Source organism: Megascapheus bottae, chromosome 8 (assembly GCF_031878675.1).
Source record: "Megascapheus bottae isolate mThoBot1 chromosome 8, mThoBot2.hap1, whole genome shotgun sequence".
Taxonomy (NCBI): domain Eukaryota; kingdom Metazoa; phylum Chordata; class Mammalia; order Rodentia; family Geomyidae; genus Megascapheus; species Megascapheus bottae.
Window position 1 is genome coordinate 66,745,672 of NC_143516.1, and position 244,336 is coordinate 66,990,007.

Below are 244,336 nucleotides of genomic sequence, written 5' to 3' on the forward strand. Positions count from 1 at the left end.
ATCCCACTTCCTGATCAAGAATCCACATCTGGGTCTCAGAGTGTAATATCCTCTTTCACTTGAAATACAATGTCTATCAAAAGGAGAATCCCTTGGGATACCTGAATACTGAGAGGGAGCAATTTGCAGAGAGATGTGCCCAAAATGTTTCCAAAAGGGAAGATGATTTGAGAAACTGGTTCTTCTAAAATATATGTACTTGGAAATGGAGGTGTTGTTCAAGTTGCTAAAGCACTAGCTTCGAGCAAACATGCCAGGCAAGAGCACAAGTCCCTGAGTACAAACCGCAGTACTGGCAGATTAGCATATATAATTTTTAATCTTCTACATTTTTAAATTTGATATTTGAATCCAATCTATATCATATCTAATATACATGTGTCAGATATAGATATTTATACACGTATATTATAGATACATACATATATCTATGTACATATATACATGTTAGATATAGACATCACCTATGTATAGATAAGGTTAAATATATATGAGACTTATTTTATGTACTTATATTTACATATACCATATATATTTATGAGTTTATTTTACTGTCGGGGTTTTTAGCGCTTCTTGCCTCCTGACCCACAGGAGGGACAAGGAGAACACGCCCCAACTAAGAGGAGACTGGCCGCCTTCAACCAGCCTTCCCTCTCCAGAGGGAAGACACAGACGCGCCAGGGAGACTGTCACAGCAAGACTCGTTTATTGGGAAAGTACAAGGGGCTAAACTAAGATGCAGGAGTCTATCAGCATACAGGTGGGCAGGGCAAGGGGAGGTAGGTGCAGTCAGAGAGGGCGGCGGGGCCAATCCGTGGGTTTGAGGTAGCCTTATTTTACATCACAGACCACAGCCAAACCTCCCAAAGAGGCGACAGGCAGGTTGGATTTCCAAAACCAGGAAGTGAGCACTGGACCACGAGGTAGGCCTTTTACCCTTGATGTGATGTGCCCCACATTATATCAGTGTCTTCTTTCTGAAAATATCATTGCAATATTATGGTTGGCATTTAGGCCAAAGAAAAAGAAATGTTATAAATCAGATAACTACAATTTGTATTGATTTAATTTATCAATAAAGGTCACCCATATCACATAAATTCATATAGCCACTGGAATTCCATCTTTTTTTGCAGATACTTCCAATGAAACATACCAAATGAAAGACCTAGCCAATGTCCCAAGAATAGAAGCCCCTGAGAGCACTGCAAACCTGTACCTCCTGTCAGCCATGAGACAAATATTTGATTTGGCAAAACTTCGAACCAAAAGATCAACGCTTTCCCCACCGGGGGTTAATGTCTGCCCGCAGGAATCCGTGAGGCAGATCTTAGCCAGTCTTCAAGCTTATTATCGGTTGAGAGGTAAGGAGAGCAATGCAAGCTATCAGTGTTTTGTTCCTTTCACCTCTTCTGTCTCAGTCACGCAAGCATGGAGACATGGGTTTTCCTCACCGTGAAATGCCAAGTCTCTCTTTCATCCATATGTAGATGAGCCTTCTAATCTGCTAGAATCAGTCACAACCATTTCAAAGCCATGGTCGTACTCAGCTCTTGAGGTTGATAATGATGCCAGGTGACAGAAGGCTCTTGAGGGCATTTAAGACCTCAACAAGAAACTGTGATACTCGGGTTGGAGCTTTTCTTTTTAGCATTGAAAACTAATGTCTGTTTTTGAATCTTGGTGTTCTTACAAAAAACAACAAAAACTGGAGACAATTACAACATAGAGAATCTGATCAAGTATCTATATATGTATATATATACACAAGTATATGTATATGAACAAGTATATGTATATATTCTATATAATAAACATGTGTACATAATGGGTTTTAGCTGCTCTGGAATGCTCCAGATAATTTCAAATAATTCAAAGTATTCCGACTGCCTGAAGCTGAAGTTCAATTTATCTTCCATGTGGGAGTTGAGTACTTCAGCAATTTCTACATTGGTCATACAAGGCTGTAAGCCCATCCCATGCTGCAAGCTGGCTCCATTCTAGCCTGTGATGTGCTACACATTTTGATAATTGAGACTGCATTTCATCATGCTAATAGCCAGCCACATTCTGGCAGATCTACTTCTGTAAGATATGTGCAGGACCAAGTTAATCTGATGAGTTCTTCTGGAGCTGTGGAAGCATAGTTAAGAAACAATTACCAGAAGAAAAGATGTCATGGAGTCTTCCATTCCGATTTCCTATGTGGGACACAGAAGGTGTTTCTCTTCTCAACTTCTCCTTATCTTTACCTTGTGATTCAAAAGTGAATTCATGCTAAAAACTTTCCCCCAAAATCAAGTCATATTCTTTGTATTCAGAATGAAAATCAGTTTGCTTTCTGATAAAAGCCAGACTCACAGAAAAATAGAAAAAGACTCATAGTCAAAGAGAGTATTACTATTCTGAATTCCCAGTGTCATCTCTCCAGGAGATAGCTTCTTGGTAAATATTTACTGATAGATACAGACACAAAGAACTCATTCATTGGCATTACAAAGAAAAGACAGTAAATTATTCATCTTGAATATAACTACACATGGATCAGTTGGCACTGCCAACTTCCACAGTGCCTTATAGACGGATAAACACACACATATGAGTTACTGGCATCCTAGGAAATATGAGCACTCTTGTTAACTAGTTTCCTATAAAATCTAATTCTTTACAATATTCACAAAATAGGAGTGGCCACCGATATTTGGAAAACAGACAGTTTACTACTGCAATCAAATTTGCAGCCTTGAATTTGTGTTTGTAGCTCTTATGCTTAATTAGCTCTGCCTCTTTCATTCTTGTTTCTCTGGATAAAAGAAACCACTGGTTTTCTCCCCCATGGCCATGAGAGTCCATTTTCTTTACGACTGTCCCCAGGCAAGCTGAAATTTTTACTATTTATCCATGTGGGTTTTTCAAGTCTAACAAATTAGTTCACAAAGAAACAAGAACTAAGACTTAGCTATAAACCAAATATTGTTTGGTATAGTCTTCCACTTGCTATTCTCACTGCTGCCTTTACAGCATTATCTTCCAACAAACTCAGGGGACAACACTGCCGTATGCCTAAATCAAATGGCATATTGAGCTATTTCTTTTCCCAGTGCTTAAAGCCACACAAGTGAAAATGTTCAGATTTTGTGGCTGAATCCTAAACTCACTCACCCCAGAGCACACGTGCAAACAAGTTGATTTTCTGGCTGTCTGCAGGCTGAACTCTGTGACCGGAGGCAGCCCAGCAACCTCCCCTCAGAGCACAACACTTCATCCATCACTCTTTTCTTTCCTCACTTTTCTCCCCATAGGCACATCAATAGCTAGGTGCTGTCTGAAGAAGCAGGCTACAGAGGGATGCAGCCTTGGTTCAAGCACAGGTGGGAACTTGCTAGACTTATAGATCCCCGGATACCACCCCGGTCTGTTGGCCATCCTCTGAATTTTAACAAGATCCACAGGCCATTTGTTTGTGCCTGAAAGTTCTAGAAGCACTGAAGAAGCGAGTTTCTAGCCCTTATATAAAGGTAGGAAAACTGAGATCAAAAGTGCCCCAGACACAGCTGCCCAGGGAGAAGGGAAGGAACAGCGCTCCTGACACCACCCTCAGTGTATCTCTCGTGCCCCACGTGTCCAGCCTGGCTCTGAGCTTTCTCACAGCATTGGGCTTATGTAGTACTTCCCACTTGTGGAAACAAGTCCTTTGCCTTGTCTCTGCACCCTGGGAGCCCAGGGCCAGAGGTCGTCAGGGCAGGAAAGCCAGGCGCCAGTTTGCCCAGCCAACTCCCCATACTGAAGAGGAAGATTGTGCAGACCAAGGGACTGGAGCAAGCCATCACACTCTCTGAGGTCTGTAAATCCCTCCCACAGTCAAGGATGCTGCGAGCTCCGAAACAATGGGAGAGTCCATCGTTCCATGGTGGGTCACAGGCTGGGTCTCCCAGTCACAAAGTGGTTTTGGGCCTCTTGGGTTGTGGACATTTTCAGGCCAGAAAAAACTTAGTGGTTCTAACACACACACACACACACACACACACACACACACACACACACACACACACACTCCTCTCAAAGAGCCTAAAGGAAAGTCAGAGCCACTGAATACTCTTAGAAGCCATCAAATTATCTTAACAAATAATAAAGTCTCCGTAAGAGTAGCAGATGTCACCAGGTGCTGGGGACCTTTCTGGTGACTCAGACTTTAAGGATCTGAGTTCAATTCCCAGTACCATCACCAACAACAAAAAGACAAAACAGGAAATGTCATGTGACTCCTTTTTACTCTATATCCACAGTCCATTCTAATTCCCCTCACACGCTAGTTTCAGCATAATTTCTATTACGCTTTATAGCCATTCCAAATTCTCTCCATAATAAAAACATGTGTATGCATTGTATTTCCCATGACTTTAAACTTTCTGTGTAAAAAGAAAATGCTTGTAAATTCAGTTGCGTTTATAACATTATATATTACTCTTTAGAACAATATACGGTGAGTTTGATGAATTTCTTTATGTTTATATTGACAGGTGTGATATCCAGGTTTTCATAGGTATTAGAGCTTATAACTACAAAATTGGAATGCAAAATTAGAAACAATAATTTGGATGGGATCCAAATAAATGGAGGGCCTGTAGCTTAAATTTTCATAGATTAAGCATTTGGCTCAATAAAATTACATTGGATCCACTATGCATATTTTTCAGTCACTGTGTATATTGCATATTGTTAAAATAATTTTAATGGGATTCATTTTATCCCCATTCTTTGACTTGCTTTCACTTTAATGCTGAGAAAATTGGTTTCCACAAATACGTGAATAGAAACAAAGTTTTGTTATAACAATGTCTGTAAATTTGTTGTTTTGGTTTGGTTTGGTTTGGTTTTGATGCTGGTCCTTGGGTTTGAACTCACAGCTGGGCTCTGTCCCTGGGCTTTCTCTGAGGACAATCACTCTACCACTTGAGCCGCTGCTTCACTTCCAGATAGCTGTGATTAATTGGAAATAAGAACATATTTTCTGCCCTGGCTGGCTTCAAACCATGAGCCTTATGTCTCAGCCTCCTTCAGACATGAGCCACTGGTATCTGGTTCTTTCCTTTTTTTACTTAATAATTCTACATGTGCAAATACTTGGCTAGAACTCAAAGCCTTGTACTCTAGCTTGGGTTTTTCCACTCAAAGCTGGTGCTCTGCCACTTGAGCCGCAGCTCCTCTCCCAGGTAATTGGTAGTTAAGTAGAGTCTCATGAACTTTTCTACCTGGAAAGTCTTCATACTGGGATCCTCAGATCTCAGGCCCCTGAGTACCTAAAGTTACAGGGTGTGAGCCACTAGCACCTTGCTTTTCTTCTTTCTCTGTAGCACATAGTAGGTGCTCAATCCAAATTCCCCTCAATAAATTCATTTCCATAGACTGTAAATTAATGCATCACCATGCACTGTGGAAAAACTGTACCTGTGAGGAGCCCATGGCCAGGAGGAGCATTTTTGTTGTGTTTCTTTTTACACCTGGCCTTCTCGCACCCTGATAACTGTGTTGCAGTGTGCCAGGAAGCTGTATGGGAAGCATATCGGATCTTTCTGGACCGCATTCCTGACACAGGCGAATACCAACACTGGGTCAGCCTGTGCCAGCAGGAGACCTTCTGTCTCTTTGACATAGGGAGAAACTTCAGCAGTTCCAAGGAACATATGGATCTTCTTCAGCAGGTAAGCCTCAGCTGCGGGCAGGACCTAAAAACACTCAGCTCCTGGGTCACCAGCCCCTTCTGAATTGATTTCTCCAATGGAAGGGTTATTACAAAATGCCAGGAGATACCTGGTAAGACTCGCAGGAGTCTGATTCCTGTGAAATAATATCATTCAGGCAGGTTGAAGTGTAGTTGAAGGGAGAAAGGAATGGAAATAGACTTGAGCTCTTCCATTACCATTATCTCCTGGTAAAAATTGCTTTTTTATCTTTTTCTTTGCAGAGAATAAAACAGAGAAGCTTCCTCAAGAGGTAAGTACCAAAAATAGAGTGCTATGTGCTCTTAACTTTAAAAAAAATTCATCTAATGGAGTGAGTACAAGTTTTAGGATTTTGACAGCCATGAAGACTGGTGGAAGTCATTCTGATAGATAACTTATGCAGATATTCTACCAAAGATAAATAAGTATATGAGAAGAAAATGAGCAGACCTTACAGGTTCAGATAAATGTTGCATTGATTTCAGGGGGAAATAAAAGTAATTCATCACTATATTGTAGGTATCTAAAGTGTGTTTTCACATGCAAGCTACACAACAATTAAAAAGTTGATTTTTAGAATTAATGGAAAACCATTAGTTTTCCCAGGGAAATACTGAACACAATCACAGCGCAATCTGAATTTGGAACGCTCATTCAGAATTCTATAAAGTGTTAGTATTTCTCAAACAAAATTACTGAAGCGCTGAGCTATGTCTTCAACAAGAACTGAATATCAAATAAGGAAAAACCAAAGTGCAAAATCAGAAAGAAAAAAAGAACGAAAACAGGACAGGAAACGTGCACTCACAGAAATGCTTAAAGAAGGGAGAAGTGGTTGCTCAAAGATAAACTTCATTTTCTAACTTTTCAAAGTCTGAATCCCAAGATATTACTATGAAAAAGACACAAACTTGGCCATAGGAATTCCTAGGAATTCTTCATGATCCTCAAGTTGGTTTCTTAGTTTTAGTTGTCTTTGTCACCACCCTTGCCAACACCATTATTAATGTAGTCTATGAAAAACAGGTCAACTCTGATTTCCCTAAATAAATGTCCTTGCCATTAACTTCTTCTCTTTAACTTGCATAATAGCTGCTAAATTAATATACCTGGCATATTCCTTCTTTTATATGGTGCTCAATATGCTGCTCAAAGATTCCAGACTTGTGAGATTCTGGTGGAGGCTGACATTTGAGGATCTTGATTCAAAACCAGCCTGGCAGGAAAACTCTGTGAGACTCATTTCCAACTAACCACTCAAAAAGTGGAAAATGGAGCTGTGGCTCATGTGGTAGAGTGCTAAGCCAGCCTTGAGTACATGGAGCTCAGGAGCAAGCCCCAGGCACTTGTGTTTTTATGGAACACTTCCTGCCTCAAGGGCAGACGCTGTCTCAGAACTCTCTGAGTCAACTTCATGCGTAGTTCCACTGGTCCATGTCAACAGCCTCATGAATCTCAGTGTTGCCAGGAAAAATCAGGCCGCTTGGCAAGGTCACAGGAGTAGATCACAAACTTTGTTTCGAATACACAGCGATATTGACTCCTCTGCTGGAAACATAGGCTGATAACTAAATAAATAACTAAAATAGAAATGAAAAGCAATGACCATCCACTAGTAAAAATACCCACAGAATATCCCAGATCTAGAGAGAGAAGCATCCAGTACTTTAACACTCACCTGCTGCATGCTTCTCTCATAAATTAAATATGTGTATAAACACACATGTGGTCACATGCATATATTCAAAAACACATTAATTAAAGTGTGGCATATGCAGAAGACTGCAGTGGTGTCTCTCCTTTGAGGAGCTTACAGTTTAACAGGATGAGTGTGTTGTCAGGGAAGGGTGCTCACCAATGAAGGGAGGGAGAGTGCACGGATGCACTCATCACACTCAAAGTGCATACATGCACATGGAACTGGATACATTGAGGGGAAGGCTAGGATTGGGAGAGAATAATGGAAGGCGTCCTGACTGAGTGAATTGACACCCCATTGTACAACTGAAGATGAAAGAGAAAGGTGGGGGAAAGAGGGAGAGAGAGAGGGGGGGGGACAAAGGGAGGGAAGGAAAGAAGGGAAGGAGGGAGGGAGGGAGGGAGAGAGAGGGGGGAAGGAAATTGATACTCCCCTAAGCCAAAAAAGAGAAATGGAGTTTCTCAAGAGGAATCCTACATTAGCCACAGTTACCAAGATAAGAAAGAAAGAAAGAAAGAAAGAAAGAAAGAAAGAAAGAAAGAAAGAAGGGAAGAAAGAAATTCTCTTACACTGCAAACCTTTCCAAGGAGATAAAGAGAAAATGTTCTCACCTCAGTAGCCTGTAAGTCTGCCAGTTTCACAGGACTTTGAAATAAAGGCCAGTGGGAGACCAGGACGGCCAAGCATTGGCAAGCAATTGGCAGCTCTTGCTCTGGGCTGAGGCTGCAGATTGCCAGCTTAGCGGCTGAATTACACCTGATCATAAAGGCTGAGGACCGTGCACCTGGCACTTCATTCCTGCACAAAGCAGGCTGCGGATTTATGCCTACTGCCATGGGCAGCGTTTTTAGAACTGTCTTCTCCACTCGTTTCCTTTTCATAGCAGAAAAAAATACCAAGGAAACTAGAGTCATAATAGGAGGAAGGAAATCTGACTATTCACAAATATCCATAAAATAAGACAGAAAACCCTGAGCTATTGAAATGGTTGATGGGGGGGAGGGCTTATTTAACTATGATCTCCTTTTCTGGGTGGGTTCAGGGTTTGCATTCAGGGCCTGGCTCCTGCTCTGCTTGCTTGTTCAGCTGGTGCTCTGCCACTTGAACCACATCTCCAGTCCTGCTATTCCAGGTTTATTTTGGAGATGCAATCTAGTGAACTTTTTTTGCCCAATCTGTGGCCTCACATCATGCTCGTCCACATGTCAGCCTCCTCAGTGGTCGGCATGGTGGGCATATATTACCAACATCTAGACAAAATGTATTTATTAAGCTCATAGTATATAAAGCCGGGGGTGCGGCAGGGAAGACATAAAGCTGTGGTCTCAAATTCCACAAGAGTCTAACTTTATCTTTGGCCTGTGCCCACCAATGCACTGACATTATCACAAGTGACATAATTTTGATTGGTCAGGCCTCCCTCAGGTAGGGATGACTGATACCATTTTGAATACTGTACCCTTTGGAAATGTATAACGGGTGCCCTTCTTGATTCTGTCCAGTCTAGATGAATCTGTAGGTATGTTTAGATCTTCATAGCATCATGAGCCATGAAAGTTAGATTCAATATGTGACCCTAACATCGATACAATTCTTTGGGAACCTTATAATTAATTGAAACAAAACATTCCTGTGTGATTCATGGGATAGCCCTACCATCACTACTTTCTAAACACGGCTTGTGTGCTTCAAGCGGTAGAGCACCAGCTGTCAGCAAGCCAGCTGAGTGAAATCATGAGACCCTGCATTCTAACTCCAATACTACCTAAAATAAAAATCAAAAGAAGGGCAAGTGAAACTTGCTAGCATGGACCAACGTTCTCTAGGCAGCAGCTATACTGTGAAGCACCTTTCACACATCTGTGCCCAGCACAGCATCAGGACACTGGCCTTTTACACAGCAGACAGGGACTGTGTCCAAACTGCATATTTAACACACCTGGATCCCCCAGAAATCTAACATTTTTCCATGGCTTTAACCACAAGAGTTGCTTTATTATAGAAACATAACTCTTCAGCATTGGCAGAGCTGAAGATTTTAGAAAAAGTATTACAGTCACAAATCTTGTCCATGACCTTGGATGTCAAGGGCACTGGGGGAGAGGGGGCGTTGTTAGATGTTTCTTCAATAAATGTATTTTCAAATATAACTTTGGTAGAAGGGAAAAATAGCCAAATCTCATTTTATGCTTTCTGGTAACTCTGAAGTCTGTTCAGTATGAACACTTCTTGATGGAGTTCTCTATTCTCATCTAATTCCCTCTCACCGACCCTGCCTTCTTTCTGTTGCCCGCCTAGCAAAGATGAGATGTCTACCAAGCAGACGTGGACAGCGCCAAGGAAGACCCCTGCACGCTTGCCAGGTACGCCTAGAACATCTCCTCTGTAGTGGACAGGTATGCCTAGATCATCTCCTCTGCAGTAGATAGGTACGCCTAGATCTCATCTGTTTCTGACAAAGCTGGTCACAAAGGCAAGTTAATTTTACAAAGCAGTCCTTAATTAAGGCCTTCTCAATTCTAACTGGAAGGTTCTCCAGCCTTGTAACATAATTTGAATTCATTGTGTAAAACTAGGAAAGTGGAGGCATGGAAGAAAAGGAAAACCAAACCACCCATCACCCTACAATTTTGAGGGCAAATTATAGCATTGTGTCAGAAGGCCTTCATCGGTGTATCACACAGCCTAACCCCTGGCTGCTGCTGCTTTTTGCTTATTTTGTTTGCCAATCTTGGGACTTGAACTGAGAGCATCAAACACTAGCTTGGCTTTTTTTTTGCTCAAGGCTGGTTCTCTACCACTTGAACCACAAATTCTGCTTCCAGCTTTGGGCTGGCTAACTGGAAATGAGTCCAAGTTATATTGTATTCATAAACTGCTTTGTTCAATGGAAACTCCTTTGAACAACTACCTAAAGACAATAATAAAAAGGAAAGATGACGAAATAAAGAAAACAAATAAAGGCTAAACATACAAAAAAAACGTCTCACAGATTTATCTGCCTGGGCTTCAAACCACAATCCTCAGACCTCAGCCTCTTGAGTAGCTAGGATAGCAAATGTGAACTACCAGCCAAGATTTTTCTTCTTCATTTAACATAAATATATATTAATTATTCTACTATTTTCTTTCAAAATTCATTGTTAATGACCTCTAACAATTTTGATTGGTTTCATTATGCTATTTTCAAACATATATGATGAATATGTATGCACTTTTAAGCATTCAAGACAGAACTATTAATCCTCTAGGCAATGTTTTTCCTCTGTTTATTGGATTTTGTAATGTTGAGAACTCAAATTTTGATTACTTAAAATCTATAAATTGAGGGCCCAGGAGTTTTGCCTAGTGGTAGAATGCTTGCCTAGCATGCATGAAGACCCAGGTTCGATTCCTCGGTATCACATACATAGAAAAAAACTGGAAGTGGTGCTGTGGCTCAAGTGGTAGGGTTCTAGCCTTGAGAAAGCCCAAGGACAGTGCTTAGTCCCTGAGTTCAAGGCCCAGGACTGGCAAAAAATCTAAACATTGACAATCTAGGGGCTTTTAGGCAATATTGATATCTTTTCCCCATTTTTTTATTTACTGATATTCTATGAGACCCATATTAATCATAGTTAGATGATTTATGTCCATGTAAGTGATGTTTAATTATTTAAACTTATAAATCTTTGTGAAATCACTAATTCCTCAATGTCCAGTCCCAATTATCATATATTAAAACAAGGATTTCTAGGATTAGAGATATAGTTTCAATATCAGAATGTTTGCATAAAAGGATGAATGGCGAGGGTTCAATTCCCAGCACTGGAGGAAACAACAAAGATAATAATTGAAAAACAGTAGATTATGTTGGAAAAGAGAGTTACAGCTTGGGAGGGGGTAGGAAGGGAATGGGAGAGAAAAACATGCAAAGGGTAACAATGTTCAAGAAGTAATGTACCCACTACCTCGGGAATGTAACTGTAACCCCTCTGTACATCATCCTGACAAGAAAAGAAAAGAATAGAACTTCTAAGAATTTTAATAATTTTTACCAAATTAGTTTACAGAAATTGTACCTAACTCATTGGTTTAAAAGGTTGCATACTTGGCAATATTGTTTTCTATTTTATAGTTGAATTACATTTATATTTACTGTTAGACTTGACTATATTTCTAACAGGCTAATCTAATTCACAAGACATTCAAAGGCAGAAATTTAAAAGTCAAGTCACAAATAGTCATTTGCCAAAGTGAAAATAGAATATATTTTCAGCATCCTCTGTTGATAATTTGAAGTCTCAAACTTTATTAAATTGAAGGCTTAAATCATTGTCTAAAAGAAAAACATTCCCCCAATGTTTATTAGATGATTGAAATTTCTCTCTCACAGATTTTGTTATGGCAGTCTTACCATTTTCCAACATAATTTAAGAACAGTTTTAGCAAGGTACATTGATGCATCCCTATAATGCCAGAATTTGGAGGATTAAAGCAGGTAGATCTCAAGTTCAAGATCAGACAGGGCTTCAAAATAAGACCCTTTCGCAAAAATACAATATTACATGAATATGGATATGTTTATGTTTGTGTGTATATGTGTATATACATATATGTACATATTCATATATGCTTTTTAATTTTTCATCAACAGAAGTTATAAGCACAAAGCAGCTTCATTGTGGTATATACAGCATCTGTACCATAATTTGATCAATATCACCCCACCTAAATTACTCTTTTTCACCCTTTATCTCTCCTCCCATCTCTTTCCTACTAGCTTCTGATGGGTTGCTTTGTGTTATTTTTATACATATATAATGTATACATGCACTTTTAAATATTTAAAACAAAATTATTAATCCTTTAGGTGATGTTTTTCTCAGTTTCTTTCATTTTATTTATGGCAATAATTTTTAAGAAATCAAATTCTGATTACTTAAAATCTGTAAATTGACAAAAATAAAGGTTTTATATAATACAATGATGATGTCATTTCCCTATTTTTTATTTCTCTGACACTGTAGGAAGTTCTTATGATTATATTTTCATATCATTCCTAAATTCTGCTAATTTACTACCACTAGATGAACTTGTAAAGTGAGTACATAAAAAACTTACTAGCAAAATAAACATGTACAAACAAGAAAAGCTGCAATATTGTTCCCTACCCTAACAAGCCAATAAAATTGGACTTCTGAGGCCTAATCTTATGTCTGACTCCCAAATGAATTAGTTACAGAAGGAAAGTATATGTTTTTTCATGCTTTACCTTGATTTCATTTCTTTTTTTTTTCCAGTCCTGGGCTTGAGCTCAGGGCCTGAGCACTGTCCTTGGACTTTTTCAAGGCCAGAACTCTACCACTTGAGCCTCAGCACCACTTCCAGCTTTTTTTCTATGTATGTGGTACCAAAGAATTGAACCCGAGTCTTCATGCATGCTAGGCAAGCACTCTACCACTAAGCCAAACTCCTGGCCCTTGATTTCATTTCTACATTAGAAAACAATCCATATCACAAGCTTGAGCTCATGTCTTCATGCACTTGCCTGACTCTTTCACACAAATCTGGCCTTAGTTCTCTTTCAATTTCTCAATAGTTAATTGAAGGTAAGAATCTCATGGCCTTCAGGAGGGATCACTACTACACTGTTGGTGGGAGTGCAAACTCGTTCAACCACTATGGAAAGTAGTATGGCAGTTCCTCAAAAGACTAAACATAGAATTCCCCTATGACCCAGCAATTCCACTACTTGGCATTTACCCAATTGTCCAGAAACAAGGGCATACTAAATCCACAATGATGTTCATTGCAGCACTATTTACCATAGCAAAGATATGGAACCAACCCACATGCCCCTCAGTCGATGAGTGGATCAACAAGATGTGGTATTTATACACAATGGAATTCTATGCTGCTGTCAGAAAGAACGACATTGCCCCATTTGTAAAGAAATGGAAAGACTTAGAAAAAATGGTATTAAGTGAAGTAAGCCAGACTCACAGGAACATAGGCTCAATGGTTTCCCTCATTTGTCATAATCAGTAGAAACCTTGGGCTCTCATAGCACAGATTTACAATAGAACAAAATCTAGAGACATAAGGCCAAATAGTATGACACTAAATATAAGACCTCCAGGATAAGGAAATAAAAGCCATATAATGAGTGATTGTTGTCCTTAATGTACTATGTTATCTCTCATCTCTTTTGCCATCCCTTGGTTATCTCATATTGTTACAATATTTCACCTTGTTATCTGATATATTTTATATGTGCTTAATTGGTTATTTGAAATTGGATAGGGAAGGGGGGAAATCAAGATAAGCGGGGGGAGGGTGGGAGGGAAATGGGGACCATGTCCTGAAAAAGGGTATCAATGTTTGTGAAGTTATGCACCTTTTCTCTGGTGAATATATAACAATAAAAAAATATTTTAAAAAAAGGGAATCTCATGGCCTTTTCTGCCCAGGCTAGCTTTAAACCTTGATTCTCTAGATCTTACCCTGCTAAGGAGCTAGGGTTAAAGGCATGAGCCACCAGTAACTGCCTTAAAATTCACTGTACAAAATTGAAATTAACAGTAGCAAACACTACGTTGAAAATGAACTATACAGCTAGTGGGGTGGGGAAAATGTGGGAGGGATCAAGGGATGGGGTGACATTGTCTAAAAAGAAATGTACCCATTACCTGACTTATGGAACTTATGTAACTGTAGCCCCTCTGTACATCACCTTTATAATAACAATAAAAAATAAAAAATAGAATAAATAGAAGTTAGAGTGCTTTGTCTGACAGAAACTTCGGTGATAAAAATTAAATTTAGTAAGATAAATTAAAGAATAAGTTTAAACTAGCTTTTTCAGATAAAGTACATACTTTTCCTTATAAAATTTGAGATATTACTAAACACATGATACATCTCTAGCACATAGAAGTGAGTCCCGTAAGAAATGTTTGAGAATTATTTTCCCAGCACATCTGGCCAACACAAGGCAGAGACTATACATGAGTACTCTGGCCTTGAGATAATTTCCAAAACACAGCTTTTTTTTTTTTAACTGCCTTGTTCTAAGTCATTCTCTTCACACTTACCAGAGATCTGGCATCAGTGACAATCCTGTGAACAAAAACAATTGAAAACCTTTATATTACAAATTCAGACTTACTTCCAGTGTTTTACTCAAAGGAAAGCTTTCCTCTCCCAGCCCTCACTTCCCCCTCAGAAATAGTGACTCACCACTATAATCCTTGTAACTGCTGTTCCAGAGGCTGAGATCTAGAGAATCAAGATTCAGCTTGGGCAGAAAAGTCCATGAGACTCAGGTTCCAAAATAACCAGCAAAAAAAAAAACAGAGCTAGAGACATGGTTCAAATGACAGAGCACCTGCCCAGCAAGTAAACTGAGCAAATACCAGGTCCTGAGTTCAAACCCCAGTATAACCAATAATAGTGATAATAATAACTATAATAACCTTTCTTTGGCTCCAGCCTTAAAGTCTTAAAATATAAATGCAGCATTCAGAGATAGGAGAAGATTAAGTAAGATCAGATATTCATTGCAATTACTACTCAGTAACTAAATTTTCCAGTTATATTTTCCTGAGATTACATTTTGACTGAAAACATTTCTAAGTACCTTAGGTATGAAGGACATATGAGAGATTTTCGAAGGAGGTTAAAAGTGCTAGAAGATAAATCCAGTCTCCCTAGCAATTGTTCTTTGTTTTCACAGGCTAGATATATAATTTCTCTTTCCAATCTAACAATGTACACAAATAACAACAAAGAAAATGTTCTCCCAGTATGCTAGCTTCTTTGTTGTAAACTAGAGAGAGATTTGCTTTACAATATCATATATTATCATATATAATACTTATATTATTTAGAGAGAAACTAAATGTTTAGCCATAGGATTTGAAAGCCACTTGGAATTAAATCCAGGGTGATACCTGCTTTTCCATTCTGTGCTACAGAGTTACTAAGCTAGACATAATGGAAGAGCTCAGGTACTCTTCCCTGAGGTGCTGCTCTGCCAAAGAAGATGTACTTTTGCCCTAAAAATCACCAGCTCCTGTGTTCTATGTCTCACTAAATGATTACAAATAATGCTAATTTACTATATTTTTTAAAGGGAAATGTAAACCACGTACTGGTGGCTCACGCCTATAATCCAAGTTACTCATGAGGCTGGGATGTTAAAATCCCAATTCAAATCCAGCCTGACAGAAAAGTCTGTAGACTCTTATTTCCAATTAACCACCAAAAAGCCAAAGTGGAGCTGTGGTTCAAGTAGGAGAACACTAGCCTTGAACAAAAATGCTAAGAGACAGTGCTCAGGCCTAAAGATCAAGCCCCAGTACCAACACACACAGAAAGTAAAATAATAATGAGTGTATCTTACAAGTATGCTTTTTTCCTCTTGGATAAAACCCATTCCAAGAGAACTTAAAATATATTAAACATTTTCCAGATATCTGAAATCATTTATGATGGCCTGTTTACAAAGAGGTAGAATTGATATGTTAATGTTCTTTCCTCTCTTAGAGTTTATGATTAGATTTTTAGTGCCTCAGATTGCTAAAGCAATCTAAGCTTTAAAACTTTGGCAGGCTTTCTTTAAAAAAAAAAATTCATAAGAACAAACTCAAGGTAAATGTCTGTCTTTTGATCCTTTAGTTAGAAAAACAATCAGACCTCACTAGGCCAAAACAGTTGGCAATGTCATTTGTAGGGAAGTAGAACCAAGTTGGGTCCTACAAGGAAGAATTTAATTAGGATTTAATTAAGACTGGGGGTATCAACTGTGTGTGTGTATGTATGTCTCTGTGTCTGTGTCTCTGTGACTGTGGAGGTGTGTCTGTGTGGGATATTTATTGATATTATCTCTCTTTCTGTGTGTATGCACGCTGTGGATAGTGTCCCTAAGATTTTTTTTTGCTCAAAGCTGACCTAGCTATCTGTAATCTTTAAAAAGTAACAATAGTAATAGTTATAATAAGAATAATAAGCCTGGATATACAAGAGGCTGAGATCTGAAGATCACAGTTCAAAGGTAGCACAAGCAGAGAGGTCTGTGAGACCCTTAGGTACAATAAACTAGCAAAGAGCCAGAAGTGGAGGTGTGGCTCCAGTGGAAAAGCACCAGCCTTGATTTAAAAAAAAAAAAAAAGACAAGCCCAAATGGGAGGCCCAGAGTTCAAGCCCTAGTACTAGCAGAAAAAAATAATAATGGGGCGGGATCATGGCCTAGTGGTAGAGTGGTTGCCTAGTATGCATGAAGCCCTGGGTTTGATTGCTCGGTACAACACACATAGAAAAACTAGAAGTGCTGTGGTTCAAGTGGTAGCACTCTCACCTTGAGAAAGCCCAAGGGCAGTGCCCAGGCAAACTAAAATAAAAACAATTGTAAGTTCAGAGTGCACTTTTCCATAAACTCCAGAGTGACAGAAAAAGCATATGGAATTTTGACCTTGTCCTGCTGCTAACTCTAGCTTTGTTTCAGTGCCTGTAATTTTCTTCCATTTCCAGATGCTGTAGATGTCTCACTCAGCCCCTTTCCTCTGGTTCCTGATGACACATACAGCAACGAAATCCTCAATGACACGCTGAAAGACAAGAAGAAGCCTGCAACGGTAAGGAATTCTGAGTCCTCTAGCTCTCAGGCTCCGTCCCCACTGTTAACAGCAAGTCAAAGTTTTGCCTTAGTCATGCCCAACATGAATAGATCAAAAGTTTTGAAAACTTTTCATGTCAAGCCAGGTGGCAGTGGCTCACACCTGCCATCCCTAACTACTCAGGAGGTTGAGATCACAGGACTGAAGTTCAAAGCCAGCCCCAGCAGAAAAAAAAAATCCCTAAGACTCTTCAAGTTTCCACCAGAAAACCAAAAGTGTAGTGTGACATAAGTGATAGAGCATCAGCCTTGAGCAAAAAGTTCAGGGACCAGCGATTAAGACTTGAGTTCAAGCTCAAGTACTGGCCCAAGAAGAGAAAGAGAAAAAGAAAAGGAGGCAGAGAATCAAGAGGTTAATAGAAGTAAGGGTCGGTACCAAGTGAGAAGTTCAAATGTTAAATGAATTCCACTAAAGTTAAAAAGAGGCGAAGAATTCTAGACCCTAGATAGTCAAAGGAATGATTTGGGAATAATACTGCCTTCAGATATTTGGGGTATTTTTTAACATGTGTGAATTGGGTCGGGGGATGCTGTGTTTGTGGGGAGGGGAAGAGACAGAGATTCTGAAGGTGGGGAGTAATGAAAAAGGTCCCCGGTGAAATGAATACAGTGACATAGATTGAGGGCACTGTGGCTGTGAGGACAGAGAGGCGAGCCTGATGTGGTTCAAACAGATTGAAAGCAGATGCTAGATTGCCTTAAATGTCTGGGAAACATGTTTGGGCTTTAGCCAAACACGTCATAAGCAGTCTGAAGATACTAGAGGAGAGGCCTGAAAAAATAATCCACTTTTTATATAGATGGAGCATCACTCATAAAATTTCCCAGCTAGAGAGGTCTAGGGCAGAAGGGAAAGAATAACTTAGGGTCAAAAGTTTCTAAGAACCCACACAGTGGTACAGAATGCTTATTCTAAACAAGTATCATTAGATACTTCAGAGTTACTAAGAAGGAAAATTTACTGTCCCTGCCACAAAAGAATATGAGGAGTATTTGAGGTAATGAGTGCTAATAAGTTTAATAACATTGTTCCAGATTACAAAGATAAATCAAAGCATCACATTGGGCCCTATAAATACACACAACTAGCAGTTGCTGATTTATTTCTCTAATAAAATCATTCATCCAAGCTAGGTGCCAGTGATTCATGCTTATAATTCTAGCTTCTAGCTACTCACTCAGAAGGCTGAGATCTGAGGATCATGATTCAAACCTAGCAGGGCAAACAAATTTGAGAGACTCTTATCTCCACTTAACCAACAAAAAAAGCTAGCTGTGTAGATGTAGCTGAAGTGGTACAGAGCCAGCTAGGAAAAAAAAACAAACAGAGTGTAAGGCCATGAATTCAAACCCCAGTCTGGCACACACACACACACACACACACACACACACACACACACACGATATCTAATGTTTAACAATATCTTCTTAGTACTACATTTTACAAAATGTGCCAGTGATTTATGCCTGTAATCTTAGCTACTCAGGAGGCTGAGATCTGAAGGTCGCAACTTGAAGCTAAACCAGACAGGAAAGTCTGTGAGACTTTTATCTCCAATAAACTACTCAAAAAAAAAAAAAATCCAGAAGTAGATCTATGGCTTAAGTGGTAGAATACTAGCCTTGAGCAAAAACAAGCTCAGAGACAACACCCAGAACCTGAGTTTAAGGCCCAGGACCTGCACAAATGTGTGTGTGTGTGTGTGTGTGTGTGTGTGTGTGTGTGTGTGTGTATCTGCTTCATGTAAATTTCAAACAAAATAGTGAGCTTATTAACGCAATCCTTTCTGTCATGTGGTTCATTCCCCATGGATCCTGGCACTATATAATGTCTACGTGGATGTTCAGTGGTTGCATTTTGACTGAATAAATATAAGAAAAACTTAAGCATCAGTCTGCTAGGTGTGAATTTATATTATGCAAGTTTCCATACAAATGGAGGAACTTTTTATGACCTGAAATGAGAAGGAAAATATCCACTCACCTGAACTGTAATTCTGTATTTCTGTCTCTGTCTGGCTGCCTCTGCCTCTCCCTTTCTCTCTCTCCCTCACCCTCTCCCTCTTCCTCCCCTTCCCCCCTCCCTCCTTTTTTTTCCGGTTCTGGAGCTTGAACTCAGGGCCTAGGCTATGTCTTTGAGCAATTCTGCTCAAGGTTAGCGCTCTACCACTCGAGCCACAGCACCACTTCCAGCTTTCTTTGTATATGTGGTACCAAGGAATCAAACCCAGGGTGTCATGCACGCTAGGCAAGCACTCTACCACTAGGCCACACTCCCAGCCCCTCTTTTTTTTTATGTTAGTCATCTGGCTTGAACTGTCTAGGGCACTGACCGAGAGCTTTTTCTGCTCAAGGATGGCACTCTACCACTTGAGCCACAATTCCACTTCTGACTTTTTGATGGTTAATTAGAGATTAGAGCCTTGTGCGTTCTTTCTGCCCAGACTGGCTTTGAGTCATGATCCTGGGATCTCAGCTCCTGAGTAGCTTGGACTGCAGGTATGAGCCATTAGCACCAGCCAGATATTAATTCTTGACATACCTATGTCCATCTTATTCTTTGTGGCAATTTCTATTGGTTGCCATTCATTTTCTTTAGTTTAACTTCTCCAGATATATTTCTAACATATTTCTTCTTTTTTACATTATCCTTTTTTTTCATTTTATTTTTTATTATCAAGGTGTATAGAGAGGTTACACTTACATTCACCAGGTAGTGGGTGCATTACTTCTCACACATTGATACCCCTTCTTATGTTTTTGTCCTCATTTCCCTCCTCCCAACCCCTCCCAATCATCTTGTTTGCCTTCCCCTCCCTTTTCTAACATATTTCTTGAAGCTATCAATACCCCACAGACCCAGGTATCTGAGGCTGAAAATCTGTCAAACTCCACATTTGAAAACTGACTCCAGCCATAGCTCCTGTGTCCTGGAGCACATGGGAAACAGGAATGATGGAAAGACCCCACTCCTGCCCAGACCAGCAAACAAGGATGCCCGGGGCCTGGCCCTCTGTGGAAAAAAGCCAAATCCAGATCCTAGGAGTAGTGGTTCTGTGCTCAGCCATATGCTTGCTTCTAAAGGTGACCTGAATCTGCCATTCCTGCTGAGAGACGTCGCAAATGCTGCTGTTTGCCCAGGGGTTTTTTTCATATATTTTTATTGTAATTAATATAAATTAATTAATTTATATTCACCAGATAGAAGGTACATTACTTCACAAATATTGATACCCTTTCTCATGCCATGGTCCCCATTTCCCTCCCACCCTCCCCCCACTCATCTTGATTTCCCCTCTTCCCTATCCTATTTCAAAGACCCAATTAAGCATATATAAAATATATCAGATAACAAAGTGAAATATTGTAACAACATGAGATAACCAAGGGACAGCAAAAGAGATGAGAGATAACATAGTACATTAAGGACAACAATCACTCATTATATGGCTTTTGTTTCCTTATCCTGGAGGTCGTTACATTTAGTGTCATACTATTTGGCCTAATGTCTCTAGATTTTGTTCTATTGTGAATCTCTGCTAGTAGAGCCCAAGGTTTCTACTGATTATGACAAATGAGGGAAACCATTGAGCCTATGTTCCTGTGAGTCTGGCTTACTTCACTTTTGCCCGGGTTTTTGTTGTTGTTGTTGTTGTTGTTGTTGTTATTGTTTGCCAGTCCTGGGCTTGAGCTCAGGGCCTGAGCACTGTCCTTGGACTTTTTCAAGGCTAGAGCTCTACCACTTGAGCCTCAGCACCACTCCGCCTTTTTTGTATGTATGTGGTACTGAGGAATTGAACCCGGGACTTTGTGCATGCTCGGCAAGCACTTTAATCACTAGGCCAAACTCCCGGCCCTGCCAGGGTTTTTAAACTACTTTCAGTGTGAAGTTTAGGTGCAAATGCTCCATCATTAAAATCAGTCTAGACTCTTCTCTTTTTAAAAAATAAGGATTATATTAATCTGTCAGCATCCATAGGTTGCTTTCTCTAATCCAATTCTCAACAGAGTATTTACAAACTCACCCAATAACATAGACAATCCCCACAGTGATGCACCAACAACGAGTGTGTGTGTGTGTGTGTGTGTGTGTACTGTCCCTTAGCTTTTCCCACTCAAAGTTGGTGCTCTATCACTTGAGCAACAGCTTTGCTTCTGGGTTTTTCCTGATTAATTAGAGATAAGAATCTCACAGATTTTCCTGTCCAAGATGGCTTCAAATCTTGGTCCTCACATCTCAGCCCCCTCAGTGGCTGGGATTATAGGTGTGAGCCATTGGTACTTGACAACATTGATATATGAAAATAACCCTGGATTTGAGAATGCAGGAGTGTACATGTTTGTATGTAGGTGAAGTCATAAGGAATCAAGACCACAAAATAATTAACTCATTTTTACTTTGTCAATGGAATTCAGAGGCTACTTCTAATTCATAGAACTTTTATTCCAAAAGCATGTGATTCTTCACAATCAACCTCTGGATATAATCATTAATATTAGTAATTAATAATTGATAATAATTAATATAATATATTCTAGTAAAGTAGCTATGAGTTTGTGATTCACATGAATAGAAGTCTTTTGGTTTGGGGGTTTTTAGTTTGTTGTTGGCGTTTTTTGTTTTAACTCAGGAAAGAGAAGCAGGATTCACTAATGTGCCAGAGGACCCACTGGATCAAAAGGTGGAGTTCAGCATCTTTCTACCAAACCAGAAGTTCAAGGCAGAGCTCTCTGATCCCAGGTCTCCATACCATCAAGAACTGGCAGAAAAGTCCCAGCTGCAGGTGGGTGACCCAGCCCACACCACGTCCCCATGTCACGTCATGACAGAAGGCTAGCAGCCAACACAGCCCACGTCACGTCATGATGGGAGTCCCCAAGATGAATATTGCCCATTGGAACTTTTCCATTCTTATTTACATGTGAGCTTTCTCTGAGGTGCCTCCTATTCCTAAATGCGTATTTCTGAAGAAAGGCCACACCCCTTCTAGTTTGAAAAACTGGACAAAGACTGTGACTTGCTCAGCCTTGTGTAAAGTCTCATCTCCTCAATGTTACTATTTGCTTTTCAGAGTCTCATTCATCCAAGAGGAAGTCCCTCTGTCATAGCCTTTTGTCCCCTCCCAGCTCTTTAACAGGGACCACCCCTACCCAGGGGGTCAGCCATTAGAAATACACACACACACACACACACACACACACACAACCAGCCCACCACCTGCATTAGCATATCTATGAAGGCCTTAATTAGTAATTAAAGGGCAGTGTTTTGCATTAATCTGATTTTCACAATAAACCTAATGAGCAATTTAATACATATGTCAAACCGGATGGCTTCCCTGTTGTCTGAATTCTTTCTCCTCTGTAAACATTCAGAGAAATTCAACACAGCTGCTTTATTTTTTTCTTTTTCTTTTTTTTAAGCCTCGTTAACATCCATTTCAGCAGAATCAGGCAAACCTCTTGTGCATTGGTATTATTAACAAGGTTAACTGGGCACTTAATTATCAATTTGGTGGTTAGAGTTCCACAATCAGAAGGTTCACCCTGAAGATAACCTAAGCAGAATAACCCAAGTCTATTTATTTATTACTTTTTTATTTAGGTCCTCTTTTCCTTAAATGCATTTACACCCTCCTAAGCAAAGCTTACTCTTAACCACTGGCACAGATGTTCACAAAGGAGGCCTGGGCCCACCAAACAAGACACCCCTCCTGCCCTGCCCTGCCTCCTCCGGCAGAGCCCAGAGTAAGCCACAGCCTTCCTTCCCACAGCTCGGTGATGTGCTGCTGAGTGAATAGAGGACGAGATCCATTCAACTCCCCCTCACTCCCTCTATCTGAACAACAATCTGCTACATGCTAGGAGAAAGAAAGGTAACAATGTAAAAGCGAAAGGTAGAGCCAGGTGCTAGAGACGCATGCCTGTAATCTGAGCTATTCAGAAGGCTGAGATCTCAGGATCACAGTTCAAAACCAGCCTTGGGAAGAAAAGTCCATAAGACTCTTTATTTCCAATTCACCAGCAAAACTCTAGAAATGGAGGTGTGGCTAAAGTGGTAGAGTGTGAGCCATCAGTGAAAAAAACCACACGAGAGTGGGAGGCCCTGAGTTCAAGCCACAGTACCAGCACACACACACACACACACACACACACACACACACACACACACACACACACACACACAGAGTGAAAGATCGTGGGATTTAGTAAAGGAAATGGACAAGATGCACACCTTCTATGATATATAATGCAAAACAAACCAGAGAAGACTCAAGCTCTACAATTCAGTGAGATGATCTAGCTGGCCCTGGAAATGAATGGGCAGAGACCACCTCCAACAGCAGAAGCTAGGGGACATTGCACCTTGCAAGGGCTCAGGGGAAATGACCCAGAGGCACCTGGAGTCAGAGATATGTATCTTGTCTATCAGGAGGACGTGGAATCTAGAAGGGGATGAGGATGACAGGAAATATAATTGGCAGGCTGCTGGCATGGAATGAGAGGCACTAATTCAAGACAGACATAGACGCCTTTCTAAAAAAAAAAAATGAGACCTACTGGGCACCACTAGCTCACACTTGTAATCCTAGCTACTCAGAAGGCTGAGATCTGAGGATCGAATTCGAAATTGGCCCTGGCAGGAAAGTCTGCAAAACTCTCATCTCCAATAAATTTTTAAAAATTCCAGAAAAAGTTGGAAGTAGAGCTGCAGTTCAAGTGGTTGATTGTTAGCTTCTTTGAGCAAAAGAAGCTCAGGGACAGCTTCTCAGGTCCTGAGTTCAAGCTCCAGGATGAGAGAAAAGAAGAAGACAAATTAGACTTATTCAAGAGTAGTGCAGCCCATACTTGGAGATTTATCCAAAAGTCACTGATTATAGAACAATTAATTTAGAGAGGGGAAGCATTTTTTCCTCCACCTTCTCTCCTTCCTCCTTTTCCTTCTTCTCCTGTTCAACTTCCTCCTCCTCCTTTTTCTCCTCCACACATGAATGCTGGAGCCACGGGGTAAGAGGGAGAGGGAAGTCAACTTCTCTTCTCTTTCGCTGCACTCATCTCCTGCTCCCTCTCCAGAAAAGGTGGCTGGGTGGTCCATATAGGACCTCATAAAGTGCTGGCCCATTGAGCTTGTGAGGTTCAATGCAGGCTGAGGGGTGAGAGCTTGCAGATTCACTAGATTGAGTCACAACATGAATAGAATGGGGCAAAGAAGACTGAGGGACTGGTGAGAGGGCTGGAAGAAGAGCCAGGAAAGAACAGACCATTGTGAAGACAGAACAGACATACAGAACTGAGATATTAGCTTGGAAAGAGCTTCCAGAAAAGGTCCAAGCGTAAGGAGGAGACACAGGGCGAAGCTAGGGAGTAGCTGGGCACAACAATTCTAAATTACTAATAAGAATAAATTGTTTCAAAGGAACTTAGGCTCAATGGTTTCCCTCCTTTGTCATAATCAGTAGAAACCTTGGGCTCTACTAGCAGAGATCTGCAATAGAGCAAAACCTTGATACATAAGGCCATATAGTATGAAGCTAATTGAAAGGACCTCCAGGATATAGAAACAAAAGCCATATAATGAATGATTGTTGTCCTTACTGTACTATGTTATCGCTCATCTCTTTTGCTGTCCCTTGGTTATATCACATTGTTACAGTATCTCACTTTGTTATCTGATATATTGGATATATTTGTATTTGGTTATTTGAAATTAGATAGGGAAGGGGGGAAAACAAGATGAGGGGTGCGGGTGGGGGGGGAGGGTAATGGGGACCAAGACATGTGAAAGGGTATCAATGTATGTGAATTAATGCACCCTTCTATCTGGCAAATATCATGTAACCCTTTTCTTAATTACAATAAAAATATTAAAAAAATAAGAATAAATTGTTAAAACTTATTGGACATCTACAAAAGTCCAAGAGAAAATCTAATCCATTAGATTAGAATATACCTACCTGCTCATTTAGGTACAGCAGACATTAAGAACATCTTTATTATAATATTATTATCTATAATATGTATAATATTATAGAACTTTAATGTCATATCTTACTGTCTTTAATATTATAGATGTTTTCTAGATCTTCTAGTCTGATTCAGAACACATGATAATGAAAATACTATAGTTGACTATAATTAGAATTTGCAAATATATTATTGTGTCAGTAAAATAAAACTCAAGTAGCCAAAAAAAGTTTTCTCTAAATACCACCTTAGAGTTATTTTCTGTTTTATGTAGAGTAACTATAAAAGCAGGTCAGAATTACCAGGCTATGGCTTCTAAGTAAATAGCAAACTTTTTCCCCCTGGTTTCAGAAACAATTGAGAACAAAGAGTTTGACCTCTTTGGTTGTTTCAATTTTCCATTTTCATTTTTTCCCCTAGCTCATCAAAAGTATTTGGGCGGAAAAAGCCTTTGGTAATCTGCCCCCATGAAACCAAAGAATGTGTCACAAATTATCTTTCTCTCTGCAGTTGCAAAAGGAATTTAAGAAACTTCCAGGATTCAAAGAAATCCATGTGTTGGGATTTAGGTAAGTAAGAGAATGGGACTCGTCTCAATTTTAAAATTACCTTTCTTCGTATCTTATTTTAAAAGAGATGTCATGAGAATTATAAGGTCTCTTTCCTCCATTGTTTAGCTCTGCCAAGTCCTGAGGACTGAATACATTTCACATAACAGCAGTGTCTAATTAGAATATGACTCCCAGGGATTGTTAAGAGTTAGCACAGATGTGTATCCCTTCTTCCTTCTACGGTCAGAAATGATGCCTCCTACAGAGATGACCTTGGTAATGACATTAGTAAACCTCTTGGGGAAAGATCTCACCAGCAGCAAATAGCTTGGGTTTCAGATTGCCTGGTTCCCTATCCAACACTCTCATCACCATTTTAACAAATTGTGTCATCCAAGAACGTTAGGAAAGAGTAAATGAAGAAAGCATGGCCCCTGTGGTGTGGAGGGGGTTGAAGAACGAGTTGTTTGGGAGAAGCATAGGGATTAAAAAAATACCAAGTCTCCCCAGCACAGATCATTTACATTATTTAAAAAATGAACTTCAGTAACGTATCACCACTTGGATATTATTAATTTAAATCTTTAAATAAACTGCAGCATTCCACCATGTTCCCATAGATTCAGCACAAATAAGTGTGCACCCATTACCACCCCAAGAATAATGCAGGTTCAAGGGATTTGTGGCAAGAACTTTTATGTCTCTCCTTAGATCCTCATTATTTCAAACATCTAAAGGAAGGGTCATAAGATGGTTTGTTGGTGGGATGGGGAGATGGTGTGTTGGTTTATTTGTTTGTTTGAGCAATGTCACCAAGAAAATATGAGCCTTGGCGTGAACAGATTCCATGCACTAAGGGGTTTGGTGAATGAAAAGGGCCTCACCAGAAAATCTCCTGGCTCACGTCTGTAATCCTAGCTACTCAGGAGGCTATTATCTGAGGATCAAGGTTCAAAGCCAGCCCAGGCACAAAAGAACCTGAGACTCTTATCTCCAGTTATTCTCTAGAAAACAGGAATTAGGGCTTGGTTCAAGGGTAGAGTGGTAGCCTTGAGCTGAACAGCTCAGGGACAGTACCCAGGCCCAGAGGCAGGGTGGTAGTCTTGAGCTGAACAGCTCAGGGAGAGTGCCCAGGAGAGTTCAAGCCCCATGACCCACAAAAAAGAAAGAAAAGAAAATCTCCTGCTTTGTGTCTTTTAAAGAGGCATCAAGGCTTCACAAAAGAAAAACAGGGTGACACTGATCAAGATGATTTGTAGTCATAAACTTGGTTGAAGGTCAACTACTTTGTGAAACCACTGAAAGATGGTAAAAAATATTTAACAACAACAGCAATAAAGCTTCCGGGGCAGCAAGGCTTGTAGGGAATTTCCAGGCGCATGCTCCTAGCTACTTCTTCCACATCTTAACACTCTATGGAAAATACTGAAAAGTAAACGTTATCAAAGACGAAACTCTTGATGTCTACTGAAACAAACTCTTTTTCATTTCAAAACACTGCTCTGCAGTACTCCATGTGAAATCAGATGGATTAGAGAAAAATAAAAAGTGGTAGAAAAGTATTTTGCATAAATAGCAAAGGTGTTCAGAATAAGTCACTGCAGTTAAAGTAGAAAATTTTAATCTAAAGCTGAAGGAATCCATGAGAGTATTTCTCCTGGTGAATGATTAAATGTTCATAGCCCCTCCCTTTAATAAATGAAAAAGCAATTTACAAAATCTATTTCAGAAGAAAACCAAAATGTTAGAAGATGAAATTTTCCATGGTAAAGCTTTTGAAGATTTATCACTGGAAACTGAATTTTCCCCCGGTATTTATCTCTGTAAGGATTTATTTTCATTTCTGCCAAAGATGTTTATGAAGTTAGTTTGATCACCTTCTACTACTGATTTTAATTGTATTAGGAGAACATGAGGCCACCAGAAAATAATTTGCCCCTGGGTAGAGTTCCAGTAGCTTATATCTGCAATCCTGGTTACCCAAGAGGCTGAGCTCTCAGGGTAAAGGTTTGAAGCCAGCTGGGGTAGAAATGTGACATTCCTATCCACAGTTAGCCACCGAAAAACCAGAAGTGGAGCTGTGGCTCTGGGTGGTGGACCATCAACTGTAAGGGAAAAGTCTAAGGAACAGCACCCAGGTCTTGAGTTCAGTCCCCAATACTGGCATTATTTCTGCCTCTGAATGTAATAATCAATAGGCTTGCGAGTAGGACAAACTTGTGATCATTCACAGGCATGCTCAGGGCATTGTAAACTCATTACGAGGGAAATTGCTTGCCTCCTGAAGCCAGATTCCTGCAGTATACTGAAAACCCAGTGAGTATCATGGTATTATCTTCCCTTCTACTTATATAAAACCTGACTTCAAAGTTCACAAGTACTTTCTCATCAATGAGACCATCTGAATCCCTCCACACAATTGGAGAGTCGTTAGGGCATCTGCTATTAGCACAACTGTTTTTACAGTTCTTCTCTCAGCACATGCAACTATAAAGGGCATAATTCCACAGGTCTGTGCAGTGTCCTTTCATCAAGTGCACCCCTTCTCATCCTCCCTGACCACCTCTGTAAGACTACTGAGCAAACTCTCTGCTTTAGATGTTGCTTTACCTTTACAACCAATAAGGGAGTGTCGCTAATCCTTCAGTCTAGTCCAGGAATAAGAGTGCTCCTCGGGCTGGTACACAAATATCCTAAGCAGCTTCATGCATAATATCCAAGAATCAGAAACAAGCAAAAACGTCCCATCATCAAGCAAGAGAAAAACAATAGGAGCACATTTGCCATGTGGGCTTGTCCTTACCAAGAGAATGGAATACAGAACAGCATGGCAGCCTTTCAAAAATGAGTAACAACCTATGATGAATGAAAGAAGCCAAATAGAAGTATGATTCCAATTATAGTAAACCGTACAAAATGCCAGAGAATGACATTAATAATCCGGAATGCCAGAGAAGAGACAAACAATTGCTTGGAGAGAGAAAGGGAGAGAAAGTGGGTGAAGAAAACTGAGATCTGGTGATTGCCATTCAAAGTCAACCTAGGTACAAAAGACTATTTTTTGCCGGTCCTGATCCTTGAACTCAGGGCGTGAGCACTGTCAATGGGCTTTGGCAAGGCTAGAGCTCTACCACTCGAGCCACAGCACCACTTTCAGCTTTTTTTCTATATATGTGGTATCGAGGAATCGAACCTGGGTCTTTGTGCATGGTAGGTAAGCACTCTACCACTAGACCAAATTCCTGGCCCACAAAAGACTTTTATCTCTAACCAGCAAAAAAGTCAGAAGTGTGAGCTGAGAGTTTGGCCTAGTGGTAAGAGTGCTTGCCTAGCATGCACGAAACCCGGATTTGATTCCTTGGTACCACATACATAGAAGAAGCCAGAAATGGTGCTGTGACTCAAGGAGTAGAGCACTAGGCCTTGAGAAAGCCCTGAGTTCAAGCCCAAGGACTGGCAAAAAAAGCCAGAAGTGGAGGTATGGCTCAAGTGGCAGAGCACCATCCCGAATTGAAAACCCTAATGGATAGTGCCTAGGCCTTGAGTTCAAGCTTCAGTACACACACACACACACACACACACACACACACACACACACACACAGTAACAGAAGTAGTAGTAATAATCCATTGGCCAAAAATACTAGGTCTAAGGGTCAATATCAAATAATTACTTTTGAAAATAAACTACTAATAATTTAATGTCATTCTGGAAAAAAGACAGCTATTTCTAAAACACTTTTCCTATGTACATGAGGTCAAATAGGATGAGACTAAATGAAATGAACTCTAGAGTGTGGAAACAAGAGATTGTTGTCCTTAATTACTATGTTACTTCTCTTCTCTGTTTTTGTCCTTATGATTAATCTCATGTTGTTTCTGTATCCGACTTTGTTACCTAGTATACAGCATATAAGTTTGTTTATTTGAAATAGGGAAGGGAAGGGGGGAAACAAATGATTAGGAGGAGGTGTGGGAGGGGAAACAGGGACATCATGAGAAGGGATATCAATATGCGAGAAGTAATGTGCCTACTATCTGACAAATGTAACTGTAATCCCTCTATATGTTATCCCGACAATAAAAAAAAATTCCCTAGCAATAATACCCCCCAATATATAATATGTGAGGTCGATTTGCAACCTCTTTATCCAGGGATACAGTGATCAGAAACATGATATTCAGATAGTTTTCAAAATTTCCACTCAAGTTCTGGCATTTTATGTGTTCTTGATAGCTCCAGACAGACATAAAAGAAAATGCAAGGGAGAAAGTTGTGTATGTGAAATAACTCATTGATTACTTCAGTAAGTCATAAAAATTCTCTATTCCTTTGCATGTTTCTGTGGCGTATGAAATGAAGACCAAAGAAAGAAAGAGATGGGTAATTTGAACTTTTTAATGTTTTGAAATATTGTGTATTTTTCCTTCACAAATCTATGTTAATTTTTGTACAAATAATATTTACATGTAATGATTGGGTTGAGCCAATGTGTTTTTGTAGTTTCTTCTTTAAATGGAAGCACTTGATTAGTTAATAATTACAAAGACTCACTATCTATCTGAAACTATATCTATCACATATCTATCTGAAACTAGGATTCAGTGGCTCATGCCTGTAATTTTAGCATCTCAGGAGGCTGAGATCTGGTTCAATGGCAGGCAGGGCAGAAAAGTCCATGAGACTTCATCTCTAAAATAACCAGCCGGAAGTTGGACTGAGGGTGTGGCTCGAGTGATAGATTCCCAACTAGATGAGCAAAATGAGCTAATGCAGGACCTTGAGTTTAAAACTTGATATCATTGGGGGAAAAAAACTATGTGAGAAAGTCAGGGAAACATTGCTTTGATTAGGTTCCTACTAAACCTAAGATCTAACCAGATAAATGTAAAAAATATACAGGTGCAATGTGAATATGACTTCACATTTTCTTACCTATTGTTTATAAGGGGATTTTGTGTGAGTCTACACACAGAAATGCACCCATCAGGGTGAGTACAGAGAAACTAATTTGTTCCTTGGTTTCAAGGTCATTTTGAATTTGAGGACGGATCCTCCATACCTTGCAGCGATCAGTAACTGAGCTCCTTACAATTAATTGTCCAGTGAAATAATGAACTGGGAACTCTGACCAATTGAGTGGTCTGAAGAAATGCCAAAAACACACGTTATCTGTCCCAATGGCCTTTAAAATATTTCTGCAGCTCTCTGTGTAGATTTATGGCATGACGCAAAAGGTCAACTCTGATTCTGCAGCCAGAGCTATATCTCAAGGACAAGATATAATCGAGTTTCTGTTTTTACATACAAAAAGGCATCCTGTTTATAAGCATGACAGTTAATACAGTTAATCAAATGATACGTTGCTTTTTCTCCAGTTTTTTCTTATGTGATTTAGAGATTGTTTCTTTCTGTTGTTTATCTTAGAGGGTCTTACTCTACAGTCCGTCCTAGCCTCAGACTGTCCCTCCTCCTGCTTCATCCTCCTGAGGATTACAGGCATCTACCACCATGCCCAACCAAAGTGTTGTTTGGGTTTTGTTCTTACTAAAAAAATACTTTGTGCTGGGCATGGTGGCTCATGCCAAGATCTGAGGATCTCAGTTCAAAGCCAGCCTGGGCACGAAAAGTCCATGAGACTCTTATCTCCAATTAACCACTAGAAAACAAGAAGTGGGACTGTGGGTCAAGTAGTGTGGTAGCCTTGAGCTGAAAAGCTCAGGGAAAGCTCCCAGGCCCAGAGTTCAAGCCCCATGACCGACAAAAAGAAAATACTTTGTGTAAACAAGCAAGTAGAAATGGCCTACAGAACTGCAGCTTGGACGTGGTTACAATATGAATAGCCTTCTGTTCTACTACTGTATATTATATTGGCATTTCATAGACCTTCATAAAGATGGCTATTTTTCAAAGAACAATTTATCTCTCTTCCTGATTTCATGACTTTTAACCCACGCACCCTCCCCACCAACCCCCCCCACACACACTTTGGTCCACTAACATTGGGCCATTGACATTCTTTTGCAAATGATGTTTAAAAAAAGATATAAAGAAAATGATACACAAAAGAATATTCAGTTGATAATCCTTCCTGAAGCTGAACTGTCTTCCCACGTGCTGGCACTCAATTTCCAAACTAAATTTTAGAATTAGAATATATACACCTGTCATTTTTTCCCTACTTCAAATTTCTGCTAAACATGCAGTGTTTTAAGTGAGACATTTCTTGAGAAGCTGCTCAGAGCTTGATTCTGCCCTGTGGATTGGGGCCTGGGCAGGCCCTCCAGCGGCTACACTGATCCGGTGATCGGCTTTCAGTGGGGTGTGTTCTCTGTCTTCACAGTTCAAACTCCATGGAAGTACAGCTGTCAGCCATCTTTAAGCGAGACCGAACAAAACGCCCTGCAAGTGATCTCCTGTCTTTAGACTCCAACAAAATTGAACCTGAAGGAGCCCACCCACAAACAGTGGAGGAAGACCAACGACCCAAAATCAACCTGCCAGCTGTAGATCTCACAAAACTCCTCAGCAGAATAGTGGAAGACCTGCCCTCAGACCCGGGGACAATGCAGATCTCTGACGGTCAGTGGGCCATGTCACGACTCTGAGCTCCTCCTAGACTCCCACACAGCAGCTAGGATATGAATGTCTCATAAAAACTGTCATGTTTAGCATAGAGCCTATAAAGCCAATCGTACCAGGACAGGTAGGCCACACTGGCAGTCATTCTGTCTCTCTTCACTCCTCTTTACCAGGTTTAACAAGCCTTTAGTGACTTATTACCAAGGACAGCACCTAGAGAATTCACATTTTTCAGCCCTGTCCAGATCATCAGGGTCATCCCCTGGAGCCCTGCAGAAAGAACCCTGCAGAGAGAGAGAACCCCTGGATAATGCCATTCCCGTGACACAAAGTAAACTGATTTTGTCATCTGTTAAGTTGGTCAGATCCCAGCAAGACACAGCTGTTCCACTGAGATCTGGATCATCTGAAGAGCATTTGACAAAGGAATTGTTCCTCAGAGCTTGCCTATACTCAAAGGAAGGCAGCAGCTTCCTAGAGCTAAAAGCAGTGAGGTCTCTTCATTCTCTCCAGGCCTGAACGGTTTCTTAATAATCCTGAGCCAGGCTAAACAGGAGGGCAGAACCAATGACACAGTTATGTAAGTCAGCCTCCTGGGGAGAGAGTAACAGCAAAGACAGAATGCCCTCAGGAACCTCGGAGGGTGCCTAAAGAGAGAGGAGGCTGAATTCACCAGCCCCAGAGATGGGGTGTAGGTGGATAGGGAAATAGGTATGGGAAGGCTGGTCCCACAGCATACAGCGTGAAACTATGGTTGTTTGCCGATTCTGCTTCTCTGGTTTAGCTGGGCAACTCTTCACACTGGGAAGCATCACAAAGGTCTCTGGGGCAAGGAGAAGGTCAGCTCTGAGATCATGTCATTGACTGGGATTTTTATTTGTTGAGTCTCCAAGGAGATGATGGGTCCTGAGAATCAGAATTTCGAATAGAAAAGACTCCAGACTCCACACTGGTCCCTCATTCCAGGATGTGTGCTAGCCATTTCTTATTTTAAAAGCTTAGTCATATTTTGGGTCGGGGAAAGCGGAAAGGAGGGGGGAGAAGTGCTGGTTCTAGGTACTGTCCCTGAGGGTTTGTGCTCATGGCTGGTGCTCTACTACTTGAACCACAGCTCCACTTCTGATTTTGGGGGGTAGTTAATTGGAGATAAGAGTCTCATGGACTTTCCTGTTCAGGTTGGCTTTCAACTACAATCCGAAATTCTCAGATTCTTGAGTAGCTAGGGTTACAGGCATGAACCACCCGCAACGAACAACTTAGTTATATTTTTATCCCTACTCGCCTTGCCAATCAGCCTAATGGCTTGGCACAAATACATAGAATAAAAGTGAACACTTACAGATCTGTCTTCACAGCTATTCTTTCTTGCAATTTGTGTGCGTGCGTGTGTGTGTGTGTGTGTGTGTGTGTGTTAATGGGTTTAAACTACAGACTTCACACTCTCACTTGGCTTTCGTGCTAATGGTTAATGCTCTACTTGAACTACACCTTTAGTCCAGCTTTTTCTTTTTTTAAGTTTCAGTAGGATTTTTTTGCCAGTACTGGGGCTTGAACTCAGGGCCTGAGTGTTGTCCTTGGGCTTTCTCAAAGCTAAATCTCTTCCACTTGAGCCACAGCACTATTTCCGGCTTTTTCTATGTATATGGTTCAGAGGAATTGGACCCGGGTTTCATGCGTACTAGGCAAGCACTCCACCACTAGGCCACACTCCTGGCCCCAGTCCAGCATTTTTTTTTATTCCAGTTCTGGGCTTGAGCTCAGGGCCTGAGCACTGTCCTTGGACTTTCTCAAGGCCAGAGCTCTACCACTGAGCCTCAGCACCACTTCTGGCTTTTTTCTATGTATGTGGTACCGAGGAATCGAACCTGGGTCGTTGTGCATGCTAGGCAAGCACTCTACCACTAGACTAAACTCCTGGTCCCCCCAGTCCAGCTTTTTGATGGTTAATTAGTGATGAAACCTTGTGGATTTTCTTTCCTGAGCTGCCTTCACCCCACAGTCCTAAGATACCAACCTCCTGGCTAGCAACATGATACATTGTGTGCACATTCACCAGTACATGTTGATGTGATACGTGAATACATTATGTAGTCAAATCAGTCATTTGCATATGCAGACATCTATCTTTTCTTGAGATAAGAACACTCAGGAATCTCTCTTCTAATGATCTTGCCTTGTCTCTCATCCCCTCACTGAGCAATTGAGGACTAGCTCATTCTCCTCTCTGTTCACACATGCCCTTGCACCCATCAACTAACTTCTCTTCCCTCTCCCCTCTCCTTCATGACAATTCTTATCACCTCTCCTGACAAAGACAACCTTCCTATCTGTCCTTCATTACCTCGCCTATGGCCCCCCATTTCTTAATGGTTTCTTGTAGAATTCTTTAAAAATTGGCTAGTGGCACATTTTCAACCTTGAGTATTTTATTGTCCCAATCATTAAAGAAATAAAATGTGAACACCCTAACCTTGTGTACTTTTGTACCCACAGAAGTTGTGGGGTTGTCTCCAGTCTCTGAACCTAAGACCCAGCCAGGACCACCTACACCTCCTGCCAGTGTCACTCAGGTAGGAGAATTTGTTCTCCTTCTTTTGCTCAAATAGGAGCAATGCCTCAAAAATCTCCAACAACAAAAATCAGCTTAATGACTACATAGAGAAAAAAAAATCTCTTTTGCAAAGGCAATTATATAATTCTTCTCTGTTTTTGCAACATAAACTTTGCCAACCCACTTTTAGTCACAGAACTAATAAACTGAAATTCAGATGCATTTCAGCTATCCTGAAGTTCAAAGATTCCCCAAATTCAGTTCAATCCTTGTTTCAATTAGAATGAGGTTGTGCTCCATTTTTGATTAAACAAACACATTTTGTGCACTCAAAAGAATAAAGCAGGACATATTAACTTGATTCATATTAATTTTGACTTTGATTTTGACTTTTGTATGAATGTATACATAGACCTTCAGTATTATGCAGAATATATTTGAAAACTTACCTTGTAAATTTACTTTTAATTCTTAAGGTCTTGACTACATATTTATTTATGGGATGTGGCAAATGCAAATTAATGTCTTAGTAAATTCAGTAGTCATTTTTACATTTTACATTACAATTTTTTAATGATAAAGGCAGAGTTGTTACAGTTACGTAAGTCAGGCAAAGAGGACATTTCTTCTTGTACAATGTCTTCCCTTCCCTTGCTCTCTCCCAGTTTTTCACTTGCATTTTTTTACATTTAATTGAAAGCTATGTGCATCTTCTAAAAGTTTTCACTTTAGTGTTCAGGAATGGAAGTATAGACTAAGCTGTAACACCTCTTGAAATGAAAAAAAAAAGAACTCAAAAACTGAAATATAATTTACGCATTTTCAAGTATTTCAAGTGTCTATTTGGATGAATCATTTAACCTGGAAGAATGGATCATGTATCACTACATATTGTCCTGTAAGACAGATTTTTTACATCAGGACCTCCCTTGACAGCAAAAATTCATAACAACTACAAAAGCATATCCTGAACTGTAAATGATAATATTAAAGGACAGGAAAGATAAGCCTTCTCAAGTGCAAAGAATGTCTCCACATCTGTCTTTCTTTTATCTTCAGAATGGGGCTTTGAGCACAGCATTTCCTCTCAGTGAACCCCTGCACGAGACAGTGATCACTGAAGAAACTGGCCTGACTGGTGAGTTTGTTCTGCCTTTATGTGACATTTCTGACCTGGGGCTGTTGTTAACCACTCCTTTCTTGAAGCTCCTTCTTTATTTGGCTTCCAAAAAATAACTCCCAGATTCATCTTATACTTGGTGATAGATTACTCTTCCTTGATTTCTTATATTTGAGCTTTGTTTTAGATTATTTTAATATATTCAGTGACTATATTATGGCATTTTGTATACATGGATATAGCATAATAAGATTTCATTTCAAAGAATCAAAACAAAACTGAGCACTGGCGACTTACACCTATAAATCCCTTCTTCTCAGAAGGCTGAGATCCAAGGATCATGGTTCAAAGCCAGTTAAAGCAGGAAAGCCTGTGAGACTCTGATCTGCCGTTAATTCTCCCCCCCCAAAAAAGCCAGATATAGAGATGAGGTTTTAATGGTAGAGAGCTAGCCTTGAGAAAAAAATTTAATGCCCGGGCCCTGAATTCAAGTTTTAGTATCAACACAAATAAAAAGTAATTGTTTTTTTTAAAGAATCAAAACAGAAAACAAAACTAAAATTACTCTTGGTGAAATGGAAAGATCTAGATATTAATATTGGTTGCACAACTTCATGTACTAAACCCCATTAAATTATTGCCTTTAAATGTTGATTTTATGTTGCATAAGTTTCATCTTAATAGTTTTTGCAGGAAATCAGAGGACTGCGGAGAAAAATCCCATTCACAATTGAGAGACTTATTTAGCTCTAAGCTTCTAGACTGGCTTTATAGCAAAGAAAATACAATCATCAATGATGAAATGTACATCTGCCTGCTTGTAGTGTAGAAATTACTCTGGAGAAAACTTTCTCCTCCAGTACTCATCAGCTGATAGTCTGCATGATGATGGATTTGGTCCCATCTGCTTCCACCTCCACAATAGACCAAACCAGTGTCTGGTTCCCTCGTGGTTCTCTCTAGAGACAGGGCATGGATACTGATGCACATGCAGTTCTCAGGGGCATTGTTCTGATCATCTGCCCCATTCAAACATTGCTCTTAGGATAATTAGAATAATTAGAGGAGAGGCTTCATTAGATAACCTTAGATTCATGCTATACATGAAAAAATTATCTCAATTGAGCTTTTGGTTCATATTCCAGCAAGAAGAGATATATTTGGTAGAACACAGACTAAGGCTGCAAATCGAAAGTGTTGGTAATTCAGGGCAGATCCAGATGCTTTCTTGATCAATGCAGATGAGGATGGAAATGGCATATCTTAATGAAAATAAATGGAAATTCTAAGTAGGAAACATTCCTAAAAGAAAGATATGCCATTTATACATGGGAAAAACCAAAGAGAAGAATGTTCTGGATGAGTCTGTGACTTCCTTCCTGCAAATCAATTCTGGCTGCCTTGCCCCCAACCTGCAGTCAAATGAAACACTGGGCTCCAAAACCCTGCACCACGATATTACTAAGATAATTTTAGTCTAGAAAAATCTCTTAAGGTTAGTGTCACCCAACGCCTACTAAGCCATTAAAGTTTCAGGAAAGCGCTAATAGAAAATTTTTGAGTTTAAGCAGTTTAATTTAGTAGTTAATTCTCTGACATAAAAGACTTGCAAAATATGCCTCTAGAAAACCAAGTGCACTGGCATGTTGAATAGATTTATAAAGCCCTCTATTAGGAATATTTTTAGAGCAATTGATCCTAAGTCATTCTTTCTTGCACAGCCCCTTATATTAAGATCACTTATATTTCATGAAAAATGAGAGCTAAGAATCCATAGAAAGGAACTCTTCAGATTCTGTCCTCCACACAATAGCCTCAACTTCAATCAACAATAGTACCGAATCACTGGGGCAAGAATGTCATGCGGCTTTGGGAGAGTGTGTAGGAACAGGTACATCTCTGGTTTCCTTCACTGAAAATGATTTTCTGACCTATCAGACGCATCTCTTCAGTGTCTGCCTCCCAAAGCACACATGTTACATTTATGAAATGAACAATTTAGAACATTATCCAGGTCTCTTAATAATTTGACGTATTAGCCACCTGTCAGTTTGCCATGCCTTTATAGCTATAGAGGCATATGAGATCTGAGGATCCCAGTTCAAAGCCAGCTTGGAGCAGGAAAGTTCTTCAGACTCTCCTCTCCCATTAACCATAAAAATGCCAGAAGTGGAAGTGAAGCTCAAGTGGCAGAGTTCCAGTCTTGAGTGAAAAATCCAAAAAACAGTGCCCAAACACAGGAGTTCAAGCGGAAGAAAGGAAGGAAGGGAGGAAGGGAGGGAGGGAGGGAGACATAAACCATAGACAGACCTGCTCTACTAATACCCTTTTTTCCTTTTTTCTTCCCTGAGTAATATGTTGAAATTACCACATTTCCAATTTTTCTCCATCCTTTCTCAGTCTTTGATTTCATCAGAAGAAATCAGTGAAATGAGCTAGGTTAAATGAACTCAAAATAGAACTCAGCTATTAAGGTTATGTGAGGTCAAGGGCTGTAGTCTGGCCCTGTTCATTTCATTATCACCAGTGTCTCTACCTTGACAAACTCTAAGTAGGAAATGAATGCTTGTGGATAAGAGGAGAGAAGGACCAGAGGTGAACCATTTTGCCTCTATAAACATCAACACTGAGCAGAAGAATCTATTTCTCTCTGTAATCTTCTATAAGAAACTCACAGAACCACCTCATGGTGGAGCACTGTCATTCGGCTATAAGTTCTGCTCACGCCATGCACCATTGCCAAAAATGTGTCACCACCATCATCCTGTTTCCCTTTTGCAAATCATTTTCCCTTCCTGCCTGTAATGCCAGCCTAAGGCCCCCAGACCCATGCTTTCGGGTCCAGTTAACCTGCCACCCAATCTGTGCAGACATCCCAGCGGCTGCTCCGTGGAACAGACCCATGAATCACAAATCCCATCTGTTCTCTCATCCCACGGCAAAAAAAAATCATATATCCTGCCATCCAGCATTTACCACACAGTATGAAATTATCTCTGAGTGTGTCTGGGATCTCTCCCAGACTGAATACTTCAAGTGAAATCATGTTTTGATTCCTTTTTCCCCCCACTGGTGTGCTAAGCAGTGTCTGGCACATGATTATGATTTCATAACTCCTTGTCAGTGGCTGTCCTCACAGGTCTGATCTGGGTCTTTGGCATGTGGCAAGCCTGGAGACTGAGCTCTGCTCTGAGGACTGAGGTTTGAAGCCAGCCTGGGTAGGAAAACCTGTAAGACTCTTATCTCCACTTCACCAGCAAAAGTCTACAAGTAAAGTTGTGGCTCTTTTGGTAGTGCACCCCGCCTTGAAGGGGGAAAAAAAGGCTAAGGACAACACTCGGTACTGATTTCAAGCCCCAGTAACTGGCCAACAAAAATAAATAAACTAATGAATTAATTGAAATTCTCCCAACTCTCAGATTTGGTGCTCTTAGATGAAACCTAGGTGAGGGGGTACACACCCCACAGAGTGCTTCCTGCTTTCGATTTGGGACATTTCCTAAAAATGCTCATGTTCTGACTCTACTGAGCCCACAGTTGCCATCTTCCTGCCCAACCCTGGGCTCTTTGCTTCCTCTTCCCCACCATGGGTGCCAGGAATCTGGACTTCCACCATTACCGGAAACGAGTGCATATGGGAGATAGGATCAACGGGAAGCCAGTGAGGGATGAGGACAGGCAGCAGAAAAGAGAAGGAAGCCACAGCAGCCAGAGGTGCCGTGAGCTCTCTTGGGGGAGTGGAGGCAGGAAGAGAGTGAGCACTAGGCCTGTCTGGACTATGTAGTGACACTTTGTCAGGAAAGGAGGGAGGGAGGGCAGTCTGAGCCATACCACTAGCTGTGCTTGTGTGTGTGTGTGTGTGTGTGTGTGTGTGTGTGTGTGTGTGTGTGTGTGTGTGGTGGGGTTGAACTCTGGGCCTGGACGCTCTGGATGCTGTCCCTGAACTATCTTGCTCAAGGCTAGCACTCTACCACTTTGAGCCACAGCTCCACTTCCAGTTTCCTGGTGGGTTAATTGGAGATAAGAGTCTCATGGACTTTCATGTCCAGGCTGGCTTTGAACTGCGATCCTCAGATCTCAGCCTCCTGAGTAGCTAGGATGACAGGCATGAGCCATGAGCACCTGGCAATTTGACCATATTTGTCCTGTTGGGGATTTGTTTGTTCATTCAGTTTAGGGTGTCTGGGGTACTTTTCACTTGGGATGTAGCCACTGCAGCCTATCCCCAGGAATTGTGTCTTCCTGGTGCTCTCTCAATGCCAAAGAGACTCCCTGGCAATGAAAAAACAGCAGACAGCAGCAACCAACCCAGCCAGACGAGAGGCAGGTGCTACACATCCATGTCCAGCTCCACACACCCGTCCCCAGCTCTGCAGCCTCCTGGAGACCCCTTCCTCCTCTTCCCTGTCCCTTTCCCCTCAGCAGCTCTGCCACTGTGAGGGCAGACTGCAGAGCTGCCTTGTCTGGATCATGCATGGTGCCCAGGTAAACAGCTCTAATGCCAAGGAGAATGGCTCTGCATGAATAAACCCTTAAATGCGTTTCGAGATGGAGCCATTATGGCAATTTTAACCGAAACCTTAAAAACATATCATTGAGCTGTGACATGTAGAACATTTTCAGAGGAAAAGGAAAGGTGACTGTGAAACTAAAGGAGAGATTAGGACCACATGAGGGAGCGGTGGAAATGCTGGAGACAATACACCACTGTTGTTAAAGACTGAGTGTCTGCACCCTGCCAGTGTTTTCCTTGGAATCCTAGGGTGATGGGCACATTGGAAGGTGGGGCCTGTGGGGGAAAGAAGGTCATGGCAGCACACAGGAAAGGCCCGTGAGGTGGCTGATACCTGTCATCCTAGCTACTCCGGAGGCTGAGACCTGAGGATCGCAATTCAAAGGTAGCCCCAGCAAGAAAGGTTGTGAGACTCTCCCACCTCCAACTAACCAGCAAAAAGCTGGAAGTGGACTGTGGCTCAAATGGCAGAGTACCACCATTGAGTAAAAAAGCTAAGGGTCAGCAGCCAGGCCCTGAGTTCAAGCCCCGGGCCACACACTCACACACACACACACACACACACACACACACACACACACACACACACACACACAGAATTTCTGCCTTACATGCCTGTTGGTTATCAGGAGGAAACATCAGAATCAAGGGAAAGGCCCACCATGCCTGCCCTCTGTGCACATTCCTGCCCAGGCCAGTTGCTAATGGTGTCTGTAGCTGGAGAGTAGAGAAGAAGCAGGAGTTGACATTGCCTTGCAAGGCCCTGGGGAAGGCCTGTCACATGGGGCCTGTGCACAGGGCCACAGCAGTGCAGGTGCACTGAAATCTGGTTTAACTGGAGGCACAGCTCTGGGCACAGTAACCAGAGCCTGCCAGGGAGAGACGGAGACTGGAGGATCATGGTTTGAGGCCAGCCTGATTTCTCAAATCCACAAGACTCTATCTGGAAAATGACTAAAGCAAAAAAAAAAACGAAAAGGATGGTGTGTGGCTCAAGTAGTAGAGCACCTATCCAGCAAACACAAAAGCTTTGAGTTGAAATTCCAGTACCACTAAGGGAGAAGGATGAGAGGAAGAAAAGGAAGAGGAGGAAGAGGACAAGGAGAAACTGCATTTCTACCAGCACCAGATTATTACAGGATGCATGGTGCAGTGTTTCTGTAGAGGAGGAATCTCCCTGGGCAGAACTGTCCAGAACCTTCCAGAACTGTCATGCACTTCCACTCCAAGTGACAAGCCATGTCATCACCCGACCTTAAAGAACACGAATACCAGGAACATAGAATCTTTGTGTTTAAATAGTGTTTAGTCATCTCAGGCAGAATTCAACATGTTTTGCCCACTGAGAAAACCAGGAGATAAGGGGATTTGGGTTCATTCTGCCTTTCTTTATCTTCCTTTGCAATGAATGAGGAAGAAAAGTAACCGCTCTCCATGTCTGACCATCAGTTCTCTGTGCAGAAGGCTAAGCAGTAGTATCCTCGCCAGCGTACACACACTGGCTTTGTGCTCTTAGAAATGCTAGTGCTAATCCACAGGATTTTCATAAAATGCTTACTAACTATCATCTGCAGGCAGCAGAACGCTTGCCAATCTTCATTTATAGGGCGCAAACTGCAAGGATTTAGAGAGGAGAATATATATATATGTATATGTATATATACACACATACATATATATGTATAAGCTTATTTTGAATAAGTACATGTTGGCTGTTGAGTTTTTTCTAAAACAATTGCACATATATTTAATGTAAATAAAATTTTGGTAATTTCTTTGATGGGCCTCATACTTGCTAGGCAGATACCCTACTATTAAGCCACATTTCTGGCTACAAGATGGTGTCTGTGTGTGTGTGTGTGTGTGTGTGTGTGTGTGTGTGTGTGTGTGTGTGCCAGTCCTGGGACTTGAACTCAGAGATTCATGTTTACACTTGACTTTTTTCACCTCCAATGCCTGATTTTTGCTGCTTACTTGGAGATAAAAAAAAACCTCATAATGTTCCCTGCCTGGGCTGGCTTTGAACCACAGAGCTCAGCCTCACTGAGGAGCTGGGATTACCGGTATGAGCACCTGGTTCCCTGCTGAGAAATACTTGTCAAGATACAGAAGGCAGAAAAAGAGGTCAAATGAGAGACCCTAGCAGCCGAGAGTTATGCACAAGACAGCCATGCTGGGTGGATATGCTGGTCCTGAGACCCAAGGGCTTCTGGGAAGGAAGCTCAGGCTGCCCCTACGCATTCTCCTGGGGAATCAACGTGTAGGAATATCCATCCACCCCAAACCTATACCAGGAGAAGCATCCACAAGGTCATGAAAAGGAAAAAGGAAATGAAGCTATCTCATCATCTGGGCAAAGTACTTGGAATGGCTTTCCAGAGAAATATGAGAGCATCTTAGCGACAAGAATTCAGTGTTGGAGTGAAGTCTCGAGCTTTTTCTGTCTCCCTGGGACCCCCAAGGGAGAGTCTTGGGGAAGCCCTCACTGCCAGTATATTTCAGGAGAATCTGCTGATTCTGAGTTCTTTCCAGTGTGACACTTCCTCACTATGCCAAGAGCTTAGGGACTCACCAAGGAGCAGGAAGGGAGAGACTCACTTCACCTTGAGAAATAAAGCTTGTAACAACCCAAGTTCCTTTCATTCCTGATGACACAGAAAAGAAAATGACTGTGAGCTGAATGCTGGTGTCTCATGCTTGCAATCTAGTGACTGAAATCTGAAGTCTGGTGGATCACAAGTCTAAGTCAACCAGGGCAGAAAAGAGATCACAAGCCTCCATTTCCAAAATGATCAGCAAAAAGCCAGACTAGAGGCATGGTTCAAGTGGTAAAGTACCAGGTAAATATGTGACTGAGTTCAAATTCTGGTACTGGTGCATGTGTGTGTGCATGTACACACACACACACACACACACACACACACACACACACACACACACACACACACACACGCTTTTTTCTGAGATTCATTATTTTAGCCATCTCATGGATGGAATAATTTAATGCCATTGTTTCCTTATAGGTGAAGCCTCTGTTTTGTTAGTTATCTCTCTTCTGCTAGTTAGTCCTCTGGCTTTGATTTGTTTTGTTTGGAAGTTTGCAGCCCACACCCATAAACTCATGTCTTTCTCCATTCCTTTCTTTCCTGAAGACTCTCAGCTTCTCTCCTCATCATTAAACTTTTTCTGTATTCTTTTTTTCTTTTTGTGAGTTACATTCTGGGCAAGATATTCAGGTTGACATTTTAGGCTTTCTTTTCCTAGCAATATTCCTGTACTGGTGTCTTTCAGCCTTCATTCTGGAGAGAAGTCCTTTTCTTGATAAGAACAAGTGGTATCTTGTTCTGTATCTTTCTCCTGTATTCTAAGGCCATTTTCCTAATTTCCAACTTTCTTTGCAAACTCATGATCTGCAATGAGAGCTCTTTATACAGACTTCTATCTGTATCTGAGCCTTCAATAATCTGACCACCAAGTCAAGAGCAATTTGTACAGGATTTGACAGGCTTCTTCTTCCCTCAAACTACATTATAATACTCATGAAGGTCCTCAGTGTACAATGGGATATTATTTTTTGCCACTCCATAGAATCTTCCCAGCCTGAATTGCTGTACAGACACTGGCTCTTTCTCTTCCTCTAATCTCAGCACTCTGTGTGTGGGTGCCCTGAAACCCAGACAGATCCAGAACCAGGGTGCTGTGAGTAAACCTTACACTTTGGGACAAAAATTCAAGGGCAGCCTAAAATTCAGTACTTCACAGATAACTTAAGTGTAGTGTTTCAAAACATCAGAACATCAACATCAGTGTTAACAAACTCACAATGGAAAAAGATCAATCCTCTTGCTGGTGGCTCGGGCCTGTAATCTTAACTACTCAAGATGGAAGTTCAAATTCAGCTAGGACAGACAAATCTGAGAGACTTATCCCCAATAGATCACTAAAAAGCCTAAGCCCTGAGTTCAAGCCCCAATACCAGCACCAAAACTAAAACCAAAAAAAAGTCATGAAAGCACTAAATGTATTCATTTTTCAAGTATTCACTGAAGTTTAAATACTTTGCAGCAAGGTTCTGGAATTAGCTTTCTATTTTCTCTTCTCCTAATGACTCAAACGTTCTATTTAAGCCTGAATTCTGATGTCACCCCACCTGAAACATGCTGGCACATCTCCGGAATAACAGGTGACCTGCCTCTTTCTGCCTCCTTGCCCATTCCAGCTCTGCGACTTGGGCTTCTAGTCTCCTAACACACGCCTCTCCTATGCCTGTCTCTGGTGGTCATTTCCATCCTTAGCCAGCCCAGAATCCCTTAAAACACTCAGTTGCCTTTTTCCTAAGTAAAAACAATCCAACAATCCAACTTCAGTAGCTCAGTTATTCATAACAAAGAAGTCAGCGTACAGATGTGGTACCCCAGTGGCGAAGGAGTAGAGAAGCCACAAAGAGGAAAAAGTTACTCGCAGATTTAAAAGCTCAGTTGGGCACTCTGAGATGGAAAAGATCAGTTTGGTGGCTCCATCTGTAATCCTAGCTACTCGGGAGGCTCACAGTTCAAAGCCAGCCTGGGCTGGAAAATCCATGAAAGTGTTATCTCCACCAAAGGCCACCAAAAGGCCAGAAGTGGAACTCATAGAGGTAAATCACTACACTTTGAATGAAAAAGCTAAGACTTGGGCCCTGAGTTCAAGTCCCAGTACCAGCACCAAAAAAAAAAAAAAAAATAGGATATTTCTCTACCCATCTGCAGAAGAGCCGAAGGTAGGAGAGAGTACTACCTGAGTTCAGGCCAGCTCACCTAAGGACACTACTCCCCTGTGACATCTGTCCAGTGGGAGGAGTCACAGGGGAGGCCAGGTCATGGCCACACACAGAGTGAAGGACAGAGAAATTGTCTACTCTTCTGTTGAGTGCCTACATGTGGGCCAGACTCAACCAGAAAGCTTCTAACATAATCTAAAGAGCCCACTCCACCATGGCTCCCAAAGCAGGCCAGAGCTGAGGAAGGGATGACTCTGAAGACCCACTGCCAGCTGAGAGCCCAAACAGCCCCCAAGCCCCCCACCACCAGACAATGTGGCCTAGGGTGACATCAGCTAGTCCACATCAGCTGCCAGCTCTCCCGGCCCAGTCACCTCATCTCCAGTATTGTGGGGACAGTAACCCCACAAGGTCATTACCCTCCAAAACTGTCCCCTTAGTAAATGAGCTTCACTGAAAGAGAAGGCTCTCTCCCTCCTTGCTGAGTAAATCGAAAGTAACAAAGAAATGTGCTATTTTCTGCAGAAAAATTTTCTCCTGTATATCCTATTCTATCACGTTCAATAAAGTAAGAATTGGCATAATCACTGGGGATAGTTCCCATGAAGCCCAGGTACCTTCGTGCATCTAGGCATTCGTGCTGCCTCGGAGTGAGAGCCACTTATTTCACCCTTTCCTCTGCCCCAGGGACATCCCGTATAGAGAGGAAGGAAGAGGAAAGGAAGGGAGGGAGGGAGGGAAGGAGGGATTAAATGTAGAGATGGATGGTAGACATGTGTATGGACAATTACAATGATGTCATAGGATTTTCAATTTGTGAATATTCCCATCTTTGGGGGAGGCAGGATAGTGGGTGCTATTAAAGTACTTGGTTTATGCAATCCTAGTGCAAACTGCAAACCTCCTTAACATAGTATTTGATCTTTGTGGGGGGGGGTGTCTTGAACTCTGGGCCTGGGCGCTGTCTCTGAGTTCTTCAGCTCAAGACGATTGCCCTACCCCTGGGCAACAGCCCACTTCCCTTTTTCAAGTGATTAATTGCCCAGGCTGGCTTTGAACTGTGATCCTTACATCTCAGCCTCCTGTGTAGCTAGGATTGCAGGTGTGAGCCTGTAATATTAGCTGGGACTGGCTCAGCTAATATTTTATCTTTAAACCACAGTTAAAACACTAAAAAGGCTATTTGCCAGAAAGCTAGGAATTATTAAGGCATTCTTAATTGCAGGAGATTATTGTTTCCATCTGTCTTTATTCAGGTAACAAATAATGAACTGGCTTAAAGTATTTAGTTTCCATTTTGTGTGTATGTATGTGCTTACACGGGGGCTTAACCTCAGGGCCTCATACTCTTGATTCTTCCACTCAAGACTGGAGCTCTACCATTTGAGCCACACCTCCACTTCTGGCTTCTTGCTGGTGAATTGGACAGGAGTCTCACTGTCTTTCTGACCATGCCAGTGGCTTTGCACAGTAATGGTCATATCTCAGGCTCCTGAGTAGCTAGGATTACTTACCCACAGAGTGCACCAGCACCCAGCCAGAATCCCCTGTGCTTCCCTTGCTCATGTGTCCAGGCTTTGCGGATACAATAAGTCACCACCTACACGCCACCATAGCCCAACACGTTCTGTGGAATTGAATTTTTTACTTAGTGTAGATACAGGCTTAAACTTTGATTTATTTTTTCAAATATACTGCATTCCACTTAGTGAATCCTGCACTTCTCAAAATCTTATGCAAAAAAAGCAAATGAAATAACCCCCCCCTTTTTTTACTCAGTCTCAAGTTCTGTCAAACTGATTGCTAAGTCTGTGATCCTATTACTTGAGCCATGCCTCCAGCTAGGCTTTTTCCTGGTTATTTTAGAGATGGAACCTTGCTGACTTTTCTGCCCAGGCTGGTTTCTGGACTGATTTGAGATTCTCTGCATCCCAGGCTCCTGAATAAATAAGACAACAGATGCTAGCCACCTGCACCCAGCCCCAAGCACCAGTTTACATAGATTTGTCAGAAACAAGAACATAAAATGAAACAGGCAGCTGATGCTCCAAAGGAAGTTCAAGTGTGTTTTGGAGAGCACGTGGGGCTGAGTGATCCTCAGAAGCTTGAGTGAGAAATAGCTACCCTTGGAACTTCTAAAGTATTCTGAAAAAGTTCACGCTTCCAAAATCTTTTAGAAGCAGAAATTTGGAATCAGTCTCTTACCTTTTTTCTCAATTCTTTACATAAAATGATTCTCCCTAGCTCAACTCTCGCCTACTAGAGTAAGATGTTCAAAACATGTGTTTACAGGGCCATGGTATAACTTAACAGACATATTCAGAGACAGATGGATAGATAGGTAGACCGATAGACATATAGATTAATAGATATATATAGGCATATGCACGGTTGGAACTCTACTACTTGAATTACAGCACCACTCCTGGATTTTTTGGTGGTCAAATGGACTTGCTTTTCGGCTGGCTTCAAACTTCGATCTTCAGATCTCAACCTCCTGAGTAGCTAGGATTACACACATGAGCTACCAGTGTCCAGCTAAGAAGGTTTTCAACATGCTTTTCAACGTGCATTTTCTTTTTAACAAGTTCTTTAGATGCACAGTACGAAAATGTCATTTAATTTTCCAAAATGACATTCATTGATATAAAAAGCGTTTTAAATGTCAAATGGAAGAATGTTCCTAAAGGAACTTCTGTGTGGTTGTATGATGTCTTTCAAGGTATAAAGGAAATGGCTAAAGTTGAAAATAAAATTTGCCTTCCATTGAATCCAATGTGAATCAGAATTATCCACTTTGGACTTCACTAAATTTAGGTATTAAATGTAAATATTTGTATAACTCTTATTGACCTGAGTTTTTACTAGCAAAATATAATAAAGGGATGCTACTGGGGAAAAATAGAAACCAAACGGCTTCGAAGACTTCCAGTGTTGTCTTGTGTTTTAGGGGAGGGCAAGGGTCCAACACAGAGCTTAGTCACTAAATCACACCAGAACGAACTGCAGAGCTTTTCTTTTCCCACAGCTCCCTGTGAAGTCCTCCATAAGGCCTCTGGCTGCTAAGCCTTATCTTCAGAGTGTCTCTTTGTAGGATAAGAATTATGGGAGGTGATGGGATTTGAACTCAGGACCTCACACTTGTTAGATAGATCATCTGTAGCCTTATTTTTCCCAAAGACGAACACACAACTGCCAGGAAGGCTGTTGTGTTCCAAGCCACTTATTGCAGAGAAAGGAAATGCGTATTAGTATAGAACATTGCATGAGGATATTCACAGCAACTGTTTTCACAACAGCCCCAAACTATTAAAAATGACTCAGATGCCCTTCATGGGCAGATGAGTAGAGCTGCTGTGGCTTGGCCATGTCATGTAAATGCTACTCAGCAATAAAAAGGAGCAAACTAGCCAGGCATCGATGCCTTGCACCTGTCATCATAGCTACTCGGAGCTAAGATCTGAGAATCACAGTTCAAAGCTAGTTGGGCGGGAAAGTCTGTGAGATGTTCGTCTCCAATCACCTAGAAGTGGTGCTGTGGCTCAAGTGGTAGAGTGATAGCCTTGAACAAAAATCTAAGAAACAGTTGCCGAGGGCCCTGAGTTCAAATCCCAGGACTGGCACATATATATATATATATACATATATACATATATATAGTTACATACATATATATATACTTGCACAATGCAATATCTGTTATATAATCTATTATATATTGTGTATATCATATCTACATATCTATATATATTATATAGAACTATATAGTAATGCTGATGACTCAGGAACTTCAATTACAAAATTGTTACATGCTATACTATTCCACATTTGTGACATTTGAAATGACAAATGTTTATAAAAGGAAAACAGATTAGTTGTCGCCAGCTCTTCGTTGGGCGGTGACAGAACAGAGAGGAAAGGGCAACGTGACTCAGTTCTTCTGGCTCTAGACTATCAAAGTCAACACAATGGCGCACACTAGGATGGAGCTTCGTATAGAATGTCATAGAGTATATTTCTCTTCGTGGAGATAAAACTTACCATGTTAGTAATTTTCCTTTTGTTTTTTTGGCTTTGTGCCAGCATAGGAGCTTGAAGTCGGGGTAGGCTCAACCACTTGAGCCACACTTCTACTCAGGCTTTGTGCTGGCTAACTGGAGATGAGTCTCATGGACTTTGTCTCCCTGGACTGGAGCTAGCTCAGAGCCACGATCGTCAAATCTCAGTGTTCTGGGTAGCTAGATTACAGGTGTGAGCCACCAGCACCTGACCATTTAAATCATTTTTAAAGTAGTTATTTTTAATATAGTCACAGTGTTGTACATCCCTCCTCACTAATTCCAGACACCTTGCATCACCCCCAAAGAAACCCTGTCATCATAAAACAGACCCCTCCCAATTCCAGGCTTCAATCCCTGCTTTGGCAGAAGCCTCGGGGGTTTTGCTCTTGTTTTCGTTAGCATCAATTAGTACAAGGAGGGTGTTTACGTGTCCATGTCCATTTATGACATAGGCAGTGTATCTTGTTCAGTCAGCCCCTCCACCCTCCCTCCCCACCCTCCTCCTCCTCACTCCTAGACTCATCCTCTTCCCTTGCTCCACATTGACACATACCCATAGATTATCCTAATTCACCTGGACTTCTTCCCCCTCTCAGTTCACCTGCCCTCTCCTAGCACCACCACACCCACTCCAGACATAGTTCCACTTCCTGGTAAGCTTCTCCCTCACACTGCCGTCCCCTGCTTCGCAGCCTCCTGTTGTGGCAAGTAGTTCTGTGTGTTCCCAACAAACTCCCCCCACAGCCACCTCAGCGTCCTCTGTAGGGTTCCTACTTAGGAGAGAGAGATAGAGGCCTGCCATGCCATCCAGAAACAGGTCAAAACCAACAAGATCGATTTCTTCTAAGGAGGCCTCGACTGCCCCGAGAGGCTGACACTAAGGAAGGCTTTTCTTGGCTACTCTACCACTGAGCTAGAAAATGGGGAATAAATACAAGGAAAGGCAAAATTGCCCCAAATTCAGGATGTCTACCAAGATTCAGCCAATTTTTCTCTATTAATCAACCCTGATTGGTGCCCATTTGTTTTGTTTTTTTTTATTGTATTTTATCACCAGGGCACTGTATAGAGGGATTATAGTTACATTTATCAGGTAGTGGGTACCTTACTTCTCAACATTGATACTCCTTCTCATATTTTTCTCCCACTTTCCCTCCCTCCACCCTGCTGCCCTCAGTCAGGTCATTATGTTAAAAGATTTGGTGCACAATTTTTGCTTTTCAGTTATAGCTTAACAAAATTTAAAAAATATTTTGAAGATGTGGGTACAATGTCAGAGGACCTGATAAGTGCATGCATTTTATATCCTGTCTCTTTATTTTTAATTCATTTATTGTTATTGTAAAGGTGATGTACAGAGGGATATGGTTACATTTCTTTTTTTTTTTTTTTTTTTTTTGCCAGTCCTGGGCTTGAGCTCAGGGCCTGAGCACTGTCCTTAGACTTTCTCGAGGCTAGAGCTCTACCACTTGAGTGCATGCTAGGCAAGCACTCTACCACGAGGCCAAATTCCCAGCCCCTGATACAGTTACATTTCTTTTTGAACAATGTCACCCTTTCCCTCACTCTCCCAGTTCTTCTGTCCCACTCCCGTGAGTTGTGAAGTTCATTTTCAGCACGGTGTCTAGTGGATACCCTCTGCATTTACCTCACCCTTTGTCCCACCCTATCTGTGCTTCCCCTTACACTCCTAAAGACAGATCACAAACAAAAGAGACAAAAGAAAACAGAAACGAAAACAGCAACAAGGAAAAATAACTTCTTGTTTCCATTTCTCAGAGTTTGGTGTGATAAATATTATCTAATATGGTCAGATGCACACAGGGTTGAGCCTTTGTATTCCTCTCCTAAGAATACCCTTCTTTGATCTTGCTGTATGAATGTCTTATCATGTCCCATTGTATTTTTTTCTCTTACCATCCTCCCAATGTGTTTACTTGTAAATTTATAGGCACATTCTAGTTATCACATATAAGGGAAACTGTGCAACCTATGTTTCTCTACGTCTGGCTTACTTCACTTTATTGTAATTTTTCCAAGTCTGTCCACTTGCTGGTGAACAATACAACAGCATTCTTTCTGATGGATGAATGGCATTCAATTGTGTGTATACACATTTTCTTGATCCATTCATCCACTAAGGAGCATCAGGGCACCTGGTAAACAATGATGCAGTTAACATGATTGTGCTGGTAGCTTTAGTGTAGCCTTACTTGTGCTTTGCTGGGTTTTTTTTTTTTTTGCCTCTTCTGGGGCTTGAACTCAGGGCCTAGCCACTATCCTTAGGCTTCCTCAAGGCTAGTGCTCTACCCTTGAGCCATAACACCACTTCCAGCTTTTTTGTGTATGTGGTACTGAGGAATCAAACCTTGGGCTTTGTGCATGCCAGGCAAGCACTCTACCACTAGGCCATGCTCCCAGGCCCATTTTGCTTGTGTTCTATTATATAAATTATGTATCTGCTCTTGAGATAAACTTAGCCTTCATTAGTTAACTTTTACACCTGAGTTATTTGTCTCCATAAGAAATCACTAACCACCTTCCTAGAGTTTTGTTAACTCTTCTGATTTCTTAGATTACATCCTTCATTTGGGTAAATGCTCACTAAGAGTACCTTGGAGAAATACTTTGAGAATCTGTGCACACACTACTTTGTGTGAATGCTGTTAGCTCACACCTGCAATCCCAGCTACTCAGGAGGCAGAGATCTGAGGATCTGGAGGTGTGACTCAAGTGCTAGAGCTCGAGCCTTGAGCAGAAAAAAAGCTAGGCAAGAATATAAGGCCCTGAGTTCAAGCCCCTTAACAGCACAAATTAAAGTGGTTTTCCCGCAGCCCAAAGAATTGACTATTTTGCCTTAGTAAATTTTGATATTGAACAGAAGATCAAAAAGGAAGAGGAAGAGGAGAAGGAGGAGGAAGAGGAAGAGGAGGAGGAGGAGGAAGAGGAGGAGGAGGAGGAAAAATACTATGAAATCCTATTTAAATAGAACTGCTATGTTCTGCAACAAATTAAATTAATTTTTAAAAACACAGTTTTCCATTAAATTTGAATTTCATTTAAAATGTAATTTTTAAAAATGGTGTATGTTAATACATTCTGTATTTTATCCAACAGCCCTACATTTAAATCGTCTGTTGCTCTATCAGTGAAATCACTTGGTGAGGTTTGTTGTGGCTCTGAAAGCTTAACATTAAGATATCACAGGAAAAGTCTAGATACTGACAGCAGACACAGTAGAGAAGATGATTCTAATTCCTGAGTAATGAGCCCGTGGCCTGGAAGCAGAATGAAGACATCTATAGCTGGGCTTCTTGCTTCAGATTTCCTCCTTCTTTGTCCTGGTGAGAGCACCCAGATCCCAGCAGAAGAACCCAGATTCAAATGCATTTCCCATGCTGCAAAGAAGCCAAGGTCAAATCACAGACAGCCCTAGAGGTTTTCCACTCTCCTTATCCCAGAGCCCTCTGTGGGTATCTCTATGTGCTCAGTGCATCCTAACAAACTACTAGTCCTGATACATGGTTGAATACAACTATTTTTCCTACTGGTCTGGTGCTCAGGAAGTCCAAGGTCAAGGTGCTGGCAGTCCTAGTTCCTGAAGAGGGCTGAGGCAGACGGTTGGCTGCAGCGGGAGACCTTCCTGCTAATTCCCACAGAGCAACAAGACAGGTGATTCCTCCCATGATTCTCCTGGTAGAAGAACAGATTCAAGGCCAGTGTCAGTAGGCTTCTGCCTCAGAACCTCATTACCTCACACACCTCCGTCTCCCAATGCCATCATCTGTGGCTCACAAATGGTCCAGAGCAGGGACAACTGAAGTGCACAGATTGTAGTCATTAGGAAATAGTAGAAAATATGAAGAACTGTTAGGAAATATTCGCAAATATTCTCCTTTCTTTGTTGCTTCTTTGCTTGCTTGCTTGTTTGTACCAGTTCTGGGCCTTCAACTCAGGGCCTGGTTATTGTCCCTATTTTTCCACTCAAGGCTGGTGCCCTACCACTTGAACCACAACCTTTTTTGCTAGCTAACTGGAAGTAAGAGTCTCAGGGACTTTCCTGTTTAAGATGGCTTTCATCTCAGCCTGCTAAATAGCTAGGATTACAGGCATCAGCCATGGCCGCCTGGCAGGACATCTTACCGTGACAGTTGAGTTTTGGACACATACACTTTAGCACTCTCTGCAGGTACGTGAAAATAAGGTGAAATCTAAGATCTGGATAGAACTCCTCAATAGCCTGGTTTCACTTTAACAAAGTAACAAAACTAAAATTATTCTACCCTTCAGAGTTATACATAAAGTTTCCACCTTGATGATTTGTGCCATAATGAACTAGCTGACTGAGTCACTAGCACCACTGAGTCACTGAGTGACTAGCACCACTTCTGGCTTTTTTTCTATGTATATGGTACTGAGGAATCAAACCTGGTCTTTGTGCATGCTAGGCAAGCATTCTACCACTAGGCCAAACTCCTGGCCCCTGGAAAAGGTTTTAATAGAATCAAATATTTAGCAAGTTGATGATACAAAGTTCAAATTATATATATGTACATATATTTTAATATATTACATATAATAATCATATATTTTCTATATACATTAATAATCTATTAGCATATGTACACTACATATATTATACATAGAGTATATTACTGTGTAGTTTTATATATGTAGTAATGCTTATTAGTGTGTAATTACTTATATAAAAACATATATAATTACAAATAAATGTAACTCACATGTTTACCCTGCCAATGCCATTTGCAAATTTGCAAATTGCAGGTTAATTTGATCAATAATCCAGCTTTGAAAAAGCACGATTCAATTTAAAGTAGAAAGACTATGAAGATGTGATTATTAATTCCAAAAGAATTCAGGTGTCACCATGAACCAGTGGCTCATGCCTGTAATTCCAACTGCTCTGAAGACGGCAGTTTGAAGCCAGGCTGGCAGGGAAGTCCACAAGACTCATTTCCAATCAGCCATCAGAGTGGAGCAGTGGCTCAAGTGATAGAGCAAATGCACTCAAGCCCTGAGTGCAAGCCCAAGACAGGTCACACACACACTAAAATCAGATGCATAAAACGCAAGTTTGAATTCTTGGAAAGTGGATGAAAACTCAGGACCAAACTTCTACTGCAGCTCCTTTTCTGGGCATTGTGACAGGGGGATGGGCTCTAAGTGGACCCCAGTGGCAGAGCTTCTGCTCCATGCTCTGTCCGTGGTTAGTTTCTATTACCTGACTGGCAGGTTTCGGGGGCGAGGTCAAAGGTGGGCCTGAATTTAGGGGCTGGGACCCCTACTCTGGCCTCCCTGCATTGGGACACAGCGCTTCCTCCCTCTCAGGCATCAGCTTCCCATTTGTACATGTTAACCATAACTCTGGCCTCTCTTCCTCTCTTTTGGGGAAACTATTGGACCTAACGTGCTGGCTCTCAGGCACTTCCTCCGCGGACAGGTCCTGGCCTCCACCCTCGACGGCCTCTCCTTCCGAATCTTCACTCTCCCTGGCCTCGCCCGTCTTCTCTCGGAGCCATGCAAGCGCCCCAGACAGAAGAGCCCTGAACGGCGCAGCCCTACGCCCCGGGCACATGTCACACGCACCTGCTCCCGCCGATGCCGGCGCGTCAAGTGCCCGAAGCCAAGACACGAGTGGAGACCTTGATGACTTAGACGCGTCCCCCACTCCTGCCCTGTCGGGGGAGCCCCGGCTGGGTGAGGTGCTGGGGCCGCCCACCCGCGCCCCGGACCCGTGGTACATCACCACCAGCTCCATGACCATCGCCGGCACCGGCGGGGAGCTGGTCGTGTTCTTCAGTCTGCGCGTGGCCAACTTGCCCTTCTCCGAGGACCTGTTCAACAGGAGCTCAGCTGGGTATCGCGCGCTGGAGCAGCGGTTCACACGGCTGGTGAGTGGACGCCCCATGGAGTCAGACTTCCTTTCCTGTGGCTGTCTGGGTCATTTAGTTGGACACCCATTGTCTTGAGCTATGCAGGTGTGGGGATCCGCCTTGCAGAGGAAGGAAGAGAAAGAGTTCGGGGACTAGCAGCTTGTCTCTGTGCTTGGGGGATCCTAGAGTTTCCAGGTTCATGCTTGGGCCAGATGTGTTACTGGAAAGTTAGCAGACCTAATCAACTTCCAGCCTTGTGCCCAGCCTAAGAATTGAGGCAAGACACAACCGCCATGAAAGAGTTAGGAAAGAAATACAGCAGGGAGAGAAGGAACACATGGCATGACACCCCAGGAAAATGGCACTTCCATTCCTCTCCAGCCATCTCTGGAGTACAGATAAGAGCATCAGGTTTGAGGAGAAGGGCAGGAAGGAGGCAAAGATATGCAAGTCCAAGCTGCCATCTCCAGGCTTGGCTTCCCCTGGGCTCCAGAGAAGCTAGGGCATTTGAAGGTCACTTTCTGGTTCCCACGAGATGACTCCTCTCCCTCCAGGGTACCGCCTGCTCATCATCTGTAAGTGTCCACCTTGGGGGTGACCTGGCCTGCAAAGCTCTGTTCCTTTGGGGTGGCCTTGGGTCATAAAGATACATAGTTCTGTCTCTCCTGAACCCCAAGGCGACTGACAGTAAAATGACTCCATGATCAGCTTAGAACAAGGACAAAACACAAAACGGAAGCACAGGTGCCAGGCCTTCCTCTGGCTTTTCATTACTTTATGGCAGCCAAGACAAGCTGAATACCTGTGACACATTCTTTCCGTGGATGGGAAAGTGAGCTGTCTCTAGGTCTGAAAGAACAGCATTGGCCTCTGGGGTTTGAGTCCTCGCTGAGATTGTGAGCAATTCTGATCCTTGGCACTGGCTGCAGGGCTCTGCCTGTTTATTTCACAGCGAGTGTGTAAGCTCATCATTCCTGTTAGATTTCTTTGCATCTCCTCCTTGCTCCTGGCTATGGGGGATGAGGCAGAAATCAGTGTGGATTCAAGCATTTCTGGGAAATGACCTCAGAGACGATCACCGAATAACACCCTAAGTAATCTGACACTGTCAAGTTCCAGTTTAGAAAGGAGCCTCCGGGAAGTGCTTATTCTCTTCCACACACTTCAGATCCAGGGGTAGCAGTATATCCCAATGGTCCAGGCATGATAAAGGCCAGAAAGCTGCTTCCAGGCACTTCCAGGCTGGCATTCCCCTGTCTCCACAGCCAGCTGGCCAGGAACCACTCTGCCGAGATGGACATGGAATGTGTGAGTGCTTGTTTATCTCAGTAGGTCACTTCCAAAGTGGTCACTTACAAATTGACATCCCATTTACTTATACAGCCCTTACGCAGTCTGCTCTTAGGCTCAGTTTGGAACAATCATGTTTTAATTTACTTTTTTTTTTATTAACAAACTTACTAAACGTAGCCAACCACCAGTGGCTCATACCTGTAATCATAATACTCAGGAGACTGAGATCTAAGGATTGTGGCTCCATGCCAACCCAGGCAGTAAAATCAGTGAGACTCTTATCTCCAGTAGAGGGTCAGCCTTGGGCAGAAAAAAAGCCAAACAAGGGAGACCCTGATTTCAAGTCCCAGTACCAGTGCATGCCGAGGGCGGGGTGGGGGTGGGGGGTAGACACAATTACTAAACCTGGCAGGCAGCCCTTGCTGATTTCATCCGCTTGGGTTTAAAAATTATCTGTTCTCACAAATCCTCCAAAAGAAATCTCTGACCATCCATCACAAACACATGATTATTGCAAATAGACACCAAGTAGTGGTACTCTGAGCTCCCAAGAAATCCAAAAATAAAAATAAGAGGCAGGAACTGGCAGCTCACACCTTTAATCCCAGCTACCCAGGGAGATAAGATCTGAGGATGGATGTACGAAGCCTGAACGGGAAATGTCCTCATGAGACTCTCATCTCCAATCAATCACCAAAAAGCTGAAAGTGGAGCTGTGGCTCAAGTCATCGAATCCCATCTGTGGGTGAAAAAGCTAAGACAGCACCCAAACCCTGATTTCAGGCGCCGGTGCCAACACCATGAAATAAGAACAATAAAAGAAGGAATTGAAATATGTGTCCTGAATAATAGGAAGTGAGGCGAAATAGAATCAGTGGCCCTGAGTGCTCAGAGCACAGTAACCGAGTAAGTGCTCTCTCATTCGCAGCTGGTTCCCTATCTGCAGTCCAGTCTCACAGGATTCAGGCAGCTGGAAATACTCAGCTTCCTCAATGGGAGTGTGATCGTGAATAGCAAGGTGCGTTTTGCGAGATGGGTGCCTTACAACCTCACCCAGGCAGTGCATGGCGTCCTGGAGGATTTTCGGGCCTCAGCCGCTGAACTGGACCTGGAAATAGACAGCGACTCTCTCAATATTAAGCCAGGTAAACAAACCCAGCAGAGCACGTGGGGGTAATTTTGTGGTGGGGGGAGGCGGCGTGAGGGTTCCCTTTGTTTTGATTTTGAGCAGGCTGTGTAACTACCAAGCCACCAAAGTCAAGTTAAAATTACACTTGATAAACAACCTTTGGGGAGCAATCACATGATTATGAAGAAGGCAACTTGAGATGTTCTGGTTAGCATCTTTCTGCATCAAAAGACAAAATAAGTAGCTGGGCACAGGTGGTTCATGCCTATTAGCCTAGCTACTCAGGAGCCTGAGATCTGAGGATCATGGTTCAAAGCTGGCGGGGATAAGAAAGCCCATGAGACTCTCATCTCCAATTAACCAGTAGACAGTAGACCAGAAATGGCTCCGGGGCTCAAAGTGGTATAATGCTAGCCTTGAGCAAAAGAGCTCAGAGACAGCTTCCAGCCCTTGAGTTGAAGCCCCATGACTACAATAGCAACAAAAGAGACAGAATTAGTAAGAAGTTTCTTAGTGACCTAAAACAAACAATCTAAGGCTTTCTCTCCTTTTTAAATTTATATGTATACATATATATGTATATATGTGTGTGTGTGTATATATATGTGTATATATATATATATATATATATATATATTTGGGGCCAGGAGCACAGACTAGTGTTAGAGTGTTCCACAAGCTTGCATGAAGCCCTGAAGCCCTGAGTTTGATTCCTTGGTACCACATACACAGAAAAAACTGGAAGTGGCACTGTGGTTCAAGTAACAGGGCACTAGCCTTGAGGAAAATGTGTCCAAGGACAGTGTCCAGGCCCTGAGTTCAAGCCTCAGGACTGGCAAAAAAAAATGTATTTTTATTTTCTTTTAATAGTTATACAAAGGAGTTGCTATTCAATAGAGCAATGTATGAATATAGCACATCATTTTAGCCACAAATCCTACCCCACCACTTCCTTCACTTTTAAATTTAGGTTACATTGATTTTTTTTGCCATTTAACAAAGCAGTTTATGTATAGTGTGCATCATCCCTTCATGTGTCTCAATCTGTATCATCTTCGACCCCCTCCACCCACCTTGCCCTTACTTTTCTCAGTTCTGTGGCATTTGACAAAGCATTTGTCTACCTCCTCTCCTCTTGAAAACCCTGCCCCTTGTAAGTATCCATTTTCTGGTACTTATTTTGGTTTCTATCACTGTAAACTTATCAGAACAGCCCTTGCATGAGAAAAAAATTATCAAGACAAAATCTCAACCTGAAGTAAGTTACTTCGTAGTCACCAAAGACAGAAGAAAATAATATTCTTTCCCAGTTTTTTTGCCCAAGATCAGCTTCCATGTAAGAATAAAACAAAGAGGAGTTAGCTGGGAAAACGTAGCAAAATTCAAACATGAAGCTGGGTGCTGCTGGCTCTGCCTGAATCCCAGCTACTCAGAAGGTGAAAATCTGAGGATTGCCACTCCAAGCCAGACCAGGCAGTGGTAAAGTGCTAGCCTTGAGCAAAATAGCTCAGAGACTGACGGAGGCCCTGAATTCAAGCCCTGACTGGCAATTACATACGTGTCATATGTGTGCATACACACACACACACACATGCACGTGCGTGCGTGCACGCGCGCGCGCACTCCAACCAAACATTTCCTTGTATAATAAAGCAGAATGGATGTGCTATTACAGGGAACTATGTCTAAATCACAGTCTGCTTTTGTTATTAACTTCAAAGTTTTCTAAGTATCTGGAGGAGGTATGCTTGTTCCCTAGAGTGTGGAAGGATTTTGAGCCCCCAGCCTCTGGCCAGAATGAGCCTGCAGTGAGGTTCAGATCACAGCCCCCAGATCAGCTCTGAGTTACTGAGGCGAATCTTGGATGCCTTCTTGGCTCAGTGGGCTGAGAAGGGAGAGAGAAAAGACCTTGGGCAAAAATGCAAGCCTAAAAAGCTCAATACGAAACATTTAATACTGACAGAGCAAGGTTTGAAGCAACTGGAAGAAAACTGCCTTCCTGCCTTAGTAAACAGGAGCCTTAAAAAGACAACAGCCCGAGGCACTGAGAGTACAAACTCCTTCAAAATCGGGGGGCAGATAAGTGTGCCCTACAATACCCCAAGAAACCAAAAACCTCCCAAATGCCAGTGGGGTAGGAAGAAGAGGGAAGCCAGGGTTCTGCCAGTTAAGATCTACACTCTGCCATCAGTTGACAAAAAAGGTAGGAAGGAGGAAGCACGAGTGACAAGAGGGCCCGCCCCTCCCTCCTCACTCCATCAGAACTGACAGTGCCATCCAGCGTCTATGTAAAGAGTCAGGCTAGCCAGGCACCACCTGCTCACACCTGTAATCCTAGCTTCTCGGGAGCCTGAGATTTGAGGATCGCAGTTCCAAACCAGCCCGGGGGCAGGAACTGTGGCTTAAAGCTTCTAATCTTGAGCAAAAGAGCTCAAGGACTATACCTAGGGCCTGAGTTTAATACACACACACACACACACACACACACAGTCAGGTTAAAGCTGGGGAGATTCAGGCTTGTCCTTCTAAGGACAAGATGTGCTTAACAAAAAGGTGGAAAGGTAGAAGTGCTCTGCCAGAACACATTGATATTAGAAGGACACACATAGACCTTGGGTATGTATAGCCCTGAATTTGAATCCTATGCACTTCCACTACTGGAAAAATACCAGTGTGGAACCAGGCATCATCAGGCCTGTCATTGTAGCTACTTGGGAGGTTGAGGTCTGTGGATCATGTTTCAAAGCCAGCCAGGGCAGGAAAGTTCATGAGACTCTTATCTCCACTTAATTAGAAAAAAGAAAAACAACCTGGAACTTGAGCTCAAACAGCAGAATGGCAGCCTTGAGCAAACAAAGCTAATAACCACTCTGGCCCTGAGTTCAAGTCCCAAGACTGGCACAAAAAGAAGTCTTCACAGTCAAGGCTATGAGAACCAACCAAGCACATATCTATGCTCCTGAGACTATTTGACACGCAGTACTTGCTAATATATGTTAGTAGTTATTTCTGTAATATTTCCATCACTAACTTGACTGTTAATTAATGACTTTCATACAGTACCATCAAGAACAACAAAATGGGATGTGGAGGCTGTATCTAAAATTAATTTCACTAATTTCTTGTGAACACTTCTGCTGTGCCACTTTTCCTCTAAGCAGCCAGTAAAAGTGAGATGGTGTTAACATCCGTTCCAGTGCCTGCTGGAGCCTTATTTATGCTCAATTCCTCAAGTTGAAAAATGTCTCCAGCTGCCCCGAGGAAATAAAGGCCTAATTTGTACTTTTAGAGCATGAGGTCTGTGTTGCGGGGGGAGCAGATAAGAGGGTGCCATGTCCATCTCCTCCTTCCTTCCTTCCTTCCTTCCTTCCTTCCTTCCTTCCTTCCTTCCTTCCTTCCTTCCTTCTTCCTCCTTCTTGTGCCAGACAGCCTGGAAAGGGGCCTGCAGGCTATCCAGAGCTATCTTGAAAATGAGCCCAGGCAGCTAAGAAACTTCCAGCAAAGTAAAAGTGCTAAAGCAATGAGTCTCATTGACTCTGAATGAGAACTTATTGAATGAATGAATGAATGAATGGGCACTCATGTAATCTCTAAGGAAGACAAATACTTTTCAAAAAGCCACTAGGGTGTTACCCCCAGTTTTTCAATGAAATCATAGTCTATGTTCCTTTGTAGATAAGGGCCCAAAAGCCTACACTTTAAAGTCATGGATAACTTAGAAATGAATGTGTGAATGAATGAATGAACAAAGAATGAATAAACAAAAAAAATCTGCTGGCAACTAAAATACCAGCAATGTTTCTGTCTTTCAGTTATGAAGGCAGAAGAATTAGCAAAGCACATACAGTTTTAGAAAAGTAAAATAGAGACTTTATAGATCCCATAGAAATCAAAAGATAAGCCCAAGTATCCAACAGCACTCCTTTTTAGTTTAGTTCCTCCCCACAACCCCCAAGAGAAACAAAAGCCTCATTAGAAATTGCAAAGGAAGCAGAGATTGATGGCTCATGCTTGTAATCTCAGACAGGGCTCCTGTTTATACCATGCTATACACAGTTAAGAAACCACCATGCCAAGATGCACCCAGAAGTTTTGTGTCCAACCAACAATGACCCCCTCAAACACTAGAGTCCCTAAACTAGTTACTGAGGAAAAAGGGTTAATGGTCCCAGAAACCAGCAAGTAGATGCTAAAATGTTTACCAGGAGTCTGACTTGCTTAATCCAAAACCTCACAACTCCACCCACTGCCCTAAAACCCAGAAAGCCTGAAAGTCAAGTCAGGCCCAAAAGAATGGCAGCAAACAAAAGCCATGCCAGGATCAAAACTATGGCGTTATTCATGCAACAATATTTTTACCAGTCCTGGGCTTGAACTCAGGACCTGGGCACTGGCCTTGGACTTCCTCACAGCTAGCACTCTACCACTTGAGCCACAGCACCAGTTCTGACTTTTCTGTGTATGTGGTTCTGAGGAATTGAACCCAAGGCTTTGTGCATGCTAGGAAAGCACTCTACGACTAGGCCAAACTCCAGGCCCTGACAATACTTTTTTTGCATATATTTTTATTGTAATTAATAGAAGGGTTACATTATTTTCACCAGATAGAAGGTGCATTACTTCACATATATTGATACCCTTTCTCGTGTCTTGGTTCCCATTTTCCTTCCCCTATCAACAATACTTTTTAATTACTCTTTTCTTAAGTGCTATACGATGTGCAAATGTCTCTGGGCTTGGGATGGCCTCAAAGGAAGAGCACTGTGTTTTCTGTAAATCTCAGCTCCGGGACCTGGTTCCTGGGCCAGCAGGGACTGCAGGAGGAGATGGGGGCAGGTAATCTGGACTCCATGGAAATAGGAGGCAGCCTAAGATGGCTGCAGATAGTGAGGACTGTGCAGCTGGTGGCTGCTTCAAAGGCTCAGGACTGGGGTAGCTGAAGGGATGCGAGGCAGGGATGAGGAGGGATGGGGAGGGAAGGAGGATCCTCAGATCTCAGCTTCCTGCGTAGTAGCTGGGATTCAGATGTGAGCTACAAGTGCTCATCCAAGCTTGACTTTTTCCCAGGCATTATGGCTGAGAAACACTGAGGATTTCTTTCTCTGTCTCCACCACATACACTCCTTACCATCTTCCTGGGAAGAAAGAAGTAGAAGTCCTACCTAGTATCCCACCACAGAGAAGCACAAGCCAGGCTCTCCTTACCTTACTCCAAATGTGCCCCAATTTGCAGAATCACAGCCCTGATCCACCATGCCTCCCCAAAACAGAGACTCACCCTCAAAACAGGGAACCCTAACAGCCGCACCGAAGTGGCATTTGACTTTATTAATTAGAAGAAAACATCATGAAGGTGACAAAACTGAGATTTTTAGACAGCCAGAGAACAAAAGAGAATGTGGAAAAGGAGTGGTAACTGTGAGTCAGAAGATGCATCCTCCAGGCTGACACCCTTCTAACGTTATGCAGCTGCGAAATGCCCAGGCTGGGATCCAGGCAGCTCTGGATTTTTCCTCCAAGGGCCAGACAGTAAATATTTTAGGCCATGCAAGCCAAAAGTCATGATTGAAGGTATTATGTAAGGACTTACATAACCACTTATAATTTAGCCATTTAAAAAACGTTAACTGCCATCCTTAGCGCACAGCAGTTGCAAAGGCTGACAGCTGCGAGCCTTGTGACGCCACATTCAAGGCCAGTCAACCTGCCCCTGTTCCACAGATGGGAAAGTTTTCTTTCTTTTTGTGCGTCTGTATGTGTGTGTCTGTATGTATGTGTGTGTGTGTGAGAGTGTGTCGGTGTGTGAGTATATGTGTGTGTGTCTGTATGGGTGTATATGTGTGTGTGTCTGTATGGGTGTGTGTATGTGTATTAGTGTGTTTGTATATGTGTGTAGGTGTGTGAGTGTATGTATGGGTGTATGGGTGTATGTGTGTGTGTGTGTGCAGGTGTGTGAGTGTATGTGTGTGAGTGCAGGTGTGTAGGTGTGTGAGTGTAGGTGTGTGTATGTGTATGTGTGTATGTGTGTGTGTTGGTGTGTGAGTGTATGGGTGTCTGTATGGGTATATGTATGTGTGTATGTGTATTAGTGTAGGTATATGTGTGTAGGTGGTGTGAGTGTAGGTGTGTGTGCAGGTGTGTGAGTGTAGGTGTGTATATATGTGTGAGTGTAGGTGTGTGTGTGTGTGTGTGTGTGTGTGTGTGGAGTGCTCACGGCTGTGGCACTCCACCACTTGGGCCACACCTCCCCTCCTGGCTTTTCACTGCCTCTCTGGACTTTCCTACCCAGGGTCAGCTTTGAACCCGGCTCCACAGACCTCGGCTTCTCGAGTCGCTTTCTTAAGCCCACCCCACGAGCCTCACTGGCTGTGTCCTTCCCATAAAGAGGAGAAAGCGAAGCGAGCAGACGGCGATGTGATCGGGCTGTGGGCGGTGGACTGGGCATGGAGCAGCGGCGCCGGCAGCAGGCAGAGAGCAGAGGCAGGGGCCTACCCGGACAGCCAGCGTGCTGTGGCTGTAGAGGGGAGAAGGGAGGACACAGGGAAAGCAAGAGGAGCAGCTCACTGCAGCCAGCTGAGCCACCCTGAGGCCTCTGTGCCATCTACCTGAGCTCAAGGCCCACCCCCCCTTAGTTAAATGTATGAATGTGTACAATGGATGGTTCATATTTTTCAGTGCAAAAAAATGTCAATATTCATGTGCTCTCTTAAGAATTTACAAATATGGATTTACAAATACTCGCCCCCTCCCCCCAAAAAATAGAGGGGTGAGGAAACTGGTTCTAAGTAAATGGGCACGGGTGACCTGTTTCCAGGGAGCAGGTGTAGGGAGGGAGGTGAGGCAGCAGAAGCCCAAACAGGTGACCCAGAGCATCTGGGACAGGGTGAAGGAGATGTAGGAATGGATGGCTGAGAAACTCCAACAGTAAATGGAGAAATAAGATTGTCAGCAGAATTGAAGGAGAAGAGGAGATGCAAACTCTGAGTTCATTCCCAAAAGGAAGGGGGAAAAATTAGATAGATAGATAGATAGATAGATAGATAGATAGATAGAAGATAGAAAAGAGGGAAGGAAAGAAGGGAGGGAGGGAAGGAAGGAAGGAGGGACGGAGGGAGGGAGGGGAAGGAGAAAGAGAAAGGGAAAGGGAAGGGTAAGGGAGAGAGGAATGTAGGTTTGTGATAATTCTGAGGAAAATATTATTCACAAGGTCATAGGTTTGATGCCAGCAGAGGTGGGGGGGAAGGAGACTTCCAGGTGGATCTAAGTGGTCTTGGCCTCCCTTCCCCTCAGACCAGGCATGTCTGCCCTGCTGTGCCCACGCTTGCAGGACCACAGGCTGCATTACTGCTTTTGGTTTGCCATGCGCCTTTTGAGAACTCCCTGGATAAGTGAATCTGTGATATAAAAAGTATCCACCTGGCCAGGAGTTTGGCCTAGTGGTAGAATGCTTGCCTAGCATGCACGAAGACCTAGGTTCAATTCCTCGGTACCACATACATAGAAAAAAGTCGGAAGTGGTGCTGAGGCTCAACTGATAGAGCTTTAGCCTTGAGAAAGCCCAAGGACAGTGCTCAGGCCCTGAGCTCAAGCCCATGACTGGCAAAAAAAAAAAGTATCCACCTATGTTAGAACTTTCTGTGATTTATGAACTGCACAAGGAACTAAATCCCGGCCTGTTGGGAGTTCTGCATGCATTTCTAGCCAGTGTCTTTCAGCCAGGCACCTGTGACACTGGGTAGAAGCATGGAGGCTTTTATGGCAGTTAATGTGCAGACTGGAGATTTCAAACACTGCAAAACCACCTAGCACGTTTCTCCCTGAATGCATACCGAACCTCTCTTCAGATAGGGAGATCTGAAGGCTAGTGAAGGGCAAACATGTAGCTAGATTAATTACAGTTGAGCACTGGTGATGTTTCCAGTGAAAATGTGAATTCAACGAACCCATTTTATTTGTAAAATATATTTAATCCCCAGCTCTGGAAAAAGAGTAGATACCACCTCCTAACAGACAGTAAAGACAGTTCACAGTATCTAGTTAATGCACTACTCTCATTCCCAATAACTACATGAAGTAGGTATGATCCCATCCGACTCTTTTGCTGCCAGTACTGGGGTTTGCACTCAAGACCCTGGGCTTGCTCGAGTCACTTGAGTCAGACTCACCATTCAGTTTTTTGCTGCTTAATTGGAGATGGATTCTTACAGGCTTTTCTGCCCAGGCTGACTCCTAATCTCATTCCTCCAGATGTCAGCCATCCCTTCTTACACAACCAGAAAAAGCTGTGTGGGAGCCATGCAAGTAATTCACCTTCTACTGGTCACACAGCTTAGAAGAAACAGAGAGCTACTTTAGTACCATTTTTCCAAGTCTGTAGAACTCAACCCCAAATGAAATGTCCTGTAATATGTTGTTATAATCAGAGAATACAAAGATTTGAAAAGTGCAGTCTCACAAAGACAAATTTGCAAATGTCCCCTTGCGTTTTTTTTTCTAATTTGTTTGCTTGGAGTTGGTGTGGGGGGGGAGTGTGCGTGTGCATGCGTGTGTTGAGGGGTGTGCCAGTATTGGCGCAGTACTAAATGCCAATTCCTTAGCTAACACTAACACTAAGGCTAACACTCTCCACTTGAGTCACACCACCACTGCCTCTTTGTTGGGGGTATTTTTTGGCCAGTCCTGGGGTTGAACTCAGGGCCTGAGCATTGTCTTTGGGTTTTCTCAAGGCTAGAGCTCTACCACTTGAGCCACAACACCACTTCTGACTTTTTTCTATGTATGTGGTACCAAGGAATCAAACCCTGATCTTTGTGCATGCTAGGCAAGCACTCTACCACTAGGCCAAGCTCCCGGCTCCCACTGCCTGTTTCTGAATAGTTAGTAAGGGCCACAAGGACTTCCCAGCCCCAATAGGCTTCAAATCCACTCTTTCCCACAAGTGTGCATTAAACACCAATCGCAGGCACATTACTATGTTAGATATCATATGTCCTCACTGAATAATTATACACACTCAAACGCTTCCCTTCAGCAATAAGCCAAAAACAAAACATATGTGGCCAGCAATAAGCAAATCACAAAGCAGTGAAACAGTGCCTTGAATATAAATCCTTCCATTTCCTCCCAATCACCTAGTTTCGGAAGCATCCGGCCTGGGCCTGGCTGGCCCAGCTCCTCTTGAGGCTCCATGTTAGAGCAGCGGGGACGTTACAGATCACCTCAATTCAATATTTCACTTTAGGCCGGGGCTGGTGGCTCATACCTACAATCCTAACTACTCAGGAGGCTGAGATCTGAAGACTGAACTGCAAAGCCATCTCTGGCAGACAAATCTGAGGATAGAGACTTTTATTTCCAATTAACTCAGCAAAGAGCCGGAAGTAGAAGTGTGCCTCAAGTGGTAGAGCATCAGGATTTAGCAAAACTAAGCAAGAAAGTAAGGTTTTGAGTTCAAGCCCCAGTATTTGTACCAAAAAAAAAAAAAATAAATGTGTTTTCTAGAAGGGAGAAGGGAAATCAATCCACTCACCCTCATCCCCAAGGCCCGGGACAAGTGTGGGAAGCAGGCCTTTCCTGGAGGCCTGTTCTCCCCAGGCTTGGGCCTCATCAGAAGGAAGCGGATTCCTCTGAGGAGTCATAAGCCCATAATGGCCTCAGGACTTGGGGGGAGACCCCCGATGGGCCTGCACAGAAGAAGGCGTTCCCCATGCCACATCCCAGATGAATCACCCGTGAAGAGACAAAGTCCACGTATTGGTGGCTACACACCATGTGAAGATGACATTCAGGAATTAAGAAGCAGAGAGATGTCATGAAGCTGTCCAGAGCTAAGCTTTCAGGCATATTAATATTACTTTCAAAAACATTAATATGACCAGGCATGTGGCTTTTGCCTGTAATCTTAACTCCTCAGGAGGCTGAGATCTAAGGACCATGGCTTGAAGCCAACCCTGGCAGAAACATCCCTGAGACTCTTATCTCCAGTTAACCAAGAGGAAAAAGAAAAGGCATAGAGCTGTGGTTCACGTGATAGAGCAACCAGCCTGGAGCAAAGAGTAAAGAACCACACCTAGGCCTTCAATTCAAGCCCCTCACCATATATTAATATGATAACATTAATATTAATATCAATCCTGAGGAATATTTTAATTGTATCTTTAAACTGCCTAGGTAAGGAAGTGGTACTGTGGCTCAAGTGGTAGAGTGCCAGCCTTGAGCTGAAGAGCTCAAGGACAGTACCCAGGCTCAGAGTTCAAGCCCTGCAACTTGGTCCCCCCCCCACCCAAAAAAAATGCATAGGTAAAAAGCCAATTGTAGTCCAGCCTGGCTGGCAGAACCTTTTTCTTCCAATTTTAAATGATGTAGTGGAGTCCTTGGAGAGGGGTAAGGACATTCTGGCTTTGCATTCTGCACACTGTTATTCTTAATTTAATTTCTCAGTGCTATTGTAAAGGTGATGTACAGAAGGGTTACAGTTACATAAGTCAGGGAAGGAGTACATTTCTTTTTGAATAACCTCACCCCTTTGCTGGCTCTCTCCTTGCTCTACCCCTCCATCCCCACACGCAAGTTGTAGAGTTCATTTTCCACAGGCCCCCAGGGAGGCCTGCTCGCCCTCCCCCTCCAGCCCTCCATGGCTGTTTTATTTTGATGTAAGTTTGCTCTTCTCTGAGGCCCCAGGCAAAGAACATATGAATGCTGTTTCTCAACAAAACCAAGGTCTCCCACAGCCTGGCTTAGGTGGGAAATGGGGGCACAGGCTGTGTGCACAGGGGGCGGGGGGGGGGGGGGGGGGGGGGATTTTACCAGGGCAGCCAGAATGCGCTCAAGAGTTTGGATTTGCTGGACACCGGGGAGGGGCATGATGGCGTCGGGGTTCCCGGCCCCCCTGTACCCCAGAGCCTCTGTTCAGCCTCCTGGAGATGGGGACAGCAGACCCCAGAGGTTCCCCCAAGCCAGTGGCCACGTAGCCTTCTTCCCTCCCTGCTGGTCCCACATCTTCGGTCCGTGCGCGCCACCCAGCGGCCGCTGCGCATCACTACACGGGGGATAAATCCCACTGGAGATGTTGGACCAAGAAAAGAGGGAAAGGCTGGGAGCACCCAGCAGGGCAGAGGAGAACCCTGAGCATGGACATGGAGGCTGTCACCGGGCACACAGCCTGCACCTGCTTCCAGGCCTGACAGGCATGTGTGCCCTGGGGACCAGATCCTCCGGTCCTGGAGCACTTACAAGCATGTTCATTACGAGCACGGTGCTCATCATGGTAACTGAACGCCAAGAGCTTTTCTCTGCGCCCACACTGGAGAGCTGGGCGCTAATCCTAGATCACACTAGCTAAAACAGGTTTCAATTTTCAGATATTATACATACCTATGATATAATGTATTAAATATGATATATTTATATGTGTGTGCAAATGTGCTGGTACTAGGGCTTGACCTTAGGGCTGGGGCACTGTCCCTAAGCTTTTTCACTCTACGCTGGTGTTCTTCCACTTGAGCCATGGCTTTTTGTGCAGATTGATTGGAGATAAGAATCTCACAGAATTTCCTACCCAAGCTTGCTTCAAATCACAATCTTCAGATTTCAGTCTCCTGAGCAGCTAGAATGATAGGCATGAGCCACTTGTTCCCAGCTCATCTTGTACATTCTCGTAGACATACACATCTAGATAGATAGAGATACATAAGAATTTTGGCCTGGAGTTTGGCCTAGTGGTAGAGTGCTTGCCTAGCATGCACAAAGACCCGGGTTCAATTCCTTGGTACCAGATACTTAGAAAAAGCCAGACGTGGTGCTGAGGCTCAAGTAGAGTTCTAGTCTTGAAAAAAAATCCAAGGACAGTTCTCTGGCCCTGAGCTTAAGCCCAGAACTGGCAAAAAAAAATTTACAAGCAAACATAGATACTACATGCATAGATAGAGAGAGGTTTCAGAGTAGTTGTAATATGCATGAAGGTGTGTGCTGAGATACGTTTGGCACAGTGCCCAATCTAATGGCTTTCTACAAAAGCATGCTTTCTGTTTAAGCAATCACCTTTTCCCCTTTGGGGACCACTGGATTCAAGGTCATGCTCACTAGAGACAGTACAGGGAACGTGGAATGACACAAACAGCCAGAAGCCAGCAGACTCGGCAGGGGGGGGGGGAAGGGGAGAAACCGAGTGGGCTGGGCTCTTTCACCAGCCACTAACCAGCTCCAGACACAGTGTACCCTGCCTGCTTGGGGATCGTGCCAGGACTGCTCTGAGAAAGAACTCTCACACCCGCTACGGGTGGAAAATTAAGTCATTTTGCTATCAAGCAATTATAGTGGGCCCAAAGGAGGACCCAAATCATATTAAATATTTGTTCTAGAGAGATCCAGCTATAGTGGCACCATAAAAAGAATCTATTTAAAAGGGATTTAGGCAAAGCCAGGAAGCTGAGGCAATTACAAACAGATCTATAAACTGATCGGGAGGGTTTCATGCCCTCACCTCCACACACAGCTTATGACTTGAAAATATTTACCTAGAAAATGGCAACTGATTGTTTTCTTCCTACTCTATTGTTGCTTTCCACTCTCCACATCATCCCTTTTTCCAAGCCATAAGACCCTCCACAGATAATGCTATGTGTTTTCTGCTGGCCACATCAAGAACAACACCAGTAAAAGTTCATACTAATTTATTCTAGACAAATATTCCAGGGATTGTTAAGAGAAAAAGAAATCGTTGTATGGCCTATCATGAATGAATCTATAATCCTGAAGATTGATGTCTTTGGAGTATGACAGAGAAAGAAAACAGAAGCATAAAGAAATCTTTGGTTAAGAAATGTCTAGTAGATAGCTAGACATGGATGGTTCATACCTATAATCCTGGCTACTCAGGAGGCTGAGATCAGAGGAGCAATTTCATGGACAGCCAAGTCCGTGAAATTCTTTTCGCCAATTCACCAGAAAGCTGGAGTGGAGGTGTGGCTCAAGGAATAGAGGGCCAGCCTAGAGCACAGAAGCATGAAGCAGAGACAAGAGGCCCTGAGTTCAAGTACAATGCCAGCATATAAGAAATGGCTACCCCTGGGGCAGGGAGTTTGGCCTAGTGGTAGAGTGCTTGCCTAGCATACACAAAGACCCAGGTTTGATTCCTTGGTACCACATGCATAGAAAAAAGCTGGAAGTAGTGCTAAGGCTCAAGTGGTAGAGCTCTACCTTGAGAAAATTCCAAGGACAGTGCTCAGGCCCTGAGCTAAAGCCCAGGACTGGCAAAAAAAAAAAAAAAAATGTCTACCCCTAGTGCCAATCTGTTCTTTTCTATTCTGTCTTTGGCTCTTCTTTGTAGAATCAGCCCAATTGTAAGTGCCTAGAGTTCAGATTGCAGGTACAAGCAGAAAGCGTCAACCATATACCCAGGTCCTGAGTTTAAGCCCCAGGATTGGCACAAAACAACAGTCAAACAAATAAATACTCTAAAGAATGGGCCAACCTGAAGTTTTGTTTTTGTTGTTGTTGTTTCTGCCAGTCCTGGGGCTTGAACTCAGGGCCTGAACACTATCCTTGAGCTTTCTCCAGGCTCGAGCTCTACCACCTGAGCCACAGCACCACTTCTTCTTTTTTTCCTATGTATGTGGTACCGAGGAATCGAACCCCGGTCTTCATGCATGCGAGTCATGGGGAGGAGAGAACCTCAAACCCCTCAGCATGGCTTTCCGAACCTGGCCTTTCTGGCCTTCCATCTCTTCCCGGGCCCAGGTCTCTGATCCTGCCTCGCTAGCCCGTGAGCATGGTCTGAAGAGTTTATCTAGAACCGGGAAGAGAAGCGGGTCCCCGAGATCCGGGCTGCGGGCCCCTCCCCTGGGGCCCTGTCCAGCCCAGGGCCGGGGTGGGGGCGGTGGGGGCCGGGCCGGCGCCCGCGGGCCGGAACACTGGAGCGGCCGTGCGCCCCTCGGGTCTGCGACGCCCAGCGGCGTCTGCCCGCAGCCAGCGCTCTGTCTCTTGCAGGCGATGCCGCCGACCCCTGCCGCTTCCTGGCCTGCGGCGAGCCGGCCCAGTGCGCCCGGAACCAGAGGACGCGCGAAGCCGAGTGCCACCCGCGGCCCGCGCGGGGAGAGCGGGAGGCCGGGGCCGCCAGCGAGGCCCGGAGCGCAGGCAGGCGGCCACCCCCGCGCCGGCTCCTGCGGCCTGGAGCGCTGACCCGGCGGCCACCGCCACGCCCTTCCCAAGGCTCCCCCGGAGGCTGAGACTGAAGATCCCGCACCGCCTGCCCCAAGCCTCTCCTCTGCAAGTACCCGGGTTCCCATCTCAGGACCAGCACACGCGCACGCGCACACACTCACACATGAAAAATCCATATGGTTCTCCAGGCCATGAGAGTTCAAAAGTTTTGTGAATTCAAAGATTACATCCTACTTACTTATATAATATAGGTTTAATTGCATAATGTATGTATAAACATAAGTGCATTTACATATGTACAACTTAGATGTATGTTTAAATATAGATAGCATATTAAAATTTAATTAAATATAACTTCCATGATCAGATATTAAAATATATTAAGGAACTATGTTTACAGCGGTCTTGTTTAATGCACTGCATTTCTTAGACATAATCATATTAATACATACAGAGGTAACCTTTAAGAAATCCAACAAAATAATATGATTGCAGTTTGTGCATGTTGGAGATGGCAAAAATTACACCATTTTGTGGTTCGAAAATTCACAGAGCCCCAGGAGAGGATGGGAGGGAAAGACTGGAAGACAGTGAGGAAGAGGTTGGCTTGTCCAAAAGAAATGTACTCTTTACCTGACTTATGTACCGTAACCTCTCTTTATAATAACACTTGCACTTTTTTTAATCATATGGCTCCTTAAGCCCATGGGTCTCTCAGCTCAGCAGGCTACAGAGGCTCTGGCGGAGTGTGTGGGCAAACCCACAGGACAGCCCTGTGCTGCTCTGCGGTGGACAGCCGCCTGGGCCCACCCCAAGGTCACCTGGGAACGTGCTCCCATGATCCCAGTAGGAGAGAGGTTGGAAGAATCTTGGTGGGAACCTGCCCTTTACTATCTTCATTACTGCTCAGCTATGAGCATCTTCTCCATTTGTAAGCCTTATAGCATTGTCATAAGAATGGGGCAAAATAGAGAAAAGCTGTCACCCCCATCCGGTGGTGGCTAGATTTTTATAGCATTGGTGTGTAAGAAACCAAAATGGAATCAGAATGAGTTCTTACCTTGTACTCTGTGTGTGTGTGTGTGTGTGTGTGTGTGTGTGTGTGTGTGTGTGTGTGTGTTCGGCCAAAACTCCACTTCTGGCCTTTTGCTGGTTAATTTGAGTTAAGAGTCTCATAGATATTTCTGATCCTCAGCTCTCAGCCTCTTGAGCAGCTAGGATTACAGGTGTGAATTATTAGTCAGTTTTTGTTGTTCTTTTAACCTAGAATATTTCCTCCTGCATTAAATACTTTCTGGGGGCTCAAGTGCAGCAAGTATCATAGTCCATTCTCTAGAACTGAGGGCAGCTTGCTGAGTTTAATCAGTCCGACAGGCGAACCTAAGTATATTTTTTGTGGGTTATTCCAGCAGATAGACGAACAATAGACAGAGCAAATGCCCCTCCTCAGAGAAAATCACTCTATATCAAAGATCCAAACTTATCTAAACTGTGAAAATAATTTTAATGTTTCTATAATCCTGTTCTAAAAGGCCACTCTAATATCAACCCCAAAAAATATCAAGACATCTACAGAAGGAAATTGTCATGAATAAAGTTGATAACAATGAAATCAAAGAAAAATATTTGTAACCTATACCATAGACAAACATTTGTAATAATAAAACCTTAATATTAAGATGAGACAAGAACCCTATTATTAAAATGAGCAACATATACAAAAGTGCAATTCATAGAAGAAATTCAGCAGGGTGCCAGGGGCCCATGCCTATAATCCTAACTACTAGAGGAGGTGACATCTAGGATCACATTTCAGGTCAGCTCAGGCAGAAAAGTCTTCAAGGCTCCATCTGCAATTAATCAAAAAGCCAGGCTAATAGCATGCCTCAGCTAGCTGTGAACAAGCATGAGATGGGGCTAGGAGTGTGGCCTAGTGGTAGAGTGCTAGCCTAGCATGCATGAGGCCCTGGGTTTGATTCCTCGGCATAACATATACAGAAACAGCTGAAAGTGGTGCTATGGTACCACTAGAATACTAGCCTTGAGAAAGCTCAAGGACAGTGCCCAGGCCCTGAGCTCAAGCTCCAGGACTGGCAAAAAAAATTTTTTTTTAAAAAAAAAGAAAAAAAAGAGCATGAGATTTTGATTTCAAACCAGATCAGAAGAAAAAAGAAGAAATGATGGAGAAATCCAAATGTCTAGTGAAATATAAAAGATATTCAGTCTCTCTATAATCAAAGAACTTAAAATCTTTTTTTAAAACAAATAAGATATCCTTCACCATGTGAATTTGGCAAAAGAAGTTGGATAAAACCAGTCTAGGCCATGGAAACTGGAGAGAACTACTTCTATCAAATATTGCTGGTGGGAAGGTTAATTGGTAACACACTTTTCCTAGAAACTTTTGTCAGTTGGCCAGGAGTTTGGCCAGTAGTACAGTGTTTGCCTAGCATGCACAAAAACCTGGGTTCGATTCCTCAGTACCACATACATAGAAAAAAGCTGGAAGTGATGCTGGGGCTCAAGTGGTAGAGCTCTAGCCTTGAGAAAGCCCAAGGACAGTGCTCAGGCTCTGAGTTCAAGGGCCAGGATTGGCAAAAATAATTTTTGAATTAATAAATAAATTAAAGAATGTTTTGTCAGTAGTACCTACCACATTTTCAATTTGATTCAGGCACTCTACTTTTAGACAATGAATCCTAAAATCTCAACCAGTTACCCATGGTCCCCTCCTGTAAGCCTACTCTGAAGGCTAAGATCTGGGGATTGTGGTTCAAAGCCAATCTAGGCAGAAGAGACCGTGAGACTCTTATCTCCAATCAAGCATGAAAAAAAAAAAATCAAACACAAAAAGTACTCCAGAAGTGGGGCTGTGGCTCAGCTTCTCTGTAGGGGAGCAGGTGGGACACGGGGTACTCAGAAGGCTCCAGGTCCTGCTCCATGTCCATCAGTCAGTCCCGTTCCTAAACAGGGGCCAACATATTATTTTTTGTAAGATAAAACCTTTAGTCTTCAGTAAACGGCTGTGTTGGACTACTGTCTCAAAGACTAGCAGCTAGATGCTATCATTTTTGTGCTTGATAATTCATTACCTGAGAGGCAGCCAACAGATGAAATCCCAGTCAGCCATGGAATCCATACCAGTTAAAGTTAGAGACTTCAAAGTTAGACGTACATTCAGTTTGCAGCTACGCCCCTAAATTGAGCTACATTGTCCTCCCATCCATCTTTATAAGCTTCAAGGTCCTCATCTATCTAATGTGGTAATGGGAATAAATTCACAGGTCAATGAGGGATACATGAGATGACTCTTGGTACAAAATGCTCAGACATTAGCAGGAGTACAGGCTAGATCGTTGGACACATAGTAGACCTGGAAGGCAAAACAGATTCCCTGGCCACCACGGAAACCAATAAACAGAAGCAAATCTGATACAAGCCCGGTACTGGAACTCTGACAACAACTTTCTCTAAAGAACTGTAAAGTCTGGGGCCGGGAGTTTGGCCTAGTGGTTAAAGTGCTTGCCTAGTGTGCACAAAGACCCGGGTTCGATTCCTCGGTACCACATACATACAAAAAATAGCCGAAAGTGGTGCTGAGGCTCAAGTGGTAGAGCTCCAGCCTTGAGAAAGTCCAAGGACAGTGCTCAGGCCCTGAGCTCAAGCCCAGGACTGGCAAAAAAAAAAAAAAAAAAAAGAACTGTAAAGTTGGTTTTATTGTCCTATTCATCTGACAAAGAAGAAAAGGGAGAGCATGATAGAGGATTGGTGACCAGCTGAGAGCAACTTCCATCGATGTGGTGATTTATCATCCTGCTGCAAAGTCGGCATCACTACACACACACACACACACTTTATTTTCATTCCTTTTTACTATTCAATTATTTATGATATTCCCTCTACATTTTTCATGCCCCTCAGTTCAGATATTCTATACATAAATTTTGTTGGACTGGGAACTTAAAAATCTCCCAAGAATCAAGAAAAAAATTCATGTGCACACACCCTTTTCACTTGCTGAGTTTGGCTTTGTCATCATCCTTATTACACATTTGCAGAAAATTCACTTCAACCTACCACAGGGTAAATTGTTTCCTTTTCTAACCTATAAATGTCCAATTTTTATCCTAGAATCAAATAAGCCCAAGTAAATGTCCTGTAACATTTTGTAAATAGTGAACATTGTTTCTAACTTTGGAGAAAGGAGTTTAAGTAAATGATACTATAAAGTGGTTTACAAGGAGATTTTAATAATATGGAAGCATCTGCCACCAAGGTCACAGGGGCACAGGAGAGCCACTGGTTCCTTCTAAGGAGCTATTGCTAATTTTCTTCTGAATTCTTGCTCTTCTAAATAATGGGAGACTGACAGAGAGAGATTAATGTTCCCAGAATACCTCGTCAGCTGGAACTCTCCTGATCTCCCCATGGGAAATTTTCCAGCCCTCTCCCCCATCACGGATGCCGGTGATCCCAGGAGTCTACTATTACTCTGATATTCTGGAAGCTTCTCTATCTTCCAACCAAGACAAATTAGGAACAAAAACTGCTGCCCCTGTGGCGGGAGGGAAGTAAGTAGCTTGTTAGTCGCTGTCCTAAAAATCACACCTCTTTCTTCTTCTCTCTCTGTCATCTTCCCATCAAGCACTGGGATTAAAATACTATCTTCCTTCCTTTTCCCTTTTCCTGAAATTATAATGGACAAAATGTTGGGGGAAAAATGTAAGTTTTGAAAAATGGCAGCAAAACAATAGGGAATTGCTCTAGCTCTCTCTAACGAAACATCCTAGCATGCACCTCTTCCCCAAGAGGTCAACAACCTATGAACATGCAGAGGATCATAAGATCTGAAAAAAAGGAAAAAAAAAACTGATAACCTGTACACAGAAGAGTGGAAAATTGAGAAAAGCCCCTCTGTATCCTCCCATCCCTTCCCCCATCCCAGCCAGGAAAGCAGCCAGCTGCAGTCAGGGACTCTAGGACTGACCAGTGGATCAAAGCATTCAGACACAGAAAACTCCCACAGCGCGGAGCCCCAGCAGAACAGAAAGGGGCAGAGAAGAGCAATGAGACATCGGTGATATCCAGAGACCTTCCAGCTCCGTGGCTGTCTGGAATCCCCTCCCAACCAGGAGACCAGCGCTGCTGGTGACCCACAGAGCTTGGCCTAGACCCTTTCCTTCCTGCCCAAGAAGGAACACCATACTTACAGAGGGCAAAGAAGCCAGAGCCCTTCCTCCCCCTCCCCTACTCCACCCCACCTGTGGACCTGCTTGCAGTTTCGACATCTGAAATCCAGGCCAGCCAGCCACGGGCACGTGGGAGCGACTGCGCCGGGTACAGCACAGCCATCCTGGAGTTCCTCACCGCAAGGCTGCTGATGAGAATGTATACAGGGAAATATCCTCGGAATATTATCCTATTGCCTAATGTAAAATGAAAAGATCAAAGGCTGGGCATGGTGGCTCATGCCTGTAATCCTAGCTACTCAAGAGGCTGAGATCTGAAGAGCAAGGCTCAAAGCCAGCCAGGGCACTAAAATCTGTGAGACTCATCTCCAATTAACCACTAAAAAACTGGAAGTAGGGCTGTGACTCAAGGGGTAGGGTGGTAGCCTTGAGCTGAAGAGCTCAGGGACAGCAAGGCCCATGATCAACAAGAAAAGAAAGAAAGAGAGAGAGCAAGAGGGAGGGAGGGAGGGAGGGAGGGAAGGAGGGAAGGAAGGAAGGAAGGAGAGAGAGAGAGAGAGAAAGAAAGAAAGAAAGAAAGAAAGAAAGAAAGAAAGAAAGAAAGAGAAAGAAAGAAAAGTACAAAATGTGCGCATGTTATTGATGGAAATCGTATACCACAGGCTCATGGACGTGAGAAATGCAGGAAGCCAGTTCAAAAATGACATTCTATTTTTCATGGGTTTATTACTTCTTAAGTCGTTGTACAAAAGGTTTCAATAGAATAAATCAATGAAAGAAAAAAATGCATCTTGATCAATGTCACTCTTTTGATCATTCTCCACACCCCCATCTCTCCTAATTTCAACCTTATTTTTTATTAAAGAATTTATTAACATTGATTTTTACATCATATTTCAAATGACACATTTAACAAACAAGTATTCAAGAAGGCAATCTCTATATACAATCACTGGCACTTAGATTTTAGAACATAATTAAAATTGGGCTGAGGGTTTGTATGTCATAGATACATATTAATCTATATAATAAAACACTATGTCTAGAAAGTCATAGATTTTTATGTCTATATAGTTGTGTTTATATTTCCAGTACCATCTCCATAGCATTGGGTATGCAAATATTGAGTCCTCGCTCTTGTACTCTTTGGATTTAATAGCCACATATTAAGGATACCATGTGCCTTTTGTTCCTTTGGTCTTGACTTGCCTCACTCAACATGATTCACTCTAGATTCATCCACTTTCCTACAAATGCCATTATTTTATCTTGTCTGTTGGCTATGTAGAATTCCATTGTATATATATACCACATTTTCTGTATCCATTCATCTGTAGTAGGGCATCTGGATTGTTTCCATCGCCTGGCTATTGTGAATAGTGCAGAGATGAACATAGCTGAGCAGGTGTCCTTATCATATCTTGGGTTATGATGTTCAGGGTAGATGCCCAAGAGTGGTATGGCGGGATCGTAGGGAAGGTCTAATTTCAGTTCCTTAAGAAACCTCCACACTGCTTTCCAGAGTGGCTGAACTAGTTTACAATCCCACCAGCAGTGCAGTAGGGTTCCTTTTTCTTCACAACCCATCAGTAACTGTCATTGTCTGAGGTCAAAATCTTGGCCATTCTTGTTGGGGTAAGGTGGTATTTTAGGGTTGTTTTTATTTGCATTTCCTTTATGACCATGAATGATGAGCATTTTCTCATATGCTTTTCTGCCATTTTAACCTCTTTTGATAAGTCTCTCTTTAGTTCCGTTGCCCATCTAGTGATTGGTTTGTTGGGTGTGGGGGAGATTAGTTTCTTGAGTTCCCCGTAGATACTGGATATTAAGCATTTGTCTGATGTATTATTGGCAGATATATTTTCCCAGTTGGTTGGCTGTCTTTCTACTTTAGTAGCTATGCTTTTACTTGTGCAGAAACTTTATTTTTAAGTAGTCCCATTTATGGAGTCGCTCTCCAAACTGTTGTGACCCTAGGATTCTGTTCAGGAAGTTTTTGTCTGTTCCTATGACTTCCAGTGTCTCTCCAACTCTATCGTGTAGCAGTTTAAGTTTTCTAGTCTGATATTGAGGTCTTTGATCCATTTTGAGTTAATGCTTGTGCATGGCAAAAAGCTAGGATCAATTTTTAGTTTTCTGATGTGGCTTCCAGCGCCAATAATTGAATAGACTGTGTTTGTTCTACTGTATATCTTTGGCTCCTTTGTGAAATACAAGTTGACTATAGGTATGGTTCTATTTCTGGGTCTTCTATTCTGTTCCACTGATCTTCTGGTCTGTTTTTGTGCCAATACCAAGCTCTATAGTAGAGTTTGAAGTCTGGTATTGTAATACCACCAGCATTGTTCTTTTTGCCTAGAATTGTTTCAGCTATTCTAGGTATTTTCTTGTTCCATGTGAACCTTTGATTATACCTTCTATTTCAGTAAAGAATGTCTTTGGGATTTTGGTGAGGATTGCATTGAATTTGTATTTCAATTTTGGCAGTATAGTCATTTTTACTATGTTGGTTCTCCCTACCCATGAGCATGGGATGTCTTTCCATTTCCTGGTATCCTCTTTAATTTCTTTTCTTGGGCTTTTATAGTTTTCATTGAATAATTCCTTTACATCTTTGGTTAATTCCAAAGTATTTTATATTTGGGGGAGTATTGCAAATGGGATCACTTTCTTGATTTTACCTTCTATTTGTATATTGTTGGTGTACAAAAAAGCTACTGATTTTTGAAGGTTGATTTTGTATCCTGCCACTTTACCAAAGTGATTTATTAGTTCTAGGAATTTGGAAGTGGAGCTTATTGGGTCACTCAGGTAGAGGATCATGTCATCTGCGAATAGGTATAGTTTAATTTCTTCTTTCCCTATGTGGATTCCTTTGATGTCCTTCTCTTGCCTTATTGCTCTGGCTAAGGGATCCAACACTATATTGAGAAGTGGAGAAGTGGAGAGAGTGGGCATCCCTGTCTAGTTCCTGATTTTAAGGTAAATGGTTCCAGTCTTTCTCCATTTAGTATAATACTTGCTGTAGGTTTGTCATATATGGCTTTAATTATTTTAAGGAATGTACCTCCTATTCCTATTTTTTCTAGTGCTTTCAGTATGAATGGATGATGTATTTTGTCAAATGCCCTCTCCGCACCCAGAGAAATTATCATATGATTCTTATCCTTAGCTCTATTAGTATGATGCAATACATTAACTGATTTGCAAATGTTAAACCAGCCTTGCATCTGTGGGATAAAGCCTACTTGATCATAGCATATAATTTTTTAAATTTGTTTCTGGATTCTGTTGCTAGTATTTTATTGAGGAGTTTGCATCTGTGTTCATTAGAGAGATAGGTCTGTAGTTCTTTTTTTGTTGGGTCTTTTCCTATTTAGGGGATGAGTATAATATTAGCTTCATAAAATGAGTTTGGTATTGCTCCTTCTGCTTCTGTTTCTCAAAAGAGTTTCAAGAGTATAGGTATTACTGCACCTTTAAAAGTCTTGTAGAATTCCACAATGAAACCATCTGGACCTGGGCTCTTTTTGGTTGGCATTTCCCTGATTGCTTCCACAATTTCATTGTAAGAGACTGGTTTGTTCAATTTGTTTACCTCATTGTTGTTCAGTGTGGGTAGCCTATATTTATTTAAGAAACCATCCATTTCTACTAGAATTTCCTGTTTCTTTGAATATAGGCTCTGGTAGTACCTATTCATTATGGATTTAATTTCTTGAATATCGATTGTGATTGGAGGGGTTTCTAATCTTGTTTGAGTCTCCTCTTTCCTTTTTTGGATTAATCTTGTCAGTTTTGTTGACTCTTTCAAAGAACCAACTTTTTGATTTATTAATTTTAAGTATAGATCTTACTTCAATCTCTGATATTTCTGATTTTATTTTTGTTATTTCTGTCCTTCTAGTTGTTTTAGAATTAACTTTTTCTTGCTGCCATAGGTGTTTCAATTTCTTCTTTAGGTTATTTACATCCTCTTTTTCTGTCTTTTTAATATGAGCTCCTAATGCGATAAATTTGCCCCTTAGAACTGCCTTTGCTGTGTCCCATAAGTTCCTTTGTGATGTATCTTGATTGTCATTACATTTATGAAAGTTTTGAATCTCTTCTTTGATTTATTCTGTAACCCAGGAGAAGTGTGTTTTTCAGCTTCCAAGTGTTTGAATGTTTTTTACCTTTTACTGTGATCAGATAGAATGCATGGGATTATATCAGTCCTCTTGTATCTGTTTAAGTTTTCTGTATGAAGTATTATATGATCTATTTTGGAGTATGTTCCATGTACTGCTGAGAAAAATGTATAAAGTTGTGCCATTGGGTGGAAGACTCTGTGTATATCTGTTAAGCCCAGCTGGGCTATGGTGTCGTTCAAGTTGATGGTGTCTTTGCTTATCTTTTGTTGAGTTGATCTGTCATTTGGTGAGAGTGGTGTATTGAAGTCTCCCACTATGACTGTGTTTGAGTCTATCTTGTTCTGTAACTCTAAGAGAGTCTGCTTGATGAATTTAGGTGCTCCTGTGTTGGGGAAGTAAATGTTTATAACTGTAATATTCTGGTTATGAATTGTCCCCTTTACTAATATGTAGTAGCCATCTTTATCTCTATGTACTGATTTTATTGAGAAGTTAATTTTGTCAGAGATTAAGATTGACACTACTGCTTTTTTTTCACGGTGTGTTGCAGTTGAAAATTCTTTTCCATCCTTTCACTTGGAGTTTGTTTCTGTCTTTGGCAGTGAGGTGGGTCTCTTGGAGGCAACATATTGATGGGTCTTGTTTCTTAATCCAGTCTGCTGCTCTGTGTCTTTTGATTGGATTGTTCAGCCCATTCACATTTATGGAAATTATGTAGAAGTGGTTAGTGTCCTTTGTCGTTATTTATTTTTACTTCTGATTTTCTTTCTTTTTTCCCCCTTTGTGTTTACTGATTTATAGGTGATAGCTTCTTGATTGGAGTTATTGCTGTTCTATAATTTGTTCTTGATTAATATTTTTTGTAATGCTGGCTTAGTGTGCATGTATTCATATAGCTTCTCTTTGGAATGAAATATTCTTGTTTCTCCCTCAAATGTAAATGCTAGTTTCATTGGATATATCAGTCTGGGTTGGCAGTTGTTGGTCTTCAGGGCATGAATGATATTTTTCCAAGCTTTTCTTGCATTTAGGGTTTGCGTGTAGAGGTCTGCAGTTATTGTAATTTTTTCCCATTGTAGTATAGCTCTTTGTTTTTGTGGCATTTAAGATCAGCTCCTTAGTATTCGGGTCTAATGTTTTTACTATGATGTGTCTAGACAAGTTCCTTCTAGGATCTTGCCTGCTTGGAGTTCTGAAGTCTTCAATAATGTGACTATTTTCCCTTTTGAGGTTGGGGAAGTTCTCTGCCATGATCTTTGTGAATAAGGGTTGCATTCCCTTATTTTGAAACTCCTCCCCTTCTTAGATTCCTGTCATATGAAGATTAGATTTCTTGGCTCTGTCTGCCAGGTCCTGGAGTTCTCTTTGGGGAATTCTGACTGATTTCTCCAGACTGATGATTTTCTGTTCTAGCTCTTGTGTTTTATCTTCCGTTCTGATGTCCTATTCAGTCAGTCTGTTACTTATTGCTTCCATTTTTGTTTGCCTTGTGGACATTGCTGATCATGTCTGCTGTGGGTATTCATCTTTTCTTCTAGGGAAGTATGTTTTTCCTATTTTTGTCCCCATTTCTTTTTTTAAATCAAGGAGCTCCTTGGTGGTTTCCTGCTTATGTTCCTGGAATTGTTTTTGGAATTCTGCTTTAATTTCTTTAGTTATTTCTGCAATCATCTCCTTGAACAGAGTCATGTTTCGTGTCTCTTCGGGTGTCATTTCTTGGGATAGTGACATCTCTCTCGTTCCTTCACTTGTTTCCTTTTGGGGTTTGTGTGGGACTTTGATTATTTATATATTTCATGATTTGTTGTTGCGATTTGCGCCATGTTAGAATTGAGACTGTAGCTGTAGGTTCACCCTGAGGTCAGTAGGTGACAGTTTTTACTTGGTTTGGGACTGGAGGTTCTGGAACTCTGTGTATACTTGTGGTTCTCAGCCAAATTAGTTCTGTTGCTGACTGGGTCAGAGTTTGCAACCTTTACAGGTGTGTCAGCCTGTTCCCAGAAGCTGTGTGCCACTGCACAGCTAGCTCTCAACTAGCCCAACCTGTGGCCCTGCAGTGGGCCCGCAGTTTGGGCACTTCCATCTAGGGTGGAGTTGCACACTTCTTGTCTCAGCTTGCTCTTGGCTAGTTTTCCGGCTTGGTTCCCAGGGGCGGGGCCCAGCTGAGGGCCTAGTCAACCTTAATTTTAAAATTTAAAAATATTTTTGCAGTTGCTCATATCTGCAATCCTAGCTACTCAGCAGGCTAAGATCTGAGGATCACTGTTCAAAGCCAGTCCAGACAAAAAAAGTCTGTGAGACTCTTATCTTCACTCAATTACCAAAAAAAAATTTAAAAAAAAAGGCTGAAGTACAGCTGTGGCTCAAGTTGGTAGAACCCTAGCTTTGAGCAAAAAGAAGCTCAGGAACAGTGCCCAGGCTCTGAGTTCAAGCCTAAAGATTGGCACAATCATCATCATCATCATTATCATCATCATCATCATCATCTCTAAAATTAAGGCATATTTTTAACTTTTAAAAACAAAATTGTCGGCCGGGAGTTTTGCCTAGTGGTTAAAGTGCTTGCCTAGCATGCATGAAGACCTGGGTTTGATTCCTCAGTACCACATATAGAAAAAAAGCCAGAAGTGGTGCTGAGGCTCAAGTGGTAGAGCTCTAGCCTTGAGAAAGTCCAAGGACAGTGCTCAGGCCCTGAGCTCAAGCCCAGGACTGGCAAAAAAAATTGTCTTGTAGTTCTTTTTTATAGCAGCTCCATTTCAGGTCCTCAGTACCACATACATAGAAAAAAAAGTCAGAAATGGTGCTGTAGCTCAAGTAGTAGAGCTCTAGCCTGAGTTCAAGCCCCAGGACTGGCAAAAAAAAAAAAAAAAAAAAAAGATGAATTTATCTTTTCATCATTGCCCAGAGTTTCAAAGACAACACCTAAGTAGCAGAAAGCCAACTGAAAGGCAAACTCAGGACACAGAACAACCCCCCAACTCTGACTGAAGACACCCACAGATATGCTACCTGTCCTTAGTTGTCACATAGAACACTCCAACATAAAATCCTCATCCTATTAATCTATTTATTTTAACAAAAATAATTTTTATCCAGCCCAGGCAAACAAATCCAAGAGAATCTTAGCCTCTATTGACCAGGAAAAAGTTAGAACTAGAGGTATGGCTCAAATGGTAGAGCACCAGCTGGGTGTGAAAAAGCTGAGCAGAATGTGAAGAGTCCGGAGTTATAGTACAAATACACACATAGAGACACACACAATTTTAGTTTACACAGGAAAATACTGTATCTACAGCTAGGTTGTGCATAACCTTCATAGATTTTAATTATATATATATATATATATATATATAACTTTGACAGAAAACATTAAATTTACAGTCTAAAAATGACCTATTTTCAAAGATTATAATAAGACTTTGACAGTAATAGTGAGTGTTAATTACCAGCATCCATTCCTCTTGAGATGTGTAATGCTCTCAGAGCTTGCTCTTGAAAAAGTTTCCAGAGTCAATACCCAATCAAGGCCCAGGAGCCTTGCCACAAGACGCCACCATCTTGTATCTAACTGAGCACTGTGAGGAAGGGAGGCCATTTTTAACTTCTTGGAATGAAGAGACAATGGAGAAAGAAAATGTTTTAACTAGAACCATAACACAATGATAGGACACAGGATCTAGTATTGATCAAATATGTGAGATAAAGTAAGCCCAGTTAAATCTGTTGATGTATGTGTCAGTACTGGGGCTTGAACTCCAGACTGAACTTTATCTCTTAAGGTTAGCACTCTACCACTCAAGCCCACAACTCAAAAAGGCTTTCCAGCTTTTTGGTGGTAAATTGGACTTTCTTGTCGATGCTGGCTTTGAACCAAGGTCCTCAGATCTCAGCCTCCTGAATAGCTAGGGTTAAAGGGGTGAGCCACTGGCACCAACCACCCCAGTTAAACACTGAAGTACTAGAGTTCAAAGCCACATGTTAAAGAGGGTTTATAGAGAATAAAAGGAACTGATTTTCCACAGTGGGAAATAAAGAAGTAATGACATTTTATTTCAGGGAAGTAATGGCAGCTATTATATCTCCAGGCTGATTATCCCGGGCTACATGCATTTCTGTGTTTAAAGGCCACAATTATATATTCCATGAGGCAGAGAGTATTCTAACAGACTAGTGATATCTATATTTGTTGGGAGGGAACATGGTGAATTCCGTGTATAATTTGCCGTCTCTGTGCCAAGAGATAGGAAACATTCCCAGTAGATTGTCATTAAGAATATTTGAACAGCCAGGTACTGGTGGCTGAGATTATACCTGTAATCTGAGGATCATGGTTCAAAGCCAGTCCAAGCACAAAAAGTCCATGAGATTCTTTGACCAGGCATTCCGTCTTTTGCATACCTCTCTTAAGGCATCTCTGTGTACGTGACTGGATTGAACCCCCTGCAGTTTCGCGGGTCTCGCAGCAGCTCAAGTCTTGCGCGCTTTCCTGCACCTGTCCTGCCCAGTACCTGAAAGCCCCACCCAGACCCTTAGTGGTAGCACAGAGGCCCTCTTTCTATTGGCTAGCTTCCCAGTGCCCACCTTCTCCTACCCTAACAGTATATAACTAATTGTCTGACGCAATAAAGAGAAGAGAGCATCTGAGATCAGCAGAGATCAGCAGAGAGATCTGATGCGCTTTCATGGTTAACACTGCTTCTGACTCAGCGTGGTTTTTTCTTCCCAGGTGATTGGGGGAGGGCTGGGTCTTCGACACTTACCATCTTGCTCGGCTCCCGGGGGACTACAGGCTGGCCCTGTGTGTCCCTCCCCGTTCCCGTGTTGCTGCCCCAGAGAGGAGCAACAGCTGGTGCCCCGTGTGAGGAGAAAAACTAGACTTTAGAGCATACAAGACTGAATAAACTCCTTGTGGAGGAATCTCCCCTTGATTAATCTGGGCTTTTCCGATTAGATGCTCAATTTTGTCCCAAGTATTCCAGTCTACCAAGTTGCTAGTTGGCAGCCATGGGGCGATTTTAACTAAAGTATCCCAAACTTTACATGTCTGTGTAGCTAAAATCTCTAACCCTCGACTTCTAAGGAAGAGCTTAAGAGAGTCGAGGGAAGGGTCATTCTTAGATTCTTTCCCATATCTGATGGGAGTACACCTACCCGCAGTCCGATTAGCTCATCGGCGGTGAGTTTCTCGAGCACATGGAGCCCTCACATGGGTGGCAAAGTTTCTGTCTCAAGTGGCAGGGTGCTAATCTTGAGCAAAAGAAAGCTCAAGGATAGCACCCAGGCCTTGAATTCAAACCCCAAGTCCAACACAAACACAAAAAGTAATATTTTCAGTCTTTCAGATGAAGCTATCTTCTCATCCACTCGTGGAATATTGGGATGAATTATTTGATCTGACCTGGGATTTTTTTTTAATGATTTCTCTTCTAGGTAACTGAGAAAAGAAATTCTGAATTATTAGCTGTAGGATTTGAAGAATTCAACCAACAGGATTGGGAAAGAAATTAGAGGCTGAAAGCATACAAATGGTCCTAACACCTATTTCAAGAGAGATGACTTACTTTCTCAAGGAAAACTACATCTATTCTACCAACATTCTGCAAACACAAGCAAGCATAGTCACTGGACATCTGAATGCAGGCATGGGGTCCACATGGCAGACCAGCCCCAGCCAGGGTCAGCTGTAGAAGAATCATACATCTGACAACTAGAGGGGAGAGACACTCTTAATCAAAAGCTCAATACAATCAGTAAACTGTATTTTGATTCTTCTTGGATAGTAGTAAATATGATTGAAAATGAAGTAAGCTTCTAGCCACCTGGAAAGAACAGTTGCAACAAATCCAAGTTATTATTCTGAGGACTGAACATTATCAGGAAACAAACTCTTTATATATTACAATATACATTTAAAAGATGTCCGAGGAGGTGCCAGGTACTGGTGGCTCACACCTTTCATCCTATTACAACCTGAAGATCACAGCTCAAGACTAGTCTGTGTGGTTCTTATCTTCAATTGATCATCAAAAAGCCAGATATAGGGGCTGGGAGTTTGGCTTAGTGGTAGAGTGCTTGTCAAGCATGCACAAAGACCTGGGTTCAATTCCTTGGTACATAGAAAAAGCTAGAAGTGGTGCTGTGGCTGAAGTGATAGAGCTCTAGCCTTGAGAAAGCCCAAGGACAGTGCTCAGGCACTGAGCTCAAGCCCCAGGACTTACAAAAAAAATATCCAGATGTGGAGCTGTGACTCAAGTGGTAGAATGCTAACCTTCAGCAAAAATAAAAGCTCAAGGACAACCAACATTCAGGTCCTGAGTTCAAGACCCAGGAGTGGCATGCACACATGCACACACACACACACACACACACACACACACACACACACACACACAAAATGAGCAAGGAGGGGCTGAGAGTGTTGCCAAGTGGTAGAGTGCTTACATGAAACTCTGAGTTTGATTCGTCAGTACCACATACACAGAAAAAGCCAGAAGTGGTGCTGTGACTCAAGTGGTAGAGCTCTAGCCTTGAGAAAGGACAGTGCCCAGGCCCTGAGGTCAAGTCCCAGGACTGGGAAAAAAATGAGCAAGGTGTCCCATCTTTCTTCAAATGTACAAATGTATGCAATATGTAAGCATTGTGTTGACCATATATATGCTCTACTATACAATGTGAAGTTTACACATGCACACACACATATACAAACTTTAGTCTTCAGGATGTGTTTGTGTGTGTGTCATATGTGGGGCTTGATCTCAGGGCCTGGAAACTGTCCCTGAGTCTCCTCGTGCTCAAGGCTAATACTCTACCACTTGATCCACAGCCCCATTTCAGGTTTTTGAGTGGTAAGTTGTATATAAGAGTGTCATAGGGACTTTTCTGCCCAAGCTGGCTACGAATCAGCTCCTAGTAGTTAGGTTTGCAGGTGTGAGGGCCCAGCTCCAGTCTTCAGTTTTATTTACAAAAGCAATGACTCCTAGATAGTGGATTTTTGGTCAATAATTTCTGAAGTGTTCATTAAAGGGATGAAAAATACAATAATGTATAAACATACATATCCCTTTCTTGTTATCACACCAAGCTTTTTTAAGTGCAGAAACTGTTGGTCAGGGGCTGGGAAGCTGAAGTTCTGGTATATGACATAATGAATCCCACTTCCCCCCACTGACCATCACCTACCTAACATAACGGCATGAGACACTGTATTACCAACTGTGCTGTGTTTATACCTGGAATGGAGTCAACTCAGTCATTTACCTACTTGATGAAAAAGCATCCCTTCAATTCTTACAGGTGCCTGCTGTCAAATGTATCTGCTGTAAAATCTTAACTTGGATAAAATTAAGTAAGTATGGGGCCGGGAGTTTGGTTTAGTGGTAGAGTGCTTGCCTAGCATGCACGAAGGCCCAGGTTCAATTCCTCGGTACCACATACATAGAAAAAAGCTGGAAGAGGTGCTAAGGCTCAAGTGGTAGAGCTCTAGCCTTGAGAAAGTCCAAGGACAGTGCTCAGGCCCTGAGCTCAAGCCTAGGACTGGCAAAAAAAAAATTAGTAAGTACAATAATCACATTCATAATGAAATCTGTCTTATGAGCTGTCCAATTGATTTGCTTTCTGGGCTTGATGAATGATTTTAGGAAGAGTATTTTGATTCTGCCAAATGACAGTGAAATTGCCACATGCTGGTCATCCATACTTGTAATCCTTGCTCTCAGGATACTAAGAACTGAGGATTGAGGTTCAAAGCCAACCCTGGCAGGAAAGCCCATGCAACTCTTACCTACAATTAATCGCCCAAAAGCTGGAAGTGGTGATGTGGCTCAAGTGGTAGAGCACCAGCCTCTAGAAAAAAAAGGCTAAGGGACAATGACACAGAGTGCAAGCCCCAGAACCTGTGCACATGCACATGTGTGTACATGCACAAGCACAGAATAGTAATACTTGGTAGTAGCATTTAACAATTGGCTACCAAAAATAAACTTGAATATTTCCTAATAATGGAGATGGATCTCTTGGGGCGTGGAAGTCCCCCATGAAGAAAGGATACAAACCCTTGAAAATTAATCCCAGTAGTTCTCACATGTGCATAGCTTTCATGCCCATTCTTCTCCCGGTACCCAGGCCTCCCTGCAAAGTGAGTGCCCACTGTGTCAGTGAGTCAGAAAGAAATGGTGACAAAGGATAGTCTTAGCCTCACCTGTACCCCAGGAACTTCCCAGACCAAGACAAAATTCACAAAAAATGAGAATGGGGTATCAATGTGGGAGAAGTAATGCCCACACTACCTGATAAATATAACGGTAACCCCTCTATACATTACCCTGACAATAAAATAAAATTTAAAATTAAAAAAAAAACTGCTAGAAGCATGACCAACCAACCAAAAGCACATGAAAAACATTTCATCAAGATAGAACATGCGTGTCTACATGTATAGGCCATCATGTGTTCCCTCCTATCTACTCCATTTCACCCTGGTGTGACCAGAGCAGAGAAAATGTGCATGCTCCATTCTCCACTGGGAGAGGGTTCCTCTTGGGTGTGGGGTGCCGCTCAGCTCTCTGGAGCATCTGGCATGGGCCTGGTCATTACCATGCAGCACTGAGAAGCTGGGGAGGTGACAGCCAGTCTCAGTCCACCTCAGAGGACCCACAAAGAGGCATGGAAGATTCCAGACCCGGGACATGGTCTTTTGGGTCCCTAGTCTTACTTCCTGTTTGTCTTTCAGCCAAGATGGGTAAAATGGGTAGGAATGGGTTACCACGGGCCCTGCCTTTTCCCTGGGTGAGAGCTGGGCAAGGAAATCCAAGGTAATTTCCATCTCTTGAGTCCTTTGCCTTGAGGAATTGGAAACTCAAGCCCATGTCCAAATGAAGCTTCGAAGTCTGGATTTTTCCCTGGTTCTACCTGGGACACGAGCCAAGTGAGCCACTACTACTTTGCTGGTGCTGCTCACAAATGCATGAAAACACAACACATAGAGGAAGTTCTATGTAGAAAGCATTTATTTGAATTTTAGTACATCAGTATTTTAGGAAAGTAGGTGCACATTTATTATTTGCGAAGCAAGAAAATAACGACAGCAAATAGACATGATTTTAAAAGCAGAAAGTGACCGATGATTAAGCCTATTTGCGTTTTTCCAATGAGTTTCTACATTTGTACAAAATAAGAAGAAAGATTCTCCACATGAATGCACATTCATTTTTCCTGATTATCTCCACATAAACCTTTTGAAACAACCACAAAATTAGCATCACACATTGGGTTACCGATGGGGAAAAGAAGACACTGACTTGAATTTAACTTCATTCAAAGCTCTACTTTCTCAAAGTTTGTCCACCTTACCCTGTTATGAGGCACATTTATCCAATGCCCGTTTGCTGTGGACCACCATCTCCTGTGCTGGTCCCAGGTATACCTTGACCAAGTTGTGTTCTCACATTCCCTCTAATTCATGCAAAACAACAAAGATCCAAGTATGCTTTGTTACCTGCAGTACACGGGTGCAGGGAGTAATGGAGGCCATTCCACTTCTGCTCCACTGCCCTCTCCTATGATCACAAATCTCCCCTCCAAGTCATCTTTTCCAGCCAGGTGCCAGTAGCTCACACCTGTAATCCTAGCGACTCAGGAGGCTGAAATCTGAGGATCGTATTTTGAGGCCAGCCAGGGCTAACAAATCCATGACATTCCTATGGCCAATAAACTACCAAAAAAAAACAAAACAAAACTGGAAGCAGAGCTGTAGCTCAAGTGGTAGAGTGTTATCCTTGAGCAAAAGAATCTCGAGGACAGCACCCAAGCCCTGAGTTTAAGCCCCAAGACTAGCACAAAACCATAAAGCAAATAACAACAACAAAAAGACATCCTATTGGTGTGTGGGGAGAAAGGGAACTTGCAGGGAACTGCCTGCTCACCACCGGGAACAATTCATAGGTAAAGACAAGCTCTCCTGCTCAGGAGACTGGGGAATGAGAGAGACATTAACCTTTGAAGGTTGGCAGGAATGGCTAAAAATGATTTCATTCTCTTGGCTACCTGATTGGAGCAAAGGTATAGCTATCCTTTTGCAGGTCTAGAACCAAATCGCTTGACCTCCCTGGATTTCTGCTTCCTCCTTCATACACAGGGGTAAGTCCAGCACTAACTTGCTATTAACTGGCTCACTAAACATTCTGCTGATCCACATACTTCTTAAGCGTGGTATCTCCAATAAGAACCAAAGATCTACATATTTGGGTGTCCTGAGAGCCATAGTAATAACCTGTGAATGAAAATACCTTTTAGAAAACATCCATGAGGAGCTAGGCACGGGTGGCTCACACCTACCTGTAAATCCTACCTACTCAGGCGGCTGAGTATCTTAGCATCAGGGTTCGAAGCCAGCCTGGGCAGTCTGGGAGACTCTTATCTCTAATAAACTACTCAAAAAAAAAGCTGGAAGCAGAGCTGGGGCTCAAGTGATAGAGTCTACTCTTGAGCCAAAGAAGCTGAGGATCAACATCCAAGGTTCAGGACACACACACACACACACACACTGTTAGTGGCTGTGGAAGTGGTAGAGTATTTGCACAGCATGTGTACAGTCCTATAATCAACCCCTAGTACCAAAGCACCCCACAAAATCCAACTAATAAAATCCTACAAATAAAAACTGAATATTATTCTGCCTGTGTGTTTCTATTGACTAAACTTCTACAGACACCATCTAATTTCTCCTTCTGGTCATTGCTGAGTTGTCTATTTGAAAAACAAACAAGGTTTTATTAGGTTACGTGGGGAAAAAAGTCATTATATCCAGGTGTTAGTGGATCACACTAGCTACTCAGGAGGCCAAGATCCACAAGATCAAAGTTCAAAGCTTCCCATGGCAGAAAAGTTTGCAAGACTTTATCTCCGAAATAATAAGCAAGATGCTTAGCGGAAGGTATGGCTTAATGATTAAAACATCAGCTCAGGAAGCTTAAGATCCTGAGTTCAAATCCCAACAACATCCCCCTCAAAACAAAACACAGTAGAAACTGAATGAGAACAACAAGTGAATGTCTTTTGTGGGGGTTTATGCTCCTAAGTTATTTTATTTCTTCCTCCTATAAACCTCTGAGAAGGCATCATCACCCCAATTTTACAACTAAAACAATTGTGTTTTCTGGCTGGACACCAGTGGTTCACACCTATAATTCTAGCTACTCAGGAGGCTGAAATCTGAGGGTCAAAATTTGAAGCCAGCCTAGGCAGGAAAGTCTGTGAGACCCTTTATCTCCAATTAACCACCAAAAAGCTAGAAGCAGAGCTGTGGCTCAAGTGATAACACAATGGCCTAGAGCAAAATGGTTTAGGGACAGCACTCAGGCCCCGAGTTCAAGCCTCGGGACAGAACTCAACTATGCAGTGGATAGAGGGGTCGTGAGCATGGAGGAATGTGGACATACTTTGTCATTTCTTTTTAGTATTTCCTGGGTGGAAGGAACTTTTATTGACAAGCATTAAACCAAAATGAGTATACGGCACAGCTTAATCATTTCATTTTAAATCCCAATCAACATGACTGATTCAGAGTTGGTAAATTTTAATTCTTAAGTCTTTGGGGTTTAGCATTTCTGCATCTACCCTAGCAAGCTGACGGTTCCTCCAATGAGGGGGAGTGTGGGGGGTGTGCATGTGTGCATTTGCGTGTGTATGTGTGCATGCGTGTGTTTGTGTGTGCATGTGCGTGCTCATCTCTTAAATGTAGGTCACTCTACCTGAATCATGGCAGTACTCCTGGAAGGCAAGATTAACTCAGTAGACAACTTCTAGGTGGTTGGGTGGCATAATTAGAAACAAACTGGTTTCTGATTAACTATCATTTTATTATTAACTATCAGAGTCAAAAACCAAAAAAGACCTAATACAGTGCATTGCTGTCACATATTTCTTACAAATTCTTCAGAAAATCAAGTTCATTAGTCATTTAAACCTTGATTTGTTTTCTATCTAGACCTCATGACATATCTAGAAGGTATATGAGAGTACTTCACAAAATGGTACTGAAGAGTCAAGTCATTAAAAATCAATTTGGTTGCTAGTTTGTTTTTTCTTTCAAGGACTTTATTCAATCCTGACTAAGAAATCAAGCTTATCATTCACTCTCCTACACAAATAAAAACACGATTAAAAGCAAGAGATGGAAGAGAAAGAAATCTGATCATTTATTTCTGTACCCTCTACCACCAATCACAGGCACGAATGACCCCGGCCACTGAGTGCAAGCAGTGATACAGCTGCCACAATACCACCACATTCACATTCTCAATTAATAGCACAGACAGTGCTGCACAATTTCCTTAATGCAAGGCAATCATTTGCACAGTATCATAATAAATACGTATCTTTCTATTAAGACATATAATCATATCATGAGAAAGGCAGCTTCCAGGACAGAGACTGTGATTGCAAACATTAATCTATTCCACTAGGAAACATTTTCCTAACTGGGATATTCTTTCTAGGAAACACACAAAACAAAACAAAACAAAAAAACCACTGAAATTTCATTTCAAAGGTTAGGGTATTCAAAAATCAACCGGGAAAAAGTGCAGAGCATAATTTTACTGTCTAATTTTATTCTAAAATACAAACAAGATGCCTTAGGATGTTAATGTAAATCCTTGATAGATTATTTGTTCCTACATTCCTCATATGCAAGTCATAAATATTAGGCTTGAAACTGCTGACATCTGATCAAGACTAACAGCACACGAGAAAACTTATCTTTTTCAAATTTTCTGTAGCATGAAATTCATGAAATTAACAATTACAAAGTACCAGGACATTTTTGAATTACAAAGCTTATAAAACAGCTCTACAATTACCAAAAAAAAAAAAAAATCTCAAAGGCTGAGAAGACACCAGGAATATAAAGGAAACAGAAATTTGAAACAGAACACCAGCTCACAGGGAAAAGACTGGACAAGATTTGCATACAAAAATCACCATGAGATGAAATTAAAAGACTATCTGGAATATGACTTCCGTCCAGTTAAGCAACAGTGCTACCTAAGCCGCATGTCCCTTGCAAAGGAAGCATCTGAATTTCTTTTGTCTGTGAAACGGCAAAAGAATGTTCTGATGGCAGCACACGCGTTGTTAGAAAAGAAAAGCCAAGTCTGTGCCAGAGGGGTACTATCAAGGAGTACCACCTTTAATTCGCACAGATAAGGCATCCATTATTACACATAGTAAGGCTCTTTCCAGAATTCTAAAACTGAAGAACTACTTCACCCAAAAAAAACTAGGACATCCTGGAAAACAAGGGGGGACTCATGATTTCCATGTTTTCGTGAACTCCTGAAAAATGCTAACAAAACCTCGCTCCTTTCCATAAGAAAATCACCCAAAGCTTTGATCATTTTTTTTTTTTTTTGCCAGTCCTGGGCTTGAGCTCAGGGCCTGAGCACTGTCCTTGGACTTTCTCAAGGCTAGAGCTCTACCACTTGAACCTCAGCACCACTTCCGGCTTTTTTCTATGTATGTGGTGCCGAGGAATCGAACCCGAGTCTCGGGCCACACTCCTGGCCCTCGACCCTTCCTTCCAGGTACCTTGGCTCCTGTGAAGACCTTCCAGCTGTACCAGCTGTCTGGTACCGTGTCATCTGTGTCATCTTTGAGAGCAGAATTCCCTTGTCCTCCAGAAGACGTCAGGATGCTCGGTTGGGGGGGTGGGGGGAGGGACGTGGCGGAAGGAGGGGTGTGGTGGGGAGAGGCTGTGTGCAGGTTCCTCCAACAGAGGCGGGGCGGGGCGGGGCGGCGGGGGGCGGGGCGGCTCCGGAGGGCGGGGCCGCGGCCCGCCCCTGCCCCGCCCCCTGCCCCGCCCCCGGGTCGGCCCCTACTTGAGCAGGCTCTGCAGCATGGCCGTGGCGTAGGTGGGCCGCGCCTGCCGGCTCTCGATGGCGCTCTGCAGGTACTGCATGCCGCCGCAGCGCTCCCAGATCTCCTCGAACTGCCGCGGCAGGATCTCCGCGCCGCGCTTGCGCGTCAGGCCCGTCTCCTCCAGGTTCAGCTCACACATCTCCATGTCGTCCTTGCCTGCCGGGGAGAGCCAGGGCGGAGGAGCATGACCACGCACGGCCCTCAGGGAGCCGGACACGGCGGGACAGCCGGGACACCCCGACACCCCGGAATACCCTAGAAGCTCCTACAACACCCTGGCCATCAAAACGCCCTCCAGGTGGAGCCGTCAGTGGGAAGCGTATGGGGCAGGACACGGGCGCTCGACCCGGAGACCGCATGGACCCCAGGGACGGGGACCGGGGGACGGGGACGGACTCCGGGACGGGGACGCTGAGGTCGGGGACTCTGGGGGGACAGGGACGACAGTGACTCCGGGAACGGTTTCCGAGGATGGTGACTCCGGGACGGGGACTCGGGGTCGGGGACTCCAGGAACTGTTTCGGGGACGGGGACTCGGGGGACCGGGACTCCGGGGACCGGGACTCCGGGGACGGACTTCGGGACGGGACCCCGGGGTCAGGGACTCCGGGAACTGTCTCGGGGACAAGGACCCCGGGAACGGACTCAGAGGTCGGGGACTCCGGGAACTGTCTCGGGAACGGTGACTCTGGGGACGGACTCCGGGGTCGGGGATGTCGGGGACTCCGGGGACCAGGACTCCCCGGACGGGGACCCCCGCAGCCCCCCCGGACCCCCCCGCGGGCCTCAGCCTCCCCCGGCCCCACACACCGGCCACCAGCAGGATGGGCGGCTTGTCCGGGTGCAGCTCCATCTGCCGCGCGATCCATGGGCCGTCGAAGTGCGCGTACCACCAGCCCTTCTTCTTGCTCTGCGGGTCCTTGTACTGGTCGGCCGGGCGGATGAAGGGGATGCGGAAGAAGCGCTGCTGCCGGCTCATCTCCGCCTCAGGCTGCCGGGCCGGGAGCTGCGCCGCCGGGTTCTGCTGGGCTGGACACGGAACGGCAAGTCATACACCCGGTCCCGGCCGGGATGCAGGGGCCGGGACGCGGGGCCCAGGAAGGCAAGGCCGGGGTCCAGGGAAGGCAAGGCCGGGGTCCAGGGAAGGCAAGGCCGGGGTCCAGGGAAGGCAAGGCCGGGGCCCAGGGAAGGCAAGGCCGGGGTCCAGGGAAGGGAAGGCCAGGGCCCAGGAAGGCAAGGCCGGGGTCCAGGGAAGGGAAGGCCGGGGCCCAGGAAGGCAAGGCCAGGGGCCCAGGGAAGGCAAGGCCGGGGCCCAGGGAAGGCAAGGCCGGGGCCCAGGGAAGGGAAGGACCACGGCAGGGAGCCCGCCAGGCCCCGGGGATCAAACCCACCAACACCAGCCACCTCTTAATGAGCGCAACTCAGAACTCACTCCTCACCACTGTCTTTCCCTGACGAGGTCAGCTGTCCACACACTCACACTCACACTCGCACACAGTCACACTCAACACACACACAAACACACGAACACACATGAACACACTCATACACTCACACATTCACACACACACACCGGCCACTGCCGACTGCTCCAGGAGCCTGAAATGTCTCACGGGGTAAGAAAGCATACTAGTATGTTTTTATTAGATTCCTATGTTCTCTCAAAATTCCAAACCCACGTTGTAGACTAGCTTTGACTGTGTTGTTCACAGTCAACACAATAATTTTTAGGAATCCGAATGATAAAGTTATTGACTTTAGTTAAAATGCACTGATTAACATTTCGTTTAAAGATTACACACACACACACACACACACACACATACACAAAGTAGGAGCCATATTTCTAAAAACTATCTAGTGTTGTCAGTTGATTTGGGGATTTTGAAAAGCCAAGATAACATAGATGTTACTATTTAAACTTGGGACAAAAAATAAAATAGTGGGGCCAGGAGTTTGGTAGAGTGCTTGCTTAGCATGCATGAAGACCAAGGTTTGATTTCTCAATACCACATACATAGAAAAAGCCAGAAGTGGTGCTGTGGCCCAAGTGATTGAGCTCTAGCCTTGAGAAAACCCAAGAACAGCTCTTAGGCTGTCAAGGCCTAGGACTGTCAAACAAATAAATAAATAAAAGTAGAATCAAATAGTTACAGTAAAAATGAACTTTCTTTAGAATGTTTACTTGCTGTGAAATCCAATTTAACTGAGAATAAAATCCACTGACATTGGTAGAAAGAGTTGAATATATGGTTCCCCTTGCCAATAGAAAAAGAAAAACCCTCTCTTTTCTGCTAATATGAAACTTTGTGCTCAGCTTTCATTACCCTGGGTTTTTATTTTAACTCGACTACGAGCATTTCTCCTGGGGCAATGACATCACATAGCAGAAACTTTTTCCAAGCTTGTTTAAAATGTTTTATATCCATAGGTTTTAAAGTGGACCAATCGTTCACTTCAGTTCCAAGAATACCAGATATCATTTATGCATCCTTATAAACTCTAAAATCAAAAACTCAAGTACAACCACATAGCTTTTGTAAGATGCTGCAAATACTGAAAGGATGAAAATACTCTTCACACCAAGGAACCGTAAAAGGGGCACAGGAGCAGAATTGCTTTCTTTGCAAATGAGAGAAAGCCAAGAGCAGTTAGCAAAAGTTGTATATGCAGATGAAAGACCAAGAGTTCTGTTAGTGACAAGGTCACCTTTAGCACAGTAAGAGAGATCAACTTACTTATCCTTTTATTCCTGTTTCTGGAGTTACTTAGAGCTCAGTGATCATGCTTGAAATTTAAAACATTCTCTACTATGTAGGAAACAAACTAAACACTAAAGACTCTGGTAGGATTAAAAAACAACCCTTCCCAACATTTTAAGTAGGGACAATGTTGTGCTCTGTTGCCTAGAAATTTATTTTAATATTGATAGTCATCCATTAACTTTTTTTTTCTTACAAAAAATATACTCAATATATTGAGTAAAATTAAGAAACCAAAGTATTTGATAACCTTTTCTACCAATTGGAGAGGTAAAGTTTTGTTGAAGACAAAGGCTAAAAACTAGTATCTATCTTGAGAGTTCAAAAATAGAGAAAAGTGGGGCTGGGAATGTGGTTTAGTGATAGTGTTCACCTAGCATGCATGAAGTCCTGGGTTTGATTCCTCAGTACCACATAAAGAGTTTTCCAGAAGTGGCTCTATGGCTGAAGTGGTAGGGTGCTAGCCTTGAGCAAAAGAGGTTCAGGGACAGTGCCCAGACCCTGAACTCAAGCCCCACAACTGACCAAAAGAAAAAGGGGTCGGGGGAGAGGGAGAGAGAGAAAGGGAGATACTCAGGACAAGAATGGTCATTTTTTAGCCTTTTGCTCCCTCCCCCTACAAGTCAGGGAATGTTTCCTCTCTCTAGTTCTTTCTGTCTGCCCCTATTTGCAATAAATCTTTGCTAACATTTAAAAACTACAACTTCAAATCTTTGTGGATGGAATTGAAGATACCACACAGTGCTTGAAAAGGAAGCATTCGAAACCAGCACCTAGAAGTTAGTCTTTTCTTCTAAAAGGTCAGCTGCCATATTAAGAAATAGTTTTGCTACAATGTAAATTATATATACTCACAGTTTAAAAGCCAACCTTAAAAAGAACAAAATCTTCAGATATGTTTTGTTCTGCATATACATTTTGGAATGATCCAATTAAATGTCTCATTTCAAATTTAATTATTACATCTGGTAAAGACAGACCAACTTTACAATTCCATTTCACATAGTAGCAAAACCATGTTTAATGTAAGTTAGTGCTTTAAAAAGTATTTTAACCCATTTTCCAGTTAGCTCATGAGTTACCACCCACCCATTGACTTACGTGAATTGTTCAAAAATGGTGCAAAATCTGTGAACAAATATTTGATGTTGAAGAAAAGATAAAAATGCCAAAAATTACTTGATAAATTAGCATTTTTCTAATTTATAAATCCATCTCATCAATTGAGGGAGGGGCTGCAAATAATACCGTATCTATAAGCCAGATACCTACATAGTAGGTACTGCTTTCTGATTTGGGGAGAGAAAAAAATGGTACTTTGTTTCATGATGTTTTAGGCTTATTTAAACTAGAAGTACAGGTTAAAAAGGGGTTAAAATTTAAATATGTATTTCAGTTCTCATTCTGAGACACATTGATATCCAAATAAAATCCTAAATGGTGACTATTGACATGGATCACTTTTCACATGTTTTCAGATTTTCTAAATCTTGAAAGCTTATGCCATTTTGATTTGAGAAACAATGCAGTAATTACCACAATCACTATTTTAAGTGACTAAATATGGTGAGTATTTACTGGGTGGCGCCCCACTACCCCCCAAAATCACTTCTGAAAAGTTCTCTGCAGTCCCCGTAACTGGGTTCCAGTGTGCACTCCCCCCTGCACACAGTGCCTCGACCCGGTGTGGGATGTATCCTCCTGCAGTGGGAATTCGCCACGGCTTCTCAGCGCATTAGTCTTTTAGTCAACAACAGCAGGTTACAGCTTTTTTACATCATCAGTGTCATGACTGTGTTTTCAGAGTTGTGAACTGCAATGTTGCTATCAGGCTATTCACAGTGTCTGGCTGCCCCTAAGAACTAACTTCCCCACCAAGCTGAAGGGAACCCCAAGGTCTTCCAGTGCTCCTGGGTCAGATTAAATTTTGTTTTCAGCAAAAGAAGTACTTTTCAGAGCAGAAGTTAAGATTTTTATTCTGAAAGGGGTTCCTATATATATGACAGCTAAATATATGTGGACTATATTCAGAAAAAAATTCCTAAATTTATTCAGATACCTAGATGGATCCCAGAAAATTTTTGATCCACTTTATTCATTCTCTCAAATAATTCATGACTAGGAACAATACTTGGACCAACAAGGTGAGCCATAAATTAAGTACATCTTTTTTGTGTGTGCTAAGTTAGATCAAGTATCGGAGTTTTGTTTTAAATGCACGAGATATTTGTAAATTCATCTAAAACCTGTTACAGTATGGATTTATTACAATACTGACTGCTTCTTCTCATAAAAAGTGCACGTACTCAAACATATACATTCTGAAGTCCATCATTCTGGAAGTATCAGGCTTAAGGCAATCATTGAGACATTTACAGCTCAACAAACTACATTAAATAGGACAGCATATTGCTGTGTGTGTGTGTATGTGTGTGTGTGTGTGTATGTGTGTGTGTGTGTTAACACAAAACAAAGGGAACATCTCAGAAGCCAGATACACAATGAACAGGCAACGGAATCACCCTGCCATCTGCAAATCGTACAGTAGAAACATTAGGCAGGAAAGGAAGAAGTGGCTGTGGGGTTGGTGTGGCTCACACTTGCTGCCCTGAAGCTGAGATGAATGCAGTACCCCTTGTATCACCGCAGTCTGCCTGCTAACAATCCCTGAACAGTCACAGATGGCACTAACAGCAGCCCAGACAACAACAATCCTGCCCACAATCTATTCTTCAACAACTGACACACTAACATGGCATTGCTTGATGGATTTCACTTGAATATCGCTATTATTTACTTATAAAATGGTAAGAAAGAAAATCAAACATAAAATGGTATATTACCTTTATAATAACAATTAAACTGGTTTTGCAAAAGAAAAGAAAATCAAATGTATCCAAGAGCTGATGCCTAAGTAAACTAAGTAAACTCAGTTCATGCACAGCTATCCAGTGTCATGCATGAACAATGCATCCTTTACAAAAAGATATTAAACCTTGCCTCATCTGGGTATTAATGGGAATTAAGCAAATAATCTATGCCAGAACAAAAGTAGCAAGTTGACAAGTGAAGTTCCAATTACAATTTTTAGAAACCAAAAAAACTATTAAATCATGTATCAGAAATCTTTTTAGCACATGCTGAAATCTGTAAGGCTGTAACTACGATCTGGCTAGATGGCTCCTTTTTGTTGTTGTTGTTAACCTGGAGCTTTAACTCTGGGCCAAGTCCCTGGTCCGAGTCCCTGAGCTTTTCAGTTCTAGGCCGCCATCTTACCCCTGAGCCTGGGTGTTGTCCCTGAGCTCTTCAGCTCAAGGCTACTGCCCTACCACTTGAGCCACAGAGCCACTTCTGGTTTTCTACTGGTGAATTGGAGATAAGAGTCTCACAGCCTTAAGTGCCCAGGCTGGCTTTGAACCACGACCCTCAGATCTCAGCCTTCTAAGTAGCTAGGATTACAGGCATGAGCCACCACACCCAGCCTGAGATCACTCTATTTTCCACATTCAAGTGTATACTTGGCCTTTTGTGAAACAACACACTAGTAAAAATAAATGCATAAATAAATAAATACTTGTCTAAGCAAAACCCTTACTTACATGAAACCTGGAAATAAAAAATTTAAAAACTCAAAATTAAGCTCTCAGCAAATAAAAAATAGCCGTTTTCATCTATAAAATTCATTTAACAAGCAACATGAATTATAGTCATCTTTATATTTCCACATGCAATCCTGCTGTCTGTGTGTACACGTGAGGAAAATTATCCAGCTATAACCTACTGAACAACCTGTATTGAAGTCAAGAATATTCTCCCCTGTAATTTATTTCAACAAGCAAATTCAATTTATACTAGCAAATATGACTTCCAAGGTATGTTCAATGAAAAGAACACTATAAAAGACAGGCCATTATAACTATTGAGTTCAGTTGATCTCTATGCACAGTGAGAGAAAAATACTGGGTATTTTACCCAAACATCTCATGTCTAGAGTTACAGGCATTCATTTATATGCAGACTTTGGAACATTCAAAAGTACAGATTTGTTTTTACCATAATCAGTAACAGACTTTGGAGCACGCTGCTCGGTTTCAGTATTTCTCTTCTTGTTTTTAGATTTCCACGCATGATACACTTTTAGTCTCCTATGGAATTCTTCTCTGCAGGCTGCCAGGAGCTCGATATCTATTGATCACACAGAAATAGAGATTGGAGAAAAAAATTAACACACCAATTTATCCATGTAATGTAATTATCTTGCACCATACACAGATATATATAAAGTAAGATTTCAAAGCCAGTGACACACAGCCAGTCAAGGCAGGAAAGTCCATGAGACTCTTACTTCCAATCAGACATCAAAAAGCCAGAATTGGAGCTGTGGCTCAAGTGGTAAGAGTGCCAGCCTTGAGAAAAAACAGTTCAAGGACAGTACCCAGACAGAACCATGGGTTTAAGCCTTAGAACTAGCAATAATAATAATAATAATAATAATAATAATAATAATAAGCATTATGCAATATTATGTTTCAGAGTCACACAGCATTTTCTCAAATATTAATACCCTATATCATTTGTTCCATACAAAGTCTGGTGGAACAAATATTCAGAAAACTGAATCATAAATGTTATAGAATAAAAAGCTATGTTTGGCTGCAACACATTTTTTATAGTTATATACTCGAATGAGGAGGGAAAGAACAGTGAGAAATTCTGCCCAACTGCAATACTTCTTCCATTCCTACAAGAGTCCTGGATTAAAACAGCAATTTAAACAAAACTATAACCATGTGACACCCTCTGGTGTTTAACACCATTTTTCTATTGGAGGAAAATCACTTTATAAAGAAAGGCTGCTCTGCATTCATGAACAGACTATTTGATAAACAGATATTTTAACAGTAAAAGGGTCAAGTACTAACAGAGCACAAGCCATAAATTTTCTTATTATCTTTAAGTAGTTGTACAAAGGAGTTGCTATTTTGAATACAGTACATCTTGATTGGTGTCACCCCATCATCATCTGCTCCTCTACGTGTTCACTTCAAGACTGCCTTACATGTCCCACAACCTAGCCAGATTTTATCACTCATCCCTAGGGATACCCCACTTGCCCAGCCTCCCACACTCACCACAGGAAGTGTTGATGGTGTCACGGAGCTCTGCGTATCTCCATTTGCTGAGGTCATGTTTCTTGGTTCCAGCAGCTGCCTTGGTGGCTTGTACAGCAGGACCTCTGAAAGGGTTATAGGTGGTTATGCATTTACACTAGAAACACAACATTGACTCAAGAAGTGAATAAAGGAGTCCTGAAGTTTGAGAACTGGAAATTACCAGCAAAACTTAATTTTTATGCCTTTGACAGATTCGATTAAGAATGATGTGCTAAAGCTGGGTTGTAGTTCTGTGTAGAGCACTGAGCTAGCATGCACAGGGCCTTGGGTTCAATCTCCAGCACCATTACAAAGAAAAGAGAAAAGGTACACTAAGAAAAAAACATATCCAAGTCAGTTAATATTTGATAACTGCATTAGGTTTTATGTCAGAAATTGTGATCCCAATATTCCAATATGCTTTGGACTTGGCCCAGAACTCAATTTAAATGTTCTTACATTATGGAAGCACTTAAAGTTCAAAACGACATTTGCACCTATTTCGAAAAGCCAAAAAAGAAATCTTAATAGACTTAAGCGATCACTTGCATCACATTGTGTACGATCCACTAGATCACCCAGTACAATCACTTCTGAAAACCACAGCCACCTGGGCTCCCTTCATATGCACTGGCACCCCATCCCCGGTCTCCCCAGGCATCCGGGTGTGCAAGGCCTCCTCAAGTGAGTGGCTAAGCCATGCCCTACTGCATGGGGCTAGCACAGATAGGCTGGAAAACAGAACATGCGGACTCTCCAGGTTAGTGAATCATCATTGATGGGAGAGGATTTGTTGGGTCATAAGGTACATAGCAGAAGTTTCAAAGGGCATGGCTATATCTGTGCCACTCTTGGAGCTTGAACTCAGGGCCTGGGCACTGGCCCTGACAGTTTCTGCTTAAGGCTAATGGTCTACCACTTGAGCCACAATTCCACTTCTAGCTTTTGCTGGTTAACTGGAGATAAGAGTCTAACAGACTTTCCTGCCCAGGCTGGGTTTGAACCACAATCCTCAGATCTCAGCCTCCTGAGTAGCTAAGAATCCAGGTGTGAGCCACTGGCAGAATCCAGCTGTAATCCTTTTTTTTTGGGGGGGGGGGCAGTCCTGATGCTTGAACTCAGGGCCTGAGCACTGTCCTTGCACTTTCTCAAGGCTAGAGGTCTACCACTAGAGCCACAGCACCACTTCCTGCTTTTTCTATGTATGTGGTACTGAGGAATCGAAACCAGGACTTCGTGCACACTAGGCACGTACTAGGCACTACCACTAGGCCAAACTGCCAACCTGAGTTGTAACACTTTTATGCTCAGTACAACAAAAGAAGACCTTAAATCCTGAGACTTCATGGCATGAAAAAAAAGGCAGCAGAGATATTAAGATAATCAAATATCAAAGAGCCAAAATAATGCTTCCTGTGCATTACACAAGTGAATTTTCTTTATTTACTTGGAAATGATTTACTCTTCAGAAGGGTTAGCAAGGTGTACTACTCAAAAAGCAACAGATACTTTTTCACCATGCTACATTTTGAAAAATAACAGAAATCCTACCTAATACTCAACACATAGTCACTTAGCAACTCATCTACTGGAAAGAGTATTTAACAATGTATAAGTTCTTCCAGAGACAGAAGAAATTATCCTGGTCACACCTGTAATCCAATCTACTTAGGAGGCTGAGACCTGAGGACCACATTTCAAAGCCAATCCAGGTTGAAAAGTCCATGAGACTTTTTTTTTCTTTTTTTGCCACTCCTGGGCCTTGAACTCAAGGCCTGGGCACTGTTCTTGGGCTTTCTCAGGGCTAGAGCTCTACCACTTGAGCCTCAGCATCACTTCCAGCTTTTTTCTATGTATAGTGGTACTGAGAAATTCAACCCGGGTCCTTGTGCATGCTAGGCAAGCACTCTACCACTAGGCCAAACTCCTGGCCCCATGCTCTTGAGGCTCTTCCAATTTTTTAAAAGTTGAGACTTGTATCTCCAAAAAGGGGAGGAGGGAATACTTTTTCACTCCTTGGCTTTAAATGAAGTTAATAAGTTATCTTTTCCCATATAGGCTTTTATGTTGGAGGAATAAAGCAACATTTTTTTACACTGTCTTCTTTTAAATGTTTGACAAGGTGAAGGGCAAGGTATGGTCATTCAGCCTTACAATTATGATGTTTTACTGTTCTGTACAATCTGTATTTTTTCACTTGCTGCGGGACCAGCAGCTTTGCATGTGGCCTTTATTTCTGCAACCCGACACACCAGTCTTTAAAGACAGGGCACTGCATACTGCTGTGTGCCAGCAAGTACTCTCTTCTCCCCTTCACAGTAAATTATGCTTTAATAGTTACTTAAATATTCTTTTCTCTTCTATACCCCTGAATAAAACAAATGAAAAACATTCTCTTCCCTCAACCCAGATCTCTTCCTAGAGTCTTTCGAGAAAAGCAACTGAGAATTATTATGATTTTTGTGGGTTTTTTTATTTTACTTTGCTTTTGAAAGACAAAGTGACTTTACATAATATGTGGTTTCATTGACTGTCAGAATATACATGAGGTGTGCTTTGAAACTTTTAAGAAATAACACTGAGTTCTAATAATTAAAACATGATTTTAATAGCACCACCTTTTCTTTTTTTTCATATATTTTTATTGTAATTAATAGAAGGGTTACATGATATTTGCCAGATAGATAGTAGCACCACCTTTTCATTCACATGACTTCAAACAAGAATATACCTGCTACAAAATATATTCTGTGGCTGAAGTAAATGAATGCAAATATATTTAAATGCACGCCTCCCTTCAGCTCTGGGGTAATTAAAATAGCAAAGCAAAGGTGCAATTTACTGATCATTAGACTCGTGATAAAGACAATCAGGTAAACAATTCATTAAAATAGAAGCAAAGCTTAGTTGATTTTTTAAAAATATATTAAGTGAAGACTTTTAATTAACTGTGTAACGTGAAAGCTGACAATTAAAATGTTTTGATTCATAGTCGCTATGAAAGGAATGGACCAGACCCTGCTGGGAAGTCATATGCTTGGAGGGCTCCATCTGAACCAGTGCCACAGAGCCCCGAGAAGCCACATCCCCCCCCAGACAGGCACATGTTCCCAAGCTAGGGGCAGCACCCTCTAGGTTTCCTTTGGTCAGGATGAGGACACTGTTGACGGTGAGCAGTGCCAACAAGGGCTCACCCCATCCAGAATACCACTGTGCCCCTGAGAACAGCCATGGGGGGACAGAACCCTACTTTTTCTTTCTGTTTTTCCAGGTCCAAGATCAAGACTTCACCTTGAACTAGATACTCAGTGCTGATTTCACTCACTGGCTAGCACTCTACCAATTGAGCCATGCCCTCCACCCCGAACTTTACTTTTCTAGCTCTTTGATACTGGGATGGGATGAGGGGCCAAGTAGTATTTCCTGTATGGAAATTTCACGCGGAATAAGTGGGCTATTCATACAACAGGCTCTAGTCCAAATGATCAAGTGATTTTAAAATGTGATTTGATTGTTTTGTGATGAAAACGTGTTTCACTAGACACACTGCACTAACCTACTCAAAAATTCTGACATTTCTTTGGCCATTTGTTCCCTATAAGAAAAATGACAAACACAACAGTTACACACACCCAATACATACTGCTTGTTCATATCAATTTGTTGACAATTATTATCAGTTTATTAACCACTCACAATTATTTTACGTTGCAAAGTTAGGATATATTTCTCAACAAAGCTAATGATAAAATATGGTAAATCCAGTTAGCTACTTGAACGTGTGTGTGTGTGTGTGAGTGTGTGTGTGTGTGTGTGTGTGTGTGTGTGTGTAGATGTATGCACACAGTACTGTGACTTGAACGCAGGGCCTGGGCACTGTCCCTAAGCTTCACTCAAGGCTAATGCTCTATCGACTTGAGCACAGCCCCACTTCCATCTTTTTGCTGGCTAACTAGAGATGAGTCCCCTGGACTTTCTACCCAGACTGGCTTTGAACAGCAGTTTCTGACATCATAGCATCTTGAGTAGCTGGTTTGAATGGTGTGAGTCACTTCTCCATTTTTACATAAGAACTTTCTGGTGAAGTTGCACCACAGCTAGTTCCTCTGGTGTTTTTCATGTACCAAATATAAATCATGTGTTCTAAATAGATGCAGAAAGTCTGTCAGAGTACAGATTTCTGCAACAGAGACATTTAGTAATTAGGTGAGCTAATCAGATAAACCATAATGGTGGTAAACCAGCTGATATGTTTTATAATATCAGAGTTTTTTAAAAATCAAATACATTCACAGCTCTAAAATTCCAAATCAAAGTAATTTTTACAAAAAAGAAAAAGGAAATAAATATACATACATGTTCAGTGAAAGCTCTCAAGTATTCTTCCCTTCCAAGGATTCCTAGTTCCCAGAAGAAAAGCCTTTTTTTCTTTTATCACCCAGGAGGGTGTAACCTTTCTTAGCACTTGCTTAATGCTGTGAAATGGGCGGGATGTTTCTGTGTGTTCACTAATGCTTCATTAATTTCATTATTTCATGTGGGCACTATTTGCTCTTTCCCTTCATTGTTTCTCAGTCGTTCTATGCCAACAACCCTGGTAAACGTCAAACCTCACAAATCAGTTATGCTTGCTCTACAGTAGTTTCCTAGATGCTTGCCAGAAGCTGAATGAGACCCTGGACCCAGAGCCCTGCAGTGAACACTAGTCCCCACGAGGCACTGGGAAGTCTCTCTGAGCAGGCACAGCCAGGAGAGCGATCTTTACAAACCGATTTAGTAAGGACAAGTAACAAACCATAAAGACTTATAATCTAATTTTAAAAAAACCTACCTTTTGAGCACTGTACCACCAATTTCTCTTTAAGCTAATGGTTTCTCCAAATTTTCTCATTATAGAATTCAGTGTGACGGGGTTAAGTATTTTTAACACTATCACCCTCCTCCTCAAGGCTTTTGTCTGTTCTGATTGTCTCTCTGATGACCTCACAATTCATTTCAAGCGAAACAAGTGGCTGCGATTCCACACAAGCACTGTTTTACCATTACTGAGTGTTCTTTGACCTCTCCCTTACATGTATCATTTGGAGAGAGATATCTACATGGCTTACATAATTTATAAGGTATTTATTATTGGTAGTAAAGCCTGATATAGAGTTGGGGATTATCACTATAAGGATTGGAATTTTGAAGTTAAGATTTAGATATAGATATAAATATAGATATATTGTGTAAAATAATATTTTCCTTTCTAAGCCTTGCTAGGATTCTCTGTCTGTGAAGAGACTTAAATTGCAAAAATATGCACATACAAGTTTAGATTATGACCTTTTTTAGATATCAGTAAAAACCACCAATCTAGATACTGAAAACTAAATATATTATGTATTCCTACTTACCCCTCCACACCAGCTGTTCTGACTAAGGTAAAGGAAAGTTAAAGCACTAAAAGAAACTGAAGTTTTAGCACAAACAACACAGAAAGAGGACCACAGTATAAATTACTGAGAAAATTAAACAACAGCCTCAAACAGTTTCCTCGTGCATGGAAAAAATGGTTTATCTCATTCTCTTCTAACAAACGAAAATAATTTAAAATTTACTCCAAGGAGTAAACTACTTCTCTCCAAAAAGTACACATAAACTATTTTTAAAAGATGAAGGGAAATGACATACGGAGTCATTCTGGGTCTTGGTCCATCATTTCTGTAAAAAGAATATAGTTCAGTTAATATCATCACTAATTCCAAATTGTAAAAAAAAAAATCTGTGCTGTATAAATTTGGATTCCAGTTATTCTTTCATTCATTGATTTTGAAAATTCAATTACCTTGAAGTGAGATTAATCAGAATTATAATATATTTATAAATCTTCATTCAGTGGATTATGAAAGAGTAAATTAAAGAAGTGAATAAACACATATAAACTGGGAAATTCTTAACACTGTGAGATTTATCCAGAAGAAAATGTGAGTATTACTTTATAATTTCAGGTAACTGAAATTACTGCATCAAGGAGTGCACGTGTAACTTATTGAGATACCTTAAAAACACGTTTACATATATGAAAACAACTCTTACTTAGGAGTTACTTGGCAGGAATTCAAGCTGGAAAAATAAAATTGTTCATTACAGCAGAATCCATTTATATGTATTTTTTAAACACATCTCAGATCCCAAGAACACTTTTTTTTGTTATGTTTTCACAACAGGCTTAAGAGAATCTCACTTACATGTGAGTTACAGAAAAAGTTCAACACCAAGGAAAAACAAAAACATGTCATTGCAGTTGACTGATTAAGACAGAAGACCTCTAATGTGGTATATCTGTATAGAGCATCCATCATATATAATGAAATCATAGAGCCTGCAGCACAGTGTCCAAAATAATCCCAAGAAAGAGAAGGGGCTGAGAGGACCTGGGGGTAAAGGAGTGGCCTGTCGCCAGGACCATGGACAGGAACACCAGCACTCACTCTTTTGCCCTTCAAGTCAGGATGTCCTGGCCACTTCCTTTCTTTTTTTTTTTTTCTTTTTTTTTTTTTTTTTGCCAGTCCTGGGCTTGAGCTCAGGGTCTGAGCACTGTCCTTGGACTTTCTCAAGGCTAGAGCTCTACCACTTGAGCCTCAGCACCACTTCTGGCTTTTTCCTATGTATGTGGTACCGAGGAATCGAACCCGGGTCTTCACACATGCTAGGCAGGCACTCTACCACTAGGCCAAACTCCCGGCCCCATGGCCACTTCCTTTCTTACAGTGCTCCCACTGTGTCCTTCATTCCCCTTAACTTAATCCCAAATCTCTCTACTCGGGTCGTGAGTGCCTGCCCTTCCTCGGAGGACTCCCTGAAAGAAGTATACATAGGAAGGAGCTGCGTGCAAGCCAGTGACTGCACAGAGGGCCTGACGGCAGACTAAACGGCCCTGTGCATGATTCCCATCTCAAATGCTTAGCATCAAGCTTGGAAGTGAGTCCTAACTGTTATTCCAGTAACAAGTCCCTAAGAAAAGAACTTGAGCCTTGATAAGCCCTGTGCTGTCAGCTACCACACATCCAAAGGAATCAAGAAGAGGAGCTGCAAGAGCCCTACTCACTAAAAGCTGAACTTGCTACCACTATGCTACAAAAGCCCCCGGCCACCCAGCACACACCAGGCGAAACAGAAGAGCAGCCAGCCACACCCTCTGCATTTACAAAGGACACAGACCAAAACAGTTTAATTAAACTGAGTTGTTAATAAACAGCCCAAGAGCTGGACAGAAACCCAGCAAATAATTACTGTAACCTGTGTGGTATAGCTTAGCTAGCGTATTTACAACGTTTAGAATGCAGACACTAGAGAATCACTTACTAGAAAACTGTGTGCAGGTAACTTAAAAAACACTTTCCCTCCTCATTTTTGTGCTCAGCTCAATAAAATCCAACCATTTGAATTACAATCAATTCAAACCCAGTCTTCTGTTATGAGGAAAGAGCTCCATCTACTGACTATCCTAAATTGTTCTGAAGATCTAAAAGTAAAGTCACATCTATGTGCTTTTTATTACTCCTACATGTGAAAAAAATAACATAAAAACAAGTTTTGCTTTGCTTGGGCAAATAATCAAAACTCATTTTCATATTCTGAATTTGAGGTAAAAAATAAAACCGATTTGCAGTTTCCTGTAAATATTAAGATATTCCATATTCCTCCTCATTCTCTATAATACCTAAAAAATAGTCTTGCACCAGTGGCTTATGCCTGTAATCCTAGCTACTAAGGAGGCTGAAATCTGAGGATCGAGGCTCAAAGCCACCAGCTCAGGCAGAAAAGTTCCCAGAAGACTCTTCTTTCCAATTAACCGCTCAAAAACAGGAAGTGGCACTGTGCTCAAAGTGGTAGGGCTCTAGCCTTGAGCACAAAGAGGCTCATGGACAGCAACCAGTCCCTGAGTTCAAGCCCCACAACCAACTAATAATAGTAATAATAACAGAAAATTGAGGCATCAAAAGATATCAGTATTAATAACCTTCCTTGGAAAGAAAGTCCATCTACATGGAAATACTGGAGAGTGAATATCTCCTGATTTCAAATATTAGGGAGTATTATATATAACTGTGGGGTTTTTTGCCAGTCCTGGACTTGAGCTCAGGGCCTGAGCACTGTCCTTGGGTTTTCTCAAGACTAGAGCTCTATCTACCACTTGAGCCTGCACCACTTCTGGCTTTTTTCTATGTATATGGTACAGAGGAATTGCACCTGGATGTTCATGCATGCTAAGCAAGCACTCTACCAGTAGGCCAAACTCCAGGTCTATTTTTAAGACATGACATTAGAAAAATAAAGCCAGGCACTGGTGGCTCACCTCTGGAATCCTAGCTACTCAGGAGGCTGAGATTCAGAGGATAGTAGTTTGAAATCAGCCTGAGCAAAAAAGTCCAAGAGATTCCATCTCCAATTAACAAAAAAAAATTCCAGACTGTTGGTGTGGCTCATGGGGGTAGAGTTCGAGCTGTGAGTAAGCAAGCTGAGCAAGTAGTCCTGAATTCAAACCCCACAATCAACCGAAAGGTAGGAAAAAAAAGAGAAAAAAGTCTTAACATATATTAACATACTAACATTAACATATATGTAACATACTAAATCTTGTGTCACTCTTCAGAAAACTGAGGAGTCAAAATAGTTAAGTAGCTATAATCTGAGGAGACAAAATAGAAAATATTATGTTACAATACTCGGGCAATTTTAGAGTAAAAGTTGAATCATTTTCTTCTTTTTAAATTTATGTATTTATTCATTCACTCATTCATTTGCTGGTTCTGGGCCTGAATTCAGCGCCTTGCACTCCTGCTCAGCTTCTTTGTTCATGACTGGTGTGTTCTACTACCTGAGCCATGCCTCCAGCCTTACGGACTTTTCTGCCTGGGCTGGCTTTGCAGTATGGTTTTCAGATCTCAGCTTCCTACAAAGCTAGAATTACAGGTGTGAGCCACTATGGGTGCCTGGCTTAATTAAGCTGTTCTCCTAACGGAGTATTTGTTAACTGAAATTTCAGTTTTCCTTTTCACCAGTTTAATAAGTGACTGGGAAAGTGTTTCCTTCATCCTGACACAAGTGGAACAAATGATTTGAAAACAACTGTACGAGGACCCCCGAGGCCCTCCTACGACTTGAGGGAAGAGAGCAAAGCCAGGGCGCCGGTGCCCAGCCCGCCCAGGGTCCCAGGGCCCAGTACCTGCGGAGGGCCAGGTCGCCCTGGGCCTCCTCGGTGATGAGCTCGGCCTCGCTCTGGACAATGCGCAGGGCCAGCTCCCGGTCCCGGCGCTCCTGCTCCAGCACGGCCTGTTGCTGTGCCTCCTCCTCCCGCTGCCGTGCCAGCTGCTGCTCCACCTCCACCTGTCCAGCACAGAAGCCCGTGAGCCAACCCAGAAGACGTCGCTTGTAAAGGGTGGAAGCCCGGGGGCCCAAGCCAGGACTTGACACCCACTGCCCTGGTGAAGCACCGGTCAGCCTTGGATTCCTCCCACAGGACTCTCGTGCTTCACTTTCCCACGCTATAGGGAAGGCAGCTCATAACCCTGTGGTTATGAGCGCCCCAAACATCTGGAGAATGCTCTGATTAACACCAACACCGGCAGGGCAGCAGCAGGGATATACAGCCATATCAAGGCCCAGACAAACAGACACTGGCCAATTATTCCCAGACACAGATCTTTGTAAAAGCTGGGAATAGAAAGAATACTTTAATCCTATCCTAGTAACTCACACCTAACAAAGTTAGAAAGTACAATTTCAATTTTTTTGTGTGTGTTGATACTGAGGATTGAATACATTGAAGGCTTTGCACTCTTGTTTAGTTCAAGGCTCTGCTCTAGAACATGAGCCACAGCCCCACTTCTAGCTTTCTGCTAGTTAACTGGAGATAAAGAGTCTTACAGTTTTCTTCCCCTGCTGGTTTCAAACTCCTACCTGTAGATTCTTACATCTCAGGCTCCTGAGTAGTTAGAATGATAGGCATGAGCTATCAGTCTCCAGCTCAATTTCAAAATATTACTTTAATCCTAACCCATTAACACCAGCATCTGTAAAGTTATGAAGTAACATTTTAAACCATAAAATTTATGTTTTAAGTAAATGTTTTCCTGACTTCCCAGCAGGCATAACATTAACCACATTAATCAAGCTAGGCATTTAGAATAGCTAAATGCTTTCATGTGTGTTAACTCATTTAATACAAGTGTTATGTAACCCACTAAATAACACAGGGAAACTCAGGTCCACACAGCATTTGTTATGCCATGCATGAAGCCACACTATCTGCTGGTGACAATGCCTGGATCAGAACCTACCTCCCTTGCTCCGAAGTTCCATCTCCAAACCACTGGGTCACACGAGCCAGCAGCCAGCTGGTTTAGCAGCTCACAATCTCATTTCCATTTCTTTTATTCCCATACATAGATACCTGAATGCGCTTTTCATCATCTTCCCTTCTCTTCCTCTCCTCCTCTTCTTGTTTTCTCTTTGCTTCCATCTCAAGTTTCCTAATGGAGAAACAGAAAACTCTTGACATTCTTCATAGAAAATACAGACTTCTTCAGAAGGAAAATTAAGTGTAAACAAAGGTGGTAGAATGGGAACTCAAGATTAACCTGGAGGCCACATGTATAATCAGTTTATTCTGAATAAAAGAAAATGTAACTTCACTGTCAGCAATTCTTAAAGCAAATATAATTTTATTCTATAATACTTCTAGATTCACTTGGTTATAAAGTCCTAGATACAGGTACTTTCCTTTAGTCCTACAACAAATAAATGCATTCCTCTGTCTACCCTACCCTGGCAATCTTCCAAAATGTTACCTGTTTTAAAACTTCAGGGAAGTAGAAAGAAATCCATTTTTCTAGCTTTAGAAATATGCACAGCCACAGCTTTAATAAGAAGTCAGGGAACCGGGCACCAGTAGTTCATATCTATAATCAGGAGGCTGAGATCGGAGAATCATGGTTCAAAGCCAGTGTGGACACAAAAATCCATGAGACTCTTACATCCAGTTAACCACCAGAAAACCAGAAGTGGCACTGTGGCTCAAGGGGTAGGGTGGGAGCCTTGAGCTGCTTGAGCTGAAGAGCTCAGGGACAGTGCCCAGGCCCAGAGTTCTGATCCCATGACCGACCAAAAAAAAGAAGTCAGGGGGGCAGACAAATGGAAAAAGGAAGGGTGAGCAAATCAAGTCATAATACTCAATGTACAAACTGAAAATGAACTGAGGTACCATGAGGGGATGGGTAAGGTTGGGAGAGATGGGGGAGAATGATGGGATTGTACTCATAAACTGATATGTTGAATAAAATGTCTTCACACAACTACTTCAAGGGAATAAAAATAAACAATAACAACAGAAGCCTAAAACTGAGCAATGGCAGCTCATCTTGTAATCCCAGCTACTCAGGAGTCAGGCCTGAGGACCGTGGTTCAAAACCAGCCCCGGCAGGAAAGTCTGTGAGACTCTATCTCCAATTAACCAGCAAAAAGCCAGAAGTGGAGGTATGGCTCAAGTGGTAGAATGACAATTTTAAGGAAAAAAGCCAAATGAAAACTTGAAACTTCAGTTCAAACCCCTATGTATACACATACACACACACACACACACACACACACACACGCACACACACGCCACACACACATCTACCATATGATCCAGCTACTTGATTCTCAGTTTTCAATATCTCATTCTCCATGTTTTACATTCATTCTAAAAGGAGTTGACTAAACTAATAATACAGGGCCTTGTTTGAGGGAAAATGTTCACTTCATACTTGTATTGATCTCACAAACAAACTCAACAAAGCACTTTGTTGATTAACTGTCAAAGCAGAGAGGCCTCATGACAGGAGCAGAGAAACCTACTCTGAAAAGATTCTCTACTGCGCAGATGTGAGGGCAGCTGACATAACAGGTGACCCATTTTACACACGCTCTGAAGGAAATAGAAGGTCATACTCCATGTGTCTATGCAGGAAAAGGCCAGAGAAAAGTTGGAATCTCCATTGCTTAAATGAGTCAAGCATAGAAATACCAAACAATACAAAATGGTTTTCAAACTTCCGTTTTGGAAGTGAACAGCTACTAGAGAAGGAGTTGGGTCTGCAGCTTCTAGCTACTGCCTCTACCATCATTGCTATGACCTGGCAGACACATCCTCAGAGGCACGAGAGTCTTCTAAGAACAAGGAAAGAATAGACCCAGGGCCCCCTCACAAACCTCAGGGAGAGAGACCAGCAGAGAAATTCACTTGGCAGCATTTCAAGAAGGTGGTGGGTTTATGCCTCACTAACATTTGTCCTTAGACAGCTTTGGGTGTCTCTTAGTCAAATCTGGAGCTTACATCTCCATTATGTGGTTAGAGAATGTAAGTGACTGGAACACACTGGGTGAGATCGTGAAGTCTGGAGCTCATCCACCCAGCTGTTTTGATGCCCAAACTGGAAAATCACTGAACAATTTCCAGGAAGGGGACATGTGTGCAGCCATGCACTGGAGAGACGAGGGGCAGCTATAGCAGAATCAGCAGGGGATGGTGCCTCCTCAGCAATCCCCCAAGTGAGGAAAAGGGGGGGTTGGGGATGGGGAGAGGCAGACATAGCTGCCAGGCCTCTCCCATGGGGCTGTGTGTCGCTTCCTGTCTGGCTCCTCTGTAGTAGCTGACTGAAGGCAGCCTAGGAAATGACCCAGAAACAACTGACTGCTCCACTGTTCCCAGACTTTAGGAAGCTTCTGTGAAGCTAGGGAAGTCCGGGGTTCCAAAGTTGTACAGTTGAGGCAGGAGACATTAGACAAGTGAGATCCGTGCAACACCGGAGACGTATGCTGTGAACCGCAGTGGCTGTGACAAGCCATGAGGAGACACCCACAGGCAGCCATTTTTCTGGCTTATCCATACACTTCTATGATGTAGGTGTCTAACGAAAATGCTTCTAGAAACCCCTGTGATTTCCCACACCCATGGGCCGGGGGCAGGATTACAGAAGGTTCTCAATGCTCTGCTGCCTTCTTCTCTCTGCATGGCAGGACAGAGCTGAGGATTTACTAACTGCCTCATGCCCAGTCTACTACAAAAGCCCCCCTCCCCGCATCCTCCCTCCCTAGTAATTGATTCTGCTCAGCCTCCCCCCTTCTAGTATGGCTGTGCTCTGCTATTTTTCCATTTCCCTTCCAGACATCTGTTCCTTTGTCAGACATCTAGGCAGGAAATCTGACTGGATTGGGGGGTGAGGAGTGATATCTCCCAGTGTTTTTGCACCTTCCTCTTATTAAAGAAGTTCAAAGTGAAATGCTGTGTCACTCACCCTTGGCCCTCGTGTTTCAGGCACCAAGATAAAGGTTGACTGTGACATTTTGGGGCATGAAGGGTGGGATGTGACTTTTAGTGGGTGTGGCACACAGGAAAGAGAGCTGCCCACATCCTCCTAACTTCACCTGCAAGCATGTCCGTCCCGACTCTGATTTTTTTTTTTTAATTAAATTTCCCTCCTTACCACCTTCTGTTTAAGGCTTAGAGACGGATGAACCCACACAGGCCTCGGGCCTGCAGGTCAGATGTGAGTTCCAGGTCCCTTCTGCCATTGCATTAACTGGACAATTAAGTGCATTAACTGGACAATTCACTTGCTCCTTGAAGTCTAAAGGAAAGACCTGGGCCAGAGGGCCAGCCTCCCTGGGCTCTTTCAGATCAATATGGTTTTAAGTACGGTTGTTAGTCATCACCATAGCAAATCTGCAATGAGAAGTGCCTTACATCCGCCTTTCCTCCTCCTCCTTCCTTCGCCGGTGCTCGTCCTCCTCGCGCCTCCTTCTCTCCTTCTCCATCTCCTCCTGGATCCGCCGCAGCCTCTCAGCTTCTTCCTCTTGCTGCTTCTTTTTCTGCAGCGCACTGAGAAGCTGCTCGGAGCACCTCACCAGCGCGTCGTATTCTTTCTGTATCTGCTCCCTTGTCATCATGGTAGACTGCACACACAGCACCAGAATCAGACACTCAAAACGTTCCCTGTTCCCCACCACAACAGGAACGAGCGCCATGCTGAGGAAGGGCCCACCGAAATGTGGCTACTATCCAAAGTGTAGCTGTATGTGGTTTTTGTCAGGGTTCATAAAAATGATTCCAAGATGCACATAAATAGCGAGGACTAGGAAAAGCTAGCATACAACAGCCCATTATCATCATTATTTGTATATTAAATAATATTTGTACATTTCTGTTAAAAATCTCTTATCTGTGAACAGAAATACTTGACTCTTATTTTCAATCAATGAAGTCATCCAAAGTTGTAGGCATACTGTGGACAATGTAACAAAATTGCAGTCTAAAACTAGTTTTGTTTTATTATTATTTTTTTTTGCCAGTCCTGGGGCTTGAACTCAGGGCCTGAGCACCGTCCTTGGGCTTTCTCAAGGCTAGAGCTCTAGCCACAGCACCCACTTCTGATTTTTTTTTTCTATGTACGTGGTGCCGAGAAATCGAACCCGGGTCTTAGTGAATGCTAGGCAAGCACTCTACCACTAGGCCAAACTCCCGGCCCCAAAACTAGTTTTTTGGGGTTTTTTTGTTTGTTTTTTGCAGGAGAATAGGAGCCCATAGGCCTGCATTCCCAGCTACTCAGGGAGCTGAAATACAGAGAATGAGGGGGACCAAGTGTCACTTTCCATCTAGCTTCTTCGTAAAACCTGACAGAAAGACAGCCTAGAAAATGATCCAGTAACAACTGACTACTGTTGTTCAAATAGTAGTGCCTTAGTACAAAACCAGCCAGGGCAGAAAAATCCTTGAGACTCCACCTCCAAAATAACTAGCAAAAAGCAGAGCTGGAAACATAGATCAATCAACCCCCGTACCCCAAAACAACCAGTACCCCATGCCCCAGTACCACCAGAAACAAACTATTTTTAAGGACTGATTAGCTCAATTAGCCAAAGATTATTCTTTTTGATAGCCATTCAAACTGTTCCTAAGAAGTATTATGGAGAAGAGTTAGGAGTGTGACTTAGTGATAGAGTGCTTATCATGAGATGAGGAAGAGAAGGAGAAGGGGGGGAGAGAGAGGGAGGGAAGAGGAGGAGGAGGCGGAGGAGGCATTGATGAGTAAATTAATTACTACTTTTATAATGGCTAAGTAAATTACATTATAGTGTTTGTAAAGATGAGGAATTAGCAAGAACAAAGCAAGTTACATAATGGCAGAAATGTAAAATGAACTGCAGAGTAAAATGAAAAACTATGTAAAAATGTACTCAGAACGATAGAAAGGAAAATACACAACACAGAATCAATATAAACTGGTTCTGGTTCTATAAATTTTCTATAAAATGGTTCCATAAATTTCTATAAAATTTCTATAAACTGGTTCTATAAATTTTCAATAATTTAATATTACTTTTATAATTCAATAGTTTGCTTCTGGGGATTTGAGCCTGGAGCTTGGATGGAGAACACTTGTATAGCATACTCAGCAAAAAGAAAAATGAGGGCTGGGAGTTTGGCCTAGTGGTTAAAGTGCTTGCCTAGCATGCATGAAGACCCGGGTTCGATTCCTCGGTACCACATACATAGAAAAAAGCCGGAAGCGGTGCTGAGGCTCAAGTGGTACAGCTCTAGCCTTGAGAAAGTCCAAGGACAGTGCTCAGGCCCTGAGCTCAAGCCCAGGACTGGCAAAAAAAAAAAAAAAAAAAGAAAAATGAGTGAGAAAAAATAAAAATTGGTTTCAGAAGTAGAAAAGCATAAAACAAAATAATTTGCATTATTCTGCTCCAAGTCATGATATGTAAGAACTTGCCAACCAAATACAGTATTTTAGTTGTAATGAGGCCAAGTGCTGGTAGCTCACTCCAGTAAATCTATCTACAAAAGAAGCTGAGATTTTTTTTAAAAAATCATGGTTTGAAGTCACCCCTGGCAGATAAATTCAACTCTTATCTTCAATTAATCACCAAAAATCTCAGAAGTCAGAAGTATGGGTTGGGCTCAAGTGGTAGAAGACCCATCTTAAACAGAAAAAGTTAAGTGAGAGCATGAGGTCTTGAGTTCAAACTCCAGCACTAGCATAAAAAAGAAAGAAGGAAAGAAGAAAATGTGGAGAAAAATATTTTCTTAACAACAACTAAAATTAAAAATCATTTTATTATCTTTCTGCTACGAAATTTTTCAGAAAAGGAAAAAGGAAATAATAGAACAAACTTCCTCTTTGATAACTCAAAAAAAGAAGACATTTTTTTCTATACCATTTCAATACCAACCACAAAAGATACTAAGCTACATAAAAAGTCAGAGTCATTGGGTTAAAATTACAAACCTTAATTTTGGCCATCAAAGCATCAATGGAAACTTCCAGATCTTTGATCTGCTTGATCACCTCCGGCTTCCCATCCTTCAACACACTGACAACTTCATTGAACTTGTCCAGGCGTTTCTTCAGTGTGCCCACCTTCACCAGGCCGTCAATGCTGGAAAAATGGCATTTTACCAGTCAATCATTCTGCAGACTCTTCATCGTAAAACCCAAGCCCTCCACTAAGGCTACAGGCGGAGGCCCTTAGCCTCTGCCGTTTCTATGTGCTTGGATTTTATTCATGAGGGTGGGGGAACAAAAACATTAGGAGTGAAAGACTCCACCTGCTTTCCTCAGCCAGGAAGCAGCTGCTAAATCATAGAGCAATCTAGTTACCCCTTTCTGTGTGCATGTGTGCCAGTTCTGAGACTGAAACCCAAGAGTGTATGTAGGTGCAGTCAGTCCTTAGCTGTTTTGCCCAAGGCAGTTACTCTACCCCTTGAGTCACATCTCTACTTCTGACCTTTTTGAGTAGTTAATTGGAAATCAGAGTCCCACAGACTTTCCTTCCCAGGCTGGCTTTGAACCACAATTATCTCAGCATCCTGAGTAGCTAGGATTATAGGTGTGAGCCACAAAGCCTAGCTTAACTATTTCTTTGAAACAGTGTTAATTCAGTGGTTAATTCAGATCTCCAAGTATAATAACCCAAATTAGTACTAAACAATAATATATAATAATGCAATAATGTATAACATACATAACATAATACAGATTAATAAAAACTCAATTCATAACAAAACTGCAACCAAGTGAAACAAAATTATTTTATAGATAATCTGGCAAAACATGGTCAAAACATGAATGAGACTTTTTTGCCAGTCCTGGGCTTGAGCTCAGGGCCTGAGCACTGTCTCTGGACTTTCTCAAGGCTAGAGCTCTACCACTTGAGCCTCAGCACCACTTCCGGCTTTTTTTTTCTCTGTATGTGGTACCGAGGAATTGAACCCAGGTCTTTGTGCATTCTAGGCAAGCTCACTACCAGTAGGCCAAACTCCCGGGCCCATGACTGAGATTTTTAAAAAAACAGAGTCAATTTGACATTATCAAGGAACTCAAATCATCACTATAATCAAAATGACAGCTTCTCTCAGATACCTATTTCAGCTCTTTCTGTGTTTAAAGTAAGCTACTTCAAATCCTTTTGTAGTGTGAGGCAAATGATGAATAAATGAGCTCATTTGAAACAGATAACCGACTAAAATACCATCTTCTAGAGGACATGAGCTGCACGCTTTTCACTAGGATTCAGATGCACGTTCACTACACTAATCTTCAGACAATGCTCATCTTACCGAGGTTTGTGTCTCCTTTTGCAAAGCCACATTCGAACAGTCTTTTGCATTTTAATGCAAGCTTCTGCTCTGTATTTTATTTTGTTTTTCACTATGCATAAAGATAAAAGAAAATGACAGAAAAGGTTCAGTTTTAATTGAACACATGTTTTTAAAAAGCCAAACTTTCCCACCAACCAATTCTCTAGAAACATGAAACCATCATTATATTATACCAAAGACAGGAACTCCAAACATGAATTAGGAACTTAAACATGAATTTCCTATATTGGGGTGTGTGTGTGTGTGTGTGTGTGTGTGTGTGTGTATGTGGTGTTCCTGGGGCTTGAACTCAGGGCCTTACCACTTTCATTTAGATCTTTTGCTCAAGGCTGGTACTCTACCACTTCCAGCTTTCTGCTGGGTAACTGGAGGTAAGTACCTCACAGACTTTTCTGTCTGGCATGGCTTCGACCCCTTATCCTCAGTCTCCTAAGTAGCTAGGATTATAGGCATAAGATAGTGGCATCCGGCAACTTTCTATACTTTCTAAAAATGAAAGGTATATAGTTCTTGTTACTCAGGAAGCTGAGACCTAAGGATCACGGTTCAAAGCTACTCAGGCAGGAAAGTCCATGAGCCTTGAAATAACTAATGAAACAGTGGAAGTGGAGCTGTGGCCCATGTTGGAGAGCACTAGCAATGAGTCGAAAAAGCTCAAAGACAATGTCTGGGTTTTGAGTTCAAGTCCCCAGACTGGCACAAATTTTTTTAAAAAAATATAAAAGCATATCACACATGTGCCTGGACACTTTAAATGCACTATTTCCTTATATCTAGACACAGTTATCTCCCACACTGTCCAGGATCATTTTTGTTCAATGAAATGTAAATAAGTATAGCTTTTTAATAACAAGAAAAAAAGAGAAGGATTTCTTCTTTTGAGAAATCACAATGAACATAGTAAGCAGGCATCTTTTTCTAACTTCAGGCACCTGACAGATTTTCTAGGACAACATGACCTTGAAACATTCCTTCTGGCACATCCCTGTTAACATTCTGCAAAGAAGCCAGCCTGCTCCCTGTCCAAGCGTGTGAACGGGTAGAACAGCACAAATACTTTAAATCATTTGTTGTCCATCAAAATGTAATGGGGACAGCCCATGACAAATTTGCTTATATTTTACTTGGAAAGAGATTATTTTTTCTTTTACTACAGTTTTCTTTTTATCCACAGTCAAGATTCTCTTTGGTTGCATGCTTCTTGACCTTTTGGCCAAGAGAATTTTATTTTTATTTTTGTTTTTTTAATTTTATTGTATTGTTAGAGATGTACAGAGGGGCTTCCGTTACGTTTAGAAGGTAGTGAGTACATTGTTTCTTGCCCAGTTACCCCTTCCCATGTTATTCTCCCACTTTCCCTCCCAAGTCTCACTGTTCACTGGTTCAGCCTTTGTCCTTTGTCTCATGCTAAGGAAAATGAATTCGAGTATATGGAAACAAGAGGTTTATCTTTGTGGTTGCTGTCTTTAATGTGCTGTGTGAAGTTGTTTCTTTATTCTTTTGTTTTTTGTTTTTTATTTTCTCTATGGTTTATCTCCTGGTGTTGCTGTATCTGACTTTGGTGCCTGGTGTATTGTTTATTTGAATTAGGGAAGGAGAGAAAACAAGACGATGAGACAAAGGAATTTCATTTTTCTATTAAGAAGAAATGAGGTAGTGAATTCTTGTCATGTTTCCAGCATTATTTCAGGCAGTCTGGTAAGAATGGGAGGCAAATATAGTATGAAGCTAATTGAAAGGACCTCCAGGATATTGAAACAAAAGCCATATAACGAATGATTGTTGTCCTTAATGTACTATGTTATCCCTCATCTCCTTTGCTGTCCCTTGGGTATCTCATATTATTACAGTATCTCACTTTGTTATCAGATATATTGAATTTATTTGTATTTGGTTATCTGAAACTTGATAGGGCAGGGGGGAAAACCAATACGGGGAGTGGGTGGTGGGTGGGGGGAGGGTAATGGGTACCAAGACATGTGAAAGGGTATCAATGTATGTGAATTAATGCACCTTCTATCTGAAAATATCATGTAACCCTTTTATTAATTACAATAAAAAAATATATATATAAAAAAAGAATGGGAGGCAAGTATACATTTAATTAAATAGTTCTCAACAATTAGAGGTTTGCTACAGGCCTGAAAATATTCTGCCCTCATTCTTGCTTTTTAGGTCAGAGAAAGTTGCATAAACACACACAAAAGCAGCTTCGTCCAGTGCATGGAAGAATGCTCAGACCATTATCACCTTGAAATTTTAGGGTATCTTTTATGGATGCAATGCAGACAAGGAGAGTTCTGATTTAAATCTGAACCTGTGGGGGTGGTACTGGGGTCAAGGGGAATGGGAGAGAGAACTAATCAAGAGGGTGAGTTCTATATTGGACAGGGCACAATGGAGTCACACTGCTGTAACACAAGGAAACTGTTTTCATTCACTCAGATATAAAACCAGGAAGGAAGAAGACAAACAGTGGTTTAGCACAAGGCACACAACATGAAGGAAATCATATCTGTCACTTAGTATCCACCTTGAGATGACCTAGTAACATTCCACAGCCAACCACTTCCAACGGAACAAAGTCTAGATCTGGAATGAAATAGGGCTCAGGTATTTTCCAGAAGGAAAGAGAATGCATGTTTGATTATCTGGCTTTGACTCAAGGTCTCCCTATGAGCCTATGATGGTCCCAAGCTTGTGACCTTCCTGCCTTAGCCTCCATGCTAGGTTGGGTTTTTTTATGTTTTTTTTTTCTTTTTTCTGTAATTACTGGTTGTTTTTTCAGACAGGGTCTGATAAACCCAGCTCTGTAGCTCAGGCTGCCTTTTTAAACTCTCATCCCTCCCATATGCCTGGATTTTAGTCATATGCCACATCCCTGGCAAAAAAAAACACTTACGTTTGATGACCGAGAGCGAACACCACTGAACTTTCTTCCAGCGACTGCAGACTAACCAGTGATTGACTCTCTTAACCAGCTCTGCTAAGTGGTCAGGATCAGACTTCATAATCTGATCAAATTCTGCAAACTAGAAGGTAAAATAATTTAGTATCAGTATTAGAAACCAATTCATTCCAAAACACAAAGAGAGAAAATACAGTTCAAATCCCAAATATGATGTGTGTGTACACGTGTGTGCATGCTTACTACGACTAGGGCTTGAACTTGGGGCCTGGGCACTGTCCCTTAGCTTTTTTACTCAGCTGGAACTCTACCATTTGAGCCACAGCTTCACTTCCAGCTTCTGGGTGGTTAATTTTACATAAAAGTTTCACAGACTTTCCTATCTGGGCTGGCTCCAAACCACTATCCTCACGTCTCAGCCTCCTGAGTAGCCAGTATTACATGCTTGGCCCAAATCTGACTTTCTGAAAATGGTTGCATATCAATCATAGCCACCACTTAGCATAGTAAGCTCCAAGCAGTGAACTGAAATGTGGCTTTTCTTTTCCTCTTTCCTTTGGGGTCTTTTTGGGGGGTTAAATAAGGTTACTTATTGCTAGGTAGCAGATTCAATCATAAAAGTTGAAAAAAAATCGATTTTGTATTCAAAATTTATCTTTTTATTTCTTTGTTTTAAGATAGATAATATTCTCAGGAGCTGAGATGGTAAGTATAGAGAAGCATAGTATTTCCAAAATGTGCATCGATTCAGGCTAACAAAACCCCCTGCTTCACACACTGGGCTGAGGTCCTTACATGCATCCATAGCATATTCTTTATGTTATCCTTGCAGCTGTTGCGAGGCAACCAAGTTTCATACTCTCAATCTTTTTCTTTTGTTTGTTTCCTTTCTCTCCCTTTCTAAATCAACATCAATAAGCTTCATTGGTCCACTTTTACAAATATTCATAAAAAATCTTAAATGAGTTAATTATAGAGGACTAGCAAAAAGATTTTTTTTCCAGTCCTGGGGCTTGAACTCAGAGCTTGAGCACTGTCCTTGGGCTTTCTCAAAGCTAGCACTCTGCCACTTATGCCACAGCACCACTTCTGGCATTTTCTATGTATATAGTACCAAGGAATCGAACTGGGTCTTCATGCATGTTAGGCAAGCACTCAATTACTAGGTCAAACTCTCAGCCCTGGCAAAAGAATTTTTATTAATGAAAATGACAAAAAAGAACTAAGGTATCTCTGCTCTAGCCCTGTATAAGTGAAGGTCCTGTATAATTTCAGGCACCATTGAAATTACCATTGAAATAAGTGGTGCTGAGACTCAAGTGGTAGAGCTCTAGCCTTGAGAAAGCCCAAGGACAGTGCTCAGGCCCTGAGCTCAAGCCCAGGACTGGCAAAAAAAAAAAAAAAAAAAAAAAATTCAATGTTCTGATCATAACACTGAATAAAATATGACTATTACACATTGTAAATTTCTCAGAAAGAAAAAAATGTATCATATATTTCAAGCTGTTAGTACTGTACAATACTAATAACAATATAAATCATTAAACTATTACCTAAAAATATCTACTAATAAAAATAAAATATCTACTAATGCTGAGTGCTGGTGGTTCATGCCTGTAATCCTAGATACTCAGGAAGTTGAGATCTAACAATCACAGTTCAAAGTCAGCCTGGGAAGAAAAGTCTATGAGATTCTTATGTCCAAATAACCACCAGAAAACTGAAAGTGTCACTGTGGCTCAACGTGGTAGAGAGCTAGCCTGAGTAACAGGGACAGCACCCAGGCCCCAAGTTCAGGCCCCATGACTGACAAAAGAAAAAGGAAGATGAGGCAAAGGAGGAGAAGAAGGAAGAGGAAGAAGAGAAAGAAAACAAAGATGAGGAGGAGGAAGAGGAATAAGGAAGAAGCGGAGAAAGAAAGAAGGGAGGAAAGGAGGGAGGGAGGGAATGAGAAAGGAAAGAAGGAAGGAAGAAGGAAGGAAGGAAGGTAGGAAGGGAAGGGAAAGAAACCTACTACCCCTAACTAACAGAGCCATGTCATTAAATTTTAAGATAAAAAATATTTACCTTGCCAGGCCTAAAAAATACTTTCGTTAATCCAAACTTGTAATCAACTTCATTTAAGCCCAGAGCTTTAAAAAGAGCCTGGAAAATAAAAAATCCAATTAGTAATAGGAAAGAATTCATGGTTCAGAAATTTCCAATTTAGTAGCATCTGTACCTTACAAAATAGCCTTGGATCCAATCGTGCAAGTTTATCCGGCATATACTTTTTGTACATGTTGTAAAGTTCATGAAATGAAGCTCGAGATGGGAAACCACCTTGCATCAAGTCCAAAACAGACACCATGCCTAAATTCAGAAACACATAGTATCAGGCCCATCCCTGGACAGAAGCTCAGAGTAACTTACAATGACCAACTACCTTATGAATAAAAAAGGAACAATTTACTAGAAGAGACAACTTAGAGCAATGATATCATTCTAGTCAACACACCCAAACAATCTACCACCTGCAACTTCTCCAGCGCAAAGCCATCTATAGCTAGTATACTGCTCTCCAGAATGCTGGAGTCTAGTTCACATCTCTTTAGAATCTCGATTTCAGTTAATATACAAAGCGAAGCCCTGCACTTGGCCATTTTCTATGGACTGAGGTCAATTTTACAACAGGATTCCTGATAGTCTTCCCTCCAAAATATTCAAACACAAGTTTTCCCATGTGGTTCAATAAAAACTGGAGAGTTCACTAACAAAAACAAAAAAGTTTTATTTCATAATAAATTGTATCCCACTATTGCTCAAATAATTTGCCATCTATGCTTTTCTTGTAGCTAAGAGATATGCTTTAAAAAAGTTCTCATAGTACTTGAAGTGATCATGAGGTAACGGTAAATTATGTGAATTGATGCATATAGTTCTGTACATACTGGCCCCATTCAACTCTACTGAAGGACCAGTGTGCACCTGGCATGCTTGATATCTTGGACTTCATCCTCAACAGTACAAAAAAAATCAGTAAGTAATACCTGAGTTATAACTACTGACATACACAGTGAACCAGATTTGGAAAATATGGAAATACCTGAACACTGAAGCTGAGACAGAATCTGAGCCCCTTCAAAGTGGTGGCTTGTCATCTTTAAATTAGGCTTGATGCAGCGAATAAAGCTTGCTCCCTGGAGAGGGGAAAGGCAGGTTTTGAGATAGCACATATAACATGGTTACTTTTTGTTTCAGGGAATAACAGCAAGCCTTAGAGAATATTAAAATTAGTACATGCAAATCACCAAAGAATATAAAGATTTATTATCATACTTGTATTGTTTAAAGCCTAAACTACATAGGAGACTGTCTCAAAAAAAAAAAAAAAGCTGGGTGCAGTGGCTCAAACCTATAATCTTAGCTACTCAGGAGGCTGAGATCTTAGAATCAAGGTTCAAAGCCAGCCCGGGCACAAAAGAACCTGAGACTCTTATCTCCAATTAACTTCTAGAAAATGGGAAGTGGGGCTTGGCTAAAGGGTAGGGTGGTAGCCTTGAGCTGAACAGCTCAGGGACAACTACCAGGCCAAGTTCAAGCCCTATGACCCACAAAGACAACACAAAACAAGGGTTGGGGCTACAGCTTAGTGACAGAGTGCTGCCACTAGGTACAATTCCCATCACTACAGGGGAAACAAAAGAAAGGAAAAGAAAAAAATCTCAGGTTGAACCACTAAAATGCATAGTTGAAATATAAGCCCTTAACAAATTTTGCCTTTATAAAGTTATAGAGACATAAAACTGCTGGGATTATTTTTTTTGTTCGCGTCAAAACAGCAAGAATAACACAATGAAATTAAATTACATGCCCTATACATAATCCTAAAAAAATAATATCCTCTTTCTTCATAGTTATTCATTCTTCTCACCTTTATGAAAGATAGTTTTGATAAAGAGTTCCATGTATTTATAAAATAATGTGACTTCACATACATACCTTTCTTCAGAACAACCAACCAAAACAGTAACCATTTTAGAAACTAAGTTCTTTGCTTTCTTTTTTAGCAGTACTAGAGTTCAGAACTTAGGGCTTTGTACTTGCTAGGCAGTTGCTCTACCACTTGAGCTACATATCCTTTCTACTTTAGTTATTTTTCAATTAGTCTCTCTTTTCCTTTCCTTTTCTTTTTTCGATTTCGTATTTGTTTTTGGTGCTGTTCCTGGCGCTTGAACTCGGGGCCTTGGTGCTGTCTCTTAGCATTTTTTAATCAAGGCTAGCACTCTTCCACTTGAGTCACAGTTCCACCTTGTTTTTTCAGTGATTGATCAGAGGTAAGAGTTTCACAGACTTTCCTGCGCAGGCTGGCTTCAAATCATGATCCTCAGATCTCAGTCTCTAGAGTGGCTAGAATCGATCACAGGGGTGAGTCATGGCACCAGGTGGGGTCTCTCATTTTTGCCAGGGGCCTGCCTTTAGACTTCAGTCTTCTACCTACACCTACCACATATCTGGCATTACATGTGCATGCCACCACAGCCAGCTCATTGTTGAGATGTTGACTTTTTTTTTGCCCAGACTGACTTAAAACTGCAATCCTATTTATACCTGCCAAATAGCTAAGATGACTGGCATAATATATTCCACCTGGCTTTTTAAAAACGAATTTCTTTTTAATGAGAGGGAAATGGTTTAAAATATACTTCTCATCATTCAGGGATTATTGTTCTAATTGCTAGTAATGGTTCCAGAGGATCATCAAAAAGCCATGGTTTGTTTTTAAGCACACTCACCGTACTTCGAAGTTTATCCAGAAGCAAATTTAACTGTGTCTGTAAAAGAAAGGAGAATGGTTCATTTGAGAGAGAAAGCTCGTGGTGGGGTGAGTTCATGCTCAGTCTCCATGACATGCACAGATAACATTCACATACAACACATCACAACGCGACCACCGCCAGCGCACAGACTGGCAGAGAGCACCATGCAGTCAAGGGCACATACGGAATTAAAATAACAAGACTTTTGTCATCAGAAAGGGGTAATGCTACCATGCATTCATCTCTGCAGGGAAGAGGAAGGAGGAGACATCTGCAGACCATGAAGGAAGTAAATGAGAGGATGCGGGTGCGTTCACTGAGATCAGCGGCGTTGTGTTTGAACACACAGCAAGCGAAGTGTAAACTGAAGACTGAGGGTGGTGTATATGTAACCATTAGCATACACAAAATTCTTTGGTTGAGCTATAGGAATATTCTTTGCTATTTTAAAATATCTGGCATTTCGAATGTTTTCTAAAACTTTTTGTTTTCCAAAATGAAGTTGACAATGAATATTATGTGACTATGTTGTTACTACTTCTCTACATTTTTAATATTAATAGTTATTATTTATCATCATTCAAGATATTAACATTTTTATGTGCTTTACTGCTCTGCAAAATAAACTGTAGAAATCTTTACCTGGATTTCTTTATTGAGATACTCATACAATTTAGAAAAGATAGAGTTTTTTTGTTTGTTTCTCCTTTTTTTAGTATTTTTTTGTAGTACCAGGGTTTAAACTCACAGCTACCCAGTTTCTAGGCAGCCTTTCTTTGCTCTCATTGTTTCTTTTCAGATGAAGTCTCCCACTGTTGCCCCAACAGTCCCCTGAGACCACAATCATCCTTCCTGCGCAGCTCAAGTGGCTGGAATTACAATGCTGAAGCGAAGCTCTACCACAGGTATTTTATTTTGATGAGAAAAGTCACAGATCAGTCATGTTAGCTTTTTTGTTCATTTGTTTGTGGAGCTTCAACTCTGGGCCTGTGTGTTGTCCCTGAGCTCTTCAGCTCAAAGCAAGTGCTCTACCATGTTGAGTCACAATGCCACTACCAGTTTTCTGATGGATAATTACACAGAGGAGTCTCACAGACTTTTTTTTCTCAGGCTTGCTTTGAACCATGATCCTTAAATCTCAGCCTCCTATGTAACTAGGATTACAGCCATGAGCCACTAGTGCTCAGCTGTCATGTTAGTTTTCTATGTTCGCTGGCCTTGAGTAGAAATGTTCCCAAATAGCTAAGGTCACACTAAGATATCAATTCTTAAATTAATATATTAATCATAGGTACAATTTACAGTATATATGTATGCTTTTATGTGCTCAAAACTTTTCAAGAGCATCACTGTACTTAGGAACATATTACCCTCATTATACAGGTCAGGCAGTGAAATCCAAGGAGATAAGGATTTGTCCATAATCATGGAGCAAGTCATAACAACATTTTACATTTTCCTATGTGTGACACAAATGTATGGCTCCATATTACAAGCTTAAGGTGAAGAGATCAAATCATCCCCACTTATCTGGTTGGCAGAGTTATGACGCCTTTAATCAGCCTGGACTCTGCCAGAAAAGCAAGCAGGACAGCCACTGGTATGGAAAGAAAATAAGCTGACCTAAATCCAAGCACCATCACCCACAGACTAATCTTGGCATCTCCCTCCTCAAATAAGATGGAGTCACAGATTAGAAAAAGAAACAAAACTCAACTAATAACAGTGGGGGAAAAAAGAAAAAAATCAATTTTCAAAGAACAGAAAAGTAAAAAAAGAAAGAGAAAGCTCTGAGCAACTCATGTTTCTTCAATGCTATATTTTAGTTTTAAAACATACAAACAACCATTACGTTTAAATGTGTTTTTTTTTTTCATCAAGAATTCCTTTTTCTAAAGTATTAACAGTTAGAAGGGCTGTTTAGTAATGTGGAATGATGCTTTGGGAGGGGCTCTGGGCCCCTGAGACGGGGTAACAGAGCATCATACTGGACTGGCTGTGCTGTGGTTACCTCAGACACTTCAAACTAAAATATGAACTAGGGCTGGGAATGTGGCTTAGTGGTGGAGTGCTTGCCTAGCATGCACGAAGCCGGGACTCCTCAGCACCACATAAATAGAAAAAGCCAGAAGTGGCACTGTGGCTAAAGTGGTAGAGTACTAGCCTTGAGCAAAAAAGCTCAGAGACAGTGCCCAGACCCTGAGTTTAAGCACTAGGACTGGCATAAATCAAATAAAGTATTAAAATTAAGGATCACATTTCACATCAAAGTATCACACAGATACATTGTGTATACAGGAAATATTTATTAATAATATCATTCAGTTAAGCCTTCAGCAGTTAATGCAAAAAGTATGTAATTGTTTGTTCCTTTGCTTGTTTCTGTACTGGGGCTTGAACCCAGGGCACTGAGCTCTAGAGGCTGGTGCTCTACCACTTGAGCCACGCCCCTACTTTTTGCTTTTTCCTGGTTAACTGGAAATAAGAACCTCATGAGTTTTTCTGTCCAGGCTGGCTTCAGTCCTCAGATCTCTGCCTTCTAAGTAGCTAGAATTATAGGCATAAGCCACCATTGCCTGGTTAAAATGTTACTCTTGTAAATCGTTCTAAGACATTTTTAGGCTCAATGAAGATGATGCAACTCAAAGAGAAATTTTCATTTTCATTTTTATTCATATTACCTAAAATTTTAGTATGTTCTTACTAGCAACACTATATTATTACAGCAGGAATATACATAATAAATGACATCCACTTCAATTAAGCAAATGCATTTTTCTTTTGAGATGGAGTCTTGCTTTGCTGCCTAGATTGGCGACTCCTGGGCCCAAATGATCTTCCTACCTCTATTTCCCAAATAATGTGGGGCTACAGGTGTGCACTACCACATACACACCAAGTTTTACTGCTCTAAAACCAATCTACTAGCCAGGCATTGGTAGTTTATCCCTGTAATCCTAGCTGCTTAAGAGGCTGAGACCTGAGGACTGAAGATCAAAGCTAGTCTGTACAAGAAAATGCATGAGACTATTATCTCCACTTAACCACCAAACAGCCAGAAGTGGAGCTATAGAGCTCTGAGCGAAAGGCTAAGCTGGCACAAAAACAAAACAAAACAAATTCTTTAAAAGCCTATTCAAGAATAGAAAATTATTCAAATGAAATTATTGCTTATTAAGTACATTAGGAACGCCTAATTAATAGATACAATTTTAAGACAAAATTCAAAGCTTTTTTTAAATTTGTTCATTTAAAAATGTATTATGAGCTTTTTCCTATACTTGAGTTTTTAAAAGCCTTATCAAATTACATACTTGGGGCCCATTAAATCTAAAAGAAGTTGTATACTACTAGTTATATAGTGAAATTCTGATATTAAATATTGTTCCTGATTTATCATTTTAATATTTAACATACATATTTTATAAAGCAAATATGGACTTTTGTTATAAATAGAAGAGCAATACTTTATGGAAATATAGAAAAATTTAATTTCATTTCTATTACTACTTTTAAGCACTTATAAACAAGTACATGGTTTGTGTAAGTGTATCAGTACTTGGGCTTGAACTCAGGGTTTTGCTGGCGTTTTCCAACAAAACTGGTATTCCACCACTTAAGTCATGTCTCCACCTCCCCATTTCTTCATCGTATCCCTTATAGGTCTTTGTTTGTGGAAAGGGTTTTTTTTTAAGTAAAAGGTTTAAAGGTTGTTTCTAATATACTAAATGCTCAATAATTATAACCAATTAATAGCATTCCATTTCTAAGACAACTCCTTCTCCACTTTCTAAGAATTACTGATCCAAAACTAACAAAACAGATGAAATACTCTTTCATGTTAAATAAGCACTTTAACAAGCTTGCCACACCTGAGCCTTTATCTGTCACGGACATTATCGAAAGCTTTCATTCCTGTTTAGTGTCATGTGCATGCTCTGAACACCACTGTGAGAAGAAAGCACCTGGAAACAAGTTACACGCTTGCAGTGAGCTCTCGATAACATACCCAGCCAAGGGATGGGTGGGGTCCCCGAGGCTGTGGTTACCTGGAGGCCCCGCTGGGCCTGATTTTCCTCTCAACTAGTTCTCTCTAGCCATTCGGAGCTAAAGCAAAACTGCTGAAGGAAGAAGACAGAAAACACAAGGAAGAGAGAAGATTTGAAGGTCAACCACATAATAGGCAGCAGCAGGAACCCTGGGTGTTCTACGCCCCTCAAAAGGACTCCATCCTAGCTTTGCTGTGTGCTCAGCCCCTGGGCTCTGTCAGGCCCTGTCATAGCCCAGGTATAAACACTGCAGATCTTCACCTTGCACTGAAGGCATTTCTGACTGTCATTTACATTATCCACTTTAGAATACAGAACTATATATGTTATTTTAAATGCAATTTAAAAAAAAAACTCGTTTAATATAAATACCTTAAATTTGTTTCCCACACTGATGAAGCTAAGTTTTCCAGCTTTCTGTTTCGTATCTTTGTTGTTATTTGTAGACGATTCAAATAATTCCCGTATAAACTTATCTCTGGATTCACATATTAAGGATTCCAGAGACATATGTAATGCGTCATTATTTTTCTCCACAAACTGGGTCTGCAAGTGAAAGCAAAGGGAACAGTTCAGTTTAGCTGAAATAAAACCCCCAAATCTCAGCTCTGCCTAAAAGACCTTTCTGTGACAACTCAAATGATCATATCCCAGCCACTCAACACTACTTCCACAAGGTGAGGGTGGGTAATTAGCACCCAAGTGTGGCTGGTGCACTGAGAGACAGAATTGCTAGTTTCATTTCCTCAAAGTGAAGATTTAAGTTGCCATTCCAAGTTGGAGGGGGAGGGGCGGGGGTGGGGGAGAGGATGGACACAGGATACCAGACCACAGCACAGCTCTCACATGTAGAGGTTTTGTGCTTAGAAATCACACTCACTGTTTCATAGCACACAGCCCCTGCAAAGTGCCGGATAATAAAACCTTCATCATCTCTGAGATTCCGATGAACTGCCAGCTTAGATTTCCTGGGAATCTGGAAGACAATACATGTAGGTGCTACAAACTTTCCTTTGGACAACATTAAATGGAGAATAAATTTTAAAAGAAATCATGCTTTTTAATAATTGTACTGCTTCTGAACATCTAAACATCGCTCGAGCTACAAGTGAAATCTAAAAAATACTTGGTTGTAATCTCTAAAAGAGAAAAAAAGTTAGGTGTTATGTCCGACATACCCCCCCACACATACATGTACACATATGCTACTCGAACTCACATGTAAAACATAATAGACACTTTACACAGCTTCCATCTAAAGCAGTAGTGTTTGATCCTCATGCTGATTAGAATTATTCCGAGAACGTTAAACCTCCAAAGCACGTGACATTTGTTTTATGGAATTCTCATGTGCAGCCAGGTAAGGAAACGCCTGAACTCAGCACAGGAACTCGGCCACAGTGTCAAAACCAACAGGTTTTGAACAGGTTCTTGGACAAAGAACCTGCATCTTTCTCAAGGAAATTACATCACTTTAGGGGTTTTAACTGTAGGAGCTTGTGTTTGGGTTAAAGTTTCTGAAGTGCTTTCACATATGTGACCACATCTCATTCTCACCACATCCTCATCCTCAGCCTATCATTGTGTGTGTGTGTGTGTGTGTGTGTGTGTGTGTGTGTGTGTGTGTGTGTGTGTGTGTGTGTGTGTGTGTCCTGGGACTTGAACTCTAGTCCTGGGCTCTGTCTGTAAATCCTTGTGCTCAAATATAGTGCTCTACCACTTGAGCCACAGCTACACGTCTGACACCCCTCCCCCGCACCCCGCCATGTGTCTTCTCTCCTATAGCTTGCAGAAACTACTGGAATTAAATGCAAGTGTTCAAGTAACTGCACTCCAACAGTGCCTATGCTAAGAGTTCTTTATTTGGCAGTCCCAAAGAAATATCAAGTACCAGTCTACATAATGTGGAGTTATGTGCTGTGTTGCTCTGATTCGTCCTTCCCCATGCTTCACTCGGCTGTCCTTTGCATTACATGTCTCAAAGGTCCTGAGCACAGTTTTGCAGACTAGATCTGTGGCCCCCTTGGAAAGGTAACTGTGGGTCTTCAAGCTGTCGTAATGAAGACCAGAGAGCTGTCAACACAGAGAATTCCACAAATACTTTCAGTATGAGAATGGACTCTGTGAAGAACACAGGCTGTTTCCATGTCCACTGAAGTAAGAGTGTCGTAGCTAGGAGGCAGTGAAAGGCCAAGTCAGCTGAGCAGGCAGCCAGCCCAGGATTCCAGATCACAGAAGAGTTACCACAACCACATCTGTTTTTCAAGTAAATCCATTTGTGGTTTGTGTTTTTTTTTTAACATTTTTTTCTTTTTTGGCTGTTGTTTATCATTGAGTAGCAAGCAATGCCTGATGTGTGTATGCACTGGAATATGTCAATCACGAAAGGAAGTAAAAACACTTGTTACTATTTAAATAACTCCTAAGATCATCAGAGCAATAGCCTCTATGCTACAACAATAATTCCCAGGAAAGGAGATGTTTGCCTGCTAGCACCCCAATTCTAAAAGTGACTCCTTCCTTCCTCTCTTTTCACGGGATGACTGAGGAGGAGGGTGAGGAAAGGCAGCACAATGCTGAGCTCTGCAGTGGAAATGGCATCCTTGTTGCTTGTGCCTGCCTGGCTCTTTCTGGATGTGAGGGTGAAGTCCCACTTGTAGGATCTCAGGGGGTGACGGCTAAGTGGGGAGACTCACCAAAATTTACACAAGCACGGGGAGAACTTCAACTTGAAGCAGGCTTGGGAACCTGGCCCTCAACCTTTTCAAGAGCATGCCCCTACTCATTTCTACTGTCTGTGTCTAGTTTCCCTTTGCAACACACCACCTAATCCTAGTGCTTCAGCTTCCATTTCCCTCTCTGAGTGCATTTCCTTCTCAAAACTCCTAGAAGAAGACCAGAATGAACTGGCCTCCACCACTTCATCCAGGTTTCTTCCACTAGAGTTCTAAAGCACGCATGTGATCTACCTGTCACCACCTAGATCGTGTGATACAAAACAAAGGTGCTGAAGACCACTTAATTCAGAAGGAAGAATACGATGAGACCAATAGATAAATCTCTTCCTATGCCTTAGACAGACAAAATTTTCTTCCCATCCAGAGAAAGAACGTTGAATCTTGATTATATAGAGTTTTACCATTATAGATATATACATAGATAAAAACCGATATAGGCAGATAATCGATATATGAATACACAAGAGATAGGTGATAGACAGAAATATGATGGATTGATGATAGATGAATAGATGATAGATAAACAGATAGATAGGTAGATAGATGAACGGATCAATTACATATGATAAATATATACACACGACAGATAGATGACGAAGAGAGATGATAGATAAACAGACTGATATAGAAAGGCAGAAAGCTAGGTATGGTAGATATGTAATGAAGGGGTAGATTACATGGTAAATATATATACACAGGAAACACACATGTCTGACATAGATATGACAGATGGATAGATATCAATTGATATGTAATTGTTAGATAAATAATAATTACAGACAATAGATATATAATAGACAGACAGATAGCAGATGAATAGAGCTTATCTACAGAGCATGCTGTGCCATCACTGCTCTACATCTCACATGACTATGCTTCTGTCTTACAATGTCATATGTGTAGTAGTCTGATCACAGATCTACTCCCACCCCCAGCCCAATGTGCATATTAGATGGAGAACTCACAGTGAGTCGGAAATGGTCCTTGTGCTTCTGGTGAACGGCAGACGTGAAGTGCTGGTCACTGGGCTGGGGAAGGCGATTCTCTTCATCCAAAATATCCAGTATTCCCACTAACTTCACTTCAATTAAGTCTATTTCAAAAGTCAAAATACTCACGATAGGATAAACAAAAACCCTTAACAGTTCACTAGTCACAAATTTCATAGGACTGGTTACAAACAATATGACAGACAATCCTCTGAAAGTCTTCTCTCAAAGGGGATTGAGAGCAAATGGATTTTAACTTCAAATCCAGCCCCTTGTTGGAAGGTAACATCATTCCTTTAATACAGGTTTCAGAAAAACAACACCATAAAGAAGGTGAACAAAGTAAACGCCACTCCATTTCTAAGCCAGGATCATAGGCTGAGAACTAGAAATTGTCCCTCACCCAGCCAATTCCCCCACTGAAAATGAGTAAAACTACAGAAGGTTTTGCCTGCCCAACATTTTAACACTGCTTGTATATCAAAAGCTTTCTGTCTGTTCAAAAGTTTGCTGTCTGTTCAAAGTATAAAATTTAAACTCCTAAACAAAGTATATACAAACTATTGACTGGGACAGAGCTGAATTGAGCAGGAAGAGAAATCAAGATTCTAACTAAGCCAGTCTGAAAAGGATAGTTTGGGCAACTGGTGGTGGCAAGAGTGTGGTGACGTAAGCTGGTAATATATGTGACAGCATAGTCACACATGGAGGAAGAGATTAGGAAATAAGCTGAAGACACTAGAAGGGGAGGGACCCCCCACCCAAACCGCCAATCACACAGTCAAAGGCACTGAAATAAGACAAGGGATTGCTGAGGGCCAGGAAGGAAAAGATGTAAGGGGATATCACTAGTAATATAATGTTATATTGTGGACTTGTGGAACCCCAGAGGGCCCCTTGCAGCTGGAGCAATGCTGGCCTGGGCTCTACAGGCCTGAAGAGCCCCAGAAAACCTTGCTACCTAAAGTGACACAGCCACCGAGGCCGCCTCCTCACTGGCTTGCACATTAATTATAGACGAGACTTTAGAAAAGGCTTGTTTTGATACCTAGAAAAATTACTTCTGAACAATACTAAACAAGTAAACTTCTTGCCAAGCGCTGGTAGCTCATGCCTGTAATCTTGCTCAACAGTCTGAGATCTGAGAATCACAGTTTGAAGCCAGCCGAGGAAGAAAATCCAAGAGACTTAGAATCTTATCCCCAGTTGATCACCAAAAAGCCAGAAGTAGAGGTATGGCTCAAATGGCTCTGAGCATCAAAGCAAAGTTAGAATGTGAAACCCTCACTTCAAGCCCCAGTAGCAGCACCCCCCAAAAAAAAGGGTAGACCTCTCTCAAATACCACAGTTCCAACCCCGTAACTGTTGATGTGTGTAAAATCAGAGCTCAGAAAAGTTCTTGTAAATGTATGTCATTGTGTATATCCCACGCTTCTCACAAGTCAAAACCAATACATACCTATACAGTCCTGATTATCCACATAATGAACTTCATTCACACCCAGACCTTCCTTCTGATATAGTTCTTGTTCCTGTAAATAAAATGATGATAATTACAGCCATGAAAATATTCATGCAATATGGAATAGTGCTGATGTTTTACCACATTTCTCATCATTATATCTATGAATTCAAATGCAAAAATTTACACCAGCTAATATAACCCTAAATGCTTCACCAAAGACAGATCAAGCTTTGATACACAGACAGGCACTGAAATCAAGCAAACAGAAATTAACTGCAAATAGGCTCAAATTTACACACAGCAATGTAATATACAATGATCTATATTAGAAATACTAAATATTTTCTGAAAAGAAATTTAATTTGGAAAAATAATCTATAAGTGAAAACTAAGTTCATGTATACTCATATCTTTTTCTTAAAAAAAAAAGTAAAGGAGGTTATCAGATGGATGGCCCATTACGTTAGTTAATGTGCCCTAATATTTTCTTTCCGAATATCTAAATCTTGTCTCCCTTGAACTGTACTAGAAAAGTTTACTGACATTCTAGAAGGTACTGTCCACTTGTGTCTAGTTTAAATTTGAAATCCATTTGACATAAAGATTATAAAAGAGGGTGACTGTGGCTCACGACTGTAATCCTAGCTACGAAGGAGGCTGCCATCTGAGGATCACACTTTGAATCCAGTCTAGGCAGGAAAGTTTGTGAGACTATTACGTCAAATTAACCACCAAAAAGGGCAATTATCAAAAGAAACTATGACAAAAAGATTATTGAGTTGTACATTTTAAACACCATCTGCTCTTTTGTTGAGTGTGCAATAAAGAATCCTCCAGTGGAATAAAAAAAAATTAACCACCAAAAAGCCAGAAGTGGAGCTGTGGCTCAAATGGCAGAGAACCAGCTTTGAACATAAAAAGTTCAAGAGACAGGGGCCAGGAGTTTGGCCTAGTGGTTAAAGTGCTTGCCTAGCATGCATGAAGACCTGGGTTCGATTCCTTGGTATCACATACATAGAAAAAAAGCCGCAAGTGGTGCTGAGGCTCAAGTGGTACAGCTCTAGCCTTGAGAAAGTCCAAGGACAGTGCTCAGACCCTGAGCTCAAGCCCAGGACTGGCAAAAAAAAAAAAAATAGAAAAGTTCAAGAGACAGCACCAGGACCTGAGTTCAAGCCCCAGAACACTATGGGCGGAGCTTTTGGCCGGGTTAGTATGGAGGGGGGGACAGGGATGCTTAAGTAAGGGGCATACATGGGAAACTTCAACTGGCAATAGAAATCTGAGTAGCTGGCCAGAGCATTTTCAGAACAACCCTGTCACCAATAAGAACCCAAGCCACCCATTTATGTATGTCACACCTTTGCTTGAACCCATGAGTGACATGTACAGCAGCTGGAAAGCCACAGAGACAAAACTTCATTGAGAATGTTGGGGAAGGCAGAGACAGCAATCACAGCATATCTCAGTCCAAAGCAGAGCAGTGCAGACCACAGGGAAACAGGGGTGCTCGAAATAGAATAGGAAGAACCAGCAGAGCTCAGACTGGCCAAACAGAAACAGCAGCAGGCAGGAAAGAGGGCTCCACCTGCTGATGCCCCTAAACTGTCTAAAATGCTCTGGAAACTGGCTTCTTGCCCAGCTGGAAAATAAGGAGCTGGATTGACCTCGCTGGCGCCTAGTGTCTGCAATCTACAAAAACACCCCATAAATGATAGGAAGGAAGGAAAGTCAAGGGCAAAAATAAAAATACTAAAAATTTTACTGGAGCATTCAGGTGTAAGGGGTGAAATAATGTGTCTAATCACCAATCAAATGATCCAAAGCTACCTTTGGATTAGAAGGGGTCCTGGCCTTGGAATTCTAAGTATCAGCCTCTGTACTTTCTGTGGGCAGAGGTGGGGAGTTCTACAATGGATCAGAAATGAATGGTAGCTGGTTGGCTGGGGCTGGCTGCTTAAAGGCCTCAAGCAGTGCACTCCAGAGCTCAGAGCTGGGGGCTCCCAAGCCTCTGGGGTGGCAGAGGCAGCAGGTGTGAGGCAAAGCAGACCCAGGATGAAGGGCAGAGAGGGAAAAGGGAGGGAGAAGAGCTCGGATCAGCAGATGACCAGAATCAGAAAAAGAAATAAGCTGAGCAAAGTTTGACCAAAGTTGCTAGCAAGGAGTTACAGCTGCTCCCTTCTGAGGAAGTGCCTACTAAAAGTGTATAATCATGATCTGAGGGGCATGGCTCAAATGGTAGAACACCTACCTCCCAAGTACAAGGACCTGGGTTCAAACCTCTCACTACTGCCCACACACACAACGTATTTATCAGGGTCTTAAACTTCACCTGCTTCTACTTGCTGGGTGCCCCTCTCCATTCCCCCACCACCCCCTGAACATAGCACCTGCTCTGTCTTTCCCTTCCCTAGAATTTAAAGCAGATCTGGACTTTTATATCACAGCCACAATTACCTCCTTCAGAATCCTTTCATTAAAAAACTGCTGAAGTTTCTCGTTGCAATAGTTGATGCAAAACTGTTCAAAACTGTTGTGCTCAAAGTACTCTGGAAACACAAAAGCAGAAGCAAGGCCATCAGTGATCAACTCCCACAAGCAGAATTTAGGATAACAGGCTAGCATCTCAATAAATTCATTTAAAATTAGGCTTAAAAGTAAATATAATTATTCAACACTCCCCCAAGTGGTTTTATTTCAAAACAAATTTACTAGGCACTAAGCCTAGCAAAGCCTTAGAAATAGCTTTCTCTAAATCAAACCTATATTGAGGTTCCATCTCACTGCAATCAGAATGTCAGCCATCAATAAAATAAACAACAAATGCTGGCCACACTTGTGTGGTGGTGAGAGCAGAGGAGAACATGGATGCATTGTGGGTATGAAAGCAAATTAGAGCAAATGCTATGGAAATCAGTGGGTATGGAGGTGCCTCAGGAAACCCAAACTAGAGCTCCCAAAAGATCCTGCTGTAGCACTCCTGTGCCGAATTGAAGGTGTGTGAGTCAGCCTACAGCCAACGTGTCACACGTACACCCTTGTTTACAGCAGCATTATTCACAATAATGGATTCACCCTAGGTGTCCATCAATCCAAGAATGGAAAAGAGAATGGGGTATGTAGAAGCCAGAGGCGTAGTGTTCAGCTATTAACATGAATATCACTTGCAAGAAATGAATGGAACTGGAACATATCACTAAGCAAATAAGCCAGGCTATAAAGGAAAACACCACACACGCTGTCTCATAGGAGTGCTATGGTATAATGGGGAAGCAGAGGGGCTATTTGAGGCTGGAAAACAGCAGGAGTTCAACAGTGTCAGGGCAGGGCAAAGGACAGCAATGAATGTGATCCAAGTATATCACATATATGTATATAAAAATGTGAACCTGAGGGGGGGGGCAGGGAAAGTGGGAGAAAACATGGGAAGAGGCAACAATGTTCAAGAAATAATGTACCTGATAAATGTATCTGCAATCCAGATGCCCTACTGCAGACGAATGGATACAGAAAATGATACACACACACACACACACACACACACACACACACACACGCACAATGGAATTCTACATAGCCAACAGACAAGATAAAATAATGGCATTCGCAGGGAAGTGGATAAATCTAGAGAGAATCATATTGAGTGAGAGAAGTCAAGACCAAAGGAACAAAAGGCGCATGGTATCCTTAATATGTGGCTATTAGATCCAAAGAGTAAAGAGCGAGGACTCAATATTTGTGTACCCAATGCTATGAACATGGTATTGGAAATATAAACACAACTACATAGACATAAAAGTCTATGACTCTATAGACATAATTTTTATTACACAGATTAATATGTATTTATGACATACAAATGCTCAGCCTAATTTTAATTATGTTCTAAAATCTAAGTGTCAGTGTTTGTATATAGAGATTCCATTCTTGAATACTTGTTGGTTAAACATGTCATTTGAAATATGATGTAAAAATCAATGTTAATAAATTTTTTAATTAAAAAAATAATGTACCTGATAGATGTAACTGCAACCCCTCTGTACATTACCCCAACAATAAAACAAAATTAAAAAATTAAAAGTATATATATATATATCCATTGAAATTATTTTAAAAATAGAGGAGAAATAAGTTGTTTGACAAAGCAGTTTATAAAAACATCCATTAATAATAAAATCCCTTTGTACAATTAATATAAACTAAATTTTTAATGGAGGCTAAACACTGGTGGCGCATGGCTATAATCCTAAGTGCTGAGGAGGCAGAGGAGGCTCATGGTTCAGGGCCAGCCCAGACAAAGAGTCTATGAGATCCTCACCTCAACCAATGCAGAGGTACAAAGGTGTGTGTGCCTGTCTCCACCTACAGCACAGAAGAATCACAGTCTAGGCACAAGCAGACAAAAGCAAGAACCTTTCTCAAAATTACAGATTACACTGCTGGATGCTAGTGGCTCACATCTGTAATCCTAGCTACTCAGGAGGTTGAGATTTGAGGATTGCGGCTTGAAGCCAGCCCAGACAGGAAAGTCTATAGGAGTCTCTTCTCCAACTAACCACAGGAAATCCAGAAGTGTTACTGTGACTCAAAGTGGTGGACTGCTAGCCTTGAGCAAGAAACTCAGGGACAGCACCTAGGCCCTGAGTTCAAACTCCACAACTGATCAAATGAGAAAAAAAAAAAAAAACAGCACATTGGCTGTGTATTGACTTACACATCTTCAATTGTATGTAGTTAAAATGGGCTAAAGGTATGGCTCAAGTGGGAGAATGCCTGCTTAATAAGTATGCTGACCGACACAGACAGACAGACAGACAGACAGACAGACAGACAGAGACAGAAATACCTTGCACTACTTGACCAAAACTGTCAAATGACATAAATGTTCTACAGTATAAATTATTAATAATTATTCATTAAATTAATATCTGTAATGTTAGCTAGTTGTAACTTCTTTATGGTACTGGGGGGTGAACTGAGAACCTTACACTTGCTAGATGAGTGTTCTACTACTTGAGTCATGTCTCCCTCCTTTGTTTAGTCATTCTTCATGTAGAATCTTAACACTCCAGCTAAGAAGAGCCTCCTAGTTATGCTTCCTGTGCAGCTGAGATCACAGCCATATACCCCTACACCTGGCTCTTTTTTTTCTCTTTTGGCAGTCCTGGGGATCAAACTCAGGACGACACTCTTGCAGCCATGCCCCAGTTCCGTGTGCTTCAGTTTGTTTTCTCTAGCAAGACCTCATCCTTTTGCTTCAGCTACCTTCAGACATGTTCTTCTTACTTCCCAAAAAACTGGAATACAGACATGAAACACACCAGGCTTGTTTATAAGATGGGATCTCACTAAGTTTGCCCAGGCTATCCTCAAACTGTGATACTCCTGTCTCTGCCTCCCAAGTAGCTGAGATTACCTTTTATGTGTAACCTAGTTTTTAAAGCACATTGGCTGTATTAAAACAATCTAAATCATAAAAATGCAAAATGCAAGGGGGTACTAGGGTTCACTCGTAAATTTAAGGGCTAAATAACAATGTCCAAGAGCCACAGAGCTCTAAATTTTTATGACTGCAGATGTGTTTGCCAAAACCCTTGCAGAAGGTCCAAACAATGAAACCTTGTCAGTGAGGGAACTTTTCCTGCCTTTGAAGAACTAAAGGCAGTGATTTATTGTAAATCACTACCCCTCCTAAACACATCAAAAGCCAAGCTTTCTCTCTCAAAATATAACTGCTCCAGTCTTCACTTGGCAGAGGCTAGCCAACCTCAAAGGAAAAACAACTTTACATACGCATTATAAAGCCATCAGATTCACATCAAGGTTTTGTGGACCAGTTGTTCAGAATATAGCATTCAGGCGCCAATGGTCCATTCTATTTCTGGTTGAGCAACTTCAGTTCAACAATTAGTTACCTTTACTCAAGTGATTCTGAAGAAACTAGAAAGAGCTACTGTGGCCACTGTTCACAGTAATTTTTACATATAATAATCAATTTGGATTGTATGACAACTATTCACAGATCTACATGTTCACTGGTGGCTTCACAGCTTGGTTAAATATTCTATATATGGTGTTTGCTTTATATATACATATATGCATGTATGTCTTATTCTCTTTATTAGTAGCACTTAAAAGCTAATTTTTATTTCAGCTGTATTCATTTAAGAGCATGCAGACATCTTCACAATAGGTGTCGATCAATGTGTGTTAACTTTAGCCTTAGTAAAATCAAAACTATTTCTGAAATCTTTTAAGCATCATGACAAGATATGCAATTATGAGCATATACCCATAAACACATTAAGAGAAAGGCACTGCAAGGAGAGAAAAAGATTTTTATAAACACTTTTGATATATGCAAAAAAGTATTTCAAACATTGTCAGATGCTGGTGGCTACAGCTAGCTACTCCAGAAGCTGAGATCTGAAGATTGTATTCAAAATTAGCCCAGGCAGAAAAGTCCATGAGACTGTTACCTCAACTAACCAGTAAAAAGCCAGAAAGGGACAGTGTGGCACAAGTGGTAGAGAACCAGATTTGAGCAATAAAAGCTAATGAAAGCACAAGGCTCTGAGTTCAAGCCCCAGTATAAACAACAAAAATTAACATCTCAAATATAAACTTACAAAAGATACTAAACTTACCAAAACCAGCAATATCTAAGACCCCAATAAAATAGCATGATGTTTCAAAAGGAAAACACTGGTTGACTCTGTTGACTACGTGGTCAAAAAGATGGCTATATACCGTCTTTGCCAGGGCATCACGGGCATTGTTTGCTTGCTCCACTTTCAAGGGAACCCTGTTAGAGAAAAAGACCACATCAACTAAAACTCCTTATGACAATATATATGCAAATAATACAATGCAACTTTGCATATGTATGCAAAATAATGTCAGATGCCTGAAGTCACAGTGTCCTACGAAGGACCAGTGCTCACCAAATGGTGAGGGATGAAGAGGAAGAAGAAGCAGAGCTAAGAAGAAAAGTCTAAGAGTGAACAAGGAATTATCTAGAATCCAGTCACACTGGGCAAAAGAATGTTAGGCCTGAAAATGTTGGGTGTTTTGGTTTTATTTTTTTTTCCAGTCCTGAGGCTTGCACTCAGGGCCTGAGCACTGTCCTTGGGCTCTCTCAAGGCTAGAGCTCTACCACTTGAGCCACAGCATCACTTCTAGCTTTTTCTATGTATGTGGTACTGAGGAATAGAACCTGGTCTTCCTGCATGCTAGGCAAACACTCTACCATTAAGCCAAACTCCTGGCCCTATTGTTGTTGTTTTTAATTATGCTTGATGCTGGGGCTTCAACTCAGGGCCTAGTTGCTGTTCCTTAACTTTTTTGTTCAAGGCTGGCACTCTACCATTTGAGCCACGCACCCACTTCTGAAAAATCATTTTAACCTTAATTCATACTTCACCGAACATGATAAATTCTTAAGAACTAAGAAGAAGGGGCCAAGAGCATGGCCTAGTGATAGAATGTTCCCTTAGTATGCACAAAGCCCTGGGTTCAAATCCTCAGTACCACATACACAGAAAAAGCCAGAAATAGTGCTGTGGCTTGAGTGGTAGAGTGCCAGCCTTGAGCAAAAAATTAATTTAATTAAATATAAATTTACTATCAAAGGTCTAAGTTATAGAGTCCCTGCCAAGCATGAACAAAGCCTTGGTTTGATCCCCAACATGGTAAAAAAAAATAGTTTATTTATTACAGAATTTTACCTCTTGAAAAAAGTTCTTAATTTGGTGCTATTTTTCTATTTATTTACTTGTTACCTCATGAATATCTTTCAATATCTCAAGTTAAAAATGGATAAAATAATATAAAGATAACTGAGCCAAAAGTGTATATATATATATCCAAGTACAATTCTAGAAGCCCTTGACTGCTTATTCTAAAATCTTGGTGAGATACTTATTATCATTTGTAATTTCTTCTAACATGAAGTAAACCTTTCTCTTCCCTCATAAATTCTATTGATGTCAAACATCTGCAGGGAATAATTTAAACTACGCACATCAGTAGAAATCTTGGGCTCTCCTAGCAGAAATTAACAATAGAACAAAACCTAGATACATAAAGCCGTACAGAATGATGCTAAATGAAAGGACCTCCAGGCTATAGAAACAAAAGCCATATAATGAGTGATTGTAGTCCTTAATGTACTATGTTATCTCTCATCTCTTTTGCTGTCCTTGGTTATCTCATAATGTTACAGTATTTCACCTTGTTATCTGATATATTGTATATATGTGTATTTGAAATTGGATAGGGAAGGGAGGAAAACAAGATGAGGGGTGGGGGTGGGGGGAAGGAAATGGGGACCAAGACATGAGAAAGGGTATCAATGAATGTGAAGTAATGTACCTTCTATCTGGTGAATATAATGTAACCCTTCTATTAATTACAATAAAAATATATGAAAAAATAAATAAACTACGCACATCCTCACTTACTTATGACCTGACGGCAGGCAGACTCCCAGAAATCTGATCTAGCCAGCACAGCTTTGTGAACATTACAATGCTTGACGGCTGCAGAGCAGGTGGGAGACTTACTTTATGACTGTTCCTTTGGTGCCTCCAGCCGTCGTAAGCATCACTCTGGTAGTTAGGCTCACTCGGAGATCATCCTGGTCCAAACCCAGTAACTCCGCACAGTACTCCAGGGAGGGTGCAGATTTACTCTTCAGATTACAGCCACCTAATCAAATCAATTTTAATTCCAAGTTCAGAAGCATTCTATAAAGCAGAGGCTCAAAATCTATTTCTTAGAATTCGACTTCACATGCATAAACCTGGGGAATAAGGTTAACTTGTAATTTCTGAATCCACTCGATGTCTTTCCATCCTTGATAGGAACCTCCCTCACCCTGGTCCCTGGCAAAGTCACCAAGACACAGGACCAGTCCGTGATGGCAGAGAGCCAGGGCTTAGGCATCTTTCTTAGCTTTTTTAAATTTTAATTTAATTAATTATTATCGAGGTAATGTATAGAGGGGTTACAGTTACATTCATCAGATAGCAGGTGTATTACTTCTCACACACTGATACTCCTTCTTATGTTTTTGTCCCCTTTTCTTTCCCCCCACCCCACCTAATGATCTTGTTTTTCCCCCTTCCCTTTCCTATTTCAAATAAACATATATACAATATACTAGGTAACAAAGCCTTAGCTCTTTTTGTCAAGGCTGGTGCTCTCCTACTGAAGAGAGTTCTAGCCTTTATGGTGGCTAGAGACAAGAGTCTCAGGACTTTTCTGCCCAGGCTGGCTTGGAACTGCAATCCTCAAATCTCAGCCTCTTGAGGAGCTGGGATTACAGGCATAAGGCACCAGCTTCCACCTTCAGTACCAAAAAGTACTGGGTAGAAAATTCCAGAAATGAACAGTTCATCACTGTGTTTTGTTGAGCTACTTGCCATTCTGCATGGGGGTGAATCATCCCCGTTTGAACACTCACACCCACAGCCTCACAATTGCCAAACCCTGGCACCGACAAATCTCCCGAGAGGTGTTTCCTACATTTTAACTGTGCAAAAATTTTTTTAAAAAATGAATTATGACAGCCAAAAATCTTCACATTATTTATTGGCAATAATTCTAAAATAATTCTAAAAATACTGCAGTGGCTTTTTGTCCCCATATTGCCATAAAATGCCAAATTAAATTTTCTAATAAAATGACCCTCATTGAGACCTACGAATAATAGAAAAGACACAGATTAATAGAATGAAATCTTAGCTGTGGACATGAAAATAATCAAGAGCTGGGGGTGTGACTCAAGTGGTAGAGCTTGCTTAACAAAGCACAAGGCCTTCAATTCAAACCCAGTACAGCCCCCCAAAAAGTCAATCAGCTAAAAACTAATTAAATAAACTCTCTTAATCCACTGCCTTATACCAATGTAACCCATATTCTTCTCATTTCTCCTACAGTCAAAAGAACTTCAAGAAGAAAACTAAGGAGAAAAATGCAAACATGCACTATTTTCCTTTTGATTATTTAGTTCTCTCCAGCTATCGAGAAAAGAACTCACGATACCCTAACTGCTTGTGTAGTGAACACCCCACCACAGGGCCATGGGTGTCACGTGGAAAAATGCCATAGATCGCCTCTCACATTTGCCAGGGGTGCTCACTCATTCTGTGTGTCACTTCAATGCCGCCCCGCATTCCCATGGCCTAACAAAGCTGAAGAGGCCAAAGTAAATTTTCAAAATTATTTTTCCAGTTCTTCTAAAGCACACTCATGTTTTAATAATATGCATTAAACATTGGCTTGCTTGAATTGTTTGCATTTAAATAGGAGTTCATTTGTGTGTTTTTATTTTCCATTTACTCATACTTATCATGATTACAACACATTCAAGCGTTCAAAACATGTAGTCATTAGTCAGCTCATCGATTCCCCTCCGCAACACAAAGCAGGGACTATGCTGTCTGCCCTTTCCAGAGGGAAAAGTGAGATTTGGGGTGGATTAGTTCCTTCCCAAGGTCAACCCCGCTTAGAGCGTGGCGTGGGAGGGGAAGCACAAGAACCTGTGTGCGTGCACACAGTGTTCTCTTCTCACTGCATTGACTGCAGAACAGCTCGGGACATTAAATCTGAAAGTCATTAGAGACTGTCTGTTCTACTCTGCTCATTCATGGATCACAAGGCTTGGTGGCCTGGGGCAAAAGGGACAATAATTATCACAAGCAGCTGAGTTAGTAAGACATAGGTAGACCCAGGCTCTCACAGCTAATAACCTCATTAGTAATTATGTTCATTATGTTAAATAATGATCACAGTCATTACTTCTGCATAGGTTCCACTTCTGTAAAACAGATATACTATCTCCTCCCTCGATACTGTCACAATGCTTCAGCCAGGACAAAGATGTTCATGCTAGAACACACAATCTGATACATCATACACATGGCTCCTTTTTTCTTCTTTCAAAGCAGGGACCAGTGGTAGGGATTAAACTCGGGGACTCAAACATACTTATGGAAGCACTTCTACTCAGCTATATCTCTCTCCTCACTGACTTTTTGTGCGTGTGTGACAGTACCAGGATTTGAACTCACTGCCTCTTAGCTTTTCTACTCAATGCTGGATGCTGTTGCTCTATCATTTGCACCACAGCTCGACTTCCAGCTTTTTGGTGGTTAATCAGTCGTAAGAGACTCATGGGCGGGGGCTGGGAGTTTGGCCTAGTGGTAGAGTGCTTGCCTAACATGCATGAAGACCCGGGTTCGATTCCTCGGTACCACATACATAAAAAAAAGCCGGAAGTGGTGCTGAAGCTCAAGTGGTAGAGCTCTAGCCTTGAGAAAGTCCAAGGACAGTGCTCAGGCCCTGAGCTCAAGCTCAGGACTGGCCAAAAAAAAAAAAAAGAGACTCATGGGCTTTTCATGAGCTATAACCCTCAGATCTTGGCCTCCCAAGTAGCTGGGATTACAGTCATGAACTACGGGAACCTGGCTTATCCAACTTCTTTATTCCTGAATTCTACCTGCTTGGAAATGGCTATCTAGGATTTGGAGTGGCTGGGATTCACGGTGCACCCCTTTCCTGCATGTGTGTTGTTGAAGGTACTGTGTTCTCAAAGCACATCTTGTGGATGATTTCCTCTTGCAAACGAAGAAACCAAGGTTCAGAGAGACTCAGGGATCTGATGCAAAAGCTTATGTTGTTTACAGCCATGTCAGGTGCTCCTTCAGATAGTTCTCAACTCATCCTTGGTCTAGGATTCTAACACAGTGAATGCAGGATTGGATAATCACTGACTTTACAGAGACAAACATCAAATACTGTCATCATTACAGGACCTGCGATTTCTGCCCCAACACCCCACCCACCTCTGCCACTGTGATATGGAAACTGGCTGACAAGACAAAGTAATATTTCATTCACAGAAACAGATGAGCTGGACCAGGCCACTGAGGCCCAGTTTGCCAAGCCTGTATGCAGAACTGTGCCAAAGCCTCACTGCTGACATCCAGACCGAAAGACTGCAGATGAACAGTGATTAGCACATGGCATTCAAAGGCTCTTCAGTTTCTATAAGAATGAATGTTTTCATTTCTCACTGGTAAAGTCCATCGGCTTTTATGTATCAACTTTCCTAAATGGAACTGATCCAAGTTTAGAACTATAATCCATGAACCAGAAAAGGTTCAAGTTCTCTATTAACAGATGATGGAGAATTACAAAAGTAGAGTATTAGCTGGAAATTTTAACTGAGTATAAGGGAGCAGTCAGTGAATAATTTGTTTGGAATTTTAATGAACATGCACATCACAGACTGAATTTGCATCCAAGAAATCAGGAAATTCGATTGAATACTATTTTTCTCTTTAAACACAAAGAAACAACCTGAAGTGCTGCCAGCTTCTTCAAAGTCAATGTTCCCAAGGTGCAGGACGCCAGCCACTACGCGAAACAGATCAAGCTTTTCCTCATCACCCAAGCCGATTTTCTTCATAGCTGTGCACATCCTGATAAAATCCCCGTGGTCATCCAGGAGAGGGTCTTTCAGGGAACCGGCCTTGACATACTAGAAAACAAGAAGACAGCCATTAACTGACCGCCGTATCGTTTGTGGAAACTAAAATCTCTACACCAGTCTATCAATAGCATCTGTAACATGCAAAAGTAAAATCTGTCCAAAGAGAAGCCAGAGTGTTCTAACATACCCAAAACTGAGTGGCTGGGTGAAGGGGGCAGAGGATCTTACAGGGTGATTTCTTTCTTTTTGTGTGTGTGTGTGCCAGTCCTGGGGCTTGAACTCAGGGACTGAGAGCTATCCTTAGGCTTTCTCAAGGCTTGAGCTATCAACCTCTGTGGTTTGAGCCACAGCACCACTGCCAGCTTTTTCTGTGTATGTGGTACAGAGGAATTGAATCCAGGTCTTCATGCATGCTAGGAAAGCACTCTACCACTAGGCCAAACTCCCAGCCCCTTTAAGTATAATTTCTTATAACTACAGGTGAATCTACTATCATTTCAATGAACATTTTAATGAAAAGAATGGAGGTATTTTCCCATTCAGTGACATTTTTAACTGGAAAGCCTTATGATTTTAGGATATTAAAGATAACAAATTTAACTTTGAAAATGAAGGAATGTTCATGGTTGCAATGAAACAATATTCTCAGATCAAAAAGATCTGAGAGAGCTACAGATTTATTCATCTCATTTAATTATCACACAACATACATAATACCAAATGTTTTACAAATACATCCAAGTTTTGTCAATTAAAAAAAAAAAAAAGTAAGCTTGGGCTGGGAATTTGGCCTAGTGGTAGAGTGCTTGCCTAGCATGCACAAAGACCCAGGCTCAATTCCTCAGTACCACATACATAGGAAAAAGCCAGAAATGGTGCTGAGGCTCAAGTGGTAGAGCTCTAGCCTTGAGAAAGTCCAAGGACAGTGCTCAGGCCCTGAGCTCAAGCCCAGGATTGGCAAAAAAAAAAAAAAGGTAAGCTAACCAAAATCAGGCAAAAAAAAAAATCATAATGAAAATTTCAACCTAACAATTAGCAGGGCACTCTTTTAGGTTAAATGCTTCAACTGCAACAGTATTAAACAGAAGTAAATAATGGATGGGGTGACACAATTTTCAGAACTTGAAAGGCTTTCACTTTTCTGTGTCTGTATACATGAAGTAAAGTACATTAGCAAGCACTGGTAGACTTACTCTAGGAATTTCTGTAATGACTTAAAACATGAGAAAAGGAGAAAAGAGAAAATTTTCATCTGAAGGATTCATTTGTTACGACCTATAACAAACTCAGACAAGGAAAAGAAGAAAGTAAGGGCTGCAGTAGCTAGAGGAGATGCATAAAAGTTACTGAACATAAAAACTGGTCTAGGAATTTTCCAGAACTTGAGAATGAAGGAGGAAAGCCCAACAATGCAATAACAGCTGAGGGCTAATGGGTGTTAAGTGATGCCTCCAGGAAATATTTTGTTCCCAGCTGAAGTCAGAACTCAATCCATAAAGTTCTTTAAAATGTTCAATGAAAGTGGAAATTTTCTGGAAAATGTCTAGAATGAAATTCCATTTTATTCTTTTAAAAGCAGCAAAGGAACAACCCCATGCAGCCTGAATTCACAGGAAATACATGTCATGCAGAATTTTTAGTCTCAAAATTGAAGCCTGCTTCGCTTAGAAGTTAGTTCCAATCAAAGGTTAGTGAATGCACTTGCTTTATGGCAGACTAAAAATACTGCATTCTCAAAAAAAAAAATCACACAGGGCTTAAGGACATTCCGTGAAATTAGGCAAATAATTTAATCAGCCAAAATGATCACCTCATCCTCCTGATGAAGACATAAAAAGTAATATAAACACATTAATTCATTGTTCACCCATAGACATGATACATACATACATTCTCTCTCTTCTAATGGGACAACGTGCACTCACTCGAGAAAGACAAGCATCCATGCTACTCTCTGGAGAGTAATCACAAGCGTTCTTTCCTATCTATTCAGTCTTTTCTGTGCCAAAATATGTGTGCATATGCATGTGTATTTGATACATGAAATATGGACATATGCATTGGCCTAAGAAATCTCTCATTCCTAGTAGAATTTCTATATGTTGATATCACAATATGGTCTTTTTTTTTTTTTAATTCCAGTTCTGGGGCTTGAACTCAGGATCTTGTGCCCTCACTTGGCTTTTTTGCTCAAGGCTAGAACTTGAGCCACAGCTCCACTTCCAGCATTTTGCTGGTTAATAAAAAATAATGTCTTGTGGGTCTAGCTGGCTGGCTTTGAACTACAGTTCTCAGATCTAAGCTTTCTGGATAACTACAATTCCAAGTGTGAGCCACCACTGCCACGCCTAGAAAATAGTCTTAGCTAGTATCCTAGCTACTCAGGAGGCTGCGATCTGAGGACTGAGGTTCAAAGCCAGTCTGGGCACTAAAGTCCCAGGCTGGAGACTCTTATCTCCAATTAATCACTAGAAAACTGGAAATGGCTCTGTGGCTCAAGGGGTCGGGTGGTAGCCTTGAGCTGAAGAAGAGCTCAGGGACAGGGCCCAGGCCCAGAGTTCAAACCCCACACCCGACAAAAAGAATAACAATAATAATACATACTAATGTTCCTTTGTAAAGATTTGATTATGACTGTAATGTGAAGTTTATGACTTAAAATTCAGGCATCTATGTTTAAAAGAATATACAAAATATCAAATTAAGCAAGAATTAGCTATGGGCTCATCTGCTTAGAATTTGAAATAATTAGAATTGGGTTTGGTTTTTGTTTCTTTGATATGAATATATTTAATATATAACCCATTTCACTCTAGTCAAAATACTTGGTTCACAAAAGTAGAATTAAAAACTATGACAAAACCTGTTTAATTAAGCATTTCATTCATCTTGCCATTGAATGCTTGGTTTTCATAAAATCAATACACTAGTTTAACTATAATAATCTTCACTTCATTTTTATAATATAAACCCTTATATAAACACACCACTTACTACTGAAATACTATACATTAAAATTTATGAAGGTTGAAGAGTGAATGATTTTTTTAAATAATGCTATGATTATATTTAAATAATCCTAAACAGATATAACAATTTATCAAGAACAATATAAAACTATATTATACTATATTACAGAAATACTACATTTTAAAGAATAATACTCTAATGTACAAGTATCCTTCCACACAAATGATTAATGAAATCTATTCTCTACTTCGTACTCTACTTCAGTCTTGAAGTAGATAATAAACTAAGAAAGTCTATGTACCAAAAGGGAAGGAAGCTTGCATAATTACTTAGGATTTTAAAACATAACCTTACAAGTAAGAAATCTTATTGAGACTCCAAGATAAAATATCTTTTAGCATAATTTTTAAATTTACATTAAAGATTTGAAGTACAAACAGTCTACTATACCTCAGGACTTTTGCGATTCTGCAAAATCTGTTTGTCAGTTTCTTTGTTAGCAAAGTATCTGGTACAGCCTCGGTTTAAGTACTATGATAAAGAAATTTAGATTATAATTAGCACAGTGATCCACAGGGAAGTAGCATAGCAGGAAATTCAACTTGCAAATAGTAGCAACCTCAAATGAGTCCTGAATTTAATAACATTAGTCAATCTCCCAAAATCAATACTTCTATTATATAAAGAAAAAAAATTTACTCCTCCTGATCAATCCAGAGATATTGAAGTCCTAATTCCTGGAAGTAATTTGATATGATGATTAAAATAAAAAAAACAACACCACAATTTTCTACTTTAAAAGGCAATGTTATTAAATCCCTGTATTATCAAACATTAAAAGGGCTAAAAGGGATGGGGAGATTGAGGAAAAGGGTATTTATAAACTACTTTACTGAATGGCAACTCCATTGTACAGTTTCTTAAAAGAAATAAAAAATAATGAAACAAAAAAATCAATATATCCCTTGGTCATCTCATATTGGAATAGTATCTCACTTTGTTATCTGATATATTGAATTTATTTGTATTTGGATATTTGAAATTTGATAGGGAAGGGGGGAAAACCAAGACGGGTGGGGGGTGTGGGGGGGAGGGAAATGGGTACCAAGACATGTGAAAGGGTATCAATGTATGTGAATTAATGCACCTTCTATCTGGCAAATATCATGTAACCCTTTTACTAATTACAATAAAAAAATGCAAAAAAAAAATCAATATAGCCCACGGACATTAATCAAGCTGCATTTCACTCATAAATGGATATGTTGAATTGTAACCCTTTTGTACAACTAAAGACAATTTTAAAATTTTAATAAGAAACAATGAATAGTAAGATAAAAATAAAAAATACAGACTAAATTGAAGTATGAGAGACAATAATGGAAATCGCTTTCCTACTGAATTTGTTGAGTCATTGTGGCTAAATATTTCAAGTAGTATTTTGAATTCTGAACAATTAAGAATGTTCTTCCATTTAGTTGCATTGCTTGTGGTTGAGTGACCCTTACTTTATTTATGGCCCCAAACTTAAAAGTGGTCATTTGAAGATCTTATTTCAATAAATTGCATTTTTATGGTTGTTTAAAAAAAAAAAAAAGAATGTTCTTCCAGCCTGGGATTGGTGGTTCATGCCTGTAATCTTAGCTACTCAGAAGTCTAAGATCTAAGGATCTCAGTTCAAAGCCAATCCAGGCACACTAGACTCTTATCTCCAATTAACCATCCAAAACCAGAAGTGGCTCAAGTGGTGGAGCACTAGCCTTGAGTTGAAGAGCTCAGAGACAGTGCCCCAGGCCCAGAGTTCAAACCCCACAACCAACCAAGAAAAAGAAAAATCCTTCCAAAAAATGGAAACACGTTTTGTTGCTGTTGCTGTTGTTGTTGTTGTTGTTGTTGTTGGTAGTGGAGGTGGTATTTGCTTTGGCTTGTTTTGTTTTGTTTTCTCTTTGGGGGTGGGACTACAGAAAGAGAGGAGGAAAGAGGAAGGAATGCAATCATGTTATATGCAAAATGACCAATGTAACTTGTGGGCAGGGCTGGAGGGAGAAACTAAGAGAAAGCAAAGGAAGGGGATGATATTGTCCAAAACAGAAATGTACTTATTACCTGACTTATGAAATGCTAACTTTTCTGTACATCTTAATAATAATAATAAAATTGTTTTTTTAAGTTTGCTTTTCCTGATTTCTGATTTTTAGACTTAGTTTCTCAATATATGACTTCCAGGGGTCAAGGGTCTAGTGGTGGAGTACTTGCCTAGCATGCACAAAGTCTGAGGTTTGAGTCATTGGTACCACACACACAGAAAAGGACAGAAGTGGTGCTGTGGCTCAAGTGGTAGAGCTCTAGCCTTAAGAAAGCTCAAGGATAGGATCCAGGCACTGAGTTCAAGCCCCAGGACTGGGCTACCACATTCACTGGTAGCAGTGTTACCACTGTAAATTAGATACGGTATAATACTTGCTCTATTCAATGAATCATTTCAGCTTTCCTGCCTCCAAAACATAAAACCTCAGTGCAAGGGCCAGCAAGACAGCCGAGCAGGGGGCACTTATCTAGCTGTGCACACAAAAATCAACAACAGAGAAAACATCCCTTTGCTCTTCTTTCTGTGTGTCTTCTTTCTGGGCAACTTCATTCATCTCCTCCCTGCCATGTTGTAACATCCCCAGAGTCCCTAAGCCCCTAAACTTCTATCTCAGCACTGTGATGACCTGGAAAGAGAGCAGTCCCCACTGCCTTCCATTTGTCTCCACTGAAATACTCTGAAGTCATTTCACATGCTAGCAACTTCTGCCTGGCTCCAATAACAGTTTCTGTATCCACCAAGTTACCACAGTCACTTTTTTTTTTTTTTGGTCGGTTGTGGGGCTTTAACTCTGGGCCTGGATGCTGTCTATGAGGTCTTCAGCTCAAGGCTACTGCCATACCCTTTGAACCACAGCACCCCTTCTGGTTTTCTTGTGGTTAGTTGGAGATACGAGTCTCATGGACCTCAGTGCCCGGGCTGGATTTGAACCACGATCCTCAGCAGCCTCCTGAATAGCTAGGATTACAGGCATGAGCCACTGCAGCCAGCCACAGTCACATTTTTGAGCATCATTGTAGACTCTTTCTTTCCACTACATTCAGTCCAATTCCACCTTCTAATACTTTGTACTTATTTCTAATATTTTCCCCTCCTCTTATAACTGTCATCCATGAACCAGATCAGGCACTTTAGTTAACTCTTCTACCATAGCTATAGATATCTAACCAATCTGCCTATGTTTTCAACGTCTAAGCATTCTGCTATACAAACCTCAAAGCCAACCTCCAAATAAACCCCGAAAGGCACAATTCTGAGACTTAACTTTCTACCTAATGCCCTCTAATAGTTCTCTAGTCTCACCCCACCACTTCTTTTTTTAACAATTTTTATTGTGATTAATAGAAGGGTTACATTATATTCACCAGACAGAAGGTGCATAACTTCACAAACATTGATACCCTTTCTCATGACATGGTCTCCGGTCCCCATTTCCCTCCCACCCTCCCCCCACTTATCCTGATTTCCCTCCCTTCCCTATCCATTTCAAATAACCAATTAAGCACATATAAACTATATCAGATAACAAGGTGAAATATTTTAACAATATGAGATAACCAAGGGATGGCAAAAGAGATGAGAGATAACATAGTACATTAAGGACAACAGTCACTCATTATATGGCTTTTGTTTCCTTATCCTGGAGGTCCTTTCATTTAGTGTCATACTACTTGGCCTAATGTCTCTAGATTTAGTTCTATTGTAAATCTCTGCTAGGAGAGCCCAAGGTTTCTACTGATTATGACGAATGAGGGAGACTATTGGGCCTATGTTCCTTTGAGTCTGGCTTACTTCACTTAATATGATTTTTTCTAAGTCTTTCCATTTCCTTACAAATGGGGCGATGTCATTCTTTCTGACAGCAGCATAGAATTCCATTGTGTATAAATACCACATCTTGTTGATCCACTCATCAACTGAGGGACATCTAGGTTGGTTCCATATCTTTGCTATGGTAAATAGTGCTGCAATGAACATCATTGTACTAGTTCACCCCACCACTTCTTGCCGCACCCCCTGAGCTGCTACTTTCTTCTCTGTTCATCCTTCCCAACTACCAGGAAAAAAACTTCGCATCCTTCTTCAGCTGGCTAGCACTTGACACACTTACTAAGTTACTCAAGTCTTCCAAATCACCAGTGCCACAGTATCTCAGGCGTATCTGTTCCAGGCAGCAGTGCTCTAAGCATATCTCATCCTTATTATTCAACCTATCAAATTGCATGCATTTCCCCTCACATTCTAAATGGCTCAGGAACAGATCCTGCATCTTATTTATCTATTTTAACCCTGGCACAATAACTAGGAAGTAAACAATAAAGACTTGTTGAACTGATTAAAGAATATAATCATGTATCTTTTGTTAGTATTAACCTGATGAGCAAACTCCTTTACAGGTAAGTCAAAGGTAAATTGAAAGCTAATATTACAAAGCTATTACACATTTCTAATTGAGTTTAAATTAATTTGGCTTTTGACCCATTGAGTTACATACCTTCTCCTATAAGCTATACCAGTAGTGAGTCTGTAGTACTTGGAACAAATGGTTCAGATTTTGGTGTTTAAATTTTTTTAGAGTAGCAAGGCACCTCTGGCTCACACAAATCATCTCAGGAAGCTGAGATCAGAGGACTGCAGTCCAAAGCCAGTCTGCACAAGAAAGTCTCATGAGACTCATGAGACCACCAAAAAGGCAGAGCTGTATGTAGCTCAAGTGGTAGAGCATCAGCTTTCAAGGCAAAAGCTCAGGGACAGCACCCAGGCCCTAAGTTCAAGCTCTAAAACTAGCACAAAAATAAGTAAATTTGAGTATATGCATAAGCTTCCCAGTTGAGTATCCCTAATTGAAATCAAAGACAAACACCAAAAAAAATAGATCTTTGATTTTTACCACGTTTACCACTTGGGAGATTTGAAGTAAGGATACTCAAACTGCATTGCAAACTCAACAATTCACCTCAACCGAGGTGCCTGCAGTCAGTGCCATGATTGTTCTGACGCTTCGACAGTCATGTTCCATGTGTCTGGGGAGCTGGCTCCTTGGCCTCCTAGGGATACAGGATATCAAAACCTGCAGAGGCTCCTTCCACAAAACCACATGACACTTGACAAATCTCACACTGTCCTCTCTTATGGACCACATCACCTCTAGGTTTCTTGTAATTAGCACGATGCTAGTGTGTAGAGTGTTGCTATGGTTTATTGTTTGGGGGAAAGAAGTCACCTTCAGTATACAAGTTTTTCAGCATCTCAGACTGAAGACAATGCAATTTTCAAATTTAGGTGAAATTTCTTTTCTTTCAACCTACCCGAAAATTATCTGGAGAGCTCAAATGAAGTTTTTCCCTAATATCTTCAGAAGCACCAGCACACAACCTGTAAAAGATATGGTAATTCCTTTCTTCTTTGCCTTGAACACAGATCCTAGATTTCTCCAGAAGATAATGTGAAACAAATCCTCCAACAACAGAACTCTAAAAAACAAAATTAAGAGAAAGTACATTTTTTATGCCTTTAAAGGTAAGTATAACTTAATTATGCTAAATTTTCTTTTCTAACAAATTGTTTAGCAAATTGGTTATAACAATCACCAAATACAAGGGCAAAAAACAATCAGCCAGACACCAGTTGCTTCTGCCTATAGTCCTAGCTACAAATGAGGCTGGGAACTGAGGGTCAAAATGTCAAAGCCAACCCAGGCAGGAAAGTCTATAACACTCTTACTGGAAGTGGAGTTGTGATTCAAAGTGGTAAAGTTAGACTAGCCGTAGTAGGGACAGTACCCAGGCCCTGAGTTCAAGCCCCATGATTGACAACAGAAAGAATTCATAAGTCTCTACCTAGATCTAAGTTTTAAGCCTCTTTGGATTAGAACTGATTTTGAACTATGCTTCAATGATGGTATCTACAATAACCTATTATACAATGATGGTATCTACGATAACCTACTATACAGTTTGTAAAGACGGAAGCTCAAAGTCTCCAAATATAAACATCCACAATAAGATGAAAATGTCAATTACACTTGTCAGTATACACTCGTGTGTGTGTGTGTGTGTGTGTGTGTGTGTGTGTGTACAGAGAGAGTTATTTACCATAACTTAAAATACAGCATCCATTTAAGTAAGACCCTTGTGGGGTTTTTTTTATTAAATACTCACTAAGCATATCCCAAAAGTCACTTTTACTCACCTTTTCATTAAAATGAATTTCTACAAATTTTCCAAATCGACTGCTATTATTATTGCGAACAGTCTTTGCATTTCCAAAGGCTTCTAGGAGTGGATTAGCTGTTAAGAAAGGAAAATATGAAGAAAATGAGCATGGAAAAAAAAGAGTATAAAACAGCATGGATAGTATGTTTCCACAGAGGGGGAAACTGTGCTATAATAATAGTCTCAAAAATATTGAAAAGAGCCAGGTGCAGGTGTGTCTTGTGGGTCTAGCTGGCTGGCTTTGAACTACAGTTCTCAGATCTAAGCCTTCTGAGCAACTACAAATCCAGGTGTGAGCCACCAGTGCCGAGCTTAGAAAAATATCTTAGCTAGTAATTCTAGCTACTCAGGAGGCTGCGATCTGAGGATCGAGGTTCACAGCCAGCCTGGGCACTGAAGTCCGTGAGACTTTTATCTCCAATTAGCCACTGGAAGTGGCTCTGTGGCTCAAGGGGCAGGGCGGTAGCCTTGAGCTGAAGAGCTCAGGGACAGGGCCCAGGCACAGAGTCTAAGCCCTACAACCAACCAACCAACTAAATAAATAAATAAATAAATAAATAAATAGAAAGAAAGAGTACAAGACAGCATGGATAATATATCTGTCTCCACAAGGGTAAAAAGTGCTATAATAAATGGTCTCAAATTATTAACAGAAACTATCAAATGATATCAAAGTCCATAAATATTTAATAGCTCATCACTGTGTTCAAGTACTCTCAGTGATATAAAAAGTGTAAATGTTACAGGAAAAAAAAACTATACTTCAAAAAGTCACTGGATTACAAAGTTTACAATTCAATTTCAAAAGTTATCCTTAAAGTACTAATTAAAAGAGATTTTCCACTTAATTTCTGCCAGTTAATGATGTCATCAAATTGATGAGCTTCTAACATTTTTTAAAATAATCACTCTTAAGATGCTCAATGTTTCTTTAACAAGTATATCATCTTCGAGAATAATGAATATAGTAGAGATAAAACAACAAAGTCCAGGCCAGGAGTTTAGCCTAGTGGTGAAGTGCTTGCCTAGCATGCACAAAGACCCAGGTTCAATTCCTCAGTGCCACATATGTAGAAAAAAGCCAGAAGTGGTGCTGTGGCTCAAGTGGTAGAGCTCTAGCCTCGAGAAAGCCCAAGGACAGCCCTGAGTTCAAGCCCCAGGACTGGCAAAAAAAAAAGTTCTTAGATATAACACAGGTAAAAAAGTTATTATTGGACTTTTCTAAAAATAAGCTGCATTTTTAACTTAACCTCCAGATTAAACATGTTATATGGGCATGTGATGGGGATTAGCAAATTAAAGAGCTTATATAACTACATGACAAAAGCATTAAGAATACTCATTTTCATGACTGGGCTGTGGTTCAAGTGGCAAAACAGCCGCCTAGCACACTTGAGATCTCAGTGTTTGAACTCAGGGCAGTTCAAACCTCAATACTGACTAAAAAACAAAAGCAACTGTTTTTAAAATCCCTTTGAACAAATACAACATTTTAGTTACAACTGCATAATCACATACACGCAATCACACACACACACACACGTGCCATGAATGGGCAATAGAATCTATTATTGGGGTTGGCAGAACACTAAGCCAATGAGTGAAAGTTTTGGGTACTGAGTTTGAGTCTTTGTCTTGGACCAAAAAAAAAAGAAAAGTGAATCAAATCTGTTCTTGTCCCCACTGAAGCCTCAAATTATAAACACACCAAATTAATAATAATCTTACAGATTCTTCAGCCATAAACATCAAAAATGCTTCATTGCACTGTCAGAATGTTTCATATAAAAATATCTTATTCTAGCCACAATAGAAAGCCAAACTAGCCTTGAAATCCTTTTAAAGATAAATCTCCATTCATTTCACTTACCAAAAGAAACAAATGATTAAAATGCCTGTGTTCTTCACTTTCCGAATGTCCAGAACACTGAGGTAAACAAGCCCAGCAGCCTCTCAGAAGCCTAAACAACCAGCCTCTGACCAACTCTCTCGTTAGTAATTTACTGAAAGTCACACTTAAGTTTTCATTAATATTCTCATTCTCACCCCAACAACCACATTTCCACTGAGCATCAACTGATCCTGGCGCTCGGTGGGTACAGGGGCTTGGAACCATCCTTGCCAGCTTTCCTCAGTTGGAGCTCACTGCATCCCCATGTGGCACATTGCCATGGAAGAAACTGGGCCGGCCTCCAGTCCTCCAGAGAGTTGGCAACTCAAGGAAACATGCAGAATACTAATCAGTATTTTTTGACTTACCCCATGATTTGTCTTTTCTATTATGTACTTAGGTCATTTTTAAAAGTGACTTAACACTTGCAGGAAAAATAAGAGTGCAGGCCTCAAAGATCTGCAGGAAGACGACCAGGGATAAAACATGGGGAGTAAGAGGAAATGGGGCAGAGTTGGACTGGCTGAGCTGGGAGCCAGGCCACAAGAGCTCACAGCCTTGGAGCACTGTCATGAGAGCAATACACAACCGTTGCAAGATTTAAACGAATGATGACACTCCTACTTTCCTACAGGAGGACTAAGTCTGTGAAGAAGGACACCAGACAGGGTCCACAACAGCCAGGACCCTGAGTGATGTCTGCCTAGACCAGGAGCTCCAAGCAGGAACAAGAACTTTCAAGGGGTATAACAGCGTCCGCCCATCAGGAGTCAGTTCCCCTCCTGCCTTCCACGACAAGACTTTGGTTAAAATAAATGGTCTCCCCAAAAAAGCACTTTAATACAAAATAACTCTGCTTTCCTTCATTACAGAAAACACAGCTGAGAAAATGAAGAAGACAGTCTCCTATATTTCTTGCATGCATTCAACCAGTATTTACACTACATCCCAGGCCTTCATTCTAGGGGTTTGGATAGGGAATAGAAATCCCTAACCCCTTCCTTCTTAGTGTGTGCACAGTGCAGGGTGTCAGGAGACATAATGTATGTTGAACAAATAAAAATATATACCTAGCCAGGTGCTGGTGGCTCAAACCTGTAGGCCCCGTTACTCAGAGAAGGCCAAGATCTGAGACTAGCAGTTCAAAGGTAGCCACAGTAGGCAAATCTGAGAGATTCTTAATCACAATTTACCAGCAAAAAAGCTAAAAATGGAAGAATGGTTCAAGTAGTAGAGTGGCAGCTTGTAGTCAAAAAAGCTAAGCAAGAGGAGGAAGCCCTCAGATCAATACGAGTAACACACATGGACACACACATGTGCACATACACATACACAAACCCACAAACACATGTGCATACACACCTATGCAGAGGAACATGTAGACACAGGCACTACAGAAGCACACTTGCACATTCCTACATGCACATTATATCTGAACAAATATCTGCACAAATATATAGGAAATCACAGTTGTCTGGAGGAAAATATTCCAGATCATTAAACAGATACTTCTAAGTTAATTTCATTACATGCCTAACAATAGAAAATAAAAAACTGACAATACCTTCAACAATTCTATCATCAATGTCTTGACCTGTTCCATATGATTCTGTCAGGTATCTATTTAAAATATAAGATGAAAACAACTGAATTACAAAAATATTGCATTTAATATATTCCAATTGTAATGGCATTTAATATATGAAAAACTGAAACAAAAACCATCTTTATAGTATTAAAAATTAGAAATTTATATTCCAATGTAATTACTCTGTTACGGGCTTAAAATTATTCTTAAAAGTTTCAAACTGAGAAACCCTGAGACCAGAATGTCCACTGGGCCTCCGAGTTTGAAGAAACATTTCCTATTAGCTGAGCCGACACAAACCTCCTTTAGTGGCTTCATGGAAGTAACATGTCAGAGCCAGCTTCCACCATCCTACATATCTGCTTTCATATAAGGGATTTACTTCCTCAAAATGGTAAGACTGCAGCCGGACAGGAATGGCTCGTGCCTATAATCCTAGCTACTCCAGAGGCTGAGATCTGAGGATCGTGGTTCAAAACCAGACTGAGCAGAAAAGTCCCCATCAGACATTTGTCTCCAACTAACCATTCAGAAACTGGAAGTGGAGCTGTGATTCAAGTGGTAGAGTGCCAGCCTTGAGCACAGCCTTGAACAAGGACAGTGCCCAGGCCCTGAGTTCAAGCCCCAGGACTGGCAAAAAAAAAAAAAAAAGTTAGAATGTAGGAAGGAAAACTTGCATACACAGTATACAACACAGGACAACCCTCCCCCACCTCCATTAACTACAAAGCTCAAGTAGTCCAACTAGTGCAGCATGCCAAGCAGTGGAGCTAAAGGCACATGATCAGACACTGTGATCAGCCCAAAAGTGGGCAAGCTGTATGGTGAGCCACAGCAAATAACCATAGAAAATATGTGTTCTATGATGGTGCTTCTAAGAGGCAATGGAGTCGTTAAACTCATGGGCACTGAAAACCAGAGGCTGGGGCATATGGATCAGAGGAGAGCTGTTTAATGGGATCAGAGAATCTGTGTCCCAGGAGTCTGACCGCACAGCAGTGGGAATCTCCTTGAGGTTACTAAATGGGACACCAGGAAGAGCTTACTGGGGGAAATGATGTGTTATGCTTTATTTTTTTAAACCACCAAAACAATGCCAGCCTGTTCAGGTTCACTAGTAACTCACCTAAGAACAAACTTTGTGTTTTCTGTTTTGCCGGCTCCAGATTCTCCAGACACAATGATGGACTGGCTCATCTTGAGAACTTTCATGTCTCGGAAGGCCTTGTCAGCTGTGGGGGAAACACACACAAACACATACACAGTGAAGGCGCCACGTGACATGCATGAGAAGGGAAGGGAGTTCCCTTCCAAAGCCCTTGCTTCTAGTGAAATCATACATATGCACTAGCAGTTAGTGCAACCTCAACAGTAAGTCATCGTAATGGGTTCACGACGTTTCTAAAAGTATTTACTGCCAGTGTTCTACCTTGCTGCCCTAACAGCTAGCTAATGTGAATTCCAAATAAGCAACTCCTAACTTTATGTCAGAATATCTTCATATTTAGGAGCTGTGGCCAAACTTTCCCTAATACCAGAGCAGATCAGCAGAGGGATTTAAAAAAATGCTCACAAAGCATTAATGAGGTCCCCAGGGAAAAATAACTAATGAGCTTCCAATTACAAATTTGGCAACCAGAAATTCTGCTGGAGGAAAAATAACAACACATGATGACAAAATAAATTCCCTGAGGGATGGAGGGAGAGATATGGGGACAAAAACATGAGAAGGGCTATCAATGTGTTTGAAGTAATGCTCCTTCTATCTGGTGAATATAACTGTAACCCCCTCTATTAATTACAACAAAAATACATGAAAAAAATTCTCTGGGTGTTTTCCTTGTAGAACTATTAAATTCAAATATCTCGTAGAATGTATCAGCATTTCAAAGGTAGGAGAAATTGACTTCTTTCAATCTTCCAGATTTGTAATTATTTGTATGTTTTGGCAGTCATAGGGCTTGAACTAGGAGCCTGGGCCCTGTCCATGAGTTATTTCACTCAAAGCTAGCCACAGGGGCACTTCTGATTTTCTGGTGGCTTATTGAAGATAAGAGTCTCTTGAACTTTCCTATCTGGGCTGGCTTCAAACCACAATCCTCCTATCTCAGCCTCTTGAGTAGCTAGGATTACAGGCATGAGCCACAGTACCCAGCCAGGATCAGAATTCTGGCTTTCTATACAATTTTAAACCATCTTCCATATACTCGAACAATTTAAGCTGACAAAACATTTTAAGATGACAAAAAGAAAGCAGAGTGTAAATGTCTAAGTGGTTTAAACGTCTAGATACTTACACATCAAAATCAGTTCCTAACCAATACGGCTCAAGGAGACAATGATTACTTATCTCAAACAGATGCTACTCTTGAATGAGTACCAGTGAATAATCTGCCATACCCCTGGCTATTGCTAAGGGCCAATGTCAGCCAGATGCCATGGTTTGGCCAAGGACCCTATGAGTCTGTACTGACCGGAGCCTAGGTCTGCAGGGTAGAACTGGAAGGGGTGAAGCCTGCATGAGGTGACCTACAGAGAGGCCGCTGGGTCACCGCATGTCCTCTGGGAAGGTAGTTCTTGTGCCTTCACAGCAGCCCTTGAGTGCTCACCGGAGGTCATCAGAAGATGAACATGCCTGCCCGTACTCTGCCTCTGCTGGGATGTGCTGGCTTCTTCAAACCACTGTTATCATCTGCCCAGGGCCAGGTGTCCAGAGGCATGGCCCATATCATGGAACCTGTGCTATGTCTTTTAGGCTTGGAACCTCCACAAACTCTTGTTTATAAGTAGCCTATGTCAGTTATTTCATTACAGTAACGCAAAACTGAGTAATACATCACAGACCATAGGACACATATCCTTTGTCCAATTCATCAACAATGTGTTCCGTGCACATTAACTGAACTGTTCTAAATACTGGTTAGGGGCAAAGGGCTAAAAGCAGAAGCTGGTTTAATGGCCTTTTCAACATGTAACTTATCTCCAGTGACATACTCATTTATAGTCGGGATCTAAAAATTGCAGGCTAAGAAGAAAACATATTCATCAGAGCATCATATTGCTGAAAGCAAGTCACTTGAATATGACTGGCAAAGTACACAGCAAACACACCAACCAGATTTGGAGGCAAAGCCTGGCCAGGCCTAGAGTGAAACAGACTGCACTTACACCAACACCAAACATGATGCTTAGCGAGCGGTTGCTTATGTCTGCTTGCAAATGAGTTGGCTAACTCCTTCCCTCAGTAGGGGTGATGTGGGATGTAATTTCTACTTGGGATGAAATAAATGTGTGTCTCAGAGCTGAAGGGGTTTCAACTTTGAAGAAGGCTGAAAAAGTCAAGAGACATTACTGTTTTCTCACATAGATTCTTCAGACAGGAAGTAAGTAGCACTTCCCGTCCTTTTCCCTGATGCAGGAGAATTCAGGGAAGAAGTATGCTCTGACAGCTCACACAGCTCACACATGGTCTAAATGGTACATTCACAAGTAGCCACGCAAACCTCAAAACTGGGAAAGACACTGCTAAGATAAAGTAATCATCATGAGGAGTCAAAGAGCATCATGTTGCAAGCCAGTGTCAGTGACTCACTCCTGTCACCCTAGCTACTCAGAAGGCTGAAGATCATGAATCGAAGCTTCCAAAAAAAAAAAAATCACAAGTAGAGCTTTGGCTCAAGTGGTAGAGTGCTAGCCTTGAGCAAAAAAAGTTAAGGGGCAGAGCCCAGGCCCTGAGTTCAAACCCCCAAAAGAGCACCAAAAATAAATAAATAAATAGGTGCCATTTTCTACTTTCAGCTAGGCAGCCACACCCAAGAGGACACAGGCCTTTACCGAAGAAAATGTGGCAGATGAGTTGGCTGCACAAGTGTCCTTTCCCATTCTTATCATGCTTGTTCTTAACAATGCTGATGAAGCCAACCAAAAGCTCGAGTCAATGACCAGAACACCCCTTATTAACCCAAGAGGAAAACTAAGGAAATCTGAAGGACATTAAAATATAATTAAATCACTTACCAATGGCAAAGACATGGGGTGGCATTGTGCCAAGAGACTTTCCTTGATAGGACTTTATTGTATCTGAAGAATAGATTTTAGGGATATCAAAGTACGGATTCACTGCAATCAGAATGTTGGCAACATATGTCTATACAGAAAAAGCAGAAACATGAAATTTTCCAGTTATTACTTTCATTTAAAAGCTGAGCAAAACTCATAGAAGAAAATAAATATTCACCACACAGGTACTTCAGTCTTCTCTACAGTCAGGATGCCAGAATCTGCACTTCCAGCCCTAACGCTTCCCTTACCTCACAGATAGCATAATTTCTCTAATTCTTGATACATATTTTATCCCAGCATTCCAGAGGTGCCTCCGAATCAGCACACACAAAATCAACATTTCCTCTGTATGGTAAGAATCATGCCACTCGCACACATACTCCCCCCAAAAAGGGACCATGGATAGAAATCTGAGCCTCTAACCCTTTACCTCAATTAGACTGCATCTGTTGACTCCTTTTGTGGAATTTACTTTTTCCCTTGTTCTATTGCTGTAACTGAGTCTTGGTTATTTGTATTGGTTCTCACATAGCCTATTTCCCCCTGCTACTGAAGGCTTGATTAGAAACTTATAGCTACTTTGGAACATACTGAAGTCTTGATTAGAACTTATAGCTACTTTGGACTCATCTCCATCAGTGAATGCTAAGGGGGTGATTTAGCAAAACATGTGCCTACCATTGATGAGCAACTTTAATTTTCCTTTAAACTTTGGAATCTAACTGTGGCCTTAAAAGGTCAGGAAAATTCACGAGAAGATTTATAAAATTCTTAGTTGTAGTTTAGTAATCCTGACAAAAGTAGGCCACATAAGGTCATAGTTTTCCTTTTTTCTACTTCTAATTGTGAACAGAAAATGCTGGGGATATCTTGAAGTCTTGGGCTATTAATCAAGAAATGTAAAAATTGTAGATTAATATGTATCTATGACATACAAACCCTCAGCCTAATTTTAATTATGTTCTAAAATCTAAATGCCAGTGATTGTATATAGGGATTCCCTTCTTGAATACTTGTTTGTTAAACATGTCAGTTGAAATATGATACAAAAATCAATGTTAATAAATTCTTTAAATGAAAAAATAAATGTAAAAACTGCTCCCTTAGATTTTCCTAAAGTAATTAATGATTCCAGATTATGACTTTTCTAGAAAAGACAAACGAGACAAAGATACTAGTAATAAAGAAAACAGTAAATGTGGCCAACTGCTACTAGCTCACACTTATAATCCTAACTACTCAGGAGGCTGAGATCTGAGGATCAGGGTTCAAAGGCAGCATAGGCAGGAAAGTCTGTGAGGTTCTAATCTCCAATTAAGTATAAACTGAAAGTAAAGCTGTGACTCAAGTGGTAGAGCAATAGCCTTCAGCAAAAAAGCTCAGGGACTGTGTATAGATCCTGAGTTCAAACCCAGGACTGGCAAATACACACACAAATATACATATGCATACCTATATATAGAGAGAGATATCTATTTAATATATGTGAATTAGCTGTTGTTTCATTCAATCTAATAGACAACAGTGATAACTGATTAACAAGAAACAACAAATTTAAACTATTATTCTACATTGCTTCATTCACTTAATTATACAATAATATACTGTTTCTTCCATTTTCATATAATAAAACAGTATATTACTCATAACTAATAGCTTTATGATTAAAAAAGCACAATTTGCTGGGGGGGAAATACCAATCATAACTGAAGCTATGAAAATATGGATTCCCTAGTTTTACTTGGAAGGTGGCATTTCCTGGTTATATCCAAATTATCTTTCACTGATTTATTGCAAACTAAACTACTTTATCAAACTTCAAACTTTGTTATTTCAGTTTCTAAAATAGCATTCCACCCACATTAGACTCTACTCAACATGAAGTTGTTGATTGAGTGAATGTTGCTTCTAAATATATTTCCTCTCAAGAACAACAATATTTAAACCTGAATATACTCTTTATTTTATTGATTTTGAGAAAAGGAAGGTGTTAAGGCTGTGCACAGCCAGAAGATGGCAAGTGAATTGTCTTGGAACTGAATAGTTCTATTTCCCAGCTGTCAGTACTTGGACAGATGGCAAAGACTCAATGTAATTTAGTCAGAATTAAGTAAGTACAATTAGACAGATTGAGAGTGATATAAAAGATTAAGGGTGTCATTTGATCTAGTTAATGTCAAGAAGTCATGTGCTTTCTTCGTTCAAAAATAATGAAGAGTTCCATCTTTATAACAGGATAACTATAGAGTGGTAATTTATCTCCAGCCATCATAAGAATCTATGAGTAGGTCATAGTGGAAGAAAATTTTGTACATGCCCAATACTTATGATCAAAACAGTACAAATGTAATAAAATATAGCTTAGTATCCATCTCAATAGTGCTTTTGTTAAAAACATTATCTTATCAGCCCAGATTTCCCTCAGTGGATGAAAAGATCAAGGAAATGTGATCTGTATACACAACAGAACTTTATTTGTGCATTAGAAAGAATGATACTGTATCATTTGCAAACAAAGGGAAGGCCTGGGGGGAAAATCACATTAAGTATTTTAGGCCTAAATAGACAAAGGATGAACATTTTTCCTCATATGTGGAATGCAGAATTTATAAATATATAAGTAAACATTTCAGGGTAGCATCCAAGTATACGTAAATATATTAACTGAAATATGGTAAATTCAGGGGAGAATTCAAATGGTACAATTTGCTTATAAAGGCTAACTCACCAGAAACATTCAAAAGCAAGGGTGGGGTTAAGGGGAGAGGGTAGACAAAGAGAGAAAGGGAGGAGAATTCAGTAATAAAATTCAACGCATGCCCTACAAAATTAAAATAAGTGAGGGGAGGGGCAGTCTTGGGAGGAGCAGGAGAGAATGATGAAAGGGGTGACGTGGATCAAGACAAATGTATCATAAACTGCTTTGCTGAATGGCAAATCCTTTGTGCCACTACTTAAAAGATGATTTTTAAAATACTATTCTAGACTTGTTTTTTGCCAGTCCTAGGGCTTAAACTCAGGGCCTGGGCGCTATCCTTGAGCTTTCTCAAGGCGAGCCCTCTACCACTTGAGCCACAGCAACACTTCCAACTTTTTTCTGTGTGTTACCAAAGAGTTTAGCCCAGGGCTTCGTGCATGCTAGGCAAACACTCTACCGCTAAGCCACACTCCTGGTCTAATATTCTAGACGTTCAAGGTATAGCATCTAGGGCCTAACGAAACACTGGTTATTTAGGCTTTTATCAGCATTTTGGGGGCCTCTTGATACTCCAATGGGAATTGCCTTCTATTCTAGTTTACATATTTTCCTCATCCAAAATTTTAAATTAACACATTCTCAGTAAGCTTACTTCTCTCCAAAACAATGTGAAAAGTCACACTTAAACAACTTTGTTAAATAAACCAAAAATAAGAAGTCAAAACACAAGACAACAGAATTTTTTTAGGACACTGAAATTAAATACTTTCAAGCCTGAAAGATTTTACACGATGATCTGAGTTCCATCTTCCATTGCACAGGTACTTAACTCAGGGCCCTCTCTGTACTTGGCACTGCTCTGTGCCCTGGAGGCACAGCAATAAATGAGGGGGAAAAAAAAAAGAAATATTCACAGACAATATGCTTTTCAACGTGATCAGATTACAAATGGCTTCCTTCACAAAATTCCAAATCTAACAAAATCAAACAGTGGCATTAAATCAATTATCCACACAAAAACACAACACAATCCACAGTTCACATACTTACATAGATTCTGTCTTTACTATATCGAACTTTGATATTATGGAGGAGTGTGGCTTCATTTAAGTACATTAGTGAACCTAAGACATAAAATTCATAAAGTATTAGATGAAAATATATAGGAAGTTACAAACAATATTAATCTCACTGTAATCACTTAGAACCAAGCTGAAATAAATTTACTTGTTAGGACAGACTGAACATCTTTTTAAAACTCATGTACAGCCAAGTGCCAGTGACTCACACCTGTAACCCTAGCTACTCAGGAGGCTGAGATCTGAGGATCACGATTCAAAGTGCACCCAGATAGGAAAGTCTTTGAGACTCATCTCAATTAACCACTCAAACACTAGAAGTGACTCTGTGGCTCAAAGTTGTAGAGTGCTAGCCTTGAGCAAAAACAGCTCAGGGATTAAAAAAAAATAAAACATGTACACATGAACTCCAGAAGCCTATTAAAAAATAAATCCAGCAAAGGGAAGTACAATGATTCAAGGCTTGCTTTTCATAAACCTAACTTCCATATGTGCTGGGTGGAAATTTTCAACAATGACTTTGCATCTAAGGAAGTGTACCCGTGGAGAATGGCAGTCAGGTCAAATTCAAGGGGAAAGGGACACACCAATCCAGTCTGAGGCTCAGAAGCTCACAGGGGAAACAGCAGAGGAAAAGTGTAGAGTGGCAGACACTGTCCAATTGGTCTGTGGGGCCTCACCACTGACTTCCAAAGGAAGAGTCCAGCAGAAAGCATGCTGTCTCTACACACATAGGAAGCGCACACAGGAAGCTAGATCGTGGCCAGAATGGAGTAGGTGCTTTTCTGTTGTTTGTTTCAGCGCTAGTTCAACTCCATTTCAGTCTACTCCTCAAATCTTCCAGTCTCCTGTGCTCCTGCTCCAGACAAACAAGCACCAACCAACCCATCACATCCTCAGTCATCCAAACTTTAACCTTAGGTGACACCAGAGCCATTGTCCCTCATCCTCCTCATTGCAAATGAGTTTCCAAGTCTTCTACATGACAGTAAGAAGTAGAGCACTGCCGGACTCCGCATGAGCATGCCAACAACTTCAGTATCGTTGGATCGTTAACACACCTCTTTCCTTTCTGCCTGTTTCCACTGCCAGTCCCTGTTTAGGTCTGATGACCTCTCTTGTGAATCCAGTAGCCTCTTGTTTGTCTACTGTTTTCAACTCTCTCCTCTTGGACCCATGCTGTACAAGAGATGACTATAGTTCTAATTAAATCTCAGCCTTGGAAAATAAAAATTAGTAGGGATCCATCCAGAACTAACATCCACCTACTCACATTCAAGTCTAAACAAGTCTCTTCATTAACGTGCATTCAAATGATTTTTTTCACTTAATTTTCCATTTCTTGGGTTTTTTTTTAATGACCTATGCTTTTTCTGACCCATTTCATGTTGCGGCCAGATTGAATGATCCAACAAAGAAGCCATTCCTGCAACCTTCCGCCTAGAATCTACTCTGATCTTGACTTATCTTTAAGATCAGCTCAAAAATGATCTCACAAATGATGCCTATCCATTTTCACTAATACCACCAAAGCTATTCCTCTCCATTTCTTCACAATGATAACCACATATTGCCAGTATTAGGAGGATAATTTTACATATTTGGTTTGGCTACTAAGCCAGACCCAGGAGGGTATGAGGGTAGGGTGCTGCCTGACCCCCTCCCCCCCCATCCCTTGCTGAGGTTGAGTAAGAAGGTGGAATGTCCTAACAGTGAAACAACAGTTGACCTTGGAATAGAAGAAGGACTCTGACAGGGCTGGACAGCAGAGACGTCTCTAGTTTGGGTATTTAGTCACCATGTTTCTATAGCCCTATTCTTTCTTCTTCCACCATCATCCTTGGGAACCTACCCTACCTGTTGCTAAGTTTCTTTTTTCAAAGAAATTCTGTGTAACAACTGCCTCCTATGTCTTACTTTCCTTGAAATACCCTGGTGCATGATGGTATTCCTTTAAGACTATGGTGGAAACATCAAGGTCTTAGATAAATCAATCACAGACGATGGTGGCACTGCAGCCAATCCATCTTTTAAGCTCCCTTTGCTTCTTGGCTTCCAGGAGGGAAGCAACTCCTTCACCCTGTGCTCCTGCCATGTCACATGACCTCACCCAGAAGCAATGGAACCATCCAACCACACACTGAAACCTCTAAAGCAACCTGTCCTCTCCTGGTTAACTCAGGTATTTTGTTGCAATAACAGAAAAGCAACCAATATACCATCCCTTAAAAGCTGAATTGTGAGCTGGGCACAGTGGCTCACACCTATAATCCTAGCTACTCAGGAAGCTGAGATCTGAGGATCACGGTTCACAGCCAGCCCGGGCACTGAAGAACCCAAGACTTTTATCTCCAATTAACCACTAGAAAACCGGAAGTGGCAGAGTTGCTCAAGAGGGAGGGTGATAGCCTTGAGCTGAAAGAGCTCAGGAACTGCACCCAGGCCCAGAGTTCAAGCCCCAAGACCAACAACAACAACAACAACAAAAAAAAAAGTTGAAATGTGATTACTTCTTACTACTGGAAAAATAAAAGAATAAATAAGGCTGGCTAACTAGATCAAAATTTTTCAGTGTGTGTGTGTGTGTGTGTGTGTACGTATCTGTGTATGTGTGTGTACATATCTGTGTATATGTGTGTATACTAGAGCTAGAACTTGGAGCTGCACTCCCGCACTTGTATTTTTTGCTCAAGGATGGCACTTTACCACTTCAGCCACACCATTTCCAGTTTTTTGCTGGTTAAATGGAGCAGCTTTGAACTGCAATCCTCAGATCTCAGCCTCCTGAGTAGCTATGATTATAGCCATGAGCCATCAGCATCCAACTACATAAAGACTTCTGTTGTTTTTTTAATCACTAAACTCACTAAGGTATTTATTATTTGTAAGTCCAATTAATATAGTATTTAAATACAATGTTCCAGAGCAAATCTTTTTTTTAATACTTGTTGCTTCAAACAGTGATATTAAAGTAATCCTTACAAACTCAGCTTCCAAACTACTGAACCACCCATGTGCCCATAAAAATCACATGGCTCTAGCTAGATAAGGTTCAAAATAACTTCCAAGAGGACGAGCAGGGAAGTCAGGGCAATGCCCTACATTGACACAGCTGAAATAATGCGAGTACACTCAAGATCCTCCTCCAACAGCATGCGTGTCTAAGACAATAATGGTGTTAGACTGTGTGCCCCCATTCCCAGCAAACTGTGTGAAGCAGTGGAGTGGAGAAGCACTGTATCCATCCGTCAGCTTCCTAGAAGGATGGCTTCTTTTTCTGTGCCCAGAAGGATACTTACAGTTATCTTCCACATCTTTTTTGCTATCCTCTTCTGCAGGGAACACTTGGTTTATGAGAGCCAAAAACGTCTGACAAACAAAACAAAAGCTCATTAAACTGGAGGCTTGTTACAGTGAGAAAAATACAGGCACTTAACTGGCTGCAAACATAGTAATAATGGCAATAATATGTTCTTTATTAACATATAATAGAGGTTCTACTATTTAACAAGTCATTGATCCAAGCAGGATAATAACTTTAGCAAAAGTATTATCCAGGCTAGGAGTTTGGCCTAGTGGTAGAGTGCTTGCCTAACATGCACAGAGATCTGAGTTCAATTCCTACCACATACAAAGACAAAAGCTGGAAATGGTACTGTGGCTCAAATGGTAGAGCTCTAGCCTTGAGAAAATCCCAAGGACAGCACTCAGGCCTTGAGTTCAAGCACCAGGACTGGCAAAAAATAAATAAATAAATAAATAATATTATCCAAACTGGGAGCTGGTAACTCATGCCTGTAATTCTAGATACTCACGAGGCTGAGATCTGAGGCTCAAGGTTCAAAGCCAACCTGGGTACACAAATCCTAAGACACTTTATCAAAACAGCTAGAAGTGGAACTATGGCTCAAGTGCTAGCTTGAATGAAAAAGGAACAGTATCAAGCCTCAGTACAGCAAGGAAAAAACACTATATATATATATATATATATATATATACACATACATACACAATATTAAATTTGTTTGTAAATGTGCATGTTAGCAAATGACTAATTTTTTAAAAACTATATAGAGATTTCATTGTTTCTAAAACAGAAACGTAATATTCAGTAAGATATAACAAAGCAGACTCTATATTATTAACTAACATATATTTGACACACATTTGTGTACAAAATGTGTCAGATAAAAAGATATTATCCACAAATATTTGATCCCTGAAATTACAAGTATCCACAAATAAACTTGCATTTATTTGTCCTTTAAGTGCAAAGGTCCACTCTGCAGAACTGGGATAGTATCTTTTAAGAGAGAACAAATAATATCAAATTACATCAAAAGAATTAAATTTTAATCTATGCTATTCTAACGCTTATTTATAAATTTATATCTGTAAACAATTACAACTACTCTCGTGGCTGAAGTTTCCAATCATATCAAGTGAAACTGCTAGGAAAAATTGTTCAACTATTTTAAAATAATTCTTGTAGGGTTAAGGCACCAAACCAATAATAATAGTAATGATGATACTTATAAGGTTTACATACGTGTGCACACTTACACGTGTGGGCACACATAATACATAAGAATACTGTATAAGACAATAAGATTAGGATGTTATTCCAACTTATAGAGTTAAATTCAAATCATCTCCCATGTTAAAGAATATTAGCCCTCAAAAGCTCCATTATAAGCCTGGAAACAGGGCTAACTCCGGAGCTGCCTGGAGCTGGACTAAGTAAAAAGAAGGTAGAAGTTCAAGGAATGAAAGGTAGAAGGGAAGGAGAGACAAACAATTGCTGATATGAGAATGAGAACATGAGGCTAAAAGAAGCTCTCAACAAAGGGTCTGTCCCTTCTTTGACCCCAGACTATCAACCAGACCCACTGTCTACTCCCCACCAAGAGCAGAACCTGTTCCATCAAAACAATGATTTTCTCTCAGAGGACACATTAACTGCTCAGCACTGAACACATGCTACACAGCAAATATAGTGCTTAAAACTGGAACAACAGAACAAATAGAATAGCTCCTGCCTTTGAGAGTACTAGGAGGGAGGGGAGGGCAGAGCAGACAAACCAAGGTCTCCAGACTCAAAAGAACACATAATCAATACTTGGCCTTTATTTCAATGGAGGGAGAGGTGAAGCTTTTCATGAAGGTGACCTCAATCAGTCTCAAAAGTAAACAGGTATCAGCTAAGCAAAGAGCTACAAAGAGTGACATTCCAAGGAAAAGAGACCTGGAGCCATGAGGCAGCAATCCCCACACCCATGGAGAAGCATGGGTGGAAGTGAAAAACAAAGAATAAGACAGGACAGGAGGGTGAAGGCGAGACTCCTGTAAGGTAGGACTGGCAGTACACAAAAACAAAATGCAAACTCCTCAGGCCCTCAGTTTGGGGCTTCTGCCTGCAGCTTGTCCGTTACAAATATTGCAATGGTCCAGGTAGATTCATCTCTCCGTTTGTGCTGTCTTGTTTGCTCGTGACAGGGTTTTGCTATGTAGGCCAGGCTGACCAGGAACTGGCTATGCAGTAATCCAAGCTAGCAACCCACTCTCCAACCTCCTTCCTCATCTTTCCAGTGCTAGCTGGGAAACCAGGCATGCACTACCACACTTGTCTTAAACACACCTTTTTTTTAACAGAATGATCTACAGCCTGCGCCAGCCATGTCTCAGTGGATTAACTGTTTTGTTAGTGAATACATACATACCCAAACACAGAAACAATGCACATGCGTGGTACAATGTTAAACCTATTTCTTATAAACTCAAACACACACAGTCTACATACCTGACACAGAATCAAGTCTATGACTGTGGGTCACAAACATAAAACTTAAAAGCCATTTGTACCAGGCACTGGTGGTTCACATCTATAAGCCTAGCAACTCAGGAGGCTGGAATCTAAGGATTATGGTCCAAAACCAGCCCAAGAAGAAGAGTCTATGAGACTCATATCTCCAATTAACCACCAAATGGCCAGGAGTGGAGGTATTGCTCAAGCAGCAGAGCATCAGCCTTGAGAGAAAAAGTCAAGTGAAATGGTGAGGCACTAAATTCAAGCCCCCATACCGACATTAAAGAAAAAAGAAGAATTAAAAAAGAAAAAAAAAAGTACTGCTACCATCATAGCTGTGTTCTCAGGACAGCTGCCAGGTGCTACCTGCCCTCTCTTCTCTGGGCCAGCACGCGGTGTACCCGGACGGTCCATCGCTTCGTGCTCCTAATGTTATAATATTTATAAGATGACAGCCTCTTGGCCTTGAGTGATCTAAGAAAAGACGCCTTTTTAAACTCGTGGCTATTAAGACACTGAACCGTCTCTTGTGACCATGATAAAGACAGGCAGGGGAGGAGAAGGAAAAAGGAAGTGTAAAAGTAAGACAATGTTCATCCTCTAAAAAAGAGAAAAAAAAATTTGATGAAAATAAACTTGTGGCTATGTTTAACTCCAGACCTTTGTTTATAGAATTACCTAGAAATCGAAACAATCTACACAACTCCAGAACTGCGTCCATTCAGTCTACCTATGTAACTGATTCACACTAATAAGGCACATTTTATAACCCATTAAAATATTTAAAATATGGCTGGGAGTTTGGCCTAGTGGTAGAGTGCTTGCCTAGCATGCATGAAGACCTGGGTTCAATTCCTTGGTACCACATACATAGAAAAAAGCCGAAAGTGATACTGAGGCTCAAGTGGTAGAGTTCTAGACTTGAGAAAGCCCAAGGACAGTGCTCAAGCCCTGAGTTCAAGCCCAGGACTGGCAAAAAAATAATAATAAAATTAAATAAAAATAAAATATTTAAAATATAAAAAACCCTGTCCCCCAAAATCAAGTTCCTTCGATGCTTAATTAAGATATACATTTCTCATCTTGTTTTATTTAGTGTTTATAAAATATACTAAAGAGGGCTACGAGTGTGGCTTAGTGGTAGAGAGCTTGACTAGCCAGCAGCATGTAGACCTGGGTTCAATTCCTCAGTGCCACATAAACAGAAAAAGCCAGAAGTGGAGCTGTGGCTAACCTTGAGCAAAAGAAGGAACAGTGCCCAGGCCTTAAGTTCCAGCACCAAGACTGGCAACAAAAGCTTTCAGATACATAAAATAATGAGTCTTTGATGTTTTAAGATGGACTGCTTGTTAATATGGTGCCTGTTAATAAGAGGAAAAACCTTGTCTTTCCTTTCTTGCAGGAATGCCAGTTAGAGAAGGCTGCCTCCAGTGTGGCATAGTATATATTATGCATTTCAGTTCCTGGGTTGTTTACAGTAACAGGATAGCGTCCTCTCTGTGAAGACCTCATGAGAGATCTGCCTTGTTTTTCTAAGGTTCCCAGAAGGATGGCAGTCATATGGCATTAGTTAACTGTGTATCGGTGGAGTATAAATTATTCATGAACATTTGCAGAGTCTAAAAGTAAGCAGAAATGCCATCCACAAATTTAATACAACCAGAAGAAATGTTTAAGAGAAATATTTGGCTAATGTAAAATTACAAAGCTCTCCCACAAAAAAATAGGACTTACCAGTCCTCCTGGAGACAGAAAGAAAGGTGTGTTTACCACAGAGGCCTGCTCTGTAAGCAGTTATCTACTCTTAATCACTTTTCCCCACATTTTCCAATTTGTATCACTGTGAATCACACATGCCAGAATTTGAACTCAGGGCCTCAAGCTCTTGTTCAGCTTTCATTGCTCCCTGGTGGCATTCTACCACTTGGGCCACAACTACAGCTCTGGTTTTTTACTGGTTAAGTATCATAGATTTGTCTGCCCAGTCTGGCTACATACCTCAGTTCTCATGTCTCAGCCTCCTAAATAGTTGAGATGATTGCCAGGCATGGTGGCTCACACATGTAATCCTAGCTACTAAGGAGGCTGAGATCTGAGGATTGCGCTTCAAAGCCAGCTTGGGCACTAAAGTCCATGAGACTCTTGTCTTCGGTTAACCACCAAAAACAGGAAGTGGCCCTGTGGTCCAAAGTGGTAGAGTACTAGCCTTGAGCTGAAGAGCTCAGGGACAGCACCCAGGCCCAAAGTTCAAGTCCCACAACCAACTAAAAAAAACAGATTGTAGATGTGAGCAACTCTATGTGAACCTCTAAGTAAATAAAAAAGCACTTTCTAAAAAAAAGACATCAAAAGGCTAAAGCCAAAAAAAAACCCCTCAATTTGGTAATATAATCCCATTCATATCTCACATTTTTATAATATGTTGACTGTATCACAGACATACTAATAATAATTTCAGTGATGTGGCATAAGGAATTAAAAAGTTGTCACAGTTTCTTTGTCCCAAAGTTCTTCAAGGATGTGATGACAGAGCTTTGCTGACTTTCAGTCTCACTTTATCACTGGACTTCATCTTTCCCCTGGGATCCACACTCTGACTTAACCAGAGAGGACAACAGAAAATGATTAGAAATTCGCTGTTTTTCCTTCACTATTTCAGGCATATCTGCTTCAGTAATGAAGAAGAAAGACACTTGTCTCTTCGGAGGGGTCTGCCTCCCGTCTCTCCATCTCCCTGGGAAACTCACCTTGCCCCTCTGGTTCAGAGGCTCGATGGTCAAGCTATCCGGGCCAATATCCACGATATTACCCATCTGGAACCCGTCGGTGGGGTGCGGGGCCCACACAGGCTTCCCATCTTCCATCTTTGAAGGGCGTCACCCACTCTCTCCTGCGGACAAGGAACCAAGGAGTCCCATGAATAACTTGGGAAACGGGACAAGTAAATCACAACACAGAAACCCACCTGTGCCTGGCACACGGGTAGCCAGTCATCTTCTCCAGCCCATCCCATTGCCTCCTGACCCATATGTCACCTTTGGAGAAGGCAGGGCAGACGTGGGCTACCATCTTGTTCACCAAAAACCAATTCTGCCATGCCTGCCATCCTCCGTGCCTGGGACGAGGACCACACTGCTCCCCATACAGGAACAGATATGTCATGGTGTTTACGGTCGTCCCCAGGACATCACAACAGCACTTCCTGTTGACACTGCATCCTGACTTGCACTGCAGGGAGAGGTACTATGCGAAGCAGTTAGCTTGGAGCTAACTGGATCTGATGGCAAGAGAGGTGACTTCCTTTGGGCTTCCCTGCTGCAGAGGCTGGAAGCATGCGCACCCTGCCCGCTTCTCTCACAACAACACGGCAAACTGTGCACCGCCATTTTATTTTATTGTTAATTCATTCAACTAATATACAGTGGAATGATCTGATCTAAATATAGAGGTTGAAGAGCTTGAACAAATTAATATATCTATTTAACCAATACTTAGTCAATACACAAAACATTTCCCTCACCCCACAAAGTTGTCTCCCGTCTCCTTTGAGGTCCATTCTTATTCTCCCTGTCCTCTTACTTTGTACCTGTTTCTGAGCTTCATATAAATGGTACCATATTATATATAATATTATGGTGTGTGTGTGTACAGGGGCTTGAACTCAGGGTCTTGTGCTCTTGTTTGGCATTTTTGTCCAAGGCAGGTACTCTACCATTTAAGACACATCTCTACTTGTGGCTTTCTGGTGCTTAACTAGATATGTCTCATGGACTTTCAGCCTGGACTGGCTTTGAACCTCAGTCTTCAGATCTCAGTCTCTTGGTTTTGCGAGGATTACAAACAGAAGGAAGCGCTGAGACATTCACCCACCCTGCTGCGGGAACCAGCCCAAAGAATGGCTGCATGACCACAGGCTGGTCTATGGAGGAACGCTGTGAACTGCTTGTTTCTGCATATTGTGAATGTCAGTCTAGTTCTACAATTGTCTTTGCAAAGCCTCTTGAGTTGGAATGCTGAGATGCAGCATTTATAATTCCACTGGTAAATTTAGAGTAGCCTGGGTACATGACAGTCAGAGTCCTTGATTTTAATGAGATGGTATGCGATGAGACTGAATGTAAAAAGGAACCAGCTAGCGGGCAATCCAGAGCACCCACTGGCCGTATGTTTTTCCATTCTCTACATGTACATAAAGACAAGTTGGCTCGTGGGCCCCAGTGGTCATCTTGTGCAGCTGGAATGTCTGTGGGGAATTGCACCCCATGTAGATGATCACAGAGGCACTCCAGCACACAGTTCCGTCAAAAAGCTGCCAATGGCTGGCCTTCTCACATGGTGCTTACTGCTCCCTTTCCTAAGCAGAGGCCTTGGATGGGAGATGGGCTCCCTCAGTGAGCCAGGGCTGTGGGCTTTGCCAGTGATTCCAAGTCAGCAAATGACATGAAGATTCTCCACAGACTCTTGTGTTCCCAGACATGTATATGGATGCTTTCCCCAATCCTAGCTAGTTCCTAGGCTCTAAGAGCATTTACATATCCATGATACACGAATGGATTTCTCCAGCCCAAGACCCCCACTGAGTTCCCAGGTGTTTATTTGCCCATTAGACACATCCTTGTGGGTGAATATCAGCTTAATCGCTTTATTTTATGCTATTTCTCTAGCACCCCAATTTGTTCTTCCCCATATCATAAAGGCAATAAACAACACTCAGTTCACATTAAACCTGGATTCATCCTCAATTCCTTCAGCTCCTACTAAACTCTACCAACCCCTAATCTTGTCAGCTTGCTCCCCAACAACCACTCTATCAATTCTGACATACTAGTCCAAACCAACATTATCCTTTACTAAGACTTCTGCAATTAACCTATCTGCCTGCTTTCAATACACTGCCACCCCACACCTCACCCATCTACCATCTTTAAGGTAAATCTCATTGTGTGAATCTGGTTCCACCATATCAGGGCTTCCCCCCATTGCATACAACAGGCAACCCAACAACCAGAGGTAGGTGAAAAACCTGGCCACACCCTAGGAAAGACAAAAGGGAAATGGAAGACGACTCAAAACCCAGACGAAACTCAGCGCCACCACACTCAGACTGACTCTCCAATGAGTTATTTAACCTTTCTGATCTTTATCTTTATCCTTATCCATATGGTGGGTAATATCACTTACATTACAGAATTGCTGGGAGGATTAAGTGACATAAAACTGAGATCACCACTCTAAGGGCACCCAATCATAGCTCATCATGGCTCTTCCTCCTCTCCCACTCTTTCTGCTTCAAACTACTTATCAATTTTTCAAAACAAAGGCCTCGTGATTACTCTAAATAATAAGGAGAAAACTGTGAGGAGTGATCCCTCAGTAATGACTATCTTTAAAAGAGGCTAAAAGAAATGAAATCACTGCAAAGCAGAAACTTCCAAGTCGAAAACAGAACAGTAATGTCAACTATTCTGAACTATGTCCTGCAGCCACCCAGTTCAGACGAGAAAGTTAAAAGACATACACCAAGTGTCGTCCCCTCACCCAAGCCCCAGGTAGACAGCAACAGATCCTTCACAAGGATGTCAGACCACAAGGATGGGCACAGCCAAGGAGACGTTGGCTCCATTTTGAACATTTCAAAGCAAATAAACAGCTGAGGGGCAACTGACACAGCAAGTTCAGAGAGCTAAATCCCTAATGAGAAATTGGGAAGGATAAAAAAACAACTCAGTTTTTTTAAGCTACAGAATCCCCAGAAGACACAAGGGCAGTATAAGGTAATTATAGAACTAGGGTGAGGAGAAATAAATAAGGACAACTAGATGGAAGTTGAGAAAGAGACTTTCTAGTAGTGACAGACCCACGCCATATTGCTAGGCAAATACACCCACATTCTTTCCTGACCAGAGAGGTTTAGAAGTTGTTGTCTGGACTGAGAGAATCATCAGGAATGATAAAGCTGTACACACGAACCCACTGTACTTCTACAAAGACTCCCTCATGGACTGTCCTTCATTTCCTGGTTATAGCAAAAATGCTGTCATCAGTTTAGAGAGAATTCTTCACCCTAGATATCTGATTAGGTTTCTTCTCCTCCCACATCTGAGGAAGAAGGCTTTTCAGTCTGTCCTGTTATGTCAGTTTAGCAAAAATTTTTCTTTCTCACTGGAACTCACAGGCACAGGCAAAAGATTCCTGAACAGAATCCCAGGGTCACAACAGATTGGAGAGAGACTCGATAAATGGGACTACAGATAAAAGCATAGTCACAAAAGTAGAGAGACAGCCAACCAAATGGGAAAAGATATTTACCAATAATACATCAGACAAATGCTTAATATCCAGTATCTATAGGGAACTCAAGAAACTAATCCCACTCAAACCCAATAAACCATTCACTATATGGGCAAGGGAACTAAAGAGAGACTTAACAAAAGAAGAGATTAAAATGGCAGAAAAGCATATGAGAAAATGTTCATCACTCATGGTCATAAAGGAAATGCAAATAAAAAACCCTAAGATGCCACCTTACCCCAACAAGAATGGCCAAGATTTTGAACTCAGACAATGACAGTTGCTGGTGGAGGTGTGGAGAAAAAGGAACCCTACTGCACTGCTGGTGGGACTGTAAGCTAGTTCAGCCACTCTGGAAAGCAGTGTGGAGGTTTCTTAAAGAACTGAAAATTGACCTTCCCCACTCTTGGGCATCTATCCTGAACACCATAACCCAAGATATGATAAGGACACCTGCTTAGCTATGTTTATCTCTGCACTATTCACAATAGCCAGGCAATGGAAACAATCCAGATGCCCTACTGCAGATGAATAGATACAGAAAATGTGGTATATATATATATATGTATATATATATATATATATACACACACACACACACACACACACACACACACACAATGGAATTCTACATAGCCAACAGACAAGATAAAATAATGGCATTTGCAGGGAAGTGGATGAATTTAGAGCGAATCATGTTGAGTGAGACAAGTCAAGACCTAAGGCACAAAAGGCACATGGTATCCTTAATATGTGGCTATTAGAGCCAAACAGTACAAGAGAGAGGACTCAATATTTGCATATCCAATGCTATGGACATGGTATTGGAAATATAAACACAACTATATAGACATAAAAACTTATGACTCTATAGACATAATGTTTTATTATATAGATTAATATGTATGTATGACATACAAACCCTTAGCCTAATTTTGATTATGTTCTAAAATCTAAGTGCCAGTGATTGTATATAGATTCCCTTCTTGAACACTTGTTTGTTAAACATGTCATTTGAAATATGATGTAAAAATCAATGTTAATAAATTCTTTAATAAAAAGAATTTTCCTTTCTCCTCAGAGCAATTTCCATCCACTGGCCTCCCCACACTGTTCTTTCACCCATCTTCCCTGCATTCAGAGGTGAGCCCAGATCTCCTCCATGGCAGTATCCCTGGTCATAAACTGAATGTGTGGGACCACACCAGTGTATCTCCACAGATGCATATGCGGAAGCCATAACCCACCATATGATTATATTTAGAGGGAGAGGATGACTAAATGAGGTCAGAAAGGTAGGGTTCTAATCAGAGGAGGCTTTGTGGTTTGTGTGTTATTGGGGGGCGGGGGTTTCTGCTGGAACTTGAACTCAGGGCTTGAGTGCTGTCCCTGAGCTTTTTAGTGCTCAAGTCTAGTGTTCTACCACTTGAGCCACAGTTTCATTTCCAGATTTTGGGTACTTAGAAATTGGAGTCTCAATGGACTTGTCTGCCCAGACTGGCTTCAAACCATTATCTTCAGGTTTCACCCTCCTAAGTAGTTAGTATTACAACATAATACTCATTAGAAGGTATAAAAGATAAAATTGAGGCATATTTTAAGAGAGGCAAAAAAAAGTAAAGGAATAGCAAAGAAAAGATATGAAAGCAATACAAGGATTCAACAAACAAACAAACTCTAGCCCTCTAAGATACAGAGGTTGTGAAATATCCAAAGAAAACTAGCTAGCTCAGAAAAGCAGTTTTCTAGAATCTAGCTAAAATATCTTCACTGAGTCCTTAATGACAGAACTGAAAAATAAAATACCCACCAACAGAAACCCCTGTTGAAGTCCCATACACCAAAAATAAAAGAAGGTTACTACTCATTTTCAGGGAAGGAGACAAAGAACAAGTCACTTCCAAGAGACCATAAATCAAATGGCCTGAGCAACACTCTAAGTAGTAAGTAAATGAAACTATGCTTTCACAATTCTGCAGGAAATGTTAGTTACAGTCTAGAACTCTACTTAAGCAAACTGGAGTCCAGACTGAACGATGTGCCACATGCATCAGCCACACTGAGCTCAGGCACCCAAGACTCCATATATGCAAGCACCAACAGAACTGGGAAAAAACATGGAGTGGGCAAGGGCAGTGCTGCCATTCCTGTCCTTGGGGTGACTCTGATCAAGATGCACATATACATGTCAACATGAAACAACTATGTGAAGAAGGAAGAGAGGGAGGGGGGGAAGAAGGGAGAAGAATTAAGAAGCAAATAAAAGAAAAGAAAACTGGGCCAGGCACTGGTGGCTCACATCTGTAATCCGAGATACTCAAGAGGTTGAGATCTGAGGATCACAATTCAAAGCCAGCCTGGGCAAGAAAGTCCATGACACTCTTTATCTCCAATGAACCTCCTGAAAACCAGAAATGGTAGAGCACTAGCCTTGAGCAGAAAGGATCAGGGACAGCACCCAGGCCCTGAGTTTAAGCCCCATGTATGACCCTCTCTCAAAAAACATTTAGCACTACACAAAACAAGAGGGCAGTAGGACAGTTCAAGCACTGCCTTCCACAGCCATTCTTTCAGTTAATTAGTATTTATTTTGCCAGCAGCACTCTGCCACCAGGCCTGGAGGAGCTTTCTAGCTAACAGAAAACACTTTACTTACAAAATGGGCAAGACTCCTGTCCTGAGGGATCTTAAGTTCCAGCAGAAGAAGGTAGATGGATCAAATTTGCCAGGCACTGGCCTTGCTTATCAAAACAATGTTATGTGTCCCTTTGGCACAGGGCTTCACACTGGCAAGTCCACTCGCCTCTATCAGTGTTAGAGAGGACTATTAGCTTCCTGCTATCCAGATGCTGTGAGAAAACTGCTGGCACACACAGCACTTGGCTAGGACGGTGTCTGTACGCAGTGAACACAATCCTTCGCCGGATGCTCCCACTCATTTACATGCCAACATTTTCAAACACTTGGGCCAGATTCCCCTTGCCCTGAATTAACTCTGAGAAAGCCTTCCTAGAAACATTTCAAGTGAACTCCTCCTCAGGTAAAGAATCAAATCCATGGCTTTGATTCCGGGAGTTTTCTGCCACACACCAGTAGCTAACATTAGTCAGTAGATCTAAAAATAAGATTTTGTTATATATAGAATGTTGTTTTATCCTACTATTTAATGACATTTTTTTAAAAATACCTTAAAAGTTGTAAAGGCTTTCTTATGTGAACATTGAGATGCTTCTTTCTGACTTTTTGTAAAGTCTTAATTTATACATAAAGTTAAATTCATTTTTGTCTTCTTTTTTGTACCTAAAGAGGATCAGAGTTCACCATGTCAGATTATGAGTATAATGATGATCAATGTCCCCTTTCTGTCAGTTTCCCATCTTTCCTGGATTTAAATGGGTAGAATATAAAACAAAATTTTTTAAAGGTAAAAACTATAATTTCTTGGCTGAGTGGACACTGCCAAAAGCTAAATGCATCTCTTAAACAGAGATTGTTTTCCTTACCAGTTAATATGGCTATTCAGAAGTCTGAGATCTGAGAATCAAGGTTCCAAGCCAGTCAGGAAAATCTCATCTCCAACTAGCCAATAATGGAGAAATGGCTCAAATGGTAAATGCTAATTTTGAGCAAGAAAGCTCAAGGACAGCATCCAGGCCCTGAGTTCAAGCCCCAGGACAAGCTTTAAAAAAAAAAAAAAAAAAGGCAATATGCTAGCTTGTTAATAAAAGCTTTCTTTCTCAGCCACTGCTGCTGAATTCACTGCCCCCTGGGACAGCAGTGAATCAAATCTTGTGTGTTTAAACCTGTTTTTTTTTTCTTTATTCTCACACCTCAGTCAATACAAAAGACTTGTGTGACCTAAAAAGCTGGGAAGCCATCCGCTGTCAGAGAGTTAGCCATCCACTCTGGGGCTTAGGGCAAGAACTGGGTATTGTAGCCTAGCTCAGTGCTGACCCTCAAGAGAAAGTGTCAGACCCCACAATGCTCAGACTCCAAGACAGCCTTCTCCTCTGCCTCCCATGCAGTTTAGAGTCCCTGGATTTTTGTTTGTGCCAGTCCTGGGGTTTGAATTCAGGGTCTTGCGCTCTCCCTCAGCTATTTCACTCAAGGATCATTCTCTACCACTTGAGTGAGGCCCCAGGTCCAGCTTTTTGCTGGTTAAATGGATATAAGAGTCTCTTACCGGACACTAGTGACTCATATCTATCTATAATCCTAGCTACTGAAGAGGTTGCAAGATCAGGATCAAAGTTCAAAGTCAGCCCGGGTAGGAAAACCTATGAGACTCTTTTTCAATCCATCACCTAAAACCTGAAGTGGAGATGTGGCTCAAGTGGTAGAGCACTAGTCTTGAGTAAAAACAAGCACCCAGGCCCTGAGCACCAATGTCAAAAAAAGAGACACAACACACACACGAGGTGGACGTTATGAGTCAGGGATAAGGGTGAAAATCAACTGGATGTATAATCCTAATATCACAAACACTCAGCTATTCTACAAAACAAAAGGCTTACATTTCTTTTCAAAGGCCATTTGGTTATCAACTCTACTACATCACATGCTTGGAAAACAATATACTCTCCCCAAAATACAAATTTTCTCATCCATAAAAATAATTTAGCAGACCAGGAATTTGGCCTAGTGGTAGAGTGCTTGCCTAGCATGCACGAAGACCCAGGTTTGATTCCTCAGTACTACATACATAGAAAAAGCTGGAAGTGGTGCTGAGGCTCAAGTGGTAGAGCTCTAGCCTTGAGGAAAGCCCAAGGACAGTGCTCAGGCCCTTGTTCAAGCCCCTGGACTGGCAAAATAACAATAATAATAATAATTTAGCATTCCTCAGGCTCACAATCACGTCTATTCCTCCATCTGCGTGCATATGCGTGCTGTTCTGTTTGAAGGCCCCATTATACCTGTTCAGATTCAGAGACTACTCTTTTGTGTTGTGTGTGTTTGCCCAACTGGGGCTTGAATTCAGGGCTTCATGCTCTGGCTTAGCTTTGTGACCTGAGCCATAGCTCCACTTCCAATTTTTTGCTGGTTCACTGGAGAAAACAGTCTCATGACTTTTCCACCCGAGCTCAGCTCTCAGCCTCTAGAAGAGGTAAAATTACAAGCGTGAGCCTACAGTGCCCAGCTCCAGAGACCATCCTAAGACTCATCTTTCTTTCTCCCAGCTGTGAGGGTGAGCTCAGTATCAGCCTCCCTCCAGGTCTTTCCTCTTTCACTCTTCTCCTTTCCCCACAGTACACAGCATTTTCCCCTTCACCACTGCTTCTCCCACCTTCTTGTCTTCTCTTGAATCCACTCCTGTATCTACTATTCTTAAGGTTAGCTGTAAGGAGACGACCACGCGCTCATTCAGGCACAAACGTGTATTTGTATTTTATATTTAAAGCGTTTAAAGTTATTTTGTGAGCAATGTGCCCCCAAGTGTCACTAAGCAGGTGTGTTCACCCACGTGGTAGTCCTACCACAAGGCCCACTGTTTACTGAGATTAGTCTTTTCTTTTTCGTCTTTATTTTTGGAGAGTGGGTGGGTAGCAAGGGGAATCATATTGGGATTTAAACTCAGGGCTTTGTGTTTCCTAGACAGGGACTCTGTTACTTCAACTACACCTCAAGCCCATATTTGCTTTAGTTATTTTTTGGAGAGAATCTTGAGGTTTTGTCCATTTCTGGCACCAGCCCATGATTCTAATCATACTCCTTATGTAGATGGGACTATCGACAGGCACGATCATACATGGCTTATTGGGTGAGATGAGAGATCTAACTTTTACTTAAGCTAGCCTAAAACTGGGATCCCTTCCAATTCCATCTCCTGAGCAGCTGAGATTATAGGCATACCTGGCTCTTGATAATCTGAGAAGTTTTCAAAACAGTGCATGTATTTTGGTTGCAATTTTTATGATTTTACCCGGGTCCAGTGCACACCAGACAAATACTCTACCACTTTAGCCGTTCCCCTAGCCCTTTCCAGTGTACTATGTTTCTGAGATAATATCTCACTTCTTCCTGGGCTCATCTCATACTCCAGAGCCCTATGCTCCATCACTTCCTGGGCAGCTGGAATTACAGGCATGCAACACCACATCCTAACTACTGAAATTTTTAATTAAAATCCCCGGGTAAATATTTTTCCCCAGGGTAAATATTACACTCGACCAAAAAAAAAAAGGCAAACAAGTATAATGGAACCAATAAATCATTTTTCCAAACTTAGTTCTCAGCTTCGTGTCCTAGACTTAATGGTCAATAATATAATTGCTTTATAACACTTTCCAACTCTTGTGGGCAGTAGTAATCTTACTGACTCTTGGAAGGATAAACAAAGGTGTTTATGGAGATGGAGAACAATTTAATTTGTCTTTCTCAGCTACCGACTACCAGGAGGGCAGACAGCCAGGAAAATGTTAACAGTATTAAAACTCCAACAAATTCATTCAGGAATAGCCCCTAGAAGTACTAGTGCATGTTCTGAGTATAAATAGGAAGAACTACTAGAGTAGCAATGGATGCTGAAAAGCAGCACACACCGTCGTGGTGGGGCCAGAGGAGGAGAGGAGAGGCTGAAGATGGTACTGACTCATGGAATGAAATTGTTACAGATGCAGTCTACACACCATTTCATATTTCACAGCCAAAAACAAAAAGAGTCAGCTGAGTCTTTGCACTATGAACTCTGAAGTTCCCTTTGTTAATGAAGTGAGTTAGATCCAAAACTTTCAAAGTAGTCCACGGCTCAGTTGCTGTGCCGCCCATCTCATTCTCTGCCTGGACTTCATTACATAATGATTCTTCAACAATTAGAATTCCACTCAGCTACAATCTGGTCTCAACACACAGGCTCTCCCATCCTGGCAGAGAATCTGTTAGAACTGTGCAGTCACTCTGCAGAGGGATCCTTTTGCACTCAACGCTGGAGTCTACTTTTCCTTGCTGTAGCTGTCTGTATCTGTAGGTGTAATGTCAATACTGCCTCATAGTAATATTGTACTAAAACGAAGGACACCTTTCATTTATTTTTTTTCCAAAAGCTGACGTCATCACCCTCCCCCTCCCCTCTGCTGGGGGGGGGACAAGACCCACCCCTCACCACGCTCTCCTGAGCTCCTTGCTCAGTCTTTCCTGGGTCACAGTATGTAGCCTCCCTCAAGCTGGCTGACTCACTGACCCACATGCACACACCTTCATGCTGGGTCATTCACCTTCAGGAGTTGCAGAGCCTGACTGCACAAGTTCAGCATGAGGAATCCCCTATGCCTTCCTAGCTCCCAGTCGCTTACACCCCAGCTCTGTCTAACCCCAACGACATGAAAGTCTGAGGGTTGGGTCCTCTCCATAAGTGACCTAAACTAACGTGATGGCATGGCTCACTGCGCTCACTTGAAGTCACTGTGCCTCCCCCTTTTGTGCACAGGAAAGCAGCCGCACAATCCTCAGGCATGTTTGCAGTCTGCTGTCATCTCTGTTTGTTATCTTCAAGTAGCTGTGTAAGGCAGTTTCGATGCAACCATCCGTTTGTGAGCACAACGCATTTTTTTTTTGCCAGTTCTGGGGCTTGAACTAGGGCCTGAGCACTGTCTTTGGGCCTTCATGCATGCTAGGCGAGCACTCTACCACTAGGCCATGCTCGTAGCCCTACACAATGCATCTTGATCCATGCCCCCCTTCCCTCCATCTCTCCACTCCCACCATGCCTCCACAGACCTGACTCCATTTCCACATTGTACATGGATATTACAACTGTACGCACTCACCTTCCCTTATGCCATGCATCTGCCCCCATTCTATGTTTTAAATGTTTTCCATGCTATCTCTTTAAATAATTCAATGTGATTCAAGGAGATTGCTTTTATTTCTCTTATCTAACTTTGCCTCTGTGTTTGTGTGCGTGCACGCCACACGCCTCCTGGTTAGCTGGAATTCACAGGTGTGAGCTAGTAGTGCCCGGCTTATCCAGCTTATTTATCCCTGGATTCTATCTGCTTGGAGATGGCTTCCACTTGACTTTCTAACCCTTCCATTTGAAACTTCCTATAATCGTATTTTTGTTTGTTTGTGCTGCTACTGGGACTTGAACTGAGGGCCTTCCATTCTTGTTTATAGTTTTTTTTGCTCAAGACTGGCACTCTATCTCTTGAGACACATCTCCACTTCTGGTTTTTTTTGTTTGGCCTTGGTTTTGTTTAGTTTCTTTTTGTCTTTGTTTTTGCTGATCAATTACAGAGGAAGAGTCTCTTGGATTTGTCTGCCCAGGCTGGTTTTGGACCAGGATCTTCAACTCTCTAGCTAGGATTACAGGCACAAGCCACTGGCACTCAGCTCTAATGGTCACATTTTTAATTTCCCTCCACTGTCTCCATCTCCTTCTGGTCGCTTTTTTGCTACCTTTCTGCTCTTCTTCGTGGAAAGGCTTCCGCCACACCTGGTGCAGGTGAGCGCACCTGTCTCCTTGCAGCTCTCACTCTCCAGTGACTTTCCTGCAGGCAAGCTCCCAGCTGTGGACTCCTGCTGCTGAAGTCCAGGTTTCAGGAAGGTTAGGGCGGAGGACTGAACTCTCCACATAGATGTCACTTCCCTGACACCTGTGCTCTGCTCCACACAGCTCCCAGCCTTGCAGGAAGGCTGCCAATTTGGTTTTCACTGGCTACTGGGCTTTCTCCTCACCTCTTTGATCTCACAGCTTTACAGACCTTTTTCTGAATTCTTGGATTGTCAATTTGGTAACATTTTAGAAGAAAGAGAAGCCATGTTTGTAGCAAGTCTCCATGTTATACAAGAAGCCTGAAGTGTACCAAAGCATCCTTCTGTTCCAGTATTTTCATTGTCACCTTGGGCATATATAAACAAGCATTTATTAAACTCATATTTTCATATTTGTCATCATATTTTAATTGTTGATATGAATTATCATTTTAAATAGTAATTATTTTTAAAGCTTTGGTAGTTTATTAACATAATTATATTTCACATAAAAGCTTCCACTAAATCTCTAAGTTTGCTGAGTTGTGGATATAGTTTAGTAAAATATTTGAGTCCCTGGGTTCAACCACCAGTACAGTAAAAAAAAAAAAATTAAATAGACGGGTGGCTTTTTATAAAACACATTTCAGATGAGATCATTTCCACTTGCTTTCTCAATATATAAGAGGAGACAGAGGGCTAATCCCAGGACCTAGTTAATCTTTGGAGACCTGTTCATTTTTTTTTTAATATCATTGCCAACCATAGTGGTGAAGCTGTAATCTTGGCTACTCAGAAAGCTGAGATGGGGAGATTACTGGAGCCCGCAAACCTAAAACCAGCCTAGCTACTGCCTCGCCTGGAGACCTTCATCTCAAAGACAAGGAAGTGAATGCACTGTGACATGAAAATAAGCTTCACAGTAAAACTAACAGAAATGCTCTAATATGCGCAGTCAATGAAAGAGCATTGAAAGGGGAGGGTGTAAGCAGAGCTATCACTAGAGCTCATCATTCTCAGCAATATTGTTACAGCCATCACTGACTCAAGGGAAAGCCATCCGTACAATGACTTCTGTGATTGCATATAGTTGTTTTATTGGTAGCTGCCCCAAACTGAAAACAATTTCAATATCCCAATACGGATAAATGCATGGCCATACAATGAAAAATAGCGTAGCAATTGTGATGGCCACAAAAAATAAGGACAATCTCAAAGCATTATTCTCAGTGAGCACCAGAAATAGGACTGAGAAATAGGACTATTTATGTGAAATTTCAGAACAGAAAAAGCTACTTAAAATGAAAGAGCGAAAAACTGAGGCATTCTATCAGACCACAGTGGAGTCAGACTAATTCTGAACAATGCAGTCAAAGTCAAAAAACATTCAATCAGGGGCCGGGAGTTTGGCCTAGTGGTAGAGTGCTTGCCTAGCATGCACGAAGACCGGGGTTGGATTCCTCGGCACCACATACATAGAAAAGAAAAAAAAAAAGCCAGAAGTGGTGCTGAGGCTCAAGTGGTAGAGCTCTAGCCTTGAGAAAGTCCAAGACAGTGCTCATGCCCTGAGCTCAAGCCCAGGACTGGCCAAAAAAAAAACAATTCAATCACTTGGAAACTGAACAACACACTTCTAAATAACTCCTGGGATCAAATCAGAAAAGAAATTGAAAACTTCCTTGAATGTAATGACAATCAAGAAACATCACAAAGGGAACTTATGGGACACAGCAAAGGCAGTTCTAAGAGGCAAATTTATCTCACTAGGAGCACATATTAAAAAGACAGAAGAAGAGCACGTAAATAACCTAAAAAAACCTGAAACACCTAGGGGAGCAAGAAAAAGTTAATTCAAAACAACTAGAAGGACAGAAATAACAAAAATAAAATCAGAAATATCAGAGATTGAAATAAGATACAAAAAAATGATAAATCAAAAAAGTTGGTTCATTGAAAGAGTCAACAAAATAGACAGACCCCTGGCAAGATTAATCAAAAAAGGAGAGGGGAGACTCAAATAAACAAGACCCCACAGGAACAATCACAACTGATTCCCAAGAAATCCAGTCCATAATGAATAGGTACTACCAGTGCCTATATTCAAAGAAACAAGAAAATCTAGTAGAAATGGATGATTTCTTAAATAAATGTAGGCTACCCACACTGAACAACAATGAGGTAAACAAATTGAACGAACCTATCTCTTACAATGAAATTGTGGAAGCAATCAGGGAAATGCCAACCAAAAAGAGCCCAGGTGCAGATAGTTTCACTGCGGAATTCCACAAGACATTTAAAGATGAAATAACACCTATACTCTTGAAACTCTTCTGAGAAATAGAAACAGAAGGAGCAATACCAAACTCATTTTATGAAGCTAATATTACTCTCATCCCCAAACCAGGAAAAGACCCAACAAAAAAGAGAACAATAGACCTATCTCTCTAATGAACACAGACACAAAACTCCTCAATAAAATATTAGACAACAGAATCCAGAAACAAATTTTAAAAATCATACACTATGATCAAGTAGGCTTCATCCCACAGATGCAAGGCTGGATTAACATTCGCAAATCAATCAGTGTAATACATCACATTAATAGAGCTAAGGATAAGAATCATATGATAATTTCTCGGGACGTGGAGAAGGCATTTGACAAAATACAACATCCATTCACTTCGAAAGCACTAGAAAAAATAGAAATAAGAGGTATATTCCTCAAAATAGTTAAAGCCATATATGAAAAACCTACAGCCAGTATTATACTAAATGGAGAAAGACTGGAACCATTCACCTTAAAATCAGGAACTAGACAGGGATGCCCACTCTCTCCACTTCTCTTCTGTATCGTGCTGGAACCCTTAGCCAGAGCAATAAGGCAAGAAAAGGACATCAAAGGGATCCACATAGGGAAAGAAGAAATTAAACTACCCCTGTTTGCAGATGACATGATCCTCTACTTGAGGGACCCAACAAACTCTACTCCCAAACTTCTAGGATTAATAAACCACTTTAGCAAAGTGGCAGGATGCAAAATTAACCTTCAGAAGTCAGTAGCCTTCTTGTACACCAACAAAACACAAACAAGAAAATGATCCCATTCACAATAGCCCCCAAAAGAATAAAATACTTAGGAATATACTTAACCAAAGATGTAAAGGAATTATTCCATGAAAACTACAAAAGCCTAATGAAAGAAATTAAAGAGGACACTAGGAAACGGAAAGACATCCCATGCTCATGGCTAGAGAGAACCAACATAGTGAAAATGGCTATACTGCCAAAATTGATATACAAATTCAATGCAATACCCATCAAAATCCCAAAGACATTCTTTATGGAAATAGAAGATATAATTCAAAGATTCATATGGAAAAAGAAGAAACGACCTAGAATAGCCAAAACAATTCTAGGTAAAAAGAGAAATGCTGGAGGTATTACAATACCAGACTTCAAACTCTACTATAGAGCCATAATAACAAAAACCGCTTGGTATTGGCACAAAAACAGACCAGAAGATCAGTGGAACAGAATAGAAGATCCAGAAACAGAACCACATACCTATAGTCAACTTGTATTTGACAAAGGAGCCAAAGATATACAGTGGAACAAACACCAATTATTGGTGCTGGCAAAACTGGGCAGCTACAAGTAGAAAACTGAAAATTGACCCTAGCCTTTCTCCATGCACAAGCATTAACTCAAAGTGGATCAAAGACCTCAACGTCAAGCCGGAAACCATGAAACTGCTGCATGATAAAGTAGGAGAGACACTGGAATTATAGGCACAGGCAAAAGTTTCCTGAACATAATCCCAGGGTCACAACAAATAGGAGAGAGACTCAATAAATGGGACTACCTAAATATAAAAAGTTTCTGTACAGATAAAAACATAGTAGCAAAAGTAGAGAGACAGCCAACCAACTGGGAAAAGATATTCATCAACAATACATCTGACAAATGCTTAATATCCAGTATCTACAGGGAACTCAAGAAATTAATCCCCCCCAAGCCCAATAAACCATTCACTAAATGGGCAAGGGAACTAAAGAGAGACTTATCAGAAGAAGAGATTAAAATGGCAGAAAAGCATGTGAGAAAATGTTCATCATTCATGGTCATAAAGGAAATGCAAATAAAAACAACCCTAAGATACCATCTTCCCCCAACAAGAATGGCCAAGATTTTGAACTCAGACAATGACAGTTGCTGGCGGGGTTGTGGAGAAAAAGGAACCCTACTGCACTCACTGCTGATGGGATTGTAAACTAGTTCAGCCACTCTGGAAAGCAGTGTGGAGGTTCCTTAAAGAACTGAAAATAGACCTTCCCTATGATCCCGCCATACCACTTCTGGGAATCTACCCTGAACATCATAACCCAAGATATGATAAGGACACCTGCTCAGCTATGTTCATCTCTGCACTATTCACAATGGCCAGGCAATGGAAACAATCCAGATGCCCTACTGCAGATGAATGGATACAGAAAATGTGGTGTATACACACACACACACACACACACACACACACACACACACACACACACACACACAATGGAATTGTACATAGCCAACAGACAAGATAAAATAATGGCATTTGTAGGGAAGTGGATGAATTTAGAGCTAATCATGTTGAGTGAGACAAGTCAAGACCTAAGGGACAAAAGGCACATGGTATCCTTAATATGTGGCTATTAAATCCAAAGAGTACAAGGGCGAGGACTCAATATCTGTATACCCAATGCTATGGACATGGTAATGGAAATATAAACATAACTATATAGACATAAAAACCTATGACTCTATAGACATGTTTTATTTTCTAAAATTAATGTTTCTATGACATACAAACCCTTAGCCTAATTTTGATTAAGTTCAACATACTAAGTCCCAGTGATTGTAAATAGAGATCCCCTTCTTGAACACTCATTTGTTAAACCTGTCATTTAAAACATGATGTAAAAATCAACGTTAATAAAGGGAAAAAAATGAAGGAGCTCACAAAGTAAATATAGCTGACGACAACAGGGATAACTTTTGGTGGAAACAATTATTCTATATCTCAAACTGAAATCCTAAAAGGAGAATTTTACTGAATATACCCCATACCGCAACAAATGTATTTTTTAGAAAACAATCATGAAGGTCCAGGAGTTTGGCCTAGTGGTAGAGTACTCAGACCCTGAGCTCAAGCCCAGGACTGGCAAAAAAAAAAAAAAAAAAAAATCATGAAAACTTACTAAGTTAAAGTTAATAGTATAAAAGTCTGATAACCAGATATTTTGAAGACAGACAGATCAGGCAAAATTTCCAAGTACCTATCTCAAAACCAAACCAAGATAGGCATCAGTGGCTCATTCCTCTAATCCCAGCTATTCAAGAAGTTGAGATCAGGAGGACTGCAATTCCGTGCCAAGCCAGAGAAGTTCACAAGACTTCAGCTTAGCAGACTAGACTGGACATTGTACTATATGCCTGTCATCTCAACAACGGTGGGGACACAGACAGGAGAGTCACTGTCCAGACCAGCTTGGGCAAAGATGATTTTATCTCAAAAAATAACCAGAGCAAAAAAGTGCTCACTGCATGGCTGAAGTGGTAGAATAATTGCTTAGCAAACATAAGTGTAAATACAGAACTAAAAAATCGTAGGCCAAGTAGCACATGCCATATTTACAGCCACTCCGGAGGTAAAAATAGGAGGATTAAAGTTCAAGGCTGGCTTAACACAAAGCCCCTATATGGAAAAACTAACTAAAAAAAAAAAGCAAAACACCAGGAACAGTGGTTCACACCTGTTATCCCAGCGACAATTAAAGACATAAGAAGAATAAACACAATCTAAGGCCAGCCTGAGCAAAAAGTGTAAGCCCCAACCTGAAAATCAACTGAAGCAAAAGGTCAGGCAGCATGGCACAAGCAGTCTAGCATTTGCCTAACAAGTGAGCATGCCAGCTGCCACCTGTTCCGTGCAACATTTTCACGTTTTAGTCCAGGTCTTGCTCAGAGCAGAAAGAAAAAGAAACAAAAGAAGTAATAAAACATCCTTACACACAGGCATTATTTTTAAAATACTGTCACAGATTGGATGTAAAGAGCCAAATAGGCCTGTGCATTGAGATGGAGTCACCAGATGGGGGGACTGTGGAGGTAATTGGATCATGAGATGCCAACTTCAAAACTAGGTTCATCCTTTGGCAAGCCCACAACTTACCGGTCCATTAGGAGAAGGACCTTTAGCAGGAAGTAGGTTGGGGGGGGGGAGGTTCCTCAAAGCCCTGTCTCTCCTCCCTTTGCTTCCTGGGCTCCATGAAGTGAGACAGTCCCCTCTGTCTCACATTCTGTGGCTGTTATATGTGTCTCAGCATGAAGGGCCCAGAAGTAATAAAGCCAAAACCAATCCTTCTTCCTTGAAGTTGTTCCTTGTGTGTTTTCTCTTAGCAACAAAAGCTGGCTGACACAAATATAAAGTGTAGCTAGGCACTGATGGCTCATACTTTTAATTCTAGCTACTCAGGAGGCTGAGATCTGAGGATCCTGGTTTGAAGCCAGCCAAGGTAGTAAAGTTGCTAAGACTCTTATCTCCATTTAAGTATCAAAAAGCTGGAAATGAGAGGGAAGGATAGAATGGGAGACAGTGATCAAGATATACTGTACTTGTGGCTCAAGTGGTGGACTGACAGCCTTAAGCACAGAAGCCGAAGAATAATATCCAGGCCCTGAGTTCAAGCCCCAGGACTGGTACAGAAAAAAAAAGTGTATTAACAAGAGCTTTAGTAAGTTTGTGGAGTACAAGGTCATGAATACAAGTGACTAGTGTTCCTATATACAATTAACTTGGAAAATACATTTTTCTTAGATAACATTTACAATACCATAAAAAAAATCAAGTACTTAGAAATAAATCTGGAGCCAGGATTTGGCCTACTGGTAGAGTACTTGCCTAGCATGCACGAAGACCTGGGTTCAATTCCTCTGTTCAGGCCCTGAGTTCAAGCCGAAGGACAGGCAGACAGGCAGGCAGGCAGGCAGGCAGGCAGGCAGGCAGGAAGGGGGGAGGGAGAGGGGGGGGGAGGGAGAGAGGGAGGGAAGGAGGGAAAGAGGGAAGGAGGGAGGGAAGGAGGGAAAGAGGGAGGGAGGGAGGGAGGGAATCAAATTCAAAATGTGTACATCTCCCTAAAGATATTTAATAATCACAAAGCAGAAAACAAACTTCGTATGTTAGAGATATCACCTTGCCCTAATATAAAAATTCTGCTTCTTTGGTGGTATTTCTACCAAAAATATAGGCTCCAACCTCCTTATAAGAACATGCCAGAGGATTCCAGATTGAGAAGTGCCACACAAAATAACTTGCCTAAGTGCTTAAAACATGTCAAGATATGAAACACAAAGAAAGATTAAAAAAAACTGTTCTGGATGACAAAAGCATGGACAAATGCATGTGACTAGGCATTACCGCCTTATCTAGGATATGGATTTGTTATAAATGCCACCTTTGGGACAACATGTGAGTTTTCAATAAGGTCTCAGACTTGAAATAACAGCAATTACACCATTTATCAAGTGGGAGATTGACTCACACTGAAACGTGTGGATGGATAGTGGCAGCATGTAAGCTTGCAACTTATACCCAAAGAGTTCAGGAGAGGACTGGGGTGTTGGGCAGTGGTAAAGCATTTCTTTGGTAATAATTGCATGAGGTCTTGGACATGCCAAGATGAATGGACTGTTGGATAGACAGACAGATAGGCAGGCAGGAAGGTAGACAGACAGACAGATAGATAGATTAGGGCATGTGAATATACATGTAGATATCCACCAAAAGGATGTCACTGGTACTCTACCACTTGTGTTACAAATACATGGAAAAATGAAATTTGAACCTAACCTTCTTGCATACATAAAAATTATATATATTTCCATGTGAAATATAAATAATAATTCTTCTATGTAAGTTCAATAGATTACATTCGTGACTTCAAAACAGAATTTAAAATAAGACCACACATTAATCACCAAAAAAGATGCTTAAATATCACTATGGCTTTGATTTGCATTTCTTGGATGATTAAAAGAACATTGAACCTTTTTATATAGATGTTAAACATGTGTATGTCTTCTTGTACATAAAAACATCTATTCAGGACATCCCCATCTTTTTTTTGGTTTATTTTATTATTGTTAAGTAGTTGTATAAAGGAATTATCATTTCACATTTTTTGTAACTGTGATTGATTACTGGGTATTATTTTACTGTTAAGTTTCTTCTACATGCTGAGTATTAATCAGCTGTCTGATTTTAAAAAATCGCAAAGATTTCCCCCCTTCTATAGGCTGCCTTTAATCTGTTCTTTCCTTGGCTATGCAGAAGATTTTTCTTATTGCCAATGTTTTTAGGGTCTTTTGCCTGTTCAATGTCTTAGACTATTTCTCCTGTGTTTTTTTTTCTAGTATTTTTACTCACTCCAGATAGAATGACAGTAATCTGTGAAATTAAAAATAGAAGATGCTACTGAAGATGCAGAGAGAAGGCAATTCTTGCACTGTTGGCAGGGATATAAATAAGTACAGCAATTATGGAAGTCAGTATGGAGAATCCTCTGAAACTGACAACAGTGCTCACCCACGACCTGCGAATTCCACCACTGGGTATCTATTGAAAGGAAATGAGAATATTATAGCAAAAAAGCAGGTGTAGACCCATGACTACTGCAACACTATCTTCTGATAGTGTTGACAAAATATGAAATCAACCCATATGTCCTTCAATCGGTGAATAGAGAAAAAGTGGCATAATTACAAAATGGAATATTATTAAGCCCTATCAACAAGGAAATCTTGTCATGTACCTGAACATGTTCAGAACAACATATCACATGAAATAAATCAACCACACATGACAAATAATGCAAGTTTCCACTGTGGTACACATGTTAAAAGTTGGTCACATGTAAGTAAACAGTAATTAGGGGCCATTAGAGATCAGAAAGGTAGGGGCAGGCACAGGGAGAGATTGGAGAGATTAAATAAATACCCACATACAGATAAAGGGAAGGGATTAATTCTAATATTCTCTAGCACAACAGAGTAATTACAGTCCACAATTTAGTGTAGTATATATTTCAAAATAACCTGAGGGAAAAATTAAACATTTTCAACACATAGAAATGATCATATTTTAGAAGGTAGAATAGCTCATCTCTCTGATTTGGTTTTTTATATGTTGCACATATGTATTATCACAATGCACAAATGTGTACCAATTTAGAAAAGAAGGCTTAAATCTGACAAGTTAAGACCTATGTTCTTAATTACTACAAACAAATGCACTTCAGTAGAATTTTAGCTTTTCTTTGTGGCTGATCTGAGAATATGAAAAAAATGTTTATCAGTTGGGTGCTGGTGGCTCATGCCTACAATCTTAGCTACTCAGATCTCAGGAGGCTGAGATCTGAAGATTATAGTTCAAAAGCCAGCCCTGGCAGAAAAGTTCATGAAACTCTCAATAAAAGCTGGAAGTGGTGCTGCGGCTTAGTGGTAGACCACTAGCTTTGAGCACAAAGAGGCTCAGGGACAAGGCCCTGAGTTCAAGTCCCAGGACTGGTACATATGAACTCAATCCTATTGTTGCTAAGCAGAACAGAATTTACCTACAGACACCTCTCTATCCCCTATCCTCAGTTATAAAGCCTGGCACACAGTTGATGTCCAATAGAACATCATGAATAAATGACTAAATAAATAAGTTAAAATTTATACATATGAAACACATTATAAATAATGGTTAAACTTGCATTTGAATTATACATAAGAGTGTAAACACTAAAACTAGGTAGGGATAGAGAGGAAGATTACAACTCAAGGCCAGCCTGGGCACAAGTTATTATGACCTTATCTCACAAACAAACTGGGCAAAATAGCTCATGCCTGTAATCGTACCTACTTGGCAGGTAGAGGTAGGCAAACTGGAGTCCAGGGCAGGGGAAAAGCTTGAGAGGTTGCCTAAAAAGAAACTAATCAGCCGAAGGGCTGAGGGAATGGCCCAAATAGTGTAGCTTGGACCTAGCAAACCATTTATTCAATTTAAACAAGACTACCTAAGAAATAAAGTTTCAGAAAATCTCATCAAGGCCTAATACTACATTAGTAAAACTATCTTGTGTTTACAGATCTAGATGCTGTTTCTTATTGGGCAAAAATAACTAAAATAATATTACTTAAAAGAATCACAAATAAAAGTAAGAATAATTTAAATGCATTTCAACCTAGATAATGAATTTCCAATTCTGACCATCCTGGAAAGCACTGAATGCTAATCAAAACGTCCATCATAGATAGATCCAAGATACTGGCAGAGGAGTGGCACTTCATTATGAAAATGAGCAATTTTATGAAGTCTATATACATAGCCCAAGGCCCTAATGAAAACTCAAAGGTCATTTTAGAAGTGGAAAGCATCACCCCCCTGCAAAATATTTCAGTAAAATAAACAACAAATAAAAAATAATTTAATGACTTCATTATTACAATAAAGGATCCCCACCTGTGAGCTGTCACCAGAATACAGGACGAGAGAGAATGGCGAGAGTCATACAAACCCAAACCCAAGCGCATGACGTTCGCAGTGCATGCCATTCAAGACAAAGCTAGCCCTACAGGAGAAAAACGAGAAGCACCTGCAGGCTAAGAGGCCATGTGGGGATATCTGAGACTATCATTTGTTCTTTTGTGAAAAGCTAAAACCAAAACAAGTAGATTTCAGAGAGAACCAGACTATCACCAGGATCCTCCATCAAAGAGAGAATGGCTTCCAGCTTGGGAGATAGCACAAAATAATAGGTACGGGGCAAAGAAACAAGGGCAGATGGAAAGCAGACTTAGGAGGGAAAAGGAAAGAGGAGAAAGGAAACTTGAATCTAGGGGCAGGATGTCAGAGCTGGGATGAAAATTATAACAGCCTCTGCCAGAGCCTGGTGGAAAAAGCATGAGCCAAGTAGCATGGCAGCTAAACGACAGAGATGCGAAGTGATCGTGGTAATCAACAATTAAAGCATGAATGTTCTTTCTGTGTTTGATTATAACCAGCCCTAGAAAAAGGATTTGAAGAAAATAAATCAATAAGTAAAGGCAGGGGCTGGGAATGTGGCTCAGAGGTAGAGTACATGCCTTACATGCATGAAGCCCCGGGGTCCATTTCTCCATATACACTAGCCTTGAGCAAAAGTTCAGGGACAGTGCCCAAGTCCTGAGTTCAAGCCCCAGGACAGACAAAAAATTAAAAAATAAAATAAAAAAGACAAAGCATAACTATATAGATATAAAAATTTATGACTCTATAGACATGTTTTACTACGTAGATTAATATGTATCTATAACATACAAACCCTCAGCTTAATTTTAATTAAAATCTAAGTGCCTTCTTGAATACTTGCTTGTTAAACATGACATCTGAAATATGATGTAAAAGTCAATGTTAATAAATTATTTAATAAAAAAGACAAAGCAACAGCCTTAAGTCATCAAAACCTTGAATATAAATCCAGAATGCTTAAAGCTACTTGAAATGGATACAAACTGAAATCATTAATAAACAGTCATTGCATTTGAACCCATTACCAACCTCCAACCAAATGCTCAGCTCCAAAGGGGTGACACTGTTTAGGAAAGAAATTTACTCATTACCTGACTTATAGAATGGTAATCCCTTATAACAAAATAAGAATTAAGTTATAGCTTAAAATATACCTAGTTCCAGACAGGATTCAAAATATAAAGGAAAGGGTATTTACAATCATTTTATTAGATCACAATTATCTCTTGCCGGGAGTCTGGCCTAGGGGTAGAGTATCTGCTAGCATGCACGAAGACCCAGGTTCGATTCCTCGGTACCACATACATAGAAAAATGCTGTAAGTGGTGCTGTGGCTCAAGTGGCAAAGTGCTAGATTGAGAAAAGCCCAAGAACAGTGCTCAGGCCCTAAGCTCAAAAAATTATCTCCAGACTTACAGTTACAGTAGAGTTAATCAGACCCCCTGCGCAGGGGGTCATCTGTCCCAGAGTGGCTTAGGTGACTGTCTCCCCTTTGTCTTATCTTATCTTGAATAGCAATGACTTCTCCCTGCTACACTGGCCCCACACAGGCAATTATGAAAGGTAGGAAAGGGGAGTTATCCAAGCTCATCCTCTACACACCTCTGGCCCCCTTACCAGCCATGCACAAAGAACACACACACACACACACACACACACACACACACACACACACACACACACAATCCTGCCACTCCCCGCTCTGTCTAGATGGCACTACTACCACCGCTTTATAGGTCAAGACACTCTGAATATGACATGGCATTAAATGGTCACTAAGGCTGAGTGCTGGTGCTCACATCTGTAATCCTAGCTACGCTGGAGGACTAGGGTTCAAAGCCAGCCCAGGCAGGAAAAGCTATCAGACTTTAATGTCCAAGTAACCAGCAGAAAGCCACAAGTGGAGGTGTGGCTCAAGTGGTAGACCACTAGCCTGGAGCAAAAGTGGTAGACTGCTGCCGCTGGTTCAGGGATAGCATCCTGGTCCTGAGGTCAAGCCCCAAGACTGGAACAACAACAACAACAACAACAACAAAAAGTGTAAATAATTATTACAGAAAACTGTACTTTAACCATTTTTTTATTTTTTTATTGTAATTAGTAAAAGGGTTAAATGATATTTGCCAGATAGAAGATGCATTAATTCACATACATTGATACCCTTTCACATGTCTTGGTACCCATTACCCTCCCCCCCACACCCCCCACCCGTCTTGGTTTTCCCCCCTTCCCTATCAAATTTCAAATAACCAAATACAAATAAATTCAATATATCAGATAACAAAGTGAGATACTGTACTTTAACCATTTTTAACACTAAATTCTGATATTTTCCCATTGGAAGGACATGTGTTTGGGGGTATGTGTATATACATATATACATACATACATACATACATACATATCTACATACACTCACATTCACACACACACACACATACACACACACACACACACACACACACACACACACAGAGTGAAATCCTTTCTCCCTGCCAGCCATAAGCTCTATGGCTGAGTCTGTGTTGCTGCAGCTTTAAGCTGGTGATCCCCAGAGCTAGCTGGCCTTCCTCCATGCCCAGCTGGTAAGGCAGCACTGGAAACTGAGGAAGAGAATGTTGAAGAAACAATGACACCCAGTCTTGCCAAGAGCATCTGGAGAAAGTAACTTTTATTTAAAAAAGTTGTCAGGAAAGGATCTCCAGGATATGGAAACAGCACTTTATTTTATGTGATTATTGTTCTTAATGTACTATGTACTTCTCTGGTTGCTCTTTGGTTAATCTCATATTGTTACAGTATCTGACTTTGTTACCTGGAATATTGTATATACATTTGTTTATTTGAAATAGGAAAGTGAAGGGGGGAAAAAACAAGATGATTGGGAGGAGGGAAGTGGGGACAAAAACATGAGAAGGGGTATCCATGTGTGAGAAGTAATGCACCTTCTATCTGGCGAATGTAACTGTAACACCTCTATACATTACAATAAAAAATAAAGAAGTTGTCAGAAGTAGTTCTGTGGCTCAAACAGTAGAGCTCTAGCCTTGAGCTGAAGAGCTCAGGGACAACTCCAGACTCAGAGTTCAAGCCCTTGACCAACCAGAAAAAGAAAAGAAAGCGGGCCGGGAGTTTGGCCTAGTGGTAGAGTGCTTGCCTAGCATGCACGAAGACCCGTGTTTGATTTCTCGGTGCCACATACATAGAAAAAAGCCAGAAGAGGTGCTGAGGCTCAAGTGATAGAGCTCTAGCCTTGAGAAAGTCCAAGGACAGTGCTCAGGCCCTGAGCTTAAGCCCAGGACTGGCAAAAAAAAAAAAAAAAAAAAAGTTGTCAGTATGTACTGTCATTTAAGCCTTAGGACAAAATCATTTACAGGAGAGACATTTATTGAGTTTCTTTTACAACAGGTCAAAGTACTAGGTCCTCAAGACTTGAGATGAAAACTCGCTGTTTATAACCTACTTAAAGAAGGAGTCATGTGCACAACATATGGCAGGATTTGAAGTGCTGACAGAAGCATGGGGAGGGGGCGGTGAAAGACAAACACAGGAAGGACAAAGGACAATGGAATCTATTTGAAACAGATAGTCAAAGATGAACAGGATCGGAGAGAGGTAGCTCTGTCCGGAAAGCCTACACAAGAGGCTGAGATCTGAGGATTGCAGTTCAAAGCTAGCCCAGGCAAAAAAGACTCAATCTCCAACTCACCACCAAAAAGCCAGACATGCAGGTATGCTCAAGACATAGAGCACTAACCCTGTACAAAAAAGCCAAAGGAGTTCAAGCTCCAGTAACTGTGGGCAGGCACGCACGCACACGCACACATGCGCACACGCGCGCACACACACACACACACACACAGTTAAATCTTAAAGTACCTATATGCTATACATTCCAGGAAGCCACACACACACCGTGTTTTGCCAGTCAGAATTCAAACTACCTTGTAAATGTTACTCACTACTCTTCCTGGACAGGTTGGGAACTGTGATCTCTGCCACAAGTACACAACCAATAAGTCATCAAAATGATCCATACCAAAGTAACATTCAGCCAGTGTGGGACAGAGCGCAGGATGTGAACAGCCTTGTTGGAAAAGGAGATCTCGTCCATGTCACACATACTACCCGCCACACACTACACACCACACACCCCACACCTGACCTGTCCTTGCCAGTCTGCTCCTGAATGGTGAGAGATAGGCCGCTTAGCTCTCAGGGCTGGAGATACTACGAGGGCCAGCCACGGCTCCTCAGCAAGCCAGGGCAGGCCTGGAACCTGAGAAGGTGACTTCCAATCTGGACAGCTACCAAGGCATCTCCTTCCAAGGCATCCAAAGACAAGTGCCACCCCTAAACCCCTACCCATGCCAGGAGCCAAAGGCAACAAGCAGCCCTTCTGCCACACTCCCGACCTATTGGCGATCATCCCCCTCCTTCCACACCTGCAGGCAGGCACTCCAGGATCCACTCAGCCCCACTGCTGGGCAGACTCTGACTCAGCAGTGAGAAGTACCAGCTCCACACCCTGGTCCAGGATGGATCCATGAGCACATAGCTGAGGACGGCACAAGAGTACCAGCTTCACAAGGTCTTGAGGAGCAAGATGGGACCCTGTGTCCACACAGCTCCCTCCCTACACAGCCAAGTTTTTAAGCACCATTTCATAACGGGGGATGAGGGAGCTTACAGGTTAAGTGGGATTCATTTCCCTTAAAAAATAATAATCATCATCTTGGGCCAGTGGTAGCATGTTTAGCTAGCATCCATGAAGCCCTGGGTTCCATTCCTTGGTACCACATATTCAGAAAAAGCCAGAAGTGGAGCTGTGGATCAAGTGGCAGAGTGCTAGCTTGAGCAAAAGTGTCTAGGACAGTGCCCACGCCCTGAGTTCAAGCCCCAAAACAGGCAAAAAAAAAAAGAATGTATGTGTGTGTGTGTGTGTGTGTGTGTGTGTGTGTGTGTATGTGCTGCCTGTAGTGGGGTTTGAACTCAGAGACTTGTCCTTTATCTTTTTTTCACTTAAGACTGACATTCTACCACTTGAGTCACTGTTCCACTTCTGGCTTTTTGTTGCTTAATTGAAGAAAAAAAAACTCTCATCAATTTTCCTGCCCTGCTGGCTTCAAGCTGTGCTCCTCAGTGCTCAGCCTCCCGAGTAGCCAGGAACATAGGTGTGAGCCTCCAGTGCCCAAAGAAAACACATTTTAAAGTGCCTTCAAATATTCCTATTCACTTCTTTTTGTTTGAGGCTATGGGGCTGGGGTGGGAGGGGAATATTTTTAAAGAGGACTGATTAATGCATGAGTGTGTTGTACCCGTCCTACTAATGTCTCACCACTTCTCACACTGTTCATTCTCATCTCTGCCCTACGCCCTCATTAACTCACAGCTCCTCTGAAGCACAGCCAGACAAAAGCTTTTCATGTCTCTTTCTGTACTGGAACACCAGCTTGGTGATGCATTTGACCTGTACTGCTCACAAATCCACCTCTGGAAGTTGCCCCATGCCTTCACTCAGTAAGAAACTGCTTTAGGTGAATAAATGAAATGAGTCTAAAATCCAGGAGAACATAGCATATGACTGGCATATGTCCACTGTCTTCTCAATTTGAAAATGTATCGAAGTCCCCTGACTTCCAATGTCATCAATCCCAGCCTCCAAAACTCTTCTCCACCTGCAGCTCTCATTCTAAACTCTAAGCATTCAGCCAAGCATTCCAACTCTTATTCACTATTAATTACTATTAGAGAAGTATTCGTAATTTTACATGCAGTTGGGGCAAATTCCACCCATCAGCAATGTCCTCACATATCAATAGTCTGCCAGCCCAGAATACAATCTTACATTCCTATGTATATGTCATTCTCTCTGCTTACCTCTATCCTCAGCATGTCCACTAAACCAACTTTTTTCTAGTGGCACTAGTGTTTGAACTCAGGGCCATGCTGGGCCACATGTCTAGCCTCCATGTCAGTCACTTGAAGATAGGTAAGTTTCTACCGTAAGAATACATTCTAGTTTTTTAATTCTTCCAAATACTGCACATCTTAATAACATATGAAAGCTGAACATTCAAACCATTCTTTTCACCTCAATACACAGATTTAATATTAAAAAAATAAGGGCTGAGATGGTAGCTGAGTGGTGGAACACTTATCTAGCATATTCATCACCTCAGTTCTGATTCCAGAAGTGAGAGAGACAGAGACACAGAGAGCCATGTGCAGTGCCTCGTGGCTGTACTTCCAGCTACTTAAGAGGAAGAGACCTGAGGATCATGGTTTGGTAAAAGCCAGCCCAGGCAGGAAAGCATATGAGACTTTCATCTCCAATTTGAACACCAAAAGTGGTAGAGCACTAGCCCTGAGCAAAAATGCTCAGGGAGAATGCCCTGAGTTCAAAGAGGAAGGGAAGAAGAGAGTAGGGACAAGAGAAGGGTACACTGAATTCCCTGGAGACCTCTAGGGACCGACTGACCCCTAGCTCCTATCCTTCAGTTCTGGGATTAATGGGTTGAGCTGTGTGACAACCCTACAATTATATTTTCTGACCTCAACAGTAACAAGTGTGTATTTCATCATGTTCCTGATGACTTTAATTATTTGGAAAGACACCACTAAATCACATTTATATTACGAAGGGTGAAAGAGGAAAAGTTGCATGTTATCTTATCCGATTTGGGAGACATTTTGTTTTGTTTTACCTTGTTGGGATTTGAGATACTCCCATTATGTAGCCCAGGTTGGCCTTGAACTTCTGATCCTCCTGCCTCCATGTCCTGAGTGCTGGAATTATAGGGGTGCACCATCATCTCTGGCACAGTGAGGTAAGCTTTTGTTGGTTTTTAATGTGGTAAGTGTGTACCTGGGATATGTTTTTGTATAGCTGATTTTTCCCTTCAATTTTATTTACATGTTTATTATCTGTTGCCCAAATGCAGATGCTGTAGCTCTAACAAAGGAACACACAATAATTCTAAATGAAAATATATATTCATTCCTTTCAAAAAAGAAAAGAATGAACCAAAAGGTTTACTCATCAGCTTCTTGGGCTACACAACATACACACTAGCAAGAGTCATAAAAGGGGCCCTTTGCAGACTCCAGTTATAAACAAACTGCTGTAAGGAAAGATATTGCTAATTTATATGCATCTGAGAAGTCCTCATTTCTGCACATTTCTTAAGAAATGCCACATATTCTTATCAACAACACTATATATATTTAGCCATGAAGATTCAAAAATCTAGATCTCAGTGCCAGGACCAGTGGCTCATACCTATAATCCTACCTACTCAGGAGGCTAAAATCTGAGAATGACAGTTTGGAGCCAGCCCAGGTAGCAGAGTTTGTGAGCTCTTATTTCCAATTACACACACACACACACACGCACGCGCGAATGCACACAGGCACCCACATACGCACGCATGCATGCAGAAATAAAATAAAACCCAGAAGGAGAGCTGTGGCTCAAGTGGTAGAATGTCAGTCTTGAGTGAAAAAGCTACTGGACAGCACTTAAACCCTGAACTTTAGATCTGGGCATTATCCCTTAACTTTTCCACTGAAGGCTGGCACTGTACCACTTGAGCCATACCACCGGGTCCTCCTATTCAGAATTTAAGTCTCCAGCATCTGACTTAAAGAGTGAGACACTGAAGCTAAATAGTAACTGCAAAGATGCCTCCAAACTATCCATCTCCTATGGGTCATAGACAAGCACTTACTTTTTATTTCAAACATTCCATTTATTCTGATGCCAATTAATGACAACAAACGAAGTTTAAAGAGCAAACATGTCTTAAAGAGAAGATAAGCAAGCTCAGAATTCCATTCACAGTATGCAGATCTACATTCTGGACATATTCACACTGTTTTAATACACACTTGACTTTTCCAGAAATAGAATGCCACACACACTGAAAGAAGACTGACCTTAATTTGGGTGTTTGTCATTCTGGAAAAATCATATTACAGAAGCAGTGCTAATCATAGTCTCTGAACTACCAATTTAACACACCTATTCATTAATCTAATGAATGCAGCTGCATTCCTGATTATTCTACGTAATGATGTTAGCACCTGATTGCTTTTTCTGCTTTGTAGAATTCAGGACTGCCTAAGTCTTTGCATACTGTAACCCATAAATTAATATTCTAATTAATATGCATGGTCTAATCATTGCCTTTTGTCTGCCATGTCAATTTCTTAATTTGTTAAGTGTATACACGTATATTCATGAACATATAGGCAATATTGTCAGCTAATTTCAGCACAGTGAATGACATATCAAAAGTCATTTGAAAGGAAGCATCAGTGCCTAGCATACATGAAGCCCTGGATTCAATTCCTCAGTACCAAATAAAGAGAAAAAACTGGAGTGGTACTATGACTTGAGTAAAAGAAGCTCAGAAATAGGGCCCAAGCCCTGGCCAAAAAAAAAAAAAAAGCAGCAGTTTAACAATGAAAAAGAACAGGAAATTTCCAAGGAAGAGTGAGAAGCAATGGAGAGAAGACAGAAGGTGGACCATGCCTTGAGAGAAAGCATGATGCCCAAGGGGAGAAATGTCTCAGCAAGGTGAGTGTCAGAAGACACTGGGGGCTCACGTCTGTAATCCTAGCTGCTCAGGAGGCTGAGATCTGATGATCGTGGCTCAAAGCTAGCCTAGGGAGAAAAGTCCATGAAACTCTTACCCATAACAAACCAGGAAAAAGCTGAAAGTGGAGGTGTGGCTCAAGTGATAAGAGTACCAGCCTTGAGCAGAAAAAAAAGCTACGGAACAGAGCCCAGGCCCTGAGTTCAAACCCCAGCAGAAGAGAAAGGCAGGCAGGCAGGCAGGCAGGCAGGCAGGCAGGCAGGCAGGTAGGCAAGCAAGCAAGCAAGCAAGAAAGCAAGAGAGAAAGAGAGAAAGAGAGAAAGAGGGAGTGAGTCACAAATACATGAGGAGAGGAGGCTTACACAGAAAGCAAGCTCACGTAGGTGGAGGCACACCGAGCACTAATCTTCTCTGAGTAGCTTCAGTGCAGTCACCAAGGCAGAAGTGATGCACAGAAGCGAAGGGGGAAACAGGAAAGTAAAACTAAGAACCACCAGTCCAGCTTGTCTCCCTGGAGGAGTCACAAGGCTGATGGAAGAATCAAAAGGAAATAGATTTGTTTGTTGCTAATTTGTGCTTAGGCTAGGAGAGACAAGTCAAATTTATTAAGAGATTAATGCAAACTTATCTGACATCTCAAGGTCTGCCATCTCTGTGGAGTGGCTGGATACCAGTGGAGGCAGGCGGGGGAGGGAGGCCGAGGCAGAGGGCCAATGGGATGAATATGGCTGAAGCAGTGCATGGAAACAAAATGAGAACTGTTGAGATTGTTTTCAGAAAGGGGGGAGTTCAAGGAGAGTGAGGGGGCTGGGGGGGAGGAACAAGGCCACCCTGCTTACATGTATGTAAATGCCACAGTGGACTCCCCCTTGTACAACCAAGTCATGCTAATAAATAAAAGGGGCAAGGAGATGGAAGAGTAGTTGAGGGGTGAGTTTGATGGGGATAAACTGTATGCATGTGGGGAAATGTCACAATTAAAAATTTTCCTTATACAATTTAGGAATACTAATAAAAATAATTTTTAAAACTAAGACTGCCTTCTAAAATCAAACATGGATGTAAAATTATAAAATACCTGCAATTTGATTTAAAATCATCAATGGAGTCAGGCGTGGTGGCTCATTCCTATAATCCTAGCTACTCAGTAAGCTGAGATCCAAGGATCATGGTTCAAAGCTAACCCGGACACTAAAGATAGGGAGACTCATCTCCAATTAACCACTAGAAAACTGAAGAACTCAGGGACAGTGCCCAAGCTCAGAGCACAAGTCCCGACTGACCAAAAAAAAAAAAAAATCATCCATGGAAAGGAGAAATAAATTCAAAGGAAAAGAGAAACTGGTTTAAACTTGAGTTGATCACTTGAATCTGAACAAGGAGAATATATTGACTGTGTGGTACCCTTCTTCTGATTATGCTTGCCACAATGAAATGATTTTTAAATCATGATGGGGTCAGGAATGTGGCCTCCTGGTAGAGGGCTTGCCAAGCATGCACGAAGCCCTATTCGTTACCACATACATAGAAAAAAAAATGGCAGTAGCGCTGTGGCTCAAGTGGCAGAGCTCTAGCCTCAAGCAAAAAGTGTTCAAGAACAGTGCCCAGAGCCCCAGGACTGGCAAGAAAAGGAAGGAAAGGGAAGGGAAGGGGAGGGGAGAGGAGGGCAGGGCAGGGCAGGGCAGGGCAGGGCAGGGCAGGGCAGGACCCTTCATGATACTCAGTAGACTCGCGGTGGAAAAGAACTATGTAACTTGTGGGTAGGAGTAGGAGGGTTCGGAAATGAGGAAAGCTAAGGAAAGGGTAACACTGTCCAAAAGTAGAAATGCACATTATCTAACTTATGAAAAGGTAACCACTTTGTACAACACTTCAATAATTACAATAAAATAATATTTTTTTAAAGAAAGGAAGAAATAGTATAGGGGAGTGTTATTCCCTCAATGAGACCCTAGGTTCAAACGAAGAATTATCTTCAAATACTTTTCATTAAATGCCAAAATGATGATAGTCATTTTAGCCAGGGTATATTTTGAGGTTTGTAGAAAGCAATGGTTATACATTCAATGTCCAATTATCTCCACTGCCCTCTTTTATCTGCCATCTGATCACCACAGCAATTTCAAACAAAATGGATTAAAAACAAGAGGAAATAGGTGCATGTTGATCCTAGAATTCTATGAGTTCAAAACTGGCCCCTAAGGAATTTTCCTTGTGTCTATATTGTTGCACAACAAGAAAAGCTTGGTCAGAGCTTTACAAATTACCACTCAAATTCGTAACTGCACAGTACTAACCCCCCCCCAAAAAAAAGAGGAGGAGAAGAAGGAAAAAGAACAACAACAAGTGGAAACTAGAAGCTGTGCCAGCTATCATTCACTTCTGAGGGATCCACACACTCCTCCTACCTTCCTGTCACCTCAGGATTCTCAACTCCTTTGCAAAATCATGGAGCTTCTTCCACTGGCAAGTGGTGCTCTGAGACATGTGGCTCCCCACGTCTAGTGTACAGGAAGCCAGGACACATTTTTAAGAGGGCGATCGCCCAAACCTAGCAGCACTCCCAGTGGGATCTAGAGACCCCTGAGACACTGTCAGGAGTCAACAATTACTTCCTAACAACACAGTCATGCAGGACAGCTGCCTGCTTGCTTCTGCATGACTAACAATGGAATGTAATGGCCGCAAAAACTTCTACAACTTTAGCCTTTATCAGAAGAGTGGGACAAAATGTACCAGAAGTCATTGCACTGATAGAGAAAATATGCTATCTGACATTAGAATGCCCTTGATACCAGGCACTGGTGGCTCACAGCTTTAATCCTAGTTACTCAGGAGGCTGAAATCTTAGGATCATGGTTGAAAGCCAGGCTGTACAGGAACGTCCATGAGACTCATCCCCAGTTAACTGCCAAAAAGCTAGAAGTGGAGTTATGGCTCATGTGGCAGAGCAAAAGAACAGCATCTAGGTCTTGAGTTCAAACCCCAGTGTCAGCACCAAACAAATAAATAGTAGAAAAGTAGAATCTAGATCTGCCCCTCTGAATAACAGATTTCCAATACTTAAAAGATGTTTCTGATGCAATCAGAAGGAATTGTTAATATTATCTAAACTTGGAAAATTTGCATAACTCAGTGAGACAGCATGTTCCAAAGAATAAGACATGGCATTGTGAACTGTGGCAGGGCAGAGGAGCCACAAAAAGCAAAGACCACGGATGCTCATATCGGGTATGCCACATCCTGACGGCAGAGGCTGCCCTCAGAACCGCTAAGAGAGCTGCTGCTTACAGAGTTCTGGGGAAGGAGCAAAAAAAGGGAACAGTTATCTGAAGAGGTTCAAAAATTCTCCTCTTCCCCCAACAACTTATCCGGTGCAAAAGACAGGTTTTTATTCACATTAGTATTTTGATCAAAACAGCATACTGTTATAAATTGCAAGCAAAAATGAAATTACAATTTAACTGCCTTCTATTCAATTAACCAATAAAGAGACATATAAATGCAAAATAATGCCATTTGGAAAACAATCATTTTCAAAAAGTCACTTTTGCTAATGTGTGTTTATGAGATTTTAATAGATTAAACAATTTCCAATTTGCTAAGTTTTAAATTACATTTCCTTTTTTTTTTTTTGGTCCAAGATTTGGATTTAAACTCACTACCTGATACATTCACTCACTGGCTGGCACTCTACCCACTGAGCCACACCTCCAACCCTTAGGTTTTGATTTTCAATGAAGTAAGTAAATTGAAACCAACATAGACAAAACCTAAATCAACCTCAATCACTTTAAAGAGCATCAAAGAATCCTGAGAGGTGAGATCCTCTTACAACATTTGTAGATAGAGTCACCCACGGTGGTGTATACTCCTGGAATCTAAGCATTCAGCAGGCTAAGGCAAGAAGATTTCAAGTTTGAGACTAATCAGGGCTATATGGTATGACATTGTCAAAAGAAAAGAAGGAAAAGAGGAAGGGAGGAAGGAGAAGTGAGAGAGAGAGGGAGGGAGGGAGGCACCTATAGTCACTTAAAATGTAGTGCATGACATAGTTAAGGAAACTACACATACACTGCACAATTCTGATATATATTACAAGTATAATCCATATAGTAAATTTGGAAAGTACTGTGCTGGGTTTGTTGTTTCTGTTGCTTTGTTTTATGCTGCTGGTAATCAAGCCTACGGCCTTCCTCCTGAGAAGTGCACTACCACTGGGCTACATCTCTTGCCTACTTGAAGTTATTTCCAGCAAGTTCTGAAAGATGGTGCAACTGACTCATTCCACATAAAAGACCTGTCTGAGCAAGAAGAGACAAGGGGAAAAAAGATGGCACATGATTACGGCGCGGGTGGATGGAGCCAGAGCATGGAATGTCAAAGATGTACAGAACGCCAGGGTACCATGCTGGACAGCCCGTAATCCTAGCTACGCAAGAGGCTGAGATTAGAGAACCTTGGTTTAAAGCCAGCCAGCACTTGGGAGGCAGAATCAGAACTGTGAGTTTAAGGTGGGCTAGCATGCTATACCAAGACCTTGTCTCACAACAACAACAAAAAACAACCTATAATTCAATTCATTATGGAATTTGTACACAAAGCTTTACACAAACACAACTGTTTAGAGCACATGGAAGTATGTAATTAAAATAGGTATGACTTACACTCTGCCTACGCAGAGCGGGTGAGGGAGGCTGCAGCCTGAAGCTGGGGTCCACACCAGGGCAGGGTTCTGTGATACATAGTAGAGCGGTCTGCTTTAGACTTGAAAACAAGAAACTGCTGTGGGAGTGTTATAATTTTGTGTGTGTGTAATAAAGAATGAACAGATTACTTCTTACGGGATTTTTCAAAGTCATGTGTCTCTAAAAGAACTCACAAAAATTGACAACATGAAATTCCAAATGAAGGTGAGAGTCTAGAGGCAGAGTCAGCCCTGTCACGTGACAAAGGCCTCAGGCCTCACATGGCCCAGCTGTGAGGTGGGGTAACAGCCGCCTCGTGGTGCCTGTGAAAATGAAGGGAGAAAATGGCAGACAGACATTCAGAGTGGTAGTGTATCATGGGCCCTTCAGAACTGATGTAATCATAATAATATAATTGTACTCACCCAAACATTAGAATCTACAGCAATGCCACTGGCCATGTGACCTAAAGCCTCTCTGTCAACCACAGGTCTTGGAGGAGACCTGGGAGTCTAAAACTGCCCTACTTAGGTTCATAACCAATTGTGTGCATGTGTATGTACATGTGTGTTCTTTTTCCTGTTAAGAAGGAAAATCTGACCGGCAGTTTGCCCTTGTGGAAGAGTGCTTGCCTAACATGCACAAAGACCAGGGTTCAATTCCTTGGTACCACATACATAGAAAAAAGCTGGAAATGGTGCTGAGGCTCAAGTGGTAGAGTTCTAGCCCTGAGAAAGCTCAAGGAGAGTGCTCAGGTCCTAAGTTAGCCCAAGGATAGAGCTCAGGCCCTGAGTTCAAGCCCCAGAACTGGCAAAAAAAAAAAAAAGGAAATCTGTATAGCTAACTAGTCAGTCAGCTCTTAAGGAAGAGGAGCAAAGTCCAGCTCTGGACTGGATGACCAGTTCTGGGGACACGCCTTTAATACACAATAGTTCTGCTACATGAACTCAATACTGCGCAACTATCCCACTTTCTCAGCTTTCACTGTTGACTTGTTAATATCACCAAATTAACCACATGTTTTTAAATTCCTAATCCATGCCACTGTACTTTCCGAAGACAAACTTATTAGAAGATACTCCTATAAAACATAAAAATTCCGATTGAAAGAAGAGTACTTTTCTATTGCCTAACTCATCTACAGACACATCTAATCACATGGTCACAAACTCAATCACTCTGCAGCCTCCTTTCATCACCACCCCCAACAGAAAATCTTTCTTAAATTAACAGAACTCTGCTTGGTCCCCATGGATCACACCTGTAATCTTAGATACTCAGGAGGCTGAGATCTGAACATCGTGGTTTGAAGCCAGCCTAGGCACAAAAGTCTGTCATACCTTCATGGCCAAAAAAGCCACCAAAAAAGCTGGAAATGGAACTGTGGCTCAAGCAGTAGAGCACCAGCCTGTGTGAAAAGGCAAAGAAACAGTTCCCAGATCCTGAGTTGAAGCCCCAGTGGTGACACACACACATATTCACATACTACACACAATTCACCTATCAACTAGCCCTTTGAATATACAAGCAAGTTCTTTTTGCTCATGTTTTCTTCATGATCTCAAGGGCTACAACAAGCAGTGGAAATCTCAGGCACCATCATCATGGATAAATCAATCATCTTGCTCTTCCTCTCTTCAAGATCAGGAACGCTGAAGGGGAAAATCAGAGGAACTAATACATTCCTCACCAAACACACACAGCTCTCTGTTCTTGCCTCAAATGCTAAGGCCAAAAGAATAACAGACAGCATCTCATGCCCACAAACCAAAAACACAGCTGGTTCATCTAATTTTAGAAAAAAGAAATAACAAGGAAGGAGAGAAAAGTTCTCTCTGAAATAACTCAATCTTCAAATCAGGAAAATACAAAGGATATCACATGGGAAAATGAACAGCCTCTGTTCTCGGCTACGGGATGCTGAAGTGGCTGATAAAAACAAAGCACAGTCTTTTAGAAGATTCCACAAAAGTTTAAAATTTACACACAAAATGGGGGTGGGAAGAGAGACACCTTGAAGGCACAGTTCTAGATAAATGCTAGATCAGTAGATTCCACTTGTTTTATTTTTACCATATTCTAAGGACAAGCTGAGAAACGTTTATTTTCTTAGCCTCAATTACAACATTTATAACCAGATGGAGTCTTTACTTGTTTCCAGAATCCTTGTAAGCCAGGTTAATTGCTCAACCCTAGACGATATGGCTCTTCCTTCTCTGCAAACTGGGAACAAGATCCTATACTTACTTCTTTCATGGAACTTTTAATCGAAGAAAGAAAATATGAATCATAATCCAATTATTTGGGAGGAGTACTGTTTATATGCTAGACTCCTTTGTGTTATCTAAGAGCAGGGACTCATTAGTGATTTACAGGGATCTATCCAAAACAAGGAACACAAATTTTTCTCCAGAATCAAGTCGAAGCTGGGGTCTGGGGTTACACGCATGTGATGATATGCTTGAGACACAGCTTCATGCACAGCACCAAAAAACAAGCTGGGAAAAGGGAGTGGCATAGCAGAAGACAGGTGAGCAGAGAGACAGCCAAGCACTCAGACAGAAATTCAGTGTGTCTTCCAAAGGTCTTGGAGAGAAGAAATTATTATTTCACAATAGTCTCACTTCTATTCATTGCTGCTGTCAGAACTGTGTTTGGCTATCCAGAAAAACCTAAGTGAAGCTGGGTGCTGATGGCTCATGCCCATAATCCTAGCTACTTAGGAAGCTGAGGCCCACAGGATAAAGGTCCAAAGTCTGATCAGAAAAGTCTGTGAGACTCCATCTCCAATTAACCAGCAAAAACCTAGGTTGGTAACACAGCTCAAGTGTTAAGGTACCTTCTGAACATGGAGCTGAGTAAACATGAGGACCTGAGTTCAAATCTAGCATTGGCAGAAAGAAAGATAAGAGTGAGGGAGGAAGAAAGAAAGAGAAAGGGGGGATGACAGAGGAAGGAAGGAAAAAAGGGAGGAGAGGAAAGGGAGAAGTCTAGATGAAATGGGAGTATAATTTCCTAAATGCAAAGGACTGGGGCTTGAACTCAGGGCCTGGGCACTGTCCCTGAGCCTCTTTTGCTCATGGCTAGCACTCTACCACTTTGAGCTATTGCATCACTTCCAGCTTTTCCTATTTATGTGGTACTGAGAAATCAAACCCAGGGCTTCATGCATGCCAGGCAAGCACTCTACCAACTAAGCCACATTCCCAGACCCTAAAGGACTTTTCTTACAAAGAATTTTTTTAACTTATTATAAAAAGATTTTTAAGAGGCTGGGACTTTGGCCCAGCATGCATGAAGACCCAGGTTCAATTTCTTGTACCACATATATAGAAAAATCTAGAAGTGGAGCTGTGGCTCAAGTGGTAGAGCTCTAGCTTTGAGAAAGCCCAAGGTCAGTGCTCAGGGCCTGCACCTGTGATCCTAACTACTTGGTATGTTGAGATCTGAAGATCATCAGTTGGAAGCCAGCTGGTGCAGGAAAGTCTGTGAAACTCTTATCTCCAATAAACTACTCAGAAAAAGCTGGAAGTGGTGATGGTGGCTCAAATGGGAGAGCACCAGCCTTGAGCAAAAGAAGCTCAAAGATAGCATAAAGTCTCTGAGTTCAAGCTCCAGTATGGGCAGGCACGTATGGGAGCACACGTGCACGCGCGCACATGCACACACACACACACACTTACTAAAATAACTGTGTGATTAAGTGATTTACACTAAAAACATGGGTATGACAAGTAGTCCCAAGCTTTCTGCAGACATATCAAAATGCTAAGTTGTTTGAAATTCACCAAGGAAATGCTACAAATTCCCCAAGGTTCTAATCACTACCCCAACCATTCTCCCTGCTCTGCTCTGGCCCAGGGAAGAAAGGCCTGCACAGGTGATCACCACTGGGTGTGAAGCTGCATTCTAGCCTAAGACCTGACATCAGAGGAAGGAGAGGTCAGGGAGCCTTCCCTCTTTCCTTCCTTTTTTCTTCCCCTCCCTTCTCCCCTCCCTCCCAGCTCTGGACATCTCTGGAGAAGTAAGAGCTTCTTACTGCTGGTCCCTGGGTGTTTGGCCACTCCTCGGTGTTCCCTAATATCTGCAATTGGTCCTCCATCCCTTCTCTCTTTCTCCTTCCCCTTCTCCCCTTCCCCTCCCCCTTCCCTCTTTCCCTCTCCCTCTCTCCAATAGACCTTCCTGGTGATTCTTTGCCTGGTCTGACGACAGTCACTAACCTGGCATATTCCACAGTAGTCCCTCTATGCTTTGTGCTGGACTTTTCATTTCTTTTGGTTTTTGTGTTTGGCAGAACTAGACTGAACTCAATGAAGTCTTCTGTTTTTGCAAGGCAAGGATTCCACTACTTAAGAGACAACCACCACTCAATAGTACAGTATCTAAAGAAATCCAATGTAAGAGTTTTTAGTTCTTTAGTCCTTAAGCATGCATTTATATATTATTGCTACTTTTATAATGATGTAAATATTAAAGAGAATTCGCTTTTCAACAAAGCTGACTGGTAAGCTGACACAGCCATTCCACAACTTAAGTGTGAAATTTCACACTGCAATGTCCTCTGGACCTAAATGCTGTTAGCCCCAATAAGATATTTTAAAAAATATATATCTGGCAATTATAATGTAACCCTTCTATTAATGACAATAAAAAATATATTTAAAAAAGAAAGAAAACACACACACATACAGGACAAAAAGCCAGGCAGAGTTTTGGTATCTGATCCTTCACTTCCTTCAACCACACAGGGCCTGGTTAATCGGATTTGCCCCTGGGCACAGGAGGAAGAAAAGAAGGAAAACTGCAGTGGTCAAGTTCTGAGGGCACCTCCCTCAGGAGGAAGGCTGATTCCGTCCTAATACTTCACCCCACCAGCGAATTCTGATGCACCCCAAAATTTCAGCACCTTTAAACTGGTGGCCCACCCGAATTACTATCTGCCTTACTCTTTTACCTCTTGGATGAAAATTCCCTAGTAAATACAGCCAAACCAAAGAAGAGAGCCAGTGGCTTGCACCTGTAATCTTAGCTATTGGGGAGGCTGAGATGTGAAGAGTGAAGTTCGAAGCCACTCCCAGAAGACAAATCCTAGAGACTTTCATCTCCAATTAATCAGCAAAAATCTGGAAGTGATGGACTGGCTCAAGTGTTAGCCTCAAGCTGGAAAGCCTAAAAGCCAAGAGCATGAGGCTCTGAGTTCAAGGCCTGGTACTGGCAGGTACGCAGGTGTGCATGTGTGTGTGCACACAGAGGTGCAGGAGGGGAGAAGGAAGACAATACAGGCCTTCTGAACTGCTGCTGATTCTAGAATTGCAAGGCCAATTAAAACTTAAAAAGAGGAGGAGGAGGAGGAGAAGGAAGAGGAAGAGGGAAGAGAGACTAGGGAGTGGGGGGAGGGAAGAGTAACAACAATTATGTTGCTCTGGGCTCACAGAGAGCCAGGTGCCATGCAGGCCTGCTCAATCCACACCAGAAGCACACCTTGCAAATAGTATCATGTCCACTTTACAGATGAGCAAACTGAAAGCCATAGAAACGATTTTATTCAGGCATGTTAAGAAGTGAAAACAAAACCCATCCGGTGTATGGAGTCATCATTTGTGATTAAAGTAACTGTGCCAGGTGCTAATGGCTCACGCCTTTAATTCTAGCTACTCAGGAGGCTGAGATCTGAGGATCATGGTTCCCAACCAGCCTGGGCAGAAAGTCTGTGAGACGCTTCTTTCAAATTAACCATCAGAAAAATGGAAGTAGATCTGAGGCTCAAAGTGGTAGAGTGCTAGCCTTGAGCAGAAAGAGCTCAGGGACAATGTCCAGGCCCTGAGTTCAACCCCCATGACTAACAAAAACATACATACACATACGCTTACGTACATACATACGTACGTACACGTATGCATGCATACATGCCTACACACAGTGACTCAGCAGACCCCCAGCTGTCACAGGGAACTACACCTAAAGATGGAGCACGGAGACAAGCAATGCCCTCTTGGGCTCCTCTCTCTGTTTACGCACTTGAACGCTCTTTCTATAAGACGACATGCAAAGTCCCTGGAGAGACTACGTGTGAACACTACCCAAGAACCAAAGCACAAAATCAGCCCCACTACCCAACAATAGATGGGCTGTTACTCAGCCAATCGTGTCATGTGCAGCAAAGTCGATAGAATTACAGACTATCGTGTTCAGTGAGAGATAAGCCAAGCTCCAAAACCCAGATATCATGCTTTCACTCATGTATGGAAGCTAGGCCTAATATTTTATATGTGCCTATAAAATATACATATAAATTAATATAAAATTCTATCTCATAGTTACATTCATAGATTGATTTATATAATTTTAAACTTCTAAATATAATTTTTAATTTTATATGTATAATTTCAAATAATATTGTTGTTTATAATTTATAGATATATCTTATATAACTAAGCTATTATTTAGGGAGATGAGGGAAAGTAAAAGAGAAAAAGATGAAGGGTGAATAATTTCAAAATACATCGCAATTGCGTCTGAAGATGGCATAAGGAATCTTAATGAAAGCTGTTGATCAATAAGGAGTTGGGGATGTGGGGCAACCAATAGTTATTCTAAGCTAAATATAATACACGCAAGTTTAAAATACCATGGTGAAACCCCTTCATGAAACTAACATACACTAAAAGGGGTAGGTCTTAGTGAGGGCAGAAGGAGTCTAATGAAAAGGGAGAAGGAGAACAAATTGGTCAAAGCATTTCATTTGCATATACAAGAGGAGAACAATGAAATCTCAGGTTGAGTGAGATACATTGTATACATATGTGAAAGTATCTCAATATAACCTTTTGTTTATATGCTAATTTTAAAATGCTATTGCTAACAAGTATTGGCTGTGAATTTAAGTAAATGGAATAGTTCTACTTCAGCTTCCTAATCTGCAAAACACGTCATAAGGCAAATAATACTGATAGGGTGATTAACAGCTAATATATAGAAGTACTTTACTTGGCACAGTCTGCTATATATCAAAAACTCATAGCTTGCCAACCCCTACTGTGTGTAACACCAGCCTATCAGTCTTTAACTCCCTTTTATTTTTTCTTGGCCATCTTTGCTGAGATGGTGGTAGACAGCGAAACACACTCTGATTTTCAGGAGCTGGGCAGTACTATCACCCAATGCATAGGACATCACCAGCAGACAGGTCAGGAGTGGAGTATTTCACAGAAAATAAACCTTTGGGTAAGCCCTCAAATCACACCACTTGGACAACTATCTATTTACCGGCTTCAGGATCAGCCCTGCTGATTACATAGCAGCATAAAGAATCTATAATTAACTTAATTCAAAACAACAGCAAAATATCACTCAGCACAAGGACTTAGTTTTCATCACTGTATGCTCAATACCAAGAGCAGTCAGTGGTGGTCACAAGTAGACAAACACCTTTTTTTTTCCTTTTGCCAGTCCAGGATCTTGAACTCAGGGCCTGGGCACTGTCAGGCTTTCTCAAGGCTACAGCTCTACCACTTGAGCCACAGCACCACTTCTGGCTTTTTCTATGTATGTGGTACTGAGGATTTGAACCCGGGTCTTCATGCATGCTAGGCAAGCACTCTACCACTAAGCCAAACTCCCCCACCCAACAAACACCTTTTAAATGAACAAAAGTACACAGTTATTCTTCATAAGAGCTGACACCACCATTAGATCAGTATCAATTTCCAAGTAATAAAATTTATTTCCAAATTTCCCCAGAACACATTTCTCCTTCCTTTTCTGACTGCTGATTTTCCAGAAAAAGTCTGTAACTACAGGATACTTACCAACCTCAGTCCATTAGTATATTACAAATGTTAAATCAGTTCCATAATAATGCCTCGTGCTCATCGTTAACAATCCATTAAAAACAAATAAAACAAAAACAAAACCCAGGCATATAGGTAAATGTCTGTAATCCCAGCAGTCAAGAGTTGGAGAGAAGTAGATATGGAGGTCAAGGTAACCAGAGCTATTTACCTACAAGCTTCGCCAAATAAATAGCATGCAACAAAACGTAATGACTCTGACTTTTCAGTTTCCTAAATGATATGACTTAATACCCTACAATGAAGCCAGGCACACTGGTGGCTAAAGCTTGTAATACTAGTTGCTCAGGAAGCTGACATCTGAGATTTAAGGCCAGTCCAAGTAGAAAAGTCCATGAGGGGGTAGGTGGCCTAGTGGTAGAGTGCTTGCCTTACATGCAGGAAGCCCTGGGTTTGATTCTTCATTACCACATTCACTGAAAAAGCTGGTAGTGGTGCTGTGGTTCAAATGGTAGAGCACTATCATTGAGAAAGCTCAAGGACAGTGCCCAGGCCCTCAGTTCAAGCCCCAGAAATGACAAAAAAAGAAAAAAGGAAAGTAAAATCTACGAGATTCTTACCTCCGTTCAAGCACCAAGAAAGCCAGAAATGGATCTGTGAGGCTCCAATGGTAGAGCAGTAACTAGTCTTGAGCACAAAAGGTCAGGGACAGTACACAGGCCCTGAGTTCGAATCCCAGGTCTTAACATAAACAAGCAATTTTCAATGTTTTTGAATTTTCATTTATCTCATCCTCAGAATGAGAGTAAGTTTACTACATCTGCTTGATCAACTTAAGAAGAAAATGCACATCAAATAATTTCAAAAGCAATAAAGTCATATAACTGTAAGGTATTAATTTCTGACATAAACATCTTCCGATTCTAACCTTTGGTTTGGAGGTTGAATTGGAGGGTGTCTCACTATGTTGCTCAATTCCTAGGCTCAAGAGATCATTTTACTGCTAGGTCTCAAGAAGCTGAGACTACAGACGTTTACCATGGAGCCCAACTCAACTTTAGACTTGATTTATGTATTCATTTATGTAGTTATTTTGTCAGTGGTAGGGTTTGAACTCAGGATCTGGGCACTGCCCCTGAGCGCTTTTGCTCAAGGCTAGCATTCTACCACTTTGAGGCACAGCTTTACTTCTGGTTTTCTGGTGGTTTTGTTCTTGTTGTTGTTTTGTTTGTTTTTCCGGTCATGGGGCTTGAACTCCAGGCCTGTCTCTGAGCTCCTCAGATCAAGACTACCATCCTACCCCTGGAGTCACAGCGCCACTTCCATCTGGTGGTTATTTAGAGATAAGATTCTCACAGCTTTCCTGTCCAAGCTGGCTTTGAATATCGATCCACAGATCTCAGCCTCCTGAGTAGCAGGGATTACAGGTTTTCATTACCAGTGCCCAGCTTGGAATATGTGTGTATGTGTGTGCATGTGCGTGTGTGTGTGTGTGTGTGTGTGTGTGTGTGACTAAGGCTTATACTCAGTGCCTGGAGCCTGTCCCTTAGCTTTTTCACTTAGCACTAACAGTGCTCTGCCACTTGAACAACAGCAACCATTTCCAGCTTTTTATAGGATTACTAGAGATAAGAGTGTCCCAGACTTCCCTGCCCAGGCTGGCTTTGAACCATGACCCTCAGTCCTCAGCCTTCTGAGTAGCAAGGATCTAGCTCAACTTTGGATTTTACGTGGATGGTATTTCCACATCTCTCCCACTCTTCCTATTTCTTACATCTAAAGATCCTCCAGGAAAAGAGTGAAATCTGAAGCATGGGCCATGGTTCAACATTTATTGAGAAAAGATTCTTAAGCACATATATTAGAAATCAAAACGCTGCCACGCAAAAAGCCTTACCTTGTAAAGGTGACTGGTTCTTTTCAAGTTCAACAATAAGTGGTGTCACCGCACACAGGGGAGGCACCTGTATTTGTCAGGAGTCTTCTAGGTGTGCAGTAATGCCATATCCACCCTATGAGCAGATCGGCAGGAATGTGCCACCTTGTTTTGGTTTCGTCTGACACAATGCTTTCTGCAACAGTAAATTATTTCCTCTCTCTTTAACACTTAGCAACAGTTCTGCCAATGCCAGAAGCATTCAGTGGGGTTTACTTCCTGGAGTTATGGCCATTTCTGAAGCCTACATGGCATTCTTTTATTAGCCAATAAGAATACATATTATATATATATGTATATATATAATATATATATATATATACTCCTGACTTTTTTTATTCCTATTTATGTGTATCAAGAAAACAAACCCAGGGCTTCATGCATGGTAGGCAACAATCCTGGCTCCAAATATATTTATTTTTATAAACCAAAAATATAGTCTACCACTTAGGTTTCAAGATTACTACCAGGTCTGAGAATGTGGCACAGTGGTAGAGTGCTTGCCTAGCATACATAAAGCCCTGGGTTTCATTCCTCAGTACCACATAAACAGAAGTGGTACTTTGGCTCAAGTAATAGAGTGCTAGCCTTAAGCAAGAGTAGTTCAGGGATAGTGCCCAGGTCCTGAGTTCAAGCCCCAGGACTGGCAAAAGAACAGAACAAAACAAACACTAACAACAACAACAACAAAAAAAAAAAACACCAGATGTGTGGGTCATCCAGTAATTACATGTTAAGCCCCTGCTATTTTTATTTGAACACCAGTGTCCCTGTAATGCAAAACTTCTAATAGATCAAATAATGAAAACACCTGTAAAAGTAACCGCCCAACTCGGTCCTTTTACATTCCACTACTGCAATGTAAGACTCTAATTTGTTACACAAGAGGGACTTTATTGTCTTTTTTTTTTTGTACTAAGCTCAAAAGACAGTCCTGAAGTAAGCAATAAGAAAAATTTGTCTTAGCTGGGCACTGGTGGCTCCCACCTGTAATCCTAGCTACTCAGGAAGCTGAGATAGGAGGATTACCATTCAAAGTCAGCCTCCACAGAAATGTCCCCTTTATCTACTTTTAACAAGCGGTAATCGGGCCAGCCTTCAGTGAAAAAGCTACAGGAAAGTTCAAGGCCACCCCAGTATTAGCCCTAAATTTTCTTAAAGTGTCCTAATAGGTGAAGATTTAATCATAATCTTAAAAACAAGTCTTTCCCCCTTAGATTTCAGAGATTAAAAGTAGCTACTGCATGTATAAGCAAAATCTATCCCATTTCAGAAAAAAAAGTGAAATTCCATCCTAACCCAAGAACACTGTATTGTTCATTTTAGCACTAATGAAATCCAGTGTTGGAGTACAGTTTTAAATCTACTTCCTATGAAACCTGTCAATATAAAAAGCACATGCTATGGACGGCATGCTGCAACTTTACCAGAAATGGTAACACTGCCCCCTTACCCACTAATCATCACCAGGGAATCAAAGCACATACAAGAACAAGCTCTAAGTTGGCACAAAACCTCATTACAGGTGCCTTCCATCTCCCCAGCCCTGGGGCCTTCTTCAAACCTGCCTGCCACTGCAGCGGATGGGAGGGAAAGGCTTTGGTGGAGGACAGGACAGGGGTCAGAAGCCAGAAGCCGCCCGCAGAATCCACACCTGAACCCTCCTGGACTGCACAACCTCTATGGATGCTAGTCTGCAAGCCTTGAGGTGCTGCTCTAGAAAAGGACCAGCTCATCAACCTGGAAAATTGTGTTCCCTTCAGTCCTGGCAGTCCAGGACTCTGGACCCCCCCTCCTTTCGGCCCCCTCCATCTGTCTTTCTCTCACTCTCCCTCTCCCCACTCCTCCTTCTATCCCCCTAGTTCAAAACTTCTGAAGATGGAAAACTTCATTCTTCCCCTCCCTCAGAACTGGGGATTGAGCTCAAGGCCTCACACACTTTAAACAACTGCTCCTATCAGCCCCTACTCTCCTCCCCCAGCCTGCACATTGGCCTTCTACACATAGCAAAGATGGAGCTTGAACTATCCATGAAATTAAAATTGGTTCCTTTTTTTTTTTAATGTTCGGGTGCTTACTTACATATTGATTGAAACCTGACATGATCCAAATCGTTTCAACTTTCTAAAGAAAGCTACATTTTCGAACCAAAGACAGCCCAGTTCAGTTGTCTAAACAATAGGCTACATGATACACCACAGACTGTGGGCCAAGTCACAACAGGATGAGAAAAGAGCCCGGGCCTCTCCGATTTCCTGGCTGCTGTTATTGTAAAGCTTGATCACATAAACATAAACAGGAGAAAACTCCCTTTCACAGAAGCCCCGTGGGATCTGGCTTCGGGTGGTTGCTTTTAATAGCTCCCTTGAGTTTACATTAAATATGAAAGCCTTCAAGTCTCATGGCACGAATAAAGGCCATAGGCATGTTCTGCAGCAGATGCCATTTCTTGAACTATACAGTGTTTGCTCATGACAATCTTTTCCACTTCTGTTCCTGCCTTTTACGTGCTTGTATGAGAGGATTTATTTCCCTGTAGATATTTCCACACATCTTCCTCGCCCCCCCCCCCGTGCTTTGAACCAATTCAACCCTTTCAGCCTTTACCCATTCCTCCATGCTCTCCTCTCCTCTCCAACGAATTCCAGAAAACAAGTATGTAACTTAAGCAGCTGAGAGGCCACTACGTGGATAAAGAAAGCATCACACCGACAATGCGCATCTGCATTACACCAAAATGAGTTTCTGTTTACCACTGTGCACGTAATTCCTGCGCAACAGAAAACACTCAACATGAGCTGGGTATTTAAAAGTCAATGAGCTATTCTGAACGGCCACATTGTTCCCAGCCACCATCAGCCCCCCCCCCCCCACACACACACACCTCTAGCCTAACAACTTTGTAACATTTGTGGCGGCTCTAAAAAAAAAAAATTGTTAGAAGGTACTACAAAGTACTAGAGTCTTTTTTTTTCCAATTGGTAAAAGCCCAACTCAAGACGGGGAGGAAACTCAGTTAATTTGTGCAAGAATGCTTCTCTGCTAACCTTTGTACCATGATCACCAACCAAGTTCAAGATTCGCATTTTATGCTGTGACCATCGTCTCGGGAAAACCTTAAAGAGGTTTCAAGGGGGGAGGAAGAAACTTCTCAATCTCTTGACCATATTTAGACATAGTATACGCACCCACCACTCCAGTGCCCAGCACGAGTAAAAATCAACCAGTACATCTATTACACCGGGCGGTCTTAGGCACCATGTAGTATCTGTGAGACCGAAAGCGCCCCCCCCCATTACATAATTCAATAATGGCTTTCTGGAACTCCGTGGAAGTATTTCTGACATGGACAATTCTTTCCTTAAAAAAAAGAACAACAACAACAAAAAAAATGTCATGGCAGACAGAGCAGTTGCACGGTTGTCGGGAGTTTGTCTGAGTTGGAAAGGACGAATATAAAGTTCTTTTCCAGTCCCACCCGGGAACACTGGCTCCGTCCCAGCGCCCTGGACCGCCTGGAACTAAGCGCATCCCCACGGCTCGGCCGCCGGGGCTCGGCCGGGGTCCACTGGGAACGGCATCACTCGATCGTCGCGGCTGGGAGCACAGCCGCTCTCCCCTGGCCCCCAGAGCTGACCTCAGAGAAAAGCGGCAGCGATTGCGACGGGGGTTCGGGTCCGCGCGGACACCTGAGCGCCCGCGGACCGGGGGACGGACGAAGGGGTCCCGGCGAGGAGCGAGCCGGGCGGAGACGCGCCGCCCCGGCCCGTGCCCGTCACCCGCGTCCCCGAGCCCGAGGAGGCCGCGGCGGAGCCGGGCCGGGACGAGCCCCGCGAACCCACGACTCACCGGGGACCGAGGAGCGCGGGCAGGTGCGCGGCGGCCGAGCGCCCTGAGGCCGGCGGGTCTGCGGGGAAGGTGAGGGCGAGGAGGGCGAAGGAGGAGCACCACGGCGCGGAGGAGCCGCAGCACCGGGCGATGTCGCCGGCCAGGCGGAGGCTGGCTTCCTGCTCGGACAGAAGCCGGTCGGTCTCCGCCTGCCGGCCGGCGCCCCACCAAGTCCCCGGCCTCGCCGCGCGCACGTCACGGCTACGGAGCGCCCGAGGGGGCGGTGCCAGAGGAGGGCGGGGCGCGGGGGCGCGCTGCGCTGAACGCGGATGGGGCGCGCGGGGACACGCGGCGAGGAGGGCGCGGGGGCGCGCTGCGGAGAGCGCGGATGGGGGCGCGCGGCCGGGGGCGCGCGGCATCCCCTTCTGTCCCTGGTCTCTCCGCAGCCCGGTGCCCGGCAGGAGCCCCTCTGCCTCCCTGGTCGTGAGCTGGTGGCAGCACCAGCCAAGCCCGTCCTGTGCCCAGGTTGTCTGACTACCCGGCAGTGAGCGACCCCGGGGCGCGTCGGGCGGACGGGAGCGCGCGCCACTCCTGCACCCGAATCCAGGTGCCTAACGAGGAGGCCACCAGTTCGGGGCAGGGTGGGCCCCAGGTTGCTGGAGGCCGAGGAGGCCGCGCCGCCCCCGCCGCCCGGGGGACATTCCCCAGCGCATCTTCCCGGGGGCCTCGCCGTCTCGGTGAGCAACCCCCTGGGGTCAGCGTGGAAGATGCGGCGCGCGGGGCTCGCGCGCGCGCAACCGTGGCGCCCGGGATCGCGCAGGGATGCGGCGCCGGCTTCGGGGGGTCTCGGACGCGGGTGGGTGTTTGGTGCAGACCGGAGCAGCATGGTTGGGAGAATAGCGCCCGGAGATTTAAAAAAAAAAAGAGGAAGGAAAACCGAAGTAGGAAACGATTCTCCGCAACAAGGAAGCGTGGGTGGGATTCGGGTTGTTGGGCGGTTAACCCCGCGTGTGCACGAAACTTCCAAAGGAAGCCGAGGCCGGTGCCCACGCTCACGCCGAAGCCTAGCGCCGCGCGAAGCTGCCATCGGAGGAGGCCGGTTCGAGGCCAGCCAGGGCAGATACGTTCGGGAGACTACTCTCTAACCTGCAAAAAGACGCTTATCTCCAATTAACCTCTAGAAAAAGGGAAGTGGGCTTGGCTCAAGGTTAGGGCAGTAGCCTTGAGCTGAAGAGCTCAGGGACAGCGCCCAGGCCCAGAGTTAAAGCCCCATGACCCACACAAAAACGAATGGACTTGGGAGCGTGGCCTAGTGGTAGAGGGTTTGTCTAGCATGCACGAAGCCCTGGGTTCGATGCCTGGATACCACATACAGAGAAAAAAAAGAGCCAGAAATGGTGCTGTGGCGCAAGTGGTAGAGAACTAGCGTTGAAAAAGTCTGAGGACAGTGCTCAGGCCCTGAGTTCGAGTTTCACAGATTATAGTAGTGTTCTCTTGAAACCAGGCTTTATAAGGCTGTCAGTTAAGCCTGATGCCATTGCCCGTGGCTCACACCTGTAATCCTAGCTGTTCAGGAGGCTGAGATCTCAGGATGGAGATTCAAAAACCGCCAAGGGAGGAAAAAATCTGTGAGATTCTTACATCTAATTAATCACCAAGAAGCCAGAAGTGTGGAGCTGTGGCTCAAATGGTAGAGCATCAAAGCTCAGGAACAGCACCCAGCCCCTGAGTTCAAGCCCCAGGACCAGCACAAAAAAATAAGACTGATAATTTATTTAAAAACCCCATCGTGGTACTCCACTGGCCTTAGTATAAAGATAAAGTCCAATCCCTTTAAATATATATATGTATATATATAATTTTTACTTGGTTTTCGGTGCTGGTACTGAAACCCAGAACTTTGGGCATGCTAGACAAGCTTTCTTCCACTGAGCCTTGGTCTTAGGATACCCTACAAAGGAAGTGGTGCTGTGGCTCAAGTGGCAGAGTGCTAGCTTTGAGATGGAGAGCTGAGAGACAGTGCCCCCGGCACACGACTGACCCCCCCCCCCAAAAAAAAAGATAGATTATAAAAATTCTTTTCTTTTTTCTTTATTTGTCGGTCATGAGGCCTGGGCACTGTCCCTAAGCTCTTTCACTCAAAGTCAGCACTCTGCCAGTATGAGTCACAGTACCATTTCCAGTTTTCTGGTGGTTAATTGGAGATAAGAGCCTCAAGGACTTTCTTGCCCAGGCTATCTTTGAACCCTGATCCTCAGTTCTCAGCCTCCTGAGTAGCTAGGATTACAGTTGTGAGCCACTGGTGCTGGCCCTTAATTTAAACCTGGGTTTAAAACTGGGTTTCCTTAATAGAGGGAAAGCTGCTGCTGCTTTTTTTTTTTTTTTTTTTTTTTTTTCCTGGCCATGGGGCTTGAACTCTGGGCCTGGGCACTTGGTCTGAACTCTCCAGCTCAAGACTAGCACTCTACTACTTTGAGCCACAGTGCCACTTCCAGTTTTCTGGTGGTTAATTGGCGACATGAGTTTCATGGACTTTTGTGCTCTGGCTGGCTTTGAACTGTGATCCTAAGATCTAAGCCTCCTGAGTAGCTAGGATTATAGGCATGAGCCACCAACACCCAGTGGGGAAAAACTTTTATTTTTTCAATTCATTTCATTAATTAATTAACTTAGTTTTGTTCTTGTGCTACTACAGGGGCTAGAACTCAAGGCCTTAAATCTCTCCCTTGGCTTTTTCCACTGAATGCTGGTACTCTACCACTTGAGCCACGGCTCCACTGCTGGCCTTTTGTTGGTTAGAGACAAGACTCTCACAGACCTTTCTACCTGGGTTTCAAACCTCAGTCTTCAGATCTTAGGCTTCTAGGATTACAGGCATGATCCTCTAATACCTGGCTCAATTAAATTCAAAGGCTTTTCCATTGGTAATATGGCCCCCAGTTCATTATAGCCCCATGCCCCACGTGCCCCCCCCAGGTTTGTTCACACCCTGCTCCTCACCTTTTAGACCACTATTCTGTCCGTTCTTGTCTAGTCTTTTCTCTACCTTTCTTCACTTCTTGTACTTTATGTTCTCCAAAATACTGTGTGGAACTAAGAACCGGCTATTATTCTATTGCCGATTCAGAACAAAGTCTATTTATTCTAAGAGTTCTTCCTAAATTCTGTGGTGGAAAATCCTGGTCACAATTGGCTCCTTTCTCTCCCTTAGCACCATTTGTGCACATATTTCTTGCAACCCCTATTTCACTATTACCACTTACATTTTCTTTACTTTTATATCTATCTATGTGTCTGTCTGTCTATTTATGTTGCCTATCCTGGGCCTTGAACTCAGGGCCTGGCACTGTCCTTGAGCTTCTATTGTTCAAGGCGTGCACTCTGAATTTTTCTGTTTTTTTGGTACTGAGGAACTAAACCCAGAACTTCATATATGCTAGGCAAGCCACCATCCCAGCCCCACCACTTGTATTTTCTTGTTCCAAGTAGGGTCTTGCTCTTTGGCCAGACCAAGGTCTGGACTTCAGTCCTCCTATTTATATTTTCCTCATGGTTGGGATGACAGATGTGTGGAATGGAGGAGTCTGAAGGACCTCAACATTTGTCAGGTACCTATTCTTACCATCGGAGTCCTTTACCTGTGAACATTACTAAAAGTTTCTGGAGTGAAATTATAAAAGGGATGAGGCCTTGTTTGCCATAGTAATGTTTAGGTGCTGGGGTGTGGCTCGGTGGTAGAGGAGCACTTTCCTAGCATGCACAAGTCCACATAAATAAATGTGGGCGCCGGGCATGGAGGCTCACGCCTGTAATCCTAGCTACTCAGGAGGCTGAGATCTGAGGATCACGGTTCAAAGCCAGCCCAGGCACAAAAGGACCTGAGACTCTTATCTCCAATTAACCTCTATAAAACCGGAAGTTAGGCTTGGCTCAAGGGTAGGGCCGTATCCTTGAGCTGAAAGGCTCAGGGACAGTACCCAAGCCGAGTTCAAGCCCCATGACCCACATAAATGTGTGCATTTACTTATAAATTGAATAAATAAATTGTATTACATATTTATTTATAAGGTAAATAATAAATTAGTAAATTTAAGTCATCCTGACAGGCAATTTAATCTTTATAAAGTATATGAACATTTTGTTATAACATGACATCTCATAACGCTTGCTTTAATTTTAATTATCTTTTAGTTTCACATGTATAAAATAATCTATAATACTGTATTACAAAAAAAAATTATCCAGGAGGTGGTGGCCCACACTTGTAAATCCTAACTACTGAGAACTGAGGATTGCTGGTTGAAAGCCAGCCAGGACAGGAAAGTCCATGAGACTCTTATCTCCAATTAACCACCAAAAAACTGGAAGTGGAGCTGTGGCTCAAAGGGTAGACTTGAACAAATGAGCTCAGGGACAACACTACCCAGGCCTTGTGTTTAAGCCCCACAGTGGACATAAACAAGCAAACAGTACCCTGTTCTCAAGATTAGAAATAAAATAGACAATATTGATACTATATAATTTAAAAGTTACTATAGGAAACAGAAAAGCACAAGAAAAATGAAGCTGTGGCTTGCCTGTAGTCCTAGCTACTCGGGAGGCTAAGATCTGAGGATCACCATTCACAAGCCAGCCTGGGCAGGAAAGTCTGGGGGACTCATATTCAGTTAACCAAAAGCAGAAAACGGAGCTGTGGCTCAAATGGTGGACTGATAGCCTTGAGCACAAAAGCTCAAGGACAGCACCCAGAGCCTGAGGTCAAGCCCCAGGACTGGCACATACACACATATACACACACATACACACACACACACACATATAGATGAAAGAGAGGATTTACAGTATTCTTCCTGAAAGTGTTTATTAAATAAAGGAAAATGTTCCTAGGGCTAGTGTCCTTGCTTGAGAAATAGTACTTTTTAAAAAATAGATCAAGTGGGGTGTGGTAGCTCACACCTACTCGGGAGGCTGAGATCTGAGAATCGTGGTTCAAACCCAGCTCAGGCATTAAAGACCATGAGATTCTTGTCTCCAATTAACCACTAGAAAACCGGAAGTGGTGCTGTGGTTCAAGGGGTAGTGCGGTAGAGCCTGAGCTGAAGAGCTCAGGGACAGCACCCAGACCCCACGACCTACAAAATTATAAATAACTAAATAAAGATTAAGGATGCATGAAAAAAATCTTTATCCGTGGGGGCCAGGAGTTTGGCCTAGTGGTAGAGTGCTTGCCTAGCATGCATGAAGACCTGGGTTTGATTCCTTGGTACCACATACACAGAAAAAACCAGAAGTGGTACTGTAGCTCCAGTGGGAGAACTCGAGTCTTGAGAAAGACCAAGGACAGTGCTCAGGCCCTGAGTTCATGCACCAGGACTGGCAAAAAAAAAAATCTTGATCCAGGAAGTTTCTAATCTGATATTTGTTAGAGTTAAATATGACCCTATAGTTAACCACCACAAGTTTGAAGTAAACAAAACATGACGTAATTTCTCTGAGTAATTCAGCCCACATTCATTTACTCAGGCTTTCTTGATATTTAACCAATAAATTGTTCCATTACTCAGCTTTTCTGGGTAACCAACTAAATCTCCATGACATATGCCACTTTCTCCCTGACAAATATATGGGTACTATGGGGAACTCCATGTCGGATCCCACTTGGGTCAGAGGTCCTCACTCATGTGAAACTATCTGGAAAACAAACTCAAAGTAAATGGACTTGAGGTGTTTGGATAAAGTAGAAGAGTGTTTCTCTAGTAGGTGAGGCCCTGAGTTAAATCCCCAGTATCCTTTTCCCTCCCCGCAAAATGGGAGAGAGGTGAGAGGAGAGCAGGACAAGGGGTCTTTTCATTGACGCGATCAAATGTCTGTGAAGCCTGGCACCAGTGGCTCACACCTGTAAGCATGCAGGAGGCTGGGATCTGAACATCACAGTCCAAAGCTAGCCTGGACAGGACCTGGGTAATGTCCCTGAGCTTCCTTTACTCAAGGCTAGCACACTACCATTTGAGTCACAGCGCCACTTTCTGGCTTTTTCTGTGTATGTGGTAGTGAGGGATTGAACCAGGGCTTCATGCATGCTACGAAAGTACTCTACCATCAAGCCAAAGCTCTAGCTCTTTATTTTATTTAGTTATTTTTCCAGTCCTGGGCTGAGCTCAGGGCCTGAGCACCATTCTTGGGCTTTCTTAAGGCTAGAGCTCAACCACTTGAGCCACAGAACCATTTCTGGCTTTTTCTATGTATTTGGTACCAAGGAATCAAACCAGGGCCTTTGTGCTTGCTAGGCAGGCACTCTAACACTTGGAAAATCTCCTGACCCCTAGCCCAATTTTTTTGTTGTTGTTGGGGACGGGGTGGGGGAGGAGGAGCCTGGAACTCATGGGGCTTGAACTCAGGGCCTGGATATTATACCTAACCTTCTTTTGCTCAAGGCTGGGACTCTACCACTTTGAGCCATGGCTCCACTCATTAATTGGAGATAAGAGTCTCACAGACTTTCCTGTCCCAGCTGGCTTTGAAAGGAGTGAGGAAGCCACTCAGGGAATAGAATTTATACACACTCAAGCTGTTACCTGGAAATATGATCTTCAGTCATCTTAGCCTTCTCTTTGACTGAAGGCATCTTGCAGGACCGAATAATGACATGTTCAGAGACTTAGGAGGTCTGGAAAAGAGGAGAGAGAACTCCTGGTTTTGTGTGTGTCTGGTGTGTGTGTGTGTGTGTGTGTGTGTGTGTGTGTGTGTGTGTGTGTGTGTGCACATGCCAGATCCTGAGTGCTATCCCTGAGATTTTTTGTACTCAAAGCTAGTGCTCTAGGGTCCGAGAGTTTGGCCTAGTGGTAGAGTGCTTGACTAACACGCACCAAGATTCAGGTTCGATTCCTCAGTTACCACATACATTAAAAAAGCTGGAAGTGGTGCTGTGGCTCAAGTGGTAGATCTCCATCCTTAAGAAAGCTCAAGAACAGGGCTCAGTCCCTGAGTTCAAACCCAAGAACTGGCAAAAAAAAAAAAAAAAGCTAGTGTTATACCACTTGAGCCACAGATTCACTTTCAGCTTTCTGCTGGTTAATTGGAACAAAACAATCTCATGGACTTCCCTGTCCCTGGGCAATCTTCAAATCTCAGCCTCCTGAGTAACTGAGGATTACAGGTGACCAGTTGTTTTTTTTGTTGTTGTTTGTTGGGTTTTTTTGTGGGGGTTAATTGGAATTAAGAGCCTCACCTACTTTTTAGTGCCTGGCCTGGCTTTGAACTGCGGTCCTCAGGTCTCAGCCTCTTGGGTAGCTAGAATTACAGGTATGAGCCACCGTGCCCAGCTGCGACCAGTTTTTGAGCAGAGTCTTTCATGAGCTTTCTCTCTTCGCATTGAGAACACTACCCCAAAACAATGTTACTCTTTTGTTGATAAATATAGTGATAATCCAGATTATAATTGTATAAATTATGAATTCTCTTGTCTTTTTGATGCTTGGTCTATCAAAAGGTTTTCAATGTTGCCAACATTATAAGAAAAATAACAATTATAGTAATAAAAGTACTATGAAAAGGGTAAAAAAAATGTGTTGATAGCTGAGAGCATTAGATGGGAGCAAGCAAGAGCTTAACACGCTGAATTTGAGCACTGCTACTGGCCAATTAAAATAAAGCCCATACAAAATCATTTCCTGAAGACTGTATCTTTGTAAGGACATGTATTCTGGAGATTACAATAAATCTTTCATCTGCATATTTGTTAGTGATACAAAACTAAATTACATTAACTCAAGCTAGTTCACAAACATTTCTTAGATGGTTTCTGGGTGCCATCACACCTTTTGACTTTTCCTTTTGACCTTTTAAAGTAAGTGTTTAGGGAGGAGGTCAAAGGGAGAAAGGGTAGGCAAATTGTCAAAGAAAAGGTGGGTGAATATGGCCCGAATATTCAGTATACACATGTGAACATGGAACCAATCGTCACTTGCAGCATAGGCTGGATTGGGAGAACGATGGAAAGGGGCGACATTACTCACAAACTGACATGGTGAATTGAAACCCTTTTGTACAACAACTTTAAACTGATAATAAGAATCAAAATTGTTAAATAAGAGTTAAATGTCTAGCTCTAACAATTTGGCATGCAAGGATATGGTGGTACAGACCTGTAGTCCCAGCGATAAAGGAAGCTGAGGTAATGGGGTCATTTAACTCCAGGGGCTCAGGGATAGCTTGGAAATAAGGACATATCTTATTTAAAAAGAAACCAAAACAACTGTGAAGTTAGAAGTATTGGTTAGTGGGCAAAGCCTGCCTAGCATGCATAAAGCCATTGGTCTCTAGTATCACAATCAAATTAATAATAATTGATAGTGCCAACAATAATGATCAAATGGACTAGCGATCGAGCACTGGTGGTTATACCTGTAACGTAGATAGTCGGGAGGCTGACATCTGAGACTTGTGGTGCCAAGCTAACTTGGGCAGGGAAGTCTTCTCTCCAGTTAACTCCTAAACAGCTGGAATCCCATGGGTTTTACAGGTGTGTGCCTCCTGACTAGGAACAGTTTGGGAGCATGGCCTAGTGGTAAGAGTGCTTGCCTAGCACACACTAAAGCCCTGGGTTCGAGTCCTTGGTATTACATACACAGAAAAAGCCAGAAGTGTTTGCTGTGGCTCAGGCGGTAGAGCGTTCGTCTTGATAAAGCCAAAGGACAGTGCCCAGGCCCTGAGTTCAAGCCTCAGAATTGGCAAAAAGAAAACAAAAGAAAAGTATTAGTTATCAGAATGTATCTCTTTCAAAAATATAAAAATTGGTTCTTGAAATTTTTCAGTTGTGTGTGATGGAGGAAAAGAGGACACTGTACAGAAAACACATATTTAGCTGGATGGGTGGCTCGTGTCTGTGATTCGACATGCTTATTCCTTATTCCTAATCAAGGGAACCCATGGAAACAGCAAGAAGCTGGGCATTATGGTGTGCATGCTTATCTTATCTTAACAATGGGGGTATAAACTGGAGGAAAAGGAAGGATAAATTGGGGAATCAGGGTCCAGGCTGGCCTGAATAAAAAACCAAAATCCAGCCTAGTCTAGTGGTAGAGTGCTTGTGTAGCATGCAGAAAGCCCTGAGTTCGATTTCTCCATACCATATATTCAGAAAAAGCTGGAAATGGTGCTATGGCTCAAGTGGCAGAGTGCTAACCTTGAGCAAAAAGTGTCTAAGAACAGTGCCCAGGTCTGGAGTTCAAGACCTAGGAATGGCAAAAACAAACAAACAAACAAACCCAACTCTGTCTAACACAATAACCAGAGCAAAAGGCTGGGGGTATAGCTCAGGTGGCAGAAAACCTACCTAGCAAGTACAAGGCCCAGAGTTCCAACCCCAGTAGATACACTGAAGAGACACTGAATCCTCTAGAGAGGAGAGTGTCTCCAGCTCATGAGCCACTACTGCCTAGCCTTTGTAGGTTACATGGCAACTTAAGGAAATTATGGCAGAGGGCTGTGTCTTGAGAGTATGTTCTCTGAAGGAATCTCATGAGGATACTATTTATAGCCAACTCTCCAAAGATTTAATGATTAAAAAACAACTCTGAAACTTCTGAAGATCTGCCAATTAATCTTTCTTTCTTCCTTCCTTCCTTTCTTTTTTTTTTTTTTTTTTTTCTAGTCCTGGGGCTTGAACTCAGGTCCTGGGACACTTTTTGCTCAAGGCTAGCATTCTGCCACTTGAGCCACAGCGCCACTTCTGGCCTTTTCTGTGTTCTGGGGAATTGAACCCAGGGTTTTGTGCATGCTAGGCAAACACATTACCACTAGGCCATGCTCCCAGCCCAACACTTCATATTTCTGTGGATAATAAGCAGAATGTTTAGTCTAAAACACAATCAAAACGGACAGTTGATGGGGGTAATAACAATGAGCAATTTGGATTTCCAGCTCATTTCAATACTTCCTATGTTCTCAGACTTGCACTAGGAATTAAAAGTTTTGCATCTTTCCATCTAAAACTCCAGCATTCTATCTCCCCATTCTTATAGGTCTTGGTTTCTATCCATTAGTAAAACTGTAATTTTCTCTTTCTGGTCATATGTCCTTCGTGTTAATCTTTAAAACTTTTTATTTAAGAAAAAAGCTGGAAGTGGTGTTGAGGCTCAAGTAGTAGAGCTGTAGCCTTGAGAAAGTCCAAGGAGAATGCTCAGGTCCTGAGTTCAAGCCCCATGACTGGCAAAAAAAATTTAAAAAGAAATCGTATTAAGCGAAGTAAGCCAGACCCAAAGGAGAATAGGCTCCATGGTTTCCCTCATTTGTCATAATTAGTACACACATAGGACTCTCCTAGCAGAGGATTACAATAGTGCAAAACCTAGGTACAGAAGGTCATATAGGATGAGACTAAATGAAAGGATCTCCAGGATATGGAAAGAAGACTTGTGATCCTCAGATCTCAGCCTCCTGAGTAGCTAGGATTATAGATGTGAGCCACCAGTACCCAGCTTCTTTATTGTTGTTTTGGTTTTTTTGAAACAATAAATGAATTGTTTTGTTCCTGAATGTTAGCAGGACGTTTTTATTCTTTTTTCATTGTGTCTAATAATGAAAGTATTTAAATTTATATTCTCCTGAGTGTTTCATTTTGTTTTTTACTGTGTCCTGTAGTTACTCATATGAAGCAATGCAGAGACAAACACAAACAATAGAAACTTCAGAAGTAAATCTCCGTAACACATGAGAAAGGCAGAACTTTAATGTGAAACTGGATTTTTAATAAAAAAGCGTACTGGCACAACTGATACCCTTGAAAAAATCCTTGAGAACACCCATAAACTTTTGCCACATACAGAAACAAATGCCACATTTTTATTACTTTAATTTTAAAAAGTTTCTGAGAAATATTTGACTGTATATACTATCCTGAGTCAAGAAGTAGCTTCTTAATCAGTATCGAGAACTCAGAGAGCACATGTAAAAATTCTACAATGAAAAATGTAAACAAGGTCTAGAAATAGCACATTGAAGAAATACATTTTGTAACCAGGCCTGGCATTACCTATCTGTAATCCCAGCTCTGGGGAGGCTGAGACAGGAAGATCGTGAGTTCAGGCAAGATTCTGTCTCCAAAATACAAAAACAAACAACAAAACCACAATAACAAAAAAATCCAAAAAACACATATGACAATGTTATTGGTTATGATGCACATATACTTGTGGGTACAGGCACACACACACACACACACGTAAAGTATATGGGATTTTTCTTTTTTTGGTTGTACTGGGTTTGAACTGAGAGGTTCACATTTGCCACACGGGTACTTGATCTATATGCCCTCATTCTGTTTTGCTGTATTTTATTGGTTGACATGGGGTCTCACCCACTTTTTTTGGCCTAGGCTGGCTTCAAAAGCTGTGATTCTATTGATCACAGCCTCCTGATTAGCTAGGATTCCAGATGTGAGCCACCACACCTGGTGGAATAAGGTATTTTAGTAAGTGATTATAGAAAATGGAAACTCTTGCAGTCCTTTTGAGAAAAGCTAGAAACATATGAATGCATGACCTTTGTCCAATCCTGGCTGTTTATTCCAGGAAAATATGAGAACTGGCTTATAAAGAAACAGGGAGAATATGAATTCATGGTGTGGTAGTCACAAGAAACCACTCCTGGCCTCCTGGGAACAGGTGACTGTTGAGCTTGTGCACTGGTTTGCTCAGGCCCCTGGCAATGAGCTGCTTCTACATCATGGGAGTTTTAAGGGTCAACTGTGGCGCTCAAGTTTGCTGTCCCATTCTGGGACAGCCATGAAAGACAGATCAACTTACAGCTCCGTCACTCTGAGAAGAGAAGCATATCAGCAGAGCTCCACTGCTTTCCTCTGAGGGACACCTAGCCTAGGCAAAGTCGGGAAACTTCGGGGCAGTGTGGGGTGGGGTTGGCAAGTCCTGAGTCTTTATAGTTGCTATTATGGCACAACAAAGTCTATCAAGATTGACCAAGTAAGGCAACAGCTGAGTAACGTCTACAAAATATTGCTCAAAGACAAAAAGTTTTGAAAAGTGCTTTAGAGAATTTTAAGGTTTTGTATAAAAATTTAAAACTTTTCTATTTTAACCATTCTGGGGCTTGAACTCAGGGCCTTGGGTCTCAGCCTGATTTCACTCAAATCTAGAATGTCTATCATTTAGGCTATGCCTCTGGTTCTAAAAATCTATACATATATTCCTGCAGAGGATGTAGAGCAAAAAGTATGAATAGAGGGGAAGTAAGAAAAAAGACTTAAAGGATGAAAAACAGGCAAAATGTTTTTAGTGTTATTCACTTGCTCTCCCACGATTTCTTGTAATTACAAATAAAACATTGTTGAACAGGGTAAAATAAGCTCATACAATATTCACCAGTAGAATGCTGGTGATATAAATACCACTGCAGACCTAAGTTAGAAACTGCAGGGACCCCGATAGCTGTCCTTGCGGTTCTGATGTCAAAATGGAGGGAAAGGTATCTTAAAAACAAGGTCATCTATCAGACTGTTACATTAAAAAAAAAAAAAAACAAAAACCCAACAACACATTTACATTTTTTTCTAATACACAAATTCTCTTTCCATTTTTTTTTGTTTTGATTATAGGCGTGAACCACCACCGAGTGGCTCTTTCCTATTTTCAACTTAAATTCCTGATAACCAGATCTGCTTGAGCAATTTTTATTTCCTAGGTAGGTCATGTGACTATTCCAAGTCAATTTTCCTGGAGACCACATGTTCACTAACATCCAATTAGCTGCGGCAGGAGGACCGGATGGTGGCACAGGATGGCAAAGGTAACTGTTACAGGCATTCTAGAAGGCTTCTGCAAGTATATTTGGAAATACTGCATAAGTAGTCATGTAGAAAGAATTGCTTTTACAGCTATACAGTACTTTACCTAGTAAACAGAATCCTTCCATTCGGTTTTAATTTTGTTTTCTCTTTATGGTGTTGACCGAAAAATGTTTAAAAACTTAATGTTGGCTTTTCTTTGGTAGTTTCATCTGAGAAGTCAGTTTTGTCAATAATGTATTCAGCTGGTTGTCATCTTAATCAATCCTTTGTTCATGAAGAAAAAAAAAAGGTTTTTCATTTTGTTGGTTGTGGGGTTTGAACTCTGGGGCCTGGGCTCTGTCCTTGAGCTCTTCAGCTCAAGGCTACTGCCAGGGTGCCACTTCTGGCTTTCTGGTGGTTAGAGATAAAAGTCCCACAGACTTTCATGCCCAGGCTGGCTTTAAACCAAGATCCTCAGATCTCAGCCTCCTGAGTAGCTAGGATTACAGTGTGAACCACCGGCACCTGACTTGGTTCCTGTTTTTTAAAGGAAATTCCAAATGAAATATCCAAATATCTTATTTCACAGATTATCACAAGGCAACAGTCCAGTTTAGCTAAGGACAGCAATTAGTAGTTAGTAGTGGCTTGTGCTCATTCTTCTCTCCTTCTACTGCTGTAATCTTTTCAAGTCACCCCTGAACACAACCGTCCTCTACACAAACTGCTTGAGGTGTGACAAGTTAAACAAATGCCATCTTCAACATGGGTTCAAGGCCATACAGGATCCTTTCCACTTACCCCAAACCCCATTTACACAGGCCTTCTAAAATGCATACCTTAAAAAATAATGTAACCCAACCAATTCCCACAAGCCTAGTTTCAGTAATATTCTGCCATTCTGTAAAAATATGATCATCTAATTTATTGTCATTTTTTTATAATATAGCTCAATCGACAGTCTCCGAGCAAGACTGTGAGCTCAAATCCCGTAGGACTCTTCTTTGAGGGTTGTTTGTACACATATTATCTCACAAGGTCATTGAGGAGGTTAAAACTGAAATTATCTAAATATTTAGACCAATGTCTAGTATTTGTTTGATAAACGAAGCTATTATTATTTAGGATAAATCATTTTTTCCCACCTCAGGGCCTTTGCCACAGTCTATGAGCGCTATTCCTCACATCTACCCGACTGTTGATCAAACATTCCACCCCCGCAGATTCTTAAACCTTCTGGATCTGGCTCAAGTCTCTGAATACACTCTGCTTTATCTGAAAAGGCATACATTGGAGATGGCCTCTCTGGAACAAAGATGAGAAAACATTTGGTTCTGTTTTACTTCCTGCACCTAGCGGCACGTAGTAAAGCTGTTTTCATCTACTTAAGTCTTCTGTTACTATCCATGTATAAATCAAATTACGGTTATAAGCTATTAACAAGTTTGAATACATTTTCAGTTAAACAAAAAATACAAGGTATGTATATACTGGTGTTCTCATGTTTTGTTGTTGCTGTTTTTTTTTTTTTCTTTCCTGGCACCTTTCTATATAAGTATCTTGGTTTTAGATACTCCTCACTTTAGGCGTGTGCAACAGTGACTTAACCATCACTGCCTGTGCTAAGAACCTGAAAGCTTTGAACTTTTTTTTTGCCAGTCCTGGGCTTGAGCTCAGGGCCTGAGCACTGTCCTTGGACTTTCTCAAGGCTAGAGCTCTACCACTTGAGCCTCAGCACTATTTCTGGCTTTTTTCTACGTATGTGGTACCGAGGAATCGAACCCGGGTCTTCCTGCATGCTAGGCAAGCACTTTAACCGCTAGGCCAAACTCCCAGCCAGCTTTGAACTTTTGTGAGTTCTGGGACCACAAGTGTAATGGAGGGCACTCTGCTTTTATCCATGTGGACTGGCTCCTTTCCAAGTTTCAATTACTTCAGCTGGGTCAGCAATTCCTCCTATTTGGAAAATTTTAATTTTTTGGAACAGTAACTTTCAGATCCTTTTTCTTCCTGAGGGGAAAGTGGCAAAATGTACCAAAACGGCCTTTTGAAAAATGTCTACACATTTGCTTTAGCAGGTTAACGTGTATTGTGATCTGTAGAGATAAACCTCTGACCAATGGTTGCCATTTTGGAAAGCTACTTGTTGGTGAGCTCTTGAGGCAGTCAGTAGTCAGTCTGCCTCCAATCACCTCCATCTGCTCCTTCTCCTGTGCACAGCAGCTGGGCTACTGTGCCTCCACTAGGCTTGCTGTATAATCCTACCTCATTTCCGAAGGGTCCTTTCCCAGCCTGCAGTTTAACTTGGGTCTTCGATTTTAGGGGAATTGGTATTGTTACATTCTATCATACAGAGACCATGAATAGTTTTAAGAAGATAAATAATAAATTCATTTTGGTGACCACACAAAATACAGACATGATCACTTTCTGTTTTCAAATAAAATCCCCTACATTTGATTCACTGAGTCTAAACCTAGGTTACATGCAAAGGAAAGCTAGCTGTTTAGGTCTGAGCGAACTTGAAACACTACAGTTTTCAGTTATGTGAAGTACATACAGCAATGCCAAAGGGAGGAAGCACCACGTCTGTTCCCTAAACCACCAGCACCTGGGACACATACAAATTTTATGGCAGTAATCTAAAACTCTTCTAAAAATGATTAGCTGTAATTCTATCCAACAAGAAAATCAATACAACAGACCTATTTAATTATTTAAGACACCAGATACCTGTCATGCAGTTTCAGTGTCTAGTAACAAACTCTGGACCTTAAAGTTCTGTTTCACAAGATGTAAGTACTCATCACACATTTTAAAAGGTTGCCATCCACTTTATACCACATTTAGAAGGATCAGAGCACACAATTATGAAGGGGATGAACAGATATTAAAAATTCTCATGTCTAGAGGCACAACTTTATAACCTCCAAAGGTTTCAATATATATACCGCAGTCATTAGCTTAATTTTCAAAAATAAAAGTTCACATAGGGTGGGACAAATACTATC

General features: G+C 41.7%; 2 protein-coding genes across 2 annotated transcripts; one reads left to right on the forward strand and one right to left on the reverse strand.

The window, feature by feature from the left end:
• The first annotated feature begins 1,216 nt into the window (after positions 1–1,216).
• Positions 1,217–71,723, forward strand: Impg1 (interphotoreceptor matrix proteoglycan 1). Its single transcript, XM_090337780.1, has 14 exons — positions 1,217–1,364; positions 5,536–5,702; positions 5,966–5,994; positions 9,721–9,785; positions 16,936–17,039; positions 21,712–21,864; positions 25,556–25,614; positions 29,959–29,979; positions 31,940–32,178; positions 34,672–34,748; positions 35,789–35,867; positions 54,625–55,094; positions 57,298–57,514; positions 71,485–71,723. The coding sequence occupies exons 1-14, from the start codon at positions 1,232–1,234 to the stop codon at positions 71,721–71,723; spliced, it is 2,052 nt and encodes a 683-aa protein (XP_090193906.1). The 5' UTR covers positions 1,217–1,231.
• A 23,094-nt stretch (positions 71,724–94,817) lies between these two features.
• Myo6 (myosin VI) lies at positions 94,818–228,729 on the reverse strand. Its single transcript, XM_090338539.1, has 36 exons — positions 228,566–228,729; positions 179,093–179,235; positions 173,839–173,908; positions 170,511–170,584; positions 166,718–166,847; positions 163,827–163,932; positions 162,677–162,732; positions 159,199–159,296; positions 158,316–158,480; positions 153,369–153,449; positions 149,816–149,996; positions 146,014–146,158; positions 144,097–144,254; positions 139,907–139,998; positions 137,447–137,519; positions 135,964–136,091; positions 133,141–133,236; positions 132,633–132,806; positions 128,188–128,226; positions 126,498–126,591; positions 125,634–125,764; positions 125,480–125,557; positions 123,407–123,536; positions 120,463–120,553; positions 119,132–119,282; positions 116,584–116,792; positions 113,251–113,329; positions 112,024–112,184; positions 108,891–108,917; positions 108,486–108,515; positions 106,369–106,407; positions 102,792–102,895; positions 101,713–101,844; positions 98,761–98,787; positions 95,708–95,926; positions 94,818–95,053 (listed from the first exon to the last, which is right to left on the reverse strand). Exons 2-36 carry the CDS (start codon positions 179,207–179,209, stop codon positions 94,854–94,856), a joined length of 3,885 nt encoding a protein of 1,294 aa, XP_090194665.1. The 5' UTR covers positions 179,210–179,235; positions 228,566–228,729; the 3' UTR covers positions 94,818–94,853.
• Positions 228,730–244,336: the final 15,607 nt, after the last annotated feature.

Coding starts and splice junctions, on each gene's coding strand:
- Impg1 (XM_090337780.1), top strand. CDS start 1,232: ATGAGACAAATATTTGATTTGGCAAAACTTCGAACCAAAAGATCAACG. Junction 5,995..9,720: donor CAGAGAAGCTTCCTCAAGAG/GTAAGTACCAAA, acceptor TTGCCCGCCTAG/CAAAGATGAGATGTCTACCA. Junction 34,749..35,788: donor CTCCTGCCAGTGTCACTCAG/GTAGGAGAATTT, acceptor TTTTATCTTCAG/AATGGGGCTTTGAGCACAGC.
- Myo6 (XM_090338539.1), bottom strand. CDS start 179,209: ATGGAAGATGGGAAGCCTGTGTGGGCCCCGCACCCCACCGACGGGTTC. Junction 113,330..116,583: donor GAGGAGGAGGAAAGGCGGAT/GTAAGGCACTTC, acceptor TTTCTCCATTAG/GAAACTTGAGATGGAAGCAA. Junction 108,918..112,023: donor GGCGACCTGGCCCTCCGCAG/GTACTGGGCCCT, acceptor TTATTTTTCCAG/CTTGAATTCCTGCCAAGTAA.